This window comes from Hetaerina americana, unplaced genomic scaffold, assembly GCF_022747635.1.
Source record: "Hetaerina americana unplaced genomic scaffold, ioHetAmer1.1.p SCAF_3, whole genome shotgun sequence".
In the NCBI taxonomy this organism is placed as follows: domain Eukaryota; kingdom Metazoa; phylum Arthropoda; class Insecta; order Odonata; family Calopterygidae; genus Hetaerina; species Hetaerina americana.
The window spans coordinates 74,207,652-74,496,009 of NW_027286874.1; the positions used below are offsets into that span (position 1 = coordinate 74,207,652).

At 39.9% G+C, this 288,358-nt stretch overlaps 1 protein-coding gene across 1 annotated transcript; it reads left to right on the top strand.

The window, feature by feature from the left end:
- The first annotated feature begins 53,800 nt into the window (after window positions 1–53,800).
- On the top strand, window positions 53,801–239,151 carry LOC139690437 (uncharacterized). Its single transcript, XM_071587888.1, has 3 exons — window positions 53,801–54,018; window positions 63,832–65,065; window positions 238,954–239,151. Exons 1-3 carry the CDS (start codon window positions 53,801–53,803, stop codon window positions 239,149–239,151), a joined length of 1,650 nt encoding a protein of 549 aa, XP_071443989.1.
- The last annotated feature ends 49,207 nt before the right edge of the window (window positions 239,152–288,358 follow it).

Here is a 288,358-nt window from a genome sequence, read left to right on the forward strand (position 1 = left end):
TCGTAATGGAGACTTAGCGACATAACCTTCACATTTTCTGACTGCATCCGAGGTTATTACGATCTTTTAAAGAGTTTATTTCGAATTGAACTGAATATACTGAATATATGGTATAGTTTCCAAGAACGTAATGAACAACGACTCTTGCACACAATCATAGGATAAACCTGACCTTTTCTACGTTCATGTATTCTAATAGTAAATAAAAATAATATATGGTTGATACACACGAGAGAATGAACGAAAATAGTATTTTGTCACAGTTGCATACTTTTTACATTAAAGCGTACTCTTTTCCACATAATAATAATGATAAAAGTTTAACCAATATGTTTAATTAAGGTGGAACGATTAAAGCATACGCAACATTAAATATATTCCACGGAAACGGTTTGGAAATCAATATATTTTACTTCTATATTACCGCATTAAGCATAGTACTAACATTATTATAGCACAATTGAATATGGTACTTCATGAATTTCATGAACTACAAAGTCAAATGTTACTGACTTTTTCTTATACCAAAGATCATAGGAATACTTGTATTTTATCGGTAATCTTTATGTTTGTAAGTTATGACACTCTCATGGTTGCTTCAATATGATGATTGGTCACAAAATAATGGAAACAATTCGTAAGCTTTCGAAAGATTTCAATTTCAATACGACCGGTTTTAGTCGCAAAGGTGACATCGTCTGATCATCTGGTGATGTCGATATTGCAACGACACCGGTTGTTTTGAAGTAAAAATCTCAGGAAAGCTTACAAAGTCGTATCCATTATTTCATAAGAGTCGTACCTGAAACCATAGAATTATGATCAGTGCTTCCAAAGATGTGTTCCGTAATGAAAACAAACCGATATTTAATAATTCTACACGCAATGCTAATTTCATTTACGGAACGGGGACGGGAATATTTTTTTTCACCATCGCCTGAGTTTCTTTCCCCATTCCTCGACCCCGGCTGACTAGTCGGAACGGCATAATGCACGGCGGTGTCCTTCCACGCTGTCTGATTGACGATGAAAAATATCTACGCCCCCATTTTTTTCGCCCCTTGCCTGCTTTCGGCCATACTTATTTAAAAAAAAAGAGTCTCCCCCGCCAAACCTTTCCTAAACGTCCTTCCTGAAGGAAACATAAGATTGATCGCATATCACTTCTTTTGGGCTGAAAGGAGAGACATATTAACGGTTCGATTCCGACCAAAAAAAGAGGCAAATATCCCGAAACGGGTCCATTTTCTATTACGCGCCGAGGAAAAACATGAGAGGGAGGTAACAGGTGCGGTTCCGAGAGGTACGATCGTCGAGAAATCATTTCTCGAGTTACTTAGGATAACCCCGACTCATAACGTAATGGACAAATTATAACTTTGGTTTTTAACAACAGCACGCGCGGGGAGAGTTTCAGGGATGGGGGAGGAAGGGGAATGAATGGGAGGAGAGAGCAGGAGGGGGGGGAGGGGTATACGATGATAAGCGTCGAGTATCAAGATGGATTGGATGCGGAAAGTAACGATTTTAATCGGCTCAAAATTGGAAAGTATTATCAGTCTCTGTGGTCACGTCCTCGAAACTTCGCTCCAGTTTCAATTTTTCGAGATTAAAAACTTCGAAAGCGAACTCTGAGTATAATGTAATTTCTGTGTAATTTCAAATTGACCTTCGTTTCCTTGTAAAATGAGAAGAGGGGGTGAAATAGCTAAGAATCAACCCAGAGTACGATTGTTATTTAATCCTATTTCGAATTCATACAGCCTCGTTCCCTCACCCCCCCCCGTAGCGAATGAACAACTATCGGGTCAGTTGATCCTTCCACATTCTCCGAGCACAACTATATTTGTACGTATTTTCTCCTTTTGTGTGAATAAAAAATAATTTTGTAGATAACTAACAATTCGGCGTGAGTTACAATTTCAGGGTTTTTCAGAAACACAGAGTATTAATGGACTATTATTCAGTACGTTCTAAAAATTTATTACAGATATATGTTTTCCAAAATCTTTTAATTTTAAGACTGGTTTCATCTTACATCTGGGTGCCAATTTTTTTCCAGAATATCAAAATTTCGAGAGCAGAACAAAAGTTTAACACTTTTTTACGAAGGAAAGCTTGTTGTTCAGCCTGCTGTGCCCATCCAAATTTACCTTAAGCAGTAGAATACTAATACTAATTAAGGAACACATCATGAGTTTATAATCGGGTAAAAATTAATAATTTCTTTCCTACTCGTTTATCCTTTTATTAAAGCGAAGAGGGATTGGCTTGGTGCGATGGCTAACGTACTGGCTTCCCATCTAGAGGGCCCGGGATGGAACCCCGGTGGTGACAGATTTTTTCAATGGTCTCTTGAGGTGCTTTGTGGAGAGCACTTTGAGCGAGTACGCCGTCCGTCGGATGGGACGTTAAGCTGCGGACCCCTTGGCACCTTTGATTGAGAGTAGGCTAATGCCGACGCCGGGTTTCTCTACACCCTTTATTCTTTCCCATCTATCCCTAATGGCGCAAATGACATCAGTTGTCTGTGTCTACCCTAAAATACTACTACTACTACTACTAACACAAAAATATTGACAAAACTCGAAAAAATAGAAAATTAAAACTTGTTCAAATAATAAATAAAAAAAATCAACTATGTAGAATTTATAAAGAAAAATAGACAAATAGGTAGACAAATGCTTCGTACTTTTTCAAACTTTAATTTCCTTCTTCTCTCATCTTATATAAGGGTAAAGCCTGATGCAACCTACTTCAGCCTTGGAAATTGCGTGGATGTCCCAGTTCTATTCTGTCTGCCTCTAGTCCTTCAATCTCGTGCTAGCTTCGGTATTTCTTCTTCATCCATTCATTCAACATGTTTTTGCCTTCTGTTTTTGTATTTTCTCACCGTTTTGTTGTTTTATTGTATATCTAGTTCTTGTATTACATTTGCTTTTCAATTTCTGCCTTCCTGCATACCAAGCAACACTTTTTCTTTAACATTCATGTAGATATTTGTAACCTTTGTTGATTTGTCAATTTCCCACGCTCGCTGAATATTTAGCAAGGAATTACCATCATTTTATAGATATTTATGAAGGCGCATTTTCTTATCTTAAATTATTTGAAATGTATCATTAATGTAGTTGAATCGGGTCATTTGATCAGACTTAACTTTGTGGCTTTAAATTGTTTAGCGAGGTCGCCTCTATGTTTGATACCCTTCTCTCCTCTTCCCCGACCATTTTTACCCGAGAGTCAAGTCATAAGTCCACATGAATTTGGTTTTATCAATGGGAATGCTCATTTTCCCGACCATTTTCCCCCTCGTTTATTCTTCACTTAACCAACCCCTCCTTCCATATCCCTTACATTGCATAAATGCGATATTGTCAAACCTTTTAATAACGATACGGAAGTGTTGTAACCGAATGAGATACATAAAAATTGAAACGGGGAAAATTACGAAGTATTTTTATTCGTACCGCATATTTTAAACTATAATAACTATAAATACTTTACTGTGCCATCCAGCGTTTTGTCGTCTTAAAACAATTCTAGGCGTGCGAGAATATTTCACTACTTGTAAGTTGGTCCTAATATGAGTGACCTCCGCAAACCTCAGTGCTGACGCCATTGAATTTGGTAAAGTTTGAAGGAGAGAATTTTTTTCATATTGAACGACGGGTGGGTACTTTGCTTCCAGTACGCCGCCCTTTCCTCAATTCTTCTCCCTCTCTTTTTATCTTTCACCCTCGGTTTTATGAGTTTTTTTCATCGGGTTAATTCTTTAATTGAATCCCGTAATTGAATAGGCCGAAATTCCCCCTGGGTGGAGGAGAGACAGTCAATATATCTTTCCTACGCCAAACTTTCACTCTCAACTTCATCTAAACTTCCTCATTCTTATATCGTCCCCTTCCCTCAACTCTCTCCTACTCTCTCTCCCACTCTCTCTCTGCCTCTCCACCGGGAATGATTAATAGCATCCGCAAGCGGAGGAGCGCGACTGATCCTCTTACCCTCAAAGTCTATTGCACCGGAAAACTACCCTTTAAAGTTTCTTTCATTTCTGAGCGTGACCTCTGCGATGTTTGTATTTGATCGGACGTTTCCACCAAATTACCAGAGAAGAGCATGAACTGAGCGAACGATTAAAAATAACAAACTATCCTGTCATAGTTACGAATTTGTCCAAAGCAATTTCACATTTTTTTCAACAAATAGCTGGAAATAACTTTTTAAGATTTTAGAAAACAATCACAAAATAAATGCTTATTTTTAAATTATTAATAGTATTAACCTGTATTAGGGTTAGTCTTTAGATTAAATATGGCACAATACAATACTGTACTCCTAAACCCTTGCAATTAATCCGGAAAATATTCTTAAACTCACACACTGCATGCTGCAATAACTAATTTTTTCCCTCAGTATATTTTCCACCTCCCTCCTTAATTCCATACAAGAGTCCCAACCTGTCCCTCCTTCAATCTCGTTTCCCCAAAATTTTCCCCTCTTTTACCGTCTTTAGAATTCCATTGCCTCTAATTACGTGCATCTCCGGTACCCACTTCTCTTGCTGAAGAGACTAAATATGTTTGATCTTAATTTATACACATGTTATTTCACCTAAAGCAATTGGCTTATTTAGATCACATGAACGACAGAAAATTCTTTACCAGTGACGACGGAATAACAAGTTATAGAGCTCGCAAGACATTTTTAAGGCACTTACGAATCATTCACAGATAGTGCAACGAATAGTCTCCGAAATTATAAAGTAAATATTCTGCGGGAAAGAAGAGTACGAAAGAGAAGAACCGACGAGAAAATTTGTAATTAAAAACTCGTATGTGCTCAAATGAGAGTTAATGATCACAAAAAATGCTACGCATTGGATTGAATGAATATATTTTAAAATTAAATGTAACCTTGTAGAATTCAGCCAGCTAATTTGAGGAATGGCACTGAAAAATTGAAGGGACTATGCTATTTCTCGATGCTAAATTTCATATCGCATTACGCACCCAAAATAATTAACTTAAAGGGTAGTCTAATAGGTTGGCGTATAACTCACTCAATGCAAAGCTCAACGGCTTGAGATATTCTCACATCAGGACATTCCCTTATTTCCTACGCCTACCTTTGGTTCCTCCGGAAGAAAGGGTACCCTAAAAATATCACACAGCTTGAGTAAAACCTAAAGCACCCAAGAGAATCAAACCCCTGCCCTCTTGTCAGCAAGGTCAAATCTTTATCCACAGGAATACTACTTCCATTTTCACTAGAATTATTCTGAAAATACACTCATTCGAGACCCAATAAAATATAAAAATTAATTAATAATAACGCATGGAATGTATAGTTGCGACACTTTTTGGAACATACGCAGATTAAAAAGTAAAATTACCTTTGCTGCTTAGAGGAGCCATTGATTTGTTGGTCGGTTTGAACTTGAATATTTTCCGGGATAGATACAATCTTTGCTACGCTACACATCTAAGAGAAGTCTTCAATAAAATACCCAATTTCCAAAATGATAAGTCAGATTAGAGCTTATGAAGATATTAAATAATACCAGGTGCATCAAGACAGCATGCAAGTGACATCTGTTGAGAATAATCTGCGGCGGAGGTTGTTGGTTGAGCATTGTTTTCTTCAGCATTAATCTTTGACGGATGGCGGATGAAAGAGCTCAAGCGTTCCATAAGTAAGATCCTGTTCGTTCAGGAGCGCATCAAAACCCAAAACTTGTTGACAAAGCGGGATTAAAATACCTTAAACCTTACAATGTCTCTCCCTTTAAATCATGTGTCGGATGGGAGTATTGCGTAAAACGTCCAAAATTTCCCAGGAGGAGCTCGTCGAATTTAATTGAGGCCATCTGCTGTCATGGATCAGTTGCAGCTTCGCCTGCGATTCCGGAATCCGTGCTTCAATTTATTACTAAATCCGATGTTATTAGGCAGACTTTAGCCACCACGTATGACGGAGTGATGCGGCCCTACGATTTGACGTTGCGAGGGGATTTCAAATCATGACGGGAAATTTAATGTCCCCGAGAGACGGCAGCAGCTGCAAAAACTTATGGATGGATAGAGCTTCAGTTTTATCTGAATGCATTTTTGCCACTGAGCATTTCTTTTAAACAAAATAATTTGTTTTTTAAATAATCTGCAAACGGCTTGAGGACATTTCAAATCGTCTCTGTTAACATGTAAATTACTGCAATGAACTCAAAATGACGGAAGCTATAAAGGGAGGAAAAACTCTTCTAGATGAAAATCGAATATCCTCTGGATTGGATGATAAGGCGTCAAACTAGTAAAAAACAATAGTCAACGTGGTTTTGTTTATTATAAAAGAAAATAATATCTTGGATTTTTACTTACTTTTATCTGTTTTTTCTACTTTTACATATTTATAACATACTGTCGATTGTAGAAAAAATGTGTTCTTGTTCACTATTGCTATCTTGGGGTACATGTGTATATATATTTTTTTTAAGGTAATCTACCGGTTAAGGTAGGTTTTTCGATGGACACAACTACCAAACAAATATTTTGTGACTACTAACAAAACACAACCCTAAATTCTGCTCTACACCAGGTCCCTCTTCATCTCTGAGTACTTTCTTCCGCCCTTCATCCCGTCCAACATCCCTATCCTGTTCCTTCCCTTTCCTCTTTTGCCCAACATTCTACCCTCTATCACAGTCTTCAACATCCCACTGCCGGTCAACAGCCCCTTCATCCACTTTTCCTGCCTCCATAGGATTGCTCCCAACAAACCCCTCTCTTCGCCCACCATACCAAGTACTTCCTCATTTGTTTTCTTCTCTGTCCATTTCACCTTCTCCATTCTTCTCCACACCCACATTTCAAAAGCCTCCAGTCTACGTCTATCCTCCTGCTTCAATGACCACGTTTCCGCGCCGTACATAGCTACGCTCCATATCAAAGTTTTTACGAGTCTTTTCTTAACATCCTTACTCAAAGTCCCCGTCATCAACTCCCTCCTCCTCGTGAAAGCCTCTTTGCCTAGCGCAAGTCTTCTCCTTACGTCCCTACTACTTTGACCGTGTTGGTCCAAAACACTACCGAGATACGTAAACTGTTCTACCTGCTCTAGTTTTTGCCCTCCTATTTTAATGTTAAGCTTGCCCTTTTTCTTTCTAGAAAATCGCATAACCTTTGTTTTATTAATGTTGATTCTCATCCCATACCTGTCGCACTGAATTTCCAATTCACTCAGCAATGCTTGCAGCCCCTTGGCTGACTGACAAACTAAAGCTTGGTCATCAGCAAACCTAACTGATTTTACGAATTCCCCGCCCACTTTCATTCCTACCTCTAGTTCTTCCCATGCCTCTTTGATCATTTCCTCTGCATACAGGTTGAACAGCAACGGTGATAATGGGCAACCCTGCCTTACACCCCTTCCTAACACTACCCATCCTGACTCCCCGTTTCCCACCCGCACCTGAGCAGTCTGAGACATGTACAGGTTGCGGATTAGCCTCCTTTCCCTCCAATCTATTCCTATTTTCTGCAATATACTCATTAGTTTTTCCCAATTCACTCTATCAAACGCTTTTTCGAAATCTACGAAACAGGCAAATACCTCCTGGTTGTGTTCTAAATTCCTCTCGATTAATAATCTCATTACTGCAATGGCATCACGCGTACCTCTCCCCTTCCTAAACCCAAACTGATCATCCCCTAAGTAATCATTTGCCCTACTCTCTATCCTTTTGTTTATGATCCTGAGAACAACTTTAGCTGCGTGGGATATCAAACTAATTGTCCTATAGTCCTCACATGACGTGGCCTTTACCTTTTTCGGAATCGGAACTAAAACTGCTCTCACAAAGTCTTCCGGCCAGATTCCCTCCTCATAAATGCTACGGATCAGCCCATATAGCCTCTTCCTCCCACATTTTCCTAAGCATTTTAAAAGTTCCACGGGAATGTTATCTACCCCCACGGCCTTATTTAGTTTCATCTCCCTTAATGCCCTTTCTATCTCATTGTCTAGTATGCCTGGACCTAAGCTGTCTTCCTCTACGTCATTTTCTTTTTCAATGTCTAACTTTGTTGGTCTGAGTTCTTTACTATACAGTTCTTCTATATACTCCTTCCATCTCTCTTGGATCTTTCCTGCGTCAACTATTACCTTACCCGCCTTATCTCTAACTGTTAGCATAGCTATTCCTTTCTTACTTCCCGATAACGATTTAACTTTGCTGTACAGCGCACCGATTTCACCCTTCCTCTGCAGACTTTCCATATCCTCGCACTGCGTCTTCCACCAATGTGTATATATACTACCTTGATCAAAAAGTTCCCGGAATAACCACCGTGTGGCGCTCCCATCGTTCCGATTTGAGTTCTGTTTTTTTTGTTAAATTGGTACATCTGTTGTTGATATTCCCTTTAAATCTTAGTGTCATAACTTGACATTTGCAAAAGTTACGGTCGGTTTTCGGTATGTCCATCAGTGCTTCCTGCGATTTTTCCATTACTTCCTCTCGGCTGCTAAAACGCGTTCCCCGTAATGGTTTTTTAACTCGATTGAACAGAAAGAAGTCACAGGGAGCCAAATCAGGTGAATTCGGTGGCTGTTGGATGGTATTTGTTGCATTTTTCGTCAAAAAATTACGAATAATGATAGCACTGTGCGACGGTGCGTTATCATGGTGCAAAATCCACGAGTTTTCTGCCCACATTTCTGGTCTCTTTCGGCGAATTGCTTCACGCAAACGTCTCATAACGCCCAAATAATACTCTTTGTTTACTGTCGTGCCTTCTGGCAAAAATTCATGATGCACTACACCGTTGTAATCCATGAAAACCGTCAGCATTGCCTTCTTTTTTGACTGAAAACGACGTGGTTTTTTTGGTCTCGGCTCATTTGGTGAACGCCATTCACTTGCCTGATGTCTGGATTGCGTGTCGTACTCATAAACCCACGTCTCGTCTCCAGTAATGATCCTTTTGATGAATGTGGGATCGGATTCAGCCTCGCAAATCATGTCTTTTGCGACGTCCACACGGTCTCTTTTTTGCATGAAATTGAGGTCTTTCGGCACCAACTTTGCTGCTACACGACGGAAACCCAAATCATTAACCACAATGTCTTGGGCGGATCCATAGGCAATGTTCAAGTCCTCCGCTATTTCTCTGATGGTTAATTTGCGGTTATTGACCAACATTTCTTTTCCTTTATCAATTTTTTCACCGACTTTCGATGTCGATGGTCTGCCACTGCGTTCATCATCTTCGATTGAGTCACGACCACTTCTGAACCGCTCGTGCCACTGGTAAACGACCGTTTTTTTTAGAGAATCGTTGCCGAAACACTTTTCCAACATTTCCAACGTCCGTGCGCCACTAAATCCGTTTTTTACGCAAAATTTAATACAAGTTCGTTGTTGCAAATTTAAATCCATTTCTGAAATTGTAAAAAATCGCCAACACACACAGAGATAGATGTACTCTTGGCTACGTAACTTTTGCAAATGTCAAGTTATGACACTAAGATTTAAAGGGAATATCAACAACAGATGTACCAATTTAACAAAAAAAACAGAACTCAAATCGGAACGATGGGAGCGCCACACGGTGGTTATTCCGGGAACTTTTTGATCAAGGCAGTATATATATATATATATATATATATACCTGTACACACACACACACATATATATACATGTATCATATATATATAAATAATGAGCTGGCACAATATAACACAAATAGAAATAGCAACATTTAAAAGGACACTCACACATTAAATTGTTCGAGCTTTCGGCCCTCTCAGAGGCCTTCTTCAAGTGATACTGAAAATATGCTGGAGAGGGGAAAGGGGTATTGGCGGGGAGGGGAGTTGTGGAGCAGGGAATGCTGGGAAGGAAATTAAAGATGGCGATTAAGGGTGGGAATTTTAAAAGATCGGAAAGCTAATATGGTGGCGGATTCTCGATTTCTCACCTCTATATTGGTGGCTGAATCGGGTAGGGATTCTAGGATGCTCAGAGCAAAACACTGGTATAATGAAAGGTTGTGGGAATTGGCGTGTGAAAAGATAGGAAGAGAAGAGAGTGAGGCATAATTGCAGGAGTACCGGTGATTATTCATTCGAATGGATAAGGGGGTAATGCATTCGCTTATGTAAAAAAGGAAGTGCAATGTTTGCATGACAAAAGATAAATAATGTTTTTTGAGAGGCAATTAGCGTGAGAACGAGGTGAGGGGGCAATGAGGGGATGTAGGGAGAGGGGAGTAGACCTAATAAGAAGACAGGTTTTGTATATATATATATATACAAATGTATGTATTTATATATGTATGTATACACACATACATATACAATACATATATATACATACATACATGCATATGTGGATATATAGGTAGGTCAATTAAAAAAGTATCGCGAATTTTGAATTTTCGCGTGTTACATAGTATATTTGATTTTCGATATTTTTTGACGTTATGTTGGTTCTGTCTCTCACTTATGCCGAAAAGTTGGGTCATTTTAAATGTTCAGTTAATTTTTGACAGCTGTTTTGCCGGGACGTGTTTTGGCTTGTCTTCGATTTTTGCCTGTTCCAAAATATGGATCAAAGAATCAGTATCAAATTTTGTGTGAAAAATCAAATCAAGTGCGCGGACACATTCCAAATGTTAACTGTGGCATATTGAGAAGCTACCTGGGACCGAAGCAACGTTTATCGGTGGTACAAAGTGTTCTCAGAGGCCCGAGAAAATGTGAACGACGAAGAGCGTGCCGGACGCCCGGTCACGTCAACAACAGACAAAAACATTGAAGTGAAGAAAATGGTATTGGCCATTCGTCAAATCACCAATGGAGAAGTTGCTTAGGACCTAAACGTATCGATTGGCTTGTGTCATTTGATTTTTACCAATGATTTGGGCATGAAACGGGTCGCCGCGAAATTCGTGCCAAAATTACTCAATTTCGACCAAAAACAACAACGCATTAACATTGCTAATGACTCAGTCCACGACGACCCAAATTTGCTCTTGAGGGCCATAACTGGTGACAAATCATGGATTTATGGTTATGACGTGGAAAATAAATCTCAATCATCCCAGTGGAAGCCAAGACCGTAAAAAATTTCCAAGTTCGGCCAGATGTGAAAGTTTTACTTGCAGTTTTCTTCAATTGCAGGGGCGTGGTGCATCATGAGTTCTTGCCACAGGGTAGAAAAATTAATTAGGAACATTACCTGCAAGTTATGTGCAATTTGCGCGAAGCAATCCGCCATAAACACCCGGATTTGTGGAAGAACACAAATCCGCTTTTGCACCATAACAACGCCCCTGATCACACATCTGTACTTGGGCGCGAATTTTTGGCCAAAATCAACACACTAATGATTCCGCAGCCACCGTATTCCCCAGATCTGGCCCCCGGACACTATTTCTTGATCCCGAAACCGAAGACGCCCATTAAAGGACGACACTACTCTACGATTGACGAGATAAAGACTGCTTTGAAGGAGAAGCTGAACAAGATCACAAAAAAAGGTTTTCTGAAGTGCTTCGATGATTAGAAAAAACGTTGACACAAGTGTACAATATCTTCTGGGGATGAAAATTTTCAAAAATTCATATCTGACACCCATTGTCACTATGAGAGTCCTATCGGGGCGTTTTAGTTTTTTAAATTTGAAATCACGAAAAAAAAGATTTTTTTCATAGTGTATCGGATTAGAGAAAAATGTTTTCGTTTGGCGCGAGATTTAAACCACTCTAGGGTGTTTTTTCACCTTCGTTATCGTTCCAGGGTTAACTATATATTGACAGTAGGAATCATAATTCGCGGGATGAAACTAGAAAAAGTGAAATCTTTCAACTACCTGGGCTGCGGTATAACTTTGGATGGATAAAGTTCGACCGAAATCAAGCGAAGATCACCTCAAGCTGTTCCACTATGGCAACTACTACGATCATTAAACCTTAAGATTACAAATTAGGATACATTTTGTGAAAACGTTCGTGTGTAGAATTGCTCGAGACTCAACTCGTCAGAGACGCGGTACATTGTAAAAATGGACCAGAGAAGATTAAAACCCGTTTGAAAATGGAGACCCAAGATAGGAACTAGGAAGTATATAGAAGAGTAGAAGAGGAAAGACCACATGGAGAACTCCACGGCGAAGAACTAGAAGATTGGGCACACTTTGAGGCCTCCCGGATTAGTTATAAACATAACAGAAGGGAAAATTAAAGGAAAGATCCCGCGAGGAAGACCAATGAGACAAGCATGTAGGCCAAATTAAGAAAGATGTGAAACGGAGAAGCTATCAGGGGATGGAGATATAAACACTGGATGGAGAAAAATGGAGGGCGGCGGTGAACCAATCTTGGAATTGGAATTAAGATGAAACGTTTTAGTAAATATACTCTGGATAAATGAATACCACCGCGGAGTAACAAGTAATAAATTTCTAACCTACTCCTTTTTATTGTGTGGAATTACTTGGAAAATTCCTTGAAATATGAGACCGACCACCAAGAATGAAGTAAAACGAAGAATAAAAAAATAGAGATAGTTCAGAACGTTACATAATCATCGCATAGGTAGAGAAATCAAGCTCAGGATACCCATAAGCGCATTTCGAAAAAAAATAACCTGATCCCCGATTAAAAACTTTTTCTCCCCGGATGAAAAAAGAAACATGATGAGATTCCATCTCGCAAGCGATTACTTCCCTCCTCCCTTACTCCTACAAATCCCCTCCCTACCTTTCCAAGAGCGGAGGAGTTTCAGCCGAAACCCTGCCGTGGGCGACGGCTGCTTTCGACGAGAGGGAGGTCGGACGTGAAGACTCGCGGGGCCGACCGCATTAAATGCGCCACATACCCTCGCCAGCCCCCCCCCCCAACCCTCCACTCCCAATCCACCCCACCCTCCGCCAACAACCCCGAAAGCTATGCTGTATTTTAGTTTGACGGCTGGCTGGCCGAGGGACACCGGAGTTTCGAGGAATAGAAGGGGGGGACGGAAGGACCGAGAAGGAAGCGAAGAGGCAACGCTACTGGGCCACGGGCACTCGAAGAGGGCATTGCAGGGTTTGCGGGGACTTTGAGGAGAGAGAGAGGGAGAAGGGGGGACAGGAGAGGAGGCGGTTATGGAGGTCGTCTTCGTCTCAGTGTGGAACGGAGGGAGGGATATCGGGGAGGAGGAGTAGGAGGAGGAGGAGGCGTAGGGGAGGCCAGGCTATCCAAGCAATCAACCTTCCCTTGTTTACAGAGGTAGCCCTAGGGACGGACGAGGGGTCTTTGGGAACGAGGGAGAGGAGTGGGAGACATAGAGGAGGGGCAATGGGTGGCGGGGTTGAGGTCGGCGGCAAAGGACTGAGGGATGATAGGCGAATAAATAGGGATAGAATGGAATGGGGCGGTGGGTTACGTGGGTGGAGGCGAGGGGCGGCCATGGGGCGGTGCCTTGGCCTCCGTGAGTGACGAAGGATTGGCCGGGGAGTCTTGGGAAGGCGCGGTATTGACTAATTCTCAGGGACCCTTGGAAGTGGTCTCCATGGTGCTTCCTCGCAATGCACAATGGTGAAGGAAAAGTGTGCTCATTGTAGTGCACGTGATTGTCGACCGGGTCCTTTGGCGCGAGGGCAAAAGTATCAGACGTCCAAAAGTTCTCCTCCTTCGGGTATCCCTCGACCGGACTCAATTAAAGGTGGGCACGAATGGAATCGAGCACACAACGGCACCTTGGATAAGGTGAAATTCAGAACATCCGAGTGCTCACCATAAATCATCTAATGGACCTTGATCCATATTTTGAACACGACATAATCCACAATTACAAACGAAAATGCCTTTACGTTGCAGAAACATATGCCCCAGTCATATCTGCTGATATTACAATCTGAAATAATTCACGAAAACCTTTGAGCTACAAGACCGATTTCGTCACATGGGTGCCAGTGGTGGCATAATGATACCGGTGGTTCCAGGTTCCAGGTGTGGATTCATTCCGCTGGATACTCACCTCAAGCGAGATTTTATTTGCGGTTTGCAAAAAGACCTTGCATGCCAACATCAAAGAAATACATAGTTTGACTTATTTTGGAAATATAGACCAGCTATTATGGAAACACAAGAACAGGAAAGTAATAAATATCTCAAAAACTAGGTATGATAAGTTAAACCCTATAATACGATGGAACTGGTGGATCAGTTGAAGTATTTTGAGCAGTGTCTTGGACGACGATGAGAGCAGTAGTCAAGGCATTAGATGACAAAAAGGCTAAGTAAGAGAAAGTAAATCCTTTAAAATTGACCGTAGCACTGTATACTTGATATGAATCACGGGGAAGAAAATACTTTTTTAGGATAAATTTGGAAGCTTTTGAGATGTGAATATGAAAATTGAGAAAGTAAGTTGGACAGAGACGAAGAATAAACGACGAAGTTGCAAATATGGTTGGAGAAGGGAGTTGGAAGGTAAAATCCGAAAACGATGGAAATATCGAATCGAGAGAATATATACCATGAGTTAGATGGAGTCCGCCGCAAGAAGTGAGGATGCTAAGCTAAACGGGGTTGTTGAAGGAATGAAATAGGCTTTTTTATGCAGTGCGGCAGGTAGAAGGTGGGAAATAATGAATAAATAAATAAAGCACAAACAAACAAAATGAAGTTGAAGTACAATATGACTGATGAGAAGTTGACAAAAGAATAAGAGTACATCGTAAGAATTTTAAAACTTGTTTCTTAACTTGATCCATTTGTTATCCTCAGGGGGCTCTGTTCAAGCTCCTCTACATTCCAACGAGTACATATTTATAACATTTTCCACCGTTGTTTTTACATCGTATTCTGAGGTACTTAAGATAATTATGACTCGAAAAATTGCTATCTATTTCAAACTCATTTTATGCATTAAAAATTGATCAAAAATTTTATAAGATACGTATAACTGCATAGTCTTTTTTTAAGACTTGGTAGCAATCTGTTAAAGACAGACAAGCTTCATGTTTGATAAAAAAAATACGATTTTCTTGGATAAAAAAATAATTATTCCCGCCCAATCGCGTGCATGACCGTACGCTCCCTCACAGCTCCAGGTCTTGGAACTCAATTTCCTTATGCATTAAATTCTACTCCTCTCAAAGGGAAGTATACGTGCATGATCATCCTTCTACTACTTAAGTGAAACCTCTAAGGTTTCTACGCTAAATTATACCGAGTAAAGGCAAACTCGTGCTCCAAACATAAAAATGTTCAACTCTTTAGAGTTCCTTGAAAACCTGGCGGTTATTCTTTTTTTTATTAGCAAGTTGATGCACAGTTTAAAATGGAAATAATTAAGTTTAAAAAAGTGCATAAAATTTAGTTTTAAACTCGACCAGATATATCGATTGAGAAAAGCCGTATGTTTTTATCCTCGTGGATTACATTGGCACGCCGAAATGCCGTAGCTCCTGTACCTAGGTATTTGAATATTTCAATAAATTGCAAGAGAATATTTATACTGATCGGTTCCTTAAATTGACAGGTACGGCGACTTCTTCTACGTCTCACTGTAATTGTTCCATTTGACGTGCTTTCCCAAAGTAACAACCACCAACTTCCCTTTCTCCTCTTGGAGAGAAACTCCAAGGTGTTATTTCCATTCCTTGAAATGAAATTTTTTAAAGAAGTTCGAATGGCTGAAAAATTAAAATCTATGTGTTAAAATAACAGGTGTAAAGTGAACATTATCACTGAAAAAATTCACTCACAACTTGAATGTACCATACAAATATTTACAAAAGAATATGTTATCACTGCATTATCCTTGGGTGACTTCATCGTTGAAAATTGTTCCTTGGCTACTGACTTAATACCTTTTATATCCGAAAATGGTCGGTGAAATATTATTTTCGAAGCAATATGATGACAACATTTTAATAGATAAAAAAGGTAAGCAAAACTACCGCGCGAAGTTCACATTATATAAGACCTCTGATTTGACAATGCAACTAAACCACAGTTTTGATTCCAATGAATTTATTTTTGGCTGACAAATTATATTTTCAGATTGACTGATGTAACACTGACGGTTTGTATAATAATAATTCGAATAGGCATAAAAAAACTGCATGCATACATTTGGCAACGGAAACAGTATAAAAAAAATCAAGCTCAAGGGCTCTTGTTCTTCCCTTGTGGTATAAATCAGCACGGAAAACTTCTAACTTTTTCGAATTCTATCCCATCTTTTTTATTTTGCATCCGAAATCCTGCCTCACGGTTTTATTCAATAGCCTATCTTTTTTATGCACTCCGATCGCAGTAATTCTCAAAAGCCCACGCGCCCGTGCAAATTCGGTAAGTCCACGCCGCACATTGATCAACCTGAAGTTTCCGTTAAAACTGCATTCGCACACTGCGATACCGCTATTGTGCTAAACCTCCCCCCACCCCCCTCCCTCTCTCCTCCCCATCCCATATCCCCCCTCCAAATGGGATAAACCCCTTTCTGAACCTCCATATCTTTGCAGTCGTGTTGTCTGCGGCACAATTCGATAACTCACCCGCCGCTTACAACGCCTTTATTTTCTGGCAAACCTCCAATGAGGAGCGGTATAAAGCGACAGACATAATTCCAAAAGTCCGAGACTGGGGAAGGGAGACTGAGAGAGAAAGAGGACAGGGATTGCGGGGGAGGTCAAATGGGAGAGGTCTGGGAATAGGGTGACAACGGGTGGGCAGAAGGGTCGATAGAAGAAAGAGGTAGGGTTATTAATGCCCGATTAGAGGGGATATCATATCACGGTCCACCGAAAAAAAAACTGATAGATTTAAGAGTGCTGCCGATTATATTCAAGGTCTATTTGAGCAAAATCATGCTCTCGTCGTACGGGTGGGGGGGGGGGGGGGGGTGGGGGGGAAGAGGGTTCGAGTTCGGTGGAGGAAGAGGTGGATTTCGGTCGGCGTCAGGTAGAATGCCGTGCAATTTATCGCCACAATAAAATCCTCGAGTCAGATAACTTTTTGGAGACGCGTCCTCTTTGTCAAGTCAGCCTGTGCAGCTTTAAATCTTAAACAAAAGGACACATACACGTGTTATAATTGAAGACGTGCTTTATATTGCGACATTTATCTGAATCTGCCATTTATGTGAGCTCCGCGGATAGGTAAAAGAGCTTAACAGTTGAATTCAACCTACGAAACAATAATTCCAAATAAATCTTGACGAGTCTGTCACGGCGATATTTCAAAATTTCTTCTACGCATTAAGTTGTTGCGGTGCGTGAAATATGGCCATTTTCCCAGGGAAATAATTTGATGCACATTTATTGGACATTTATATTTATCTCCTCTGAAAAGAAACTCGGCAATTTTTGCTGTTTTTCAAAGGTGACGGCTACCTAATTTTAGTTTCAAAATAGCACATGTACGAACATGCGTCATTGCTGTTCTTTTCCTCGGCATTTATAATTGTTTACATTTTTTTATTCATCACAATCTCGCACATCCTAACTTTTTCGATGTGTACTGACCGTAAATTTTGGATGAAGTTAATATGGATCCATCACTCCAATTAATCGATTGCACAAATACGTACATATATCTCCCTAATTGTATTTCCTCAGTTAAATTTGTACCATCCATTAATATTGTTGTGAGAACTGCATTAACAAATATATTAGAAGAATGAAGAGAATATTTCTATCGTCACGGTTGTATACAGGTATTAATCGCCTTTTAATTAGTGAGGTTCACTAAAAGAAATTTTATTCTAATTTCCCTTTAGAGACAAGTAAAGTGAGAACTAATATCAATATCATTTATAAATAGTTCTTCTGCGTAATTTAAATACTTTAAATTTAGATGCGATACATTCATTCTAGTACATTTGAAAGGCTGCAACGCTCACTCATGAAAATACGATAATCGTATCAATGGCGCTGCAACCTGCTGGCAAGATATAAAATAATTTCTAAGTTTTAAATGGCTGCCCTATATGTACTTTGTGCGCGATGGAGCTGCCATCTATAATCACGTATCTGATTCCGACTATTTATGTGTAATTTGCCAATGCCTGGCACTAACAAAAATGCTCTCATAATAGCCAGTCCGTCGTTAACTCCGTCACCTGCTCAATTAAAAAAGCCTCCAACTTCACTTCCATTATTTTAGCAGTGTTCCTCGTGGTAATTTTTGAAGTGTGAGGAAAGGGATATCGATTGATCCACGTTTCGCAATATTTATTCTTTTCAGTTTAAACGTGGGATCTGTTTTTTACAAGCACTAAAATTGCTTGCGTTTAACCGTTATTCAATTGCCTTCACGACATCAGAAATAATAATTGCCAAACTAGTTCACAAACATTTGAATAGCAAACATATTTTCCTAATACTGCTAAGAACATCGGCTCATAAAGTGAGATAAAACACCATAGATACTTTTATATAATTTTCGTAATAAATTTACAATATTCTTCATATATCTATGTTCCAAACTTCAAATACAAATCCATATATTTCAGCAAACGATGCTCAGGTTAAATTGGAAGAAAATGATGGTCCCCCATCAACTAAAGCCGAGAATGAATTGAATAGAGTGGATGAAAAAAATGTTGGGATGACATTTACGATTATGAATTTCTGGTAAATTTTAATAAAATCAATGGTGCGATACTTTTTCACATGCCCATTTAAGAATACTTTCGAATTTCCATGAGAATATATTATTTCTCTCTAGGGAAACAAAATTCACTGCAATGCAGTATATTCTGCTCATTATTACTGATTAACTCCGCGAGGACATAATAGCAGTAATTAAAATTCAGTACAGAGCATTTGCAATTACTCCGACATGGGAGATGTTCTCCCTGCGATGTGGGTTCAAAGGGGAGTGGGGGTGAGTGGTGGGAAATGTTGATCCAGTTGATCATTATAAACGGAATTGCAACAAATTTAATGATCATTAGGTACACGCACATCGAATCTTAAATATCCATTTATCATTTAAAAGATAAACAGTATGACGTCCAAAATTTCATGATTTAATCCCCAGGAATTTTTGTCAAATTCATTAAGCTTCATGATTTTTACATGATTTCTAAAAATAAGCAGAAAGAAAAAAATAAACGTAAATGCAAACTCCATATGGGATTTCAAGACTCCTCAAATCCCTACTCTATTTTAATTTTACAATTATTTCTTTTTTTTTTTAAATCATGTCCCATGTTAAAATGCATTAAACCGAAAGTATACCTTTTGAGATTGAGGGGAGCCAATTAGAGAAGTTCTTTTCCTGAAAAATTGTTTTATTTTTTCAGTCTTTCAGAATTTCAGTGGAGAAAATCTTCCTCTCTATGAGCCTGTTTTTAGATATAATTACGTTTGATACTTAACTGCCTACTGGACGTTTGCCTATTTGTACTTCTCTTTAACTATCTCCCTGCTCTAGATGCCCATTTACTTTGATCCTTTCCAAAATAGTTTCTCCATGACTTGTTCCTAATATCCTACAACCCTACAGACTATATTCTCTCATATTTCAGTCCCACAGTAACTAAACATTTTTTTCCCTTCCTTCCATTCATTTTTTAAACCCTTTTATGGGATGCTACTTGATTGACCTGTGAACTCGGATTGAATTCCTTTTGATTTGGAACCTTCCCGGTTTCCAACAAGCTGTATGAGTTTTCGGATATAATGTCTTCCTGGGAAACTACAGTGAAACGAACTGGCCCTCCATTGATGAAACCAAACATCGATTTTAGGCAGTCCGTTTTTTCTTATTCCATTTCCATCTCTCACTGGAGATGTTTTTAAATGGTTTTTCCCCTAATCATTTGACTAAATGAGCTTTTTCTCATGCTATCTGGATTTCATAGTCCCAATTCGCTACATAAATTATTGATTTCCTTTAAATAAACACTAATATTCCCTTTAAAATTAGGAATTGCATGCTTACTCCAGTGCATGGGATCCTCATGAAGTTGGATTGATTTCCGAATTAGATCACATGCAGCGAAGAGAAGCTAGATTTGTAAAACGTTATTAAAATGCGTATGAGTAGCGTATGAAGATTATTAGAGGATCTAGATTGGGAATCGCTCACGAAATGAAAGTGAAAATACTGATTAAATCTCTTGTGTACATTGTAAGGATATCTCTTTAGCAGTGATGTTGAAAATGCATTATTAGTCCCATAGTACTGCGTTAGAAGAGAGAACGAAATTAAAATTAGAATAATTAAGTATAGAACACATACATTTAAGATGACATTTTTCCTACGAACGATAAGGGATCAGGATAACGTCTTTCGACCGCGCTAGGGGAAAAATTATTTTGAGTCAAAAGTGGTCTGTTGTGTAATCAACCCCTGCTACATACCCTAGCGTTGGGTTGCATGTAGTAATAATAATAATAATAATAATAGTAATAATAATAATAATAATAATAATAATAGTAATAATAATAATAATAATAATAATAATAATAATAATAATAATAATAATAATAATAATAATAATAATAATAATAATAATAATAATAATAATAATAATAATAATAATAATAATAATAATAATAATAATAATAATAATAATAATAATAACAATAATAATAAAAATAATAATAATAAATAAAAATATTATGAAGAATGATTTCAGGAAACCTGCTTCCGATGTGAATCAGTCCATAACAACCATCGAACGACATTTAAATGAATGTAACCGATTTCGAACGATTCCGCGGTATAATTAATTCCATCTCGGTTAATTACGAGGCTATGGTGATGCAAGTCACTCGCACAACCAATCACTGTTTCGAGTTCACGTTGAAGATCTCACAGCGCGAATCCGCAAACAGCTCACAGAAACCGATCGACTATTTCCGACTGTTCCGAGAAGGTGGCGCTCGGAAAGGCCTGCCTGCACTCCCTCGACGCGACTTAATTTGCCCGTAGCCCGCAAGATTGATGGAAAACAGGATTAGTTCGAGTGGGTACTATCTCCTTCGACCGAAAGAGCACGCACTTGGCATTTCAGCGAGAGAGAAAGAGAGAGAGAGTGAGGGGGGAGAGATAAGAGAGCAGGAAGCCATAAGGTCCGTTTGGGCGATGAGGGGATGTGCAATACCGCCTTTCATTCATTGAGGTAGTGATAAGCTATCCCTAAAACGCTGAGTCTGGAGATTTATCGAGGCAAAAGGGCTCATACTGCCCTCTGAGGAAGAAGCAAAGGAGGACGGATGAGGCGAAGGAGGATGCCGGGAGCGCGGGATCAGAGCGAGAGAGAGAGAGAGAGGAATGGAGGAGGGATATAGAGCGGGGATTGGCGCCGGAAAATTTGGGAGTGGGAGGAGGTGGGTTTGCGAGGCATAGGAGGAGACGGGGAGAGAGATGGAAGGGTCAGGAGGGGGGGTGAAACAATGGCGTACGCCTTCCTCCTCCTCATGGTCCACGGATTCATTGGCGATGTTCGTGCCTGCTAGAACGTGAAAGGGGCTCGGGTGGAACTCCTACGCCACCGGGAAACCACCCCACTCGCCCACACACCTTCCCCTCTCCCGCCCCTACTCACCGTCCCCTACCGCCCCTTCATCACCTACTTTAGCGCCATCACTCTCCTCCCCCCTCCTCCCAATCCCTTTTTGCTCCAAGCGGCCCGCACTCTAACCCTTAAAACTCTCCCCACTACCCCCTGCCCCCCCATGATGCCCACAGCCCATACTTCTAGAGTGGTGCCCCTCTGAGTTCCCGACCCATTCCCTAGGTGGAGGAGAGAGAGAGCGCGAAGTGACTTGGCCCGCCCGCCGCGCGGTGTGCGTCGGAGCGGTGGGTGGGGAGGGAGGGAGTGAGGGGGAGAAAGAGAGAGAGGCCACCGACCTCCACACACACACATACGAGGGAGAAGGATTTAGTAACGGAATAGGCGGAGAGAGGGGGATGAACTTACTCCGGAGAGGGAGAAGGGGGGGATGAACGGTAAATTTTTTTGTGTACTCGACTGGATCCTCCACACGGCGGTTTAAATATATCAATCGTGGGAGGATCGGGGAATACTCCTTTAGGGAGGGCCTGAAAGGGATTCGAATGCAGGCATTGGAAAAATGGTCAGTTCTTTCTATCCCTACCTCTATAGGATTTACCACCCCTAAAATCCAGACGCCGGGACGTGCTGGGTGAATTCTTGGGATTGACTGCATTGCAGCCATCCTTTACGGGCGCAAACATGAAACATCAAGTACATACTCGCATACACCACCCCCACCCGACGCAATTTAAAAGGATTAGAAACCTACTCCGAATAAAGTTCTGCGGAACCGATGTTTTCAACCCTCTTTCGACGACATTTTACCACCCCAAACCAACCCACCCCCTCCATCCGCAAACATCCGTCACACCCTCTTCCCCCACCACCGCCATCCTCGGATCTCCCGACCCTGCTCACTCACTCACTCGACGTCCTCCCCTTTTTCCAAAAGAACCCTCCCCCGTCACCTCCCTCACCACCCCCACCACACACACACACACACACACCCCTCCTCATACGCTACAGCCGACCCACGTCGCATTCTTCCCGTTCCCTCGATCACCGTGTAAAATCTCCCCTCCCCCGACGACTGATTTCTTCTTGCTTTTTATATTTTTTTCGAGCCCCCTTCTTTTCTCTCCCTCTTCGTACTCTCCGTCCCGATTCGTAGTCACCTCCCTAAGGATCTCCTTCCATGTAACTTTCCAGTTTTATTCTTCCGCTCCAAAGGGGAAAGGGAGAATACGTGGCGATTCCCACTTTTTGTTTGAAACGCAAACGGCTCTCCATGTGCTCTCGTCACATCCCAAGTCGTCGCGGACGCCCCCGCCTTGGGGATGTGTGGCAGGTGTGTTTCCACAAATGGAGATGTTCGTCATGTCTCTCCGATGGACGATTTTGAAACAAACGGAATTTTCTTCTTATTAAACAGGAATATTGCCAACAAGTAGAATGTCACAGCGCCGTCGTTTTCCGACTATCTTTCGAATTTACCACCTTCTCCGGGTGACTCTTCTAGCAAAGCTCTAATTCATGTTTCTAAATACTTATATAAATATAAGTAATAATTCTTACTAATGGATGCACCTTGCTCTTTACGCATGTCAAATTTGTTGAGATAAATGAATTTATAATATATACTGAGTCGGGTTTTTGATCCCGAACGTTTTTCGCTCCTGAATCTGCGTTCTTTTTCCTAGTATCCATGCAAAATCACACGCATAATAATTGTTGGCCTAAATAATTATTTGAAGGAACGGGAAACGTAATATAAATGCGTGGGAGTAGAATAGAATATAGTAATTACAAGTTCTTCCAATCACGAGCACTTCGAGGGAAAAGGGCACTTCCAAATCTAGTGCTTCTGGTAGAAATCTCGGTTGCCGTTTATGTAAAGGCTGTTTAACTAAGGGCAAGTTTCTGTACACATCGTATTAAAGAATGCCTCACAAGTGTACTTGAATGATGGAAATCATTGGAGTTTTTGTATGAGAAAGAATTTAGGAAAACTCTTAATTTTTTTTCCCTAGCGAGTCGTATGCAAGTTAAATTTCAAAACAGCACGGAGCACAAAATAAAAACAAAAGAAACACTGCCGTACGAGCTGTAAACAAGTCCACAATGGGTGAAAATATTACAGGCATAAATCAAAGACAAAATGAAGAGGCCATGGAGTTTTAAATCCAGATGTAGTGGTAAAATTCATTCATTTGCAACGGCAAAGATTACGACAATAGAAATAATCCCTTTCAAATCGTCGAATGCGATTTTCTCCAAGCATTATCGGCTTAAAGGACGCCATCAGAGAAATACCGCTTTCAAGTCGGCTTGAGCGTTTTCTCGTACGAGTTGTTGCACAGAAACCAACCTGTGTGACGAAGCCTTTACTTTTGCAGTCAAATCCGTATCCCAATACACTCTCCCCAAATTGAACTTCAAATATGAACCCATTCGCTTGAAAAAACTTTTCCAATATAATTTAAGTCTAAGACAGAATTATTTTTCAAAAACGAATTTTAATCTAAGGTCTGAGAGTATCCAAGGATATCATTACATTTAGTTTTTCAATTTTTTTATCGCAGCGTACAAACGAAGTAAAGTGTGTCTTGTAATCGATCATTTAATTAAATTTAATGTTCGGGGCACTTTCACGTAAGATAGCAGTAAAGGAAAGTAATTAAACTCCTTCTACCGTTACTTTTTAGTTTAAATTTATGACTTGGTGAGTTTGTTTTTCAAAGGACGATGAAGTTTTAAGTAAAAGGATCATAAAGAAAAGAAGGTATTCAAAAAATTGCTTACGCCATGTACTACGTCGAAATAGTTGTCATTGTTCGTTTATTTCTATTTCATCCGATACAGTCGTCTGAGTAATTCTTTAAAAATATTCATATTTGGGAGATGCAATCGAGAGAATATTAAACAGAAAAAAATGAAACAAAATGTAAACAAAAAACAGTATCGGAGCAATAACTGCGGCGCACGAATTTCTTTTTATTTCAGTGAAAAAGATGATTTTACGATTTTACCTGGTGATCAGTTTGATTTAATTTTAGCGTTATCAGAGAATACAGCAAGACATAAGAAATATCAGATTTGTAACAGAGTGAGAAATTTAGACTCATTCACTGTTAGAATTCGATATTTTGATACAAAGAGAAACTCCAACAGATTAACAAGACACTTCACTGGATTTTGGAAATTGGCTTAGTACGTCTTTTGTGATAGCTATTCAAACATTTAAAGTAGAAATAGATAAATTTCTTCAGTGTTAAACTGATTCGAATTTTCAATCATTTTTTCTAAATATGGTGGAATCGGTTACGTAATTTTTTATGAATATCAACCCAGTAATGTTATATCGTGCATAAATTAGACATTATATTTATTTTTAACGATGCTTATTATTCTTTATGTTGATTCCGGGTCGAAAATTTTTATCATATTTTAACCGATTCATTTGAATCAATTGCTTGCCTTTTTCTTAAATTTTCCATCGCAAACCTCACCTCCTTCCTTTCTAACTTTTTAAGTGTCTTTTGAATCAACATGTCAAGTTTAGGATTTCAAACTTCCGCCCTATTTCGTCATATACGTGTCCCAAATGTATTAAACGAGAACTCTCCCGTGTTCCTATTGGTTTTTCCCTGTGTGCTCACATTGAAATGCAATGCATTTGCACATATACAAATATACTAAATCTTTCTATCTGCGGTCGCCATGCCATATCATTATCCAAAATTACCATTTATTTTTAATGTTTTCATTTTCAAGTATTTAATTTCAAGAGCACATTGACGTTCTTTGCAGCCTTAGCGAAGGTGTGTTACACGCAAGGACAAAGTTAGGGGAAATTTTTATGAAAATTCTAAAAAAAATTTGTTTTATTTGCATTTAGAATTAATCACTTGCTTTACATATTTTTCAAACTTAAACATCCCGGGATGATTTAAATTTTTGAATAAATGAATTAGTCATATCTAAATATCGATATTTTTATTGCCTTTTCTCTTTTTATACGTTTTGTGGTATAATTCTTTGTGGCTGAAAATAATAGAGGACTCAGGGCGAACTTCTCTGTCATACTCTGGACGTAATATAATACACACACATATGTATATATATATGAGTGTTTGTGTATATATATATATATATATATATCATTACTTCTATCTTCCGATGAAGACGGAGTAGAATTCCGTCGAAATTATCTAGAAATAACGTGTGAGTGTTCCTTTTTTTGTGTTTCTATATTGTTTGTAACTATGTAATGTACTACTCGGAACTTCCGTGTTACGTCTACGAAAGCACACACACACACAGATATATATATATATATATATATATATATATATATATATATATATATATATATATATATATATATGTATATATATACATATATTTGCCGGATAATAATTTATATATACTGGATGAAAGGAATATTATCCATGGTATATTTCTTTTTCCCATTCCCATTTCGACCATTTTTCATGTAAAGAAATATGTTCAACGAAGTCGTAGCCCTTCGAAAATCCACCTGAGATTGTGTCAAATCGTTTCTCTGATTCCAAACCATCCAAAAAAATTAAGAGAGGGCGACTCATTCACTTTGAAGGTAAACTTATTCATGAAACCATGTTGTCCTCCACATAGCAAATCAACACTTCCCCAAAAATTCTTTCATATTGTATGAAGTAATGTGTTTCATTATTTTCCCCAAAATTCAGATCGATCTTCTTGTACTTGTACTGCCCTATTCTCTTCCTTCAAATGTTTGTCTCATGGACGGACGTTGAACAGTAAGTTTTACGTGGAAGTCTTCGAAAGATGGAAAAGAGTGAAACGACCAAGTACCACGCCAAGTGAAAAAGTGTCAACGCTGCTTCATCTGCCCAATAACTCCGCTGTGGCACCTCCGGACTTCTTTTTGCTCCCAAGAATAAAAAGTAGCTTGAAAGGCAACCATTTTGGAACGCTGGATAACGTTAAAAATGCCGTAATGTGGCTCTTGTGGACGCCTTCAGGGGCGCGTATTGCGAGTGACAAAGGCGCTGGCATCAGCGTATTTAATGTATAAATGTGTTATTTTGAAGAATTTTAGTAATGTGTACTTAAATCTAGAATCAAAATGTTTCATCAGATGTATTCCGCTTATTTTTAGGACAGATTAAAAACAAGAGTTTAGACTAATGGCAACGTCTTTATGCCAATTCTTAAGTATATGCGGTTTCGCGAGTCATAATGCAGAGCAAAAAAAAACCATAATAATTAACAACAATAAGGGGTAAAAATTATATCAAAATCAGAGCTAATATATTGATTCAATTTGAATAAAAATTAATGTTATTAACTGCCTTTAAAAGCAAGCCAAAATTCCAAAGTGTTATGGAAACTTATGGAATTTTTACATACCAATTGGTTAGAATACGCATAAAATCCCTGAAAATGCCAGTAAATATCAAAAAGATGAGAATGTTTCTTTAATAAGAAAGTTTAAATAATTTGTTAGAAAAATTTCACGAATTTTTTCGTTCAAAAAATATACTAATTTTCTCCGATTTCAACCTAATTAAAATGATTCCACCAACTCGACTGAGGTAATTTTCCCGCCAAGCATAAACAATTCGCAGGTGCCAAATCACATTAACGATCATGTTCACCTTCAGTCACGGAACGTGGAAAATTAGAACCCACCGCTCAGGTTTAGTTTCAAAAGCCCTGAGGAAATGGGAAAATTTATGAAATTAAACAACGGAAGAATTCCACATCGCCGGCCTACCGATGTACGACCGGTCGGGGCGATTGCCCCAATAAAAGCAACCCCCTCCCGCCCCTTGGTCGCACGGCGGAAACACGACAAATTACATCACTCCCTCTCACCCTCTCTCTGTCTCTCCCCCTCTACCTTCCCCCTCCACACACACAGTTGTGCTCCACACCTATGTTCGCGATTCCATCTTCCGCCCACCAAAAATCCACGCCATGGTCCACAAACCGCTCGCTCTCTTCCTCTCTCTCTCCCTGAAGGACAAAATTTATTATTCTCCCAAAACCAACCGACATCCCCCTCTTTCGCCTTCCATCCGTCCACCACCACCCCTCTCCAATCCCAATGCTCCACACCCCCGAAAGTCGAAGAGTCCATTCAACCCCCCACCCACCCCACATAGGTGCACAACCTCCCTTGGCGGACCCGTTTCGCTCTCGCGAATAAAGCCCACATAAGCCGACCGGTCGGCCGGGTGACTCTTAGGGGAAGGAATGGAGGGGGTTTGGGACGGTATGCTGGAGCGGAGGCGTGGGATTCGGGCTTCCTCCGACGCATGCTTTCTTCCGTAATAAACCGACGAAATTCCGTCCTCTACGAAACGGCCCCTGGTCCGCCCTTGCTTAAATCACGCGTAGAGGACAGACCGACCCCGTCCGATCGGGGGCGGATCGTGGTGTATGTGCGGAGGGGGGGAGGGGGACCCACGCCTCTTCCTGTGGGACTCGAATGGTGGTCCTTTTTCCTGAAAATTCGCGCTCTCTCTGTCTCTCTCATTTCCCTCTCACGGGGCTATGTCGACGATTAAAATCTGGATCTCGGTTCCCACCACAGGCGACCGCGAGGACGTATGTATCCGGCCGTTCCGAATAGCTGTGTAATAAGCCTTAAGTGTTTCCAGGAGATTAATTCAATTCAATTGCGTCAAACTGTTCACATTATACGCATAATTGTGATTTTCCTACAGCATAAACAGATGCATATGCGTGCTCGCGAGAGTATGTATTTAAGAAGGAAATCAAGCAAGAAAAAATAAACATGTTCGACATAATATTTTAGCGGAAGCAAAATTCATATGTCCTTCTGATAAGAATTACGAACATCACAGAATGCGTTAAGAGTCCGGAAGTGTACCTTTTTTTTCTCTGTGAAATGTTGAACTCAATGTGAAAATCTCAAAAAGCGCAAGTTTACCGGTAACCATGGCCGAAATCCACGAAGAAGTAACCATGTAAAGAAGAATGTGGTTGGGGTAGCAACAAAGAATTGAAGACAACGCCGAAAATTATGCCTGTTAGATGAAATTTCTCCAATAAATATGTAGGGGAGATACTGGCGAATGTAAATACTGCTAATATTATTAATTGATGATTAATTCAACGATCAAGTGAAATAAAACTGATAGAGGCCTGAACAACCCCCGCTGAAAGGGTGACAGAGATATCTCAAAATGCTACGGTATAAGCCTATTTTCTTGTCTCAACGGCAAAACTTCGGCGTTATGCAAAACTAAACTTCAAATAAAAAGTTTGATAATCTGTTTTATTTTGCATAATCACTTAAGTCCTTGACATAAACTACCTTTTAGTTGCAATTACTTCTTGAGAACGACTTCTCTCCTCATACATTGCTCATTTTCCTACAAAATGTTTTCTAAATAAACTGTATTCCACCTGCTCTAAATTGTGCCCTGTCACTTAATTCCGAGCTTATCTTAAAAACCTCACTACCTTTGTAATTTTAAAATTTACTCTTACCCTATACCAAACATAAAAGCTACATTCACTAATATTTTAGTATTTGTTATTATTTTTAGTTCCCTGCAAGCCACCGCTAGGATGTGTGGTAGGGAGTAAATACACAACAGACTAATTTTAAGCCGAACAGACAATTTTTATCCCCACCGCGGTCGGACAATGTTGCTCTGATATCTTACCGTTCGCGGAAAAAATGGCATCTAAAATCTGTTCTACAAATAATTCCTCTAAATTTATTGACATGATCTCTCCTACCGTAGAGCGATGGGGGTAATATTACATTTTCAACATCACTGCAAAAGAAATATCCTTCCAATTTATGCAAGAGATTTAATCTCTAATTTAAACTTCCCTCCGTGAGTAATATCCATTCTAGCTTCTCTTTTTGATACACTACTTTGTTTATCATTAAAACCTTTTACAGCACATTAATATACTATGATAAATATGTGATCTCCCGAAAGAAATTTATCGCAACTGAAAGAAAAAATATGGATGGAATTTCGGAGAGTATTTATAGGTATGCATTAAAAAAAAAAAATTTGAATAAATTGTGAATAATATTCTATAAAATTGTTTTGGAACTTTGTTTTAAATTTGAAAAAAAATATAGTTACATCTTAAGTTAAATGCCACTTTTTTTAACACGAGTGCTCCAAATTTAAAGCTAATTATTTTCTTGACTAAGACAACATGAGGATATACCCATAATTTTAAAAATTGCAAAACAATTTCCCTACTATGAATTCCCTGGATGCTTTCCCCATTCAATTACATATTTCTTCGGCACACATACGGTAAAGGGAGTCACCGCACGTGATTTTTTGCAGTGGATACTCCCGCATAAAGTACTAGAACCTAGTAAAGTGGTTCGTGGCATAGGGTAACCGCTGCTACTTCCACCCACTCCTCCTTGTCCTTGATATAGGGTGCACTTGAGGGTTGAGGCACGGAAGCTTCCTGTTTGATAAAAGGTGCACTAGAGACGCGGAGAACTAGAGAGCCGCTCTCCCGCTTGATAGAGAGTGCACTAGAGGACTCGAAAAGTCGCCAAGCACGTGCTTCTTGCGTTTTTTCTTCTCCTACGTTCAATGACATCTCTCCCTGTCCCCATATCCTTTCGGGAGGAAGGGCGGCGCTTCCAGTAACGATAATACATATATCAGCGGCGGACAAGCTCCTAAGGCCCGAGGAGAATCCTGCACGTGAAGCAAAGTTATTGGTGAAATAAACCCAAAAGATTTCCACATGAACAGTTGAAAAGGGTTAGCTGAATGAAGAGTACCTAGTCTACATCTTTTAGCGCGGTTGAAATAATCGTAAATCATGGGACATCGTGAAGGCGAATGGAAAAAATTGTTTATCGTCTCGCACAAGAGACCGCATTATTGCATACAATGACCTCGCGGGTGATTTTGGCCATTGAAGTTGAGGTGGGTAAAAAAAAAACCTTTTGGTGCAGTCCGTGAGTTATAATTCCCATGCGTTAATAATAAATACTAATGGAAACATTTTACCGTAAAAAGTCAAACGATGAATAGGCTTAGGAACTGGACAATAATAACGTGAATTTTGGATTGGAGAAGTCTCCCTTACTATACGTTAGTGATACAAGTGAAATTAGGGAACATTTGAGTACTTTGCGCATAAAGATCGAAACGGAGTTACAATAAAACAATATAATAATGATATGCACAAACATATATATATATATATATATATATATATATATATATATATATTATATAGGACGTAGTAATTAAAAAGATTACTTATCTCCAACATTTGAATACATCTAACGGACGTACAGGGTTGCACCCAAAAGTGGTAGGACTGATTTTCTCTGGCGCGAACGGAGCGGTGGAGGGGGGTCTGCTTGGCAAGGTAAGGTGGAGGAGCCTCTTAGCAACAGACCGACATCAATCTCAGTCGCCTGCGGGCTTTCGTTGAGTGAGGACACCGTTTTTAGTGAAGCAATTTTTTGTCCGCGTCGAAAAACAAAATGAATCTGAATTTAGAGCAACGTTATTCCGTGAAGTTTTGTGCGAAACTCGGGAAGACGGCTTATGGGGCCACTGCCTTAAGCCGTTCCACAGTATTTGAGTGGCACAAGTTGTTTAAAGAGGGTAGGGCCGTCGATGGCAAGAACCAACACGAATGTGGACAGAGTGAGGACACTGCTGAACACAGACCGACACTTAACCAGTGAAGAAATTGCAGATCAGTTGGGTCTGTCTGCATCCAACGTCCAACGCATTATTTCACAGGGTTTGGCCATGCGCAAGGTGTGCGCCAAGATGGTGCCGAAAATTCTGCCATGGCGCGCTCGTCGTCAGACAGCTCCTGGCCAAATACGGCGTTGCCACGTTGCCGCACCCGCCCTATTCTCCCGATCTGGCACCACCGGACTTCTTCCTCTTCCCCCTGATGAAATGACAGCTCAAGGGACGACGTTTTGACTCGATAAAGGCCGTTCAAGAGGCTTCGACGAGGGTCATCAACGGCATCTCCAAAGAAAATTTCCAGCAGACGTACGGGGAATGGGAGCAACGTTATACTAAGTGTGTAGCAGCTGAAGGAGCATACTTTGAAGGTTATTAAGTCGATGTAAGTATATCGTCAATAAAATACTTGTAAAAAAATCAGTCCTACCACTTTTGGGTGCGACCCTGTATTAGATATGAACTCTCCTTGGATATTGATAATAACTGGAAATTGATTATGTTCTAATAAAGCTACTCCATTTATGAAAACCTTCAAAAATACCCTTGTTTCACTTTTTATGATTCGCTTGCTTATAAAATAAAAAACCTACAGCAATTTAATCTAATATGCGCATTTTATCTCTTTGCGTTTGGAAAGTTTAAATAAATAAGCGAGCTAACAAGTTAATTTAGCTCAACGTTAACCTTTTCAGGGATCATTGTGGCTTTATTGATTCGCGAGTGGTTATCGTAAAAGTGAAACTATTTGCTAATAAACTTTGATTTGAAATTAAGAGTTCCCATATAAAACCTCGAGCAGGAGGTTGCATTGTTACATAGGGAAATGGGTTTATTTTTGTAAATTAAAAAAAAAATGTTTTCTCCACTGCCGCTCGAAAGCATTCTTGCACTTTTTAATTGTGACTGCATAACCGAATTTCAAAGCACTTGAAAGAGAATTCCTTTCCTATTACGCCGCATTCACTTGCGGCTGAAACGGATTCGGCCAGCGTGTATGAATGATGGCCGTCTCGAAATACTGTTTTGGTCCGCTAACACTCCGTTTTCAATTTGAATCGTACATTGAACTGTATTTTAAATTCTGCCTTCTCAATTTTTTTTAAATTTCCTGTGCTTGCTCCCGTTCTTTCAATGTTAAAACAAAACTACCTCTTTTTTTAACCATTTTTTTAGAGTCACACTGAGGTCATGGAAATGTTTACTATATTGTTCTCATGATTATTCAAGTAAAAAATCGTAATTCACTCTCACAAACCGTGAACGTTGTCTAAAGTAATAATATTTGAACTACTTGGCTATTAAAGAGTTGCGCTCTTTAGCGTAAAACGTGATAAAAAACACAGAAGAGGCAATTTAGTGAAAAAATGGAATGGAATTACAATCCGTTCAGCTCATTACTCATTTATAACTAAACGAGAAACGAAATGAATGCAGAAAATGAGCTAAGTTCCTTATGGCATATTTTTCCAAAAATTACGTCATAAAAGGTCTGTCCCAAAAGTAGTGGGACTGAGTAGATTGAAAAACAATAATTGAAAGAATTGATACATGCCATCTAAAGTCTTCGAAGTAGCATCCATGTGCGTCCAAACACCACTACCAGCGGGTTTTCCTCGCCTCGTACGCCTTCTGGAGGGCGGCCCTCGGAATACTGCTAAGCTACCTCGTCACGACTTGTTGCAACGCTTCCACCGATCCATTATAACGTCCTTTCAGCACAGATTTGAGCCGGTGGAAGAACACGTCTGGTGGGGCATTGTCTAGAAAATTTGGATACTTGCTCACATGGTCGAGAATCTCTTGGCAGATCCGCGTGCGAGTTCCTTTTTGTTCGTCCGAGAGCACTCGCGGCATCAACTTCGCACACACCTTTCTCATGCACATGTTTTTGGTCACAAGTCGATGCAAATTACTATTAGAGATACCAATTTCATCAGAAACCATGCGGAAGCTTAATCCGCGATCCCTGTTCGACGCAGCCTTGGAAGATTTTCGTTACTTCTTGAGGTCGAAGGGCGTCCTGAACATTCAACGTCTTCAACAACCTCTAAAGCCTCCAGAAACAATTTGTGCTACTCAAAAACATCCGATCTATCCATAATGTTACCACAATAAGCTGTCTTGAGCATATTATTAGTTACATTCCCAATTTCACCCAGTTTCACGCGAATTTGATGGCGCAGCGCTGTTCCAGTAACCGGTTCATGATGGCCTGTAACAAAGTCACGTTATAGAGGTTTCGCAAACGAAAAATTCATACTGCCATCGGTCTCTAGCCTTTTATGAGACTCTCCTCCCTCGATCCCATCCAAAGAAACCACCGCCCGTCCGTCCGTCTATCATACTACTTTTAGGACAGACCTTTCAATACGGTTATAATCAATTTATAGAAAGATTTGGGACGATAAATTTTTTATTGAATCTCTTTTTATCTAGCTTAATTATAAATATGTCTATGTTTTACATTAGTTTTGAAATTCATATGAATAAAGTTAAAATTATACGAGCCGTAATGCATGAATTGTAAACGGTAAATGTGCCTGCTAACCGAATTACCAGGAAATAAGATAACAATTAAGCCATCCGACACATAAGTTTCTATAATGTTTTAAAATTACTCCAATGGTGAGGCATTAAACAGGAAAATAAGAAGATATTCTATTCTCTCCACTCACTAATTTTGTTCCCTTCAGTTTCGCGTTGAAAAATAATTTTACACACATGCTATGATTAAAGCTCTCCGAGAGTTGAGCTTTCGGGTGTCTCAATTCAATATTCAATCCCGTCAATTTTAGGAAACTTATGGACACACGCCTTGTATTTAGTTGCTTTTCATCCCTGCGCAGAGTGATTTATAGTAACACTTTTTTTGTGCTCTCCAATCCTCACGCTGCCATAAATTCCCGTTCGCCGCATTAGAATCATCTGTGACGGGAGACATTATTTGTTTTTCGGAAACTCGGGGAGTTTTAAAGGAATTCTAACGAGCATTATACTTTATTCATGGCTGCGGTTATAATTTATAACACCCAACCCCCGTCCCTCCAAAGGTAATAACACACAAAAAAGCGCTGCGGGACTCTCAAAAGGAAAGCTCACACGCTATCCTGAAAGCTCTCTCACACTCCCCCCCCCCTTCTATCTCACAAGACAGAATGAGGCATGGGAAACGCTGCCATTATGAGCGAACTCCTTGACGTCAAATCCCAAATGCGTATTAGCGGTATACCAGGGAGGAGGTCGGGAAACGGAAAACGAAATTCTTATCCAAACCAAAAGGACACGGGATATTGAGTTCACGTAAAAAACCGAATAGGAGGGATGTTGGGCGGGTCGAAGAGATTACCCAGGGCGTTGGGTATACTGTTTTGTTTATCGTCCCTAATCCCGGATTACTCGCAATCATTATCGATCATCACGAAATAACACGCTCGAAGATAGACCCCTGACCTTTGGGCTACAGGGGCTAGGAGTAGTGTGGGAAGTTTTAACGTTTCCATTCCAATCACCCTCAACCCCAATTTACCCTTGCAAAACTCAAATAACAAACCTTTTTTTTTGGGTTTTCCGTGATGCAATTTAGCTAGAAATAACTTTCATTTCTATAATTAAGATACAATATCTGAAATTAAATCAGTTTTTTAACGATCACTAAGCACGATCAAAGTAGGATTGATTTTTTAAAGTTTTTTCTTCTATGATTTGTTTTAAAAAGTCCACTTCCCAAAATATGCATTACATAATCATAAATTTTAATTTGACTGACTTTAATCAAATGGTCCTTCTTCAAGGGTGGTCATTAACGACGGGGATGATGCCTAATTTATTTATTTCAATGTAACTGTAATTCAAGGATTTTTTTTAATTAAGGTTATCAACGAAACGGTGATCCCTTGAATTCTCGTCTCAAAATACGTATAAACTCATAATTACTTGTTGAGTTACTCTATCAGTAAACTTGGATGGGTCAAAAAGATTTTCCACCCAAAACATACGTACCTTTATAACAATGTAAATGTTGGCTGCGCAAAGAATATTGCCAAATTATTTTTATTTGTCAACATGGCATTTTGTGAGGTGCATATATCGACCTAAACCCGAGTGGAGTTTGTTGCTTGACAGTGCGAGCAACAAAGTTAACTCGGCCAAGAAAATATCGCGTGAGAATGTGGGAAGGAAATTAACAATATAAGGGAGCTGTTCCATATTGGTAAAGTTACCTAATTCGATATGAAAACCAATGGAAAGGAAGATTAAAGATCCAGAGAAGATGATTCAATTTTTTTAATTTCATGATTTTTATGAAAGAGTAAAACTGAAAAAAATCGATCGCCTAAGAGTAAGAACTGCATAATCACATCATTCACAATCTCGACAGCCTTACTTAGTCCCTTTCAGAGTTGCTCTCGTCTACCCCACGTCTGTTTTGACTCTTCGTAGTGAGCACGGACATTCGAGGCAATATCGCATCCAGCCAACGGGGTGACTTCAAATCCTCCCTCGTTGCAACCCCCCCCCCCTCCGTAACCCCACATGAAATATCCAACAGCATAATCTCTCTACGAGCGAGCAGATTATTTCTCTTTCTCTCTCTCTCTTTCTCTCGTGCGCATAAAACCCTCCAATGAAAAAAACATTAAAAGGAAGCGTTGGACGCGAATAAAATGAAATTTACTTACATGCAAAACTGCGGTGAATCGGACGAAATCGAGCGCTGAATAATGCAAGTAGTCACGTGGTGGTGTGTGTCAATAATTTTGCGGGGTCGAGATGACGAAATGTTTTTCCCGGGAGAGCCCATGGAAAAGTCAATAATGGTTTTTTTTTGGGTTTTTGAGGAAAGTGGGATGAAGTGACAAGAGGAAAGATAGAAAGACACCCATCTCTGGAAACCATCTCGTTCTTAATGTGACATGTCACAAATACAATTACGGCTTCATTAATATGTGGCGGGAGACTTGATGCCCTAATGAAATATATGTATACTCTTAGCGTATGGGTAAAAAATATCTTTACTCAAGTAATAAATCTTTCCGTGTAGCACCTTATTGTCTCTAACAGCAGTGAGGAGGATGACCTTAACTGCAAACGGGATTCCAAAGCAGTGATTATGTTCACCCACACAAGGTGATATTGAACCAGGCTCAGAAAAAAATTACTGTATCCTTTGCGAGCACAATATTGAAATTAATAAAAAAAATATGCGTAAAATTTGAGTAGAGCCTATTTTCAGCGCGCCTAAGGTTACTTATTACATTTAGAATAACTCGAGTAATTTCGAGTACATACGAGAGAGATTACATAGTACATACGTACTCGTATGTATTATGAGACAAGAATGCTATCCACTGGACGCCTCGCAATTTTGTTAAATCCACCATTAACAAAAAACAATTATCCTCCAATTACGATTGCACTGAAACAAAGAAATTAGTCTCCATTCTGAACGCTAATGACAACCTGTGGCGATGAACTATCCATGACAGTCCGCTCCCAAATAATTAACTTTTTTTTCGATGCTTACATAAAAATAACATTAATTCACACGCTTCTTTTAAGGGACCCGATTTTTGGCAAGAAATTTTCCCCGCAAGCGAGCCTCGGAACACGACTCGCACGAAATAAAAGATAGACCCCCGGTAAAACATTGAAATCGAAGGGACCGGATCACGAGGGACGTGAAACAAAAATGAAAAGAAAAACTCGAAATTCGTCCTCAAAATTAAATAGAACCTAACGACTAAAATTTGATGAGAAGGGCAGCCAATCCCCGCTCTCTCTCGTTTTTCCCGATCGTCTTCGCCCCTCCCTCCATCCCTCCCTAGCGCAGACCGCCCCCGGCGTCACCCTCACCAGCTTCCCACGCAACCCTGTCGCCCGAAGTAGCCACGTTTCCCTATTTCCCGTCCCGCTTACAGGGCGGGAGAGACCCCGCCGCTGTCCCACTCCGCACCCACATCCACCTCCACCCACGCATCAGTATTCTCCCTCCGCGAACTACACTTCATCCCCCTCTTTTACCCTCTCCTTCTTTTCTTCCTTTCCTTGTCGACCTTTTATCGCCATAGTTCCCCCATCTCTCTCTCTCTCTCTCTCTCCACCCCCTTCGTGCCATCTATCCCACCCCCTTCAAGTAAACTCCCAACCCGTCTCCTTGCCCTACTACCAACACCACCATCACCCACTATTCCAAGTCTCCTCCCTCACACAGCATATCCCTCTTCGCCAACCACACCCACTTCTCCCACCTCTCCTCCTTTCCCTCTCTCCCACGACGTCCCCCCTTCCTCCCGCGCCCCCTCCCCAAACGCTCTCCTCCCTTTTTCGGTGAAAACTCAATTTGCCTCGCTGAGAGGGTGAGAGCTGGGAATGAGAAGAGAGCCAGAAGGAGAGAGAGAGAGGGAGAGAGAGAGGGGGGGGAAGAGGGTGGGAAGGGGGTGTGGGTGACTGAAAGGCGGTGTTGAAGCTAAGGGCGAAAAGGGTAGACGGAGGTTCTGGGAGAGGGGGAGGAGGAAAAATGGGGAGGGAGGGGCGAACGGCGGCCGTAGGAGAACACGGAGGGGCAGGGGAGGTGGGAAGTGTGAGTTTGAGGAAGGGCTACTGGGTAGGGAATGGAAGGATCGGGGATAGGAAATGGGTGGGCCAAAGGATGGGGAGGGTCGAGGCGGAGGGCTCGGGTCCCGCGGGGGAGGTAACGGACGCGGGCGATTGGTTGAGACGTACCGGGGGTGAAGATATTTGTGGGCCGAGTACGTCAGTGGACCGTACGACGAATCGTTCGTGGAGTCATGGAAGAGGGTGGATTTGTTAAAACAAAATTTTACGCATGACGACGAGAGTGGCAAATGGGAACAGGGGGAACAGTTGAGCCCTGAATCGCCCAACAAAAAGGATTCCTCCTCATCTCAACCATCTCCACCCTTCCAAAATGATAGGGAAGCTTTATGCCGTCTGTCCCAGTGTGGCGAGGGGTGGCTGGGATGAAATGGGAAGAGAAGCAACTGAGTGATACTGGAAAAAGGGGGGTCGCGGGAACCCCCTTTAACCTTCTACCGCCTCCTCCCCCGACGTACGAGTTCCGTCCTAGAGATGATGAATTCACGAAATTACGAACTCCTCCGGATGGGAGCCGAAATCTTGTCGGTTTCACGTTGCTGCTGGCATAGTTTCCGGGAAAGAAGCGGGCAAAAATAATTGCGAAACATTTTGCGCCACGAACGAGGTCGTCTTCCATTAGGGTTAGATTATTCGCGGTAGGGAGGGGGAGGGAGAAGAAGGGAGTATTTCGTTTGTAGGGGGCGACCAATTTGATGAATGGAGGGTATCTTGCGTTTGCCGGTGGACGGAAATACATCCGGTCGGTGAGGGTGAAAAATGTACCTAATGGAACGGCGGACGGTCGATGCCCGGGGGAGAGATATCAAAAACTTCTGGAATCAGCTCCCGAGTTAAATATTTCGTAAATTATTCATGACCGTCACTTCCCTAGAAACTTAATCAAAAAATTAAGATGAGGAGGGCCTTGCACATAAAGAACTTTTACAGAACCCTTGGGGAGAGAGAGTACTGGGAGAATTCTCTCGAAACGATCGATTCTTTCATTTTTGCTCAGATCAGCAAATTTTTAGTTTGATCGAGGGTGGTGACTGAAGTGAGCTCAGCGCAGTTTCTTACGCGGGTATCGATGGCAACCCCATCTGGCGCGAATAAACAAGACTCACTAAGTTTTTGTGATGATGGGGGCTTCGACTGCTCGCTGGAGATAGATAAATAATGATGCAATAATGAACATGATAAAAACATTATCTTAGGAAAAAAAATCTAATACGGCATGACGAAAAATTTCAAACAAATCACCTACTCGTAAATAATATAAGAGTATTACAAATTGCCTAGCGGGTGGAGTGAATTCATGTCTAGAAGGTATCATTCAGACGTTTATTAGCAAAACAATTGTATATGTATAGTCATCGATTTGAAAAATATTGACCCTAAACACTAACAGTAAGTTAAACTAATGTATGACTAATGTAAATCCCTAGGATAACTGAACATTAATGAGACTATTTTTTTAACTTATGAAAATTGTTATCTATAGTGGAAAGTTAAGAAAGTTTACCGTATTATTTGTAAAAAAATCTGCCCGGGAGATATCAGTAAAAGAATAAGAATTTTCCAGTACATCAGAAAAAATAATATCCAGATATATATGAATATATATATATATATATATATATATATATATATATATATATTCATATATATATATATATATATATTCATATATATATATATATATATATATGTATATAAAACTAAGAAAAACAAAATAAGGGTAGTCAAATATGGAGTTTTGACGGCACGACAGTCATCATCAGAATGCTGTTTCTCGGGGGAAGAGCAGAAAGTTTAAACACAAAAAAAATTCACCAAATTGCGAACAAATATTTATTTACATGGCATAGTTAGTTATAAGGTAAAGGGATAGGAGCATGTAAAAGACAAAAAGAGGAGAGGTGGGGAAGGCGAAATCGAGAAGATCACAAATGCAGGAATATTTTTTTGCAATGTTGATCCAAGCCTCGGTCAAGGAAATATTTTGGCTCTTGTGATCTGCTCGATTCCACCTTCCCCGCCTCTCTTGTGTTTGTCTTTTATATTTGCTCCTATTCCTTTTCCTTATATCTGTACCCATGCAAAAATAAAAAGCATTCAGACGGATTATATGGCTTCTTAGCTGCTCTGCATATCTCTTCAAATATTCCACGAAGCGTTCTTCATTTAAGTTTCTCATTGATCAATTTGTAGGGCACCAAACGAGCAACATAATTTGATTCAAATGAATGATTCTAATTAAATAATCAGCTTAATTGCGTAGACATAAATTCCATTAAAAGTTAGTGTTTCCTAAACTAAATAATAGATTCAAGTTACGAAGATTTTGCCTATTGCTACGAAAATCCTCCTCACTGACGACGCTTAAAATTTTAAGAGATAGTAAAAAGGCAGTAAGCGAGACCAATTCCGGCTGTCGTTACACTAGAACGGCTTCTTTTTATAGAAGAGGGTGAAGCGATAAAAAACGGAATCGGGAATGTTATATCTCGAGCAGTTTACAACGTTTTAACGTAATTTGCAACAGCGATTTAAAGGAGAGGAAAGGAGCCTTCCAATGGAATTCGACATTATCCTCAATGCCCTTGATTCAACCCGGATTAATTTAAAAAAAATCAACTATGTAGTGAACTTGCTACTTCGTGCTATGAGGAAATAAATCTGATAGAAAACTTTCATAGGAAAACATATAAAATTAAAAAAAATATATAATTTATTTCGGTAAAAAAATCCCAATTATATTTACGAAATATGCACAAGATAATTTACCAAAGAAAGTTAAGCAAAGGATGAGTAGTAATATTTTACTACTTTCGCGTCACAGATCAATGATCAAAATCAATCGCTCGGTGTCACATAAGTTAAAGATTTAAATAATGATTTTATGAATGAAATAAAAAACTACAAATCACTTCAGTATTGAAAAGTGTACCTACTCTTAAAAATATTTGTGGAAAGAGTTCCCAATGGTTCTGATATTCTATTTCCTATTCTGTGAAATAATAATGTGAATAAATAGTGCGAAATGACTACAATCCTATTGTCATTTTTTTATTTTATCCATAGATCACATTAATATATTTGTTTTTTAATTATTTTAGTAGAAATTCGTGATGTTTATATTTTGCTGAGCTTACATAAAGTAACATTTACAAATGATACTATGCAGATGTTCTTATCTGCGGGGGGTCAAGATGGTGCGGGGGCTATCGTACTGGCTTACCACCCTGACGGCTCGGGTTCAAATCCCGGAGGTGTTGAATATTTCTCAGAGGTATCTCAACCCCTACTTGAGGTGCTTTGTGGAGGGCACTTTGAATGAGTGCGCCGTCCGTCCGTTGGATGGGACGTTAAGCCGAGGACCCCTTGGCGCCTTTCGTGAAGAGTAGCTAATGCCGACGCCTGGTTTCTCTCTCCACCCTTCATCCTTTCCTGTCCATCCCCTATGGCGCAAATGACCTTAGTAGTTGGTCGCCTCCCCCTAAAATATTACTACTACTCTTATCCGCATCGTAAACATGCAACGCTGCAATGTATTTCATAATTCTTTTGTTGAATTTTACGCCTCTGGTTCAACCCTCCGGATCATAAATGTTATTTCACTCATTTCGATCATTGCTAAGGAACCCGAATTTTTTTGAAAAGGGTTTGACTCGAATATAAATTTAAATAATACTTGCTTTCAACATCTACTCTTTAGACTCACTGAGTCTTGAGAAAGGTAAGAAAAGCAAGTAATCAATGGATACATTCATTATTTACATTCAAGCATGGAACTATAGGTAATCGAAGAGGTCATTTATTCCGGGAAATTCGCTGTTTGGATACAAAAATAATATTTACCGAGCACCGTTAGAGGATTGGATATTTCGAGCAAGAGTCCATTTGAGGATACTTTATCGATGATGATGCGATGAATGAACGACTAAGAAAAATCCACGCAGCAAACATCGCTGCCCGAGGAATAACGATCCCTCCTCGCCTTCTCCTCGAGTCTGGTTGACGAGCCGAATAGAATGATGGACGATAAAACTGCAAACTTTCGGATTCAATTTGTCTTGATTCCTGAAATCTGAGGGATCCAACGGGAAAGAGGGGAGATGGGAGGTATCCAACTTTATGGGAGGGGAGTGAGTTGTTGGAGTGGAGGAGACAAATCCTCCAAAGACCTTACGTCTCTTTGCCACAACAGACCTCGGCGCCGTGCCGACCCCACCCACCCCCACTCCAGCAGACACGGCGCGCCGTTGCGCTGCGCTCGCATCCCGTCACTTAACATTTTGGCCGTCGATCCAAGACGTGAAGGGATGGGCGTGAACAGACAAGGAAGAGAGAACTCCCCGAGGGTCTGGTAATGGGGAGGAGTTGAGGAGGTTGCACGCACGAGAGCAGGCGTCAAGAAAGGGGTGGTTGGCTGGTTGGGGATTTCCCACCGCGATAGATAGATAGACAAATTTTCCACTATCTCATATACATAGTGTATGTAATTTATACATATATGTGTATATCAATGTATGTATAAGATGCCTTCATAAATGTATATATATATATATATATATATATATATATATATATATATATATATATATATATACATACATACATATATATAAAATGTGTTTGAAGATAGCACTAGTGGACAAAGACAAAAACAAAAACATAAAAAAAGAAAAAAACTCACTATTTTTCGAATTTTCGGTAGCCCAAGCCACCTTTCTCAAGGAAGAGAAGGGAGGAACTTCTCTTCAAATACACACAGGAGAAGTGGGGAAGGCGGAATTGAGTAGATCTAAATTACATAAATATTATATATATATATATATACGTATAGTATTCTTGTTTTATTTATATCTTGTTTATATAATTTGTACTTGCCTCATGTATATGAGGTGAGAACTCGCCAATCCGCGTATACATTAGCTTTCTGATCTTTTTAGCTTCCCGGGCCTAACCGTAATCACTATTAACTTCCCAGCATATCTCGCTCCTCCCCCAGACCTCGCTTTTCCTCCATCCAAAACCGTCCAGTCTGACCTGAAGAAGGCCCCAGAGAGGGTTGAAAAATCTTCAGAAAACTTGATTGAAAACTAATATGTTAGTGTCCTTTTACGCGTTACATATTTTAATTTTGTGTTCTATTATACCTTCCAAATGTTATATTGCTCTCGTGAGTGCTTTAACATCATCGCATAATCGAAATATATATATATATATATATATATATATATATATATATATATATATATATAACATATATGTATAAACACACACACGTATGTATGGATACACATAAGCACCCACATACACCCGCGCACCCCCCACTTCCTCCGTCTCCACTCTCCCGCATAGGAAACTGCCACTCAAGTCCGCTTCCTCCAAAAGATCTCACACACCCACCCGCACGAACCCAAATATTCACGCGCTCCTCCTTTCCCGTCTCTCATTCAAAACCTCCCTCCAATTTATCTCTCCCTCCCCCTTCCCTCTCCCTCTCTCTCTCTCTTGCCTCGGAATGGGAAATCAATGGCTTAAGGCATCTTAGTGCCACTCGCACCTCCCGCGCCCACAAACGCGTTACGCAGACAAAGGCGTACGCTCGAATCGCGCGTCACACACTCACACCCCCCCTCCCCCTCTCTCCTCATCTCCGTCCCCTTTCGCGGGTCTCTCACGGTCTTTAAAGGATTCCCTCACGCGTACACATGCGCATTCATATGCGCATGTGCCCCGGGGGTGTGTGGGTTCGGCCCCTCTCCCCCGTCCGAACCTCGCACCCTGGTAGGAGATCGCCCTCTTCAGACGACCGAGCCGTCTCCTTCTTCTCTCACCCATCGGTTTCCGCACCCCTCTTCCGAATGCCATTATGTGCACACACGAGAATATCCTTGCCCCTTCGTCGGCACCCGAATCCATTTCTCCATTCAAGGGCTCTTCCTTCTCCCGCGGAAGAAAGGGTCTCGGCGAAAGGGTTTTGCGAGGAGGGAATGCGGGCTGAAAGGGAAGAAACGAGGCTGGAAGTGGGGGGCGAGGTAGGGTTTGGCGCGGGGTTTGCGTGGAGAGGGAAGGCGTTCTCCCAATCCGCGCCGTATCTGTAGCTGGATCCGATGACTTTGTGGCGGTCTCCTCACCTGTAAATTCACCATAACGACTGCCGGAAGATCTGGTTAAAATTTTTCAGTCCATTTTCCGCCTCCCGGCCAATTACTTTTTCACCCGAGGTTAAACTTTTGATTCTCAACCAATTGAAAAAAGGCACGTAAACGCAAGCCTCTCAGGTTGCTTCAAATTTGTGTAAGCACTCAGTTTAGCGGGCAACTATATTCAGTATATTTATTGAAAAATTATCTAGTTGAACCTTGACTATTGCTGTTATGATATTTAAATGTATGCGAGTTTGTTGTCCAAAGTGGCTAGCTGGTTCACTAATGGTTGTTGAATAAAAATGTAATTTAACGTAACCCTAAATGACATAGCCCGATGCGTAATTTCCTTTAGTCCTTGGCTCTAGTGGAACTTATGAAATCATGTACATGTTTAGGACTGAGAAAAATGGCACGCTATCCCCCAACATTACTGCAAAAAATAAACTCGGGTATCTGGAATACATGTAAAAGTTAACTAAAAGTTTTGCGCATTTGGTACGCAATGAGTGATTTATGGTGAAAATAATATGAGGAATAATTTAAAAAAATAAAGATTTAATCCACCGATTATAAAAAACAGGAAATACATGTGATTCGCAGGTTTGATCATGCTTAACGGCCCTGAAAAGATATATGGGGAAAGAGTAAATGCTACTAGAGGAAGGGGTTGACCGAGAAAGTCATGGGTGGGTGTGGTGAAATACGCTCTCAAAATAAGACTGACAGAAATGCTAGGAACAGGATATAATTAAAGAGGAAGGATTCGAACGTGACAGTGGTTGAAAACATATGTTAGGATGGGGTATCGTGATATAAATTAATTTAAGGGTATGAATTTCCCGAAATAACCGGTTTAAAAATAATTCAGGATATTTTGAATTTGCCTACTCCGAAAGGGAAGGACTTTGGGAACACGAATCTATTTTTTTTCATCAACGCGGAACACGCCAAATATATGTATTATAATGTAATATAATATTTTGTGATACATGGATCTTAAAGCGTAGGGGATCGAGATGGTGCGGGGGCTAACGTACTGGCTTCGTAAAAAGTAGGCTAATGCCGACGCCGGGTTTCTCTCCACCCTTCATCCTTTCCTGTCCATCCCCTATGGCGCAAATGACCTTAGCTGTCGGTCGCCTCCACTAAAAACTACTACTACTCTTAAAGCGTTTTCCACTGATAAGTTCATCAAGGTGTAGTTCCTCCCACCGTATTTCGGGCATCGCCAAAATATCATCTATGCATCTCCTAATATACCTCTGAAAACAAAATCCTAGGAAAGAACTTGAGGATGAAACCACAAGGAAAACGTACGTTGACGACTCCACGAAGCTTTTCTACAGTGAGGAGGAGTCTGAAGGGTTAGGTTGTGTGCGCGAGATGATAGACGGGATGAGTAAGTGGAAGTGCAAGAGTGGCAGCACTGATGGGAGGAGGGCGGGGAGGGGGGATTAGGGAACGGGATCTGACGGAGAACTGGGGTTATGGGGGGGAGGGAAGAATATGGAGGAAAAATAAAACACATCTCCCAACCCTTATGGGAGAGCGAAATTGAGGCCACCTGCTCATCCGATACTCGCCGATTGGCCTCACGGTCTGGATATTAAATAAAACGTCGAAAGAGACTATGTTTGAGATGGGATAAATTTCACGGAGGGGAGAAAACGGCGTGAAGACGTGAAGATCCGCAGTTTCCTGAAGAAGCCGAGACAGGTCTCGGATTACGTTCAGTTTGTAAGATGAACGCAGGAAGGAAAGCTGGAAGATGAGCAGGCGGGAAGGGGATGATTTGGGAAGAAAACAAGAGCGTAAGGGGGGGTGGGGTTGACTGCGAAAGGATCTTGGGGGTTGGGATGCGATGATGGGAGGAAAGAGAATGGGCGGGGTTTTTGGGGGGTTGTGGAGGAAGACGAGCGCGGATGGGAGGACCGATGGGAAAAGAGCAGAAGTCATGAGAGGGAGGATGAAATAAAGAAGTCATAAAAGGAGAGGGAGGCGGAGGGGGTGGGATGTGGCGGTGTACGGTGTGCAGCATAGCAGGAGTAAAGTCCAGAAGTATTTTTTACGAGGGGGTGGAACGCTTGTTCTAAGAGCCCATAATTGTAAAAAAAAAGTCCGTCTCTTGGGGTCCCCTTCCGGCCAACAGTTTTTGATGGCGAGGATATGTGGATTTCGATTAAATGCATCATTTTTTTAAGATCGCTAACAATAACGATTAAGCGCACTTTCTTTTACAACTTCTAGTACCATAAAGTAAAAGTACAAAAGTCATGATGGTCGCAGCAGTAGTGGATCTTATGAAAGGAACACGGAATCTGAGTCCTTTAACGGCATAAACGACGGATTGCGAAAAAAATATAGATGGCACCAAGCCCGTAGTTAGTGTTCCCAAGAATGAATCCAATTTTTAGATAGATCTTCTCTAGGCAAAATATAACAAGGATTACGGCATTGAGAAAATTTTTAATGGTTTCCCCACCCCACCCGAAAAAACCAGAGAGGGAGAGAATTCAACTCTTTTGGTAAGAGCAAACACGTTCAAATATCCCATTGCGAGGGAGAAAAAGTTGAGCAAATCGTAATTCTGACATTATTCAATTGTTTAAGACCGGTTTATCCGCCTCGCAGGGTTTTATCTGGGAAATAATCCATGTATTCCCGATGAATCACATGTGACCAAGCGTAGTTACGCGTTATTCTTCGGTTACACGCCCATTCTAACCGAGGAAACTACGGCAGGGATGTGTGGGCTTACTGAGCCTTCGAGGAATAAACATCTCTCATGATTTTCCCGACGAATACGCATTTGGCGGCTATTTAGAGAGTTTCGCAGACGATGATTAAACGGCCCTAAAAGCTCAAAATTTCACCAATATCATTGAATATTTTTTTTTTCAATTCGAAAATTGGTTGACTGCAGCATTCCCCATCTTTCCCCATTCAATGCTGATTCTCATCCGCCCTAATGGCTCCTCATCCCTCTCTCTTCGGTCTCCGCATTGTTCCACCTCCTCACTTTTGGGATCCCCTCCCATCCATTATGCTTCCATCAAATCCATTGTGTCTCAAATTGTGTCTAATCCATTCCATCCCTCCTTCCTATCTAGCCAGTGCGGGGCACTGCATATGGTCCTAAACTACATTGGTCGAAAGAAAAATGAGGATTTAAACATTAAGTCAGGAGCACATTGGCAACGTTAAGATTGAGGGAAGGCTCGTTGGACTGAAACAAATTTATTCTGATGTAGGGGTAAAATAGATTCTTTAAATGAAATGCAAACAATAGGTGGTAGTTAAAAGAAAAATTTCTAAAATATATCAATGATAATAAAAGCTTTACATTTTCACGAGGTATTTTCAAAATTAATCGATCATGGTGTGAAATAACTGATATCGTTATCACTCGATGATGCCACAAATGATTGAGACCATGATTGGTTAATTTTGAAAATAGAGTGATAATTTATGGCCGTTTATTAAATTATCACGTATACTACAGTTATTCACAAAGTGACGTTAGACCCTATATATATATATATATATATATATATATATATATATATATATATAATTATATACATATTTATAAATCTGCTATAATTATATATATAGATATATGTATATATATATGTATATATAAATATATAAACCAAAGTTGCGAAGGGTTGGTAGGTAAGTTGGGGATGAGTGAAAGGAAACGGTACGGTGGGGTGAAACGCCTCCGGAAAATAAAGGGAGGGTGTTTAAGGTGGGAAAAGGGGAGGAGAAAAGAAAGAGAGAGAAATTTTATTTGGTGCTAAACGGAAGAATGCGATAAAATTAACAGTGTACACTGAGGCTAACATGGCCTCAAATTAGTTTTACGGATGTTACAGAAAAACCCTTCGTGTTATTCATAGTTTAACTACAAATTTACTTTCAGCAGAGCATGGAAAAATTAAAAAAAAAGTAAATTGAGAAAATTAATTTAATCGCCCATTTAATGTGAGCTAATTCTTCTTAGAGAAAGAGCATGAAAGGTTCACCTTAGGTTATGATATTCAACTCTTTGCGAGAATCAAAGAGGGGACTAAGCGATCTTGTTCGAAATATTCGGGAGCTATTTTAGTCTTTGCCTTCGCGGGGCTTGGAACTCCAAAACCTTTGTCTCGCAATAAGAAGGGCTTGCTATAAAACAAACGTTCGGTGTATTGGAATTTGTAATTTAAGCGAATCACAAAAGAAATTTGACTTAGGAATTCAGCGCCATCTGCAAATTTTCTATCCCAATCTTACGTAAGGCCACTACTCACCCTAGACTAAACGAACAATGGTCGATTTTTCGAATCAAATCAAAACTGTGAAAACTAATTTTTCCCTCATATACGTCAGAGGAAGGTGTCGGGAACGCTTTAATTGGACACGAACACAAAATATTTTTCCCCTTGATTGCGTGATGCAATCAGAGCGGGATTCGGTGAGATAGTGGAGTGGGCAGGGGAAGGGGAGCATTGGGAAGGACGAAGAAGAAGACGGGCGTGCACGGAGGCAAAGGGAAGAATGGACGAGGGTGCGAAGTGAGATTGGACTTGAAGAAAGGAAGGATTTGAGGAGTGGAACGAAGGTAGGAAAGGGGAGGAAGGAAGAGAGTGAAGAAAGAGGGAAGAGAAATGAGCGGACGTGCTTGGTGAGGAGGAAGAGGATGAGGGAGAGAGAGAGGGAGAGAAACGGGGTTAGGGGGAGAGGGGCGAGCAAATAAAAAGGAAGGGAGAAGTGGATTCCTCCTCGGAACCCTTACTGTTTTCCAATGCGCTCTCGGGTGCCTCTCGGTACCTTCACTTTTGCCATTTGATCCCCGCACCTCCCTTCCACCCACGGGTTTCCACTCGATATGCGTTCGCCTCGCTTCACCCTTCCTTTCCCCACCATACGCCCACTCTCCGAAACCTCCCCTCCTTTTCGTCCCTTTCTTTAGTCCTCATCCTCCTACTTTCTGCTTCTTCCCCTCTCTCCACCACCCTCCTTCCCCCGGAGAAACGAGGGGGAGGGTTGAATGTGTGTGGAAGGATCCCCTTTGAAGCACGCCGGAGCCCCGAATTCCGACCCCTGAGGGGGATGCCCTCGGATGCCGGGGCAACTCGACGCATGCCACCACGATCCCGAAAATAATTTCCCCTCCCACCCCCACAAAATACCCTCCTCTCGATCCCCCCCTCTCCCCACTAACCTCCTTATCCTCCCCCCGCCACCCAAAAATGCATCTCCCTCTCCCTTCGATTCGTCCATTATGGCGGAAGTAGTGGGAGTGGACCGGGAAGTGGGGGGGGGAGATGGATCCTAATTTTCGCGCTGAGTTTCGAGAGTGGATCCGCGTGTCCGCCCGCCATGTTCACAACGCTCGTCACACATTTTGATTACTCCCCCCGGAAGTGTGTTTTCCTCGCGCATCACTCCATAAATAACACATGCCGTCCGACCTATTGACGCGGCGCGATTGTGTGAGGCCCTTTGCAGACTTGGGGTATTGGATTAAAAGGGACCACTGACTGCAAGCGCATACGAGCCTATTTATCATAGATGCCGCAAAAGTGCTCGATAGCCCATATCAATAAGGGTTTATATGTAAGATGAAGGAATCGGAAGTCCCGAATCGGACTATTGAATGAACTAAAAACTACCTTAGTGAAATAACAGCCAGTGAAAATGCAGACGCAATTGTGATAATAAAATCGTGAGAACAGGGGTACCACAGGGCTGGATTTTAGCGCCAATACTATTTCATACATTTGTGGCGGACTTCCTCCCCACACAGAGTTGAGACTGGAATACCAAGGTCACCATATATTTAGACGACCTGGCCACCAGCTCGAATAGCATAGTGGGTGACAAGTTTGAGATAAATGTTCAAAGATTCCAGAAGAATATTATTAGATGGCATGGCAAAATCAATCCAAGATGTAAGAGATTTATGTAACAAGGTACCCAGCCAAGGCTATCACAGGAACCTCAACTAAACTTTCCATATAAACCTACGTACAACCTACAGAGTAGAAAACCCACAGAACATATTTTAGAGTTATTCTGTATCAAAGATTATCCTTTAGCAGACCCATTTTGTCTATAATATGCAAGGTGGCAGGAACTATGTAGACCTAGACTCTCAGTAATACAGAAGAACAGAGCGGTACCTTCAAATGCGAAAACGGTAATTTATGAAGGAGCAATCCGACCTATTAATTTATATGAGTCACCGGAATGGGCAGACCTAATAACAGAGTTTGTAAGAGAATAGAGGGTCTGGAAGGAGGGACACTGTAATCGGTGCACAGGCAAGTGTGTATACTTTACCCAAAGACAGGTTTGACGAATGTCTACGAAATCACCGGGACAAACTCCCGTAATGAATAAATAAACAAGTTATCAATCCAATATTCACACACTTCGGCGATGCAATTCATTAGCCTTCGATCAGAAATGCAACGACTTGGGATAGTGTAAAACCCCCAAATTTCATCGCAGGAGATCTACAGGCAACAGCCAAATAGTTACCATTAAAATTTTAGTTGCATTCACGACTTAGGTAATAGTAACAACAGTTGCCTTTTAATTTCTAGGTACCTCGACGACATAGGTAGTTAGTAACCAAAAAATGTAAATGTAAAGACAGCAGCGACCAACAAAATAGTTGGGGTATAAGTCTAGTAGTCTAGTAGTAATAGCAGTGGATATAAGAGGAAAAACCTCGAAACAAATAGATAAACTACGCAATCAGCTGATTGGTAGGTCTTCACGGTGTGCCTGTGTATGGTCCAATCATCATGCTTGTACATCAACCCCCCAGTATTTAGAGAGGGGCTGATTGAGGCGCTTTTAACTCTCAATCCAACGGGGTCATATCCGATTAAAATCTCCATATCGAAACGAGATATCTCTACAGGTTAGTTCATCCCGTAAATGGAATGATTATTTATCAAAATCAGACTAACTTTTAAATGTTGGTTTGGACTATACCGGAAGGCTATGCAACATTAATGTGGACTATAATAACGTTTCTGCACGAATATAAAACCTACTATGGTGTACTATTTCTTCTCTTCGGCTCCTCATAACTTTTAAAGTAATACCTACTCGTCATATGCATATGTTATTGCGTTCTTTACCAACTTTCTGAAGAGTTATTATTTTAACACAAACTTCATTATTCCATTGCTTCTTGATTTCTCATTCAGGTCCGTTTTTTGATTTTGAAATGTCAACCCACGGTTAAATTAATTCAGAATGAATTTAATCTCAGTGTTGTCTTTATTATGCGCTAGTTGTATTTCGTTGGTTCCCTGACAGACAGCGACAATAAGTCACGTATTTTTTAAATTTATTGCTTTTTAAAAGCAAACGTTGCATCTACAAACTATCAAAAAACGTTCATTCAAATTTAATTCAAAAGTAATTGGTTGATTATAGCAATCCCACGTATGCAAAAAATGAAATCTTACAAAAAATATTTTCTCTTAATCACATAACCCCAAAGATGTAATAAACCAAATTGGTACCTTTCACACCATGCTTAATTCACGAATAATATATTTCAATTTTAACCTCTTTCGATTAGAAAGGGGATTGGTCCATCGTTCTCAATCCATTCATCAAAAATGAATCATGAAGTTTCAGTAATATTTTTTAATGACTTAAAATGGGAAAACTACCGTTGTAAAGAGGACCTAATAATTATCTCATTTTCACTTGAAACAGCATAAAATGAAATAATTCGAAAAACTTTCTTTCGCAGACCTCCGACTTCATTTTTCGCAAATTCATTCATCCAAAATGAACGTTCATATATTTAATTGTATAAATTTAAATTTTAAAGGTTCAAGAATTGAATATTAGACGCGAAATTAGTATTTCCTACGTGAAGTGAGATGAACAGAACGGAAATATATTAAAATTTTCAGGTGACGCGAATTTGAAACTAGATTCAATCCAGCTGAATAATTAATCAAATTAAGTTGGGATCTCGATAATTTTCAATCATTCCAACGCAGAAATGAGTAGAATAAGCTGGCAGAGTACTTGATTGAGGTTAATTCTTTAATCTTGCACAGAACAATACCACAGTCATCGCTCTCCCTAATTACGTGAGATCATTACAAGTAGAGCCATCTCGTGGCACTACGGCCAGGTAGAAAGGTTTACTGTGTTCACCAACGGGAATCTGGTGCTTATCGGACGTAATGTACAACTTCCCCGCTGATTTATTGTTTGGACGGCAAATGGCCTTATTATCGACCGTTATGGGTCAGTGCTGCGGCATGTATAGAGATGAGATATTGGTATTGGTGAGCCAAGTCGATTCACTCCTCCCTCGTGGAACAGATTCCACCAAATGTGCCGCTGAACTCAATCATTACTAATATTCCGGCAGTGGTAATCTGTATTACTAAATACGCAGTGGCTCAACGCGTCCGCGCAGTGCCAAAAAAAACATTCATGATTAATCCCTATGCGACCATTGGCAGAGCAAAATATCCTAGTAAAGTGAAGCGAACGAAATAATGAAATTCTCGTGAATTTCTAGTCACATGCTGTGACCTAGTTTAATTTCAAAGTTTCCGTTGCCAGAAATAAAACATTGATAATCATTTATCTTAGGCGAAACACATTAGAAGGTCATCATGCGTAGATTTGACAAATTTCATTGTAAATAAATTAGTGAAGTCATTATCTTGTGATAAGGGTTATGAATGGGACGAGAGTATAAAATGATAAATATGCAATACTTTAGGCACGGAAAGGTAAGGATAAAAATTCATTGTTCTTGATTAGAGACATAATAAAATACACAGGAAAATTCCAAGAAACGGCCGGAGATGCCGTAACCGTAGCTTTTTGAACGGGGTCAGCCACTAATACGCATTTAACTCGGTCAAGGCAAATGATTTTTACACTCCGAAATCGTTACATTGAAACCCAGGAAAAACTTCCCCCGAGCAAATACGATGAATATCCTAGCCATGTAACTTGAAAAAAAAAATTGGTTGAAACGTAGGTCATAGAAACAATTCACCAGGATCTAAGGTCACCCTGAACGCCTCTCAAGAACTAGAACAACAAATAATGGGAGAGCGACAGTATTTACTAGTTGTATAGTTATAAACGTCTTGGTCAAAAAATAAAAAAATATTTAAAAATACTTTATCCGGTTTAGTTGATTTCAAACGTAAACTTCTTTGCATAATACGAGTATAACACCGAGCTGTATTATTTTCAAATGCGAAAATATATCTCTACAGTAATGGAAAGAAAAAATCCAAGGGCATATGATGGTCTTTAAATAGATGAATCGCTTGTAGCCGCCGAGTTTGGTGCGGACCATTAACGAAACTGACCATAATTACCATGATACGCATGGAAATCTTTCAACGTCACGTAGATTACATATTGAAAAAAAATTGGTCAATGATAATTAGGAGGGAAGACAGTTTTCCCTAATCATAACTCAAAAAGAGAAAAAAAATCTTTACAGTACTTAACGCCGAGCGGATCGGGGGCCCTTTGCTTGTCCCTCGGGAGGAGATCCCCTTGGGGAGATACATAGCTAGAGGCGAGACTTGCGCGTTAAAAATATGCCAATTACCCTAATGGACTCCCCAAATGAATATCTTATTAGGTCCAAAGGCAGCAGCAAATCCCACGAATGCGCCACCGCCGCAAGAGGTAACGGGGAGAGGAGGCGAGACGAGAAACCGATCCAGCGGCGGCCGGGACGCGGTTTGAGTACGGTCCGCTCTCTCCAAAATGCATCCCCTTGCCCGTGCCAAATCCCCAAAAGGAGTCGACCTTCCGCCCGTCTCGGATCCCGCCGCCGCCCCCACCCCCGCCGGCAAACCGACCTCACCCCCCGAGAAAACCCTTTTGCCAGTCGGAACTCGCAATTTAGCCGTGCATGTCTCTGGGCCTCGCCTCCGATCCTCCACTCCAACCACCCCCGTTTCGCCACCTCGACAGACGGCGGGGTACGTTCCACCACAAGCCCTCCCCCTTCCTCTCTATCTCTCTTTCTCGCTCCTCCGAAACACTCCAAAAGCCCCTCGTCCTCATCTCCTATAACACGCACACACGCACGCACACACCCCCTCTTTGTCCATCCACTTCCTCTCCGCCAAAACCCAGAGGCAGGGGATCTCGAGGGATTAATGAATCGATCCGAGGGAACCAATTTGATGTAAAAAGGTGTACTCTCGAAATAATCGCACTCGTGTTTTTTTCCTTCCTCGGTCTCAAAGAGAAACCGAGGAATATATATATATATATATATATATATATATATATATATATATATATATATATATATATATAATAAATTGAACAGCAACAAACAATATACAAACACATAAACAGATCACTCTTACGTTATTTCTTGATCATTTCGACAGAATTCTGCTCCGTCTTCATCGGAAGATACAGAAGTAATGTTTATTGCTGTCCAATTTATTGTTCAACACTTCCGTGTTGCGTTGAAGAAAACATATATATATATATATATATATATATATATTTGTGTGTGTGTATTTATATATATATATAAATATATATATATATATAAAGATATATATATATATATATATATATATATATATATATATATATATATATATATATATATATATATATATATATATGTGTGTGTGTGTGTGTGTGTGTGTGTGTGTGTGTATATATATAAAACGGCACAATAGAACGTAAAATAAAACAGGTAACAAGGAACACATAGAGGACACTCACATCGTAGATTGTTTGAGCTTTCGGCCTTCTCCGAGGCCTTCGAGGATGGAATGAATACGTTTTCCGATGGTATCCTGATTTCGACGTAAAGCTGTGTGTATTTGTACACACACATATATATATATATATATATACATATATATATATATATGTATATATATATATATATATATATATACATGTGTGTATATACAAATACGCAAGAACAGCTTTACGTCGAAATCAGGATACCATCGGCACACGTATTCATTCATCCGTTTGCCACTGAAATCCCTTATCTGAAAATGTACACTTCTAAACCACTCTTTGTCTAAAATATTTCGGATCATGTCCCAATTCAATGCCCCAAAGAGATACGATGACCCCTCTACATGAATTGCCAAAGGAATACGGGAAAAGGATTATTCAAATTGGGACCCACAAATAAAATAAAAAAGACGAAACAAAATTATTTTTGATTTGACTTTCCCTAATTAATTTAAATTTTTTACAGGCAATAGTAATTTTTTTGCATCAATCATGAGATACCAAAGACAGCATCACTTCCTAATTACCCATTAAAATATTCAATGTTTACCCCTTGTGAGTTATTTGCCTTAAGCTGAGAGACAGTGGTAAACTGTTGGTATTCAAGTTTGGGTAACTGTTAAAAATGTGATGAATCCATTGGTCTCAGCCTCTTGGTGATCATTCATGAATATAAAAAGCGCAAATATGTTATTTAAAATTTTTATTAACATCAACATCACTATTTAATGTTGTTAAAATTATTTCAGTGTCCAGCTTTGTTTAATTCCTCCAATCAAAATATAACGATTTTGCTAAGATACCATTTTTAAATCCGGCATTAAAAATTTAACGACTTTGATGCAAATTGGTCGTTCAGAACTATCGTCAAAATTTAACTGTTCAGAATAGAAGCGTAATGCCAAATATACACTTAACAAGTGCAGTCACTGTAGGCAATATCTATTAAATCTCAATTAAAGTCGTCTTTCAATGAAATTACGTCGGTTAAAGTAGATTCAGAAAATGTGTACTGTAGGTTATTACGGCATATGTTGGAACTATTGCAGCTACGGAGTGCTAGCGTTACGACAAGCCTAGTATTTCAACAACCTTAGACAACGCTATTTACGGAGCTGCGTATTTTACGAGAAATTAGGAGAAATAGGATAATGAAATATAAGGGGGATAGAGGCCGCAGCTGTTTCAACCTCGCAGTTGCGATCGGTCGACCGGTTTGTTGCACACTGGTTTGAGTAAGTAGTAACTTGAATAACACACTTCCAAACAATACCAGGATACCTTTAGTCTCTTTCTTTGTTTTTACTTCTGATGTCCATCAGCTAGAAGACTTTGTCCCCTTTTTATTTTAGTCTACTCATCAGGACTTGCATTGAATGGGGGGAAGCTGGCTTAATATTTTAGAGCCCTTCCTCCTCTACTTATGCCAATACCGACCTTGTTTCAATACCATGCCTGCTCTCCCAACCACCCGGGAATTGGTTCATTCAAGCCGTATTCGAACGATCACCGATACGATTTATATTGCCTTAACGAGAGAATCGCGAATATTATAATTTATTTTTTTTTTAATTTCATTCAAATTTTCAAACTTCTGGCAATACAGATTCCGGTTGATCTAACCAAATCCCGATGAGAAATGGGTTGGGTTTAATCGCCAATTCAATTAACTAGGATAGGATTAAATCGAGACGAGAAAATGAGTCGGGAAAATAAAAAAAACTGAAAACAAAAAGTCCGGGAGAAGCCGGGAAAAGGGAATTGGGGGATGGAGGAAGCGCAGTTATTAGTGGTCTCGATCCGGAAAAAAATCCGGTTACCCTTTGAAAAGGAATCGATTGCGGGTAAATCGAATCGGGATTCCCAAACATCACCACGCCCTCGGTCTGCGGGGACCCTAACCACCCACCGTTCCCCATCATCCTCGACCGCCCAGGGCGGGAAGCCAAACTTTCCGCTACGTCCACACGTAGTGTGGGAGGAGGGTAGAGCAGAGAATTGGTCGGACGGAATGGGAAAGGAAAGGGATGAGACTATCTCCCCCCCTCTCCCCAAAACCCGCGGGATATGGGATCGGAGGTTGGACTCGCTGTCGCGGTGGGGAAGAACGAATGATCCCTGGGGTGGGAGACCGGAGGGGGGGGGGGGGACGTGCAAACAGAGGGATCGTGGACAACTCACTCACTGAGAGGGTATGGCAGAAAGGAAGGACGATGTCGGATGATGGATATCGTGGGAGGTTTCGTAATTACTCGGCTTCGACTCTGAGCTTTTGTCCACGCCTCCGTCTCGGTGGGGTACACCTCCGCGGAGGACCAACCCCATCCCTCTCCTTCCCACCGTCTCCCCTTTGTCCCGATACAATCGAAGGTGGTGATAGTGGTGGTGAGTCCGTTGGGGAATACAATTATTTACCCATGTCCTGTACTCGCGTTTTCTCGGCCGAAAAATTTCCTGGGATTTGCGTGGAGGCCAAGTGCGTGCAGTAGAAGCCTCGCTCCTCTGGTGGGGTGTGGGTTTGGAGGGGGGTGGGAAAGGGTGAACCGAGAACTGCAATGATATAATCGTTGCCTAAATTGGGAGGTGGACCGGAGAAGATCACTTTGGATCTAAACATGGAGCACTATTGGAGACGAATGATGAGAATCAATTCCGACACAGTGACAAAAGGAGGAATTAAATGAGAAGAAGACGCCCTGGAAATTAATTAATTCTACGAAAGAGTACGCGGAAGAAAGGCGAAAAAAACTCGATCAGAGGGAAGGTTGATGAAGATGTTTGATGTCAAAACAAACAAGGATCGCACTTAGTTACGTTGAAATTCGACAAAGAAATTAAGAAGACATGTAAAAGATAAGAATTAAAACCATAATATGGCCAGGGAATCGAGTTTTCAAAGAAATAAACGGAGGGCGCCTCATGACGGAAATGTATGTTGTTTTAGTTGAATTACAAATCAATAATTTTCATATTGGAAAACTTGGTTAATGAGTTGAATTCGATATTTTGGGGCCCATTTGTATGCTGGAGACTTTCCGCTTATTTGAGTTATAAGATACCACAGGTAATTTAAGTGAAAATAGGCCTATCCACGTTTCCGAAGGTAATTTTTATGGAAAGCCACTGGCAGTTAGGATTATTTGCGTTCTTATCTCTTCATTTGTTCCACATGCTTGACGGGTGGATTTTATCGGCGTAACCAAATACCCGGGGTTTGGTTCTTTCTCAAAGAGAGATGTTTAAGGTTGTGTGTGTTCATTCTTAATGTATTTTAGAAAAATAATATGCGGGAAAGCCCATTATTTTGTGTTTCCACGTATGTATACGAAAATGGCATTCCGTCATAAATTATTAGAAAAAGATCAGTTTTAAATTTTCGATGCTTATTGCAAAATACGTAAAATAAGGTATTTTGAGTACTCTATACTGTCTTAAGAGACGTAGCGCTGTTAGCCCTTAAATTCCTTTGTCCTGATATTTCAGGATCGATTACATTTTTTAAAATTTTGTCAGTAATTATATTAAAAAAATTGATTACCAAAGGATAATGTCACCTGTCTGACGCTAAAAATTGTGGCTAATCTTCCAATGTGTGGGAGTTTGAATGAAATCATGTCTTGACCATTTTTTTTGGTTTAGCCTGGAAAGCCCTTAATGCGATTAGTTAAAGCGATCAATGCCCCGGCGGTTGAATTTTCCGCGACCATTCTAGATTTTGCTCATCTTTTCACGCGTCATTTGATTCCCATTTCCCAATTGTGGATACTGGGATTAAAACAAACCGTAAGGTTGCCTATTAACGTCGAGAGATTGAAAACCGGGATTTCTAAATCATCATATATCATTTTAATTGGAAATTTATTAGAAATTGGGGATTATTCAAATCTGTTTTCATGGATCAGGAGATTGTGTACATGTCTTGCATTGTTAATTTGTTCACACAGAAAAGGCAACCACACAAATATATATATATATATATATATATATATATACACATTTATATTATGTATATATATATTTTATATTTGTGTGGTTTTTTTACATGGGAGGTATTTTAAAATTGAATTGAACTTTATATATATATATATATATATATATATATATATATATATATATATATATATATATATATATATATCTATATCCATACATGCAAATTCAAACACGAAATCCGCCAAATGGCGAACACATATACACATGGAAATAGATTCATGAAAAAGAGATTGGAACACATTAAAGGAAACACAAGAATGGTGGGAAAGGCGGAATAGAGCGGAGTACAAGCGAAGGAAAATTTGCTTAACCGGAAGTTGAACCGCGGATCTTCGACTTGCAAGCCGATAATTTTAACCACATGAGCTATTGAGGAAACGTAAAGTATACTGAAATCTGCAGATGGTTTATATATCCAACTGCCCCGGTTCTTTGGTCAGGAGATGGCGATAGAAAGCTATTACACAAACCAAAGGAGAAATGGATGAGGGAACAAGAGGAAACGAGAGTAGGGAAAGAAACCGCACAACGTTATAAAAAAGTGCGTTTCGTGGCACGCACATCGAGAAGTAGGAACGAGTATGTGTGTGTGCGTGTATACAAGTACATATATATGCACGTATATATATATATATATATATATATATATATATATATATATATATATATATATCACATAATATGGCATAAACTTGTTCTGTAATCGATCGCTGCGGTATTAGTCACTTCAAACTAATAAACTACTTCAAAAAATGGAATTATTTGCAAATATTTCTGGTGTGCAGAATTTATAATCTAACAATCACAATTTAGCAATCTAACTTATCTAATTATTCCATGTCTTACGATATGTATTCGATCATACGATTAGAAAAATTTTAATTTGAGAAAAGGATTATTTAGCAGGTATTAGCGTAAATATTTTTTATCACAATGAAATAATTGTTTCAAGAGTTTTCTCTTTTTATTTCAAAGACTGATCCCTATAAAATTAATTTTGATCGAAAACTGCAACAAACGGAATGAGCCCGGTAGCTTAACAGCAAAATTTTATCCCTTTAATTTTTAATTGCAGTTTCTTCTTTTTCCTCTTCATATGCAAAGAGAAATCTCAACTAATTAAACCCCACGTCAGTGCTCGGATCTCCTTAGTTTAACGGTGCCAACCGAAACGTAATCGATTGCTGTATTTGGAATACTTATGTTTTCGACTGGTGAACTATATTTTGTTATTAGGAATAGTGGAATTTGTTTGGTAAGTTCATGAATAAATACACATGTATGTGCGTAACAACATAAGACTAGCACGTACATCAAATAATTCATGGGCAAAGCAGGAAAAACATTCGACACAATCTTAAGCCTTTGGATTCGCTCCTCGGATTCGTTCAAGAGGACAAGTAACTGTTTTCATATCATAAGTATCATCAGTAATTTCATAAGTAATCATATCCATGCGGGCCATTATCTTCATCTCCAACCCCCAAAATATGCACGATGGGGCTGGGTGACATAGTTATTTGAGGCGCTCATGAAACTTGATAAGGCGGAAATAAGTCCATAGCATCCTTAACGGCACTTCTAAACATGACCCCGAATTTTTCCCCGCTAATGCCGTTCCGTCTGGAGAAAAGCTCGCAATTTTTATGGTTTGGGGATCTTCTTCGATATTTTGAGATTGTTGATCTTGTGACTCAAGAGGAGATTTAATTCCCAGAACATTCTATACCCGAAAAAAGTGGCTCGAAAATTGGCCAATTTATTATTGTGTAGTCTAAACTGGGCTAAACATTTCAGCCTGAAGAATATTTTCAGAGGTATTTTCGGCTCCGCTTAGTTGGCTCAAGCCCGGTTGAAAGTTGAGACCTCTTTATTCCCTCTTCTTTCTCCTTCTCCTCCCCTCCATCCACGCCAAGAATTCAAGCCGCCTGCTTCCTCTCACTAGCAGAATCAATAAACGGGAGCGCTCGTACGTACAATGTGAAAAAATGTGATTTTCATCGAAAAAAATCTGCTGTATAAATACTCCCTCCGCTGATTTGCATAATGCTTCAAAACGACTCTCTTATAATTTGGGCCCAGAGGAAAGTGCTAGGGTGGGAACGTGAAATAGCGATGGGGTGGGGGATGAAGATGGTTTCATTATCTTGGTTTCGGAAGGGCACAAAGTGCCACACGAACCGGCGAACAAATTGCCCTCCAGCTGCCATATCAACCGGTTATAAGTTCAAAAACCCTCGTGGAGAAAACGAACTCCGAGGGTTCTTGCAGCTGGGGATCATGTGAATTTCGATCCTCTTGTGCGTTGGTTACTACTCCGTTTAAAATACTTTCCGAAATAGAAATAAAGTATCCCTAGTCGAAGTTCTAATAACTTATTTGATTATGTTTAAATTTATAGGAAAGTATAGACAAAATATGTGTTCCAAAAACTTCAAAGTGAGTTTATCAAGCGTTTTTTTAACTACTAAGAAATCTCTAAGTTAACTACCATGTCTCCGTGCTGTACAAGGCCACAAAATCAAGATTTCTACTAATCTTTTTTTAAAATTCTCATAAGACGTCCCTTTCATCAACTCTCCCCTTCTAGGTTGAAAAGCTTCGCCTAAAAAGTAATTCTTCTTCTGATGTCCATACTGCTTACACCGTCTTGGCCGAAAACACATGTTAGATAGGATAACGGTTTCAAGCAGCTCTAGTTTTTACCCTCCAATTTTAAAGTTTAGCTTAGCCTTCTTCCTTCTCCAAAACCTCATCACCTTTGTTTAGTTGACGTCGTCCCTCACCCCATAACTACCACATTGATTATATTAACCCCTTAGCTGACTGGCTAACTGAAATTTGATCATCCACAAATCTAACCGATTTCATGGATTCTCACTTCCTTTCACTCCTGCCATTATAACGTCTCCCTTGCCATTAACTTCGTATATTATTTGAAAAGTTCAGTTGATATTGGGCATCCGCATTTCACTCTAATTCCCAGCACTGTACATCTCGATTCTTCCCGACCCTCCACACGCACTTGAGCAGTCTAAGGCACATTCAGGCTACTGATAAGTTATCTCTCCTTCCAGTACACCCCAATCTTCTGTATATATTTTCGTTAATTCTACCCAATTAACTCTACCGAACGCCTTCTTTATATACTTTAAGCAAACATATTTGTGATGATAACCTCATACTTTAAAAACTTGGTCAGTGAAAAAGAAGTTTGCATATTACTTCCCAATTCAATGTAGAGAGGATGTACCCAATAACTACGAAATAACAATATGGCAGAGATACTTCATACTGATAAAGTAGGCTTCTTTATATACAGGCACCTAACAATGGGCAAACACCATTCATCCTAACGTATGCAAGGCGGCAGGAGCGCTATCGAACCCCTAACTTATATTAAGAGGTCAATGTTTCGAAGCTGACATCAGTAAAACCTTATTATGAATAATAAATGAATATATTTAAGTTTGACCTGATAATAAATACAATTGTTATCATACAAATCTCTTTACTGATATCACTTCGGTATGGACAAGGTTACTAGATAATGGTAAACGGACAAGTGCTTCCAAAACAGGAACATTAGAATTATGACGCGGTCTACCAAGAGAAAGAAGTTACTTGTATCGGAAATCGGACATACTGCTAATCAGAGAGATAAAGAAAAACCTAGATAAATGAGTTAATGTAGTAAAGGAGCAAAACCCTCACGAGATAATTAGACTTAGAGGCAGTAGGCACCACTTTCCGCTGCGACGGATGAAATAGATCACTGCAATCGAGTGTGGAACTCGATTACTTTACTACTAAGAGAAGAGGAACGCCGTAACTACTCATTCAGAATTTGGGAAACCATTCATGTCAGCAGTTGGGTAGTGAAGTATCACTACTTGGGTGCCTGGTGGAGGGTGCTTCAAGTGGTGTACGCCCTTCGTTGGATAGGACTTTAAACTCTGGACCCCTCGGTGAATCGGTAAGAGCACATTTACATGTATCTACAACTCTCTAAATGTAAACACCACCTGGAAAACCGTCGGAAAGGCGTGCGGCAGGGGATACTACTACGCCAGCCATTCTAATTCTACTTCGCTACTTCCACATGCACACGTGGTACTCCGTGGTCCACCTTAAGGGTGAGGTGCATAGAAGGGGGTTAAAGGGGGTTGAAGTAATGGTTCACTCAACATCCGTAATGCATATTATGTGTATTACTATTAAAGATAACTGTCATACTGACTACATAACGAAGATAAATACGAAAGCCGATTTAAACCCGGAGTAGCCTAATTCCGAATCTAGAGATGGTGGTAGTTGTTTGAAAAATATCACTGTATTAGAAAGTACACAATATATAAGGCATATGTTTCAAGTTTGGAGACGCCACGTTATTTTGTACCTGATTCTGCAAAAATTGAGTCAACAATTATTTTTTCGATCAAGTAAAACACCGTAGAATATTTTGATAATTGGATGCCAAGCATACTGATTTTCAAGATGCAAGTATAAATCTACAGCATGGTTAAATAATTAAAAACAGGTTTAAGTAGATTAAATACAGATTAAGGTAGATTAAATACAGATTAAGGTAGATTAAATACAGATTAAGGTAGATTAAATACAGATTAAGGTAGATTTTGGATGACACAGACTAAACATCGCAACATTTCTCAGGCTCGTCTAGCAAAGATACAGCCTTAAATTCCACGCAGTATTAAACTGATCCTCAATTCCGCTTAATTCCCTCTCCCCTTCATTCTATTTAACACATCCCATTCCTACCAATTCCTCGTTTGGCTAACGCTCTCCCTTCTATCACAATCTTCAGCCTTGCATCGACAATCAAAATGCTCTGAACCCGTCTTTCCTCCCTGCTTTGAATCTTTAGTAACAATCATATTTACCCCCAACACCATCCCTCTTCATTTGTTTCCTTTCCGTTTCATTTACTTTTTCAACCCTCTCCAGAACATACATTTCAAAAACCTCTAATCTATGCCTATCATCTTCCTTCCCTAATCAAGTTTCCGATCGGTCACTCTACCGTGCTGTGTGGAAGTAAAGCATCACCTCAACACCAAGGCCGCCAGAAGAATTCTCCGCCGGACCAGCGAGGCACTACTCAGGGAAAGGGTACGGCACACACGCCACTCCCTCCACCTGTGCTCGGAAGAACTTCTACGAATTCATCTGGAATTGGGCGCCAAACTCAACGCCACTGATTGGGACACAATAGAGACAATAACCCACGACTCATCCCGGAATACTGAAACTGCAGTGCGGGAGACGCAGATCAGGAAATTCGAAAAACTATCCGACCGACAACATCCCAGCAGTTTGGGTCATGGCCCCGAAAAGGACCGTTCAGTCATCAACTTTACGGACTACCAACTGACCAATGCTCACATCTCGATTTTATCGAAAGGACTGAATTTCGCTATTGCTCCAACGAAAATACCAAAGGAAGAAATCGTCACAGAAGTGGAATATGCCATCCGGAAGCTTCCGAAGGGAGACGCCGATGAAATTAGAGAAGATGTTGCCCGCATTCTCCGGAACGCAAGACCACCCAAAATGAACATCACGGGAGCCGAACGACGAGCCCTATCCGATCTCCGCGGGAACGAAAACATTCTCATACTCCCAGCGGACAAGGGAAACTCCACGGTCCTCATGAAGAGAGGTGACTACGAAATGAAGATTTCCCGTATGCTGGAAGACTCCACTTACAGAAAACTTCGTTCGGATCCCACTGCAAAAGCGGAGCGAGACACCAGGGCGCTGATAAAGAATTCTACCATTCCACGGGAACATCAAACACGTCTGTTCCCATCTGCGGCCAAGCCACCAAGACTATATGGATTACCCAAAGTCCACAAAGAAGGGGTGCCCCTCAGGCCAATAGTCAGCCAAATAGACGGACCAACCTATAGACTGTCCAAATACTTAGCACAGTCACTTCAACCTTACGTCGGACAAACCTCATCTTTCGTGAGAGACTCCACTCATTTCATCGAAATATTGAAGAAGATTACTATCAGCCCCAACGACATCTTAGTCAGCTTCGACGTTGCATCACTCTTCACAAACGTCCCAATTCAAGAATCGGTGGACATCATCAAAGAGCTCACAAAATCCGGCATTCCAGAGGATCATCCGCAGCTGATAGAGTACTGCCTACGGAACTCCTACTTCCTTTGGAGCGGGAGTTTCTTCGAACAACGCGAAGGAGCGGCAATGGGCTCACCCCTATCCCCGGTGATAGCAGACATCTATATGGAAAAATTCGAACAAACGGCGATCAAATCCCATGATAAAAAACCAAAGTTATGGCTAAGATACGTGGACGACACGTTCGTAATTTGGCCACATGGACCTGAAGAACTGCAGAGATTCCTGGAGCACCTCAACTCTCAGCATCCGGCAATACAATTCACTATGGAGACCGAAAAAGACAACCAAATCCCGTTTTTGGACATAATGGTGAAGAGGAGGACCAACGGGAGTATCGGCCACTCAGTATACAGGAAGGCCACCCATACTGACCGCTACCTGAACGCCCACTCACATCATCACCCGTCCCAGAAGGCATCACTCGTGGCAACACTCCTGCATCGCGCATACAAACTTTCGGATGCAGAATCATTGGCCAAGGAAAAGGAACATTTGATGACGGCACTGAAGATAAATGGATACAAAGAAGAATTGGTCCTGAAAAGGACCGCTAAAGTGGAAAAACGCCACCAGACACCCGACAAGGAGAAACATCAAACTGACAAGCCAGGAACCTATGCCATCATCCCCTACGTCGCCGGCACAAGCGAAAAGATCTCGAGGGTCCTGAAGAAGAAAGACATTGTCACAAGATTTAACTGCGTGACCAAAATAAGCCAGATAATTCCAAGGCCCAAGGACAAGATCCCGAAAGGTCTTCTCGAAGGTGTGTACCGCGTGCCTTGCTCTTGCGGCAAATCGTATATCGGCGAGACATGCAGGTCCATGAAGACCCGACTGCAAGAACACAAGAGGGCAACGAAGAATAAGAAATTCAGCCTATCAGCAGTCGCCGAGCATGCCTGGAGCGAACCCGGACACGACATCAAATTTGACGAAGCCGAGATAATCACCAAGGAAAAAAGATACTATCCTCGGCTGATTAGAGAATCAATTGAGATCACAAAAACGCCGAGAAATTTCAACCGGGAAGACGGTTACCACCTGACGAACGCCTGGAAGAGAGTGTTCCAGAAACCAACCAATCACAACGCAGCAGCGAGAGAGCGAGGGCTATATAAGCGCAGCCAAAATGATATCGGCACTTCGACCTGAAGACGCCTGGTGGAATCCAGGCGAAACTGTCGTCAACCATGACAACCAACGCGGCGGGAACCCGAAAAATGGAGACATCCACGAACTTTATTAACCTTAATATGCGAAATAACATTAACAAAGCTTATCGAAAATTTGAAATCAATGCATTTCAAAAATATAAAAATAAAAGTATTAAGCAGATTACATTGCGATGAATTGCACAGATAAGCCAATTATCCTCCATGAACATAGTTAGCGAAGAACTTTGTCCTGATCACCTCCATAAATAATGACAATGGGGGAGGGGGGAAATATACCGAACATTCATCATACTGCTTCACTTTCGAAAGACTCGATTGGCTGGCTGCAGCCGGTGAATATCAACAAAAATACGCCATGTGGCCATACTTCATTGATATAACAATAAATATCACGGAAAAAGCTAGTTGGATTCCACGGGAATCCGACGCGAGCGTGTGTAGAGTGCTTTGTGGGGCGACGGGTGAATATCTTTGAATTGCGCAGGCCGAAAGGGGAAGGAACAGATGTATGAACTGACCTCGCATGAGAAATAGAAGCTCTGCCATCGTACATTACCGAAAAAATTGGATCGCAGATCGGAATGCCGGCACCCGAATACCCGTATGGGATCGCGCACTCAACGGACTCCGCAATCCGGCGGTTTCGCACGCCTCCCCCCGCAATGCTAACAACTCCCTCCCCCACCCCCTTCTACACCAGCCCCCCCCCCATTCCCGCACCCCGGCGATTACTCACGGCAGACTGGGGAAGTGACGGCGGGCAGGGAATGAGGTAAAGGAAGAGAGGGGATGCCTCCCTTCACTCGCAAACCGCAAAACACAATGCTCTCCCTTCCTCTCCCTCCTCCTACCCTCCACACCACCCCTCCGCGGTGCGCAGGAGGAGGGGCGGGGAAGATTTAACGCCGGAGCCAGTTCCGCTTCCGTTGGCCGAACTTCAAATATTCCGAGGAAAGGGGTGGGAGGGCGGGGAATGTTTCAGAGGGGGACAGGGAGGAGAAGGGGAGGGGTGGAGGAAATAGAAAGAGCCGGATGACTGGAATAAGGATGTAGGGGACGGAGCGAGGAAAAGAACTGAAGAAAGTAGAAGAAGAATTGACCGCGCACCGAGGAGAGCAAGTCTCCCACTCCCGGGTCTCGGAGCCATCATCGCCAATTGCCATCAGTTTCTCGAACAGCCGTTGAGGGTGGGGGATGGGGAAGGGGAAGGTTTAGGCCCGGTAGGGAGAGGGGCGAACCGATGGACCGCGGGAAGCTTTGAAGGGCTTTGGAGGTTGCGGGGGCGGTGAGGTCGGCGGAGGCAAGGGCGGGATCTGCGGCGATCCGCTGTCATCAGCTCCCTCCCATCCCGTCCCAACACACACAAACGCACCCACAGGAGTAATTACCCCCCGACCCCGTCATATCCTAACATCCCCCACCCTACCCCCATACTGCCCCCATCCGGTGCAGGCACAGGCCGCTCCACTTCCGCGTACAGAAGAGATTTTGAGGCAGGACGGGGAGGGGGGCAAACTTGGCTCTTCTCTCCGTTGCGAACCACATCACCTCTCTCTCTTCCCACACCCGAGCCGTGTCGTAGCCCGCCATTTCCTCCTTTCCCTATCCAACGCCGATGGCGAGGCCACTCCCTCAACACTCCTTTTCCACGTCCCCCACCCCTACTTCCTCGCTATCCATTCGCATCGCTTTCCCTCCCATTCCCCTGGAACCCCTGTGCCCTAATTTCTCCCATCTCTTTCATCTGAATCTTCTGACTTCTCCACCCACCAGAATAATGTTATCTACACTTACTACTTACCTTATTTCATTGAAAAAAATATATATAGTAAAACGTTTATTTAGCCGTTTTATGCTTCGAGGAAATGATAAAGAACCAATCGTTCAGGATTCCAGACAAAAATTAAGGCTGGAATGTGGGTCAATACCCATTTACATACACTTATATATACACCACCACAGTAATCAACACGAGGTCAAGGTGATGGGCGTGGATAGAGCTCATCCAGTGCTGAGCTCGACGGCGCGTGAAATTCGCTCAAACAGGGTATGGGGATCAGTTCCTTTACCTGTGCCGCCTATGATTTCCCAGGATGTTCTGGTACCCAAGAAATCACACACCTAGAGTGGAACTGTTGATGTAGTTTTTTCTAATAAGCAAATCTACCCTGGGCCACTCGCCGGAGGGCCCTTACGGTCAGTAACCCAGCGCTCTACCCCCTGTACCATCATTTTGGTAGTCGTGGGAGTACCCCATCCAATGGATTCACCTGCTGATATATAGTATACCGAAATGCAGAAATATCAAAGTTTTAAAAACATTCGGCTTGACCAAAACTCGAACTCGGATCCCTAGATTACGCTGACACATATTTCTTCAAATACTGAACGTTATTTCTTATTGATCAAAAGAAATTCAATTAATGTAAGCATTGCCACAAATGGTTTGCATTCATGGCCTATCCACACGTCACAGAGGACGGGAAATAAATCTTCGACTCATAAACGAAGAAGAATGTTTTCCCAAGGAGCAAGGAAAAGGATCTCGGCTTTTGATTCCATCAACACCGCTCCGGCGCTTCCCGTTACCCTCGCATTCCTAAACCCAAACAGAGCAAGACATTAGTCATCGCTTCCTTTTATTTCCAACTTCCTCACAAGTATCCTTATTATTGATTTTGATCCTGCCGAAATTAAAGAGCTGATTATATAGTCTTCATCCTTCAATGATTAAATGATCTGATGATTCCATCGCGAGTATCTCGACTCAAATCCTCTGGAATGGAACATTTGAGTGGAATTGTCGAGAAGATTTCACTCGCATTCCACTTCTTTATTCCCTCTTGGGTGTGGCATTTAACTTTCATTTACGAGTCAATGTTTCTCAGACGCAAACAATTCCGCTTTATACGAAAATTCTGATTGAATTACCGACTGCCATTTGTTCCATCGCCTTTCATAAAAGTCATCCTTAAGGACGAATGGCACACATGAATAACACATATGTATACTCACATGCATATGTATACATACATTAGATATGGGTGGCACACAATTCTTATTTTTATGGTTTTAGTGCTTTTCTATTTTCAAAGTGTTAATATGCCTGTAGTTTCCGCAAGTGATCACGTTTACAATTTACACAGAGAGTAGAATATTCTGCTATCCAAGACAAATATTACAAATTAGGGTAGTCGTCCAATGCATTTGGAAAAAGTAGTTACAGCAATTATTTTGGATATTCTTTTTCTTATATTAAAAAAAATGTGTATTTCTTTAAGCTCGAAACTCTTTTCCTAGCGTTTCTCCAACTTTTTTTAAGCGATTCAAAAATTTGGATTTTGAAAGGTCGTCAAAATAGGCATCTGTATTCGCGATAAACTCTTCGTTCGACGTGAATCGTTTTCCGTCGAGCCATTTTTTCAAGTTTGGAAATAAAAAAATGTCTCCGGGAGACAAATGTGGTGAACACGGTGGCTGTTGTAATAACTCGAACTTTAATTTCATAATTTTTGCAATCAAAACTGTCCAACGTACCGCACCCGTTCACTGTCTCGATGGGAGAAATTTTTTTCTTTGTCAATGGAGGACCTTTTTTCTTGATTTAATTCATTCAAACGGTGCAATAATGGTACATAATACTGAGGAATGTTCAAGAGATTGAACCCGATACCATCGATATATAATACTCTCCATTTGTCGTTTTTCTTTTAGGCAAATAATTAATCCATGTGGTTCCGAGTGCAGCCAAAAAACCCGTGGCCATCACCTTGGCTACTGCTGAATTTGTGAGATAAATTTGAAATCATCTGCATCTACATAATATCCCACAAACCACCGTTAGGGCGTGTGGAGCGGGGTATTAAGCACCACCCGTAAAAGAGAACAAATCACATGCAAAATTTACACATCCATGCAAAAGCTTTACTCACAGTGGCGTATACAGGGTCGCACCCAAAAGTGGTAGGACTGATTTTCTCTGGCGCGAACGGAGCGTTGGAGGGGGGTCTGCCTGGCAGGGTAAGGTGGAGGGGGCTCTTAGCAACAGACCAACACCAACCTCAGTCGCCTGCGGGCTGTCGTTGAGTGAGGACACCGTTTTTAGTGAAGCAAGTTTTTTGTCCGCGTCGAAAAACAAAATGAATCTGAATTTAGAGCAACGTTATTCCGTGAAGTTTTGTGCGAAACTCGGGAAGACGCCAACTGAGACCCTCGATATGATCAAGCAGGCTTATGGGGACACTGCCTTAAGCCGTTCCACAGTATTTGAGTGGCACAAGTTGTTTAAAGAGGGTAGGAGCTCGTTGAAGACGACCATCGCTCCGGACGGCCGTCGACGGCAAGAACCGACACGAATGAGGACAGAGTGAGGACACTGCTGAACACAGACCGACGCTTAACCAGTGAAGAAATTGCAGACCAGTTGGGTCTGTCTGCATCCAACGTCCAACGCATGTACATTCATACAAAAATCCTTTCAACTTACACGCATTCTAATACATATAATATCAACCAACAAACAATTGCACCCTAGATGCAGTAAAAAAATTATCCAAAACGTGCAAGCTAGAATTTGAAAATTAAGAATGGAAAATCCCACTAACACATGGAAGTGCAACATACAATGGTCTCCTCCCTCCAGGACACAGGTAGGGAATGTGACCCGACGCTGCAGATATCAAGAGGCCCCCCCCCCCCACAGAGGAAGACGGGGGATGAAAGGGTAAACTTAAAAACAGACAAAGCAGAGCAAGCAATACTGTAAAGAGCACTATATTACAGGGTTCGTCCGGAAAATAAGTGTACTGATTTTTTCCCGCCGCTCCAGGCGCGCCCAGCACCGCTCTGACGGGCTGCGATTGGAGGGGGGGTGTGTTGGCAAGCGACGCTGAAAAAGGCAGTCGGCTCTGAGCTGTGGTGTAGTGAGGAGCTCTGTTAACGCGAACCTCCCCGCTCGACCCACGTCACGGAACGCGATGCCGAAGTTTTTGGAGCAGCGTTATTCCATCAAATTTGCGGTAAAGCTTGGGAAATCGTCTACCGAAACTGTCGGTATGATTAAGCAGGCTTACGGGGAGTCAGCCATGTCCAGAAACATGATCTTTCGGTGGCACAAGATGTTCGTGGAGGGCAGAGAAGAGGTCGACGACGAACCACGGCCTGGACGCCCATCAACGACACTTACCGACGAAAATGTGGGAAAAGTTCGCAATGTACTGAACTCTGATCGTCGTCTTAGTGTTCGGATGATAGCAGAGCAGTGTAATGTGCCAAAAACAATAGTGCACGAGATTATTAGGGAGCAATTACAGATGCGAAAAATTTGTGCAAAGTTGGTGCCGAAAGTGCTCAGTGATGATCAAAGACTCAATCGTTTGGAAATCGCGACACAACTTGCGGATCACTGCAAAAATGATCCACATTTTTTAAAGAATGTTGTTGTTCCCGAAGATAAAGAGGAGTTTGAAAGGAACGCGATACGGGACTTTGGACGCCGTCAAAGAGGCCGGGACGACGTGTCTTCGAGAGGATCCCGATGATGCCTTCGCGGGAGCGTTCCAGGAATGGGAACGCCGCTGGAACAAGTGTATCGACTCACAAGGGTCCTATTTTGAGGAATATTAGCTTAAGATATGTAAAAGTGTAATAAATTTTTTTTCCTGAACACAGTACACTTATTTTCCGGACGAACCCTGTATTTAATGGAATCATCGTTTCTCCTTTCATTCTGCCATCCTCAATATAATTATCATTATTAATTTTAACCTCCCCGTTTAATGTATATTCACACTAATCGATCAGCAAAACCTTGAATAAAGATCTTCAGACCATAAATTCAATCTTCTCTAACCTACTTTCACGACGTGGATTTTTGATGAAAATTTGTCTGGTTTATGTCAAATATTTATTTGATTTTTTTCGTTACACTGAGTTCCATATTGAACAAAAATCATGCGAAAGCTAAATGAAGTATCGTATTGGGATCTGTTAACCCGTTTGTTAATATTCTACCTATTATATTACACTATCGCCACTATGCATCTGAGAGAAGAATCCCTGCTTTCTCGCCAATAAGCCCTCGCGACTACTTTTAACACATTTCCCTCTCCTCCGCCTTCATGTCTTCCAATTTATGTATTTTATTTCCTTTAAAACGACTCATTCTCCTCAACTCTCCACCATTTTCCGTCTTCCTCATTAAATCAAATCTTTCCCTCTCTCCTTCTCTCCTATCCATCATAACATCTTCCAAGGCACCTTGCTTGTCAGTTTCAATTTCCCCGAATTCCTCTTTCCCTCCTAACCATTCATTTCTGAAACTGCTAGTGCTTCCTCCCCTTTCTCGTCCTCGCCTCCAATCTCCCTCACATATCCTCCTTCCCTGCAGATCAATCTAAACTAACGTAAAAAGCCCGAGTCCCCAAGAATGGGAGGTTCCACAAAATTCAACTGGATTATACGCCCTCATTAGTTTTCGGTGCTCACCTTTCCCTTAAAATCTCCCTATGTCTCTTCGGAGTTCTATGCTGCCATTCAGTGTTCCACTCATTTAAATTCATTAATTGTGATCCATCATTATACAGATCCGTCCATAGAATATAAATCCATCATTCTGCGCACACCTAAAAGGAGTATTCTTAGCAGGGTCACTCACGACCTTTCCAGGGTGAAACATACAGTGGGAATATGTGAATAAACTAACAAAAAATTAGTGTTTATTGGAAGAAAATTGGGGAAATGTGCCAAGAAGGTTAAAGAGGAGTGCTGTCTTTTGCTGGTTGAACCTCATTCAGAATATGTTGCGAGGAAATATATAGGATCCTCATGAAATTGGGTTGATTGCCGATCAGATCGAGTGCAGCGCAGAGGAGGTAGAATTCTAAAACGTTTTCATAATAAACTTAGTGGCGAATTTAGATTATCATAGACATTAGGTTTGGTAAAACGGAGTGAATGTGAAATTATAGATTAAGTCTCTTGCATGAATTGAACGCAGTTCTCTTTAGCGATGGCGTTGGAAATGTATTATAAGCCCCATTAGTACTACGGTAGGAGAGATCATGTCAATAAAATTAGCGAGTTTAAGCGTAGAACAGAGAGAGAGTTTTAGATTTCATTTTTCCCACGAGCAACAAAGGATTGTATTGTATTAACTTTATTCGCCTTCACGAGAGTGGGGGGAGAAGTGTTCGTCTTGTTTCATTCTGAATAGTCTAGTATGCTGTCATTATTTCATCTAACGTAAGTTGAATGTCCTTCTTGTTACCAACGACTTCTCTCATATTGCCAAGAGAAGTGTATCTCTATTAGATATCTTAGTGCATGTACCTTTAGTTATCATGATCTACATGATTTGAATTGTTTTACACTTATATTTGAATTAAAAATTAAGAAACCTTAATTCTTAATATTGCATGCATGGTTTTGAATCAACTTCTGACACAACCCCAGTGGTGTTTTTCAGGGCATAGTGTAGGTGAACATTTGTGTGCTAGCATAGTTCAATGTGAATTATTTAATGGACTCAGATTCATTGAACAGTGAGGTGTTAATAAATCTCATTACCCCTTTGCCTCCCTCCCACGTGCATCTCCCAACCCCCATCATCAGCTCCATTGTCTTCTCTCCGATGATTTCCACAGCCTCCATCATGAACTTCACGGCGGCGTGACTCCCAATTGAGCAGAGGGTTCTGAACGGATTAATATATTCTGGGAGGTGACCTGAAGCAGAAGTATTTTGCACCTCTAGGAATACAGGGGTAATTTACCAAATAAGGATTATTAAGTATAAGTATGTGGGTTATTTGGTGGAGATAGGAATTTAAGGGAACAGGGGAAGGACGGGAGGAGAAATAATCAAGACGTTAGAATTAACCTGCACTATTAAAGAAAATTGTCACATACTTTAACGTCCAATCCGAAGAAGGGAGTTATCCACTTGAAGTGTTCTCCACATTGCTCCAAAATAGGGTTAAGTTTATCTCTGAAAATATCTTCCAAAACCAGGATTCAAACCTGGGCCATTGGATCGGACCAATTCGATCTCCATTTTGACCGAAGACACTTCCGTTCAAATCCAGGTGTCGTATCAGAGTGTTCCAAGCAAAAAAAACCAAAGATATGTGAAACTGAGGTAAGTACCATTGAGTTACAACTTTTATGAAAACCGCAATCGGCAAAGGGAAAGTAATTGATTCCCGTGCCACAAATGTGTGAATTTCTCATGTGAACTGATCAGTAGGGGTTGCTGCACTACGGGGGCTTATTTCACGCATGTCCAACTGACCTATTGGTCAGTCTATTTTTATTGACCTAATTGTACGAAGATGAAAGGACTTTAAACCCAACATCATTTCAAAGGAATTTATATTCTTACGTGATGGTCAAATGTAATGAAAAGTAAAGAATAGGTGTTATGTCAGATTAGTTAGACTAGTGATCGCCAACTCTTGGCGATCACTAGTCTAATTCATATTGGATATTCAAAATTTGTGATAATTTGTGAAAAGACCTCGTATATCACACTAATGAGTAGTAGTATTATTCATGGGAGGTGACCAACAGCTGAAGTTATTTGTACCGTGTGGATTATTCGGTAGCAGTAAAATGTTTGGAGAATAAGGGAAGTTCGGAGAGCGAGACACCTGGCGTCAGCCCACTCTACGATACAAAAGAAAAGAAAGACGCCAAGGTGTCCGAAATTCAACGTCTTATCCGGTGGAGGAGGTGCTGCACTTAAAATGCGGTACGGATGAATTCTGATGGAAGCATTGAAACGGATACTTTTTGGGATAAATTCTGCCACCGCCGAGAAACGAACCCCGGCCCTGCTATTGTAGACGGTATATTGCTATTGTAGTTATCATCCCGATGGATGCTTTGATAAATAAGACTGAATGCTCACTTCTCACTTAACCCCTTAAAATATGATTGGCTCACACATCAAAGGGTTCAGTTCTTTTCCCTGTGCCACCCGTGGTTTCGTTAAAAGATCTGATATCTGAAGAACCCATATAGGGTGAATCTAGGGGCGTCTAAGTTCTCAGGGAATCGAACCCGAGTCCTTCGGGGCAGTAGACTAACGGTCTACTTACTTTAAATAGTAGGCATACATAAAAACTTCTTGATTCGCGTGAATTAAACAAGTAAAAAAAGTTAAAGAGAAATACGCCAAATTTGCAAAATAAATCGTAGGGAGAAGAAATTGAATTTGAAGGGCTGTAAAAGAAAAAAAAGGATAGAAGGACGTGTATGCAGGGACTGAACTGAAAATTAGTAGAAAGACATTTTCTCGCCGATGCGAGCGGTTGTACTGGGGCCGAATGTGGCGGCAAATGTGATGGTTATGTCTTGGGAAAGCAACAAGATCCGCATCAGCTGTCTGCAGACCGTTACAGTGCGCAGATCGTTGCTAGACGGGACCCCTGGATCCAGGGTCACGTCACGAATTCACAGATTCACGATGCCACGTTCCATGGAGTAACGATTCGCGATAAAAATATATGTTAGGCTCTGTAAATTCGTTTCGAAGAATATGATGACCTAGGAATGGTTTTCCGCTGGCATAAGATGATCTGGAAGGGTACGAGTGAAGAGTACTTTGACGACATAGGAACGCCCTGGACATCCGTCAACGCGATACATTGCGACGAAAATGTGCAAAAAGTGAGAGACATGCTCAATTCTGATCAACGCCTGAGTGCCGGAATATTAGCAGATAAGTGCAATATTCCAAAAACCGCGTTGCATCGCATTCTTACAGAGGATTAATCCATTAGAAAAGTGTGCGCGAAGATGGTCTCCAATGTCCTGTCGGAAGATCAGAAGGTTACTCTTGCGACAATTTCGCGTGATCTATTTGACCTCTGTCGAAAGTGACCCGATGTTGTTTTTAGATGACGTGTTTACTGGTGGGGTGACATGGGTCTTTAAGTACGACCCCGAGTCAACAAGACAAATACAGAGTGACACAGGGAGGCCTTCCTTCGCCCAAAAAAAACCAGGATGAGGATGAGGCTCGAGTGAAGGCGATGCTCGTCGTCTTTTTCGACTGAAAAGCCCTTATCCACAAAAAGAGTCCTTGCCTCAGACAGAGAGAGAGAGAAAATGAACTGTGTGTTTTACGTGAAACTCTCCGAAAAGCTCTTTCACTTTGATCTTTAATAAATATTTTTTACACATTTATTCTACTTATTTTTGGGACAGACTGTGTGAAACATCCCGGATTGACAATTTCAGGGGACCAAATGGCGCTCGAGTCTTAAAGGAAGAATTACTTGGATCCACCCAATGTTGATGGATTAGCTCACCTGAACAGAAGTGAGAGAAATCTCCCGCGTCAATAGATGTAGCTCTTCCCTGCCACACTGTGCGATCGCTAAATAACCTTAAACCGTTAAAACCCTTTTTTTCGTAACTTTTCGAAACTTTTTTCCTATAAATAACATACCATCTGAGTCGTCCTGTTGGGAACGATTTATAAAAATTAAAAAATCGTAATTATCTACAAGTTTTCAATAAAAGATAAATGTGTGAAAACATCACCTGCACATAGCCAATTGATGGCTGGCAGAATTTTGGCTTGAGGCTTATGCCTGAGGCTTACGCTCCGGAGGCTCGATTGCTCGACAGCCGCTTTTTAATTCCATACTTTCAAATCTTCGCTCCATTCAATTTAAACTTCCCACCCGTCGTCCTTTTTCATCCCACGTTCCACTCATCAGCCGTTGATTAATTCCTTATCACCCCTCACCACCTACCTCTCTTCCCACGCAATCTCAATTTTTTGACTGACCCTAGTATCTTGATTTCAACTCTACTCTATCTCGATCTCCCATGCTACGAGCATGTCATTTGACGAGTTTTGCTGTCGGAATATTTTGATTTGAGAGAAGTGAAGCCGGGTTCGTATTTAATTACCTTTTCAAACTGTTCGCTTTTTTTATCGTTCAAAAAACACCAAGTGGAGCGTGTAGTTGAATGTAAACTTATCCTTTAAAATCTTCCGAATAACATTTTCTACATTCTATTACATTCAACTACTTGATTTCTCCGGATAGACAAAGTTATACCTAAGTCATAGTGTAGATAGTACCCCTTACAGATTAATATAATTCGTAGAAAAATAGTTCAAGATAACAGATTGGCCAAAATTTTGAGAGTTAACTTGGATTTCCAGTACATTAAGACTTCCACCGCATCAATGTCCATTTTGGCGCATTAAACGTTTTAAAACTGTTTTTATAACTTTAGCGTATTAGATGGTTGATATTTTTGCAAAGAAAATAAAATGTTTTAGTCTTGTAGACACATTACTCTCCAAATCCGTTTTTAATTTTATTTATTTAATGGCCGAACTATTTGCAGAGGAACGAATTAGATAATTCGTAAATTATTCGCCAGGATACTTTATTCTTGCGTTTAAGTCAGATTGATGGGAAATTTAATAATGATAATCCTCACCTAGGTTCCCTTCAGGCCACCATGGTTTTCCATCTCATTCAATGCTATTTTTACATCTTTCGGCTTTACCGTGTGGTTCCAGGATGTATTGACTTTTCAGTCGCATTTCAGAGAAATCATAATCATCATTCTCTAATCTCAAAATCTCAATCATTTAGACGAAACACACGCAACTCAAAACAGTTTCATAATATTTGGATTTGGCTGATTGTTTTATTAAGATAATAAAAAACGCCGATAATTCGCAAGAAAAAATAAATTACGTGAAGATTGAGAAGGCTATAGACATTTCAATCATACGGTTTTCCATTGATTGAAATCAAGTAAAACCATCAGAATCGATTTTTTGATAATTGTTTCAAAACATGTCTAATCATTATCCGTTATTCCAATTTTTATTTCGGCGAAATATTTCGGTTTTGAGTAAATCTTTGTGTTTGAAATGGCAGTTTGAATATTTTTTCTTCTGTTTCAAGTTTGATTTCAATTTTTTAATCACACGAAATAATACTACTGAGTATTCAATATGTAATCCTGATTTTTTTCGTTTTTATATAAACTCACACGTAATTGGCATTTGCCATGACGGGAATGGCGTCCACATATCTGCTAATTTTTGTATAAGGATAGAGTTTAAGAACCCGAAAAAATGACAAATCTCCAAAATCACTCGTAATTGAAATTAACTGATACCTACACCAATTTCGAGCAAACCTTTGATAGTTTTTCTGGGATCAGAGTGCTGTATTTTACATTATATTTCAGATGGGAGAAATTTCCAGACATTTCAAACGGCTTCCGAGTAATAATTAAAAACACTTCAGTGGAACCATGATAAAAAAATAATTCAGACTATGATAAATGAAAATCTTTAAATAAAATAAATTATTGCACGCATTTCTACAAATTCATAATCTTTCGGGATTGATCTTTACCACCCAGCAACGTATTAGTCACGATAAATGAGGTTTTGGAGGACCAAAAAGGATAAAATAAATCCAGGAGAAATTACGATTGGAAGAAAGGATGTCTAGACTAACACTCTCCTTCTTTGATTTTCGGTGGACACGAATAAAGGGACTTCTTTCCACAAGTCAGAGAAAGAGCAAAAGCAAACCAGTTGAGTTGAATTCAAATACAAGAAAAACTGATAACAAGAATTCGGTGAATTGTCCTTCTTCAAATGTTTTTACCTGTTTTGTCTAGAAATTCAATCATCGGAAGTATTTTTGAAATAATTTTTGTTTGCTGCATTGGCTAAAAATGAAATATGCATTGAAAAACTATATCGTAAAAATCCTTAACGCATAATTACTAAAAAACCGATTCCAATTTCTCCCTAATTGCGTCTCTCCTTCAAGACCTTGACTCAGTATATTTGGCAACTGATATTTTGGAACCATTAAAAAAAAACAAATCATCGTAATGATTACCTTTTTGTGATCACCCTCAATACCCAATATAGAAATGTTTAATTCGCACCGTGAATCATAAAGAAAACTCACATTGATTTATTTACCGAATCTTTCGGCGGCATCCATGGTAACAATGTCACATATTAGACAAGATGGAGAGATGCAGGAAGGCGTCTTATCTACACATACTTTTACCGGTGTATATTTCTGTTACACAATATACCAGTATTTATTTGACGGAAGTATTGAAATTTATGAGGAATACTCATGAACAGAGATGAATTGATTCTTGTACTTTTTGAATGTTGTGATATCTAAATGATTTTATTATATACATTGGTAGTATCTCTGCTTGTGATGACCTTCACCTTTGAAATGCTAGTGTACATTCGGTTAGCGTGATCGTTGCCTGCTTTTTCGCCTGCTACACAAAAACGAATGTTTTTTTTAACGAAGAAATTCCAATGACCGGTTGAACCAATTTGTTAGTTGGGAAATATATTTTCCGGCTAAACTCGAAGGTCAAGGGTACCAATTTGTTGAATCTATACGCTGATGTAATTTTGGGCCTACTTACTGAGTGACATTGCCAGAATCGTTGGAACGTCTGTGGACGAAATAAACCGGTAGCCCTTAAAGTACTCAAACAGAGCCAGCTGCTCTCTCCTCTAATTAGCTTCAATTTCTTCCTCTTGCACCACAAGGTTCTCCGTGAGATCATTGCTAATTGCATATGTGCTTTTACAACCGCAATACTGACTTGCTGAGCCGGAAAACCTATGGATCTCCTTTTCAATAAAACGGAAAAGCCCGAATGTCTTAATTACAAATGACACTGAGTATTAGAGCAGGGTACCATATGACGGAAAAAGATCTAGGGAGGGTGGCGGAATTACTTCATAGCACAGATGGTTATTAATTTTTTTCTAAGTTGGATGGTGCTCTTTTTATCCAAAAATATCTATTCAAATTTATACAATAAAGTTTTTTTTATTCTCTTGGAAGAGGTTCCTCAAAGTGGTTGCCTTTAAAGGGGCGGTTTTGAATTCTTAGGGGTTTATTACCCATGTCTCCGTTGTCAAGAAATGGGCAGTCTGGTCTAATACAACCGAATGAACGAAATTGACGTTGCATTCCAACGAAAAAACTTTTTTTTTTAAAGGTCCTAAAATGCTATCCGCGCAGTGATGGTCTTATTGCAATTTCAAATGGCGATTTTTCTCCCTCGATCTCATTTCTTCTTGTCCTTCCTCCCCCCCAAACCGTACGGTTTACGATGCCATCGCGATTGGAGTGTTGGAATTTCACGTTGCTAGCTATTTGGAGATCACAGACCCTTGGGATTTCCAATTTGGGAACTTCCCCGAGCCACTCACTCTCTCGCCTCCTACGAAGAAAGTGAAAGAATTCAGAGATCCGTACTTCAGCTCGGACGGCATTGAATTGAGAGGGTATTTTTTTTTGATTGAGGAACGTGTCCTATTTTGACTCATGAGGATGGAGAAATAGATCTCGATAAAATGCATGGAGTATAGGCAAATGCGTCACTCTTTGTGTTTTCAAATATACATGTTAATTGCATAAAATTATCAGCTGCATTACAATAATAATGGTTAGACACATTAATAATTAGCTGTTCTGAATTACTAATAATGTTCAGAATCATTTTGTTAGGTATGGAACGAGAATAAATCTTAATAGTACAAAGGTAGCTTTATTATAAAGAAATTGGGATACTGAGATAAACATTAAAGGTTGGGGACATAAAATAGAACAGATCAGATTATCAAAAAGTCTTTTGTAGGATGGAGGGCAGAATCGGGATATCAAAAGAAGAATTGCGTCAGGTAAAGTAGCGTTTTGCAAAGGGGCGGGAGTTGAGGACAAGCGCCTTAAGTAAAGAGGCAAAGAAAAGACTACCGAAAACTTTAATATGGAGCATAGTTTATTAAGGTTAATAAACTCGGTCGTTGATGCAGGAGGATAAGCGTAGGTTGGAGGTCTTCGAGATTGATGTTGAGAAGAATGAAAAAAATAAAATGGACGGAAGGAAGACAAATGAAGGCGTTACAGGGAAGGGATGTGCCTGCTTGGAGAAATTCAAAGAAGGTCTTACAAGTGAACATTGGAGATACTGGGGGTCAATAGAATGCCTAAAGCAGGATTAGAGGTTAGAATGCTGGGAAAGCGACTTAGAAGGTGAAAAGGATAAGAATTTAAAACGGTATTACGGGACGAAGAAAGTATGCAGAGCTAAAGAATTATTTATATATTATTTTAAATTATTAATTTAAAATAAGTAATAAATCATTCTTTAGCTTATATAATATATTAAATTAAATTCTTAAAGAATGATTTATAATAAATATAATTTATGGGATTTCAGGATAGTTGGTATCATGATAGTTGGGGATTACGGATAAAGTAGTGGGTAGTGCCAAGGCTCATAAAAAACCTACCCTTAGTTCGCAGGGCTATACTGAAAGTATTTTTTATAATAATTATATAAGGAATTGACACACGGAGGGGATCTTAGCAAATTGCTGATTTTAATTGTGGGAAAAAATAGTTTAGGTTAAGTCTTGTAAAAAATACACATTAAGAGCACCAACAGGAATAATCTTAAACTTAAAATCAATAATTTTTATAAACGGACAGATAAAAAAACAGGTTCTAGCGTGACTCGGTGGAAAACCTTCGTATTGACATTGAAATTAAACAACATGGCTTTTCCACATATAAACCATCTAGAAAGAGTTTCTATGAGGAATGGCCAAATTGCTTAGTTTCAATTTCAATATACGAAGAGTTTTGAAAGAAAATTTTGGCGTTAAGATCCTCTCTTTCACTGATTTGGTTAGGTTTCAATTTTAACATTTCCGAATGGACCTTTTTATTTTCCGTTTCCAAATGCTAAACAATTGACAAGGTGATGAGATACTGGTCAGAAATGGAAGAGAAGTTAACTATTCAGGTATAAGTTTAATTTCCTGACTATAAAAATTGGCGAGCCTCCTATACGGTGAATCTCGAGAGCTAGATATCGAAATAAACAAAAAAACGATACAAATCTTCATTTGTAAAATCGCGAATGAACGCCAATTTTGTACTCTCATACTCGGGGGAATCATTTGAAATATTTTTCCATCTAGGAATACTGAACTGATTATTTACTGGCAGGACTACCTTTGGTGTCAAATTGAAATATATAGCATAGGCATTATTTATCAGATATTGCACGTATTGGGAGTTCTAAAAGTTCGTCCCGTTGGAAATACTCCTTGAAACAAATATAATCCACTTCGAGTAATGGTTGAAAATCTGTCTCATTAACCTTGGACACGTTTATTTGTCATGCATCAGTCCCACATTCCAAAGAAAAAAAAGATCGTGAAAGAATTACGTAATGGTAGTAACATACAGAGTATATTCAATGGGCATTAAGTCCCCGAGATCTCAACTCGTTGAAAGCAAAAGACTTGATAAAGGCGTTCCTTTGACTATTCTCACTGTATTTCCATTGCTGACGACCTGATTTCAAACCTTTCTTTGGAACGTTTCTTTTCACATTCTCATCCCCGCTTTGACGAGCTCCCACCGCCGGGGTCAAACAAGCTTAAATCTGATTTGGATCATCCAACGCCTCACACATTAGCCCTTCCCTTCCTCCTCCCACCTCTCAATGCCGTCAGTGAGGGCACCGGTCCATTTCGCTCCCACACTCCCGTTTCCCTCTCATTCCTCAATTCTCACTATCTCCCATCATGCACGAATACTCCCGTGCTCACTCCCTCGCAGCATTCATTCTCTTATCTCTCCATCGATATATTTCACTCTTTCCTCTTTTCTTCTCCTCCTATATATCCTTCTCTCCTCTCCATTCCGACCCCTTTCTCTTCCAAGCCTCTCCCTACATTTTCCCTCCTCCGACTACGACTACCTCCAACTCACCTGTGGTCTCTTTCTAGCACGCCTTCTCCAGCACCCGTCTCACCCATCCCCGTTTCTTATCATGCCATCGAACTATTTCGCTCTTCCTTCGTTTCTTCCCAAGTCTTTTTCTCCTCCTATTTTCCCAGTTCCTTCCCTCCAACCTTACCCTCATTTTCAACTTCCTCCTTTCATCCTCCTCTTCCTCCTCTCCTTCACTCAAGAAACGCCTCTCCTCACCTCCGATCTGACCTCTCCACCCCAATCCCTCCACCAATCCCAGTCCAGATAGAGAGAAAGAAAGAGAGAGAAGGTAGGAAGGAAGGAGTTTCCGAGGGTTTTTTTTTTCCAGGAGGCTTTCACAACTTTTCCCCGGGGTGAACACTAGAGAGAGAGAAACACGGAGAGCTTACGATCCGGGGTGCGGCTCAAACGGAAGGGGTTGCCGCCACACTTATGAACAAAACAACGTTTTCCGTGACGGATTACCGAATGCATGCTCTCCCCCTTCCCACCCACCCATCACACACTCTCCTCCCTCGCTCCGGTGAAATACGAAAGGTTCGCTTGAATCCGACGTCGTTCCGGGGAAGGCGTTCCACTCGGGATGAGGTCGATGGGCCTGTGACCCGGAGGTGGGATGGGGCGGGGTGGGCGGTGTTGAGGAGGGAGGGAGGTTTTCAACCGACGACGTCTCGCGAAGCGCCGATTCGTTGGGTGAAACGAGCTCCTTCGTTAAATACTAATCTTGGCGAAAATGAACATCACCCATACGTGGCTTCCAAAAGCGCTGAAAAAAATAAGGGAGGCGCTTATTTTTTGGAGTAAATAAAATTAATGCTCCCCGAGATGATGAATTTTGAAACATGGGTTTTCGCAATGTTTTCTGTGACTGGAATTGAGAATGGCGACAGTGCCGAAGACAGCAGCGACGGTCACTAAGACAGAAGGCCGGCTTTGAAAAAAAAGGTGAATATGAAATAAAAACAAGACTAAACGAATGATAGGTGTACATTCTTCTTTTATCCTCGAAAAGGACACTGTTGATTGCCGTATTCCCGTAATCAGGGTGAGTGGTTTGAAGGCTAATTGGATCATTTTTTATAAAAGGATCGAAGATCCAAAACTCCTAATGGATAACGAATTTTAATGATTAGGTGTATGGAATGTTTAGATTAGACTATTTACTGATTATTAAAATTCTCACACGCATTACTTAAAGTTGCAGGCGTTAAGAAGTTGGGCTTAGATTATGGGAGGAGTGCATTTGGTTGTTTATTAATTAAAAAGCCAGGGAGTATTCCACATGAATGTTAGTCCATTAGACTAGGGCTAACGGAATATTTCCCAAAGGGAGTAAAGGCACATGGAAAGATCCGCCCGGCAAGTGGAAAGATCCGGAGTTCAAATCCCGGTCTAGGAAATATTTTTGCATTCGTGATCTGCTGGATTCCGCCTTCCCCACCTCTCCTGTGTTCGTCCTTTATGTGTGTTCCTATCCCTTTTCCTTACATGTGTTTCTATATAAATGAGTATATATATATATATATATATATATATATATATATATATATTTGTACATGTGTGTGTGGACATCATTTTTTACTTATGAAATGCAACAGCGTAGTGAAAAGTTTAATCCAGGCATTATATTCGATATACGGGCTTGGATATTTCGGGAAACACAGCGATCAGTATCTTTTAAGTTTAGAAATTCGCGACACACAGATCGTACATCGAGCTGGGCTATCCTGCGTGAAGGACGGGGACAAAAATTAATCCCTCCTTCCCTTAGCAAGAAATATAAAAGCACACTAAAGTAACTGAGTTTCTTCCCGCATTGTCTATCTTTGACTTCTATCCTACTCCAATCTTTCCATTTGCATGGGACCGCAGGCATAACTTATTCTCCTCCATTTTATCTATGGCCTTGGTGACGGCAAACGTTCAAGAAATACTACTCCAACTTCCCTCTAAAATCCACTAGAAAGCACGATCACCACGGGTGGGTCGGTTGAGACGGGGGGAGGAGGGAGGTATTAGGAAACTATTTTAGCGTAGTCGGGCGACACGACGGGCGGAAGAAAAAAAATTAAATAATCCCCTTCCCCCATTTGAGAATGGAACTCGGGCGCAGGTTAGTCCGCAGATCGCGGGACACAGCTGATCGTTATCCTACCCAGTCCTCATCGCCAACTCCAACCCCAAACCACACGGGAACATCCCTTCCGAACCCTTCTTTCCTTCTCCTTCTTCATCTTTTTTTTATACACGCCTTCCCTTTCGCCACTCTCTCACCCTCATTACCCTCCCGTCCCTCAACCATTCGCGGGGTGGGAAAGAGGGTCTGTGTGGTCGTGTGTGTGTGTGCCGGGGGGGGGAGGGGGTTTATCTTCGAGTCCCCATCTCCGAGCAATCCGGCATCGATTTGTTGAAAAAGCGGCTTGGTTCGGGGGCGGCAGATGGGATACCGGGGAGGCACGGGAGTGGACGGGGGTGAGGGGAAAGAGAGATGGTGACAAAGAGAGAAAGAGAGAGAGAGAGAGGGATGAGGGTTAGGCATAGAAAAGGAGCCATTGGAGACTGGTGGAATAGGTTGAGGAGCAGAAGAGGTCTCCTTGCATCTTTGGGGAAGGGTCCTGGGGAGGGTGGACAAAGGTGGGTGGCGGTTGAGTTGTGGGGTGAGAGAGAGAGAGAGAATTAAAGGGAGGCATAATCCTGAGGATGTATCCGGAGAGTGACTTCCCAACCATCTACTGTTTCACGGTTCCCATTCCCTTCAACCCTGAGTCCGCAATCCCTCGTCATACACTGCCGCATCCCCTCGTACCGTCCCCCGTCCATCCCACCCGGCTTCCCCCCCACTTCATCCCTCTCCACGACTCCATAGATGAGAGGGGAAGGGGGTGGGAAGAGCGAGAAGAATCAGGGACATCGCACGGGCCGGGTGAAGAGTGCCAAGAACAACACTGAGATTAGATACAGAGTCTGAGAGCTAAGGAAGAGAGGGGAGGGTGGGTGTGGGGGAGGGACCCAAGGCTGGTGCCCGGAGAGGGGAAGGCGAAGGGAGGACGGGAGAGTGAGAGAGGAACGGGGGAGGGGGTACAGGGGAGGATGGAGAACGCGATGTTCGGAGCGAATGAGATTTTTCGGGTGGGGGTGGGGGAGAGTCGGCCCCTGCACCCTCCTTCTCCACCCTTCTCCTCCCACAAAAATCCTCCCACACTCCCAACCCCCTCCGAATACCATCTCAGCCTCTAATTATATGATCCGACGATAATAATCCCCTTTTCTTTTTGGTCAGGACAGAGATAGTTGTTCATCATCCTCACGGCATGGTCAGTAATTTAGGACCTCGTTTTCCTCGCTGATGTGATCTGCCATTATCGTAGGTGGGCCCTCATTACCTCCTCTTTTTTGTGCGAAAATTTGCATATTGTCTCCGGGATCTGGGAGTTTCTTTTTTATTTGTCACTTTTTACCGTTTTGGGGGAGGGAGGGAGGGGGTGGTGGCGCGCGAATGTTCTTCGGATGTCCTCCGGTTTAAAAAACGCGCACTTCTCGCATCCGCCTCCCGACTCTCTGGCCGTCACGAGGTCAGGCCGAGAAATAATGGGATAGAAATGAATGTAATAAAGTCTACGAGACAGTATTATTACATTCAAACTCAAGAGATACTCGAGGGAAATACGAATGTCCCGCCCTATATCATCAGTAAAAACCTTTTTCGACGTCTGCTGAAACCAACAGCCTACTCATTATATATTCTCTCTCTCGTCTACGTCGCGTCGAGACATCCATTCAAATTCTCTTTGACCCTAGTCTCTGGGAAAAAGAAAGCTTCGGGAGATTATTACCCTTTTATTAAGAGGAAACGGTCAACAAAGGGTTATTTGATCAGAAAAGGTACCTTCACGTTTCTTAAATTAATTCCACTCTCGGAGATTTCGAAATAATATCCTGACATTATTAACTGAGCATGTCTTTCATATCTAACATCTCAATGTTCACTGCAGAACAGGACGAGGCGCGTCCCCGAATAAGACCTCTTAGCATCGTTACGACCCTGCAAACCTTATGATTAAGTGGATTTACGCGCATACCCCAAAGCATGCAAACTGACATCTCCACCTAAACATTCCCTGTCGATGTTAGGAAGAACTCTCTCAAACTACACTCAAGATGCAAGATATTTCAGCCACCCTCGAAGGAAACTTCGATGTAAGTGCCTATCCATATTCTCTATCCTCTCTTCATTCTAGTTAGTTTAAGTTTTGAACCGCATTCCACTTGGAAGGTTGATATTGTCGAGGCAGGTTACTATCGAGGCACATAGAGAAGGCGTCAAAACGAGTGAGCTGCACTACCCGCGTCTGCGTTTCATTACGGCGCGACATCATCACCTGATCTAACAACATCGACCACATTTTGATACATGCCTTCCATAGGGGTAGGGGGAGAGAAGATAGGCCTAAGTTTACTCTAAGAAATTACGCCGGAGAGTATTTCTCCCACCAAATGAACCAGTAACGCAACTATGGCAATCCTCTGACGAAAAATATCTCTCCAACCCATCGGTTTACGAGTGGCGTCCTGGCACACCGCGCCACACACCCCTGCGGCGGTTTACGAGGTAACTATTGTGTAGATTGGGGTAGATTGTGTGATTGGTGACAAATTTTCGCGCAAAATCGGTCGGTTTCCTATTGAATCGGTCCAAACATTGCGGCGAAAATCGTTTGCACATTTCATTTTGATCGGCATTCAGCAAATGCGGCACCCACCTTACGAAGAGCTTTCGCATCCCTAATTCTTTGTGCAGGTTGTTTCGTTTCCCTTTCTTTCAATATCCCCACGGCCTTAGCTACCTCACTCACCTTCACCCGCCTATCGTCCAACACGTTATCGTGCTACTTTTCAATGGTTTTCGGCGTGGTTGCGGTTTTTGGCAGTCCTTCACGTGGGTCATCTTCGAGGAAAGTGCGACCACGTTTATTTTCAGCTGCCCACTTTTTAACGGTTGACATTTAAGTAGCAGAGTCCCAGGACTTTTGTCAACTTCGGTTGAATTTCCTTTAGGGGTTAATTCGTCCAAAACGAAGGATTTTATGACCGCACGAATTTTCAAGTTTTTCCATTTTAACGAGAAACACGAAAGACATCTACCGCAACAATACGTTCAACTTGAGAGAACAAGTTGAAACTTGTCTTACGAACTAATAACACGTGCATCCAGGCAGGAATAGTTGTTTTCGCCGATTAGGACATGATAGGCCGAGAACGTTTCTCTTCACCTTCTCTTCCCGTAGATCTTACCCTATGTGGATACTTTATAAAGAAAAATAGCACGTCTCCTTCACTTTTTCATTTCTACATTTTCCAAATCATACGTTTGATGGAAGCCTACTTTCTTTAGGGCTTCTCCGCAAATAGTGCAAACGTAATTTCTCCATATAAGATCCTATCCGATGATGACACCCAAGTATTTGATTTGTTGTGATGCTCTTTGAAATCTATTTTCTTACAGCTATTTCGCTAAGTTTCAATTAACGATCCACTAAATGACCTACTCTTCCGTCTACACTTTATCCTTAGTGATCACTCCAGCCTACAGCGATCGAATACGTAGACCACACATTAGAGTATGGGACGGATGCTTGTGGAAACTCACTTGGTGCTCCCACGCCCTCAGTGGGACCATCACACGACGGCCGTTACTGTAATTCCCCCTTCCCTGGTTGACGATTCCTCGTTGGCGGAGCTCTCAGAGGGACAGACTATTGCAGATTCCACTTCGAAATCATCCGATAGCGCCTGGTGCCTGTTGGAGACTGGGCTCTCCTCCGTAAGCAGCAATCCCCTGCGCAGCATTAACAGACTCTTTCCCCCATCCCCTGCTCTCCCAGCACTACTCTCCAATCTTCGGGTTCCTGAAGTGGCATACCGTTTTCGCGGATAGACCGAACAATTACCGGTATTTCCACGATCTCCCAACCGTTATTCGCATTCGGTCTAGTTCGATTCCCTTTGGAACGGTGGGTTTTCGATTCGCCACCCGAAGCCCTCCCCTTCTCTCTCTCAAGGGAAGTTACCACCCCTTTCAACCTTGGGTTGAAACTCCGCCACGATCCTCTCTCTCCAACTCGGCAATACATACGCTTAAAGGCCTTCGCATCCGTTTTTGAGCACCGCGATTGGAGAACTAGTCGAAAACATCCTAATATTCCACCCATTAAAAAAATAATACTTACTGTGCATTGCGCTAGCTTCAAAGCTAGGCCTTCTACCTTATTCCGTCGCTCGTAAAGGCGCTCGTAAGCTCTGACCTTAATGGTTAGAACTTATTCTGGCCATAACCTTTTGTTTGCTGATTCATAAACGATTTTAATGAATACTCTGATTTTAATGAGTACTAATAAAATAAACTAACTCTGAGCTAAAGAAATACAGATGAAGCACTATTAGCTTTAAGGAAACAAATGAAAAAGCCACCAAGGATACTACACACAAATTTTAGATGTACTGAGGCCAACACGTACTACATAAAATAAAACGAACTAAAAATTCACGAATAAAAGCAAAAAAAAACGCTGCATCAAAAAAACACTATTTACCTACAAAAGTATAAATAAATAATTTTTTCTCCAACACACAGCAAATCAAATCTGATCAGGGAAACTACATCTTCCAACGACGATGTAGAAGAAACTACTAAGCAGAGCGTAAATAAATATGCGAGTAAAATACTGAGGACTTATCAATACACGACAGCCAGCAGTAGTAGGTAGGTCAGCTTTTTTACTGGAATATTGCAGTTATTTCGGAGCAGGTAGGAAGTCAAAACGTGGCGTCGAAACGATTTCCGGTGAGGTCAGGAGCACGGGTGAGACACGTCCTTTCACTTCGAGAGTCAGGCACGGAATGATTTTTTTTTTAAATTAAAGTTTCATGAATAATTAACCCCAAAATAAATGTGCATTTCGTAGTACCTCATAATGCCTATTTCGACGTTAATGCTGTTTAAAAAATATTTTTGAGCCAAAAAAACATTAACAAATGGACTAATATTTTTAAAATATGAACGATAAAAGTAAATTGCGAAAGACTGCTCATGTTATATTTTTTTTGGACGGAACTCTTTATGGTCGAGTGCATCCTTCACCCGACGGTCACTATCAGGTAGAGGACACCGTTTCGGAAATGTAACACGTCCGTCAACTGTGAGTGCGGAGGTATTCACGAGTGATTCGTGCATTTCGGTGCGGCGCGATTATGCGACGATGTGTTAGTTATATCATGAACCCTTGTTAAGCATTCTGCATTGCACTTGGATACATATTAACTTGAATTTATTTATTTATTCTTTAATTTATTTGAATAGCGATTGCATTCAGTATTACTCTGTTAAATTGAAATGATTGTCTTGTGCAACAATGGAAAATTACCCAGTAGGCTAATTGTTATTGCGTCCTCTATAAATATATTGATTGCTCTTCGTGCAAACACTATTCCCTTCATTCAAGTGTTCATGCTTATTTGCGTCTCTATTGGTGAATTGAAATTTTGACCTTCGTGATGAAAATTTTTTACTATACAGTAATTCGGTGGTGTTTGCAGCTTGCCAAAAGTTTTATGAAGCAATAATATGCCAATTAAAGAGACTAATTTTAGTCACCTAAAATACCTAAATTTTAAAAAATAGAAATGCGATATTTAGTTATAAAGCAATTTTATTTTGGAGCAAAGACTTTTTTCTTTATGCGAGCGATCCCACCAAGATACAACTATTAATTACAAGGCAGCTTCACATTTAAGAACGGTCCCCTACACAAAACATGGGTGCCATGTACTAAGAGACGACAAAGTCAAGAGGTTTCCGGGTTCGAATCCCACGCAATGTCTTCGGACGTCTCTGGGCTTGGTTAGTGATGATCGCTCACCTGTAAAAGTAAACCTTTCAGTTTGCCCATGGTGATAATATGAATGACAAGTGAACGTCAATCACATGGGAGTTGAATTAAATCTTGAAACAGGCCCAAATCTACGAAAACCCGAGGGTGAAATATGAATCACTTAAGGATGTTGGATCTTAGTTCATAAATTAATGCAATACCCATTCACGCGGAGTTTGTAAACAGATACGATGTGAATATACAGTTTTTTTAACCTCTCTCGGGTTCTTATATATTTTTGAAATAATTCCGTAAAAATTGAATTAGAGTAGTTTGGATACCTTAATTTTCGTAACTATAATTTCTGCTATTAATTAATATAATTTAAAAAAATATGAGTAGAAGCTGTTATGCTTTACTTCGTTTGTACACTTACATAATTGATATCAGTTTACCGTGAGAACCACGTGTTTCCGACCCATATATACTAAGGTCTTCTGATGTTAGTCCTTCTTTTTCTATAGGCGAATGCATAAAATCTTGGATTATTCATGTCAATTCCCATTAAAACTGACAAAATGTCACCTTAAGTGATCAATGCCATTTGATAGAGTGAAATTAGGGTTAGAGATAGAGAAAGTTTTATCGAAATGACAAACTATACTTGATATCTCGATGTACCTTCCTTAGCGGGACGATTACTGCCACATAGCCTGAGATATTATGCGTTAGATGGTTTCGTTGTTTAGGACCAATGTGGCCAAAAAAAAAGGAGAGCTGTATTAGGAAAATAATCTTTCGCAAGGAGGGAATTGACGACAGGGACGTTGAGATTAAGGATGTTAAGAAACTGCTCATCGAAACTTCGAAATGGAGCGTGGTTTTACACGTCGTGGAAACATGGTCATTGGAATAGTGTGAAAGGCATAATGTGGAGGCTTTTGAAATGTGAATGTGGAGAGGGTAGGAAAATGTGAAGTGAACAGGAAGGAAAACAAATGAGGAAGAGCCAGGCGCGGTGGGTGGGGAAGGAGGGGGAATTGTTGGGACAAATCCAAAGGAGGCAGTAAAGATTGATGCTGAGCATTTTCCACAGATTTGTGTGTGTAAATCTGTGGAAAAGTACGAGTCTTTCTTTTTAGTATGGATATTAAATACGTCCACGAAGTGAAGCCTGAAACAATAGAATATACTGAGCATTTTGATTGGCAGTAGGATGTTTGAGAGTGTGATAGAGGGGAGAATGCTAGAAAAGTGATGAAGGGGCAGGAATAGAATATGGACGTTAAACGGAACAAATGGTGGGAGGAAGAAATTATGTGCCATTGAATAGAGGCTTATTATAGTTTTTTATGTCCGGATGTATTTTGTTAAGAGAGGCAAAGGGAGCTGCTGTTTTTTAGACTGTACCAAATAAGTATACCTTATCCGTTAGATAGCCAACATTAATAATATACATCACATCTCGTTGCAACTTCCTTAAGATAACTTATACTATGTGTATGAAAAATTAAACGTTCAATAGTACCGGTATTTTAGAGTCGTAAATTACTTCTGCATCTCAATAAATGAATATCATCCAAAAAGGTGTGTTGCAGGTGGTGCAAGCACCTTTCTTGAGAGATTCTTGGGAATCACTTACGCACATACGCGAATGTAAATGAATTCCGGGGAACCATACTTCCGGAAGCAACAACACCCTGAGCGTGCCACAACTTCAAAGGTCGTCCGGAATACCGACAACCTGAATGAAGCCTGTGCCTTGGGAATGGTAATTTCCACCGACCCCGTACTTCGGGGAATGAGCCATCATCGTCAACAACCTCTCTCACCGGCGCAACCGCTTGAATTTTGAGGTGTCAAAAGCGTACTCGTTCCGTTGCTGGCGTCTAATTCGCCTCCTCTTTGATCGTTCGTTTAATCTCCACCTCCGCAAACCACGTACTGCCGATGCATGCGCTGGATTCATTTCGCACTCACAAAGTTCCAGGATTCACGTCTGGAATATTTAATTGCTGCTGATGGATAGGGGATGGGGGTGTGAGTACTGAAAAATGTCACAAAAACAATATCGCTGATTGATCTACAAGTATTTCAATCACGTTACGAAGTTATCAAATAATCAATGATCTCAAAGCTATGGCCCTAATTGTTATCTACAGCTCCTCTCCCTTTCGCATGGGTCACCTAGCTACCGCAGTGCATGTACCTGTAATAATCAGGATAAACATTATTTGAATAATTTAAATAGACACACTCACATATACATATATAATAAATATATATATATAAATATATATAATTATATATATATAATTATTTATATTTATATATATCTTCGAAATATATTGTGTAATATTAATACATAAATGTATTATATATGTATACATTTATATATATATATATATATATATATATATATATATATATATATGTATTATATATGTATACATTTATATATATATATATATATATATATATATATATATGTATATATATATATATATATATACTAACAATTAAGCTAAACTTCATTTTGGATGCTGCATGCCTGGTGTGTAATCACCCCCTGCCACACACCCTAGGTGTGGCGTGCGGGGTACAGTAGATGGAATCAAGGAAATATAAAATTTCAAGGTATCTGGATTTTGTAAATTTCCACCATCTTGCTCCCCACAACTCCGACCCAAAAAAAAGTTTTAAAGCTTAAACAATAATGATCGCTGTAATCACATGAACGCATTATGGATACTTTTTTCCTGAAATTCAAACCAATATGAAAAAATAACTGCTTTTATTGTTCATTCGCCAGGTTAAATCATAATGAAGCAGCGGAAAAATTGTAATCGCTCCGGTCGTAATCCTGCGAAATTTTTAGTGAAATCTGTCGCGGGGAATACATTTAGTGGGAATGGAAAAATTAACTCTCTCATGATTAAAAAAGAAAAATTACGGAATTATTCTTTCCTTCAATTACTCAACTGAGCGTAATATTGATGCTTCTTTAATTTTTAATCCGTGTTATAATCAAGAGTTGTGATTCGGGGAAGAAAATTGCTAAATGTAATCAAAGAGTGTAAAACGTTAATCAGAAATCCTCTCTGTATCAAAAGAATTCAATCAAATATTCAATCAGTGAACCTAGATCCATTAAATCATTTCCAGTAAATTGAATCGGTGAGCTTATACCTCAACGTGAGTTCGATCATTCTTTTTAAAACGATTTTAACCAGCGCTCTTTACCATTAATGCAATTTCAAGTATGACACTTTTTCCTTTACAATAAATGAGTTAAGTCAAATTGAATAGTAAATTTTAGGTTTAGAATTAGGTTATTCTTTCAAACAGTTTCCGAAAACAATAGATCGTACATTTTTGCTCACCGATGCTCACTTTTCATTTTATGGATTAGTTAAACTGACCTAAAATTATAAAACAAGTCAAATGCACCTTAACATAAATAAACCTAGAGTTTTCTTTTATATTTCTAAAGGGAAGGAATCTCGCGGTGTGGATCAGAACGATGCAGTGTTTAAGTTTCAACCGTGCCCATAAATGTTCTATTCTGCAAATCTAATGAATATGTAATTTTTGGTAATATAATATGGTAACTCTCAACTACTTTAGTTTTGGCACGGGTAATGCTAAGCATAAATAAAAATGAACTAAAAATTTGCCTTGATATTAAACCGTGACATGGTTCAACAGGTTAAGAAGACACATTTGTCACTCTGCATTAAGTTTTCAATCTATAAGCTACTATAAGGATGCACAATTAAACTATTGAATTCTTCTCTAGATATTATATCATTTATAAATGTATATTATGATTTTAGTGGACAGCCTTGCAGATGGTTCGTAAGTGTAAAAGTTAACTCTCAAAGTACATGATTTTTTCGCTAAACTCCTTCTGCGAACTTCAATGGTCTCAAAATATTTTTTTAAGAGTTAACTTCAAAAGTGAATCAATTACTTTTCTTCGAATTCAGCGTTCATTAAGTTTGGCAAAATAAAATCACATGCGCCCAAAGCATCTGAATATTTGCGTGCCCACAAACAACATCTTGATGAAGAAAATGTCGACGAACAAAAAAATCCTGTTAATGTTTAATGAACAAATTGTATAGTGCATATATACATATATATGTATGTATATATAAATTATATATATATACATATATATATATATATATATATATATATATATATATATATGTAACTTCACGACAAGTCTCACGAACTTGAATAATAATCTACATGAAATTAGCACTAGCGAAGAAAGACAAGAACACAGAAACACCCAAAAAAGAAAAGAAACTCACAAGTTATCGAATTTTCGGTGGCACAAGCCTCCTTTATCAAAGAAGAGAAAGAAGGAACCCAAAACTCATGGATGACGGTTAAGAGCTGAGTACTATCGAAATAAAAAGGGAATTTATGAAGAAAGAGATATCAAGAGCCGCAAAAGAAACTACAGGAACCTCTAATGGGAAAGCAATAAGTAAACAATAGTTACGGATAAGATGATTAGAAATATAGATAAGAGAAGAAAATGGACGAATGAAAAAACAGAGTGCGGCAAAAGGAAGTACAACGGAGGACAACAAATAAAGGATAAGAAACATGGTGGAAGCAGTGTGAGGATATGGAAAGTTTGCGGACGAAGGGTGAAATTGGTGCGCTATATAAGAAGGTTAAAACACTAACGGGAAGTAAAAAGGGAAGATCTGTGCTAACAGAAGTTGGGTAAGATAATAGTTGAAACAGAAAAGATCGAAGAGAGATGGAAGGAACATATAGAAGCACTATATGGTAAGGCACTTAGGCTAATAAGGTTAGAAATAGAAAAGGAACATGACATAGAGGAAGATAGCTTAGGTCCAGGCATACTCCACGATAAGATAGAAAGGGCATTAAGGGAGATGAAACCAAATAAGGCCGTGGGGGTACACAAAATTCCTGCGGAACTACTAAAAGTTTTAGAAAAATGTGATAGGATATGGTCTGATTCGTAGCATCTATGATAGAGGAATCTTGCAGGAAGACTTTACGAGATCGGTTTTAGTTCCCATTCCGAAAAAGGTAAAGGCTACATCATGTGAGGACTTCAGCACAATAAGTTTGATATTCTACGCAGCTAAAGTTGTTCTCAGGATCATCAACAAAAGGATAGGGAGTAGGGCAAATGATTACTTAGGAGATGATCAGTTTGGGTTTAGGGTATGTTGCAGAAAATTGGAATAGATTGGAGGGACAGGAGGCTAATTCGCAACCTGTTCATGTCTCAGAATACTCAGGTGTAAGTGTAGAACGGAGAGTCCAGATGGACAGTGTTAGGAAGAGGTGTCAGGCAGTGTTTTCCTTTGTCACCGTTGCTGTTCAACCTGTATGCAGAGGAAATGATTAAAGAGGCATGGGAAGAACTGGAGGTAGGAATGAAAGTCGGCGAGGAATTCGTAAAATAAGTTAGGTATGCTGATGACCAAGCTTTAGTTTTTCAGTAAGCCAAGGGGTTGCAAGCTTTGTTGAGTGAATTCGAAATTCAGTGCGATAGATATGAGATGAGAATCAATATTAATAAAACAAAGGTTATTCAATTTTCTAGAAAGAAAAAGGTTTAGCTCAACATTAAAATAGGAGGGCAGGAGCAGAGCAATTAAAGCAGGTAGTTTACGTATCTCGGTAGTGTTTTGGACCAACACGGTCAAAGTAGTAGGGACGTAAGGAGAAGAATTGGGCTAGGCAAAGAGGCTTTCGCAAGGAGGAGGGAGTTGATGATAGGAACGTTGAATAAGGATGTTGAGAAAATACTCGTCAAAACTTTGATATGGAGCGTATTAATTGCGGGGAAACGTGGTCACTGAAGCAGGAGGATAGACTTAGACTGGAGGCTTTTCAAATGTGGGTGGAGTGAAGGATGGAGAAGGTGAAATGGAGCGAAAGGAAAACAAACGAGGAAGTAATAGATATCGTAGTAGCGGCTGGTTTCGAAATGAGTGTTGCGCGAACCAAAAAAAAGCGCTTCGCTGTTTTATAAAATATGCCAATTGTTATATTTTCACATTAGTTTAATTTCATCTTATTTTAGGCTGAAATACACCGTGGCAATCGATTACAGTCCAATGAAGCATATAAAAGCATGCAAAGATTGGAAATCCTCTCAGTATACCATTAAATATGTCTGTTCAGGTAATAAAAAACTGACGGTTCCAAAAGTAATTAAATTAGTTAATTGAGAATGATTGCTTTGGATATAAATTTTAGCTTCACATGAAAAATTAAATCTATTGTAAATTAAAAATTAGTGATTCATAAATTACCAATATCGTTGCGAATTGAATAAGTGGTGATACCCTTTCGAAACAGGCTAGCCCATTTAACGATGCAGGATGTCCTGTTTTTCAGTTGAAAATAAATAGTTAAATATTCGGTCGGCCATATATTATCTTCCATTTAAAGTGAGGAGGGTGGGTAACTCTGACCCTTAGGAGGGAGAGAGTAATTAGGAAATTTGACGCCAGGCCGAAAAAATCTAATTTTTTTTCGCATAAAGCGCGTTTAATAACATATTAATCATTTCCTTTTACATGCCATCCCAGCCAGGACATAAAATGCAATTTAACAGATGGTGTAAATGTAAAAAGTTTTGGTATTTACATAAGAAAGATTCGATAGGAAAGTCAACATGCTGAACCAGTCCTTATAAATAGTAAGAGTAGTCTACAGACTTAAGATAGGTTTCTTAAGGTCCACTACACAGTACAGTACTCATAAATCCTACTAGTATGACAAAAAATATTCTTGCAGCATATTTTACAATTATTAATTATATTGCTCAGATTACTTTCTCCCTTCATCAAAGCCATCGAAAATTCCTATCCTTTTTCTTCCTCCATCGCTTACCAACATTCCTTCCCATTACCAACTTCAGCCTCCCATTGCCTCTCTCAGTATCTCCTGCATCCTCCATTACTTTTAAGGCCTTGTTAACCACGAACCATTCCTAAAATCTTATCGTTAGTATTCCTTTTGTCCATTTTATATTTCCATTCTTCTCCAGAGCTATATCTCAGAGAGCTCCAATTTACGTTTATCTCCCTGCCTGCCTGAAAGACCACATACCTAAACCATGCAAAACAGCATTCCATTTTAAACTTCTAACTAGTGTTTTCTTTTCATTTACTTAAGGTTCCTGACGCCAATTAACGCCTCTTTGTAAATGCTTATCCACTTAAAGAAATTATTTCTTTTTAATAACCCCAAAATTTGTGACAGCCCTCATTCAAAACACTTCCCGAAAAAGAAAACAAATTTAGGTGTTTACTAGTTTATGGCCTCAAACTTAAATATTTCTCTTGGCCTCCCTACATCTTTGGATGTCATAAAATTTGTATTATGATGAATAATCTCACCCCATACCTCTCACTTTGATGCAATACGATAAGTAACGATTGCAACACTTTGAGTGACTGACTAACTGATGCTTGATCATCCGGAAATCTAACTGGTCTGAAGGACATTGCTGCTGATTTTACTCAAGCATTCCTCGTAAAGTTGTAAAGATAGTGGAAAATTCCGCCGGATAAACGGTCTCATATTTAGATTATTTACAAAGATTTGAGCATAATATCCAGCTTTTGAGGAAAACATAGTTCCTCAGGTGACCCACATTGACTCTTCAAATTTCCTAGAAAATCAGTCACGTGGCAAACCAAATCAAAGTGCGGACGTACGCATTCGCAACAATGCATTGCAATCTGACTGTTTCGTAATGAGGCTTTCTCACACTGTGACAATGAGTTGCAGCAACGCAAGTTGTTGACATTTGTTGAAGCTGCAACTCGCGTTTTCCATTAGCGTGGGCCATCAATTAGCAGGGCTTTCCGGCTTTGCAAAGAACCTGTTTTGAGGGAAGTAAATTGAGGGGAGCATCAAGATCGGCTCATCCCTTTGGGAGAGGGTCCTAGATCAACCCACCCTCGAGTAAGAGTGGAAGGGAGAAGATGAGATGCAGCAAATGCCGCTCGAGCAAAGGAGTTAGAGTGGGAGGGTGACGAGAAAGTGGAAAGTTTCCCTGTCCCTGCGACCGCCGACCGAACGCCCTAGGGGAGGATTCGGTTGATTTTGAGGCCATGGTAAGGGTTGAAGGCGAAGGAGGACAAGAGGGGTCGAGAGTCTCGCTGCTTGCTAAGGGATCGAAATGAAGACATCGCGGAGACGGGCATTGCGTACACCGACGTCAACGACGCAAATCACACGGACTACCAAGAACTTAAAGTGGGTATTCTTACTTCTTAATGTAGAGTTAAGCACACGCGTTGGTTCACGTTGCTGCTAAAAAACTTCACTTTAAACGAGTAATACCTCATATTTTAATATAGATATGTTATGTAAAGCCACGATTCTGAAGTCATGCAGTTGAAGTCCCGTGAACTGTGCGACTTCAGTAAACGGCAGTTGGTTCATTAGCTTGAAAATACTGAGTATTTTGTCTTAAGTTTGAACCATCAAGCCTTTCATGTGATACATATATTAGATGAATATACGGGTTAGCCTAAAAGAAGCCAGGTTTCATTTGACGAATTGAAGGAAAATTTAATTTAAAAGTAAAAGAGAGGTTTTGCTTTGCTTTCGTTAGACCGTATTTAGAGTACCTGGGCTTCGTGGGAGGAAGCTTTTATCAAAGATTTAAATAACATATAGAGAAAATCCGCTTCGATAGTTCGAAATTTCCCCGAGAAGCGAGTAAGCGTCATGGGTATGCTGACGTTTTAAGTTGGGAGCATCTTGATTCTCGAAGATGGCATACAATATTTTCTAATTTTAGAAATGTACTTGGGCACCATATTCGAAATGATAGAGAGTTTTCTTTCGACATAGAAGGAATTGTTATGGCAACAAATTATTTTGGTAGATAAGACCACCGGTATAAAATAGTAAGAGAGAGAGAGAGATAGACACCATCACAGACAGATTCAAGTACTCGATCTTCCCACACACGATATGCATTAATAGCAAAATTAAACCTAACAGTCTGAAAAAATTAAATTATCATAAATCCTTTAATTTTATGGAAAGATAAAACCGATCAGTTCTTGTTTAATGCATAGAGTCCCGTGTGTTCACGAGAGTTGTATATCAACTAATATTTATCCAAGGGCATGTATGAAATAATAATTCTGCGTGCATGGCTGGTGCCTTAACTTCCAATTCCACGCCCCCTTACGGCAAAATGTGTGGTATTTTGTGAATGTAGTATCAAAAAAGATAAAAAAACGTGTCTTAAAATCGTATAACCATATTCTTCCGAGACTAAGGACTCCAGACTTTACTCCCGCAGCTATGAAATAACACAAGTCTCGGTACTTAGGAATGGAGATACGAGACTGAAAACCTGCTTGAGTACGACCTTTAATTGATTGATTAGCTTGAATATCTAGGCATTACCCTCACTCAAGACCTCTCCTGGGTGAAACACATGCGGGGATTATGTGGGCAAGCTAGCAAAAATTTAGAATTTATTGAAAGAGTAATGGGTAAATGTGATGAAAAGGTCGAAGAGATATGTTATCTTTCGCTGGTTAGGCCTCATTTAGAATATGCTGCTAGTATATGGGAGCCTCACGAAGTTAGATTAATTTGCCGTACTGGATCGTGTACGGCGTAGAGGAGCTAGATTTGTGAAACGTTGTTATGACACACTTAGTAGTGTGTCCAAAATATTAGAGCAGCTAGGCTGGGAATCACGCACGGACCGAAGGTAAAATTACAGATTAAATCTCTTGCATAAATTGGAAGGATGTCTCTTTAGCAGTGATGTTGGAAATGTATTATTACCCCCATCGTACTACGGCAGGTGAGATCATGTCAGTAAATTTCGAGAGATTAATTGTAGAACAGATAGAGTTAAGATGTCATTTTTTACAAGAACGATAAGGGCTTAGAATAACATTGTCCGACGGCGGTAGGGCCATATTCGGGTCCAAATTAGTCTGGTGTGTATTCACCCCCTGCCACACGCCCTAGCGGCGGTTTGCAGTGTACTAAACTATCAAATAACAAATATCAACAGTTGCATATCGCTTGAGCGTGTTGCCCACTCGTTGGACATGCCTGTTTAAGTATACTCGTATTAATTTTTAGAACCAGATTATGAATAAAAAACTTGGGAACGACCAAATTGAAAATTCAACCATTCAAATCCACTCAACTTAAACACCGCTGCGGTCATGACGTCAATTGCATTCAATTTTATCGAAACAAATTTGAAGAAAAATTTTGCCGTTCAAAAAGAGGGGCTTGATATTCAATTTGAACCAACCTTTAAAGAGTTAGGTGGAGGGTTAGTTGTGAAGCTTGAGGGGGAGGGCAATATAGTAGTTTGGGTGGGGAAGTTGGGGAGGAACGGTCCTCCCTTCCCTCACTGAGAGGAGGCGGGAGGAGGAGAAGGAGGAGGTGTGGGAGCATTTTCTTTCTTTCTTACGGGATCCCTCCGAAGCTGAGTGGGGGGGGGGGTGGGAAACGGGACCCAGTTGTCGGCCGATTAAAGCGACCTTTGCAAGGGACGTGAAGGGAGTGCTCGGGAAGGCGATTGCTCCCACGGGGGGGGGGGGTGGTAGGGAAAGGGGTTGGGGGAGATAGGAGGAGGTGCAGCCAACGTTGGCCGACATCCAACGAATGCTGGCGGGGAAAATGGGGGTTTAAAGGCAAAGCTATGCCCATATATATATATATGTATATATATATATATATATATATATATATATATATATATATATACACACACACACACACACACACACACACCCTATTCGCTGTTTAGCAGAGAGAGCGAGGTCACATTGAAATCTTCCTCGTTGTCGAATTTCCCAGAGCGCTCACTCTCGTCTTCTCTCGCAAGCATTTTAGTGATCGAAATTCTAAGAAGGAATGGCAGTGAAGTTCTCCTCTACCGTTTTCGGAATCCTAATATGTGGCCGCGAAAGGTCTTTCAGGTCAATCCAATGATTTCGTTGATTACCAGATCGACTCATTGGTTACGACCAATATTTACCAACGCTTGCTATTTTAAGATTGATGGAGTGTGTCGACGTTTTTCGAGGTCCCTTGGAGATATCCATGAAAAAATTATGGCAGCTTTCGCTGGAAATGTAATCAGCCAAGTTATCAAACTGTTTACGCAGTTGATGGTTGCGACAGAAGGAGCGCGAAGGTACGCAAATTGGATGTTTGTTTAGGTTGGATACGCCCGTGGATACGACGACACGTGCAAAATGAATTAAAAAGCTACTTTGTGAAGTAAATGTATTTTGAAAAGTGGATGCAAAACCATCGGGTGTGTGGCATCATTAACTCATTATGTGTCTAAGTGAAGGTTAAATTACTTATTGAGTTAGGAAATACTTAAATTGGAGATTAAAATAATTGGAAGGATGTCCATTTAGTGTTGATGTTGAGAATGTATTATTAGCCCCATCGTAATATAGTAGGATAGATCATACCAGTAAAATTAAGATCAAGCGTAAAAGAGACAGATTTAAGATGTCATTTTTCCCACGGATGACAAGGGGTCAGGATAATTATATACGATCATGCTAGGCGTGGAAGGCATTTTTCCTTTTTCATTCTAAATAACCTAGTGTGTGCTCATTATTTCATCTGATCTAAATTTATTGTCCTGGTCACTAGCAGATCGTACATACGTGGAAAAGCATATCTCACTTAAATACCATAGTGCATGTGCCTTAAGTCATCATGATGTACAATATTTGAATTATTTTACACGCATTGTAACTAAAAAGTAATAGAAATTAATTTTTGATTCTGCAAGCCTAATGTTGGATTCCCCCCAGCCAAATACCGTAGCGGTGACTAGCAGGGCGCCATTTTAAAGTAGAAGTAGTATGCTAGATGTGGTATCATAATAAAAGTTACGACTGTGGCTAGGATTTTGTAAATCATGATTAAAGAGGATTGTACCGCGTAAACTACTAATTTAATTATTATAGTTTGGATGTAGATTTATATACACGTATAAAATGATAACATTTACGAAGAAGACATTTATGTTTAATCACAATTGTCACAGTGACATTAATTCATAAATGTAAATATGCATGCGCATGCAGAATACAAGTTTATTTATTTAAGTACCCTGAAAGCGGCCGCTAGGGTGTGTGGCCGGGGGTGAATACACACCAGACTAATTTTGACCTCAATATGACCCTACCGTTGTCGGACACTGTTATTGATATTCCTTATTTTTCGTGGTAAAAACGAAATCTTAAATCTATCTGTTCTACACTTAATCTCTCTTATTTTACTAACATGATATCTCCTATCGCAGTACGATGAGGGTACTAATACATTGTCAACATCACTGCTAAAGAAACTTCCTTCCCATTTATGCAAGGGATTTAATCTGTAATTTAGCCTTCGCTCCGTGAGTGATTCCCATCCTAGCTGCTCTAATATTTTGGATACGCTACTGAGTTTATCGTAACAACGTTTTACAAATCTTGGTCTTCCACGCTGCCCGCGATCCAATGCGGCAATCAATCCAACTTCGTGAGGATCCCATATACTAGCAGCATATTCTAAATGAGGCCTAACCAGCGAAAGATAACATTTATATTTGAACTTTTCATCACAAAAACCCATTACTCTACTAATAAATCCGTATTTTTTTGTTAGCTTGTCCACATATTCCCCGCATGTGTTTCACCCAAGAGAGGTCGTGAGTGAGGATAACACCTAAATATTCAATCGAGCCTACACATTCCATTTCAGTGTTCCAAATGCAGTAGGGGTTCGCGGTGGAAATTGCTCTTTTTCCAAATATTTATCACCACGCACATTTTTAAAGTTTAATTCTATAATGATTGACCGAGCTAAAAAAATGAGCATTAAAATATCCGTATAACATATTCCTCGTGGCATGGTTGCATTGTAGGCAGGAAACACCCAAATACAAAAGGTTTCTTTGGAATCACGGTTGAAATGTTCATCAATGACCCTAAACAATAGAATAAGCGAGATAAACAAACAAAAAATGCTATTTAGCATGGAAATGATCTCGATTACATTGACGGGAAATATAAATGGGTGAAAAAATAATATCACGATCTTCCTAAGCGGGAGAGATTAACAGCCGGCACTTTATGGAGACGTTGATCTAAATGAGACACCTGGGAATAGGGGCAGTCAACATACTTCGCGGAGTGGCTTCGGCAGCGACATTTCCTGCTTAGCGACCGTCTACATAAATCTTCGAACTGCCCCCCCTGGTGTCACTATCATCTGACGGCGAGCACGTTCGTCCGCCGAAATTGAGATTGACGCCACAAACTGGTCATTTGACCTGTGTTCCCGAGTGACCTTTGACCCCTCCGCTCCCTTTACATTTCTTTCGCTCTCTTCTCGGCATTATGGCCGGCGACGGAAAGTTTGGAAAATTGAGGTCTTCCCAAAGTCTCTGCCGTGGGGAGAAGACCAGGATATCACTCCAGGGTACGGCGCAAGTAAGAACGTTTACAGCACCTGTCTCAGTCGAAGCAGACTCCGACATTGGGGTGGCATTCAAAGGTATTTTTCAAATAGGAGAGGAAACAACGGCGTGTGGTGGAGGCACTAGCCGTTCATGCAGGAATATAAATCCATACCATCTCACTTGAATACGTGTTTGCTCCTGTACATCTCTAGACCTCTTCTGCAAGACAAATTGAAGGAGGATATGTGGATCAGCTAGCATAGGGTTATGATTTTTTATAAGGGTGTTGGGGAAATATGACTAGAGGGTTAATGGGTGATTAAAAATCTTTCGCTAGTTAGGCCTCATTTAGAATATGCATCTACATACATTTAGAATATGAATCTACATTTAGAATTAACATCTACATGTAAATGCCTGGCAGCATGTAAGATTTTCTAAGGGTATGGAATCAGAATAAAGTTATCCGACCGGGCTACGGTAGGAAAAGCATTGTGTATCAAAAGTAGTCTGGTGTGTAATCATCCCCTGCCACACACCCTAGCATGGACTTGTAGGATATCATGCATGCACTTCAATATTCAGATACGCTTCTAGCAAACTGCAGTGAATCAAATCGACCTGCCAACATTTTGGATTATATCTGACATTCGTATTTCGCTTGGAGCTGTGGGGGATGAGGTTGTATTTTGAATATCAATAAATTCAAAATAGATTGTTTTCAGAAGCCGACAAGAATCGGAAATATTGCTATATATATATATATATATATATATATATGTAGTGCTCATTTATATAGAAACAGATATAAGGAAAAGGGATAGGAACACACGTAAAGGACGAACACAATAGAGGTGGGGAGGGCGGAATCGAACGGATCACAAGAGTAAAAATATTTCCTTGACCGGGACGTTTTCTATATAAATGAGTATTTATTCGCCGTTTGGCGGGGTTTTATGTTTGAATAAATATATAAAAACATAAATATACATATATATATACACACACAAATATATATATAAATATATATATATATATATATATATATATATATATATATATATATATATATATATTATAGCATGACATCGTGCGCCACCTATATATATATATATATATATATATATATATATATATATATATATATATAGGCGCACAATGTCATGCTAATGGTATTGACGATCAATTTGGGTGATAGCCTATCCATATTGTGATGTGCCTAAAGGGCGGAAATAAAGATTATATCCCTTTAGTGCATGGAAACTTAATAGATATTATAAATAATATCGATAAACCTGAAAATTATCGGCAGTTCGATATATCTTCACCTTCCCGAGTTTATTTCATGTTGAAGTTCCATATTGGAAAAATCGATACGTCACTGTCCCGGTTTCCCGCGCTACTTCGACTTCCTGCAGCCTTGTTTGTGAGACGTGAGACGCAAAGCAAAGCATGCGGGATGTTAGACGGATGGAATGTTGAAGCATCAAATTCCCATCCGGATCCCTTCCGAAAGAAGAAGAAGAGAATACACCCAACCGTGCGTACCTTACGTTTCGAAATCAATCCTACAGAACACTCCGGAACACTTTGAGGGCTGATGCCGATACGGATATCTAGTCTGGATGAAAGGACGTGTTTTATTTTCCTTTTCAATTTTTATGCTATGTGAGACTATGTTTGTGTGTGTGTGTGTGTGTGTTAGGAGGTGGAGTGGAGGTAGGAAGGTTGAGGGGTGGCTGGAAATGACGCTCTTGGGGTGGGCTGTCCGCCTTGAGCCCCCGTGGGAGCTGCAATGCCACGTGCCCGCGAAATGGAAAGACGGACTATTGGTATTAGAACGGAGCATTCGACTGCAGGCACGTGACTCTCGGGCGGCATTCAATTTAAACGAATCGCATAAAATAAATAGTCGAATGGGAGCTGAATTCAATGCTGTTGTTGAAAATATATTACGTAACCACGTTGCATTGGATTTTGTAAAGAAAGACATGCCTACCATCAATGATTTTCTGAATTGATCCCATTTTTCAATGCCCACTGTGTGTTTTTCTCCTGTAGAAATGAGGAACAGGGGTTAAATTTCAGTCATGCAGTATCTTTGAATTTCTCAAGTATGATTAGTCTGGTAAAATAAAATCAGTCTCAAAAACATCGAACCGAAGAGCCCGGAGGGAAAGTCAAATCAAGTTGAATGCTAGAATTTGATTGGTTGGTCAAACGTAACGGTTATTACATTGTACTCATGAGCGACAGTTTTGTCTGAGCTAACGTGTATTCAAGTGTATGCATGAAGTAATATTTCAGCATGTGTGGATGGTGCTCTAACAACCCCTGCCAAGCGTCCTCCTGCACTATAAATTTCTATGTGCCTTAATGGAAGGAAATATTGTAACTGATTACAGTACAAGAAATGCCATTTTGTAATTGTAACTGCGTTGATCACGCCACAGTCCACTAGGATAAAAACAATTCTAATACAAAAAAAAGGTACTCCTTTGACAAATTTAATATAAACCGTGAGAAATAACTCGTGTTTGAACGTTGGCTTCCGATTAAAAAACTGTAATGCAACAACTACGAGTACTTGTGATGTTGTATGAACGATAACTCATTACAGTATCTTGCCTTTAAAGCTCGTATAAAGTCACATTATTTACCTACTTTAAATGCAGCTCTTCGAGGCCCTTTGCCCCAGATCTGCGAACAAATTTATCGATTGCGAGGGTACTTTCCAAAACTACATGGGCATGTACGTGCGTCTGTATACCAGTGCTTTTGTGAAATAGCTAATAAATATTCCAATGCATGTATGAAATAATAGTTGCGATTGAAAGGCTGGTGTCCTACCAGTCCCCACCACACGCCCTTGCAAGGGTTTTCGGGATATTGTTCATATGTATCATGGTTCACAAAACTATTACGTGGGAAGATTGGGCCTCTGTGATATTCATATTATTACTGTTCAGGGATGAAGGAAAATCAGGTTTTCAATAAATTACCACAGTCAACATTTTCTGCGGTACGTTTTAGGGAGGAGGCTTTGTCCTTTTTCAAGGAAACACGACACATAAATTCCTCCATGTATATATGTCCCCTCAAAAATAAGGGAGAGCGTATGTTGGTAGGCGTCACAGTTGTGGTTTCTCATAATTAATTTCAGGCAAAAGAGTCGCTCAAATGAATTTAACTGAAGTTTCCAGGGATATCACCTAAATGCGTACCTTGGCGATCTGCATCATGAATATTGCATACCGCTGTTACATCTTCATAACCATATTCCGTATTGCTTAAATCATGATCACAAAAGGGAGCAATTATGGGATAAATTATTAAAAGGAATATTAATATCTTTCTATATACACTTATTTCTTTAGGAATGACAAATCGACTTTTTATTATTCTATTGAAGGATACCAAACTGACTACAGTGACACTGAAGACAGTAAGCACTCACGTGTACTAACTTACTTCATGTTACACATGTATGCACGCGAAAATACGAATAAAAGTTTCCCAGGGGGCTAACTCTATGAATACGCCATCTGAGTACTGTGCCAATTCATGTACGAGTCGATTTAAAAATATGTACTACCAAAATTGATACATTCACTCAAAAGTCTTCGAAGTAGCAATCGTGTGCGTCCACACACCGCTGTAAGCGGGTTTTCCATGCTTTGCACAACTCCTGGAGGGCGGCGCTCGGAGTACTGCTAAGCTACCCCGTCACGAGCTGTTGTAATACTTTCACTGTGGTTACGTACTTTCAGCACGAATTAGAGCCGGAATAAGAGGAAGAAATATTTTGGGGCATTGTCCAAATAATTTGGATCCCAACTCATACTATCGAGAACCTCTTTGCAGTTCCGCGTGAGAGATTCCTTTACTTCATCCGAGATCACTCGCGGCACCAACTTCGCACACACCTTTCCAATATTTTTGGTCACAAGTCAATGCACATCACTTTTAAGGACGCCAGGTTCATCAGAAACCATGCGGAAACTTAACCTGCTATTCCTGTCCAACAAAGCCTTCATTCTTGCCAGATTTTCGTCACTTTTTGAGGTCGAAGGGCGTCCTGAACGATCGGCATCTTCAGCATCTTCTCTACCCACCCGAAACTACTTGTACCACTCAATAACACCCGATCTACCAATTGCGTTATCACCATTAGCTGTCTTGAGCATGCCATGAGTCTCTTACCCGGTGTTACCCAGTTACACGCAAATTTTGATGGCCTAGCGCTGTTCCAGTACCCGGTTCAAGACGGAGCGTAACGTGGTCGCGTTATTGAGGTTTCGCAAACGAACGATCCGCACTCCGCCAAGGCTGGGAGCCAACTGCTACCTGCTTCCAACCTTTCCAGAGACTCTGCTCCCTCACACCCAGCCAGGGAAACCGCCGCCCATCTCTTCGTCCACACGAAACAAATAAGTCATACTACTTTTTGAGCAGACCTTGTATTTATCGAACGTTCGGCGTCTTCGACATCTTCTCTACCCTCCCGAAACGACAGATGCCACTCAAAAACACCTATATAACTATGGCGTTATCACCAAAAACTGCCTTGAGTATGACATGACTCTCTCTTTCCTAGTTCCACATGAAATTTAATGGCAAAACGCTGTTCCAATAACCGGTTCATGACGATGCTTAACGAAGTCACGTTACAGAGGTTTCGCAAACGAATGATCCGCACTTCTTAAAGGCTTAGCCGATTGCCACCGGCCTCCAGCCTTTCCTGAGACCGCTCCCTTGAACCCAGTTGGGGAAACCGTCGCTCATTCGTTCGTGTATCCGGGAAAAAATGTCTTACTAGTTTTGGGACAGACCTTGTATACATATATGTACAATATGCATATATTATATACATATATGCAATCCACACGCATATCTGGGCCTCAATTTCTCTTGAACAAGTATTTTGGGGTTAAAAAATGTTGTTATTTGAATGTGTTACTGTTTTTAGTGTATTTTTGGGATCGGCTTAGAGGAAAAACAGTCCTTAGTGTGTTTATACAAAACAATACCTGGATCGGTAGACTTCTCTTTCATTCTTTAATGCCATAGATTTTTCAATTTTGTACTATACGAAACAAAATACGTAGTATATTAATAAATATTGTCTAATTGTGAATAAAAATTATGCAAAACATTTTTCATATCACTTGTATGCTTGTATAAAGATCAAATGATCACCTTCAACTTCTCCAATGGATAATTGATTATTTTGGAGGCCGAATCAGCTGTTCGGTAAATATAAAATATTCACTCTTCACTTTGACAGCATAAAAGCACGTCTCGTAAATCTGCCCGATAAGTGATTAGAATATGTGTATCCGACCACGCTTGGAGTGGGAAAGTAATTTATTCATCCAAAAAAGGCCGAGTATGTTGTCAGTAAAACATGTAAACTTAGTTTATTGTCATTCTCGTCATCAAAACTCCTCTCATATGCTTATAGAAGTATATTCCACTTAAATACAGTAGTGTATGTACCTGTAGTTACCGTGATCTACATTATTTGAATTATTGTAAACACATAATGTAACTAAAAATTAAGAAAGCTTAATTTTTGATGAATGTTTGAACTTCCTGGTGTTGTATTATCCCTTCCACACACTCCCTATCGGTGGCTTGTAAGATATCATGCAAAAGTAGAAGTGACAGTTTCTCCTAACTTCCTATCTTCAGTTCCGGAAACCTCGCCTTACCAACCAACCCCTTCTTTCCCTTTCAAACGCCTTCGACTCCTCACGCTCACTCCTTTCACCATTCCTTTCCGGTGGCCTCCCTCCTCCGCACATCCTCATGCATATAACCCCCTCACTCTCCTACACACACACACTTGTTTCCTTGGGAGTTGGATTCGAGGGGTTCCCTCGTCGGTCCCTTCCCCGCAACGGCTGTTTTTGCCTGCCAGGATTTCACACACGGCGTGAGAGGCATTGAGGGTGAGTGTGAGAGAGCTGGTGGGTGGAAGGGAAGAGAGGTGGGGCGTGAAAAGGTAAAGGGAAAGGTGTGAGAGCCATTTCGTGAGAAGTTGGGAAGTATCTTTTGGATTGCGGATCGCTATACCCAGAGTGAATCCGAGTGAAAGTGATTTCCGAGAATTATTTTTTTCCGTTCCGAAGCTCATAAATTGAATGCGTGAGCATCGTGATTCACCACTTTAAATTCATATATTTTATAAACATGTATAAATAGGACCTTTATGACGTGCACTTATTCTTGATGCACACTAACAATAAGCGAAAAACGGATTAATAAAATCGTAGGCAAAGCTCACTCCAATATTTCGTGTGGTCCCAGTCACCTTCATCAGAGTATAAGAAGTCACACAATATATATATAAATATATATATATATATATATATATATATATATATATATTTATATATGTATATATATATATGTATATATATGTATACATATATATGTTGCAAAATTGCCCCTCGGGCGCCGTCGGGCTTAGTACTGGGTGAACTCTACCATCACATACCAAACCGTCCTTTGGGTTTACTTTGGGATTACTTTGTTTATGGTTTATATTATATATACACATGTACATGTATTTATATATATATATATATATATATACACACATATATATAAATACATGTACACATTTATTTACATAGGAAACCTTACTTTTCGAAATATATATATTTCGAAAAGTAAGGTCTCCTATTTTTTCCATGAAAAATCAAATTTATTCTCAACTTTGCGCGCATCGTTGGAAAGGTTGAGCATTTAGCTATATTTCTACATTGTTGCCTTGGCGATCAATCACTTTTTGCATCCTTGTGATAGAGGGAGTAATGCTAGGAGAACAATGAAGGGGTAGAAATAGAATAGGGATGTTGGACGGAATGAACGGAGAAAGGAAGTGTTTGGAGATGATGAGGGGCTTGTTGTAGAGTAGGATGTTGAGTTGTTTTGTTTTAAGAGAGATAAGATATTTTTTTGATTAAGAATGGATAGCAGAAATTTTCTGCCGTATAAGATTTATTTATTGTACGATCGGGTTTAAATGTATTTCATCATTTTCAGGTCGAGGACTTATGAAACCTTATCCAGTGGAAAATTGTTACTATCCGTTTTTTGTTATGTTCGAATTCCACCAAATCACGCCTGAAACTGCTGAATTTATTTATTTGATAGCTGTATCCATTCAAAACATACCTTAAGTGGTTATTTAGCTCAAATAATAATTATTTAAAGATATTTTGTGGTTTATTTAAAGTAAATAAAACCGTTTTTAATTAAAAGATGTAGATTTAATGTATTTAAAATACTGGTATTGTTTGCGCTGACCATGATAAAAATAACTGTTTGATTTCACAGAATGAAGTTTGTTTCTTCTGAAAATATTGTCTTAAAAATTGCAAAGGCTTGCTTTCATTACGGCCTCTTCTTTCGTGATCAATTGAACCATACTACAGCTTTTTCATTAAATTCTAGTATTATTTCACAATTGAGAAATTCACCCTAAGGTTCCTTCTCGTCGATGTTAGTCCTACCAATTAATTATTTTTAATCCAAGAACGGTAACACTATGTTTTTCACCCTATCCTAGCATTAATATTCAAACATTCGTGTCTCACACCCATTATGACTAGAAGTCCTATGGGCGCTCATTTTTTTCGTTTTTAAATGTAAAATGACGTAACACAAAGATTGTTTTTCAAAGTTTATCGGATGACAGAAAATTTATTTTATATAGCGATATTTTCAACCGCTCTGGGGCGTTTTTCACCCCAGTTTATAGATTTATTTTTATATAGCCCTCTGATAATATCTTTACGTGATCTAGAAGTTTTCTGCGTAACCAGTGGTTAAAGAAATGTATTGGGAGCACGTAAGATTACTGCTTTACGCACTGTTTTACTTGACTATTCAAATGCCTTTAGATTTAATCAAATATTAGTTATAGATCATAGATAGAATAATGCCAGGCAAAATACAGAGAAAATACATTTATTTCAAAAATCATAATGACGGAAAATATCCTAGGATATTAATTTATTCTATAAATTTTAGGGTCTGATAGTGAACAGTAAATTTTACGTAGAAGTACTCGGAAGGCTGAGAAAAAGAGTGCATCAAGTCAAGAAGGAGATCTTTGTTAACTGGAGGCTGCACTACGACAACGCGCCGTCCCACATCGCCCTCCTCGTGACCTGTACCTGGTCAAGCTCAAGGGGGCAACGCTGCCTAATCACCCTACAGTCCCAATTTGGCACAACCGGACTTATTTTCGTTCCCTAGAATCAAGAACTTTGATCCCAAAATAGCATCTTGGAAGATACCGACCAGCAGAGGCGCTGTTATTGATTTTGTATCAATTCGAGAGGGGGAACTTTTATTGAATGTTAGTAATTTGCACTTTGATCTGAAATACTACATATCCCGGAATTATTCTCTTTATTTTTGAGACAGAATATGTACGAGTAGTTACTCGTGTTATCTTACATCATAGAAGATGTAAGATAACACGAGTAATACAAAGAAACGAGTAGTACAGATGTTGAACGGAGAATGTGGTGGTCGACGTTTGAGGGCAAAAATTTATTGAAGCATTAAATGTTGAAGAGGAACGTTTGGGAAGAGGATGATATTCTTATGTTGTATAAAGGCGAAACTATTTGGTTGTAATAACTGTTGAGTGGAATAAATTAAAACTTTTAATCCAATATACATATAATGCCGCCCTCCCTCGAAATTACGTTCGAGTCCACCTACTTCAATCCACTCTGATCCGATTATTTCTTCACCAAATGAAAGTATTACCTTTCACACAGGAAAATCTTTTGAAACATTCCTCTACCCGTGGGTATTTCTGCCTCTTTGGAAATCCTTTACACCCTGAATCACACGACTACATTGACAAGTTTACCCCCTTCCGCGTCTTATGATTACTTAATCAGTTAATGGAGGGAATAGCGAGAGAGAAAGAGAGAGAGAGAGAGAGAGATAGGAAGGAGCAGAATTTTTCTTTGGAATGTAATCTCTTGAGGGTTTCCATGGCAGCGAAGAATCCAAGGAGTTCGCTGGAACGAAATGTTGATCGACACTGCTTATCGCCTCCCTGCGTTGTCAAGTTTTAAAAAGTGGCGTGAGGTTCGTTGTCTTGCCAACAACTCTCCGAAAAAATAAACCTCCCTACTTTCCCCCTCCTTTTCATCCATCCCATCCCCATCTCTCCTATTCTAAAACCCACCCTTTTTCCAGCGATATCCAGGCCAACAATTCCTCCCCTTTCCCGGCTTTTGTTCCCTTAAAATTAGCGGCCAAAATAAAAATCGCAGGTCGAAAAGACGGGAGGTAGGTAATTAGCGGATGGAAAGCCTTAAATTTTTCAGGAACGTTCGTTCCCCTTCCCTCGAAGGTCTCAAATTATTTCCTCAAAATATCCAGGAACTTTTGAGGCGCCAGGACCCTTCACGTCAGTTGGGATACGGCTAGCGTCTCGGGTTCATTTACCCTTAATTAACTGAAGATACGGTAATTAAAAAAGTATTTTAGAATATCATTTCGCGGAAGAGAAGGGGAGCAGAGTAAGAGCTGCGGCCATCGGGGGAGGTCTACTTCATTTAGGGACTGATTTGTTTTTCCCTTGATTACTTTTCCCACGAAAACGAGAGGTCTTGTTAAGCACCCCATTCCAGATCAGGTCCCCTCCAATTGACCGCGTTCCTTTGCAACCGGACGAAGCGGAAACGGAAAGGGAGAAAACTTTAGATTAGCCGACTACCCTTCGTTGTTATAAAGCCTGTTTCGCTTCGTTGAGGAATTTATAAGGCGGGTCGGTCTCAGCAGCTTCAAGCATCAATATTAAAATTTCGGTTAATATTTGAAAAACATGAGCGTGCGAGTGTATATATACACTCATATATATATAAATATATATGTATATATATATATATGTGTGTGTATAAATAAATATGTATATATATATATACATATATAGATGATTTCGTCGACGTAACACGGAAGTGCCGAATGGTACATTACACAGTAACAAACAATATAGAAAGACAAAAAAAAGGAAGAACAAAAAAAAGTGATATTTTTTTTGTGTTTCTATATTGTTTGTTACTGTGTAAAATACATGTATATATATATATATATATATATATATATATATATACAAATATATTTAGGGTAAAATGAATGTACTAATTAGAGGAAAATATTTTATTTAATACCGAGGGAAAGGATTCCCATGCAAAAATTCGTATTCGATTGAGGAAATATCCCGATCGAATCGAAACGAAATTACCTCGTGACACGCTTTCACAAGATAATTTAAGCTCAGGAAATATTCTATTCGGTGACTTTTTGAAATATTAACTCTATTTTCTAATTCAATACGTGGATATTCTGATTCCTAATAGCGCGTTCCAATATTCAGCGGCAGTTCCACCAGCACTGAAACTTCTTTCCAAAATCAACCTGCCGAGTCGTGCAGCTTATTGAATATGACGTCATAGTGGTGACGTCATTTTCAACCGTGAAATCAAAGATCATTAGAATTTCATCTATGCGACAGAGATACGAGAGGCAAGTTAGAAAACGGCGACCATAGCAACGATTATTGAGTTAATGTTAAGGGTTGTTTAACATTCCCTGTAATTAAGCTCGGCGGTCAGGTTAGGTGCTTGAAAATATAACGAAAATTATATTTGTCTCAATATTAAAATATGGAATTGTTAGTCTGACGAAACATATTGAAACTACTGCTTAGATAAAGACTTCCACCATATGGCTTCTAATTGACATTTATACAACATGTGAGAGTAAAAAGAGTAGATGGATATATTCTATTGTTTCAGGCTTCACTTCTTGGAAGTATTTAATATCCATACCAAAAAGACTCGTACTTTCCACAGATTTAAAGACTCATACTTTTCCACAGAAATCTGTGGAAAAGTACGAGTCTTTCTTTTTAGTATGGAGAGTTTATGAAGCTTTAACTATCTCGTGTGGTTAAAAAATCAACACGAAATCGACGACATGACAAAGAAATAGGTATTTTGCTGATAATTAGGGTTTTGTTGTCAATTTTCCTCTCTCGTAAACTATACTTTACGTTGGAAGTTATTCTTTCTCTAAAGTATGATACATGCTCACGAATATTGACCCCATGCAAAGGCTATCTGGCATAACTATCTTTAATAATATAGGACGTTTTTACAAGTCGGCAGTTCGCCAAATGGTGAATATACATCCATATATAAAGTTTCATGCATATTCATTTCAATTACCATGCACATTTTTCGCTATCTTTTCTTAATAATATTTTCATTGTTTGGGAAGGGAACTTTATAGTTCTATAAGTAGACTGTTCTAGTCAATGAGTGTTTTCTCGAGAAATTATTTTTAAATAAATTCTAATTCTTTCTTTGAGCCCCGCATTTCACCTTATGATCACTTCTACCTATAAAGTTAGGATTTCCCACGTCCTTCTTTAATACTTCCCAAGCTTCTCCTTCGTCAAACATGTAGAAAATTCCACATAGGTTTTTTCCCCAGCTTTATGTTTTTATCATAGCTTTCACACTCTTAATCCTCCTGTGCTTCCACATTATATGTCGGACAGTTTTTTATTTTACCTTCTTCAGCTCGTCCATATGACCTTCCTTATGTGTGTCCCATAAATGTGATGATTATTCTAAAATTGATCAGATATACACCTTTTCCTTAGTAACTCTACTACTCCCATCCAGGCTTGTCATTAAACGATGCAACGTTTTTAAACTTTCTTAGCAATGGATTCCAAACGTTTGGCCCCCAACCCTACAACATCCTTGGTTTATGAAACACCTAGAAATTTACAGCTATCGCATACCAAGAATACACGGTTCAGTCTAATAAACGAGATTCATAACATCCTCATCTGGCCCCAACTCGTTTTGTCTTCTAGAACTAAATTTCAAACCAAACTAATGATTTTTCTCCAAACGTTACCCAAAAATACCAGAGTGAACCTGTCGATCCATAAAAAAGTGTTGCTGTGATGTAGAAAAAACAATGTGAGGTGCAAATAAATCAGGTGGCAAATTTTAAACATGCAAATATTTTCATGTCAATCTCTTAATAAAACGAAACAGGTGATTTGAAGCGGTTAAAATAAGCTTATTATTTATTTAAAAAAAATGTATTTGTTAATCTTAAATCGCATTAAGCAAACAAAAAATATTTACAAATTGAGTGATTTTTTTTATATTTGTTATATGAGTCCCGGTACACACAACTGATATGCTGTCAAAATTTATTAATTTTAAAATCGAGACACATCTGATTCATGCGAAATGTTATGAGATGAAAGCGGAAACTGTCGTACAGATGGGTGTCGATAAATACACAACGGACAGGTTATTCAATGTGGGAGATTCGTAGCGCTTTCCCAGACACAGATTGACAGAAAAAATTGCTTAAATTAGGTCAAAAAGTTATATTCACTGTCTAACGGTAAGTGTTTACTCTGCAAGTAGAGGATAATCTAGAAAACCTACCAGAGACAAGGATTTGAAACGCCTTCAGAATGATAGTTGTTGAGAATTGGAACTTGGAGTAGTAGTAGTGGTAGTATTTTAGGGGAGGCGACCGACAGCTGAGGTCATTTGCGCCATAGGGGATGGAGAGGAATGGATGAAGGGTGGAGAGAGAAACCCGGCGTCGGCATTAGCCTACTCTTTACGAAAGGCGCCAAGGGGTCCGCAGCTTAACGTCCCATCCGACGGACGGCGTACCCACTCAAAGTGCCCTCCATAAAGCACCTCAAGTAGGGATCGAGATACCACTGAAAAATATTCAACACCACCGGGATTCGAACCCGGGCCCTCTGGGTGGGAAGCCAGCACGCTAGCCCCCGCACCATCTTGATCCCCTGGAACTTGGAATTGGATGCAGTGGACGAAGAAAAAATATAATAGTGTACGTATTTTAGGTACCAGAACCGACCAAATCGCTGCAAAAATTGAGTTTCAAAGAAGAAAGGATTGAAAGGTATATTAATAGCCGTTTGCACTAGATCCGGTGGCTTTCGAGAAATCCTCTTGAGTCAAAATTTTCCCAACGATTTTTGACAAAGAAGGTTACTTGGAAATACCCATTTGGATATCACATGGTAAATATTGACTAAAGATCTCCCCGATGACTATTTAATGTGAACTAAACCAACATCATAGGGCATACAAGTATCCACACATGAAAAATGTAGGGATACAAAGGAAAATGGAATTTAGATTATATTACAGTCAGGAATGTTTAGGATCATCTATTCATACAAACCTGCCCGGGGGCGAATGCAGATTCGCATCATAACGTGAACGTCATGAAATGCTACATTTGCATTTAAGGAGGATTAAAGGGGAGAAAGGCATGGGGTAGGATGTTCAAGCTTTAATTTGAAATGAAAAGGGAAGTAAACCAGGTATCAGTTGATAAAATTACAAAATAAGTATTTGGGAAAAGTAGGAAGGAAATATGGAAATAAGGAAAGGACTACGTAAAGTTGAAAACAAAGCAGTGAAAAATATAATAATGTAAATAATATTAATAATTATATTTTTCTCCCGGGCCATTTTATGATTAAAATTGAGGGTAATGATTAAACTTCAAGGAAAAATGAGAAGAATAATGGGGGAGTTGAAGAACAAGGATTTGGTGAAAAAATATTTAAAAAATCGATAAGACAATAAACTAATATAGACAAAAAACCCAAAGTTTACGTCCTGTAAAAGAATTTCAAAGAATGTACGAAGGATTAGCTATGTTGGACCAACTTTAGCATTTTTTATGGTCTAAAGGTTGGTCAGCAAAATTTTTCATAATTATTTTCAATCTGAAGAAGAGGTTCATAAGCTGTAATTCACCGGCTTATGGTAGGTTTTTGTTGAACCCTGGAACTTACACACTACGGCATTCCTTTACCCTGAATATTACGACACAGAATATCCTAAACCCCATATTATGTATCACAATTACTCATTATTTAGCTCTGAAACCACCTTACCCCCCCATAATTTCGTCCAAAATGCCTATTTTCCTCAATGAAACTCATTTTCCCTTCTATTGCAGCTTATAGAATCTGGAAGCCTAATGGTCTCTCCTACATTCTACACGTATAATTCTTGGAATTTCTCCCAAGAGCCGTCTTCTTTTGTTACCATGCCTAGAACTTCATCGTCAGTTTTCCTTTCTGTCCATTGTTTTCTCCATTCTTCTCTACGCCCACATCTCAAAAGTTAAAATTAGTTACAGAAGGATAAAATGAAGATCAATGGGTCATAAACGTCAATATAAGGTTGGGGAGTTGGACAAAGGACGGCCTAAGTAAATCTAAGTTTAAGTTTCGGAATGGAACAGAAATCTATGACTTGAGGTATTTAACGAGAACATTAAAATAAAGGAATATGTATAGGAGTCCCGATCTCTTTGTAAGCTTCATGGATCAAGAGTTCAACTGAGGATGAAGAAAACAATAATTTAAGAAGTTAACGTTGTAGTTATAGACTGGAGATAAATAGTTTTCTTTTCCAACTCAAAAACACGCCGAAATATTTTGAGGTCTTACTTGGTAACGTCATACATTTGTAAAAGGTATGGCCTCACCAAATGATTTTCTTTTTCATTGAAACAATTTCCATAAGCCAAGACGTTGCAAGAACGTATCGTATCGTATATTGATGAAGGGTCTTAAATTCCATAGCAATAGTCAATGTACTGTGATTGGTGCATATTGCTAACGTGAATTATACAATTCTCTATCTAAACACTTTTCATCCTCATGCGTTTCAAAATAATTTCGCTCATCCGCGATACTTTTTATTAAATTTTCTCCATTTGAAACGGATGGTATTAGACATTTTTGACAAACGCCAAATTTGAACTAGCACAAAACCATGAAATCTATTCGTGTATTATTTGGTAATTAGATTAGTGATATCTCGGAAACGATTATTTTATCGTGCTCTTTGCTCTAGCCTTGGGTTATAATTTGCTTTGATGTCATTCGTAGCACGTCGAAGTAGCAGCAGTAGAATATCAACCTGAAAACTATATCGATTATTTATACCCTTAAGAATAGTTGTATGATTTCAACGTTTTATAGCTATATTTTTTTGTTTATGTGGCATCTGCTTTCAAGCCAGAACTTACTGGCTTAGCAGGACCAGGACAATTATTCTATTTGAACCTATCTCGATTTATACCACTATTGCATATGACAAAAGATTGTCTTAATGGTATTTTGTATTGAAATGTTCTACCACACCAGAAAAAAATGAATATATATTTTTTGGTCAATAAAAAATAACTGAAATTAAATAAAACCTTTTTAGACCAAACTAAGTAATGAATTGTGATTATTATGTAATTTCCCTTTAATTTAAGATTTGGCTACTAAGAATTACTAATCACAAATATTCAACGAGTGGCAAAAACCATTTCATCAAGTTAATACTTGTATTCCGCTTTTTTATTTAATACACAAAACTTCAATTATAAAACTCAGTCTATAAGAGTATATTAAAGACTTTTGGCGTTCATTTTTCGAGTACATAACTTAGGACTTCTTAGTTCACGAGTCACTTAACCAGATTAAACCTTTTCTCTTAAGACATCGAAAAATGGTCAACGTGGGTAAGTCAATAAATAAGCCGCAAACGTCAGATTACCTTATACCACGTTTAAATTACGCGCAAATATTTTGCCAGCAGATAGCAGCATATGTATGCTTATGTATGCACGTATATGATAGCAGAATTTGCCAATCAGTCAGTCAGTGGCAGCCAATGCAAGATGGTATGTGTGCTGAATAAGTGTAAACATGAAGAACAGCTGTTACGAACATTTCATGGTGAACCCTTGGAACATCCGCCGCACGGTCCACCGACATAGTCCCCAGTGATTTTCATTAGTTCGGGCCACCAAAAAATCAGGCCGTAGAGGTTGCTCGCTGGCTGAGACAGCAAATCGAAGACTTCTTTGCCGCCGGCTATCAAGGACTTGTAAAAGAGATGGGATAAGTGTTTGAATGTACAGGGTGAATACGCACAAAAGTGATTCCGGAAGTTACTCTGATTATTATTGCCTCTATCCAGTTTAGCGAGTTATTTATCGACTTATCCCCGTACATCGAAATAAATAAATTATGAAAATATATTAAATTTAAGCATTAAAAAAAAGGATATTTCTAGAAACTTGTATTCATTCCATGATGGTGCCATAAAAAAGCGGAAGGCATTTTTTTCAACGATAACGATGTCACTTTTGTTTTTTGGACATTAAAATTTCACGCCACAAATTTGTGAACATAAATTAAGGGTTTCAGTGACATCACATGTATGCGTGTGAAAATTCTAGATAAAATAATTTATTTCCTTGCTGCGAGGAAGATGTGAATTAAAAAAAAATATATATGGGAACATAAGTCATTCTCAGAAAGAGTAATAGTGCTATAATAAAAGGACTAGGGGTGTATTATTTACGCACAGGCATAGAACAAGATCGAGAAATTCAACTAAGAATAACCCAAACGAGGTTTTCACGCCAGGAGTCATTTTCCAACCTGCTAGGAACATAATCCAGCGATAACCGGAAGGATCTAGGTGGAATGAAACAAAAGAAAATTTATAGCACTCCGTATCACGGAAATATGTTTGTTCGGCCAGTCTTTTAGTGGCAAATGCAATTGAAAAAAATGTCCTAAAATTCTTCGACACGCAATACACCAAGAGAGACATTGGTGTGGGCAATAAAATGTTGTTGCGGGCAACATAACGGTTGGCCAAATTTATAGACCGACGTTAGAGCGCCCTTCGACCAATAGCTATCCAAGAGTGATCGATTTCAATCATCGCCAATATATTTTTATTCTCCATTAACTGTTATTTTCATCTTGATGTTACATAAAAGTTATCACATAATTTTTTTCAGGCCGATATTGTGATTTTCAATCTATGGAAAAATTCCTCATTAATTAGGATATTTGTTCTACGATGGAGAAATTGAAAATTGAAGCTTTAAATGCAACTTTTTTGATATTTTCTCCTCGCAATTGTATTATTTCTGTACCAAACAAGGAGTAAGATCGCCGGAAACGAAAACATTCCTTCGCCTGCCAATCTATTCAGGTTCTTCGACGAGTGGTGCAAAATACGGCGATGGACTCCGACCGAAAAAATCGTCTCCATATTCAAGCGAATCTCTTCCGGATTTATGGCGGAATTTCTTCTGAATGAGCACAGTTAAGGTTAATAATCCAGACTCGGGAACAGCGACAAGTTTTAGTGCAACGGACTGCTAAGGGGGAACGGGATAATTAATGACGCGAGCCAGTCAGCGTCTTTCATCGTTGAGACGTGCGAAAGAAAATCCGGGTTCGAGGAGGAAATCTTTTATCGAAGCTAAACGTGAAAAGGAACCCTCCTGGTTTAGCACATTTGGAATACATCACCGCGTTCTCTTTAGCAGCATTTATGACGGGGCGAACCAGAAGTGGCGGATTCGAATCTTACTTATGGTTTGTTCCTTCCATGACGAGTTGAGGAGCTAAGTGTGATGTGAGTTAAGAATAATGGGTAGAGATTTTGGATTCTTACTGAAGGGTCCTGGGTTTAACTAGGAGGATTTCATCTATTATGAAAATGGTTCAATTTTACTACGAGGTATGTTTAAAAAAAGTAACGACAATTTTGTACTCCCGCAAAGTGCATATTGCACCATAAGTGCACCACGTGCCACAAGGTCAAGCAATCAATAAAGGTCCCTACTTACAAGTTCAACACCGTTTGCGCCGAACACAACACCCGTATCTGTGGTTAAACACTTCATGGCTTTTGCACCTCGATAATTCTAACCTTCTCTCTCTGCTCACTGCTTGTTCGTTAATTTTTTTACCAAAAACAGCATTCTCCAAATTCACCAGACATGGTCCCGGGTGACTCTTTTCTGTTTCCAAAAATCAGGAGAACCTTAAATGGCCGTCGTTACACAAGTATAGACGAGATCATAAACGCATCGTTCAGAGAGCCAAAGGCCATACCAAAGATCGAGTTCCAGAAATGTTTCGAAGATTGGAAAAAGCGCTGGAATAAGTGTATAATATTTAATGGAGATTAATTTGAAGGGGATGACAATACTATAGTTAAATAAATAAAATTCTTTCGAAATAACTCAAATTTCCGTTTTTTATCGAGCATGCCTCGAATGCTTACCAAATTGCCGTGGGCAATTGAGAACGTGGATTGAAACTGGTGTCCATCTACCTTGAATACGTGATATAATTTCACACTCATTGAGCTTTATTTCCAAGTAGTCTCTTCATAGCAATCTAGTTTGTTTGTTTCCTGCTTTGGATGGTGGATAGATAGTGCAATGCAGTGGTTTCGGATGGATAGTAAAAAGCCACTATTTTTTTCTACCATATATGTGTAACAGGGACAGGTTCGATTTTGTGGAAATCATCCTTAATGCAAACCTATAAAACACTAATGTTTTCATTGCTGTTTATTTTTTGCGTCGCGTTAAAATATTTATGCATCACACTAAGGTATAATAACATTTATTTTTATAAAATGCTCGTAAAAACAGAAAACTATTCCAAAATTCTTTACAAAATACGGATTATTTCATGCGCACACAATATATTTTAAAACAAAATAAGATTAAGGCGATAATGAGTACACACTAGTTAATGTAATTCTTTTACTTCTTCACATATTTTTTCGCCTTGCCAAATTGAAAATATTTCAACATAACACATTACTTCATTCAAACTTTAGTGAAACTTATATTTCCACTGATTTATCAACTTACGAGTATATTATATACAAATAATTATCCCACCCAATTCCAGACTTTGACAGAAGATAATAAAGCTAATAATTAGAGAAAGTGTTTCTAGGAAGGGAGGCACATGGAGAAATAATAATGCACTGTGAACGATGAAGGGGATGTGAATATTTTGAATTGATAAAAAATGGTTAAAACCATTAAATGTAAGCTATTTATTTCTTGCAACATTTTAATACGAGGGCGATCGAAGAGTAAGGTCTCCTATTCAAGAAGTTCTCTCGGGTTTCCCACCGGGTCAGGTTGCAGTGCACCGACGTTTCGATAGCTGACTCTACCATCGTCTTCAGGGTGAAGTGACGTCTTCAGGTTGACTCTGCCATCGCCTTCACCCTGAGTCAGCTATCGAAACGTCGGTGTACTGTAACCTGACCCGGTGGGAAACCCGAGGGAACTTCTTGAATACCATACGCGGGGAAAACCTGAAATCCTTCAAGGTCTCCTATTTTTTTCATGAAAAATCAAATTTATACTCAACTTTACGTAAATCTTTGGAAAAGTTGAGCATTTAGCTATTTTTCTACATAGTTGCCTTGACGATCAATCACTTTTTGCATCGTTGTAATTAGCGTTTTAATATAGGCGTCGTACCTTTCTCCCGCCGCGTCACGAAGCCAACTGACGACTGCGTCTTGTAATTCCTCGTCTAACTTGAATTTCTGTCCTCCAAGGTGTTTTTTGACAGCGGGAAACAAGTGGTAGTCGCTGGGGGCAACATCCGGGCTGTAAGGAGGGTGGTCGATGATGTCCCAGCCGAATTCATTGAGCAAGGTGGTCGTTTGGTGTGACACATGTGGACGTGCATTGTCATGATGCAAACACACTCCTTTGGTGAGACACCTTGTTGTAAGTAGTTTGATTACACTCCAACCAATAGGAACAGCACGGGAAATTTAATTGCATTGATTTTGGAACGTACCCTTGTATACATTCCAACTAAAACCTAATGTTTGACGTTGCATGCCTGGTATTACTACATTATCCGTGTCTCTCATCACCCTTTAATACATACACCACCGATTGGATACATAACTGAGCGGCCATTTATTTTTGATAATTTAAATTTGAATTCTTGTCTCATTGGGCGAATTAAAGATCACGACCAACAATTCAAACTGTCCTCCTCGGGTAGGAGTAGGGAGAGAAAGAGAGATAAAAAAGAAAGGTACATCTGCAGAATCAGCAATTAGGAATTTCCACACAAGACACACTCCTTGCATTGACGCTTGGTTGTTCGAATGAGACCAACTGGCGCGTTGACACGGGAAAACTTCGTTCGTTTTTAAGTTCCGTTCCTGTGGGCGCTTTCTTACGTATAGGGGTCCTCCACACGACGTCGGAAGCCATCATGGCAAAACTACTGTCGTTATTGCCGAAGGAGAGGTCGTTCTGGGGGAGAAAAGGCAAGGGCTGTGAGAATGGGGGTGGAAGAGTGGCAATGCTGGGGTGGAGAGGTGGGAATGGTGCGTTTAGTAAAGGACGAAGGTGGTCGGTCAGGCGAGGGAGAACATTCGACGCGAGGAAACTCCAGATGGAATGTTGCTGGAAGTAACCGAAAATATTGAAAATCCGCGGAGACGGGGGAGGGGTGCTAAACTCATTAATTACAGGTGCTCAGGGCGAAATTCCAGCAACGGCGTCGGAAAAAGCTGCTGCGATGGCGAATTCGTGAAGTTTCACAGTGCTCCCTGGACTAATTCCCATAAATATCGTCCAACATTTGAGAGCATCAGAAAATTTCCTTCCAACCTCTGCATTAAAAAAAAAAGAAAGAATAAATTTCTCTCAGACTATTTCGCAAACTAAATTTTTCCTCGTAGTTTTTTGTGCCAGTTGCAGAAAATATAATTTTTGTCGGGGTGGGGGTGGGGAGAGGGGGGGGAAAGTTCTCCTCTGGAAAAGTTGTGGGAACTGGGAAACCTATAATTTCTTAAATATTTTTCGGCATCAGATTTATTGCCAATTATCTCAGTGAGAAAATAAGCTTAAATTAATCACTTGAATAATTTCATTATAAAGTAACAAGGAATTTTTTTCCAGAGTTTGTGCGTGAACACTTCAGAGAACAAAAAGTGAAGGAAAGCAGATAAGGACACGCGATTAATTAAATCAGTCATTAAAAGAGTACTTTCGACGCTTTGATGTGAACAGTCCAAATAGACACACCAGAGTATGACGGATAACACACTTTAATTACTACTAATGATTAAATATCAGAGCTCTTTCATCTGATACTATTTAAACTGAGCTCTCAAGCTGTAAGGTGCAGAAGACCCCGGTTGTGGAAACATATACAGGTACATAGCAAAATTACTGACTTTCTAGAAACCAGTCCTCAAACGACTGAACTCAGTTCAGTGTGTTTATAACAAAGTCAAGTATAGAGGATATAATTACTACACTACGTCTGGGTTGATAAATAATTATATCCCATTAAATAATAATTCGTTAATATCATTTGTAAGGATTCTAAAATGCCAATAGACCAGCTTTCTAAGGAAGTATATTTGATGAATGTTTTAAAATCATTACATTTGGGGTACAAGCACTCGTGATGGATTGAGTTTGAAGTGCATTACAATATCGGCTATAAAAAGGCAATAATTTGAAAACGTTTGGACAAACCATTTCCATTTTCCTCAAATAAACTTCGACGAAGTTTACGTGATATGCATTGATATATGTAGTGAGAATACAGTGATGATTCCGGGAAAATACAGTGGATTTCCGGGTACTAAAAAAAATAAATAAATTCATGTGATTTTTCATTCATTTTACTCGTAAAATCGCAAAATCAGCAGCGAAATTACATCCATAACTCACGATATCTCTGGCATCTCGGCCCACTGGATTTAATTTCTATGTCTCCTTCTTACCTGAAAGAGGAGAAAAAGTACTTTAGTGTCAGACAATAATTTATTTAAGTGTTTTAATTATAATGATAGCGTTATACACTATAATTCTATTCATCTAAACAATACCCCACAAGCCACCATAAGGTCGTGTGGTGGGGGGTGTTTGGTCAACAATTATCAATGCCACCACGTGCATGAAATATGATTTAGTGATTTTCATATCAATTTCGCCCAAACTGGCTTTTTCGTTGGGTTTATTGCCCTTCAATGCCAAATCAAATACTTAGGTTTCCAGACACTTTCGAACAAAAGAGTTAGGATTTCCTGAAGTGAATCTTTATCTCTAGGCAAACTGTTGAAAGGGATTTTGTGAACACGGCAAGTAAGATGGTTTAACTAATACGGATGTTCTTTTTAGTCAGACGCACGCAGGGTGAAATCTAACTCGGTAATGAAATTAAACTGAAGCCATCCAATTTTAAGAAAATCACTCTTTTTGACATTTGTAATGACATGAGACGGATAAAATTACCAGTGATTACTTAGATTTTGTATTGCAATATCGGATATAAACATGAAATAATTTGAATAACTTTTCGCACATGTATTCCATTTTCCCGAAAAAGTACAAAATATATTACATAATACTAAAGAGGTTTATGTGAGAATACAAGAGAGGTAACAAAGGACTTAAAATTAACAAATAATGAAGCATTTTTTTTTACGGATGAGGCATGGGAATTTTTTAGAATATTTTCATTTAATTTCATCACTAATTCAGTTATTAATATCAGGTGATCTACTGTTAAGGGTAGATTTTGGATGGACACATGCTGAACAACGATACACTTCTTTCCCTCTCCCAACCCTGACACCAGAGATTACAAAAAACCGTATGCTTCAATTCCACATTATTACTTTTTCTCTTCATTCCATCCAACATGCCCATCCTATTTATGCCCCTTCCTCGTTTGCCTACCTTTCTCCCCTCTATCTCAATCATCAACATCACTTATGCGAATTAAAACGCTCTCAACGCATCTTCCTTGCTTCTTTGGGCTTCCTTTCTCCGCTACCACGTCTAGTACTTCTTTTTCTTTATTTTCTTTAGGTTCATTTTACCGTTTCCCTTCTTCTCCTCAATCTCAAAAACATTTAAAAACTATTCTTTACCCTATCATTTTGTTTCAACGATCAACTTTCTTCTCGCACAAAACCACGATCCACACCAGAGCGTTTACAAATTTTTTCCCATAGTCCTCACTCAGCGACACCCCAGTCATCGTAGAAGTTCAAATTAAGGACCTGACTAATTTTATCCCAAAGAAACTAGAAGCAAAGGATTTTTTTTCCAGGTGTTCATCTGTGAACACTATTGGGTACAAAAAGTAAGGTAACAGCACTTTACAAGGTATATAGTACGTGTCAAGGATCATCCTTCGCAATTAGAGCATGTCTCTAAATCTCGAAATCTTTCGGGCATAAGAGTAATGTCTTCACTTTGAATCCTTCGCGTTTCTCTCTTTCTCCCTTTTTTTTCAATATTCCCACGACCACACGGCGACGAAGGCTCCCGCCGATTTCCAGTTCGAACGCCCCTGAGTACGCCGAGGGCTTCCTCACTCGATCCTCCCCTATCTCTCTCCCTCCCTCCCTCCCACAACTCTAAGGGGCGTGACGGCGAAGGTGCGATGAGCTCCGGCCTCCCATTTCGATTGAATGGAATATTATTTTTTTTCCCACCCCTCCCCACCGACATCTCCGAGAGAGACAGATAGAGAGAGAGAGAGAGAGAGGCGTTGAATAGCAGGAGGTGGGGCAGTCGGGATGGTGGAAAAAAAATTCTCCGCGGAAATAGAAAGGGGAAGTAATATGTCACATTTTTCGTTGGACTCAGACCCTATCACGGACCCGTCGCCTCTGAGATACACCTCGTCCTTCATAACCCTCCCCAAAGTCCCAACACCAATTTCTACCCCTCCTCACCCAATCCTCTACGAGAGATACGCCTGTTGGAAAAATTTCACCCGCCCGCTCCCAGCACCCGCCCACTCCTCCCTCTCATCATAAGACCTCACACACGCCCTCCTCCGACAAGCGTGCAACAGAAGCCTCTCTAAGTTTAACCCCCCCCTCCCCATCCTCACCTCCTTCCGAGTCAGCCAGACCACTGCCCCCGGAGTAATACCCCTCGCTCTCCCCTCCTCTCTCTCTCTCTCCACACATGGCACATTTATCTCGCTAGAGCCGTGATTTTCTCTTTGCATCCCACATTATTCCTCTCCGGGCGTGCATTAAGGACTTAAAGACTGACTGCTTTGGGTTTTCGAGGTCTATTTCATGTGAGGGAACAGATATCGTTGAAGGTTTACATAAATGGTCGTGTTTCGGGCAACGAGTTTTCATTCCCGTATGTTTTTTTTCAAACCCCCACTCACTCGTGCGCGCTCTCCCTCCCACGCGTGTGGTTGGTGCTCTGCTGTTTCCATCCCGCTTCGAAATTCACCATACCTTCCTTTCGAATGCTATCAATTTCAGTTTCTTCCACATGCGGGATCAATCTGTGAAGTAATGATGGTAATCACTGGCTGCTTTAAATTTCCACGAGCTCTCTCGCAAACGTTCTTTCGCAATTTCGCACTTTCTTCACCTCGCTACTACTTCTACTCGCTGGATTAATCAACCCGAAGGTTGGGTTTAATAGGAGAAGCTCACTGCTAACTAAGGTCTTAGGCGTATGAACTTCATGCATTCAAAATGGAGGGGAGGCTCATTCCTTTCCCTGTGCCACCAGCCATTTTTTCACGAATTTGAACTCGTTATAAAATCGAACCGCTTAGATTTCAGAGATATTCGTAACCTAGAGAATAAAGTAGCTTTAGCAGGTAACATTATGTCTATTAATGCTGGTGCGACACATCACAATTATAATTAAACTTTAAAACAATCCGTAGTAATGAATTTTTGGAAAAAAAGAAATTTTTTCCTGAACGCCTACTATACGACAAACACCGAAATGCAAAGTGTAAACACGATTAAATACTCGGGCATTACCCAGCACTCACGAATTCTCCTGGGTAAAGGATATATACGTTGAATATGTGGGCAAGCTAACAAAAAATTAGGATTTATTAAAAGAGTATTGGGGAAATGCCATGTTAAGGTTGAAGAGAAATGTTACCTTTCCCTCGTTAAACCTCATTTACAATATGATCTTGGTATATGGGTTCCTCATAAAGTTGGATTTATTGTCGAATTCAATCGTGTGAAGCGTATATTAGCTAGATTTGTGAAACGTTGTTATGACAAACTGAGTAGCGTATCCAAAATATTAGATGATCTAGGTAAGGAATCACTCACGGAGCAAAGGGTAAATGACAGATTAATTCTCTTGCATAAATGAGAGTTAGTCTCTTGACCAATGATTTTGATAATGTTTTATAAGTCCTATCGTAATGCGGTTAAAGAGATCCTGCCAATCAAATTAGAGAAAGTGGAGAACAGATAGATTTAAGGTGCCATCTTCCCCACGAACGATAAGGGATCAGAATACAATGATATTTGCCCAACCGTGCTATCAGAGAAAGGTGTTTTCAGTTAGGGGTAGTCTGGGGTGTAATCGCCCCCTGCCACACACCCTAGTGGTGGCGCACGGGGTAATAAATAAATAAAAAAATTGATAAGGTTTGAGGGTCAGAGTTCTGTAAAGGTATAGTCTGGGATTTGAACAAGGGATCCTCCGAACAGTAGTCGTAGCTCAACTCAGTTAACTAAGTCACTCATTATGCCACTGACCCGAGTTTTAATGTCACGTGAAGCCTCTGGGCACACTCGGCATCTTACGATCTGTGTTATTTTACGGTTTTACAGATCATACTTTTAATCCGACTCCTTTTTGATTTTCGTTGGCACATCGCCGGTGTGCCTCACCTAAATTTAATAATTGGTGAGAAAGACTAAACTGTCTAATTCGTTCAATTGTATGAATCACATGGGTGGCAGGTTTTGATTGGCTAAGGTTTTTCGCACGCATACGTAAGTCAAACCAACGTTGCCGCATTGCATCGCACGACTCCCTTGCCCCTCGCGTGCTCTAAGCCGTAACTAGGTACCGCTGTTTCCATTATCGCACGCCTCCCCCATACAATTTTCGAGATTTCGAGTTCACTCCTAGCATCCGTATGATTTCGATCATCTTACATCTATACACAATAATCCGGATGCCATCGCAAGAGGGGGCACATGGCGGGGTGTGTTTTGGGGTACCAGCCAGCCATACATACGTGCATACATAAATATTCGTTCATGCATGTATTTGAATACATATGTATGTATATATATATATATATATATGTATGTGCGTGTATATATATATATATATTTGTATATGTATATATATATATAAATATATATAATTGGACAGCAACAAAAAATATAGGCACACGTAAAAAGATCACTCACACATTATTTCTTGATCATTTCGACGGAATTCTGCTCCGTCTTCATTGGAAGGAATAGAAGTATATATATATATATATATATATATATTTATTTATTTATTTATCTATATATACATACATATAACTCGTACGCGCACACACACAAAAAAGAGCATAGGGGTCCCAGAGGTGGCAGAGAAAAATGAAATGGTCGCCCGATCCTGATTTATAAATTTCACACGCCATTGGACTTATTACCAATTGCGTTATCTCTACACTTCTCGAGCATCAAAATAACTCTCGGGCTGATTATTAATGTTTACTCACCTATCATCGCCTTTTTCTCACCGCTTTTATTCTTCGCTGTCTTTTGAAATCACTCTAATCCACACGAGTACCAGTAGTTTCCACCCATTGAAGGGATTAAATGGAAGAAGAGAAGCGGCTCTAGACTACGGGCTCCCTACTCCCACAGTACTAATAAAAACCTTAATCAATCAATCATGTCATCTGAAACACTGCCTTCCTTTATATTTTTTTCGCTGATCTCTCCTTTTTTTAACAGGGTTGGGTTGGCGGGCGGCCCCGCGAACTGTTAACTGACTTTTGATGAATCATGCTCTTAAGGACCAAGTTTCTCGGGGCTATAGAAATATTTCTGTTCGCTCTCGACCCTTGGGTTGCCTCCTCCCCTCGTCCTCAATTTTTTTCCTCCCCACCTTCGTTAAGCGTGTCTTTTTAAATGGTTTTGTTGTAGGGGAAAAAAAGTTGTAGGGGAAAAGACGGTTGTGCTATCGTGGACTTAAGGGAGTCAGCGGTTATGAATGAAAGAATTGATGACTTCAATCACATCAACAGAGGGTTCAGTATTGACTTCGGCCAATCAAGTTAAATATTTGGGGGTTGTTTTAACTCCACGCCTTTCATGGGGAGCACATATCAGGAAAATATGCGGATCAGCTTTAAAGAAACTCGGCTTCATAAAACGGGTGGTGGGGAAATGTAATGAAAAAGTTAAAGAGAGGTGTTATTTTGCTCTAGTTAGACTTCTTTTGGAATATGCCGCAAGTATTTGGGATCCTGGGGAGAAAATTTGGCAAAAAGAATTAGAGAAAGTCCAGAGAAAATCCGCTAGATTCGTTAAAAATTGTTATGATAAGAACGCAACTGTGACAGGTCTTTTAGGGGATTTAGGCTTGGAACCACTTGAAATGCGGAGAGAACAAGCGAGGCTTAGACCTTGAGAAAGGTTCAGAACAAGCGAGTTTAACTATGACACTGTAGGAATCATAATGGCCCCACACTATTTAGGTAGATCAGACCACAAAAATAAAATAAGGGAGATAGATTCCAGTACAGATATATACAAATACTCATTCTTTCCCCGAACAATCAGAAATCATAATAGTAAGAAACCGAAGTCACTTTAGAAATATTAAAAACATTGAATTTACGAGTCGGAGCAAAGTTAAACACTACAAAGCTGTTAGGTATACTTTCAGGTGCATGTGTATGTAAGATGTAGTTTGAGTGTTTGCATGTGTGTGGGGTGAAAGTGTTCTTGCATGAATGTATGACATGTTTTTTTTGTGAATGTATGAATTTGTGGTTCTTGCATGCGGTTTTTTTCCTTTCTAAATTACGGGTGATGTCCTAACACCCCCCGCCACACGCCCTTGCGGCGGCTTGCGGGGTATTAGGTAGATGTAGATGTAGACACTTACCTGTACAATACTCCGCAAGTCGACGAAAAGGCGTGTGGCTGGGGGGCGTTAGGATGCCAACATTTTATATTTAAATATTATCTTAACGAGAAAGACTTCATTCATAAATGATGACTGACAATGATGATCAACAAGATATAAAAGCAACTTTGTGATTTTGAAAAAAAATTCTTAACAAGACGAGATATATTCAACGCTGTGAGCTACCAAGGCCTTACAAGAGATGCTCCATTATTGAACTTCAGCTCACCAATCAGGAATGAGCTTCCATAATGAGGGGCAAGTTTAGGAGAGAGGATTTGGAATTTCGGTCGTAGATAGAGCACCTACTCTTTTATGAACACAATGGGTACAATATATTTTGGCGATGAGTTTAAACGAATGGGAAGATCTTATTTCTCCACATTGCTTCGGAAAGAGAGAGAACAATCGTGAAATTAGGTGAATTCCACCAATCTACGAACGTACGAATTTAAATGACTTGTCTTTGATTGTCGACCAGCCTTTGCGTAGCAATGTGAAAGTTGGCACCTGTTCAGTTGACCCGTGGGTGGCTGCCATAGACCTTAGAGCGTAGGTTTGACCCGGCGGAAGGAGTTCACGGACACATTATTCGACTGAATAAAAAAACCCCAAAACTGTGCGTCAGGGTAAAGATATTGGATGTCCTTTCAAAAAAATAAAACTCAGCGTGTCAGCGGTTGGCAGGGTCCCTCCCCGTCCACGTCTCCAACCACCAACCTCCTCGGCAGCCGCCACCACCTTCGACCTCTCCTTCCGTCGCGTCTCCTTTGCCTACCCTCCCTTCTCTCACCCCGATAACCCTCCCCATCCCCGCCCCCCAAGACCTCACCCGCCTGCCCTTCTTCCAATCTCTCCCGACCCACCTACGCCCACGTCAGCGACCTCCAACGGAGTCTTCAAAGATGATCTAAAACCCACTCCTTCCCCTCATTCCCATCTACCACACCCCCCATCCTCCTCTTTCTCTTCCCTCCACCCCTTTGGCGCTCACTCCCACCCTACCTCCCCGTCTCAGAGAAGGACCACCCAACCCACTCAACACTCCCTCCCTTCTTTTTCATCTTTCGTAATCCCCCTCTTCCCCCCCTCCCATTTGCATAGCACTACTTGCTCCCCCCTCCTTTTCTCTCCTCCTCCGTCATCCATGTTCTTCTACTTAATTTCTCGCATCCTCTCCTTCCGTTCGTGGGACTGCCAACTGACCGCGAATTCACTGAATGCCCTCCGATTTTGTATTAAATTCATTGAATGAACAATGGCGATGCGATGAAATATGATGAATCGTGAAATAAATTTATAAAGGATTTTCGAGTTAAAAAAAAACCAACAGTGCTCCACATCAATAAGAGATTCAACCGCCACAAAGACCAAAAACGGAATCTTCAAATCGAGTTTCCCGTTCGCTCTTTCGATTCATGACATTAATACACACATACATACATGTATATCCTCGGCCTTTTAACGTACCATTCGGATGAAATATTCACTTCATAAACATGTGCAAAATCTTCAAACTGAATATTTAATCCGCACTGATTATCTCAGCAATAACATCATTACATTGTTCGATTACTACTAGCGAATGAGAGCACTGTATTATACGTATTTTGGCGAAATTAAGAACTTTATGGATTCACCTATCAATAGAATTTATTTGGTTGATCTTCCTTTTTTGATCTGTTAAGTGTACGCATTTCATAGTTACAATGTCAATCAATTTCTTTCGGTAAGTTTGACAGGATGAACAAATATGCTTCATATATTGAAAGTACGGGGAAGTATTTTCTACTTTAAAAACACTTCAGAAACCCAACCGGAAATATTAACGGTCTCGATAGAGTAGAACGTTATTTGCTGAGGGGTGTTTTCAAATTTAATTATTTAGAATGTTAATGTCCTCCTATATGCTTCATACATAACGCATTAAAAAATAAATTAGCCTCCAACCATGAAAGTAGCCCTGTTTATCCTGGTGGGAAAAAGACTCATCCCTCAAGAGAAAATGATTCTTTTGAGTTCCGCCTCAGACCTACTAGATGCAGCGTAAATCCTTGAGGTTCGGCCCCAGGGAAATATGATAGCGAGGCATACTTTTAGGCGGTTTATCGGGAAGGTGGAATTTCGTCAGTGGATGGAAATCATTAACTTGAATGTCTCAGGTGATCTTCGTCGTAATCGATAACTTGAGTAATGATACCAGTTGTTCTCAAACTTCAAAGTGGCGTAAAACATTTCCCGATCTAATTATGAAACAATTTTTTTGAAGTCAAAATTCAATATCATAGCAAGACATCTGCAAATATTTCCCCTAGCCTTTTGCCCGAAAGAATGACAATAGCACGTAAATATTTAAATGAAAATGAAAGAGAATATTGGCCATCGAAACTGATGGACGAAAAAAGCAAGCTGGAGGAACCAAATAAATGCAGGTTATTTTCCTATAGTCAATAGTAAATGCCCATCAATTATCGATTGAATAAATCATGAATATAAAATAGAAAATCTTACCAAAGAAACTTGTTTGGTTTTCAATCTCGAGTTTACTGAGGAACAGCTCAGGGAATCTTGATTAATGTAAATACTTACATCATTGACTGATACCAATACGGGAAATGTACACATTCCTCTCACAATAACGACTTAAAATGAGTTCACTACTTTACTTTCTTTGAAAATGATTTACCCCAAAAGAAAGAGAGAGCTAGAACAAGATTCACGGGAAGACTGTCTAGGAACGAGTCTTGAGAAGATATTAAGAACTCACACGCACTTGCGAAGATCTGGAATCTCGGGTCCAAATATTTTTTCTTGGAAAAAAACGACTTCTCTTCGTGACGACTATGTTAGCATGGGAAAAAAATGAATAGAAATGGAGAAAAAATACCCGGGAAAAGAATTTGGCGTACGTGAATATCTTATTTTCCACCCTGTCCGTGAAAATCCTTGTCAGCGGCTGGCGGAGCTGGAGACCTCTCCCTAAATCCGCCCCCCACACCCCAAAATATACACACACACGCTCGGCCTTTCCTTCCCACCCTCGTCTCCCATCTCTCTCCCAGTCCCCCCTATCTCCCTCTCCCTCTCTCTCTCCCTTACCCATCTTATTCGCCCTTTTCGTCCCTTGCATTATTCACGCAACAATCCCTTGGGCCCCGCTTCATTCATGGATTCAATCTATGATTATCTCCGCTCCACTCTATTCCCGTCATATCTTTTCTCCTCATTCCTTCCGTCCATCCCTATCCCGGACCTTCCTCCTACACCCTCCCCCCGAAAATCTCCCTGTTTCTCGTTCTTCTTTCCATCCTCGTCCTAAAGAGAGCTTTACCCTTTCTCTCCTTACATTCCGAGACCCCACCCTTATCTCCTCCTACTCTTTCCATCCCTCACTTTCTCTCTTTCTTTCCATTTACCTCAGACCATCCCAAAAAAACCCTCTCCCATACTCACCTCACCCCATCGCAATCGATCCCACTCCGGCGACTCCCGATGCAATGTTTCCGAGTGTAGCGTGATTTTTAAGCGATTTTCGTCGACACCCGTTCCTCGAGGAGTCTCGAAAGAGCGCTCCCGGATAAAAGGCCACACATTTTCGAGAGATCAATTGCCCCGTCGTCTCGATTTCCACGAAGGGAAAAACTGGAGTTGGGTTTTCAATATGTGGGTTGGATGTGGTGATTTGGGGGGGGGGGGGTGGGTTCTTTGCACTTCCCGGTGGTGGGATCGACGACGCCCGGGACGAAATCGTCGGTGATGGGGTGGGAGCTTCCCGAGGTGATGTTCGGAAGCTGAGACTCTTTTCACCTTCCCCCCCTCCTCCCGAGTGGGACCCGCGTTCAATGATCCACCCCGGAGATCCGCGCGCTGAGTGAACGGTAGGGGGCGGTAGATTGATTCGTGGCACGACCGAGAAATGGGTACGAACTGTAAAACCAATGCCTTCTCACTTTCTCCCAGGACCTTCGCTCCTTGAGTGTTGAGTAAGCCACTACGGATGAGATGCTCTAAGTTCGGGTGCAAAATTCTGATTAAATTGGAATGGATATGATGTTCCAATATTTAATGATGAAATATACAAATGCATGTATTGTATTACTTTTCCTTTTTAATATACATGCCGTTGAATAATTTATTTAAGAGTAAATATTGATTTCCGAGGCGATAATTTTATATTCACCCCTGAAACAACCCTGTGTAAGAGTAAGTAAGTAAGTTCTTTACTATATAGTTCTTCTATATACTCCTTCCATCTCTCTTGGGTATTTCCTGTGTCAACTATTACCTTACCCACCTTATCTCTAACTGCTATCGTTGATCACCCTTACTTACTTCCCGATAAAGATTTAACTTTGCTATACAGCGCACCGATTTCACCCTTCCTCTGCAGACTTTCCATATCCTCACACTGCGTCTTCCACCATGCTTCTTTTGCTTTATTTGTTTCCCGCCTCACTTTATTGTTCAATTCTTTGTACTTCATTTTGCCTAACTCTGTATTTACATTCTTTCATTTTCTCCGCTCATCCATCTTTGTTATCATCTCATCCGTGATCCGTGGTTTCCTAGTCCTTTTAGCGTTAACGATTCCAATAGTGTCTTTTGCAGCTTTAGACAACCCTTTCTTGATCCTTTCTCATTTTTCTTCGATAGTACTTAGCTCTTTACCATCCTCCATGATTTTCTCTACCGCCTGTTTGTAATCATTTCTTTTCAAACCATTTAATACTTCTACATTCCATTTTCTAACTCTCCGCCCCTGCCTTATCTTTTTGAAACGTACGCTACATTTCATAACAACTAAATTGTGGTCAGAGTCCGCATCCGCTCCCGGGAAGCTGTGGGAATTTATCGCACTGTTCCTAAACCTGTGTCTAACCAGGATATAATCTAGCTGATATCTTCCTGAGTCACCTGGCATTTTCCATGTATACCTGCGTCTTTTGTGGTGTCTAAACCAAGTGTTGGTGATGACTAACCCCTGTCTCCTGTAGAACTCAACTGCTTTCTCCTCGCGGTCATTCCTCGTGCCTAAACCGTAGTCCCCCACCTCATCCCCATATCTTCCTTCACCTACCGCCGCATTCCAATCCCCCATCACTAAATTTATTCCTATATTTATTCCTATAACACGGCAAACCCATTCCCCACCCGCACCTGAGCAGTCTGAGACATGTACGGGTTGCGGATTAGTCTCCTTTCCCTCCAATCTATTCCTATTTTCTGCAATATACTCATTAGTTTTTCCCAATTCACTCTATCAAACGCTTTTTCGAAATCTACGAAACAGGCAAATACCTCCTGGTTGTGTTCTATATTCCTCTCGATTAATAATCTCATTACTGCAATGGCATCACGCGTACCTCCCCTTCCTAAACGGTAACTGATCATCCCCTAAGTAATCATTTGCCCTACTCTCTATCCTTTTGTTTATGATCCTGAGAACAACTTTAGCTGCGTGGGATATCAAAATTATTGTCCTGATATATATATATATATATATATATATATATATATATATATATATATATATATTGATTCTGAAGACGACAGCCGTGCTGTCGAAACGTAAAATAACAAATTGTGAGTGTCCTTTCTTTGTGTCTCTATATTCTAAAAATCTACATCTGTGTTTTTATATATTTGTGTGTCGCCGAAGAGCGTTCCATTTCGAAGATATTATATATATATATATATATATATATATATATATATATATATACATACATATTTATATACTATATACACACATATTTATACATATATAAATAAATAAATAAATATATATATATATATATGATTTATGGCACTACTTGCACGATTCAATGCAATAAAAAAGGTATAAAGACCGTGGCGGTAAAGTAAGTAAGTCAAGGTAAACGTGACGGAGCTGTTACATGTTACTGCGATGGGAGTCTATCGTTGTGAATAAAAGGCGGAATACAATGCAGAAAATCATACATTTGAGTCTAAATTAGATGGCAAAAGTGTTTTTTTATTTTATTTCAAACACTATTGTACAGAAATATGGGGCGAAACAGAAAACCTGCGGATAGGAGACAGCAAATCGATTGCGTGTATGTAATCTATTCAATGCGGTATTCGCAATGATGGCCAAAATTATAGAAAAAAATTTCAACTAAAAGAACGGAAGTACTACAGTTCTTTTTTACCGGCAGTGGAATGAAATTAATCCAAGTGCACTTAAGAGTACACCTCTCACTTTAATGATATACTCTTTCTCGGTTAACATATAACATACGTATTTTATTTAAAAAATTTAGAAACCTAATGTAAATTGATTTAATGAGTGTGTACAGGTTTCAAAAATGTTTCCGCGATGTTTTCCTTCCTCTCCCGATGAAATGCGGATATTGACGTTCCTCTTTAAACGAATGAATATCGTTTTCATGCGGCCGTCATACGTTTAAACAGGAATTATTTGTTCATTAGCTACATCCGCAATGCAGGCTGTAATTTCCATATTATTGTGGGATGCCCCCATTTTGAGTGATATGGAGGATTTATTTTGAGCACATTCCAACCGTCAACGCCAGCGTGTTTGCAAAATGGTGTGCATGTGATGTGAATATAATGAAGATTTAAAAGTAAACAAGCTATGCGGGATCAATCAGAGTTGAAATTATTTGACGAAATACCTACACTATGCCATTAGGATAATACCAGCACCCATTGGTGAAACGAATGCCAACAATATCTCTCCAGTAATTACTTCCTTGAATATTACTTATTCTAAATCAAATTCATCGTGGGATATAATTGCGTAAAATTTCACATTATTTATGACGAAATGTTCATGACCTACACACCAAGAAAAATAATTGAGTTTGGCGTGCTTACAAGCTGCCTGAAACCATTATTTTCCATCAAACATGATTGATAGAAACGAATGAACCATACATACGAGGTGTTTTCAAAAAGTAGCGGGAATTTTGTTATTTCGCTCAGTTCATAGTTCACTATGAGTCCTTGTCACAAGGTCAAACGATCAATAAAAAATACTAATTACAAGTTCAACGCGGTTTGCCAGAAGTAATGCGAAAAACAAGTACAACAGTATAATTTGAATGTACGTGTTCTGTTGCATGTAATTACTTTCTTTCGTGTGATTAAGGTTTTCCGAGTGCATTAACAAACTAATAATTGAATAGAGGTAATATGATTTGGTTTTGCATGTTGTTTTATTCTTGCTTACAGATTACCTGACATGCCCCCCATACGCTTTTGCGATGGCTTGCGGGGTATTGTATAGATGTAGATGAAAAAACGCCTGTATTTGTGGGCAAACAATTCATGGCTTTGGTAAAAGGATAACGCTTTACTGCTTGTTCGTCAATTTTTGGGACAGAAACACCACTGTAATGATGTACCAACCTCCAAATTATCCAGACATGGCCCCCGCGTGAATTTTTCCTGTTTCCTAAAATAAGGAGAGCCTTGAAGGGCCGTCGTTTTACATGCATAGATGAGATTATAAACGCACCGCTGAGAGAACTTTAAAGCTATACGCAAGTTCTAAAAGTGTGTTGAGGAAGGGAAAAAGCGCTGTCATAAGTGTATAAAAAAAGATAATGGGAATTAATTCAAAGGGGATGATACTGATACACATGTAGAAGGATAAATTAAATTCTTTCCAAATAACTCATATTGCTGTCATTTATTGAACACAGCTCGTATTATCATTATTAGGGTTGGAAGGTTACAGGATTGGTTTTTAATAAAACTGATCCCTATTAGTTAAAAGTAACGCGGTAGTAGCTAAAAATAACGTTTGAATACATGATTAAAGGCAAAAAAACATTTTTCCAAGATATATCAATTTTCCTTAAGGTATTAAAACTCGCTCCCATTTATCTAACGATAAGATTGGTAGATACTTAGGAGAGATTTGGGTAAATTTTCTAAGATCGAGGCATGAATAAATTTCACGGTTTCTCAAAATTTGTCGGCAATCAACTACTCGCTCTCAATCCGCGATTATATCCACATCTGATCTTACAACCAACTCCTCTTGAGCGGTTATCTTCAGATGTTCAAATAAAATTCATTAAAATGGAGCATCACGATGTCCTTCTACCAAGTGAGATAGCATCAAGCTGTCATTCAATTCATAACGTCTATTTTTATGAACCGATTTCCTTGAAAAAATCATTATTTATAGAAAATTACTTCAAATCTATGCTTCGTAATTATTTCTGAAAGGAGTCAATTGTAAAATTAAAGCTATTTTCGAGTGATAAAATGTAGTAAGTGTTGTCTCCGTATAATAATTCTCTCAATAGTTTGCTATGCTTATGTGAGTACCGATATATGAATGGAGGTTGTCTCAATAGTTTTAGCCGTCAATGGTTTACCCCCAACAAAAAAAATTATTTCCTCCCACATTTTCTCTTTGTTATCTGAACTACAACTCAATCGTGTACACTTTTTTAGTCTCCCATGAAATATTTTTAGGAAAAAAGTCAACTATGAATGTAATCAAAATGTATTTAGGATTTATCCACACGACTTGGATATCATTAATACATTGTTTATTCGAATCGTTAATGTCGGGTGGTGCCGTCGGTTGTAAAAAAGAATGTGACTCAACGAGCATAAATACGAATTATGTGAAATGCTTATCCCCAATTAAGGTCGAGAGGGGTTTGAATGGCGTATTATCAAAGTTGCTAGATTCAGAAGGGGAAAGTGTGTGTGTGTGAGGGTAGAGATGAATCTTCGTCGGGATAGGGGAGGTGGGGGGGGGGGTTAGAGAAGAAAAGGCGGCGAGAGTTGAGTTTTGGAGATTCACAAATTGCTTAAAAGGTTCTCCATGTAGCCCCCAAGCAGTTTCACTGCAGAAGGATTTTTTGAGTCGCGGGACGATTTAGTTGAAATAGGAGAGGATTCAATAAACGGTACACGAAAATGTAATTAGTCGAACTTTGCGAAAATTAATGCCAATGCTTTTATTACTCACATCACCCCCTTCAGTGCCGATGACGTACTCGGTGGGTAATTATGGGTTACGTTGATGGGTTTAAGTCAAGTTAGATGAGATGCACTCATCCAACACGGCCCACAATTGGGGGAGACGTTCCCAAATTCACTACGTAACAAATTCAGTGGAATAATCTCAGAGTGAAAATAATTTTTTCCAAGATTTCTTCCAAGGAAATTAATGCAATCAGCTTTACCTTAATGGAGAACTGTAACAGGCCTTAGTCGTAATTTCACAGATCTCGTGATACGTTAAGGAATTATTAACATGATATAGCATTGCTGTATGAAATCAAGTGAATTTTACGTAGTGTGAGGCACCTAACAAGAAATATACGTAGAAATAAACATGCATTCTCTTCCGGGTGGGCAAAGTTAAAGAAAACTTCCAAGGACTCTACTTGAGATATTTCCTCCCTTTTGATAATAAAGAGGAAGAGTATTTAAAATATATCAATAACAGACTCATTACAAATACCATACAATAGGAAATATAAAACTGAAATTGTTTTTCAAATGGATTTTCTATATGATGACGACTAACAGCTCTATACTTTACAGTTTTAAATTTTTAGCTAACCGCATTTCACATTGACACTTCACCAGATAAACTTCTAAATTTTGAATCAGCATGGTAATGTAATTTTTTAAATTAAATCTTGCAGTCCCAAATTATTAAATATAGAGTAACGCATTGATAAGATGAAGTTAACTTGAAAAAGTTACAATTTTGTCAAGTTTCAACCAAACAGGTTATTTTCATTTCTTTTTAAAATTGAAGCATGTAAGCTTCTTTTTACAATATTTAACGTCAATCTCTACAAGTCAAAAGTTGGAATCAAATGATGCAATCAATGAAATGAACTTCTATGATTGTTTCAGCATCACAGGAATAGGCATAAATACTTTTTTGTGTCGGTCAAGATTCAGATTTCAGAAGAACAAACTACTTTTCAGAATATAGAATGAGCATTTAAATGTAGAAGATTAAGTTCAAAAAGTAGTTTCGTCATTCATAGGGATCGAGATGGCGCGGTGGCTATCGTACTGGCTTCCCACCCGGAGGGCCCGGATTCAAATCGCGGCGGTGTTGAATATTTTTCAGAGGTATCTCGATCCCTACTTGAGGTGCTTTGTGGAGGGCACTTTGAGTGAGTACGCCGTTCTTCGGATGGGACGTTAAGCTACGGATCCCTTGGCGCCTTTCGTAGAGAGTAGGCTAATGCCGACGCCGGGTTTCTCGCCACCCTTCATCATTTCCGTTCCATCCCCTATGGCATAAATTACCTCAGCTTTCGGTCGCCTTCCCTAAATACTACTATTAATCATTCATGGTGACTTAGACAAACAGTGCTAAGGCTAAAATGAAGGCTATCATTTTTAACTGATGTTGAATTGAATATTGCAATTAATGAGTCAAATAAGACATGCACAATATATTACCGACACAATTATTGAGTTTTTGTGCTTAACATGAATGGGATACGGTTTGATCGGTAACATGAGGTATAATTGCTTAAGTTAACTTTGAACTGAACTTCGAATCACTTTTTGCGAGTGCAATTAATTCAGGTCAAATTCATTCTTGAATCAGCTAAGAAATGATTCAGGATTAACTCGTTTTAATGGCGTTAATTAAAAAAATAAAATTCCCGAAATCTGTCTATAATGGTTCCGAAAACAATAGACATATGTAGATTGAAACTGTTAGTGACCAAAAGAAAAAAGAAACAATATATTTTTTACAGTTTTATTTGAAATAATAATGACGCTTACTCCCATTTAGAAATACCGTCCCGTAATTGGGCCGTTGTAAATATCTTCGGTTCAATGTAAAATTCAAAAGTGAGTCAACCGCCTATACATCGTTCAAATGCTTTTTTTTAAATAGCAAAAATATATGAAATTGTACATACCTGACCAAAAGGATTTTAATATTTAAAATTTTTATTTTATGAAAAGATTTTTTCTTCATTTCGTTACGAAATTAAAAACTTAACTGCATAATTAACTCAGTAAAACAGCATCTCATTAATGATAACACATGATTCTATTATCGGAATCACGTCGGCCAAGGGAGGATATTTGGTGAATCCATATACAATCACCATGTAATTCAGGCCTAAGGGGGACTGGTAGCAGGAGCGTATGCATACATCTACAGCAAGGAATTTTGGTAAACATCGTTGCCGCAAAAAACGGCTGTCTGTTTTAACTGAATATTTTTCTAATTGACCTCTATAAAATTGCTAAATATTTATACCAACGCGTTCTTTGCGAGTCATTTATAGCCTGTATTGGCAATTTAAACATAGAAGAAACGAACACGAACTCACTCCATCGCGACCAGTTCAATTCAAATGTTCAAAAAAGAAAAGACGAGAGAAAAGTCACCGAAAACGTTACCTCGCTAAATTTTTCAGGCACTAATCATTCGACAGAATATTTTCTGGTAAACGAAAATAAAATGCAAGCCATTATTCTGCAGAAACCATGGCCATCAATAAAAAATATACAATGAAAGTGAAAAAGATGATCGTTTTTGATAAGTTCCGGTGTACCACACAGGGAGACTTTTACGAGATGTACCTCGACTCATAAATTCGACGTCCGTTTCCAAAGCAACAGCTACGCCGTAATTTTCCCACTCATTGCAGAAAAATGAGCATCTAATTGCAGGTTCAGGTGGAAACGAGTTGACGGGACAAGTGCACATCATGTTCTGAGTCAAGTCGTTGTTGACGTCAACTAACTACAACTACTCCCTTCTCCCCAGAGAGAATCTTGTCGCCGCGAAATGTCAGAAATGGTTGTTTACCATTTATTGCATCCTGGTACGCAAGCAACCTATGGGATGCCGCTTTCACCAAGCTTCTCCCTGGATCACCGAGTTCAATCAATATATTGACCTAAATATTTCGCGGCATCACTTTCCACCTGGTTGAATCACGAATTGCTTAACGCATCATTGTAACAATGAACGTCCCGCTTCGTGCACACTGTCTTCAAGCACTCACACTCTTAAAGAGGAGCCAATGAAAGAGAAAACCGATCATTTAGCTAATGATTTTTTTAATGTAATGCTACTGCTATTTCAACACTAAATTTCTATTTCAGCATGGAACTTAAATCACAGCACTAATTCTAACATTCAAATGTACACACATACTGAACGACTTGCCCGTCGACGCCTTCCAGGAAGCGTACCGCGACTGACAGAAGCGCGCTGGAGTCAGTGTGGATAGGAACCGGGGTGCTACTTTGAATAATTCAAGTAATTTGTACTTTAATCTAAAATTAATTTCTTTCCGAAATTTATTCTATTTTTATTTGGGACAGACCATGCACTATTCTTTGTCACATTAACAAAATCAACCTCTCATTGATCCTTCAAATATGCATTTAACGAAAGGAAGAGCGTTGGCTTCACGGAGAGTTTCGGGTGATTGAATCGTCCTCTCAGGATTTTTGAGCTTCCTCAGAAACGTCTCCGGATTAATAAGTACTCAGGGCCCTAAGGATAACACTTTGTCCGCACCGTGTGGTTACTAGTTGTAAAAACTCGCGCCCGCCGGGCTTAGGGAAATTGCACTGCGGTGGTGGGCCTTCGTTGAAAATAAATAAATAAATAAAGGAGATGAAGTAGACCGCTGACCATTTAATTGAACTATCTCCTCTCGGAGTGGTCACTTGGGAAGAGGTTACACTAACTAACAAGCCTTTGATATCGAACGCATCGAAGTCTCGAACACAGGTTCCCGATCCTCCAGCTCCGTCGCCGTAGGGGAGAGGGGAAACTCACGTGCTAGTCTCGCCATGTTACCTCTATCCATTAAACACACCCCAGTGGAATATGAGGATTTCTGTTGTAGATTGAGTGCCGTGCAGATTCCCCAGCAGATCCATTTAGCTCTGGGGAATTCCCATTTCCCCGATTGGCTTTGACCTTAAATATCGTATCTCTGGGAAATTTTCTTGCGTTATGTCTTCATGAGGTTTATTAATAGTCTTCTTTTTAATTTGGAAACGATAAAATTACTTTCCATGGGAATAAATATCATATACCACAGAAGTTCCTTACCTTTTTTAAGGCTATGATTCCATTTGACTTGAACCAAAGCGACCATGACCATAATACATTTACAAAAAACTTTTTCTCAAGGTAACATAAACCATATTGAAAATTAATTTTTCAGCACAGTGCAGGTGTAACTCAACTTTAACTAAAAACAAATTAAAAAAATTAAAGTAGTTTGAAAATCAATGTTTTTTTTTACGTTTCATCCGGTGGCCCCAAGGAAAACACACTTAACGACTCCAAATGGGATCGCGAAACATGGGTTGGAAACCCATGCCTTACTCCATCCTTAAAAGAGTGCTTCTTTTAAATTATTGCGACCAATAACGTGTCTTTGAACCAAGAGACCGATCAGGGAAGAACTATTTCGGTTCATTTTCCTTAAAGCCAAGATTGCTAAATGATGGAATATGGAGCACAGGTATTCTCAAATTTCCATCCTTCTACAAAACAATAAGAATTGGTTATGTTTTATGGAGAATGCATTCATTAATAATTTATAAAAAAAATTTAATTTTATCTTTGATGGCCATTTTTGACTTACGAAGTGTGTCCGAAATCTATCCGACCTACGTTCATATCTCCGCATTGGTGCTAATCTTAGACATCCTTCGAAGTAGCCCCCATTTGATTGAACCACACGCTCCCAGCGGTGCTTCCACATCTTAAAGCAGTCCTCGAATGCAGATTTAGGAAAGGCCTTCAGATAGCGCGTTTCATTACCTTGAATTGTCTCAATGCCGTCAAACCGCTTTCCTTTGAGCTCTATTTTCAACTTTGGGAACATCCAAAAGTCGCAGGGAGCCATGTCGGGACTGTACGGAGGCTGGAAAACCTGTACAATCTTGTGTTCTGCCAAAAATTTCTGCCCAAGGTTCGATGAATGCGCCGGCGAGTTATCGTAGTGAAGAAGCCACTCATCACCTGGCCAGAGACGCTGTCGTTTCCTTCTCACGACATAACCCAATCCTTTCAGAACTTCAACGCAATATTCTATGTTGATCGTCTGACCTCTTGAAGCAAATTCGTAGTGCAAAATACACTCACAATAAAAAAAATAATAATGAAAACAAAGCAGGTCGTATACTTTGCGGACCACCTCGTATGTGCTCAAAAATACGGAAAATAATGTGATTCCTGCAATTTATCCGTACGCAGTTACTGCCCCCCATTCTTTCGTTGTGGAGTTCTGAAACTAAGAGCAAGTTAGTTTGAATGGAAAAATGAGTTATAAGGTTGCAAATAGGTATAAAATCCTATAAGTAAATCGAAACTTATTGGTATAAATTTCAGAATTTCCTGTCATTCTATCAAAACTAATGGTAGTGGTACGTATACGGTCAAGCAGAGGTTGAGAAATTGGTTTAATTGAAAATAATTCATCAGCCGAGAGTTTAAACTAAAGAACACTTCGCTGGAACAACTAGCTGATTGGCTGATGAGGAAAAGAAACTTTGCAATTCCACATAAAGATTCAATACAAACCATGGTCGTGAGAAGCATTGAATCTTTATGTGGAATGGCAAAATGTCTTTTTATACCCTCATCATGGAGGAATTTCACTAAGTAAAGCCTGAAATTGTTATGTTTAGCAGATTGGCTGTTGAAATCCCTCAAACCTTCCAGTTTTGGTTAATTTCCTTACTAAAACAGGCAAGAATAATTTTCCATGCAAGGTACTAAAATATGATGACGACATGATAATAACTGCACCTTACTTTAAAACTACGAATATACTAATGAACAAACTGACCCAAAAGGTACAGGTACTATATACTGCTAACAACTTTTCAGTATATAACCGAGCCAATTAATTTTATACCAGTCTCAGGCATGGATGTTGCGAGGCAAATATGTTCCGAATTGTACCAATGGCTAATTCGCTAATTCCATCCCGATAGTACCACAAAACGAATTACACCCGGTGTTACATAGGTGAAATACGATTTCACTCAAATATTTATGGATTCCGCAAGAGGGATTATCGTGAGGTTGAGTTTTTTTTTTATAGCCACGACATCAGGTTCATCGCGACCAAGACGCTCCGCGAGGGAGGAGATAACGTCGGGAGGATTTAAAAAAAAAAACACATTCAACATCCGCCGACAGAGGATGACTAATTTTACACTCGCCTCACAGCTTGAGAGAGAGAGAGAGACCGAAATTTCCGCGTCTCGAGAAGATAAAAAAAATGAAAATAATAATAATAACATGAGATGTGAAAAAAAGAGAAGAAATCGGGAAAATCCTTCCCTCTGACCCGGAGCAAAGAAAAAAAAAAGATTTCAATATTCCAAAAGGAGAGGGAGAGACGGAGAGGAGGAGGAGGAAGACGATGTCGCTTCGCCCCTAAAAAAAAGGGGGAAGGGAACCCTTTTGCTCCTTTACGTATTCCTTCCCCACTCTCAATCCTCCCCCTGCTCTTCCCCGCAGCCTCGCATACTCTACTTTAACGTCTCCCGGTTTGAGCGTGTTCGTGTGAAGGAGAGCGCGGAGGACAGGCCACACCCCCTCCCCCCCGCGTCTTGAACCAGCCATCTACCCACCCAAATCAACTCCATTCCTTTCCCACCCCGCTCTGCCACAGCCAACCCCCCGTCCACCCCATCCTCTCCCAATCCCTCCACCGCCCTCTCCCCCTTACCGACCCACCCCCTCACGACGTCAGTCATTTCATTCTCTGCGGATCCAATTTTCGTTCGCCTTATTAAGCCTCGCTCAATGGCGGATTCCCTTCAATCCCAACGTGGCGGTGGATCCCCCCTCCAACCTCTCCCTCCCTTTGCCCCCAATCCCCGCGAACAACCGTTGTTGAACCTTCCACCCGCACCACCTCCAATCCATCCCCCATCCCTTTTGCGCCCCACCAAAGTCCTCCCCGGCGGCTCGAGGAGAAAAAAAAAGGATAAACCCTCTGCTTGGATCCCAGGGTATAGAGAGAGAGAAGTGAAAAAAGAATAAATAAAATAAACCCTTTTTTCCGACCCCTTTTCCCCTTTAACTCACTCCTCTCAATCTTCCCGCCGTCCGACTCCCTCCTTACCCACCCGACCTACTCCCTATCCTTTCGCCCTTTTTTCACTCACCTGCGTCAATCCGATTCGCACATGGGCACGAGAAGGAGAGATAGAGAGAGAGAGAGAGAGAGTGGGGTGGGGTATCTCTCAGGGGGCGGGTGCCGCGTTCGTCGAGATGCGGTCGCGAGGAGGAGGGTGGGGGGTGTAGGGGGAGAAAGAAGGAGGCATTTGGGTGGAGGAAAAAAAAAGGGAAGTGGGACAAAGGTTTTTCTCCCACCCCCTCCTACCCACCACCACGACCATTGTGCTCCCCTCATCCCAACACCCCCATATCCGCAGCCGACTCCCCAAGGAGGGTTGCCCTCTGCTCCCGCCTCCTTCTCCAACCTTCGCATCCCCCCGATGCTGCTCCTCCACCTCCGTAAATATCACCCCCCCTAACCCCGATCCCTGTCCTCAGGGGATATTACTTTGATTACCACACCCTACCTCCTCCCAAGTCCCTCTCCTCCCCCGGTTTCACCCGCGCGCGAGTTCATCCCAGACACGGTGGCGGATAACGTTCCGTCGGCGTTATTATTTCTCTGATCTTGAGTGGGTTTTGCGGATTGCACGCCTCCTCATCCGTTTTCTCGATCGCCGTCCCGCCCCTGTTTCTTCGCGCAGGGTTTTAATTTACCCGCGGCCTCGCGCGAGAGTGCCCGTCTATTCCCTTTACTTCCGCAGAGACGGGGCTCTATAGCGTCGGCCTCGCTTAGGGGATGGGCGGACGAGGGAGTGGGGAGAGGCGGGAGGACTTGAGCCGCGTCTCTTTTCTCTCGGCGGGGGTGAAGGTTCCCTTTGGAGATGACCGAAAGATCCATCTCGCTCCACGTTAAGAACCTCATCAGCGTCTTTCAAAGTAGTCTCCCGAATGCGTTTTCGATGGAAAATTAAAGCATTCCAACTGTCTTGATTAACTCTGAAATTAGGAGAAAACCGTATCAGCTATACGCAAACGTACGGGTTGTTGAGTAGCACAAAAACGTTAAGTTAAAAACAATTGAAATTTGTGAGGATAAAGATATTTTTTTCAGGCGTTACTTGCTTAAAAATTTCGCGACATCCATGATGAAACACCATGGTGGAAATTTTCTTAAAAAGTCTCATGGAAAAACAATACGGATTCAAGAGGGAAGCCGAGAGACAAAAGAGGTTATCCTCAGAGTGAGGAGAATAGCTGAAAAATGATACAAGCAAACGAGCCATTCTATGTGGAGCCATTCGTGGTCTTGGAGAACGTGACATTATTTTGAAGATATTGAAAGCGCTTGGAATTGAAATCCAAAGCAGAAGAATAATCCACGGTCTCTACGAGAACCAGGTGACAGTCATTCAAATGAAAAACAAAGGGTAAAGAGAAGCAAAAATAAACAAAGAAATTAGATGCGGATGCAACCCCTCGCTAGGGCTTTTCACCAAATATAGAGAAGAGTCAGTAAAATAGGCACAGGAATTAATTTGGCTTCAAAGGGGTCAAGAAAATAAAAATGCTCTGGGCCACAGATTGCATCGTAGTAAGTGCAGAAATGTGAGACGACGTGAAAGTAACTTTGAATGCTATAGGCCTAGTGCTTCGGGAATATAAATATGAGCGTCAGAAAGAAGAAAACTAAAATATATGTACATATTTGAAAGGGAGAATCTGTAAAGATATAATAATTCGAGGAGTGAAATTGAAATAAATAGCATTCTTCACCTACCTTAATAGCAATAGAACATGAGATGGCAGAAATTTGACTGTAGTCAAGCGAAAAATATCTCACGCTAAGAAGGTGGTCATTACTATGTTCAAAGAGCCTAACATACCTGTATGCAAAACAAGGAAGCTGTCTCTCAAAACGATCGTATGGAGCATGGCACTCTCCGGGTCAGAGACAGGAGACATTAGAAAATGGACAAGAAAAGAATCGAAGCCATTAAAAGTTGTTGCTGAGGATTAAATGAACGGAAAAAGTGAGGAGGAGCGAAGAATTATTAAAAATTATTGTAGAGGGGTAAAGGACCACAAGGAGAACTCTACGGCAATGAAAAACTAAATGAATTGGACACACTTTGAGGTACAATTGATTCCTTTGCTTTTCTTACTCACATCACCCCCTGCAGTTCCGATGACGCACTCGTTGAAATTCTGGGTTATATTGGTGAGCTTAAATCAAGTTGGATGAGATACACTCATCCAACACTGTCCACTGTTGAGGCAGGTGTTCCCAATTCACTCCTCTTCCCAACGCAACAAATTCAGTGGCATTATCTTAGAGTGCAGATATTTTTTCCCACATTTCTCCCAAGGAAATTAATTTAGTCGGGTTTCCCTTAATGGAGAACTGTAACAGGCATTAGTCGTAATTTCATGGATCTCGAAACATGTTAGAATGAGATAACATTGTCGGATGAAATCAAGTGGATTTTATGAGCCTCGTAACAAGAAACATAAGAAGAAATAAATATAAATTCCCTTGCGGGGTTAGCAAAATTAAAAAAATCCCAATTCCTCTTCTTGAGATGTTTCCTCCCTTCTAATAATAACGAGGAAGAGCATCTAAAATATTTTCATAACAGGCTAATTATAAACACTATACAATAAAAAATACAAGCCTGAAATTGTTATTGAAATGGATTCTTAATGAATTGCAGCACTATATAGCACTAAAATTTACAGTTTTGAGTTTTGAAAGGAGAAGTTTGAAACAATATAAATGAAAATGAAGGGAAGATCCCGCGTGGAAGATTAAGAGTTAAGTACATGCAACAGTTAAGTACAAAAAATAGGATTAATTAAAAAAGGCAGTAAACAGAAAATTTATCAGAGGGTGGAAGGGAATTATCACTGAATAGAGAAGATAAAGGTCTGCAGTAAACCAACATTAGGTTTGGAAAACTGATGATAATGTAGATTTTTACAAGCATATTTTAAATAAGCAAACATGGTTTCAACAAATTTTTCCCACCATCAAGGTAATAAACAATATTTGAAGGAAAAACATTGGAAATTGTCGAATACACTGGTTCCTTGTCCATTTTTAAACTGCTCCCTGTTTTAAATATAATAGGTACAATTGCTCGCATATTACCAAGGTATGATATACAGAAGTAGTAAAAGGATTACGTATTTTCTGGTTAAAAATCTCTCACCCACATCACACAAATAATCTTTGCGAAGACGTCGAGCAACGATAACAAACTATATGTGTTGAAGACAATATTAAAACATAGAAACAAATGAAATGGACGCTCTCATAAACTTAGTGGAATATAATTCAGGGCAATTGTGAAATTTGCATTTGTTTCAATGGCGTGATTATGCGCTGTATACATTGCGAAAACAAAACGCAGCTAAATATTTGTGATACATAAATACGTCATGGTGAATAATTATTAAAAGCTGGTTATTTCTCGAACGAAATACACGTTTTATCATAAACTGAAAAAAAACCGAAAAAAACGTGACATTATCGATAAATTTTGCGAACAAATATAAAATTTAAAATTTTTTTTAACGATGATTGTTCAGCAATCTCCACAGATTTTTTCAAAGACCGATTTGCCATCATTAACCGTCGGGATAGGCGTACTGGCGCAGATAAAATTCCGAAGCCGCGGCGGACGACGTGTTGGTCGTTTTCTGTAAATATTTCAGGAAATTTTCAACTCGCGACTGCTTAGTAAGCGATAAAAAATATGAGATAATAGGTCAAAACTGCCCGAGGAGGGAGGGGGAGGAGCGAACAGTCACGGGGGTTGGAGGAAGGGGAAGTCGGGAGCTATCGGTGCAATGGCGTCGAGGCGTGGTTGAGGTCAGTCGGGAGAGAAAGAGGGAGATTTAAAGCAGGAGGGTGGAGTGGAAGGTTTGGAGCGGATATATGTGAGGGAGGGACCGGTGGTATAGATGCTGGGAGGAGGATAGTGCGGAGGGTTAAAATAACATTTGATGTGCCTCCGCGTCACGTGTGGTCGATGTACCCACAGAATTGCGGGGAGAGGGGGGGGGGGGTTGCGAAATGAGAAGGAGCAGGAAATACGGCGGGGTCTCCCCGGGAAAAGGTTGGGAAAGATAAAATGGGGCGGAATGATCAAGGTGCCCGGGGAGGACTTAAGAATCTGGGGCGAAAATATTAAGTGGATGAGGAGTTAGACTCTCAACCATTATAGGAACGGGGTAGGAAAATGTGTTCCGGCCGGAGGGATGGTGGGGGTGTGAGAGTAAAAAAAAAGGTTGAAGGGTGTCTAGAGGGGGAATGTTTGAACTTGTGGGGAAATAAAGGGGCGGAGGTTTATTGAATAATGACGGAGCATTTAGAAAAATACCAAGCGACTGCGGTAGCATTAGAGCCGGCTCGGGGAGATGATAGTATTAAGAGGAAGGTGGGTTCGGCGTTGCCCCCCCCCCACCCGCATCGAAAAATTCCCAACAGGTCGATGGCCACGCAGCCGAGAGATCAAATTTTTAAAAGCGAGGCTCAATACTTATTCGAGGGCGAAAAAAAGCGTGGGAGTGACTTAAAGTGGACCGTCTTCTCGAGTTAAACTTTTCGTTTGTTCACGCGAATGCCCGCAGCTGCGACCGGCTCAGGACCCAAAAACCGCCCGCTCAGACGGTGATGTTTAAATAAAAGCTTGGGGACTTCCAGTTGGAGAGCGAGTGTGAATTTACAGGTATTGAGGTCGGTGTTGTCATGTGATTACATTGAAGATTCGAAAAATTCGGTAAATTCTGACCGATTCCAAAAAAGAGATGTTCGGCTTAGTGGGAAAAATCATGGAAATATTTGGAAAAATTCGAGGTTGGAAATTTTATTCGGAGGGCATCGAAGGAAGAATTCATTAAATATAAAAATGGAAGGAGGATGAACTCTGTGTGGAATTTGAAAATTTTGTACTTAATTGAATAGACTTAGTGGAGGTAGCCCTCTGGATTAGAAAGAGTAAACGTTAATGCAGGTTAAGGAGTATCATGAAACATTGTGAAAACTTAGCAGCCTATTTTATAAATTGCACGAAGACCTAATCAGCCAGTAAGACCACACTGAGGGTCAACTAGATTCATCAGAAGGAAATAAATTTCAAAAGAAAATTCTTATCCTTCTGATAAATATGGATGGATGATGGGGTGTGTGGGGCAAGTAGAAGTGGGCAAAAGAGGGCATAGTGCGAAAAAGAATTTCCTCGCAACAGCGAGGGAATCGTTAAAGCCCATCTACCACTCTTCAGAGCAAATTCAAAAGTCACTGTGTAGATGAGAAAAGATCAAAGGTTGTGAGTATGAGAAATTTGAAAACAAAATTCTTAGCCTCACAACCATTTATCGCATTTCGATCGCAATAATACGAAAAAGTAATAGGAAAAGCGATCTTCTTTTTTGCCTGAACATCACGTACTTGAGTGTAATCACACATTAGAATAAAATATGGATCAGTCTTAAAAAGAAACCAGATTTCATTAGACAGGTTTAAAGAACATTTAATAAAAGGCAAGTGAAGTGGTGTAAACGAAATTAAACATGAATGAATAAGAGTCGTTGATTCGTTTTAGTTCGGCCGCATTTGAAATATAAGGGAAGTATTTGGGATTCATGGGAAAAATGTTTAGTTGAGGAATTGGAACAGGTTAGATAAAAACGGCTACGAGAAAAGAGTAAGCGTGGCGGGTACGCTGTAAGAATTAGAACGGGGGCCCACTGAGTCACCAAGACATAGATAAGGGGAATCAAGATTATGCGGTGGCTAAATTACTGGTTTCCCACCCAGAAGGCCCGGGTTCGAATCCAGGTGGTGAAAGATATTTTTCAGTGATGTCCCGATCCCTAGTTGAGGTGCTTTGTGGAGCGCACTTTGAGTTAGTACGCCTTCCATCGGATGGGACGTTAAGCTGCGGACCCCTTGTTGTGAAAAGTAGGCTAATGCCGACGTCAGGTTTCTCTCCACACTTTATCCTTTCCTATCCAATTTCTATGGCGAAAATGACTTCCGCTGTCGGTCGCTTCCCCAAAAAACGCCTACTAGTTCTACTTCGAAGAGAGGTGGCAATACAAGAAAGGCACAGAACACCTAAATTGTCTCGTAACACCGCGTGAATCGTTAAGGCTCCACATTAGATTATCAGATTAAACCTCTAGGATAAAATGAGAGAGATATCCTTTAGCGTTTAGGTACCTCCTCGTTCTTCCCTCTTAAGAAACAAAGCAACCAGATTAATCGATCGAATTAAGGATATTTTGATAGGTGAGGGTAGAGCTTACCCAGTACTAAGTGCAACGATGTGTTAAACTCACACATTGGGGTATAATGGGGGTCACTTCCTTTCCCTGTGCTGCCAACGGTTACCGAGGAAGAGCTGGTACCCGAAAAAAATCACGGGTGAAACTGAGGGTGCTAAGAGGAGTTAACCGTAATCGAACCTGAACCCTAATTTCAGCGAATCGGCGCTCTACCTATTTGACTATTATATCCCTCGCACGATAAATAATGTAAAAAATAATAAGTAATCACCTTTGCCTTCTATACTTAAAAGGCAAACATTTTTCACTTGAACTAACCCATTTTTTGCATTATACGAGTATTCATAGATAGACATATATTTGTTTTAATGTGCAACTGTCTATGAATGTGAAATAACTATAAATATTTAGGGAGAATTGCATATTTTTGCTTAATTATTTACTGAAATACATTAATCATTCGATTCCTATACATTATCATTACATAAATGATTGGTGTCCTAACATCCTTCGCCACACGGCCTTGCCGCGGATTGCGGAGCATTGTGTAGATGTCCCATAGGCACTGCTTTGTAACTACGATACATGCTGCAATCCATAGCACCACGTGTACTGTTTCCATTATGTCCATACGTATTTCCATACGAAGAGCTGAGCGATGTCTATTATCCGCTCGCAAAGAGGATCCTCTGGGCTAAACGTCGACGGTGTTAAGTGAAGCTACCCTGCTTTGTAGCGGGCGTCATGGATCTGTGGTCGGATCTCCTCACAATATGTTAGATCAACACAAACCAAAAATTAAAGAGATAATTCGTAATGAGCATTTATCAATTATTTTACGAGCAGTACGAGATGTGTTAAAAGAGTAGCGGTAATTATGTAATTCATGGCGAAATATGCGTATTTGTGGCAAAAATATGATCATGGCTTTGGCAACACCACAATAATGCAGCCACTCATACTGCTCACTGCTTGCTCGTATTATAATGTTTGGTCTCGAAAACAGCACTAATAAGAATTCCCAGCCACCATATTCGTCAGATATGGACCCCGCGTGAGTTTTTTCTGTTCCTAAAAATAAAGAGAACCTTAAATAAACACCGTTGTACCAGCAGGGATGAGATTAAAAACGCATTGCTGAGAAAGCTTAAAAGCTTTACCAAAGGTCGAGTCTCACAGTGTTTCGAGGATTGGGAAAAGCGTTAGCATAACATCTAATGGTAACTACTCCGAAGGGGATAACGTAAAATTATTTCTAAATAACTCAAATTTCCATTATTTATTGGACACATCTCTTTCAATACCGAAAGCATTGATGGAGAACGGAGAGACATAGCCATGAATAATGTTTAGATCACCATTATGAAAGGGACGGGAAAAGAAACGGATGAAAGTCGGGAAAATTCCCATCTTCCAAGGAGGGTGTGCGTAAAGTTACCATGTAGGTTGTGTTTCAGTGAATAATCTCTCATTCGCCCTTTCAAGCATCGATATTTCAATGTATCGATAAAAATTTAATCTCAAGTACGGCAGGTGTCATATCTCACGTTACGGTAAATTAAGCCCCGCTCCGAACGGCCGAGCCGGGATACAAAACATCGACCGCATGGCTTAAGGGTGACAGCGTGCTATCCATCCATCCCTGTGAGCGATTCGAACCTCGAGTTTCATTAGATTACAATTCGGATGGATATTTCCCTTAAAAGGACTACGAATGAATGAATGAACCCTCGAACAGTCACAACGAAATCAGGGACGTTTTCAAAAATCTCACTTTTCTCGCATCAGAAGTTTGAATAGTCCCAGGATCGCTATTCTTATTCCTAACTGTGAATTGTTCTGGATTGAATATTCGAATATTTCCCTTTTCATCTCTTTGTGCGTGTAAGGCCTCGTGAAAAAGGTGTAAATGCATTCGAGGATGTTTTTGTTGCATCGATAGTCGACAAAACTGAATTGATCGAATTTGACTAGTAGATTTTAGGAAAGGAATAAATATAGGGTTTTCTCTCGGGCTTACGTAAAAGAAACAATTTGGAAGATGAAATGTGGAAATTTTTATTTTCCACTGATAGCAATACATCAAGCTTCGCCAAACCCAAGAGGCCTTCATTTTTTTTGTCTTATCTTGCTTAGTCTTAAATTGAATTCGGACAAAAAATATTAATTTCACCTGATAGATTCATTTTTCAAAATTAAATCCGAGAGATAACAATTTCCTTCAGCAGAGAAATTTGACTCAACTCCATTCATTAAATATTCATATAATTTCCTCACAAATGTAACGCATTGCATACAATATATGGAGATGGGTGTGGTCAGACAAAGCCGACAACTTGGAAATTTTGCCATTTTAATGCGATCACCAATTCTTCTACGAGGCATTGAGAGTGCACTTCCAAGTCTGCAGGAGAGAGATTCGGGAAAACTCATGAATTCAATGCATTTCTATTCACACGCTCTTATAAATTAAAAAGAAAATATATATATATATATATATATATATATATATATATATATTAATATATTTATATATATGTCTATTAAAAACCTACCTTAACTGGTAGATTACCTTAAAATATTATATATATATATATATATATATATATATATATATATATATATATATATATATATATATATATGTATATATATATATATACATATATATATATATATAACGATTGTACGAAAAAACTCACTCGAGCGGTACAATAATGGGCTGGCACAATATAACACAAGTAGAATAGCAACATTTAAAAGGACACTCACACGGTAAATTGTTCGAGCTTTCGGCCCTCTCAGAGGCCTTCTTCAAGTGAGACTATATATATATATATATATATATATATATATATATATATATATATATATATATATAATAAATTCGAATCTTGAGGGCGAGTCGACCAGATTCATCCATCCCTCGCCCTAAATTTCTGCTTCCCATTCTTAAATTTAATGATCTCCGCCCTGAAGTACGGAAATTCTGCAAATAATTCCCTACCCCCACTAACACGCGGAATTCTACGTGCGCGCAGCTTATTTGATTTCGGCCTACAACAGCGACGCACGTCCCGAACGCTCCTCCTCGTCCCCCGCGAATGTATGTGCACCGGGTAGGGAAGGGTGAAGATGGGGGCTTTGTGATATCAATACCGCCAACCGTCTCCCTCCCCCTTCCTTCTTCTCCGACTGACCCAAACCCTCGTCGACCCTTGTGGGATTTTCCCCCCCACTCACTCCCCGCGCCATCATCCCCCACTCCACGCACCCCTCCTCTGCCCTTACCCCTAAACCCCTCACGTCACCCTTGCTTGAAAAGGACACGGAGGCGGCAGCACAAAAGATGCTGGGTGTGGCGGATGCAGAGCCTCCCCTCAAACCCTGCGTGCACCCCAATCCTTCCGCGAGGTAACAAAAAAAAGGAAACAGAAAGGGAGAAAAACCTCGCCTTCTGTTTTCGTCCGGAGTCGGACCTCGTTCTCCGGGGATGGACGTACACAAGAGAGGAAGGATGTCGGTGCGCGCTGAGGCCGTCTCCCTTCCTCCCCATTCCTCTCTCCAGCTCCCATCCCCTCCCACCCAAAAACCTTAACCACTGCACACATCTTTTTACACTTCCTTTTCTCCTTTACGGTGGTCTTGAGGGAAATGTAATCTGTAGGGGGAAGACCGATGCTCCAGCGACGTGCGCCTACTTTAATCGCCTTAAATTCTGTGTGGAGCGGGAAGGAGACGGATGCTGCACCGTCCCACGTGATCGCCGCTGCACGATTTTAGTTTGCGACGGGAATATCAAGAGCACGAGAGCATGAGTGGATGAGGGGTACATGGAGTGAAGGGAGAGAGAGGCACGACGTGAAACGGTCATGGGGAGGGATAGGGAGAGGGCGGGAGCAGCAGGCAATTGGATTAAGAAGACGCGGCCGGAGAGCCCCGCGGAATCAGCAGTGTTGCGCAGTAGTAAGAGGGGGCGGAACTCATCGGGCGGATGCTGGGAGCATATGGGGTGGGTGTGGGTGGGGTAGAAGGAGAGGGGGAACGAGGGTAATCAATTGAACTCGGGTTTACGATGTGTCGGGGACTTAGCCGGTGGCGGCGGTGGTGTTTGAGGGGAAGGAGGGAGGGAGGGAGGGAATGGAGCAAACAATTCCGGTAATTACTCACAGGGTGTAGTGGGGTAGTACTCCATTCCTTGGGTTGGTGAATCGCATTATTCTGTCGGGCAAAAGATGGAGAGATGCAGCGAGCTAAAAATGTTCGGACGCTGCAAAATGGAGTGAAAACCCCCGCCGATGGACAGTCTTGCGTTCAAATGGAATAAAAAATAATCCCTTGTCATTTCTCTCCGACGCCGAGAGTCGCGTTTCCTCCCTCGCGTATATCTCATATTTCACGGAAGAATCGCACGAGTGGACAGATGCGGAGACTGTGAGGTTTTTGTGGATCTCACTGTGGCATGTTTCACATTTAATACCTCGAACACATCACTTTAAGTTTATCTTAAACGAGAAGAAACTTCCAGTGACAAAAGACGGACTTGTGCAATGGGATGAGTAACTTCTTGTTTGAGGAGATTATTTTCGAGCGTTAATGGACACAGAATTTGATTCGTGAAATTTCGTTCGTATTTATTTATTTGACCCAAACCCTCCCGATAAAGAAGACTATGGTGGCATATTTGCCAATCTTTCTCATACGATGGACCGAGATTGATTCTTCAGTGTGGTACGGAGAAAGACTTAAGGACACTGGTCTTTCTTCTCTTACAATTAATATTTGTTTATTTTGCAGGCAGATGACAAACGAAGACGTTGCTTTTAAGCCATGCGTCATTCAAAACTTGTAACTCTGTATCATTTCAACATTTAACATCTCTTTAAACGTTATAAAAGGCCCAACTGATCTGTAACCTTTTGCAACTAACTGATTCAATAACTTTTGACGTCCATGGAACATTAAGGAATTTTACTTCTTTCTTTAATTTATATCTATTTTTTACTACAATGCCTATAAAAAGCTTCAGGGCGAATTGATTTGCAGTGCTCAGTTGAAAGTACTTCATTACGCAGTTGTATTGTACGTAGATAAGATAGAAACATTAACTTTATACTTAACCATAAAAACAAGAATTAGTCCTCTCTAGGGTTTATAGATATATAAAAGTGCAATAATGTTGGCAGCAGTGGCGGAATGTCCAAAATTTCCTAGTTTAAAGGTACTCATACCGCAATTGTGCAATGCAATTGTGTCTTGTTCCCTAACATGAAGAAATGGCTCGTGGGAAAAAGAGTTACCTCAATCGAGGAAGTTATCGCCGAGACAGAGGCGTATTTTGGAGAGTTCGACAAATCCTATTTTTGTAGGGGTTAAAAAAATGGCCGGAACGTTAAGAGAAGTGTATCATTCTAACAGGGGACTATTTTGAAAAATAAAAAAAAATGTTTTTGAAAAAATGGTTTCTTCATTGCTAACACGGGTACTTATTGAACCGCCCTCGTATTGCTCTATTTGAGGTCGAGACTAGTTGGTTTAAAATAAATATCCAACTGCAAATCACTTTGAACCTCCTTATCCTATCCAACACCCTCGCCTGAAGGGAGAAAACACTACTCTATATAGCACCCATTCTCCTAAGAGAATTATTCCCGTAAAACTTGCATTCAACCATAATTTCATCGCACCTTGAACCTGATTAAAATAATAATCTATTTGGTCATCATACGAGGCAAGTTACATAAACGCATATTGCAAACGCAAGAAACACAAGCCCTGACACAGTGCCTATACAAATAAAGAGTACTGAAACGATCAGAAGAACATTATTCATCAAACGTCCATCGCCCATGCTCCTAAAGTGGTACGATATGAAAAAGACCTCGTCAACACTACTCAAAAGACCAACGCAAACATTAGTCTCACACAAAACAAAGGAACGCACCTAATAAAATTCATTTATTAAAACAACATTCAGTAAGAGCTAGCAGGAAGTCCCAAGGACCGGAACAAATTTGTCTTTTCTGCTACTGCTCCGTCTTCTCGATCAAATATGTACTCGCATTCGAGCTCTTTCCACTGTTCCCTTGATGATTCTGCGTTGGTATTGCTGTCGTTTCACTAATGATTCCTACAGCTTAATATGGTGGTCAGGTGCCGTATACGTGTGTTCGTCGACAACTGACTGGCAAAAATATTTTCTTTCTTTCCGAGTATGAGATCTGGGATGCTTTCCTGTCCGATTGGGTAACATGCCATCTACTTTATTCTTCGTGGGGCATATAGTGATTTACATTATACCTCCGTAGGAGTTTACTTATCTGTTCAGATGCTTGAAGTATACACATTCTCACGATACTTGAGCTTAGGTATACGCAGACGAGGAGGTAATTGGTTGTTTAAATTGTGCCAATGTTTCACTTTTGCAATTACTGAGGTGTTTAAGTCATGATAGACAGAACTTTATCGAAATAAATGAAATAAACGGAGGACATTAGTTATTTCTAAATGTAAACACGAGAAACATTACGAAAGATGTGACGGTGAATTTTCGCATCGCTCATAGAGAGAGAGCCGCCGGAAGAAAAGCACCAATGAACATGTATTTACCCAAATTATGAATCTTGAATTTGGTAAGGGAAGAGACAAAAGACTTTGCTATTCCACATAAAAAGGTTTATTATTTTGCGCGACCATCTATGGTCATCTGATGATGATGCGCATCTTTGAAACCATGGTCGTGTAAAATCATAAACCTTTTTAAGTGGAATAGCAAAGTCTTTTTTCTCTACTCTCATCATGAAAGCATGTCACCTAGTTAAGCCTGAAACTGTTATGTTTTAAATTTGTTGTGATCATGACAGATGAAGAGGTAAAAAAATTCAATAAAAATGCACTGAATTATTTCCTAAGAAGCTGTTAATGAAAGAGAAAAGGATAGAAAGAGCGGACAAGAAAAATGAAAGTTGAAAAGAAGAGTGAAAATATATTAATGAAAGTTGTGAATGAGAAAATACTAATAAATTAAAAAAAAACAGCTTGTGAAGAAAACAAGAGTGAATGACTACGGCAGAATTCTTAGCGAAAACAGATAACATTGAGTGATGACGAAAATCAAACAGAAATAAATACGATAGTGACAGAATCTATGTCCTAAATCAACAAAAATCGTGCTACATTGAAGCCTGATTAAAAAAAGCCCTTTGTCACACAGAGAAACCTCAAAAAGTATTGTTTGAGTAATAAATGTGAAAAATTATTTATTCTCAATTTTTTTAACCTATAAATTACTCCTGAGTTCCCAAAAACTTGACTCAATGCTCAAAAAATGTATTTATAGATTTCTGTGATTCCACTTGACTGTAATATTTTTTCCAACAAATATTATCAATCTCTATAAATGATTTCATGATGAACAAAGATCATGACATGATTAGATGACAAAATTTTATTAAAATATTTCAAAATATCTCAACATTTTAATCTCTTTCTTTTAACTCAATTAGGTTTGCCTAGGTGATGAGTTGAAGTCTCCACGATTTTCAAGTCAGTGACTTTCCTTACAGTTCTACCCTCGACGTATTCGCCATTATTTTTGTGGGCCGCCTGAGGTTGACTTCAAGCGCAAGTTGAGTACCGGATGATTATCTCCTTCCCTTCTAACCTGCCAACGAAGAAATAGTCTAGACACACGACACTGTTGATCGAAAGAGGCACGTGAGCGTGTTGGAAGAGACAAATCGAAGGTCATCGTGTCATTCACAGTCTCAAAGCCTCGTGAATTAATCCGCAAAATTATATCATCTTCAAAAAGGTATGCCCAATATCACGGAAGTGTAAGCCAGGTTTTATTATGTCTCGTTAAACTGAAAAATTAAGCCCAAAAGTCAGTTTTATGACCGCTAGTTACGTTAATAAAACACCATTAAATTGCTCAATAACCAACAGTTGATGAAGGTAGAAAAAGAAACTTTGCACTTTCACATATTCCGGTTTATGTGGTATTGCAAAGTTTCTTGTTCTAGCTCCATCATGTAGAAATTCCACAAATTTAAGCCTGAAACTGTAATGTCTAATAGTCGATGGTATTTCGGTTATAATATTCATATCAAATAATGAGTAATATTATTTTTTCATAAAATCAGATTTTTCGGTAATCCTCACGTTAAGTTAACGTTTACATTAACTAATGATAGGATTTAACGAGATTTTAATTTTTTTTAATAAATACAAAAACATATAAGAAATTTGACCGGGCCACAGAGAGGTTAATTTAACTGTTATAATAAGATAAAATAAAACGAAGAAGGTGGCACGGTATAATCACTGGGAAGTAGATATTACGGACGAAAGTAGACGACGCAGTAAAGGTATTAGCGAGAGAATTCTGGTACGCCAATAGACGCTGAGAACAAAAAGACATTAGACCTAATCCTGGCTAGAGAGAGACAAATAGAAAGATCACTGATACATGTATTAATGTGAAGTAGGTCTTTGTGATGTTCTAGACCTTGAATCTTGATGCCACGGAATGAGTTAAGAGTGAAGGCTTTTGGGAAGCGGAACCGAGGAGGGTTGTGAAAAAGAGAAAATAAATGATTTCATTATAAGACAATGTTTATGAGTAATCATGATACAAACGAACCTCTGCCGTCCTTGACGGATAATCATTTTTAACTTTCCCTAACACATCCGAAATAACCAAAATAGCCCTCGCCTTCCTTAAAATTTCATTCCGTTGAATATACCATAACCTGGCTGTCTTCGTGTTTGCGCTATTTTAAACATAGACTTAACCAACAACTCATCATCGTTACAAAAAGTTTTATGCAAGTAGCAAATACGCTTCATGTACTACCAAACGATAGACATATTGATAGCTTTTCATACGTTGCATATTATATCGGTGCTGACTAATTCAATTCCAATTTATACTCCATCAAGCAATTAAATGACATGTCGAATATCGAAAAAATTAACTTTCTCTTTATTCATTTTCCCTACCTACCAGTTATAAGCAACAACTTAATATTTTATCAAACAGTTAATTAACTCTCATGAATATTTTTAAAAATTTGCTGCTTTATTAATTGTCTCTAACTAATCAAACTAATTTATAGTACGCCGAAATTTTTAACGTATTCAGAAACTGATTTTTATAGTATTCATGCTTCACACATTGTCATAGGAGATACGAAAACCACTCGATACTTGTTTAGAATTTACATCTTACCATATTACCTCAATAATTATTTTAACTAATTTCATCAGGAAGATAATCCACTAATGTATTCCCTGCGATGACTCCCGGATCCATAAGCATATTTGTGGCTCATTAAAATACTCCAAGGAACATAATAATACTCGAAACACGAGGATGGAACTTATTTACGGAACGCAGCTCTCAGACATCTTCGGATCATATATTATCACAGGCAAAAACATAATATTTCTTTCTGGCAATAAATCACCGCCGAGAAAAATAAACATGATGTTATTTTTTGCTACCTGGAATACTCCACCATTTCATTCGCGCTTTAAAAACTGCGTCGAAACATTTCTCAGAACCACGTTATAACGCACAAACACGTCAAAATATTACACACAAACACGTTTTGGACGAGCACTTACACATGAAATCAGACCCTTAGCAAATCTGACTCAGACGTCGACCCTTCCAGAGAGATCCTCCACTGCTTTCCTTGACAGAGGCGTCAACATGAGTACACTTAGTTCAAACATTCATACGGCAAACATTCTGTTGACTCTTGCCGAGACGATCAGTTACGTGACGATGACGTTACGCGCGACGCGGAGGGAAGCTCTCTGACACGGAGTTCGGCGCCGTGGTGGGTAGGAGGGGGGTGGAGGCAGAAGAGGGAGGGTTTACGGGGCATCAAGGAGTATCCAGGGAAACGCCATCGTCCATGGACTCCGAAAACACCCGCATCTCACCCTACCTCCTCACCCTGTCTCCCAACTATTCATTCGCAGTATTTCCCCGGCCACTCTTTCACGCGCACGCACTCTCGCCCACCGTCAACGTTTCCCAATCCCCTCCCCGTCATCCCTCTCACGTCGGCCATTCACTCCGACACCCCAATCCCTCCTCCCCTCCCGTCTGCCTCTACCGAAACCTTCCTCCTCCAGCCACGTTTTTATCCACCCCTAAATATTATCCGAGGGTCTGACGACTCTCACTACTCCTCCCCCACCTCAAACCTTTCTTTCCATTTGATTTTCTTTCCTTCCACCTCATGATATCTCTTGTCTCCCTTCCATCCCTTGCCCCTTTTTATTTCCTCTTCGGGGAAACCTAAAACTTATTTACTCCACGCAGTTTTCGTCTCATATTTTTATGAACTCAAAGGCCCTTGCTGCGTTTGATTCCAGCTACGTATTTTAATTTGTAAACGTGATCAAATTTTCCCACCGATGTACTAAGAGAGTAAGCAATAGTGGTGGTTATTAGAAGTGAATTCGAATTTACATGCCTTCCAATGCCTTTTGATCCACACGCTGCCTTCGATGAAGTTTTCCCACGTAAAATTCGATTATCTTTATTCGAAATCCGCCCCCCCCTCCACTCTCCCAAGTGAACTTATGCCAAAGTGAACTCCTAGAAAAAGACTACCCTTCAAAATTAATCCTTGAAGTGAACAAAATTTGTTATCTTTTATTCACTATTCACCCTCTTCCAATGAACTCGTGCCAAGGCGAATGACTGGAAAAAAAACACCTAACAAAATTAATCCTCGATGTGTAACTAACTCTTTCTACCCGAAAGAAAAATCCCTTTCCTTTGAAAGTTGGGACTCGAAAACAATTAGGCAATGCATATATTTTCGGATGCAAGGGTTATTTTACCCATCTCGCCCTTGAAATAGAGGGAAAGACAGGCAGCCTCCTCTCGGCTGTCTTATCAAACGCGCGCTCACTTTGTATTCAAAATGGCGGGCGCTGACGTCAGAGCATCTGTTAGACGGCGCATTAATATTCAATTTCTTGTGAACGAAAACGTTAAACTGTCAGAAATTTTTATTTGGACTTTGAAAACACTTTGGAAAGGAATCTTTGAAGGAGTCACAGAACGCCTCCTGTGAAAGGGTTTTTGACGAGAACAATGCGAAAGTGGAAATGAGGAATAATAGGGTTCATTCAACTTAATGCAAATGCGAAATAAAATTATACGAAGTGGTGTATTGGCTGCGCATCTAACTTCAATTTTAATGGCCAATGGTTAGATCAATGCAGAATGAAAATTGTATTATTACCTTTTAATTTTATTCTTCACTAACTTGGATGGCGATTAATGATTAACATTTTCAAATAATATCTAAAGTATCAAATCAAATGTATCAAAATTTTAAAAATATTCGCGCATAGAAAAAGTTCAAAGAAAGGCAGCAAGATATGTACTCGGAAGGTATAAAAGAACAGATAGTGTCACAGAAATGTTAGATATACTGAAATGGGAGAGTTTGAAAAATAGAAGAAAAAGGAGTAGGTTAGGCGCGATGTATAGAATTGTTAAAAAGGACGAAGCGTGGGAAGATTTATGGAAAGGGATAGAAAAGCCTAACTTAAAGGGAAAAAACGACCATAGCCTCAAAATAAAAATAAGGACTCAAAAAACAAATAAGAAAAAATACTCTTTTTTAAATAGAACCATAATTGATTGGAACCAGCTGCCTGGAGGTTTGTTTGAGCCCTTTCCATCCAATTTTAGAAGTTTTAAGTTGAAATGTAAAGCAGCCACTGGGTAATAAACTTCATTGTAGTCATGAAAATATTGTTTGTATGTGATGTGGACGGCATATTGTATGTGATGTGGAAGTTTGTTTGTATGTGATGTAGAAGTGTCATTATGTAAAAATATTTTATCTCTTCTGTTTTTATGTGTTCGTATGTAATTTTCGTTGTAGAGTTATCTTTGACCTAACCTGACCGTTGCCACCAGGAAATTTGCCTAATTACAACGTAATTGTGTAAATAAAATAAAAATATTAACTGCGGAAAAAAACTTGAAAATCTGCACTTAGTTTGCAGAATCGGTTTGTGATATTTTCAAGTCTTTAATATCCAATATTATTAGATCATGTGAAATATCTCATTCTTTAACCTTAATCCATAAAATTACTCAAATGAGATTAATTTATAGGCAAAATTTTCGCAAATGAGCTTCACAGTCCACCTCAACAGGACTAAATTTAAAAAATGAAGTATCTTTAGTCAAAGTAAAATATTTTGCGATTTAATTTTTGATTTTTTTTTAAATATCACCTTGACATTGTTTATCAAATATCTTGTTCATACGGATGACACCATATTAACTCTTATGCTATTACTATATATATTTATTAAAATATTGATAACTCGGTGGTGTTCGCGATTTCAGTGATTTAAAGTAATTTTTCAAGAGAACTTCCAACGGCGAGCATAGTCACTACATTTTCCTTCCCTCTGAGGCTCATAGAATTGAACGACATGACGACATCTTCCATCACGAAACGAAGAGGTTCTCTTTCCCGCAAAATTTCTAAACATTCGATCGAAAAATGTCTGATACCTGATGAAAATCGATCCATCCATCAACATGGAGGCAACCGAAAAGATTCCTTCCATCCCCTTGTCTTAGTCCCGAACGACTAGCAGCTGCTTTAAAATCGGAATCCATTTTAAATACGAACGCTATTTGAAAAAAAGTATGTCAATGCTTCAGACACCTTTCTCGATAATCAGAGGACATTCGAGAGAGATAGAAATACAGTTTAAAAAAACCATGTACCAGTGCTAAGATGATTTTCGATCCGTGCGATATCGAAGTAATGGAAAGACTGAAAAGTCCATTTCGTTAATTTTTTGCAGAAGCTCCTACCCTCTTGCGCGCCCCACCTCCTTTGTCTCTCCCTCTATTCCACCTCTCGCACCCACCACTCTCCTCTCCTCCCTGTCTCCCCTGTTTCCCGACTCGACCTGATGCAAGTCCGAGGGGATCTCTTCGATGCTCTCCACTGCGCCCTAGTGGAGCCGTCTGCCAGTTTTTCTGCCTCCCCCGCGCCATTCAATGTGCGCCACGGCCCAGGCTTCTTTCGCGGCCCACCTCCACTCTCACTCCATCCCCGCGCCACTAGCACATATGTACACTTCGTTCCTTTCCCATCTAAAAGCCTTATCATCCTCATCCTCCCATTTCCTTCCAGTCACCCATCTTTTCAAACCTACTCAGCCTCCGTTTTCCCCCTCTAGCTCCTCACCTCTCCTCCCCCTCTCTGTCTCGTCTCACTCTATCTATCCCTCGCTAAGTCTCTTTCTCTCCCCATTGTGTTCCTTCCTACCTCTCCCTGGATTCATCTCGATTCTTTATCCAGCTCTCTTTTCCTATCTTCTCGTTCACGACTCCCTCGCTTCCCTTTCACATGATGTTTATACTGGGGCACAGCTTTTTGGAAGCTACGTTGACGTTAGATACGCCCAAGTGGGTGGTGGTCAGCCCAACGTGGTCGTCTCAAACAGCGCTGCAAAGAATAATTTCAATCTGCCGTTGGGTTATTTTTGCGACTATTTATCAAATTCGTTTCAAGGCCTGAAAATAAAGTTCTCAAGTCAAAGATCTCTGTCAAAGATCGCTTCATCTGCAAGAGAATGACCGTTTTGTGAACTTTTACGTTCTCAATATGTTCATATGTAAGAATTTATGCACATGAAATTTGCCTAAAAAGCCTTTTTCACACATGTAAATATACATTTAAATGGGACCATTATTTTTAATTTTGTGAACAATTACCACATAGATTTGCAATGATTCATAAGACGTAGCTTTAAATTTGTCTTTAAGAAATTGCCACGTGGTACATGTGACAATTATCATGTAATCTCACGTACTTTTAGTTTTTTTTTCTGTGGCATTCAATACGTTACCTCAAATCAATGGCTTGCGATTTGCAGCACGGAGGTATGGAGAATCTAAAGGGGTGAAGATGTCAGTATCTTTCTTGCATCTTCGTAAACCCTCGTACTTTGTGCTTTCTTGAAACGATTAGCAACGAATTTTAATCCATGTACATACATAAACACTAATTCCGAAATTTAAGGCTTAGTTATTTTTAAAAAATATTTCATTTTTCCATGGCCACAGAATCACTTGGCATCCAACGAGGATCAATTTTAATAAGAAACCACATGGAACCATTTTATTATTGAAGTTCATACCTCCCCTTGAACTTTTATTTTTCATTCCTAATACACATTCTCACTCACACGTAAATTAAAATGATCGAATCCCACGCGTGAAAACGAACTACTTTGCAATTTACGTAATCCATTTGCTCACCATCATGGCAAATAAATTAGTACCCCGTTCATTATTCCAAGCACTGGTACCAACGAAATCGTAAAGACGCCACTATCCGCTACGCCTTTTTCCCTCCCTCTTCATCCTCGTCCCCTTCCCCTCTATATTACCCCCCCCCGCTCTCTCTCTCTCTCTCAAAACTGCAAAGGGCCGCCGTGGAGGGCAATTTTACCACTGTGGGGCGGGCGCGGCAAGCGATAAAATGAAAAGTGGGCAGCGATAGAACCCGAAGGGAGGGATAAAGAGATAGAGGGAGAGAGAGAAAGAGTTTGGGCCTTGGGAAGAGGGGGCGTGGTTGGCGGGGGGTCCGGAGTGAGTGGTTTAGGGGAAGGATAGCCGGAAGAAGATAGAAGGGGGTCGCGAGTTTGGTGCGGGGCGAAGGTCGGGAAGAAAGTCTTGATAGAGAGAGTGAGAGCTGTTTGGCAAGGCAGGAAAGGGGATATGGGAGAGTGTATGTGAATGCGTGTGTGTGTGCGTGTGTGTGTATGGGCGGGAAGGATCTTTCCTCCTTCCCCACCAACCGGGGCCATAGAGAGAGGGCGGAAGCTATGGTCGTGCCAGTCCCACCCTCAGGGCCGGCCGAGTCGAGATATTTCAAGTGCACTAGCGAGGGATCCGAACCGGGACTCCCTGGATGGAATTTACGAACCCTTCCGTTGTTCCCATCTCCGCCCCACCCACAGATTTCCCACAACCCTACTTCTCCTCCTCTGCCCATAGCAATAACCCAGTAGATTAAACTTGATGTCCTCAATTGGGGGACTTTGCAGGTTTGTCACGCCCCCTTTCTCGTGGGGGCGTTTCTTTCGGTGATTTTTTTTTTAAGTATAGGAATCAACCCTCATATTTCAATTTTTTTCCAAAAAAGGAAACGTTACATGTATAGGAGCGGGGTAGTCCGGCGGGTTAGAAAATTGGGCTACTGAACGAAGGGCCCGATTCTATTCAAGCTGGTTTCCATAGGCACCCTCAGATTAAACTCACAAACAATGCGTAATTTTTTTATGCACCACATGTTCATTTCTCAAAACTGCAAATTAGGTTGCCAGTCCTCGGATGAATCCAATGTGCAAAATAAAAAAAAATCAAATTCTAAATAATGATTAATGTAGAATGGTAGCAATTAAGGAAAGATGCATTACCAATAGCGGAGAGGTATGTAAACACTACGACAGCTTTTACACTGACTTGCTGATTCCTGAATTTCCCTGGTAGACCGAAAGCAGTAAGGGGTTGGAACTGTCTCATCTATCTATTAAGGAGATTTAATCGAGACATAAAGTAGGCATATGTTATTTTTTAAAACAAATTCTTAAAGTCACTTCACGATGACGATGATAAAAGAGAATCTTCCCACGTTAGGTTTTCATAATCATTGGCATCGAAAATCCAAGGTTTAGCACATGTTACGTTGCAACAGCAAGAGATCACCATGAGAACAATTGTGGATTGATGGTGCAGGAATACAATCCACTCTCGCGAAAAACTGATTTCAAGGGCACCACTATGTAAAGGTTTTAACGGTGTAAACATAACAGCACACTGAATAAATGAAAAACGGTTTACCTTTCAAAACAAAACACAAATGAGTTTAATTGGCTAACGCCACAAGTCAGAGGATGGGGTAGGAGTAAAAAAGGATGGGATGAGAAAGGTGAATACTAGTAGTAGTATTTAGGGAAGGCGACCGACAGCTGAGGTCATTTGTGTCATAGGGGATGGGCAGGAAAGGATGAAGGGTGGAGAGAACCCGGCATCAGCATTAGCCTACTCTTTATGAAAGGCGCCAAGGGGTCCGCAGCTTAACGTCCCATCCGACGGACGGCGTACTCACTAAAGTGCCCACCACAAAGCACCTCAAGTAGGGATCGAGATAACTCTGAAAAATATTCTACACCACTGGGATTTGAACTCGAGCCCTCTGGGTGGGAAGCCAGTACGTTAGCCCCCACACTATCTCGATCCACCGTGAATAAATACGAATACGCGTATTTCAGCCACGAAGTAGCCCTCTTCAGCGCACTGAAGGTGAATCGTCACGACGACACAAGTTATAGTGAAAACGGGTTGAGGGCATCCGAAGAATATATATTTTAATATTATCCTTTTTACCCTTACCCCATCCTATAACTTGTGACCTTAGCCAAATAACCTCATTTGTGTTTTGTTTTAAAGGGTTGACTGTTTACGGCTATTGGAGTCATTTCATTTATTTAAAACATGCTAGCCGTAAGAGATCAATCCAATCAAAATAACAGCACCTACCCGCATCTGATTCAACGATATTAATTCATTTACGGGGTGAACAACTGAAATCGCATATTTAAAAAAATGGTGTCTAGTCCAAAATTAATTTAAAAGCATGTGAAAAAAATTAATAGAAAATTTTGAGATCTTTTAAAAACTGTATATTCATTCATATCTGTTTATCAATTAATACATGAACTAAGGTAACGCATTGGCTCAAGTATTCACGATCCAAACTCCTTGATCTGTTACTTTCACAAGGTATAGGATTTAGTAATAGGTGCGCTCTATCCTCACCAACCTAGAGGTGGACAACTATGGTTTCATGTACGGCATGCAAGTAAATGCACGATAAATGCGTATCCGTGAACCAAATGTGATATTAATACTATTTCATTGGCTGGAAAAAGCCCAGAACTGGGACAAGTTGAAGCTAATTAGAGCTAATGCATTGTGTAAGTATATTTGTATGCTAATGACGCATTCAAATACTTTGTCTGTCCATATATATTGCAAAGAGTACTCAAATTTTTTGTCGGTAAAATATTAAACTAACGCAAGGGGCGGCATGGAAAAAAAAAGACTCATAAATAATTTCAATATCTCTCCAAAAAAAACCATTAACCATCCCCATCTAGGGAAAGGGGGGATAATGTTCAGCAATAATCAGCCTCAGTCGGAGACCAAACTTGCCTTCGCCCGCAAGAGCCCCTAAAGGAGCCGATATTTCACCATTCATTCTCGCAAAACCATTTCGGTGGCGAGAGGAGGGACTATTTTCCCAAACGTTAAATCTTCGTCGGAGGACATTTATGCAATTTGGCCCACGTGGAGCCAGTTACAACACCCGCCACGAACAGTTGGTTTCCGAATGGAAATGCACGAGTTTTTAACAACAACACGAACAATTTAGGATGGTTAAAGATATGCAAACTTCCTCTGTAGGTTTTGTGTTTGCCGCGACATTATAATCAACAGTCGAAACTCACGTATTTCATCCCGCAGCAAGCAATTAGCTAATGTCGGTATCAAATCTTTATCCAGCTATTTTTACAGCAGTATTTCATAAGGAAGAGTGGCATTGCGCGTCTACATTTTAGTTTATATTATTTAAATGATACTTGGTAAATGGTAATAATCCGTAGAATGGTATTAAGAACACTCTAAAAGACAGCTGAAGTGGTCAGTTTTTACTTGCGGTCTCCACTAATTAATGGACTAATTAGTCGCAAAATTTTGCATTTAAGCTGGCACAGAATAAGATAATACCGATTTCTTCATTAGTGATTAGTATAAACGTAACTGTATAAAGTCACCGATATCTATGTATTATTATCTGGAGTTATTTTCCGCATCTATTGTTTAAGTCTTAGCTGGAATACGATAATAAGCTTTAACTCGCATTTTTCAGTGGTCAATTTGAACAGCTTTAGTCCAATATCATTGTTCTTAACATTTTTTCTGTCATGAAGTTTCGGTACCTTACACGCATTATTGGAAACATCTAAGCTAAAATCAACATTTAACTTCGGAAATAATTTAATTTCTTATTATTTTGCACTTCGTGTTTTGCTTATGTAGTTCTAATTCGTTTGTCATGGAATACAAATGAAGCCAAATACAAAATCATGGTAATTTTTTCAAACTTTGATTTTTTAGAGATACTACCGTGTCCCCACTTAATTTTAACAAACAGCATTTAAATGGTTCACTTCTACATGTTTGTCTCTACTTGTTACAATACAAGTTTTACAATATGATTACATTATGGAGGGTGAAAGGGAAGTATCAATTATATATTTACAAATGCTATTCCATCAGTATGATCTGTAATTAATAAGAAAATACTTTAAACTTAGAAATGAATATGCAGCGGATTAATTACAAATATATCAAAAATTAAAATTCAATGGATGCATTCAAAATTACTCCAATATAATACAACTTACTATGGTAGTAATTTTAGCATGCTGACGGACAAAAAAATCGTAATCTGAAATAATTACCCGTTTTTATGTAAAATATCAATCATCTTCCTTTTCGCTACAAATTCTGTCTCGACAATGCTATCTCTGGCCTCTAACGGAAAATACATTCTTTTTATGGATTCAACATTATAATATCTCAAAAGTATGCGTCGCAAGAAACAAGCAGTTTTTCTTGTTTTCATCAGCGGGTTTTCCTAAGCACTGAAAATGTTTTCTGGAAATCTATGATCTATAGCTTATTTGGGAGCGAGTGCAAATAGGGATTTTTTTTTCTGAAAAATATATCTAGTAAACTGTTATTCTAAAAAAAACGAGAAAGTATGCAGGAAAAGGTAACATTATCAATTCATAATATTTAAATCAACACTTGCTCCGTTCTGGCCAATTTTAAAATCCTATGGAAAAAAAATCCAAGCATTCACGGACATTTTCCTGGCTGGTACCTGTTTAAAATATTTTTCGCGGCGCTCAAGTTGGGGATTTTAAATGAAAGGCCGCAGTTCTCGGTACGATAATAAAAAGAAATCTGATAACTCCGTGAGTACCCTTCTTGTGATGGGAGGAAATAGCAGTGAATAGGAGGATTGGGATCCGGGCGGACGGGGATTGTGAACGGAAATCCCCGCTGTTCACGCTGAGCAAGGGCGGAAGAGATATGAACGCGCGCACGTATTTCATGTCCCTGCACGGTTCCAGTATGGAGAGGCTCCGAGGAAAAACAACTACATAAGCATTGCCGAGCATGGCTCAAAGGCATAACGTCCCGTTAACCATAAACTTTGAGGGAGTGCTCTGATTTACGCCATCCTTTGATGTTCAAATCACATGGCAGAAAATTCACCCTGGAAAATAACGCCAGCGTACTTACATAATGACAAATCTCACGAACGTATTAATGAAATTTTATCAGTAGTAGTCTATCAGCTTAGGCTTGGTTTTTCATGGACCCTGGTACTTAGCACCACTCTACTACTACTACCTAAATAAAATATCGCGAAATTTTCTCAAACCCCATAGCTCTGCATCCTTTCCATCTCCCTTAAATTTAATCCCAAAGCCCTATTTTTTCTCCTCCCTTATCTCGCTTTCCCATCATTTTCCCCCTATATGATGCGTTCCATTGCCTCTCAGTATCTCTTGCATTCACTTACATTGCCGTCTTCAAATTTCTCCCAACAATCACTTTCTTTCCCTATTTTGCCTAGAATTTCATCGTTGATTTTCCTATCTGTCGATTTTATATTTTTATTCTTCTCCACAGCCATGTCTCAAATACCTGCAACCTACACTTACCTTCTTACCTCAACGTCCAGGTATCTGAACCATGAAAACTTCACTCCATGTTAAATATTTCACTGTGATATTATTTACCTCTTTACTAAATGTGCGTGTCATGTAGTCTCTCAAACGATTATTTGCATAATGCAACTCTTCTTTCAATATCACTACCATTTTTCCCACCCTCATATAACATATTTCCCGAGTAGATGAATAGTTTTACTCATTCTTGTTTATATGTCCTATCTTTTATATATATCTTAGCCTTCCTATTTCTTCAGAATCTCATTACATACATAATCTTATTATTAATTCTTATTCCATACCTATTACAATGGCTCTTCTACGCCCTAAGTGATTTTACCCGAACTTAATGAACAGTAAATCAAACTGATTTGAATATGTCCTCATCTCCATTCACTCCAGCCATAACCATGCCACCACTTACCCTTTCCTCTGCATCTAAATTGAAAAGAACAGGTGAGAATGTGCTAGACATTCCTAGCTTACTCCCCTGAAACTAATAAATTATCAGAACAGCATAAACATATTTCAATGTTGAATTTGTGTCAGTGCTTTTGAAAGTATTTAATGAATAATGGGGAATAAAGGTATGTCGGGCACGGACATTAGCTTCACTTTTTTCACTTCATTTAGCTAAATTTCACGCTCTATCTTAGGGCTGATTGAGTACACCGATGAGTCTGGGTCAACTTAATCCTTTTATTGGTTTAACTACACAGGCTTACCGTTAATTACAGTAAATTTTCAAGATTACTTCAATATTTTTTCTTCACTTAAGCTTTTAAAGTCATTTCAGTACGTGAATTCAAATTCTAATGCTTCTTTCTTGGGTTCTGTAGATTCCAAATATTCAGTTTTCTATCTATCCTAGTCAAATAACACATACCTCCTAGGGACGACCTTTCCCTTCCCCATTTTCACCATCAAATATTATTCCTATGTAATTTATTCGCATGTTTGGCTACATTTAGGTAATTCTACGTTACTTAAGTACTAGAAATATAATGGTTGGTCGCAATAGTATAGGCACCACAACATTTTTAATTTTCATGTGAATTGATGGGCATCGGTGAAGATTCATGTGCGGAAGTTACTGACACAAATTATTGTCACCCTGAGTACGTAGTCTCACCTCTACTTTCGACAACAAGTGTTGAATAAGAGATCATCCGCTAAAAATTTATACATAAAATTATATATATTTATTTATTTATTTATATATAAAGACTCTGATGATGACGGCCGTGCCGTAAAAACGTCAAAATTACATCTGTGAGTGTCCTTTCTTTATGTTTCTGTGTTTAAATGTCTTGATCAATGTTTTTGTATACATTTGTGCCTCGCCGAAGAGCGTTCTGTTAAAACATGTTTCTGCTGTTTAGATATATATATATATATATATATATATATATATATATTATATCTATATCTACCTACAAATAGATAGATATAATTTACTTTTACACACGTAGGGTAGGGAAAGAATATTCATTATTTAGTGGAATACTTTATTTTTCGAGAAAATGCAACAAAAGCTGACCTTAACTATGTTTTCAAAATTTTAATGAACATAAACGCAAGCCCAATCCTTATTTGTGTACCTATACCAATACCACGGAAGATGATGGCACATTGGGCAGTATTTTACTCATTATCCCGACAACCATTGGCCTTTTTAAAGAAACCAAGTTGCTGCCTTAGCAATTATAAGGATATAAAAATAAATTTTCCTTCCAGTTGGCTCTGCAACTTTTATCCTTGCAATATTCTATGAAGAGATGCTTCAGTCGAAAGAGTTGACTATAGCTTAAATCCTTATTCTTTCGAAACTTCTTCGAAAAAATTCTACATGCCTTCCTTGCTAATACAGCCCTCAGTACATGGGATTCTCATCAAGTTGGTGGTGTTTGCATAATTAGTTCACGTGCAGCGTAAAAGGAGATAGATTTTCAATACATTCAAATGATTAGTATTATTTTTATAGCAAATAAAAATTACCTGATTTAAATAAAAAAGAATTACATCAGGTCCCTCTTCAGCTCTGAGTACTTTCTTCCGTCCTTCATCACGTCCAACATCCCTATCCTGTTCCTTCCCTTTCCTCGTTTGCCTATCATTCTCCCCTCAATTACAGTCTTCAACAACCCGCTGCCAGTATATCATATATGATGAAGATTATACTACTATTGCATAAGAAAAAAAGAAATGAATAAACAGTTGAATATAAAATAATATCTAGATTACTAGAGGAACTAGGTTGGGATTCACTCACGAAGCGATAGTTATATTAGCGATAAAATCACTTGGATAAATAATATGCAGTTTCTTTAGCGATGATTTAAAAAATGCATTCCTTCGTTCTACGAAAGGGGAGATATTATTTCAATAATGTTCATTTTAATGATGCGAAGTATAGCATCGCTCTTTAACTTTGTCAACACATTTCCCTAAGTACACTTATTAATTAATCATAATTTGTTTTGTCAGCTCTCAATACCAATGAGAAGAACCTTGTTCCATCCATATGTTTAATAATTAACTTTGAAGGTGCACCTACACCTGAGTTTTTATCGTTCCACAAATTATTATGTTACGTGTCAACGTGCTGCGTACATTCCGCCGATGTGAAGTTCAAGCCGCAACACACGGGACGTTCGGCGTGCAGGTTAACCAAACGGAAGGATACGGTCATCTATTTCAACAATGTTGAATTAATGCATAAATATCTTTTGTTAGAATTTGAGCATGTTTTATTGATCGAGCTGAGAGTAGAACATAAAAATTAATTATGTATTTGAAATTTTAAAGTGTATAAGTCCTTGGTTTACATCGTGGAATACAGAGATAGCAGCACTTCGGTTTGCTTGGGAACACCACCCATCTCGGTGTAGTAAAACACCGCTGATGAAGATCGCTGTTTCTCCAAAACTTGGCGAAAAGCGCATTAGAGCACTGATAGGGATCAGAAGGGGGAGGACCGCATAAGTAGGAGGGAGCGCTTTAAAATTTACCAAGCGGAATCCAAGACGGGTTTAAGGTAATTAGTGACCGTTTTCGCCGCCATAACTTGGCACGACTCCAACGAAATACTCGCGAACTGAGACAACACAATATATACTCGTTTCCGTATAAATAATTTGATCCCAACGAATCATGAGACTCAAAAGCCGGGAATTATTTTTTATCGCATCTGGAAAGATTGTGAGCAGATCAGGATTACTGCGGCGGGGTCGCTAGACAATATACGACCCATTTTTTTTAACCCATACAATCCCGTTCCCATTGCCTCCACCCCTACTCTCTCACGTGGGCGGTTCCTTAGGACCCCCCCCCCTCCATCCGTCGACTCAGGTGCCAGGTAATCTTACACCTCTCCGGGAGCCGCGAGAGGAATGGGACCGTGGCAAGGCGAAAATCCGCAACCATGGCGAATAAAACCCTCCCGCAGCAGACAGAGAAAGCGACCAACATCACGCTTCCGCAGCCGCCGCCTCAGCAGGGGTATTGCGGGTGAGCTATGGAGGTAGGTAGGGGGTGAGGATGGACGGAGGGATGGAGGAGAGGGGTTGAACCGGGAGGGAAGAACATAAGATCGCGAATGAGAATCTGCGGTTGGAGGATGGTTCGAAAGGGTAGGTTGTCCGGGGGTAAGAGGGCGAAGAGTGAGAAGTCAGGGGAGGAGGCCAAATCGAGGATGTGGGGGCGACGGGAAAATGGGGGAAACTAGAGGTTGGTTTGGGGGAAGTGGGGGAGGGAAGGCAAAGGAGAAGGGGGAAGGAGGGAAAGACGCATTCGAGAAGGAGGTTGGGGGTAGGGAGAGAGGGATATTTTAAGAGAGGGAGACAGGCATAAATCTTCAGCATTTTCGGTGAAGATGCCGTGAGAATCCACCGAGATGTTTTTGTTTCGAAGCCACTTGAGTAATGAGCGCGAGGGGGAGATAAAATTGGAAATAATTAGGTACATGGTTAATAGTGGCGAGGGGAATATTGAAATCTTTTTAATCGATAAAATAGTCAAGATTTAAGGGGTGGTAAAGGGAGGTGCTGGCGGAAAGAAAGAACGGAAGCCTCGGAGATGAATATGTGCGGTATACCAAAAAGATCGAAACGAAGACAATTTATTTATTCGCCAGAAGGATCGTTATATATTATTCCCAAGTTCAACTATTATCAAATAAAAATTATATATATATATATATATATATATATATATATATATATATATATATATATTGACGTGGTGGAAGGGCTTGTGCGTTCCGATGACCCCTAGAGCTGTGCTGGCGGGAGTAATAATTATTGCTCCTGGTAGGGTCACCCATGCCAGATAGGTCGAAGGTTAGGAGCCAGACGAAACGTAGTCCACGCAGCGTCTGTTCCTCAGTGAGGCGGCTGCAATGGCGTCTGACCCCAGTGGGGCGGCCAGTAAGTGATGGTGTCACGTTAAAAACACTATTGAGGAAGGCAACGGGAAACCACCTCAATTATCATTCCCTAGAAAAATATGATGGACAATAGAGATAATTTGAGTCCTGGCAACCACGGGGCTCGGCCCAATCGGCCGTGTGTCGTGCCCGGCAGCGGGGGAGGCAAGGCTTCCGCGGTCGTCATCCCACGAAACCCTTGCAAGGGAAAACCAGCAGCAGCAGGACAGAAGACGCAGGAGAAGAAGACCAAATTAGTTAGAATAGGAACGTGGAATGTTAGGACAATGATGAGGACAGGGAAATTGGAGAATGTTAAGCGAGAGATGGAAAGGGGAAATATAGATATTTTAGGTCTATGCGAGGTGAGATGGAAAGATAGCGGGGATTACTGGAGTGATAAGTATAGAATAATATACAGCGGCGGGGACGAGAGCCAACGAGGGGTTGCCATTGTATTAAATGAAGAGGTAGGGAGAAGCGTAGTCAACATAGAGCAGGTAACGGATAGAATACTACTAGTGGAGATAAAAGCAGAACCGACGAACTTAGTTATTATTCAGGTATACATGCCACCGAGCAACCATAAGGAAGAAGAGGTCGGTAAGATATACGATCAGTTAGAGGACATGATCGCGTGTGTTCCTGCAGGGAAACATTTGATAGTGATGGGGGATTGGAATGCGACGGTAGGCGAAGGAAGAGATGGTGATGAGGTGGGCGACTACGGTTTAGGCACGAGGAATGACCGCGAGGAGAAAGCAGTTGAGTTCTACAGGAGACAGGGGTTAGTCATCACCAACACTTGGTTTAGACACCACAAAAGACGCAGGTATACATGGAAAATGCCAGGTGACTCAGGAAGATATCAGCTAGATTATATCCTGGTTAGACACAGGTTTAGGAATAGTGTGATAAATTCCCACAGCTTCCCGGGAGCGGATGCGGACTCAGACCACAATTTAGTTGTTATGAAATGTAGCGTACGTTTCAAAAAGATAAGGCAGGGGCGGCGAGTTAGAAAATGGAATGTAGAAGCGTTAAATGGGTTAAAAGGAAGGAATACAAACAGGCGGTAGAGAAAATCATGGAGGATGGTAAAGGGCGTAGTACTATCGAAGAAAAATGGGAAATGATCAAGAAGGGGTTGTCTAAAGCCGCAAAAGACACTATTGGAACCGTTAACGCTAAAAGGACTAGGAAACCATGGATCACGGATGAGATGATTACAAAGATGGATGAGCGGAGAAAATGGAAGAATATAAATACAGAATTAGGCAAAATGAAGTACAAAGAATTGAACAATAAATTGAGGCGGGCACAAATAAAGCAAAAGAAGCATGGTGGAAGACGCAGTGCGAGGATATGGAAAGTCTGCAGAGGAAGGGTGAAATCGGTGCGCTGTACAGCAAAGTTAAATCGTTTTCGGGAAGTAAGAAAGGAAGAGCTATGCTAACAGTTAGAGATAAGGCGGGTAAGGTAATAGTTGACGCAGGAAAGATCCAAGAGAGATGGAAGGAGTATATAGAAGAACTGTATGGTAAAGAACTCAGACCAACAAAGTTAGACATTGAAAAAGAAAATGACGTAGAGGAGGACAGCTTAGGTCCAGGCATACTAGACCATGAGATAGAAAGGGCATTAAGGGAGATGAAACTAAATAAGGCCGTGGGGGTAGATAACATTCCCGTGGAACTTTTAAAATGCTTAGGAAAATGTGGGAGGAAGAGGCTATATGGGCTGATCCGTAGTATTTATGAGGAGGGAATCTGGCCGGAAGACTTTGTGAGATCAGTTTTAGTTCCTATTCCGAAAAAGGTAAAGGCCACGTCATGTGAGGACTATAGGACAATTAGTTTGATATCCCACGCAGCTAAAGTTGTTCTCAGGATCATAGACAAAAGGATAGAGAGTAGGGCAAATGATTACTTAGGGGATGATCAGTTTGGGTTTAGGAAGGGGAGAGGTACGCGTGATGCCATTGGAGTAATGAGATTATTAATCGAGAGGAATATAGAACACAACCAGGAGGTATTTGCCTGTTTCGTAGATTTCGAAAAAGCGTTTGATAGGGTGAATTGGGAAAAACTAATGAGTATTCTGCAGAAAATAGGAATAGATTGGAGGGAAAGGAGGCTAATCCGCAACCTGTACATGTCTCAGACTGCTCAGGTGCGGGTGGGAAACGGGGAGTCAGGATGGGCAGTGTTAGGAAGGGGTGTAAGGCAGGGTTGCCCATTATCACCGTTGCTGTTCAACCTGTATGCAGAGGAAATGATCAAAGAGGCATGGGAAGAACTCGAGGTAGGAATGAAAGTGGGCGGGGAATTCGTAAAATCAGTTCGGTATGCTGATGACCAAGCTTTAGTTTGTCAGTCAGCCAAGGGGCTGCAAGCATTGCTGAGTGAATTGGAAATTCAGTGCGACAGGTATGGGATGAGAATCAATATTAAGAAAACAAAGGTTATGCGATTTTCTAGAAAGAAAAAGGCCAAGCTTATCATTAAAATAGGAGGGCAAAAACTAGAGCAGGTAGAGCAGTTTACGTATCTCGGTAGTGTTTTGGACCAACACGGTCAAAGTAGTAGGGACGTAAGGAGAAGAATTGCGCTAGGCAAAGAGGCTTTCACAAGGAGGAGGGAGTTGATGACGGGGACTCTAAGTAAGGATGTTAAGAAAAGACTCGTAAAAACTTTGATATGGAGCGTAGCTATGTACGGTGCGGAAACGTGGTCATTGAAGCAGGAGGATAGACGTAGATTGGAGGCTTTTGAAATGTGGGTGTGGAGAAGAATGGAGAAGGTGAAATGGACAGAGAAGAAAACAAATGAGGAAGTACTTGGTATGGTGGGCGAAGAGAGGGGTTTGTTGGGAGAAATCCTGTGGAGGCAGGAAAAGTGGATGAAGGGGGTATTGACCGGCAGTGGGATGTTGAAGACTGTGATAGAGGGTAGAATGTTGGGCAAAAGAGGAAAGGGAAGGAACAGGATAGGGATGTTGGACGGGATGCAGGGAGGAAGAAAGTACTCGGAGATGAAGAGGGACCTGATATAGAGTAGGATGATGGATTTTTGTGTTTTGTTAGGAGTAATAAAATATTTGTTTGGTAGTTGTGTCCATCCAAAAACCTACCTTAACCGGTAGATTACCTTTAAAAAAAAAAAAAAAAATATATATATATATATATATATATATATATATATATATATATAAAACTTGGACAGCAAAAAACAATATAAGAACACATAAAAAGAACACTCGCCCGTTATTTCTTAATTATTTCGACGGAATTTAGCTCCGTCTTCCTCGGGAGAAATAGTAGTACTGACTGAGTACTAATGTTACTTACTATATATAAATATATATGTATATATATTTATTTATTTATATTCCAAATAGAACGCTCTTCGACGACGCACAATATAGTAGTCCGCGATAGGTCTAGGGTAGAGCGTTGGACTACTGGAGGGCCCAGGTTTGAGTCCCGGGCAAGCCCCTCCGGGCACCCTCAGCTCTACCCATGATGTGTGATTTTTCGATTACCAGATCTTATTGAGAGACCATTACCGGCACAAAGAATGTTACTCGTCCCCCGACCCTGATGTGTGAATTTCACACGAAGACTGGGGGAAATCTACCATCACCTATCACCAACAGGTTAACTATTGAGTTAATTATATATATATATATATATATATATATATATATATATATATATATATATATAAGTAATGTAAATAAAACAAAGGTTTGCTGTTTTTCAGAAAGAGAAAATCTAAGTTAAACGTTAAAGTAGCAGGGCAATAACTAGAGCAATTGGAAGAGTTCACCTATCCCGGAAGTGTTTTGGAATTGAATGGTCAAAGTATGGGGACAAAGGGAGAAGGATTGCGTTGGGTAAAGAAGGTTTCACAAGAAGGAGAGAATTGAGGACGGGGACGTTGAATAGGGATGTTAAGAAAAGGCTCGTCAAAACTTTGATGTTGCGCTTAGTTATATACGGCGCAGAAACATGGCCATTGAAGCAGGATTATATACTATGCATTTTGGCGGCTTTTAAAATGTGGGTGTAGAAAAGGAAGGACAAGATTTAGTAAACAGAAAGGAAAATAAATGAGGACGTGCTAGGTATGGTGTGGGAGGAAAGGGAATGTTTGGGAGAAATTATGAGGAAGGAAAAATGGATGAAAGCTTATTGATCGGAAGTGGGATGTTAAAGACTTTGATTGAGGAGAAAATGTTAGGCAAACGAGGAAAGGGCAGGAGTAGGATAGGGATTTTGGACGGAATGGAAGAAGGGAGGATGTATACGGACACGAAGAGGGGCTTGCATTGTAGGAATGTGGACGGCGTTTTCTTAAAAGGGACAATATAATTATTTGATAGTTGTCTCCATTCAAGATCTACCTTAAAGGGTAAATTACCCATAACAATATATGTATATATATATATATACAAGGTCCACTACAAAAATTATCCGCATTATTCGGGAAATTTAAATTTCTTGATAAGAGTTGTACAAACGTTTAAAATTCTTCAAAACACTCTCTCCCTGCATCAATACACTTGTGGAGACGTGTCTGCCACGTCTGAAAGGCACCCTGAAACTCTACGGCGGGAATGTCTCTCAGGAGCGTTGTAAAATGCTTTTAGATGTTTTCCACAATCTACCAATGCTTTGCTTTCAGCTTTGTCTCCAGTTGGGGAAACAAAAAAAAGTCACATGGATCCAAGTTGGGGCTATAAGGGGCTGAAGGACCGCCGGGTTGGTACTACGGGACAGGAAGTTGGTAACGATGAAGTACGTGTGGCTGGGGGCATTGGTATGGTGTAGCTTGAACGTGTCTTTGATGTCAGCCCTCACACGCGTGACCCGGGATTTCAATCTCCTTAGTTTCTCCCTGCGTTACACACTGAAAATGGACGATTCATCTGGCATCAAAGGAGACAATGAGCATCGTTTTGATGCGAGAATTGCTCATTCGCGTTTTCTTGGGGTGGGGGATGATTTAGTGTGCCACTCGCTTCTTTGCCTTTTCGATTCTGAGTCGTACTCGAACATCCAGAATTCGTCTCCCGTTACGACAGGGTTAAGAAAGTTCGGCTGAAATGCAATCGTTCTTGAAGGCCTCTTTAAGCATCTGAAATATTTTGGTTGCATTATTACCAAGCTGCAGGCAAAATTCGATGGTGTATCGCTGTTCAAGCGAACACTACATTACGCCGTGTTACTAAGTTGGAAAACACATTTCACGCGGAGGCACATTTTTCCACTCAGACTGCTTGGAGAAAACTGGCGGCCGCGTGCGTTGGGAGGGCAGATCCCTCCCTCCACGACATTTCCCGACCTGTTTTACTACGCTACCATGGATAGTCGTGTCACAAGAAAATCACGCACATTGCTGTCTTAATGAAATATGATCAAAATTTTGAATAATCACAAAGAAAGGGCAGCTTTAAATATTTTTGACGGTTTTTGGCATTTTATAGATGGCGGCCTAAGCGTCGAAAAGCCAAACATATTTGTAACTGTCCTTTTTCGTGTTTTTACACTTTGTCAAGTTTTTAATCAAAGTATATTATATACCTATATATATATATATATATATATATATATATATATACACACACACACACACACAAATACACACACATATACGTTGATTCAAAACTTCTTATCCTTCTCATAGCCTTCTCAAACCTCATTATAGTAATTCTTTATCCTAAACATTTGGTATTTATTTAATCCAAAACTATGAAGGCTTGCAACTTTCTCGTGAAGTAAATAGACTCTGGAATATAAAGTTACTTGTACTATTATTACAGAGTATTACCATACAGTCAGCCATTCAAGACTTGAATTTAATTTGAGCTTTTATCCATGGTATTATCAGGAACAACGAGCGTGACGTCTACTTCCAGAGAATTTTAAGCTTCATTTTTCTCCAACAGGTGAGCACACGGTACATGATATTAGGCATATCTTATATTACTGACGCACTTGACATGAATAGGACATTGGCTTGATGAGCAACTGTGCTGTAACATACGAATGAAAATCCATCCGATCGATCCCGTGAACAAATGCACGAGAAATTCCTACGAATTTTCTAAATGTGAGATTTCGCTGCGCTTAAGTTCTTTCCTGATTATACGTGAAAATCGAGAGTTGATCGACGGCAGAGCGAGGGTGAATACGAGAACGCGGCGAGACGTCGTCCATTAGCGCCCGTCAGTGTGACGGGTTGTCGCCAATTCCACGAGCTCGACAAGAAAAAATGCGACGGAAAAAGAATTTCATACTCTCCCTCTGAATCTTTTAGCCGTGCCCGCGACGAAATAAATTACTAACGGAATCCATTATCACAAAACCGGTCGCAGCCAAACGATGACGCCGAAGCAAACATTATAATGACCTTCTCAATTTTTCTGATATGTCAATCATGAAAGTAATAAAAATTAAGAGAGCTTCACAAGTTGAGTGCAAGGAAGGGGAATGCAAGAAATAATTTCTACGATATGGATAATGGATAAATTTCAAAGTTAATTCAAACATAAACCAATCAAAAAACCAACGTGCAAACAGAGTGGAACAACTAGTCGATGAAAATCCTTGCGAATGAAGTTTATAGAAGGTTTAGAGGCGCTAGGAAATGAAGATAATGAAGGAATGAGAAATCAATTGTAAATATTTTTGCAGGACAAAATATTTGAAAGCCTTCAAAAACGGGACGGACTAGTCGAAGGATAAAATGTAGAGAAAGGAAAGCGTTAATTATTTCGACGAAGAATTGAAAACTCCTACAATCTCTGCATGATTGAATACATCTCACAGAAACCAACGTCTGTTTTATAAATTGTTTAAAAGTCAATTAAAACTCTTCAACTTTTGTTTTGATATTGATTTTTCACTCGCAAAATGATGGTGGATGATTCATCGGACCAAATAAATCAGAGCAAAATCAGGAATTTTGATTTGTTGTTGAGTGGAAGTTAACACTGCTCATAAGTCCCTTGAGTTTCAGGATTTACTGAACCCTGTGCCAGTAAAATATGAAGGGATTACAGAGAAACTTTGGAGAAAGAGGAAGTTGACCGGAAACCTAAATAAGCGTGGAAATATTGCTCTTAAAAGGGGATGGGGATCTGAGGAAGTCGGTGAAAGAGATGGAGTTGACTTTTGCGAAGCCATAACAGGCCTTGCATCTAACCCGAGGCCCCCTGAGAGACAATAGGAGGTATTTCACCTATCTCTCTGTGTGAGACGCACATTTTAATCAGGCATGCGGCTTCCAGAAGGCTTCTTGAGAAGGGAATAAAGGAGCAACCGATAGAATTTTTCCTCTCACAGTAGCCTTTTAAAAGCAGTTTTGAGTGGGTCTTCACCTTTTAGGTTGAACGCCGAAAAAATACGATAGTTTGGTGGAAAAGTTTTGTTTACTCATTGCGGAACAACTTTCTTAAAGGCGTAAACAAGGAGAAAAATCAATATCAAATCTTTTCAGATAAAAATAATAAAAGCTTAGTGAAATTATTTTTCAAATTTATTCAATCATTAAAAATCGTGACATCAGAAGATCTCATCCCTTTTCTAAAAAGAATCGTTAAAAACAATTATAATACCATGAATTCTCAATGGTGATTATTCAGTGCAAACTTTCAGTGTTTTTACACCCATCGGTATTACTTTAATCACGATGCTTATTTATTTTCAATTACTACCTTCATCTTAACTCAGACAAATGTGAGAATTAATCTGCGAACAGTGAAATTTCAAATAAATTCAATTTTTTTAATAACCGTATCTTATAGTTAACATAGTTATTTAGTCTGAAAAGTAACTATTTATATCATTTATTAATTTTTGATCACGTAGTGAGGTAAGATTATTACAAGCAAGAAAAAAAATGATATTTCCATATTCCGGAATTGTAGCGAACAATGACGACCAACTTATCAAGCAAGATAATAATAAGGCCCAAACTTTGAAACTGGATAGCGCCACCCAACATTAAATTCCCCCCTTTAGTGGGTTATTGCTTTTGATGCCTTACACCACAGTAAGTTATCAACGTGAAACTGCAAACTCGCATGACATTAGATTGCATTCACTCTAGATTAATATGGTATGCTGGGAAATTTAATGAAGACATAAGATTACCATATATTCGAACAACGGTAGAGAGCGTTCAGGAGATTTACGCGGGAAGACATTAGTTTTCACACGCGGTGACAAAAACAGCCAGGAGAACAGAGAGGAATAACCTTTCAAGTTTTTATTTCACACTCGCAAATTTAGGATGGAAGAATTTAACGTTTTCCTGCGGCACATGACGCAAAGACATTTTTGTAATGGATATAAATATGTCAATGGAGCAATGATTATAAATAATCAATGAAGATATAGGTGTATCACCGCAGATAAACGGAGTGAAATGTACCTGAACAGATCGACCTGAATTTATACGTAGAGACAGTATTTTCTAACTGCATTAGGAGTCAAATTAAGGTTCTACTTACTCTACTAAATGTATGGTAGTTTGATTATTTTTACTTTAGTGGAACGTTGAATAATTGCCATCAGCTTGGCGCTGTCTGCATCATTATAATTAAGACTACAAGTGAAGGTAAGGTCACTTCAAGCCCAACCTAACACGGCATTACAATAATCATTCTCCTCCACATACTTCCTGTTTCCCTTATTTCGTACATCACGACTTTTCTCTTCCTCCCTCCCTCCACATCGTTTACATACTCTACGTTTTCCTCGCTTTCCCAGCCTTCAATATGCTCTCCACATAATCACCTTATTATATTTTAAACCTGCCGTTGTAAGATAATACTCATATTGAGCCATTGCAAAAGTCAGACGCTAATAATGTGTGTGTACGGGTGCGTGCATTCAGCAAATGACCAAAAAAAAAATTTGAAAGAGCTTAATTTTTTTAAAGACAGAAAGCGCTTCTGCACACTAAACACGCCACGATTTAACTCCAATTCTCATTTCTCGAAACCCCTCCGTCCGAAATCTCTCCCCTAAAAACTGCCCCACCCACATGAGTCGTGGAAATATTATCATTAGCGAGCTGCTGCATCCTCATTTGTTCCCCCGCATTGATGCGTGATAGCAGCAGCACTCGCCGCAGGCTCTTCAAGTCGAACACAGAATTCTGCGCGCGTGTACAGCACACGCAGGCGCAACCACAACCGCACACGACTTCCCCTGCACTTCGCGGATGAAGCTTACGATGCCGACGCGCGCAAGCATTGCATATTTTTATTTTGTTTTCCTTGATGCACGCCATACCTCGCGGATCGCTGAATATTTGTAACCCGGCATGATTCCGAAACAATGACTTTCAGGGACAACCGACCAAACAAGCCCTCCCAAATGTTTTTGGGAGGACTCTTACTCTCACCACTCGCAACCAACTGGTGATGCACCCTCTAATTAGAACGCCCGGCTTCCTCCCACCCCCCTTATCCTCCACATCCCTACACGTCCACCCACCCACTAATTAGGGATGACCGTTAAAAATCCTCCACACACACACACACGTTCAGGCTCGCGCGCGCGCGCGGTCGCTCGACGGTGGCGAACACCGTTGTTGATTGCGGTGTAGTGGGTGCAGGTGCGAGAGAGGGATGTTTAAAGGGGCGGCAGAGAAGGAAGTGGAGGAGGAAGGAAAATGATAAGGGCGGGCGGCAGGGAAGAGGGGAGGACGTGAGGGGGAGGAGGGGAGAGAGAGAATGGAGGGACGTGAATGCGTGGGAGTTTTGTGGAGATCGAGTGGGTTGAGTTAGGGGGGGGTTGGGGCGGTGAGGGAAGGAAAGGACCGCTTTCCGCGGCGGAGGGAAATGAGTCGATATGAGGCGCTGTCCTGGATGGGAGTCTGCCGCCGGGGAGGAGAGATGGGGAAAGGGAGATGGAGAATGAGAGGACTCCAGGGAAGCCACGAGGCTGGAGGAGGAAAAGGGTTGAGGGGGACGACGGGGGGAGTGGTGGTCGGAATGGGAGACGGGGATTTCGGGTGAGCATGACGGTGGGAGGAAGGGAAGGGTAGTCGAGTGGGAGGATGATCCATTCCAGTTCCCGTGGAATGCTTCGGCGGAAAGGGGGACGCTGAAAAGGCGCCGAACGCTGTCAGCAACGCCCCCGCCCCGCGATAGACAGGGCACCGACGTGCGTGTGTTCTGCGGGAATGTTTGGGAGATGAGCGAGCGGAAGGATTGATTGTGGCGGGAGCGAGAGATAAAGGACGGGTGACTGGGAGCGAGGGAGCGAGGGGGGGAGGGAGGAAGGGGGGTGGGTATACAGTGGTTTGGAGGTAGTGGCGTCTGGGAAACGCGCGGGGACGACATCGTGAGAGTGTATGGCATTGTTTGACGTAACCATTCGGACCGCCAAGTATTTCCGGATCCTCTAATATTTTCCCTTCTCACTATCGACTGTATAATTTCTTTCCGGGACCTGAAGCAAGCGGAGTTAAACGGACTTTCGCGCAGCTATTTTATATCCTGACTATTGACTAAAAAAATAAAGGAGCGGGGAACAAGAGTGGTTCCGGAGAACTCGGAAACAACCTCGAACGACGATTGAGCCAATACCCAGTGCCGATATCCTCTCTTTTCTCTCTCTCTCTCCACCCTCAATACCCGGCTCTCTTATTTCGGGATACTGAGCGTGGAAGTGGAACAGTTTCCACCGTCGCGAGCAATTACGGTCCTTAATGGATTCGACCGACAGTCTTTAAGCGGAGATGGACCCTCAAGCTTCGTTCCGCATGCCTAGATGTGTAATGAAATGACAGATAACACCCTCTTTCGTTTGAAATAATTAATTTTAACAAGTATTATTCTTTGAGTTAGACTAACATTCCGTAGTGGATTTCTTTTTTAGGTTCCGTTCACAGGCTGCAATTAGCACTCAATCCGTAGATGTAGACGTTAATTACAGACGATTCAAAATGTAAATCATGGAGAATATTAATCCACGGGAGGAGAATACCAATATATTTTACTGGAGACAAAAACTTCAGTATTTCCACAAAAGATTTCAAAGACAAAATTTTGCGCAGAAATATAGTACAACATGGTTTCAGCGTGAATCATTATGAACTGGGGCGTTCTTTTGTGATCGTTGTTCACCATGGAGACAATGAAAAAGATTTGTGAAATCCAAACAATGATTTTCACTTATACGAACGGATGTTGTCCCGTTCGACATCATAAAGGTAGAGTCATACAATGCATAGACTAATTACACTATGAAAAACTGGGGAGGGGTTACAATTTGGCTTATTTACCAATCCCACCGCTTATCTTGCATTTCTTTTGAGTGCTTATACTTGGACCACCTTTTGCCTGCACTGCACTCACCGTTTTGACGCCCGGGGTTTGAAGGGGATGGAGAATAATGGAGAGTGGGAGGGGGGGATCGTTCGTTAACCGGGAAGGCGTTGTCTGATGGAGTGCTGTAGTATCACAAGGGATTTTAAGGGGCTCTATCTTCTTTCGTTCTTTTCGAAAAGTAGGATTTTTGGTGTAATGTTGCTTCAATTGTTGTTAAAACATATATGGTTTTAAGTAACACAGAGTTCTGTTTCTTCTTCTTTTGATAAATTTTGTGTTCGTTAAATCTGATTTCCTCTTTTGTTAACTACTCTCTCCCTAGATTTTCCCGCAAACCTCATTCCTTGGTTAGACTTTCATTATATTATTGTTCTCTTTATTCACTTTGAGCATGTGGGTTTGTTTAATATAATCTCTAATTTATATACATATATATATATATATATATATATATATATATATATATATATATATATATATATACATCGAAACACATAAAAAGAACACTCACACGTTATTTATTGATAATTTCGACGGAACTCCGCTCCGTCTTCATCGGAAGATAGAGAAGTAATATAAAGCATTACTTCTCCATCTTTCGATGAAGACGGAGCGGAGTTCCGTCGAAATTATCAAGAAATAACGTGTGAGTGTTCTTTTTATGTGTTTCTATACTGTTTGTTGCTGCCCAATTTATTATTCGGCACTTACGTGTTACGTCGACGAAATCATATATATATATATATATATATATATATACATACACACACACACACATATATATATATATATATATATATATTCCCTTTTATTTTCGATGTGCAAACCTGTGTATAATGAATTTGTGTCAGTCTATATGTATTTATGTGTATATATGCATGTAATAATAAATTTTATGTCTAATATAATATGTATACTACGACGGTTTAAATGAAAGAAGGGACTATTAGGTCTCCATTTTGCCCAAATAAAGACCTCTATCTATCTATCTATCTTGTCAATACTTCTCCCTCATCTTGCATCGTGCGAAAACCTGCCATCAGGGCATTTCGCAGTAAGTGGTATGGTACTATCCGTATACATGCAAAAGTTCATTCGTAAAGTTCATTCAAAAGTTCATTCGTATTCATAAAGTTCATTCGTGCTTTTGGATATATATTAGCTCCCTTACAAGTACACTCACACGCATCAATACGTACATGCCTATGAACACCATTTAATTTGACACTAAATAATTTAATATTGGCCTTTTGGTAAATTAATTCGGGTGCTTGTACTAAAATTTTTAATGAATGGTCATCTTGCGATGGAAGAACGGAGACGGCATAGGACTTCAACTGACAGGCCTTAATAAAAGCCGTGAGGATTATGACCCAGGCTCACTCTTAATGATATATTTGCGCATACGAGTTTTATCTTTAATACCGATCAGCTGAGAATAACATAAACAGCATAGCATATTTATCAATAGCATTACTATTTTTTATATACTATATAAATTTCATCGTTAATTATAATTGGAATATTTTGTTTGTCCTATCTCGCAATATTGTGCTGTAACTTGGGAGTTAAAGGAAAATATTTTTACCTTAATTCATTCTGGAATAAATATCTAATTAAAGAATTCACCCGATAGGTGATTTGTCTGTACCTTCGAGTTTTATTTAGCGTTTTAGTTTGCGATTGTACCTTGGAGCTTGAAATCTAAAAAAACGCATTCTGTGGCAAATTATTATTAAATGTCGAAATGCACACGATGAATTACTGTCTGTAATGACGCAAAAATTTTTCAAAATATTTGACAGAGAAACGCAAGCCTTAAATAATCTAGGATTCATACGACGGTCAATTTGAAGGGGTAAGGAAGAAATGGCAAAGAGCCCTGCTTTCCTTTAGTCAGGACTCATTTGGAATGGACGCATTGTCCGGACTCATAGTCGTTGCATTAGTCAGGACTCATTTGGACGTATGTATCTAGGAGTCATATGAGAAAAACTATAAAGAGGAATTAGAAAAGGTTTAATGAAAATCCGCACGAAATGTTAAAAAATGCTACGAGAAGAGAGTAAGTATGACGGGTATGGTATGTTGAACAAATTTAGGTCGTGAGCCCCTTCATTCACGAAGAAACCAGGTATATATTTTGACTAATTGAAAGTTTCAGGAGAGTGGCGTATTTTTCCGACCCGGAGAGAGTTATAATGGTCCCAAATTGTATAAATAGATTCAAACAAAGAGATAAAATAAGAGGGATAGTTACCTTCAACGACGTATTCAAGCTCTCATACTACACTTCATCCTAAGGTAGTAATAACAAAATAGAATTAGAACCCAAATTTATTTATTCAAAGGTCAACATTTAATGATATAGTCAAAAATACGAATTATTTCATGGCAATTGAACTAGTAGGCATTCACGCGGGTACCTGGGTATATTTGCTGTAGTATGATTAAAAGAAAATTGCTCGACACCGATCAAGTAGTGGACAGATAAGGACACAATGAGTTGTGTCGTAGGATAGACTGGTAACGTAGGAGTGGGAGACAATCATGAATGAATGGATGGCGGGGAAGATGGTAAAGGAACGATGACCAGAGTTGATGAAATGAGTGCAGAGGTAGAAGGAGGCGGATTGTCTGGGTGGCGACCTAACGGGGCACAGCTAGATGGTTTTGAGAGTGAATTAAGGGTTTTTGCACTTTAAACGGAAATAAATCTTTCTATTTCAGGTTAAATATGTCCCCTCATTTTTCGGGAAAATCCCTCCCTCGGGATAGACACTCGGGATAGTTGCTAATGTTCTGTTCGAAGACGAGCGGAATAAAATATTCTATGTTGAGCAAATACACCTTTTCAAATTTATATCTGAAATGATTAGTGTTCATACATGGTTGGTGCATCAACAATCCCGATAAAACACCCGGCTTCCTGGTACTACGAAAATTTAAATATAGATCTGACGGCTCCTAGTTTAAAAAAAAACTACTTATAAAAGCAGTCCTGGATATTTTAATACGTTAAGTCCAGGATGAGATATTTGCTGAGATATCCTGTTAGGCGGCCCTTTTAAAAATATTTAATAATTTGATGACAATATTTTTTCTTGATAATAATATTTCCATCGCGGCCATAAAAATTGGAAGGGAGGAAAAGATGATACTGAAGAGCTACCAACGGAGTTACAGCCCCCGAGGGGGCTTTAGAAATTATGTCAGGTTTTTCTTTTGAAAATCAAGGGGATGGCAGGCATAAATTTTATGAAAATAGCAGCAATGATCATAGTTTATGGTTTCTGTAAAATAGCGAAAATTTCCGGCTTTTTAACCCAAATTCCTTACATTGATTTTGAATTCCTAAGCAACTGACATGTTGTTATTACAGCCATTAAAAAGTAACCATAGCTTTTTGGGACTATATGAGATACTTGGTGTTCAATTCAAAGATATGTACGCGATGAAATGAAATTGGGTTCAGGAAAGTACATTAGTTGGAAATTTTTGTAAGGAAACAGAGATTATTGTTTTTATAGCGATAGCTGATAGAACGTCATGCCAAATAATTCGCTCTCGCCCATCAATAAAATCATTATGAAAAATGTATCAAGTACTTCCAGATACATCGAATCCTTGCAAAATAATGCCAAGCAGTATTTACAGTGAAACATCTCATTTACGTAAAAAAGTGTAATAGATGAACATTTCCTTAAGTGAAAGGTATCCTTAAGTTTAATGTAAAAACAATACGTTTCTGGGGTAGTTAAGTTTAAATGATGAATTTTTTTCACTATTAAAGACTAATATATGCAATGAATTGTATTTAATGTATTTGAGGAAATCATTAATGAATTTATTGCATGTAAATTAAACAGTATATGAAGTTAAAAAAATGGTACAAGTACTTACATAATTTGGTTTCAATTATTATTTACAAAAACAAGCCTTACGGCAGAAAGTATAAATATTATTCATATGCCTAATACACATTTAAAAAAATAATTGATTTTTGTTTGCTTATTTCCTTTAGTTACGAAGTCCATTTCGAAATTTAACTTAATCAATTGATAAACTACCTCACCACACATAATTACTACCTCTCTAAATGCGGAAAATACTGTCTCGAAGTCATAGGTGTTATTAAGCCAGGGGTATTGTAAACAGAGTTTTATGTATTGAATAATATAGCAAGTTGAAGACCATTCATTTTACAATAACTCCATGATGGACAGGGAAATAGACATTGTGCTTTCCACGTGCTTTCAAAATTACGGAAACACCAGCACTCGTATTTGGTAATTAAACACTGGGGGGGGGAATCTTCTGACAAATCACCGGTCGTGCCGAATATCATTCACAAACTTTAATTATAAACTTCATCAATAAATGAAAACGGACCCAACGGCGAGGCAAAGTTTACAGTAAAATCTATCACCACTAACGATGCGTGAAATGCACGGCGTTCGGAATGAACTCTCGCAGTGGAAATCACTGAGGAAGACCACGGAAACAAGAGTCGGAACGCCATTCTCCAAATTGGACAACCACAACAGATCGAGGAGGAAGGGAGAGGGTCCTCCTCCCACTTTGCTTTCCTTTTCGCCACCTTTGCAGGTCGATACCTGCAGAATCAACTAACGTGGACGAGTGGAGAGCAGGAATGAGGATATTTACCCAAAACCAGAGACTTTGAACGCCGCGGTCAGTGGAAACGTCCGTGGTTAACTAACCACACGAAATCAAGAGCACCGGTGGAGGGACCGGGAACACTTCGACGGGAGGAGAAGAGGGCGGGGGAGGATTGCCATTCGTTCCGAGCGCATTTCGGCTGAACGAAGCTAATGCTCTCAAAACGTTCGGCAAGTGGCGCCGATACAATCGTGCGGACTGTGGGAGGTTAAGCGTGTTGGCGAAGAGAGAGAGAGAGAGAGAGCTAGCAAGCTAGTTGATGCTGCGAGAGGTAGTCGGACGGGGGAGAGAACCAACAAGTGGGGGAGAGGGGGGGGTTGGAGTGGGAGGGAAGAGGGTGAAGTTGGGGGGTTATAGTACGGGGACTTGAAGTGAGGAATGGGAAGGAAAGAGAGGGACGGGATTGGGGCATGGAGGAGATGGACGCTCCTATCCAGTGGCGGAATCAAAAATTCGGGAACAAAGGGGGGGGGGAGGTTGGCGGGAGAGACATAGGGGCCATGACTACCGCACCCTTTTCGAATATTTTGAGATATAGCAATTTTTAAAATAATATTACACATCTACCCGTCGTAAGTGATGGAATAATGTTTGATCCCCGAGCATAAAATTATGCAATGAAGTTTAAATTAGGGTCTTTGCAGCGGGATTATACTTTACGCAGTGTTTCACACTTAAGCACGAATATCTGAGTTCTTTGCAAAATGAAGCTTATTAAAACTATTTTTGTCAATATGTTAAAATGATATCTTAATTTTTTTTAGTTTTTTTATGGGAGACGACCGACAGCTAAGGTCATTTGCGCCTTTATGGATCGATGGGAAAGGAAGGGTGGAGATAATCCCGGCGTCGGCATTAGCCTACTCTTGTTGAAAGGAGTCCGCAGTTTAAATTCCCATCTGACGGACGTCGTACTCACTCAAAGTGCTCTCCACAAAGCACCTCAAGTAGAGATTGGGATACCACTGAAAAATATTTATTGTCTCCATGATTTGAACCCGGACTCTCTCGGTGGGAAGCCTGTACGTTAGTCACCGCACCATCCTCATCCCCATTATCTCTTAAAAATTTTTCTATTTCCAGCTACTGTCCCAGCATAAGTGGAATGGGAGGCTATGGAGAAAGATATAGAGGGAGTGTGATTGAGTGGATCAGAGGGGTTGGGGTTCCGCGCGGGCTTGGAGGAATCTCAGGGGTTTGGGTGTGGGAATCCACACGTGGGAATCCGCGTCCGTTCGAGTTTGTGCCTGCGTGCGTGTTTGTATACGTGGATTAGGGTGGGCGAGGGTGTATTCCGGGTGGAGTCGTCGCGATTGAGTGGGAGGGTAAGGGAGAGTAAAGGTGGACGTGGTAGTAATCATCCGATCCGGATGGAGATTGCACGGGGACTTCAGCGTATTCATAACGAGTTCTTCCCCATTCAACCAGGCTTTCTCCGGTTTTCCTCCTTTCGTTACGCCGTTCTCTAATGATGGTCACCGTAAGATTAGGAGCTGGTATTGGGGGAGAAACGTGATTGTTATTTCTTCATTTTTTTTTCTTCCTGTCTCGATATTTTTCTTTTTTCACCGATATATTTTTATATATGCGTACGTTTATATTTTTTCTCTTGGGAACTCGAAAGATGAGACCATTGACTTTTTCGATTAATCTCGGAGGAGGAAACAAATTCTTTGGGAGAATATCTATCATAACAATATTTTGTGCAAAAAATCAAAAGGTAATTACGGTTGAAGTGACTAATAATTTAGAGAAAATTTAACTTTCAACTGGGAGTTCGAATAATTTTTATATTCAAAAGTAATTAGAAAGAAAAATGAGCCGAGAAAACATTATTCTTACGGCTAAGAATGAATACATGAATTCATATCAACATTTCTTTATGTTGAAGAAATTCTAAAATCAACATCGTTATCACTGTGCACCCCCAGCTACACCAGAGATATTGGACACCCGAGTGGTGAAACTCTAACAGCACCTACCAAACCGACCAACGGGTTGATTACTGTGTTATATATATATGTATATATATATATATATATATATATATATATATATATATATATATATATAATACACAGTAACACACGATATAGAAACACAAAAAAAGAAGAACACTCCCACGTTATTTCTTGATATTTCGACGGAAACACTCCGTCTTCATCTGAAGATATAGAAGTAAGGAGACTACTCATTACTTCTATTTCTTCAGATGAGGATGGAGTGTCTCCGTGGAAATATCAAGAAATAACGTGTGATTGTTCTTCTTTTTTTGTGTTTCTATATCGTATGTTACTGTGTATTGTACTATTCGGCACTTCCGTGTTACGTCTACGAAAGCATATATATACATATACATGTACAGGTGTATGCGGGTCGCGGTAGTCCAAGAGGTAGAGCGTTGAACTACTGACCAGAGGGTCCCGGGTTCGATTTCCGGGCAAGTCTCTGGGTAACTCTACCCAATCTATGTAACAGATCTTCCTGGGAAACCATAACCGGCCTTCGACCGAGCTTAGTATTAGGTGAACTCTACTATCACCTACCAAACCGAACTTCGGGTTTCGGGTTTATATATATACATATATATTTATATATATACATATATATTTATATATATAGATATATATATATATATATATATATATATATATATATATATATATATAATATATAGTATTTAGTGTTAAAATGCAAAAATTTCAGAGGGTAAAAATTACGAGTATTTGACTTTGACCGGAATCCGAACCCGGATTTCTGGCCTAGAGTTTTGGTCAGTTAAGCTATCGAGGCGTTTTCTTACACCAGGAAATTCGGGTTCCAATCCCGGTCAAGGTGAATGCTTTTTATACTCTTAAATTGTTTCATCTTAATAAATTTTAGCGGATGACTCCGTCAAAAGTTACTTTCGCGGTATCTCCCGCAGTTTCTTGGAATTAGTGTTAAGTGGTTAAAGGATTAATAATAAGTGAAAAGGTTACAATACATGAAGAGGAAAAACATGCCTATAAGTATGAAAATAATAACTTGAAAAATTAATATTTAACTTCATGACTAACATCAAAAGACAAAAAATTAATTGAATATTACGCCATAAAATATTTTCCCGTGGTTACCAGGTTAGTATTATACAAAATATTTCAACCTTATTTTTAAACTTCTCTTTTCATTTCAGTTTTCGTCGCAGAAAAAAAGTAATAAAACGAAAGTTTGTACATATACCAGGGATATCTAGATGCAAGTGTACCTGTGACGATAAGTTTCCCTAGATATAACTCTCATACTGACACTAAGAAAGGATTTGATCGAAATTTATGATTTGATACAAAGGAGGAGACCCTGGTCAGGATATATTTATGGCCCTTTCCCCACGATCGTATGTCATGAAGACAAAACTGTGGCTTGATAACGGGACATGGGTTCAAAAATCCTCTCGAAATATTGCCTTGCCCTTTTGACTGCATCGGCTTTGATTACATGTGGAATTATGAAAGAGCCATAAGGAGCAGAAGAAACTAAAAGGTTTAAACATACATAGAGATACATATTTATTGCCTTGGCAACATCCTGTCAGTGAGCGTATCGAAGAACATTCTGCACGATGAGCAATTAGATTATTTTACTCAAATTAAAATACTTGTTTTTTTTTAAACGGGTATAAACCGCTGTGAGAATTATTTTAGAGTTACTCATACTCAATAATTTAGCTCATTTTTTAGCAGCAACGGATTGAAGAAAAGCATGAAATATAAGAGTGAATCTTTATACAATTTACTCAGTGAGCCAAATAAAACTCGCAAAAACATTTTGTAAAATTTCTCCCTCGCGTTAGATAATATTAATATTTACTTTTCTTCTTTTTTCTGCCCTTCCGTCTTGTTTGATATCTTTTTTACTTCAGATAAAAGCAGCTTAAAGAAGATGTACAACTTTTAAGTGAATTAATGGAAAAAAGACTAGCAACAGAATTGGAAAAAATTTGTAACGGATAAATCTGGGTCATCAACGTCGGTGGAAGCATTGTGGAGACAAGAGAACGGAATAGGGTAAGAAACAAGGCAGCCTTAGTAGAAGAAGGATTACTGAAGACAGATAACACCATCTTGGACTACGGGAAACCATCCGTAAAAAATATATATACATGTAGTTTAGTTCCCTATGGCTGTGAGACACGGAAGCCTGCTGCAGCAGGGTAAAGAAGATTAAAATGGATGGAAACGTGGCGCCACCCAAGAATTATGAAGATTAAATGGGCGGATCGTATAACTAATCAATTTTCTTCCTGAATAGTACGTGATTGTAGCCTTGACAAGAACAAAGGAATGGCAGGAGACCGAAATAAGAAGAAAACTACCGGCCACATTCAGAAGTGAAATATTATACCATATATCGTAATGGGAACAGGAACCGGGGTGAACTAAATAGGCCTGGGGTTAAATAAGAAAAATAATATTTTCCAATCACAGCAACATAAGATGCTTTGAGAGAAACAGAGATTATATGTATAAGAGATAATTGCATCAGGAGTATCCGCAACAAACCAATATTAAGATACATTTTTCTGCAATGATGATTATCAAAGACTAATATTATGTATGAAATGAACTCAATTCAATCATTCCTCATTTAAATAAATCACGTTATCACCCTATCTAGAAGAAATACAAAATTTTTATATTATTTCGTTATGTGAAGTCAACCAAAATTCTGCAATATGAAGGATATTTTAAGAGTCGAAGTGCTAGTATTTATATTATAACTACGAGAGAGGTACTCTCGTAGATCTACGAAACGGGACTCATCCGATGCAGCACTAAACTTCTCCCTTATCATCTAAAGCATCCGTAAAGACTTAAATTAGTTTAAAAAAACAAGAAAAATGCATTTGTACATCTTTTTACGACTTTCTATCCTGAAGTAGTTGCACATATTAATGTACGACAAGGAAATAGTGATGATAATGTCCTAAATGAAACGACAAAAGGACATATAAAAAGTATGAATTATGGAAATAAACAGTTTAATGGACTACGATGCTGAATAAAAATATTTTTCTAAAGAGCTTGCAGATTTAACTTGTGACAAAGAAATTATAAATTATTTCAATCTTTTTTGCAATACTTTACCATCAATAATACCATATCTAGCAAACCTAAATACAACAATAACCATCTACCCTAGCATCACAGCTAAATTACACAGTATTTGACGGGACAGTAGATATCAGTCTACTTGCGGAATAACTCGGGCGATAATCAACAAATATCAACCTTAACCAAAATTTGTTGTGCTCCGCGCTAATGCAACGTGAGAGGAATATATCTATCAAATTATATGAGGAAATTATCGAAACGTTATGATCCGGCGTTACGGCGTCAGAGGGTACACGTTTAACAGTTGGGACATTTATGGACCAAAATGATGAAGTATTAACCAACAGAAATGTTATTTTGCAAGAGTGCTCCATAACGATGACCTCAACCGACCTAAAACCGCCCGCAATTCAATAAAAAAAACGAATGGCGTAATCGCAAGATCGTATTTCTATGTTAAATACCTTACAATTCAACGCAATAGCATGTGGTAGGGGGTGTTAGGGCATCAGCTATATATTCACAAATACATGTGAATATATAATTACACATATAAATTGCAATGCAATAATTTAATGCCGGGATATCCTTGACCGGGGTATCCCGGTCTAGGCGAATGATTTTTACACTCTGAAATTATTGCATTGAAATGGATGCAATAGCGGATGACTCCGTTAAAAGTTACTGTTGCGGCTTCTCCCGCAGTTTCTTTGGAATTTTAATCATATACACTAAACCTCGTACACATACACGACGTAAGTATTTTATTTCAAAAAGTAATTTTCCTTGTAGAGAGCGCGTGTACATGCCAATTTATCATTGAAGTTTAATCTTCAATTAAATATACCCGAAAACTTGGATTTGATTTTGTTAGGACTTCGTATAGTGCTAGCGAAGAATCAGTGGTTGATTCTGTCGGCGACGGTGGATATCTCTCTTAACTTATACCGGTGACCGAATATACTAATATGATTTGGTGCCATAATGAACCCCTAGAAAACCTATGGTGTCCCTAGAAAACTCATGTACCTTACTAAAAGTCTCGGTTTTAACTGCTCTCTTCGTGACTTTAAGGGGATCTAACTCAAACCCTCAAGTACACCCGTCATCTTAGATATTTGCCGCACATTCTACATGTGGATTGCCATTTAGAATACTCACCATGGTAACTAAGGCGGAGTGGCAAGTTTCCAACCCTTTTTCTCTTGTTGAAGAACTCTTTAACAAATATATAATTGTCAGTGAAATTTTTTCAATACATATTCCTTGCGTATTTTTTGTACCCATGTGGCCAGAATTTGTACCTTTCCAAGGAAATAGAGTCAATAAGTCCTCATTAGAAAGTATAACTACTCAAGTCTGAAAAATAGACCACTTCACTCCTAGAACGAAAACGTTAATAAACGATTTACTGAAAGAAAAAACCAAATTTGCATTATTTTTAGTATTGACCTATCTCACAGATTTCATGATAATAAGATCTCTCCAAATCAAATGTAGGAACAACAGACTTAAGATAACATTTTTCCCGAGGATACGAGGTAAGAACAATTATAAACGACAGCGCTTGAGACAACATAAATTCTGAAGTAACCCAGAAAGTAGTCATTGCTTTATCTTATCCTTATTTTATTTTTTTGGTAACTATCGACGCATCTCGTTTGCTTAGAGAAGTATTTACCCCGTAGATACATCTACATCAATACCCTGCGAGCCACCAAAAAGGTGTGTCGCACGGGGATAGATACAAGGCCGGATATGTGGAGAATCGATGCATGGCGTTTCCATCACGATAACACGCCGGCTCACACGGCACTGATCATGACAGAGTTTTTCGCCATAACCGGGACTTCCATGATCCTGCAGCCACCCTACTCTCTAGAAGTGGATCCGCCAGACTTTTTTTTGTTTCCAAAGTTAAAATCAACCTTGAAAGGGCGCCGATTCGACTCAATTTCGGACATTAAATCTAATGGTATGGCGGACCTGAAGAGGATCCCTAAGGCGGCTTACCAGGCAGGGTGCGAGAGCTGGAAGAAACATTGGCAAAGGTGTGTCGTCAGCCAAGGCATGTACTTTGAGGGCGACAAGTTCGATTAAGCTGTATCCGTCGAAATAAATAAGTCATAAAATCAATCCTATCTTTTTTTAATCACACCTTGTAGATACCGCGGTCGATGTGGAATATTTCGCATTTTGTAATGAAAGCTAACTTTCAAGCAAAACATATTTTTGTAGATGCATACCTGACGTAGAATGTCTTCTTTCAATACATCGTACCGGTGACTTGCAGGGTACGTACAGGGTAAATGTTGATAGTAACCACAACTGGATTCACTCAATCAGGATACACTTAAAGCGAAAGATACAGAAAATACATATGGAATTCTCAAATTAAATAAGTGAATCTAAAATTCATCAAACAATGAGCTGAAATACAGTTTCCAAACGGAAAGATAGGCGATTAAACAATATATATTAAATTCATACGGAAATAAACATGTGACGTATTTTAGAGTGCGTATGACTTTCATCCCAAGATAGATGAAATTAGGATAAAAATGAGAAAGAATGTAATATAAACTACACTGATTCTATCCTCCAGCAGAGCAATTCACGCCACGAACGAATTTATAATCAATATTTTTAAAATGAGGATAAGGAGGGAACCAACGCTCCTGAGATGTACCCGATAATTTCCCATATTTTCGGGACAAACAATTAAAAATCCCTCCGAAGACTGAGAAGAGGGATACTACCCCTAAAGAACATCTCAATCCCCGGCGTTGCAAGCGATAAATAATCGATGTCTGATCAAAATCCTAAACCTTGAATAATAGATCGATTACAATAACAAACCGCTCAGTTTCCTCCACTCCAATTAAGTAGTATAGGAAAGATGCCTCGGATCTGCTTCGGGCGCTTAGATGGACGTTACTTTATAATAATGGCGTCAAAAATAAAATATGGGGACGCATGTTGAGGGAGACGGAGGGGAATGGAGTGGTTTTTGGGGAGGGGGGAGGAAAGGAAAAGAAGGGAGGGTGAAGGAAATCAGGGGAAGGAGATTCGGGAGGAAGCGAGGAGGGAGGAAAAGATGCGGGAGAGACGTCGAAAGCGGAGAGGGGGAGGGAGGGATGAACTTGAGAGCAAAGAGGGCGAGCGAAGTGGAAGAACCGAAGTGAAGTGGAAACTGAGAGGGGAAGAAGGGGTAGGAGGAAGAGCTAAAAAGAGAAGGGTCGAAGAGTAACGGGTGGGAAGGGCGGTCGTGCGATGGTGAAATATAACAGAGGGAGAAGTTATGTTTGCGGAGGAAATGGGAAAGGGAACGGCTGGAGGGAAAACAGAAAAATGGAAATATCGTCATTGATGGGGGTAGTCGAGGCAAAGAGGTAAAACGGGGTTGTGTTTGGGGGGTGGTTGTAGGGAAAGGAGAAGGGAAAGAGGGAGTGAAAGAGTGAGTGGAGAATACATATTAGACGGTACCGGCAGATTATTCAGCTAATAGCGGCCCATTTTTCCTTTCTGATGTCTGACCAAATCCATCAAGACAGGGACACCCCTCTCACCCACCCCACTTCCTAACCCTGTTACCCCTTCAGGATTGGTAAATAACGTACGATCGATTTGTAAATTTGCGGGTGAAATCTCATTTGGACGATGGAACAATTTTTTTTGTAGATTTCTCTTCTAAATATAGCGAGATATGTTATTTGAGTGCGTACACAAATGAATGTTTGCATCACATAGACTTTTATATGTATTACTCTCCAAGAGATGATAAAGAATTCGTTGTTTTCTTCTCAGAAAAAATGTGTAAGAGTTATAGGAGATATTCAAAGCTCTAAAATTCACGTTTCCAACTTAAAGAGGGAAGTTTTCATTTGATAAAGTGAATGCAGCATCTGAAAATCATGAGTCAAACTTCATTTTTGTACAATACCAGTTGAAGGCCATTGCTTAATGATCTGGGCATGAATTAAATGTGCTATAATAATATAATTTATGCATATTCACTTTGAAGTTTACTTTACAGAAGGTTAAAATACACTTCTGCCACACAAAGAGAACGAATAATATACGACCGCTTACTATGGTTAATAATAACATTGAATTCAATAAGCCTACTTTCCTCGTTTCCTACTTTTTAAAGGGAAGTTTAAAATACCAAAAAAATATTTGAATCACTGATCAAATGTATACATTGAGTGAAAATCTATCGGTTTCATTTAATTAAAATACTCCTTTCAGGAATCACAGGCTTTTAAAATACAGAGGCTTTTCTGGAACACGATACCTCTATTTTACTGGAATACGATACCTTACATAAGCGGAACACCGATTTTAATTAAAACTAAAATATTTTATGTCCATTTACTCCTCTCTTGCTTCTCTACGTTAGGATCAATTTTTACGTCGTCACCCTAATTATGCAATATACTTCGACACGCAGAGGAGACACAGTAATCGGGGTTAAACGAAGTGTTTGGCGTGGGAACACATCAACTGAAACACTTCATCGCCCTGTGTAAACAAAGATCCATGCGCTCCTTATTTCATCTACTTTAATGATATCAAAATATAATCATCCCTAGCTTGAAATCCGTAGTTCAATACCTCAATCATAATTTCTTATTGTAACTGCAGCGGTTACTCATTAGTATCATGCCCGATCATATTTGAATTGATAAATAAACTCAGTGGTCAATTAAAAAAAGTCTTGATCAGCAACCAAATACTCAACGAGTTCAATGTTGACTTGGCCAGAAATCCAATGTATATAGCATAATACTTCAACTTTAATTTGATGAACTTAAATAAATGTTGTTTTTGGGATTATAAAGATAAAATCCCAGAATGAATTATGCAATCTTTCTTTGTGGAAGTCAAACTATCTCTTAAGTTGAGCTTGGAGATAACCAATTTAAACTAATAATGTTGAGGGATTTTATAGATGATTGTGATGGATTAGCTAGATAAAATAAATTACACATTATTCTATAGTATTAGATGAAGATAACTATTATAAGGAGAAATTTGATGATCTGGAGGATATTGAAAAGCCCTTAACTTAATTATGCTCGTAGTGAGAGTAAGTGAATAAATTCCAGTGCCGAGGTGGCATTAATATTACGCATATCGCATTTAGTCAATGCGATATGCGTAATATTAACGTGGAAACAAGGCATGGAATTCTGACTTGAAGAGATGTACATAACATGCAGCAGTGACATGGACCACGAAGAATTTAAAATCTACATAGAAGTCAGATTGAAATATGATTAGAAATAAAAATATTTTAATAGAAGAGTGAAACAATTTTTATCAGTTTTTCGTTAAACGAAAAGGCGAATTTAAACGTTCAAATCTAATGAAACGTGATAGGCCCATTCTAAGAAAGCATTCAACACCCTCCAAACAATAAGAGGAAAAGGGAATAATGGATAGCGATGTAAAAACCGGGAATAAATTCAGATTTTAGATAACTTGAACACGGACAAGATTATAAACAATAAAATGAATGAAAAGGTTAACAGTTGAAGCGGATGAGAAAGGTGATTCATTTTGAATTAATACAATTCTCTAACCAAACATGACTAAAATAAATTTGGTGCTATATCAAGCTGATTTTAATGTCAATATTAGCTTTCCAACTAATAACTCTTTCCGCGAGTGAATTTAGGCGCCATCATCTGTGAAAAATAAATATACCTCCATTATTGGCGAAATTTTCACGCTGATGGTTTGACTATAATTAAACCTAAAAAGAAAGACCAAATATAAAACTTAAATGCGATCTGATGGAATTAGACACGGTGTTAATGAACGAGAGATAAGGAAGGCATAAAATTGAATAAGGTGTTATTTTTTCATAAAAAACGAGTAGCTCCCTTCAGTATTCAATTAAGTAGCTTTTTCATCGCAATTATTGCCTGCTTAAGATTAAATCCCACCAAAAAAATCCCTAATTCAATCTAATAAAAATGAGACTTATTTAGGTTTGGGATGGATAGAATTTATATTAGCTGGAGAAGGAATGTGATATAATTCCAAATTGAAATATTTTGTTTATTTTACTACATACCTCTAATTAATAGGATTTTCGCAGGTTTTTCGCCCCCTTCTCTTCGTGGGTGTTTTTCCTGCGTGGGTTTTTACTAGTTGAGCAATGCCACGCTCTCCCTAACTTTTCCCACAAACCTCATCCTTTGCTCAGACTTTCCTTATTTTATTGTTCTCTATCTTCACTGTCATTTAATTTGAGTATGTGTAGGTGTATTCTTAATTTATATATGTATATATGTATGGGTGTATATGCGTGTAATTATGTATGTATATGTGTTTATGTGTATGTATATGAATGTGTGTGTATGTGTATGTATGTGTATGCATGTATATATATAATAATATATATATATATATATATATATATATATATATATATATATATATATATATATATATATATATATATATATATATTATATATATATATATAATATATATATACATATACATATACAGGTATATATAGATATATACGAGGGTAATCCGGAAAGTAGTACCCGTTCGTGCCGCATGAAGTGCTGACGACGCGAGTAGCCGCTGGACGAGGTCAGATAGCTTCAGTGGCTTGTCTGCCTTCTCTGAGCCAAGTTGCGTGACGCTAGCATTGCCTGTGTTGTTTCTGTGATTGTTTACAATGTTTAAAAAAATTGAGAACGCCGCCAGTTGTGAAGTGAGGGCAGTGATTAAATTCCTCAATGCAAGAAACGTTCGCCCATGTGATATTCATCGCCAATTAAAGGAGGTGTATGGAGACAATGTAATGGACGAGTCGTCTGTTCGGCGGTGGTGTCGCAACTTCAACATGGGGAGGGGGAACACACACGACGATGAGCGTTCGGGGAGACCGTCTGTCATTACAGACCAACTGGTGAGCTCAGTTGACGAATTCGTGAGGAACGATCGGCGCGTCACAATTGATGACATCTGTGAGCATTTTCCCAATGTTTCTCGAACAATTGTTCATGAAATTGTTAAACACCATCTGCATTATGCAAAAATTTGTGCAAGATGGGTCCCTCGCGTATCTCAATGAGCTGGCGGCGAAGGACTATGCAGCAGGAATACAGAAACTTGTCACACGTTATGACAAATGCCTTAATTTGCTTGGAGATTATGTTGAGAAGTAGTTTAAAGTATCCTCTTTCAAATAAAATTTTTTATGTTTGTTAATATTTACTTTTGTGTCTTTATTTCACGAACGGGTACTACTTTCCGGATGACCCTCGTGTATATATATATATATATATATATAGAGAGAGAGAGAGAGAGAGAGAGAGAGATGTATATGTTTTCGTAGACGCAACACGGAAGTGCCGAATAGTACAATACACAATAACACACAATATAGAAACACAAAAAAAGAACACTCACACGTATTTTCTTGATATTTCGACGGAAACAATCCGTCTTCCTCTGAAGATATAGAAGTAATCTTCTATATCTTCTTCTTTACTCTTCTTCTTCTTCTATATCTTCTTCATTACTTCTATATCTTGTATACGACGATGGGTTAAATGGAAGAAGGGACCATTTGGTCTCAATTTTGCCCAAATAAAGACCTCTATCTATCTACCTAATACTGGCGCCAAAGCAGTATAAGCTAATAACTTATCTGCAAAAATCATAATTAATTTTCGTTGAAATCTAGATACGTAAGTACCGTTGCGTATTATGAGTAATAAAGGTTCGAACTGTTCAAAGAATAAAATTAAACTCACGCAAAAATACTTTAAAAAGTCCTCCCTGAAAATCCACGGCCTCTTTGCTTGATTTCATCGATTTTATTTCGTTTCAAGATCCCCTGTTCTGTTTTTAAACAACTTAGCAAGCCTTTCTTTCGGCAATGGCATCTCTTTCCCAGTGTATCCATTCCAAACCGCCGTTCAAAGAATAACACTGTCCGATCGCAGTTCGTTTACAGAGATCAAAAATTGACCTTTTTTTGCGAGGTTATTCCCACGGAGTATTGACACCAAAACTCGTTTTCACCACCTAAAAAAATGGATGCGCATAAAAATAGTACTCATTCGAAGAGAGGACCAGGAAAACGTTCTATAATAATGGATTCGCCTATCATGACAGGGAAAATGAACGGACAACATTTATGTATATGGTGCACTCCAAACGTCTGCACCAAGGGATTCGAACCATCTCTCTTTGTACGCATCGCTTTAGTCATTCATCCCTTTTTCTTTTTGATCCCATCCAGATGCCTATCCGAAAATATGTATTTGACACAGCATGTGTGTACATTTACGATTATGTGAGTATATATATAAATATATAAAAACACAGATGTAGATTTTTAGAATATAGAGACACAAAGAAAGGACACTCACACTTTGTTATTTTACGTTTCGACAGCACGGCTGTCGTCTTCAGATAGAGGCAATTATTCTGAAGACGACAGCCGTGCTGTCGAAACGTAAAATAACAAAGTGTGAGTGTCCTTTCTTTGTGTCTCTATATTCTAAAAATCTACATCTGTGTTTTTATATATTTGTGTGTCGCCGAAGAGCGTTCCATTTCGAAGATATTTTATATATATATATATACACAGACACACATAAATATATACTCACATGCACGCTCATGCATTATATATATATATATATATATATATATATATATATATATATATATATATATATATATATATATATACACAGACACATAAATATATACTCACATGCACGCTCATGCATTATATATATATATATATATATATATATATATATATATATATATATATATATATATATATAATGAATGAGCGTGCATTATATATATATACACACACATTGCCATAAAACCACCATTTTCTTCCCACAATTCAATACCATCGCATCGCCGCCCTCTCTCCTTCTCCATGTCCCCACCTCTCTCTGCCCTCTCAAATCGAATGCTCTTTTCTTAAAGTTATCCCTTTCCTTTCGATAACCACTTACGGACTTGGACTCCCTGCCTCCTCCTTTCCAGAGAGTTGAAGCCCTCCCCCCCTTTCATCCACCCATCCGGGACACACCCTCCCCAACTCCCTTCCTCCCTCATCCCTCGTTCTGCCCCCGGTCCTCCACCCTCACAAACTCCTTCCCCGAACGATCCCCGTCGTTTCCCCGCTAACCCTTCGCCCTCCGCCCTTCACCTTTCCTCTCCCCCTGTGCCCTTTTATTTCACTCAAAGATTCAAGACGTTGCTCGCCTGCCGCGACTTCTCTTCATCCCGACCGCCTGCGCCCCTGTGAGTCGAAAGCAAACGAAGCCCACCTACTTTACCTCTTCCTCCTCTCCCTTTCTCTCTTACGTTTTTTTTTAATTTACCGACTACATTACATCAACGAAATTGGCGGATGAGAAAATTTCGGCCATTATTCCGGTGAGGATTTGGCCGGCGAACACCAATCTCGAAAGGAAAAAATAAAATAAAACAAAAAGTACCCCCCTCCGGTATTGTTTCGAATTTCCCCCACCCCCATCAACGTATTAATAAACTGCGAGCATAGAGGTGCGGTCTTCATTTGGAAATGATTCGTTTCTACATTTATCAGTGTACACAAAAATTAAAAATAAAATCTTCTCTTGGCCTTTGAAGTACACTATGAAACCGTTCTGCACTAACTGTGATTAATGTTTTGCGAAAGTCGGTCTCTAAAAATGAGGTAAAACTGAGGTGATCTCGGTATAAGTAAAACAAGTTTTAATCAGCTATTAAATTTAGTTTCCTCCATTGAACAGGGATAATGATTGGGAGAGGTGGAAGGAAAGCGTCGCACCGTCCGTTGCTAACAGCATGGGGTCACATTTCCACTTGTAACTTTAGTTGTGGTCACCATGAGTTGCATGGTCATGAATCAATAGACCCACCCCTCCTTTCTTTCCAGTTCTCCATTATCTGTCTTGGTATGGTGGATGTCCGGCGTATAAATGATTTTGATTCATTTTTTATCCCCTCCTTTTTCGTGTAACTAAGAGCTATTTTACTGGATGAAATTAACACTTGTTTTGATCTAGGTGTTCCGCTTGCATGTATGTAAATTTTCGTTTTTTCGACTTTTTTTAGTGAATGTTTTCACCCTTTTCCCTTCCTCTCCCTTATTATCCCTTGTCCCTCATCCACCCCACCCCCTCCCCTACTCTTATTTAGAGATGAAGTTGAAATGCAAATGAAGGAAGAAAAATGTGGAAAAAATGAAGACGGCACCTATTAAAAATCAGCGTCATTTTGTAGAGCGCATCTTTTGTTAACACTTTTTGATTTTTAGCAAACTATGCGCCATGAGAAGGAGGGGATCCATGGTCGAATTTTAATTTGGGAGAGGTATTTCTGACCTGAGAAATGTTTAGGAGTGTTGTGGGAGAAGAGGACGAAAGTCAGTAAGAACTGAAGTTTAACTGTTTCAATTATATGTTGAAATCAAACCTGGTCGGTAGTTTTCAACAACTTATTGGAACCAATGAAATAAAAAACGTATCCTGGAAGTCGTCTAGCGGACGAATGGACTGCATGAGGGAAGCGACTTCCTTCTACCAGAAGAAGGGGTAATAAAAGGTCCCTTTGGTAAGGTGGGGTGGGGATGAAAGGGTCCAATCCACCCTTCGATCTGCACACTGGTTATGAGAGGAAAAGAGATACGCGAAGATGTTTTGTGTGCTTCTGGAAAAAAAACTCAAGGGAGCGCAAGGAAATATTTATATAGGAAATTTGCGATTCGCAAATCCAATGAAAGCCGCAAAACAAACGAGTTTATATCGTAGTGAATAGTAAAAAGTGTCAACAAACTGTTCGCGGTGTAAAAATTGGAAATATTACCCAGGTGGCTGAACAAAAAAACAAAAGGAATTATTATAAGAGAAAAATCTGATCTCTTTAATAAATCATCATAGAGGAGAAAAGTTAAGCGTTTCGGTTACTACAAAATTAATGCATTATTATTATTCAGAATGCGATTAAACCATAAGAAAGACTATCCAAATAACCCAATATGATATATTTGGGATATTTTATTCAAAATAACCGAAAAATAATTAGTATTCTTTAAAGATCGGGAAAAAATGTTTGATATAACACTTATAAGATAATTGCAAATCAATTTTTTCAAAGACATTTTCTGGGAAATATCTTCTCAATCAAGGAATTCAAATGAAAAACTGTTACCCGTGGCAATTATAAAAATAATTTCTTCGGTATAACACAGCTGTGTTACTTAAGGAGATAAATATAGGAAAGGGTTGCTTGTTTCGAGAAAAAAATCATTAAGAAAGAATAAAAAGCATCGCACTATGAGTGAAAAAGCTGGGAGGAAACCACAGTAAACACGAAGACTATCGCAATGTAAACTGTCAGATAAACACAAATTGCATAATTTTAATTCTGACATAGTCTAAAGAAAACATACAGAATGAGAAGGCATCCTTTTCCTGCCATACAATTCGTGACCACAACAGTATAGATCATCACGTGTAACAAATTGAGTTACCAGAAAAAAATATATAAAATAATGTAAATAATCAAAACAGATACACGTGACATGCATCAATAAGTTGATCTTACAGGATATTTTCATATTAGAATATATACCCTCTTTATTTCTCCGGTGGTAATTTATCCAGGGAAAATGTCGATGTAAAAAATGCGTCCAATTATATTTTCCAAGAACCGTCTAAAAATTTGCACACTTATCTTTGATTGTTATTCTAGGTTATTCTACTCTTATTAGCTAGAAAAAATTAACATGGTGGCAGTCATACACAGACCTATGATTTTTCGCTGCAAATTACAGATAATATTATTATTAATCCTTTTCGGATTTTCGGCTTTAACGATTACGCCGAGGATGTTCTAGATCATACCAGAGTAGGGGGCAATAAATACAGGGAAGGAACACTGAAAAAAAATCCGACGTCAAGGACTTTCAAATGACGCACTCGCGTTCGCAGGGTCGTATGTCTCCCGTTCACTTATGGAAGATGAATAGAACATTTTAAGCCGCATACCGGGAATCAATTTCGGAAAATGAATAACCTCATATTAAGGTCCTGAGAACAGAAAGAATCATGAAACAACGTAGCTGTTGCACATATTTAATGACCGTGCGCAGTAAAATTTTGGAACGATTTCAAAATGTGCTCGAAATATATGTATCTAAATGAAGATTCATTTTAGCATGATTCCCGATTATACATATTATCTAGAAGCTTACCTAGGCAAGAAGAGAACCTGTTTATTTGATTAAAATACAACTACCAGTAAAGGAAATGACAGAAGCGTCAGAAAAAATAAATAATTCTACGTAAGTCAGCGAGTTGGAAATAGAGAGCATTAATAGTTTCAGTACAGAATTGAAAACAAAATAATAAGCTCAGTCTGTTTTTAGCGTTTGGGTTAAATTGGAGTTAAATATTAACAAACAAAAAAGTTAGCGTTTTATACATTTTCACAGTCCTAACGCTATGCATTTTATTGTTTATTTTATTGAGGAATAACAATTTCATTCCGCTCAAACTACACATGCATACCACCTTACGAAAAAGTCCTGCATTACCTACGATAGTATGTGGAGGTATGATTCGTTTCTCAAGGGCTAATTGGAAAACGCCCAAGAGAAGTGAAAGTGAGAAGCAGTGCTGGGTACAACAACTGATGGTAAGCCATAGAAAATGGAAAATTACAGATGTCAAGGAAATGAACCAAATATCATCTTTCTTTTTAAGTGGTTCTGCATCCACACAACACTTTGCAAATCGCCGAAAGGGCGTGTGGCGGTGAGTATTCAGGCATCTGCCATGCATGAATGAATATCATTTCGTGCTTGAATATGAATATGTCGCAAGCAAATATGAATGAGCAAATATGGATGTCCTGTACAATTCTAAAAGTCTAAAAATCTTGTCTGCTCCCTTTGTTGAATCAACCTAACCTAATTCCTCCAACATACAAGTGAGATATGGAAGTCATCTGCCAAAAGATTATATGGAAATTCATCTCTTTCTCCTAAACGTAGAGAGACCCATTCCCCCAAAAACGCATAACTCGCGGGAAAAAATTTCGAGGAGTATTTACATTTTCATTAATGCTCTGATTTGCATAACAAGCAAGTTTTCGATTCTTCTCTGAGTTATATTTAAAGACAACATGCTGCAAATCGTATTATACGCACTGTTAACGTTCTCTCCTAAGTTAATTTCTTATGTCATTGTTGATACTATACAATTTTCAGGCTGGAGCACACAGTTTCTGCAAGTGTTTTATGTTTCGATTTATGTGAAACTTTGGGGGGTGTAATAGCACTAAAACACGAAAAATGACTAAAAAACAGATATAAGGAAGAGTGCAGCGTAACAAAAATTTGAGAATCCAAGCCAACGAGATGGAAAGGCATACCATGCTATGAACTCAAATAAAACACTAAAAATTAAGTAATAAATAGGTCCAGTTTCAATGATAAAAATCACAACTTCCGCAGATTATTTTATCTATTTCATACATTTTAACTGCGTAGAGTCAATTAAGCCTTTGAACAATAAAGTGTGAATTGAACTACTGGGTGAAATACAAATAATTGCGTAAACCGCAATAATGTCGTAATGCTCAAAAACATTTTTTCGGCCATTTTTATTTAGTTTAGAGGAATAATATCGTTTAATATATTCAAACCAATTTTTATTTTGTCTTATTAGTGTACTTTATAAATTATGCAGACCAATGATATCAATTTACTTACTCGTATGCCACCATAAGAGCCGACACAACTCTTTTCGTACTTGAAAATACTTGCAAATTCTACGGGGAAAAGACGGAAAATGGTGGTGATTACATTTACGACAGTTTATAAAATAATGAAATTACCTCCTAGTCATAATTGAATCCAATGGCAATCAATGCTTAACAATAAATTAACTCTTGAAGCAAAACATTATGTTACGGAAATATTGGGAGTTATAATTTTAAGATGGAAAATTGAGGTATTCACCATAAGAACACAGAAATTGTAGTGAAGCACAAACAATATTTTTCATGTGAACCAATTGACATTCTCGGAACGCAGCACCGTTCAGTAATGAAATAACAATCAATGAATAAGTTTTCAAAACCACTCCAATCAGTCCAAATGTTCGTCTGATAGAGGAGAATAGAACTCACAACTTAATATGTGCCCGCTGTACGGGACGCGGGGCGTGAAATTCACATGGTCACATAAGTGGAGACAGTTCCTTTTCCTCTGACACCTGCGGTTTCCCAGGAGGATTTGGTACCCTAAAAACCAGTGAGTTAGGGTTTCGCCGAAAGTATGCAGAGAAAAAAAAAGGTTTGAAACCGGGCCCTCCAACTAGGAGGCGATGGCTTAACTTTGCCCTTCCCGCGACCTTCGTGGTACGCAGTGCCTCAGGGATATCGTAAAAGCAGGCCAGCGAATAATCGGAGACGACAGGAAGTCGGGGAGGGAAAAGGAATCTGAGGCACTATAAGGATAAAAGAACCTGATGGGTCGGACACACCTTGAGACATGAAGGATTTGTAAGGGACACAATAGACGGGGAGTGGTTTTGGGAAGTGAATAACAAGGAAGACGAAGGAACTAATGTGCCCGTCGAGTAAGGAAGGAGTACGCTTAGAAAGAAAAGCTGGCTAGCAGGGCACACGAGTAGTAGGAAGGGGAGAATTGAGGGCATCAGCCAATCACGGCATTGAATAAATAATTATGTATATAATTACGCTTTAGACACAAGTTTACCTCAATTTTGTTCATTTAGAGGTTCTTAATTTACTTCAGGCAGCTAAATACACTTTTAAATATGATGATATGAGTAAAAAGATGAAAATATTTTCATTTTTTTTTGGCAATTAAAAAATCATTTAATTGTATTTTTCAGGAAAATATCTCATCTTCCTTGCTCAAATCTATCAAAAAAATATTTAAAAAAACTAATTTGACCCCATATTTTTGCGATTAAAATTATGCTAAAATATTATAAAAATCAATAAATCAACTTCGATCTGAATTCAGAAAATTAGGCATGGAGAATTTTCGCGCATTATTCTCTTATTTGGTTTCATTGAATTGCCCAATCGTCCGAGTTAAAAATTAAAATATACATTCATAAAATATATTTGTCAGTGAACTGAGAACAAATGATGTTGGTAAACCGATAACGGCAAAGGAGAATAAAATTAAAACTCAAATGAAAAAAAAAATGCTGAAACACGTGCAATTAGTTGGAAAACGAATGATTTAATGCTGCCATTATGACATTAAACTATATCGTTTAAATTGTAACATGAATTGCAACACATGGCTCATTAAATTTATTATAAAGATACCTAATTGGAAAATTTATTACAGGACATGAAATTGTTGGTAATAACTGATTAAATAATATTCAGGAAAAATCCGCTAAATTCGTCTAAAATGTTTAAGATAAAAAGACGGTTCATTTACGGGAATAAGAATATATACATATTGCATAAGAATTAGCCTGGGAAGCCGCTAAAGATGGGAAGAGAACAAAAGAGACTTCGACAAGGTACAACAGAACACTCGAGTTTGCCTATAACACAAGGGGAATTATTATGGAATGACACCATTTGGCCAGGTTAGACCACAAAGATAACATAAGGGAGATAGACTCCGGTACAGAAACATGTAAATATTCCTTGCTTTCAAGGAAAATCGGCAGTCATAATATTAAATAGTCGAATGCAATACTTTTAAAAGCGAGAACAAAATAAATTTAGTGCATTCTCAGGTGCCTGTGCTTGTCTATATTAGTTGATAGCACATTTTTTGCATATCTATATATATATATATATATATGTTATATATATACACAAATATATATATGTTCATATATATATTTGTATATATATATATATATATATATATATATATATATATATATATATGTAAAAACAGATTTAGATTTTTAGAATATAGAAACACAAAGAAAGGACACTCACAATTTGCTATTTGACGTTTCGACAGCACGGCTGTCGTCTTCTGATTCTGAAGACGACAGCCGTGCTGTCGAAACGTCAAATAGCAAATTGTGAGTGTCCTTTCTTTGTGTTTCTATATTCTAAAAATCTAAATCTGTTTTTACATATTTGTGCGTCGCCGAAGAGCGTTCCATTTCGAAGATATTTTATATATATATATATATGTATATATATGAATATATGAATGTATATATATGAATACATGAATGTATATATATATATATATATATTATATATATTATTTATATATATATATATATATATTATATATATTATTTATATATATATATATATATATATATATATATATATATATATATATATATATATACATTCAAACACGAAATCCCGCCAAACGGCGAATAAATACTCATATATACAGAAACAGATATAAGGAAAAGGGATAGGAACACACATAAAGGACGAACACAATAGAGGTGGTGAAGGCGGAATCGAACGGATCACAAGAGTAAAAATATTTCCTTGACGGGGACTCGAACCTCGGATCTTTCCACTTGCCGGGCGGATGCTCTTAACCACTTGAGCTATGGTTCAATTATATATATATATATATATATATATATATATATATATATATATATATATATATATATATATATGTATACATATATACCCCTGTGTGGGAGTATATATTCATGTTTTTCGTTTATTTTGCATGCACGAGGCCTGTCAAGAAAGTAACCTACGCTTCAGCCTTGCGTGGCTGTGGATAGGACTAGAGCCAACATCTTGGTGTCTATAATCTACACTCAGGACGCATCCTGCTGTGGTAGGTGTCAACTTTGTCATCGCTGTCAGATTCGTTGTCAATGAGGGCGATCCAGAATGTAACTTACTAATAAAGATAAAATATGAACCTAGTGACAAGACAAAGTTTTACTGTATACATTTGAAAGGCACATCCAAAGAAAATTTTTCAACACAATTGCCATTCAATTTGAGGCATTCATCATAACGATACACAAGCTTTTCAATTCTGTCTCACTAGAAATCTGCCGCCTTATATTTTAACCCCTTGTTTACACCTGCGAACAATTCTGCGTCACTGTCAAAGTGCTGTTGTTACAAGCTACGTCTAACGAGAGATCCTTAAATCGCAAATCGGCGATTTTCACGATTTTTTTCGTTGATTTTCACCATCAGTTCATCTGTCACAAGGTTAGGTCGACCTCTTTGGTCCTCGTCGTGAACATTATTGGACGTTTATTAAACTAAATGCACCACTGCCTCACTACGCCTTCACGCATTATCCCGTATCCGTACACTTCAAAAAAGATGACTATGAATTTCAATCTGTTATTTTGGCAGTGGAGATCTAATCACAGATCGCACTTCACGACTCTCGGGATATTCTATTGCAGTGCACGTTTTAAGAGTTTGCAGAGAACAAAGTAGAAGATCCACAGTCTGTACACCACCACAGCAGGATACGTCCTGATTTTACGTTTAGACACCAAGATGGTGGCTCTAGCCCAACCCACTGCCACACTAGGTCGAAACGTAAGTTACTTTCTAGTCAGCACTCTTAGTTGCATTCTATTTTATGGGTGGTATACTAGCACCACCCAACACACGCCTGACGGCGACTTGTGAGGGATCGTTTAGGTGTAGATTTCTCTCGTTCAATCATGTTCAAATTAGAAAAATATGGGTTTATGAGAGGAGCAATAAAAAATAAAAAAGTCGTAGAATAAAGAATAGATACAATGTTTGGTGGTTAACAAGGAACAATAGTTATACTTGAATTGACGCGGAAGAACGACATTTGATCTTGTAAACACTATTAGAAGAATTAGGATAGGAGCCACTAGTTGACCTTAGGCTTAAATAGAGGTTAAATTTACAGCAGAAATTTGAGGCTGGTTACCAATCTGAGGATATTAAGGAAATATTACAGGCCCCCACTTGCTATGGTAGATCAGATCACCTACGTAAAATCACGGAGATTTATCGTAGAACGAATAGATTCAAATTGTCATTTTTTCCTCCAACCATTATAGATCATAATGGGCATGGCAGAAATCGTGTAGGAGATAATTACAATTGGTAGTACACTTACTTGTCAATATCTTGCATGTTCCTTCCTGCATGTTATTATTTTTATTTAATAGACCCATCTTTAAGTACCCACAGTTAAGTAACGTTATCACACACAGCTCTAGAGCATGATTTGAATGTACGTATCCTGTTATTAAATATTGTTGCCCGTAATTACTTTCTTTCGTGTGATTAAGGTTTGCCGAGTGCATGAACAAACTAATAGTTGTGCAGAGGTAACATGATTTGGCACGTGGTTTTGGTTTTATTCTAGTTTACAGGTGGTGACCTGACGCCCCCTGCCACTTGCCTTTGCGGCGGCTTACCGGGTATTGTGTGTGGATAGATATATAGTAGATATAAACTGGTCTAAGGATGACTTCCTCTAAATGGGAATAAATAATCATAGATCTACATTCCATTCTTTTGTTCAGATTTCCCCAAAAAATATTTCTTTCTATTTGTGAAGCCGAGACGGCATTCTACCACATTTTTTTGCAAAGGGATCACTCCTTGAATAATCGAGATCACGTCAAACAATCAACTCGTTTCGCCCGAAACGCCATGTATCTTCTCCCACATAACTTTTACGAGCGTCAATAATGGTTGAAATTAATAGTGATGGATGTTTGTGGAGTAAGAAGCCAACTCACTCAGGGTATCACTCCGGCCTTCCCCAAAAGTATTTTTGCAAACATGTCCTAAACTATTGGACGATCCATTGAAGAATATAGGTTGTAGTGGACATGGAAATTTCTTCCCCACTATTCTCTCTGGGTGTGTCCTGCGGAGAGGGGAGGGAATCGTGGCATCGGAAAGTGGGACGCGTACAACTGACTCAGGAATACGGGCGTAATTAATTTAAATGCCCTTCCGTCCCCGTGCGCTCGCTAATTTACATCGAGTCCGTGAATTAGGAAGGGAAATGCCGGAAAGGGGCATGACGGGGCCGGGGGAAGGTTGGGAGATTGGGAGTGAGAGGGAGGGAAAGTGAGGCGACCTGCGGATGGGAGAGTGAGAGAGAGGGAGGAAGGGGAGAAGGAAGAATGGGAGGGAGGTGGTTTAAGTGCGTGCTCGGGCAGAGTTGACGGGGAGGAGAGGAAGAGAGGTGGCGAGAGCGGAGGACGGCGACGAGGAGGAAGGGAAGGAGGATGGAGGGGCAGTGGTCGGTCGGAAGGATATGGGGAGAGGGGGTTGTAACTGGTGCGAGAGAAGGAAAAAAAATGAGAAAAAAAAAGAAAAGAGAGGATGAAAGTTGGACGAAAGTGGAGGGAGGGGTGGGTCTGCCGGGTGGGAACGGTGGAGGGAGGGAGATGGGAAGAATACTGCTACGGCCTTGCGATATCATGATGTATTGGCTGCGATGCGAATGCGAAATTGCAATGAAAATTTCGTGCGTAACTTCATTTTAAACATCGACCTCCTGGACAAATTTAAAACAAAACCTCTCACCCCCTCTCCTGAGGCGATGAGAATGTATAGATTGGCCTTATCGAGTTATTTCGCTGATTCATTTTCGGAGTTACTTTTATTATTTATATATGACCGATGCAAGTTGCACACTGTAACAACCTACACGCACGGTGAATAAACTTTGTGAGTGTATACATATATATATATACATATATATACACACATCTATATATTTATATATATATATATATTATGTATATATATTCATCATACATGGATATACATACATATATATATATATATATATATATATATATATATATATATATATATATATATATATATAAAAGGAAAAGGTATAGGAACATATCAAAGAATTGGGGCACTTGGCTGCATAAACCTCCCCGCAGATTTCCATGTAAATTACGTTTTGCACCAGTGATCTACTCGATTCCGCCTTCCTTACCTCTCTTGTGTTTGTCTTTTATGTGCTATTATCCTTTTTCTTTATATCTATATCCATGTATGAGTGTATACAGGTATATATATATATATATATATGTGTGTTTGTGTGTGTGTGTATATACATCTCGAAGAAAAATTTAGTAACGTTATCACATGAATATCACGCATAGGAAAGATTAAATAAGCAAGAGACTCACTTGATTTTCTACCGTATTTTGTGAAAAACCAAATGAGTTCTATGTTTATTTAAAATTAAACAACTTCACGGAGGGACTCAGGATACTCTTCATTTGATCACACCAAAATATCAACCGTACGCAGTAGATTGGCGGGGAGGTCGGGGTAGGACTCTTGGGAGAAGATCGGGACCTGCTACGGTCAGAAATCCGTCTAATTGAGAACACGACGTTAACTTCAAAGCCTTGTTAAATGCAATTCAGTCCGTCAGGATTTCGATAGGTCGACGACTCCGTCATATGTAATTCCAAATTGCAATCTCACACTCGAACGGTGCACTAGTCTCCACCAAAGACGCATGAATTGGCATATGAGTAAGAGAAGGAGATGCTGGGTGGAAAGGGTGTGAGGGGAAATGGACACAAAGAGTCCAGTATCCCATTTCTCTCTCGCCTTATGCGGAGGAAGTGAGAGGGGATAGGAAGTGGATCTTTTAGAAGGGGACTTTGGTGAACAGGCGGACGGGGGGGTATGGGGGGAAGGAGGAGAGGAGAAGGGAACCGAGTGGCGATGGGGCATGCTGTGTTTCCGTCACTCACACCCTCGCCCTCTGCTCCTCTTTTGTTCGCCAATCGATTGTTGGAGTGGTGGTGGTGGTGTTTGGGGGTGGGGAAACAGGGGGAGGCGGGAATGGCGAGGAGGTGGTGGGGGAAATACGGCGCTGTTTCCTCCAGCAAAAACGCGTTCGTCATTCATCTTGTTCGGCGAAAATAAAATAGACGAACGACCTCTCGGGTGGGAGAGAGTATGGGACGGCGACTCGCGATTCCCGTCGCTGTTTTGCGTAGGAGGATCCGGAAAAGGGAGCAGGGTTTCGGTGTCGGATGTCGCTAGGGCTGGCTGATCTCTCTCTCTTTTTTTATTTAACCCCGAGGAAATGCCAAAGCGATGCACTTTAGATGTATACCCTACCTATTCCCTCGGGAACGATTTGAATGGGAGCGCGCATGTGACACATCCGTCGTAAGCTATTCCGGAAGTCAAATGGATTGGATATGAATGAGAAGGGACATTTATGCTACGCTAACTCACAAATGAGTCCTTATGGAGGTTCAAGTCAATTAAGGAAATAACATCACTCGATAATTAGCTCCTCCGTTCCACAATTAGCACCAAACAGCGGAATCTCCCGTTGAAATCAACAAGAGCGATGAAATACTGTGTCGTTGGTTATAAAATTTTATGCCTGAGAATAATCCTGGTTGTCTTGATTATAGTTGCATTCAGTTTGATATATCTTTTAAAATGAAAACTTTAAGTGTTCCTTACTTCGTGAATGAGAGAGATGGTCCCTGTTTTCCTTTATTACCAATCGATCTAGAAATTATAAATCGCGTGAAGAAAATTGAACAGTTGAAATTAAATTTTTTAAATGTATTTTTAAGTCCTCCACCGCAAAGTGTCCAAATTACAATGGCATCGTTTAATTTTTATTCGTCGAAATATCTCTTAAATGCAGCGATTGATATTTCACCTTCATTCTCAGGAAATCAATCCTATTCAATTCTTTTTTCCGCAAACCTGTTCGATAATGTGATATCTGTATAATATCTTTGCGCCTGCAATTATTCATATGTTTTATACGAGGTGTGTTCAAACAGTATCCGGCCTGCGTTTTTTTATTATTTTTTGATTTTGAGTATTTTGTGTACTACGAATTTGCTCCAAGAGCTCAAATGATCAACAAAGAATATTACGTTTAAGTACTGAAAAGTTTGATGATGAGTGATGCCGTGAGAAGAAAACGACCGCGTCTCTGGTCAAGCGGTGACTGACGTCTTCACCACGACAACACGCCAGCGTATTCATCGAATCTTGTGCAGCATTTTTTGCAAAACATAAGATTGTACAGCTTCGCCAGTTTCCATACAGTCCCAACATAGCTTCTTGTGACTTTTGGATGCTCCCAAAATGCTCCTGAAAATGGCGCTCAAAGGAAAGCGGTTCGACGACATCGAGACGATTCAGAGAAATGCGACGCGCGAGCTGAAGGCCATTCCAAAATCTGCGTTCGAGGACTGCTTTAAGATGTGGAAGCACCACTGGGAGCGTGTGGTTCAATCGAATGGAGACTACTTCGAAGGATGCCACGGCCCGGATGACGAAAATATTGGCAATCGACTGGAACACATAATTTATCCCAAAGTTATTGAGCAGGTATTTTCTTAAGTCAAATTGCTAAGTCATGGAAATCCAACGAAGAAGGAAATGATGGATAGATCACCATTCACGGGTCAAAATTCAAAAAGAAATAGAGATAGACATGGGCCATAATAGGTCATTTCTACCTATTGTACTTATTCATCAATGAGATGGTATCTCGATCCCTACTTGAGGTGCTTTGTGGAGGGCACTTTGAGGGAGTACGCCGTCCGTCGGATGGGACGTTAAACTGCGGACCCCTTGGCGCCTTTCGTAAAGAGTAGGCTAATGCCGACGCCGGGTTTCTCTCCACCCTTCATCCTTTCCTGTCCATCCACTATGGCGCAAATGACCTTAGCTGTCGGTCGCCTCCCCTCAAAACTACTACTACTATCAATGAGATGATACGCCTTGCGAGCACGCCTCAACGTTCTATGACCCTGACTGTTGGCCAAGTCGAAAAAATTTCACTTACGTTCAACCTTGACCGAATTACTCACTTAATGAGCCAGAGAATCGTCATCCGCAGCCTCTTTAAAAGGCACTCATTATTTATGACTCATCTTGCCAGCTCCGACACAATAAAGCATTGTTCCGTCCAAGACGCCGCTCACTCAAATCCCATCTTTCTTTTTTTTCATTTCCTAGCCTCTTTCAAGAAGGGAGATGGTTGCCCCGGCCACCTTCCCTCGCATACACTGCGGAAGACTTATTTTTTTAAATTTTTTTCACATGTCTTTCCTTAATCTCCACTAAGTTTTAACCATTATTTTTTAGGAAGAGCTGAAAAAAGAAGCCGAACATCCATCTTACTGCGATGGAGCAAGAACCAAGCAAATGTTGTTAATTCCTACTATTTCATTTGTTATCCCAGAAAAAAAATTGTGACTGTTCCTGCACGTGAAATTCTTGGCTGTAGCTTTGTGGCACGAAGGATAGAAATGGATTTTTTTTTATTTTCCTTCCATTTGGGAGGGCGTGTTTACATTCGCAATTGGTGAGGAGTCAACTCTTCTCCGGGAGGGAAGAGAAGCACGGTCTGGTGCACTAGGACCGCCGTCAGTTTTGCGCATACCGGATTTTTCCGCTTCCACGGATACGAGATCGCGCTAGATCTCGTGCGAGACACGAATAAATGGACTTTAATCCTTGGCCATTCCTTTTGCAAACCATTGTAGCGCCATCTAAGTTATTATACTTTGTCCCCTCCGCGTCATTCACTACGCGATGAAACGTAAATCACGACTATCCGGCATCATTATACTTCGGCCCGAATATGGAAAACTGTAGCTATTCGTATCTTTATCCTATGCATATTATATATATATATATATATATATATATATATATATATATATATATATATATATATATATATATATATATATATATATACAATATAGAAACACAAAAAAAGAAGAACACTCACACGTTATTTCTTGATATTTCGACGGAAACAATCCGTCTTCCTCTGAAGATATAGAAGTAATGACTGCTGGAGTTGTTGAGGTGAGGGGTGCGAGAGAAAGGGAAACACTTCCTCCAACCTTCTTCCCAAATGCCCCTCTGTCACCTTCAAACGTCCCGCCAACCTAGCAGATATCCTCAAATCCACCAGGCCTCTCTCAAAATCCCCTCACACCCCCAGAGCCATACCCACTCCATGTCATCGAGCAAGATGCAAAACCTGCCCTATTTTCACCACTCCACCCCACTCCATCCCACCATTTAACTCTCTCCCGCCCTTCCCCTATTCCTCTTGCACTTCCAAGAATGTAGTTTATCTTCTTACCTGCAAACTCTGCCCGTCATTTTACATAGGCCAATGTTCCACACCACTTAACATTAGGATTAATAACCACCGCGCCTCGTGCAATCCCTCCTCCCAGTCCGCGGGTCTCCCCATCCCTAAACATGCTTCCCATCATAATACCCCTTTCAACCTGTGCTACAATGTTTCCGTCCTGGCCTCCCTTCCCACATCCGATAACCCTATACAATTAAAAACACTTGAAATGGCATTCATTTACATCTGTATGGCCTATCAGCATCCGGGCCTCAATGTCGTTCACTGATGGGAGTGGCCTAAAATTGTTACTTTGTGGAAGCCCACCCTCACCCCTCCTTCGCCTCCCGTTCTCCCCTTCTCCTGGCCCCCTTCCCTTTCTCTCGCACCCCTCACCTCAACAACTTCAGCAGTCATTACTTCTATATCTTCAGAGGAAGACGGATTGTTTCCGTCGAAATATCAAGAAATAACGTGTGAGTGTTCTTCTTTTTTTGTGTTTCTATATTGTGTGTTACTGTGTATTGTACTATTCGGCACTTCCGTGTTACGTCTACGAAAGCATATATATATATATATATATATATATATATATATATATATATATATATATCGATATATCGCATGATTAGCGCATGATTCAAGTAGTTCATTCACTTATTCTGGGTATTCTATTCATTCAAAGCAAGCAAGATTTAACTCATAGCAAAAATATCGATTGCGTGATGTCTTACATAGGAATTATAATTCGTCCAATCATATCGCCAGGACAAACAATAAGATACGGGATAAAAAAGATGGACTGCTGAACAAAGAGATTCAAGCCATTATTTTTTTACCGTGCACTATTCGCGACAACGACACCTGATGGAAACACTACGGCAGAAATGGGAAGGCACTAGCGAATATAATTAGGTGTATATCCACGTTACATTCCCTCTCAACTCCGTAGCTGGCGTCCTAACACTCTCCGCCACTTCCCCTTTTGTCAGGTGGCGGGATGTTGCATAGATAAATAAATTTGTATATGCAATTAATTTGCGAATTTTGAATCCTGCATAAGTAAAATGCCAGTTGATAATTAGTTATTACGTTGCATGTGAATCCGCACTTTTTAATTGGTTTCCTTATTTTCTTCCAAGTGTAGTCCGTTGAGTAGTTACTAACCGCATACCATTCTTATGTGTACGACGGATTTTGCATTAATAATGCCCGGTCGTCCCCCTTCCACGCACCCTTTTAGTAGGTCAACGGGGTGCCATGGCTTTGTGGAAGTATTGGATTAGATGTAGTATGGTTGGTCAACTAACACGCCCTGCCACACGTCCTCCTGACGGTTTGCGAGGTAATGTATACATTTGGATGACGGTAGATTTTGGAGTAATCCTAGCAGATACTATGTTCCAAGTATCACAAGAACGTAACTGTGTTTTCCCTAGATTATTTTCTTCTTCATTTATTCGTAGCTTTTACCTACCTTCATGTTGCTATTCCATTGCTAATCAATCATATTATAATCAATTATACCCGTCATATTATACATATATATTATATATTAAATATATATTATAAATATTATATATATATATATATATATATATAATATCTTCGAAATGGAACGCTCTTCGGCGACACACAAATATATAAAAAACACAGATGTAGATTTTTAGAATATAGAGACACAAAGAAAGGACACTCACAATCTCACTCAGAAGTGAGAACCCGCGAGATGGCGCATATCTGGGTGGCCCAATCATTCAAACCGCCCGGGCTGAACCAAGCCCACTGAATGCATCAATTGGCTGCCTACATATCCCCCCCACCCCCTTGTTCATTTCCTATTGGTCCCTTTACCTCTCCTTCCCCCACCTCTCCCCCGCACATCCTCTCCGCTCTTCCCCGAGAACGCCATTCTGAAGACGACAGCCGTGCTGTCGAAACGTAAAATAACAAATTGTGAGTGTCCTTTCTTTGTGTCTCTATATTCTAAAAATCTACATCTGTGTTTTTTATATATTTATATATATATATAAACACATACATATACGCGTCATATATACATTCAGTAATTTAGGTTTTCGAATCCTTTTCCGTCTCATAAAAATTAAATCAAAGATTTAACCACCGGTTTTAATGCTATCACAATATGCAATGAAATATTTGAAGACCGGACAAATGATTGCATTCTCCCCATGTTGAGCACACAGGAGAGCAGAGGTATATTCTTTAAAATGGCAAATGTCATTCATTATGGGTGAATTCTTCTCGGGTCTTCCACCGAGTCGGGAATCGAAACGTCGGCAGCTATGGAGCCATTGACCCGGTGGAAGACCCGGAAAGAATTCAACCAACTAATACGCCGGGAAAGCACCAGATCTTTCATTCGTCATTCATTATGTTCCAATTCCACAATAATACGCTTCAATAGTGACATTTAAATAATGATATATTTGAATTATTGATTACTGAACGGAAATTTATTATTTACTGTATAGAAATGTCCATTATCTTAAAAATTTGACTGAGAAAAAATATTTAATAAGACTGTATTAGGACATATTTAAGAAATGACATTAAATAATACATCGAGACTAAATTATTACTTTTGATTTTGTCTAAAAATAATTATCGTGGAAGCAGCATAAATATTAACTAAATTTCATTTAACTGATGATAAAATAACACAGATGCTAGGCAAATTCAAATTTGATCATGCAAAGATGCTGAATGTTTTCTATCAAGCTGAGATATATGTCTTCAAGGTATACATATTTTCAAAAAATTTTAAAATATTTACAAAAAGTCAATTTAAATCTAGCATTATCCTCCTCCAGTTTTTTTCAATAATGTTAATTAGAAAATGGCAATTCCTTAAGGACGAGATGAATGTAGCTTAAATTATTTTATCTTGATGTGTCCGGATTTCTAAAACAAAAAATTAGTATTTCGTTTTCATATTTTGGTGAAAATCGAAAAAAAGTGTAATTTGATTATAACGGATAATCATTTATAAATTAATGATTAATAAGAAATGATAAGTTATTCAAATTGAACGTGATTCAATGTGCTAAGGAAATGCCCTGTTAGAAAAAAATTACAAGAGATAAGGTACAAAAGTCAAGGAAAACAAAAAATACAACACTATTATCTAACATCTAGCCTTAGGAAAAGGTATATCATTATTGGGTGATTTACAGGGGAAGTGGTTATTGAAATATAGGTAGTTGCATGGAAAATGTAAAACATTTGGCTAATTTCTAATGCTCATTTCACTTTGATTAAGTATCATTTGAAAATCAAACATTAAATCTGAAGCCCCTAGAAAGATGTGAATAAGCTTTAAAGTACATGAGCACTCATTATTAATACTATAAATTCATGTCTGTACCATTTACTCCACAGGGTTAGAATAGCTTCCACTGATTGAGTGAGAAGCGTTTTAAATTTTTTAAATCGTATTCTTTTTGGTGTTTGAGAGTTTAAAATTTACAGCGTGCAATCGTCCGTTTTATCCACTTCTGCGATTTAACACTCATCGAAAATCAATCGTCAATTGAGTGATACGCGCGGTGACGGCGTTATGGATTCGAAAAATATTCGTTCGTTTGTTCGGAAGTTCAAAGAAGGCCAAACGCCGTGTGACAACAAACCCAATTATCAAACCTCGGCTATGAGAGCAGCCGATTTTTCCAGTGAGCAAAAAGGAAACCATTCCACAGAAGCACACTTGGCCGTCATGAAATCATGGTATCGACGCTGTGATAAATGTGAGCGTGTACAGGAAGATTTTTCCTAGAAGTAGCAGACGTTTCAAATTAAATGGCAAAAGTATTTTGCTCTCACAAAAACTGTAAAACATAATTTACTCTTGATTAAAAGAGATAAGTAGAAGAAGCTTAATACTCTCCTCTGTCTGTTGCTGATTGTTGACAATGATTTTAGTTTGTCCAGATATTGACGTCATTTGAATATTTTTCCTCTGGTTTATGCCAAAAAACTATACGAAAAAAAATACGAAACTCGTTTCGTAAGTCAGACCATCACCACACACTGTACTGTGGCTTTTTTTAATATTTTAAATCTCCTCTCCGCTAAACCTTAAAATTTACAAATGCTTCCGATTTTTGTTTGAATAAAAGTCTATTATGAGCACTTCTTACACTTCATGTACTCATATTATTTCAACTTTTGACTCGCCTCTCGTCTATCTTATCGCTACGTGTTAAATAAATGCTCAAATCGATAATTATTTGTCCAGAAACCTCAGATATCAATTGTTCCAAAAAAAAACAATTTTTTACAAATTCCGAGATGCTGAGATACATTAATTCGTGAAGAGAACTATCATGGAATTCATAGGACGCATTCAAATTTTTGGAAAAAATATTTTCCAACATTCCAGTGGACTACTTTTTAAAGATAATCCCATGGAAATCTGCGATTAATGTGAAAAAATAGTTTAAATACCCTTTTGGTGAATAAGTGATGCACGTATTTTTTAAACTTAAAAAAACTCAAGCGTCTTTTTGTTTTTCATTTTACTGCTGGCATTGTTCGAAATTTCATACTCGCATGTTTTCAGCTGGGATATCGTATCTTAATTGAAGGCAACGATTCATGTGGAAATTTCTGAAAAGAAGAATGCTGCTGGATTATTTCGGTAAAAAAATATTTTTTCGAGCCTACCTATGAATGTTTCTTTGAATTCACTACGCGAATTTGAAGTATTCTGCTTTAATATTGACATCAATGCTACCTGAAAGAATTCCAGGACATAATTGATATTTCCCTAAAATTTTCGTCTTTTGTTCAATGATGCAGTTTAAAATAGAAATTTCCAACGCCCGAGTGGTATCAAACAAATAAAACGGCAAACAATCAAGTGGAGAAAATAATTAAGTCCAATATCCCCTTTCACGGAAACATTTTCGTTAAGTCGATCTAGGAGAACTTGCCTTACGTTTCGTTGCCATAAAAAAGTAAAAGGAATTAATTCTGAATATTTACGCGATTATTAATAAACCTTATAGAGACGGGTTTAACTTCGTGGAAGTTTAGCATATCCATCAAATGCAAGACAAGACAAAGAAATTCCAAGAAAAGTGCATTCTCTCCTCTTTCATTTGATGGCAATTCCTTATAGTTAGATATTGAAAATCCACTTCGTTCCTGGCTCACGCTAGGAAACCATTCATCTACATATGAAAGCAATCGTCGCTATATGAAAGCAAAATATGGAGCCTTACATCTGCATATTTTATATCATGGACTAGGTAGGATGCGTTGAATTTCAATATCAGACCCAATCATCACTATTATCACATCAATATATATCAATATTATATATATATATATATATATATATATATATATATATATATATATATATATATATAATATTGAGTTTCATATTTATTTCTATAAAAATAAGTTATAGTTCAGTTAGTCACAATTTAGTTAATTTTCCACAAGATCCGAGATAAGAACCATTAGATATTCGAATATTGAGAACAAGATTTAACCGAATTCCAAAGATACCATATCGTTTTGTTTTATATCCAACATAGATGAGATATGCGTATAATTCATCCCCCTTAAGTACATAAGCAGGAAAGGCAATTATTATTAAATATAAATATACATAAATAAGTGAGATAGGCTGCCGAACGGATAGAATTAAATATTTGTTGTTCCTACGCGCTATTTGCAAATGAACATGGTGGTTACATTCCTCTACTCGCTGCGTAGATTTTCGCGGCGGTGGCTTGAAGAATTCTGCATGTCCGGGTTTTCACCGCGTTGTTGTTTGAAGCCGACAACAGTTTCGCCGAAGTTTCATCCGGCGTCTTCAGGTCGAAGATGAGGGACTCCAGCATACTTGACTGCAAGGCTTTGTGTGGTCCTTGCTCTGCGCCTTTCCAGCTGTTTAAGGCTACTAAGGCGACGGGAATTCAACTGCGTCGTCAGGCGTTTGTTTTCCCCTTTCCCGCTTAAAGGAGCCTTGGCTTCTTCTTCACTGGAAGGCTTTCCTCCGTGTTAAGGGAAGCTATTGGGCGCTTAAAGCGGTCCCATGGCCTTACCTTAATTTCACCGATTTTACGTATTTGGTTAGCATCTGCTTCTGCCGCTTTCTCAAAGAATTTCCCTGAGATTCTAGGCAGAAGGGCGTCCAGGGGTTCCAGCTTTCCGTCCTCGTGCATTTCGGAGACGCGGGCGTAGCGACCGCGTCCCAATATGTCACGAAGAGCAGAGTTCTGCACCACTTGGATATGAGCGAGACTCGTTCGCGACACTCCTGACCATACCGCTGCAGCGTAGGTGATGACTGGCAGCACGCACGCCTGATATAGTCTGCGTTTCGTGGTTATACTCAGGACAGGCGGGCGAATAATCGGCCTTAGTCGATTAAGCGCCGCGTATGCCTTCGCACGGACCCGAAGCGCTTGGGCGTTCCAGAGGAGTTTCCGGTCCATCAGCACTCCAAGGTAAGTAACTTCAGATTCCCATGGTAGGACGACTCCGTTCACCGAGATGTTCACTCCTGGCGGCCCACCATTTCCAGTTTCGAAGATGATTGCCTTCGTCTTTTGTGCGTTAACCACAAAACGCCATCGGCAGTACCATTGAAGGAGCTCTGCCACGGCGTTCTGCAGCCAAGACAGCCGATATGAAGACCTATACGAAGGGGTCTATCAAGTACCGTGTTCATGTGGGAAAGCCTACATCGGGGAAACATGCCGAGCTATGAAAGTTCGGATGAAAGAACACCTCCGGGCTACTACGAACAAACAGTTTCACCTCTCGGCCATCTCCGAGCATAAGTGGAGTGAACCCGGCCATGATATTCTATTCCATGACGCTACAATCATAAGTAAAGAAAGTAGATATTACCCACGCCTAATCAGAGAAGCTATTGAGATAGCCAAAAACCCGGCGAATTTCAATAGAGATGAAGGCTACCATCTCCACAACGCGTGGAAGAGAGTCCTCCGAAAAAGGACCAATCAGAGAGCAGCACCTGGACGGGACCACCTATATAAGGACGGCCAAAATCTGAGTCCCTCATCTTCGACCTGAAGACGCCGAATGAAACTTCGGCGAAACTGTTGTCGGCTTCAAACAACAACGCGGTGAAAACCCGGACATGCAGAATTCTTCATTCCTCTACTCATTTCAAATTGCCCCCCGCCGCGCCCCCTTGAGCCGGGTGGTGGCGGCTGGTATAAATAAATAAGATTAAAGATGTAATTCATTTGTTAATTGTCCGTCCTGCATGAGTGAAATGCTATTTCAGAGTTAGTGACTGTATTGCATGCTAGCCCGCCCTTTTCATTGGAATACCTTATTTGTGCTCTTAGTGAGTCAATCGAGTGGTTACTAACAGAATAACATTTGTAATGTGTGTAACAGATATTTAAGGAATTTGATCCGGTCGACCGCACCCACGTGCTCTTTAAGAAAATCATAGGATAACATATGTTCGTGGAAGTATAGGATTACATGTGGCATTACCACTGACTTAACACCCCCTGCCATACGTCCTCGTAACAGCTTGCGAGGTAGACCATAGATGAATAATCTATTATGCTTTGCAATTATATGAAAGTAGCTATTTTATGACCAAATATTTTTCTTCCCTTCTATCTCTATCTGGCAGGTACAATTCAACAATAATTTCAATAATAATTTCTTTCGAACACCTCGTTAAGTAAAACAACCTGCAGTCGACGATACTATCCGAATATCCCGCGAATGCGGAACGAGGCCTTAAATTACGCACCGCAAAGAAAGTGCCCCACAGGAGGTTTCGTAGGATGGATCTTGCGAAGGAACTTTATCGTAAGCACAAGCTCCAGTTAATTCAATTAATTACTCTGCAATGCGTATATGATCGTTATAACTTGACAAACATCCAATGAGAGTGCTGATGGTGGTGAGCGGTTACTTCATTTCATTCCAGTAATGAATTCCGATGGCTTATGAGATCAAATTGCACTGAGGAACTCTCAGGGAGATATTCCTGGTGAACAAAAATCATCGTTTTTGCTAAAGAACGTGGCAGAAGTGCCAAGAGATTTGCTTGCCTTACAATATAAAGGCCTGTATACCCATGTGTAGTCATCTGATACATGATGTTATCTATCTCCCTTTAACCTACGGAGGTTCTTGTACTTCCAGGCTTTCGGATTTCCGCAAATGGTGAAAAATTCCGTTCATTGAATTTCGCCTATGTTTCCTCCGAAATATTTTTGGCAAGCCTCTATATCTGTCAGATGACCAGTGGGTCAAATTTCTGTGGAATATCAAGTGTAAGATTGCATGATTATAACAGTAAACCACAAAGTGCGGATGGGAGCACTCTTCATGATGTTCCTGAGAAGACATTCTCGAGGGCTCAGCTACCGAGCAACCTTCCTCACGATGCATTGTTGCCGGTTCGGCATCTTCCATCAACGAAAAGGGGGGGAATTAACTTGAAAGTGCGTAACATGTATAAGGCCGGGAAGACGTGGAGGGGTAAGTGAAAGATTTTCTGGTCGGAAAAGAGATCTCTCCTCCCCCTTTTACCACACCCAACCACCTCCGTACGCCTCGCTGTCCCTTACGGGTCGACTCAAAATCCCTCCCTCTCCATAACCTCAATGACCTCCCACGTCCCACACAAATCCCCTCCCGAGACAAAGTATTCCTAACACCTTTGACCTATTAAGCGCCCTTGAAAAGACCTATTCTTCCGGTTTTCCTTCGCTCCGCACACAGTTTTCGATGGGGATCTTCCTTTGGTTCATTTATATATATATATACCTCTATTGTGTTCGTCCTTTATGTGTGTTCCTATCCCTTTTCCTTATATCTGTTTCTATATAAATGAGTATTTATTCGCCGTTTGGCGGGATTTCGTGTTTGAATGTGCATATGTATATATATATATATATATATATATATAGAGAGAGAGAGAGAGAGAGAGAGAGAGAGAGAGAAAATGTATATATATATATATATATACACACACACACACACACACGAGGGTCATCCGGAAAGTAGTACCCGTTCGTGAAATAAAAAGACAAAAGTAAATATTAACAAACATAAAAAATTTTATTTGAAAGAGGATACTTTAAACTACTTCTCAACATAATCTCCAAGCAAATTAAGGCATTTGTCATAACGTGTGACAAGTTTCTGTATTCCTGCTGCATAGTCCTTCGCCGCCAGCTCATTGAGATACGCGAGGGACCCATCTTGCACAAATTTTTGCATAATGCAGATGGTGTTTAACAATTTCATGAACAATTGTTCGAGAAACATTGGGAAAATGCTCACAGATGTCATCAATTGTGACGCGCCGATCGTTCCTCACGAATTCGTCAACTGAGCTCACCAGTTGGTCTGTAATGACAGACGGTCTCCCCGAACGCTCATCGTCGTGTGTGTTCCCCCTCCCCATGTTGAAGTTGCGACACCACCGCCGAACAGACGACTCGTCCATTACATTGTCTCCATACACCTCCTTTAATTGGCGATGAATATCACATGGGCGAACGTTTCTTGCATTGAGGAATTTAATCACTGCCCTCACTTCACAACTGGCGGCGTTCTCAATTTTTTTAAACATTGTAAACAATCACAGAAACAACACAGGCAATGCTAGCGTCACGCAACTTGGCTCAGAGAAGGCAGACAAGCCACTGAAGCTATCTGACCTCGTCCAGCGGCTACTCGCGTCGTCAGCACTTCATGCGGCACGAACGGGTACTACTTTCCGGATGATCCTCGTGTATATATATATATATATATATATATATATATATATATATATATATATATATATATATATATATATATATATATATATATATATATACATTCATACATATATAATTAATAGAGATAAAAAGAAAAGAGTAAGAGCACAAATAAAGACGAACTCAGGAATGGTGGGAAAGGTGGAATCGAGCAGATCACAAGCGCAAGAAGATATATGGGAAATGGACAAAGGGTTGGGAGGGGATATGTAGGCAGCCATTGGATGCATTCAGTGGGCTTGGTTCAGTACGGGGGGTTTTAATGACTGGGACACCCAGATATGCGCCATCTCGCGGGTTCTCACCTATATGCTACTTGTAGATTTGGGAAGGGTTTCAATCACCGATCCGTAGAAGCATGCATCGAAAGATTGGTTTTGGGAGGCGGTGGTTATTCATGTGGAGGGGAAGGGTAGTCGTGGATTCGCCCACATAGAAGGCATGGCAGAAGTTACAGCAGAGGCGATATATAATGTTTTTTGAAGTACAGGTGGCGACCGGTTGGGAGTTGATACTAAGTGAGGGAGGGTCTTAGTAGATGACAACATTTGCAACGTGAGCGGTTGCATGGTGCGGATAGGGGTGAGGGAGAGACGGGGGTGCTCGCAGTTGGTTTGGTTGACTTGAAGATGTCTCGCCAGTTCGACGGGCGTTTGAACGTAACAGAGGGACAATGTGGGAATAAAAGTGATGTGGGCTTACTGTTATTAATAAATGGGAAGACTTCACGGATTATATGTTTAATATTGTGAATTTCGGGAAAGAAAGCGGTGATGAGATTAGGGCATTTTGGGCGGTTTGGTTTGGGGAGAGGGGTATATTGGGTTGACGGTATGAGAATTTTACTGTTCAGTAGTTTTTCAGGGTACCCACATTTTCTGAGAGAGTCATGTACCAGGTCCATGTATTTCTGTTGGTAGGGGGTTGCAGAGATGGAAGACGCGGAGTGAGAGAGAGAAAGGGTTGAAGCCTTTTGTATGTGATGAGTGGCAGCTATTGAAATGAAGATATTGTTGGTCGGTTTAATGTCAAATGAGTTGTAAAACGTATTGTCCTAGAGGTAAATGTCGATATCTAGGAAAGTTTTATTCGAATCAGATATAGAATAAGTGAAATATACCGAGGAGGAGGAGTTGACTTATTCTATTATTTATATATATATATATATATATATATATATATATATGTATATATATATATATATATATATATACATATATATACATATATATCGTATTATATTATATATAAAATTTATGATATATATATATAAATAGAATCAAAATGAATATCACTAATAGAAGTTACCGCGGACTGCAGTGGCATGAGCTCTTTTTCCATCCAGACGTCAACCCCGCTGCACACAATGCCTCAATTCCCCTCCCCCACCTTGTATATTATGCCTTCGCAGAACTGCATCGTAGTTCATTTGTAGCTCTTTTGAAGAAAACCTTAGCCATTTGCCTTTGTTGCTGCAATAACATCTGGTTGTAAATGATTACATATCTCTAGGAACAGTTAGACTATGATGTCTTTCCCCTATTTTAACTTATTTTATAACACTTTTTAATCGAACAGAAGGAAAATGGAAGAAAAGACGTTGTGCTCTAACTTTCATCCGAATAAAGACGTTTATCTATCTATCTACATTCTAGCGTGGCATCCAAGTCCCTCTTCCTGAAGTAGATTAGGCGAGACTCTTGAATCTCCGAGAACACGTTGCCATAGAAACGACTGATGGCCGATTTATTTCACAAAGCGATTCTTCCTCCTCTTCCGTGTCGTGGAGCATCTTTACGGAGGGGGTAGGGAGGAAATCGCCCTATCCTATTGGGCTCCTCCCCTCTCCTTTCCTCTTACCATCCACATGACCCTGCCCACGCCACTCCCCCCCTTCTCTTACATTCACAATCACTCCCACTCATCCTGTCTCTCATTCTTTCTCCAGGCCCATCCAAGATCTATTCCAACCCCCACCCTCTTCTTCTTCCCTTCCTCATGGCTCTTCAATCGAATTTACCAAGCCACCGTGCCGACGCATTAAGGCTGTCCGCCCAGCGGAATGCGCGACGAATGGGGGAAAGGACAGCCGAGAACATATAACGCCGGTGGACGGATGCTTAAAAATCACGGTCCCGTTGAGGAATTGAATCAATTCCCCAATGTGATCTGCTTCCGAGAAAATGATTGCAGAACCAAGCAAGAACTGGGTCGAGTTCGAACGCCACGGTCACTGACGTTACTTAAGTACGTACATGTATTCCCAAACCGCAGAAGCCATAATGTCGAATCTTTAAAACTGTAATTTCCGAGACCAAGGGAAATAAAAGTGATTGCTTCCGCAATGGGTGGGAATATTTATATCGATACGGTATATTTGCAGTAACAAAATGTACATGAATCAGGCGGATAGAGTTTGACTCACGGGAGAATTGTCGATAATTTATGCTGACCGCGAGAGAAAGATCGTGGCAGAAATTTTAAATTTTGGAATTATTTGTTTCAACTGCATGAAAAAGAAAATTTTACCTCATGATTTTAAATCAAGGTGAAATAATTTTTAGCTCATGGTACCCACCGATAAAAATTCGCGGTAAAAGTGCGGAGGTTACGTGTAGCCAGGAGCACTAATTGGGTAGCAGCTTTTTAATTAAGCCGGTGGAATTTCCTATTTCATAGTTACATTTCTACAATCACTATAACTACTTATTGACAGTGCAACCGAACAAAGGTAATCACAACTTTGATAATACGAGCAAATTTTATTAAAAAGTGCGAGCTTTATTTACGTTCCCTGCACAGTGTCAACTTTCCCTGAACACATGCTGATCAACAAAAGGGTATTATTAATCATAATGTTTTGAATACGCGTTTGAGAGATATTACTAGAGCTCAGGAAATATTATTTAAGTAAATAAATAATTCTTCTTGGATCAAGCAGACGCCAACAGAAATTTCTTCTTTCATGTTTTTGACCGATATCCTGTCCTTCAAGGGTAATATTAAAACAAATGTTATTTTAGGATTTTAATCATTCTCAGCCCACTTGAAATTTCGTTTACACATTTCTGTGCCCCAATAATGCCAATCAATGATGACATGTTATTTTCGGTTGTTTTACCGGGAATAGTTAAAGAATAGAAATAATATCCAACCCAAGGTTTCTATTATTTATCCATGGAAAATATTTGTTCGCATGCACACACACATTCATATCTGTGTTCGCTCTTTACATGTGTTCCTATCCCTTTTCCTTATATCTTTTTCCATGTGAATGAGTATTTGTTCGCCGTTTGGCGGGATTTCGTATTTGAATGTGTATAAGGCCAATGTGGCTCGTCTCTTCTTCTGGCTATGCGTGCCACGAAACGCACTGTTCTTATCCTTTATGATGTTGTATGATTCCTTTACTACCTTCCTTTCCTCTTGTGCGTTGTCAATTTCCCCTTTGCTGGGTGAAACAGCTCCCTAGCGCCATCTCTTGGCCAAAGAATCGGGGCACATGGTTGCATAAAGCATCGCAGATCTAATTGTAAATTACATTTCCTGGATAGCTCAAGTGGTTAAGAGCCTCCGCCCGGAAAATAGAAAGATCCGGAGTGCAAGTCCCGGTCTAGGAAATATTTTTACACTGGTGATTTGCCTGATTCCGCCTTCCCCACCTCTACTTTGATCGTCCTTTCTATGTATTCCTATCCCTTTTCCTTATATCTGTTTCTTTGTGAATGAGTATTCGTTCGCCGTTTGGCGGGATTTCGTGTTTGAATGTATATATGTATAGAATACTTTTCGTAAGTCATTCGAAATCTCAATGAGCGAATTTCGTGAACCCTGCAATTGAACACGAATCACGACGATTCTTTACGCAACATTTTTTCACGACGCAGTTTTTTTTACTCTCTTTCCCAAGAAAGCGGAGGGTGAAGCATCTCAATTTCCAGAGTTCTTATTTCGCCAGAATGCCGCCGATCCTTATTACCCTCAATCGGTGGTCGTCAGTCTCGCGACAAAGTTCCTGGTAACGGTGACAACGAGGAGACCAAGATATCGACACCGAGAACCGCCAATGATCAACTCGGCTCACTTCTAGGTCCCTAAAACACGCTTGTGGCATTAATAGACTCAGTAAGCGCATTGAGAGTGCGGGTGAACACCGGCGCTCTCTTCCAAGAAAATCTTTTCAAAACTTGCGGATCCCTGACAGAGGGCTCTCGGCGAAGGGACAAGCCTTGGCTCCGACGTCGAAACTGAATGCTCACCCATCTCTTTTAATCGAGGCGTAGGATGTGGTGGATGTGGCATATTGCTTCCGTCACCGCTGTCACCGGGGGTCTCCTCCCTCGCGCCTACAGTTTCTCTCTCTCTCTCTATTCCCCCCATACGCCGGTCCGATCCCAGGGGTCCTCACCTCGTGAAGGAGGAGGAGAATGGCGAAGAAGAACGAGAAAAACGATGGCGATACCATTTTGTCTCCCTCACTGTGACAGCATAGGGAAACGTTGGGACATAAGTGCTCCTTCCCAAGACAGCCTCGACGCGAACCCCCGAATATCAATCCCGCCCTCCACGGTAAATATTTATTTGGGGTCATTCTCCCTTTTCGAAACAAGACCGAATACACCGATTTCAAAATCTTCTCGCTGCAACACATAATCTCCGCTCGGACGCTTCATGCAATTTGAAATCGTCCATTCACGATATTGGACGTGATTGATTGCTATTAGTGATATTCAGAGTCCACTATAAAAGTAATGCGCATTTTCTGGGAAAAATTAGAATTATTAATCGTACTTGTACAAATGCTTAAAATTCTTCAAAATACTCGTGTCTGCCACGCCCGGAAGGCAACCTGAAACACCTCGACGAGAATGTCTCTAAGGTACGTTTTAACATGCTTTTTGATGTTTTCTACGGCTTCCCAATGATTTTCTTTCAGCTCTCTCATCAGTCGGGGAGACAAAACAAGAGTCCCATGGAGCCAAGTCGGGACTATACGGGGGCTGGGGGAGCACCAGCTGGGGGTGGTGCTCCGGGCCAGAAGTTGGTAACGATGAAATACGTGTGGCTGAGGGCTCCATCGCGCCGTGTTATAAAGTCGAGAAACACACCACATGGGTGCACGTCTTTTCATTGAGACTGCTCGGAGCAAACTGGCAACCGGAGGCGTTGGAAGGGCATACCCCCCCCCCCCCAACATTTTTTGACCGGTTTTACCGCGCTGCCATGGATAGTTGCGTCAGAATAAACTCATGCGCATTACTTTCATAATGACCAAGAATTCATGTTATTTTATGCTATTACTTCTGCGTCCTCTTGTTTGAATTAGGCTCCATCATACCTCAGTGCTTATTTTTTTACATAGTTGTCATGAACGCAGGGAGATGTATCGCACATCATCGCCAAGGGGAAAAGTCTCATGTCTTTGGGCATTCGTTTATTTTCCATTACTAAGGACAAAATTATACCGAAAAGACAGCGAACATTAAATTCTATTTTTTCAAGCTATATTTATTTTTCTGCTTAATTTATTCCACAATCAAACGCTATAGTTTTTTCTTAATTATCCCCAAAGTTATACTGCTTCCCAGGTCAATCCCTTTCGGATTACATCACTTTGCCACTGAGTGTGCTAATAAGAATCCGAAAATATAGGGTTGAAATTTTCTAACAAGGATATTAACTGAAACTTTAGAGAAACGGCTAAAGTGTACATTTTCCCGTAATATACAAATAATTTTTCCTGAGACATATGTTTCAAACTTCTATCATTACCAAGGTGATAGACTCAATATGCCGTTTTTTTCTGATAACAAAAAAGGACTTTATTTTAAATTTGTTGTTTCGGTCGTAAACTTTTGGAATTGGCACACTAAATTTGAAATTAAAGAAGTAACTTGGTAATTCCAAACGAAATTTTATTAAAATACGACCAAGGTTTCGACGCTGTACGTCATCATTAGGTACTGGTAGACAGTAACAGCTGCTACTCATATCAACTAGGGAGTAAATAGAATCAGCATTTCGTATTTAAATATATGTAGATATGTATGTATGTTTGTGTATGCGTGTATTTATGTGTGTATATGTATGTGCATACGTATTTTAGCGCCGGGATATGCATATTTGCGTCTGTGTGTGTGTGTCGATGTATACCCATGCATGCCTACATATACTTAAAGTATTAGAGGTTATATTTAACAAGAATCACATCAATCTTGTTGCATAATGTTTGCTAAAATTGGTGGTGGTACAATGTACATTTCTCTTGAGCCTGACAAGTGTTTACTAGTTCATTACATGTTGAATTGTTTTCTACATGGAGGCTCATGCATGATGCGTGACTTTGCCTGTTCGTTTGCTGTGTAGGCCTGATGTAAATACGCCCTCTGTCACACACATTTCCGAAGGCTTGCTAGGGTGCTATGTTGATGCGATGAGTAATCTGTACCCTGAAAAGTTTACACCTTATACTTGGAACGGGTATAGGGGAGAGAAGAATACAGGGATTGGAGGAAGGGCAGGAAGAAGAAGGAGAGGGAGCTAGAAGGGATATCAATGGAAAAACGCTTTAAATAAGCTGGGTGGAGGATTGACATACTATCGTAAATCGAGATCACGCACTCATTAGGGGGATCAGAATGCTTCAAACTGATTAAGGCTCCGTTTTAAAATGGTGATTTCCCATTTTAAACTTCAAGCAATCATTTTTCTCTCATTATTATAACGTTCAATAATGCCATTTACAGGCGTGTAAGACTTGTAGAAATATTATAGCTGAACAAGAATTTTATGAATTCAACATTGAAAACATTTCATTGAATACCAATGAGCTTCTATAAGCTAATTGAATATCTCCGAGAAATATTCTGTTAGCACCTTCATTTTTGTATAAATTTCTTATCATAATGTTTCATGTTTCTTTTAATTTACGTTAATATAGACGAGGAGCAAAATTTAAAGCACATCATGCATGCTACTCTGGAAGTTTATAACAATTTTCTGTACATTTTCTTTTTATCTAGGAACGCGACAGCCACTTCTACGGCTCAAAGATTTCTTGGAATACCATCGGAAGTATGTCAGCCAGTACAAGCAGGAACAGTTACATTTATGTTTGTTTCAAAAAATGCAATACAGGCACACATTTCGTCAAAAACAGAGCCAAATTGAAATCGAGTAAAGGAAAAGAATTTCCTGTAGACCAGATACGCTATGAATATCGGATTACTTAAGTGATTTCAATGTTAAATTCGGTTTAATATTTAATCTGCAGTTCTAAGTCGTGATAGATATAATAATTTACTAAATAAAATTAGAATTTATTAGAAGAGTACTGGGTAAATTTGATGTAAAAATCAAAGAGAAATGTTATCTTTCGCTGTTTAGGCCTCATATAGAATATGCTGCAAGTGTATGGGTTTCTCGTTAAGTTGGATTGATTGCCGAATTAGATCGCGTGCGGCGTAGGAGCTAGATTTGTAAAACGCTGTTACGATAAACTTAGTAGCGTATCCAAAATATTAGAGGAGCTGGGTTGGGAATCACTGAGGGAGGGAAGGTTGAATTACAGATTTAATCTCTTGCATGAATTGGAAGGCTGTCTCTTTAGCATTGATGTTGAACATGTATTATTAGGCCCATCGTACTACCGTAGGCGAGATCATGTCAATAAAATAAAAGTAACTAAGTGTAGAACAAATGTCATTTTTTCCAAAAACAATAAGGGATCGGAATAGCGTTATCCGAACGCATTAGAAGTAAAAATATTCAGGTCAAAATTAGTCCGGTGTGCATTCACCCCTGCCACACACCCTTGGGTTTGCTGACATGGTACTAAAAAAATAGAATATAATTTAAGAATAAAACAGGTGAAGACAATTTACACAAAAATGGCGCTTTGCTGTCGCAAGGGCCAGCCAGTAAATTCATATTCGAGGAAATACCAGGATAACTGATAATCTTTAAAATTACACACTTTTCAAATGTGTAGAAATTACATACAAGAGTAATCAAGGTAAAAATACCTGTAGTATGATTGTGCAAAAAATAACATTGCAAGACGTTGATTGACCATTTTTACATACTGTTACTTTCAATCGAGTGTAAAATGTCACATTCAATATATTTCACTTCTGGTTCCTAAGCATCGGTAGATACAAGGTGTACTTGTATACTGATCCTTCAATTGGTATCCAGAAATAGGAAGAACCTAAGAAACGAATGGTGAAATTTCAACTCATCTCTGGTCATCGAATGTGAGTTTTTGTAAGATGCACCCCCATCTACTCAATTCTAATATCGGTCGGCATCTTGAGGTCACCATCTTCCTTATATTTGACGTCTGTCAATAGTATTTACTTTTGTCTTACATGGGCTCCCTGCAAATTTTTCTCACGTCGGCTGTCATTCTCATGGCATATAATTGAATCCAATGATGTGTTTTTCCCTTTTCTGAGTTTTCCTCATCTTATGTTCCTCTTATCCCATCTGTCTACGGAATTCTTCGTGAGCTTTCCTATCTGTTCATTTGATCATAATAATTCTCCTATGGAACCACATACCCATTTTATTCTTCCACATTTTTTAAAATCTAACTTCCGATATTTTGCCTAGGCGGAGCATAGAAAATGTCTTAGTTCTCACCAAATGTCTAGGATTGCTCAACTTAATCAGTGCCTTCATCTGATGTCTGAAATTGAAATTATACGTTGCATATTGTTATAGGGGAATGTATTGCTTTCCGATAAGTATCAATCCAAATAAATTCCCCGGCCCGGATTACATACCACTTCGCATCTCATATAGAGATCCTATCCTGCACTTGCTGGTCGTTAATAAGGGTATTGCCTCTTCCGAGTGAAAATTAGGAAACAAAAGAAATGTGGGAAAGTAAAAAATTATGATTAATCAGACGAGTATTAAAAAAACGTGACGAGAAGGCTAGAGGGCGTTGCTATCTTTTTCACTAGTAAGCCTTAATTTAGAATATGCTGCTTGTATTTGAGGCCCTCTTTGGATTGATTGCATAAGAACTTGTGTAGCGTAGAGGAGGTAAAATTTTATAAAACGTTCATATGATACGTAAACGAGTAGTGTATCCAAATTATCTGAGAAACTAAGTTGGGAATTACTCATGGAATAAAGTTGACATTGCAGACCTACTCTCATATCTCAATTGAAAGTAAGTTTATTTAGCGATGATGTTGAAGAAACATTATGAGCCTCAACGTATTACGGTAGAGGAGACGAACAAGTAAATAAAATTAGAGAGATATAAGTGTAGGGTAGGCAGACTTAGGACGCCACTTTTTCCCATGAGCAATAAGGGATCAGAATAGTTGCAAATGACCTTGCTAAGGGAAAATAAGCATTTTAACATTCTTAAGTGGAAGATTACGTCTACATTATCATTATGAAGGATTCCGCGGTCTGCAGATACAAATGATCTTAAGTTCTGACCTGAAGACGCCGACTGCTACCCCGGCGAAAATGTTGTCCCAGATATATGGACCAACGCAGAGTAAATACTACATCTCTACATTATCATTAGTTTAACAAACCTTTACTTTATTGCCATTCCTATTTCTAATAGCTCATCTAGCATCCGCAGAGAAGATTTTCACACTTTGATACGGCTGGCCACGTACCTGTAATTAAAATTATCTGTATTAGTTGAAATATTTCACACATGCATTGATAATTAACAGTTAAAATACTTAAATTATTATATTGTATACCTGGTATGAAACCTCCACCACCACTTCAACACATCCTTATGGTGGCATGCAAGGTATTAATAAGGGCAATTAAATTGTAAGATGTATTGGAATGTATTATCCTTGAAGTGTAAAATAGACGTAGAAACAATTAATTCCCCTGTCGATGTGTTCCAAATTGGTGGTGAAGCAATGAAAACGTTTTTTTGCGCTAATGGTTTGTACTTGGGAGTTGCAAATTCAGTGTAGGCCTAAGGACTTAGCACCAGTACCTAGGGTATAATGGTCTTTCGTTAACGGTATCTTAGTACCAATACCTAGACACATGAGAGCAATAATCCGAAGCAATGTTAGGTAAAGGAATCCTGTATAATTCTTTGGCTTAAAGACGTTAAATGACAAAATACCTCGGGAGATGCCCCAGGCAGTTTCGTGTGCTTAAATAAAATCGCCTGCATCCGATTTTTACACTTTTAAATTCCTGCTTTTTGATGCGTTCATGTTTTAAGATCGCCCAAGTTTTACCTTTGGGATTGGGATTTGATAAAAAAGAGATGCGGTTGAGCTTAAAATATGTGAGCACTCTTGATAATTACAAGATAAATAAGAATGAACTGTACAGTGAACAGGGTTCGTGTAGCCGTCGCTAGAGTGAGAAGTGTTTTCAAATTTTTAAAATGGCGTCGTTAAGTGTACAAGAACGGCGTGAGAATGGCGTGTTCTCCGCTAGCGTGATGTTAAGTCCAAAAGAAAACCATCGCCAACCGAGCGATACATGAGGGGATGGTGTTACGGACGTGAAAAATGTGCAATCATTGGTGCGACAGTTTAAAGGAAGCTTACAGTCATGTGACGACGAACCTAAGAAGTCTTGACTATGGATGGACGGTTTTTTAAGTTTTTAAAAATTGGACCCTTATGCGATCATTCAATCATGTCATCGACGTTATAAAAAAATGATTAGGTCTAAAAGGAAATTATGTTGAGAAGTAACAGAATTTTCAAATTTATGATGCACCTTGTTTTTAACAATAAAAGGATATTGCTAGATCTTGAACGTACTTTTCGTTTTTGACGAAGTCTTTAAAGCCGTTAGGGGTGGTAATTAGGACAAGAAAACTAATTGCCAGCACGTTGGTTTCAGCTTGTTTTTAAACTAAAGCCCACCCTGTCCACACTAGGCCTCAACAAATCCGCACCCAATCCCAAAGGCGATTTTACGCTCAACATTCCTGCCTCGTGTCCTGTCTTCTTCCTCGACCACCTTTTGCTCTCTTACAACAACCCTTTTAACCCCTTTGCACGATTTCTAGCTCCAATGCCCACTCTCTCCCGCCCCCCCCCCCCGCTCATCTACACCCTAGGCCCTTCCAGTTGGGGCCTGACCAGCCGACGCCGAAGGGTTGGGGAGGGTGAAGGAAAGCGGGGGGGTTAGAGGAGGCAGGGTGAGAAATAAACCCCTCTTATCCGAATCTGTGACAGGGTCTCTCTTCTTCCCTCTCTTCCTCTCTTCCTCGTCTCACCGATTGAAAAGCGCCGTAATGAATAGGGATTTGGGGGGTTGGTGAGATGCGAGGGAGGAAGGAGAGGGACGGACAAAGGGGGCGTGACCGTGACCTGATGGAGCGTACAAATACCAAGTGGAACGGATCCACAGGGAAAAGAAGACCTGCTCCGTACGGCATACCTAACCGCCCACGAACAGGAAACTAAAAGAGGCGTATCCAACTCTGAGCGTTTTGAACGCCCTGCTCCACCTCAAGGCTCTTTCGAAAATTTGAAAATTAATATGTATAAAATAAAATAAATCCTCTTGCAAGAAAAAAAAATGATGAAACTCGATACGGGAAAGTGGGCAGACCTTATAATAGATGACTCGTTGGAATTTTGATGAAGGCGTTCGGCTCGTCTCACTCCCTCTCTCTGTCATAACCTCCCTCCTCCTCACCAATATGCCATCACTTCAACCCCCCTCCTCCACCCCTTCACTTCGATTTACATTGCTTAAAGGCCTCCGTTCAATACCCATCGACGAAATGGGTAGATATCGAAAATCAGCTTTCAATTTTGTTTCCGTGGACTAAAACTTTTGACGCCGGAAACCTTGGTCGTAGAAAAGGAATTAAATGAGTCTATCGTGATTTTATTACGAATTGCGATCTTTGTTCTAATTCTGCACGACGGATTATAGAGAATCAATAATCAATTGTCTATTCGTGAGCTAAAAATTTCAACATGAGTTACCGGAGTCATCGGGCATAATTAAAATGTGGCTTTGTGGTTTAAAAGTTCATTGCGATTGGCGGTCGATCGTTTAATTCCATACGACATATTTTTCCAAAATGATAAGACACCAACCTTTTCAATTCCACGCTCAAGGCATTAGAACACCGTTGTTTTTAATTTCAACCATAAGTTCACCTTACATTCTGCCCGTTTTAAGACTCTGGACAATCATAACGCTGCTAATTCGAATGCCGATTGCGGTGAAAGAAGGGCTGAAAAACATCCATGATTTACTTATTAAATTTTCCGCAGACCTTTCCCTCCCTATTTTTATGCAATGATGCCAAAGACTGTCTTTTGATAATGACTGGAGGAGAGCTGTGATTTCATTTTTTAAGGCATTTCCAAATACAAAAAGATGGAAAGTGCTCTTCATTTCTACTAAAATATCCGAGATTAGTGGGTGTGTTGGTTATTAGTTCAACCAGCAGCCTAGGGAGAGCAGCACTGAGTTACAAATATAACTTATAACTGGTGGGAGCACGCGAATGATTGGTACGAAGATCCGTTCGTCGGGAGTGGGATCAAGCATTATTTATACGAAGCCACTTTTGCTTAAAATATCCACGCACGTGCACACATACATTAACCAGGAAATTTTTTTCAAATTACTTTTCATTTACTTAAAGTAGATATTAACAGACCTTTACATGTATTGTAGGGCATAAAATCTTTCAAAATTGTCAAAATTCAAAAAACCTACCCTATCATGTCTTTTTAAAAGAAAACCGATCGCCTTGCAGTATATACATGAACTGATAATGTACTTTTACGTAATTCGGAACAGGAAAAGCGAAATATTTTCAGATGAATAGAGAAAAATCAGTGCTCTTCCAATATGTAATCTACCACCCAGTAAGTGGTATAACACCATGATATTATATATTACAATCCATAATGAAGTGATATTATATTATGAGTTGCCTAGGTTAATAAAGTAGTCTGAAGGGCTGGATATTTTTTTTCTTATTGAACAACAAAATTTAATATATGCGTCAATAAAATCGATTAGATTGCTTCCACCATCTACATTTCTCATGATATGGCATCCTTTTTACGGGTATCTATTTTTTATAATTTTTCGTATTTCATTTGCACCACGTTAGATTAGGGTATTATTTGAAAATTTATCCCAGAAAGTTCAGGACAATTCAAATAATTATGCACACGAAAGTAAACCAAAGCTATACCTCTTTGCTACTTAGTATTGCCCTCACAAATCCTTCGTGGTTAAGCATTGGGAGAGATAAAACTTTTTAAGAGCTTACTTCTTCAAGTAACGAAGTTAACCAAGCGGAGTGTAATACAACATAACGAAGCAGTAAACTAGTTCTCCGTTAAGAGGGGGATGAAGGAGGTAGAACGCGTATTTGGAAGAGTAGCGAAAAGAAATCATTAGCGTGGAATATTACAGGAGTAAAATTATCAATCTAAAAATTAAATCAAACCCCTATTATTGCACCAACTGGTAGATGACTCAAATGAATTAGGATTAAATTGAAAAACAAATTGAACCTACGAGGAAAAAAAACGAGGAAGAAATTAAGGGCGGAATAAGAAAGGAGGTTGAGGGATGGGTAAATAGAATGTTGCTTTTTTTTCCTCCTCCCTTCCCTCCTGAGTCTGGAGACTTTCCCGTCGAGGACTGTGAAGCATTTATCATGCTGCCAGCTGCATTAGCGGTAAGAGGAGAAGAGACGGGTCAGGGTGGGGGGGGGAGGGACAAGGGGAGCAGAGTGTCACACTGACTGTTTCTTCATGAAACGTGATGGAGAAGAATAAAAAAATAGAAGTTCGCAGCTCGTCATCGAGGCAAAGAGGCACTTGAGCTTCGAAGTATTTCTTTTTTCCTTTTTTCTCACATTCTAGACTCGTTTAGAACATTCGAGTTGGCGCTGAAAAGGAAAGCTCGCCGAGCCATGAGATTTTTAACAGTTAAGAGAAGACCAGTCCTCTGGGGAAAAATAAATATAAAATCTCAACGAGTTTCATTTTGAAATCCAACACCTGCATAATTGATCACGGCTTGTATATGTACTCCCAAGTTTGCTCTGACTCATTGGCTGAGACCGAATCCAGCTCTATAGGGAGCCTGCTGCATTCAACCAATCCGGAGTGTGCAATTTTATCTCACGGGATCCAAGTTTCCACTTCAAAAGCTCCTCATCAGAACTTCACGTGCTCCTTCACTTGAATCCCCTTTTGATCGATGAGTAAACCCCCTCCCCCTCCCTCCCTTCCAAGTGATTACGTCCGGATTGATCGATCAGATTCCCCGTGAAAAAAATTTTCCTCGAGCTGAAATGATATTTTGCTCGGTGATGATAGACCTCAACTCGTAAATGATTCAGCTCTCTGCGACATGCCTTCGGGTCGTAGGGCTCCTGGTTCCTTCCAAAGCGCTATTTGCCGTCTCTGATAGTCATTGAAGTGAAATTTTTTTCGTTGATAACTTTGACCTTATTATGGAATTTAAATATTATTTAAAAAACTACCCATGGGTATTTGGTTAAAAGCTGGAACTTTTAAAAAAAAGGTAGACCAAGTAGTTCTAATGATACGTCCAATACGTCTATCATTGAATGATAAAATGATCGAAAATTCGTGGTTTCTTTAAAGTATAGTATTAGAGATAGCCATCTATGAACGGACCAAAACGGAAGTACGATGAAGGTTTTTTAACCTTGGGATTAAGGTGTATTGGCAATCTCGATGCTCCTGATGCAATGTGTTTTTTGTGTCATAAAATAAATACTCGCAAGCAGTTCTTTGGCTCCATAAAAACTCCGCTCTCACTTCGATATGATGCACAGAGATTATGAAGGAAAAGGCATGACATTTTCAAAGAAATATCATGGCGTATTAGAAAAATCAAAACTTAAAGTGATTATGGTGGCTAGAACTGAAAATGTAAATGTAACAGAGGCATCTTATCGCGCGAATTATCGTATTGCACTTAATTGGGGGAAACACTCATTAAGCCATGTGCGAAAGACATGAGGTCACTTTTTATTATTAATGGACAAACCTAAGCTCTTTAAGATGGGAGAAAGAAATAGGTAAGAGTTGGTGATGGAGGAGGAGGATTTGTAGAGGAAAAGGGAATGGCAAAGAGTACGAGGAGTCCAGTTGGTGGCGATGAGACTGTTTTCCCCACTTGCCTATCCCCCAGACCCTCCCAGCACGTGGAAACACCCTGGTTTCCCACCTCCCTGATCCCACCTCCCTGATCCCACCTCCTATATTTAACATATATCGGACTCTGTACAGTGAGAGCTTCACTTGGAAATGATGAAGTATATCACAACTAATCGGAAATAAATCTTTATCATGTGGAAAATTGTAAAAGTCTTCGTCTCTATTATTATTGTACAAATCATTGGTGTTGACCAGTATATGAACTCTGATCCCTCGATGTCCGGCCAAGTGCTTTATGCAGTTAAGCTCTCGAGGCGTCCTCTTAAACTCCGAAATTTTAGGGGTTTTAAAGTAACAAGATGTTATGACCAACTACTAATACGTGGACACGTCACAGGTAGTGGTGCATGTTGTTCCACAACCCACGAGGTCAAAGCCAACTTTAAAATCCGTGGGTGTTTGTTTACCTTACTTGGAAAATTCAATGAAACTGCGGGAGGAGCCGCGGCAGTAACTTTCAACGTAGTTATCCGCTAATGCACACTGAAATGCAACAATTTCAAAGTGCAAAAATCATTCGCCTTAATCGGGATACGAACCCGGATCCCTCGATGTTCGGCCAAGTACTTAAGTACCAGTAATGCTACCGAGGTTTCTTATTCCACGGTGACAGCCGCAGTGGCATGCGACATCTCCCGCAAGTCCTTTGAATTTGTCGAAGGCAAAACAAATAAGCAATTGCTCTTGTGGCTATTGACATAAGACTTTCTCACACATTCCTTCCTGGCGGCTGGCAGAGTCAGATACAGACTTGAATAACAACGCCTTTATTTCTGTCCCGCATGCAAACGCTCCGAAAACCTTCCATTCAGCGAGTAGAAATGAGATATCCATTTAAATCATTAACTCAACGCCAGCAGCTATATTCAAAATTCTCGAATCATAATGGTTTTGCAGTTAAGGATTCTATTCATCCGCTGAAGGGTGGGCACGAAAGGGAAAAATGGAAACGTCCTTAGACTTTGAGTTCGCTTCCCAATTTGTCATCTGCCCTCCCTTTCATCCAAATGTGAAACTTCCTTCCCCAGCGCGTTGCCACCTCTTCCTTCCCGTTCCCGTCTTAGATCCACCTCCTGTTCCAACGTTTTACTTCTTCCATTCCTCCCCCACGTCCTTCACCTCACTCCTTCCCCACCCACCAACCCACCTTCCCGCACTCTCCCTCCCTCTCTCACTCTCTGTGCCTCGCTTTCCTCGTGACGGAACATGGATCACATCAACTCCACCTGCCGACACCCAGTCGGTGCCCTTATCCCTTCCTCACCCCACCCTACACCCACCCATATCAACCACTCCCTTTTCTCTCCCTATCTCTCTCACGGGGGCAACAGGTGAGACGATGAAATTGCTTCATCCAGTAATGAACTGAGGGGGAGACGGGCGTTAAGGTTAACAAGATGGAGGAGCCGGGAGGGGGGGTGGGTGGGGGGGAGGGAGAGGGAGTGTGGGACTTGAAGATGGGAGGATGGGATGGGGACACAGTGAATGGGGGCGCATGGAAGAATGGGAGGAAACTGGGTGGCATTTGACTAAATGACTCCAGTTGACTGCGATCCAAGCGACAATCGGATGCCGTTATCAACTGCCATTATGTGCTTTGTTAGCTCATGTTATTTCTTCTTTTTTTTTTGGTCCTCTCAGCGTTTTTTTTCCACTCACTCCCTCTCTCCCTCTCTCTCGCCTCGATTTTTAGCTCGTTGTCGAAAACACTTCCGTTCCAATACATAAATCACGTCGTGCGCGTCCACAAAAATTTCCGAAACTGCTTCGGGAGGCGTTCAATCGTTTCCACTCTCACCAGCGCGATTAATTAAAAGTCGATGATAATGAGTAAACGGAACGAAATAATTTCCTGTTCCGTGACTTAAACCGTTAACAGCTGCGGTGTCGATGTGAATTTATCATCGCGTCGTTAAATCGCTTCGGAGATATGAACTGGAAATTGAAACGCTGCCAGTTTCGTCAAAGTGCTCAAAATTTTGCCGCGGGGAGGGTTTTGGCGCAGAAAAAAAATATTATTCGTCGGAATTAAACAGGGGATTTATTTCACTCTCGTAGTTCGACTGTGAGCTGTAGATTTGTCATGCAAGACAGCTCACCATGGTGAATTCTGAAGATTCTGCACGTTCGCCAGCATTTCATTATTTATTGCGAAGGTTTCGGTTTACGGGGTTTTGATTAGCCATTTCTTCATTTCAATAGGGCGGAGTATTCGTAATAAAACCGCCATAGTTATCTCAGCCACTATTTAGCCATTAAAAATTTTTTTTATCAAGCACAATGGGAAATTTTTAAAAATATTTCTGCGTTTTTTATATCATAGAAATTGGTCGATCAGAATAAGATATTGGACTTGTCAGTATAAGATATTATCGTTTTTTTTAAACGGTCTGTGGATATTCTGATAAATAGGTTCATCTGACGGATGCCTAATAGTTATCATACATATATTTTGCTATAATTTGCTATATTTTGCAATAATTTTTGTAATTTTGTCGAGTTAATATGCCACGCTATAATCCTAATCTGCTCTAAATACGCCTTGGAATTGGAGTGCGCAGAGGTCAAATGCTCATGATTTGTTACCAGCTGGGAGAGATTGAAAACTTCCGTGACGGAAGGATACGGATTCCACCATACTTCAAATCTGTTTCGGCAATCTGCCGACAGCTATCAGAAGTATCATAAATCAATAATATTGAAAATTAATACAAAAAGTATTGGCAGTTGATGAACTTTAAAAATACGAAGAAGCTCGTGGTCTATTCGTTACAGTTTGGCCTCAACAAGTAAGTAGAGTTTAAGTAGCACCCATGGACGTAGACGAATGTAATAAATGTATATGCATACAGGATTTAATCTGTGAAAATTAATTACTGTGCAAAATTATAAAATTTCGTCAAAGTATGCATGGAACAATGAAAGAAGGTAAAGTTATGGAAAGCTAAATTTTAAAATTTTTACATAACAGCATGAAAGACACGCTATGTATTCAAAATTTAGTGGGCATATAATGTTATAAATAACTTAACCTTTTTTTTTAAATGTCCTTGTTTGCCATTCGTGAATTAAATAAAGTTCAAATTAAATAAAGCCAATTTGACGCGATGCTTATTAGAGTTGCTGAAATCAATATGCTTAATATTGGACGCATAATCGATTAATAATAAATCACGGATGAATCTTTGTAAACAATCTAATTCTCCTTACCACTTTTGCGCATGCGCGAACGATTTATTTTGTTTCTTTGCCGGCAGTTTGTTTAACCCTTGAATTCAAATAAGCATTTATCAGTCGTCATGTCAGATTCAGTCCATAGTGCTGGGTCACAGGAACCGACTATCGTATTAGAGGTAGCGTTAATCGCCAAACGATTACAATCCCGAAGGAAAGAAAAGATAAATTTGTGCAAAGAATTAGATTTTTCTGTTAAAAAAATAATAATATGGTTTCGTATACGAATAAAGTTCATTCTGATGTAACAATCGGTGGTATCTAGAAATGGCCTGGCTCATTTGTGATTGGCAGTTGGATGAAAGAATCGAATCGTACTTATTTCTCTTCCCTGTACTGAAAATCAACCAACTCATTCACTGAATGCGAGTCCCCTTGTTTAAAAGATACGATTTTAAGCGTCCTGATTTCAGTGTTGAAATCATCATTATGTAAAAAGTCCTTCATATTTAGAGTTTTAAGGTAGATCGAATCTAAGTGAAGGGCAAAATAGTAATCTTATAGCCATCATTAAAAAATATATACTAGTAAAGTGCAGCAATATATAAAGAGGGTGCAAGGCTTAAATCTGGACAAATTTCAATTTGAATTTCCCGCCATATCATAGTTCCACTGGCGGTCCCGATTGCGTTCTTGAAAGCTATAGGCATCTAGTAAAAGGTCATTATCTCAAAATTGCCGAGATCTTACGTACAGGAGAGGAGTACAATCGAAGAGCCGCTATTATCGGAAGTGTTTGCGCCGAGCGTATTTCGAAATACGTAGTTTGATTCTTCGAGTATCCCAGATCAACTGTTTACGATATTTTGGCTACGTATAATGCTTCGGAGAAGTGTTGGGGAAGGTTTGGCTAACCCGGCGAGGAAATCTCATTCGAGGAAACGCGTGCTTGTCCGGATATAAGCGCCGAACCCTTTACTAACTAAACAAGTAAAAAGCTGGTGAAAAAAGGCATCAAAACGTAAAATTAAAACGTCAGGTTTTACAAATATTTCTAATGAGTGGTAGTATAATACGAAAATCTTTTGAATGAAATCCCAGAATCGTTACTGGAGAGAAATTTCGAGGAAGAGCTGTAAAAACATTTACCTCACGGAACTGCATTTCACACTTAAATCTCATTACTAAACGAATTTTAAGACAGTCACTCCATCTAATGAAGTAAAATTACATTGATTAACGAATCGTTCTCTTCTGTGAAGTTAAGAGTTGGAAGCTATCCACTAAGACGGCGGGAACCCTTCCGCGTTGGCGTGCCAAAATTAAAGGGGGGGAAAAAAGAATCTTTCGCCGGGCAGATTCTCAACTCACTACTAATCCATTTAAATACCGCCCAAATTCGAATTCATTGCCCAGTTCCCCATCAGCAGCGCGGGACTTAAAAAGGGTACGGGACCTGATTTTATATCGATTTTGGCTCCGCACGGGTGGGTTTTTATTGCGGAAATGCGGGCATTCGTTGATTTCCTTCTGCAAGCTGCCCTGCCAAGTAATTCCTCTCGCTCACCAAAAAGGAAAGCACGAACCATAGGATCTCAATCTTAACATCCACCCTGCCTTCTGGCTGAATCACAACTGCCAATTTTTTTTCTTTTCTTTACGCCGACGTTAAATGAAACCAGTCTTCATTCAGTTTAGTCCCACTTTTACGGAAATTCTCACAGCCACGAAAAACAATGTGCTCTCACTTAAGAAAACCTTACTCGAGCAACGATGGGGCGCTATTTTTACCCAACCACAACGCGATATTTGAGATTTGGACGAAGAATTGTTTTCCAAACTATCTAATTTGGTATAATTTTTGGGAATCAAACAGGAATTCTTACGTGATTAATCTTTCTTAGCTCTTTCAAACAATTCAATAGAAAAGCAAAGGTTCGATTAGACGGATCGATATTTAAGAGAGAGGAACGTAGAATAAAATCAGATAGAGTTATTTTCGTAGATTTTGAGATGGTGTTTGATAGAGTGAACGGGGTTGAATTTAATGAATGAATTGCAGAAAAAAAGTGTTGGTCGGAGAGACGGACGACTTATCCGCAACCTGTACGTTTATTTCACAGACTGCCAAGATGGGAGTGGTGAATGGAGAGTCGGAATGGATAGTGTTACGAAAAGGGGTGATACAGGAATATCCGTTTTCACTCGCGGTTTTCAACGCATATGTAGATAAAACGGCAAAAAAGGCATGGGAAAATCTGGAGATAAGATTGAAAGTAATAAAATCAAGTTTAAGAATTACCTATCTAATTGCTGATTACATACCTATAGTTGTTGAGCGCATTAGAAAATCATTGTCATGGATGTGGAATGAAAATGAATGTAAGCAAAATGAAGATTACAAAGATTTCGAGGGGGAAGGGGCTAAGAAATAAGGCAGCCAGGCAGCGCGTCTGTCCCCCCCCCCCCACCCACCCACCCAACCCACACCAACTTGGACGAGTATACTGTATACAGGACGTGTATATGTGTGAAAACGGAATATTTTCTTTGTACGTTCCTGAAGATGCTGCAGTGTAGCGAACTAGTTGAAAATAAATCAGTTATTTTATGTGGTAACTGAAAAGTTATTTAGTGGAACTCCTGTTCGCAATGGATTTCCACAATGTCTCGGCCTCAACCATCAATCACTAAGAAATAAGGGAATGTATGAGTTGATGACTTAGCGGAGGTGGAATGTTTTAACTATCTTTGAATAATTTTAGACCACAATGGTCAAAGTAGTGGGAGAATCAGAAGAAGAATTTCCTTCGGCAAAAAGCTTTCGCAAGGAGGTAATTGATGACAGGGGCCTTGAGTGAGGATGTTAATAAAATATTAGCGAAAACGTTCAAACGGAGCATGGTTCTATCTTTCAACTCAAAAACGAAACAGTTGCAAAAAGATGGTAGGCGGAGATTGAAAGCTTTTGAAATGTGGAGATACATGGAAAAGGTTAAATCGACAGTAAAGAAAACAAGCAAGAAAAGGCTAGTCACGGAAAAGAAAAGGAGAAGGACGGAGGATGAATTGCAAAGAATGCAGTATTGGTAAATGAAGAGCATTTTGATTGGATGCTGAATTCTGCGCCGGAGGGAAGGGGGCAAGAAAGATTATAGGAAAGAATAGGCATGTTGAACGTAATGAAGGGAGGAAGGATGTACATGGAATTGAAGAGGGACTTGTTGTATTGTCGGACATCAGGTTGTGCTTTGTTGGGAGGTAAACGGAAACGTAATTTTGTCCAGTCCTGTGTCCGTCCAAAACTTTCCTTAAGCCGTCCACCACCCAATAAGAATTAATGCGACTAGAATACAGGAATAAAAGTCACTGATTTGACCATGCTACCTGGATCCTTTTTCTCGGGGTACCACATGTCTAGCTTAATTTAAACCGCCTTTTATTAGCAATGCCTCTATGCCTCCCAATATCTAGTAAATGACTCGCTTTCATCTCTGACATCACGCATATCAACGAATTACTTCGGACTTGATTAACGAACGAATTTGTTCGACATAATATCGTGACAGGAGAATGTAATAATAAACCAGCTTAAACAAATCTATTGTAATGTTTAGCTAAGTACAGAGATCCATTGAAAACAATCTTTGAGCATGCCGTAATAGTGATTATCACGAATGTACCAATACCAAATATTTGAATTTTAGACAGAGTTTATAAATATTACAATTAAAACAGTTTCATTACCCAAAATACTGAGTTTGAGAAACCACTTGATAATTAACAAGCATCTAAGACTCTATCTCTCTTAGACATAATTGATCAACTTCACTGACTCATGCTCACTTGAAAATATTTGAGAATTAACATATGATCAAAGAGAAGCATATCGGTTTGGTTATTCCTCGAAAGATCTCAAAATATGAAATTTGTAAGAGTCCTTCCGGAAACTAACTCATAAACTTATAAGTGTTTTTTTTCCAGTTTCAACCCAAATCGAACAACAATAAAGCCTTTAAAAAAGTCTTAACTCTCAAAAAACATTTATTCTCCGCAATGTCTCAAAATAAATCTCCTATCATCGGACAGTTCCAGCAATTAAGGTGGATAAAAGTTGACAAATATTTTTGCATATTTTCACGCGATATTTTCGAATCCGATTCATTAAATGTTGCCAGGTATACTTCCCAAAATAAGAATATACTCAAAGAGTTTATCCATTCATTTTTTACACGAAAGGTCACACCTCGGATCACTTCACCGGAAATCCCAAAGGGCTGACTAAGTCAATCGGTTTGCACTTCGCCACAGGAAAAAAATATTAATCTCCTTCCTGAAGTTTCCAGATGGATTTCCCAGAATTCATCGCTGTGCCGGAGTATTTGGAGTGACTCCTCTACCTCCTACTTTGATTGGAAGCTCGCATTACCCACCCGCTGCAATTCCCTTCCTTTCATGAAGATAAGTAGACCCGCCGCTGTTGAATTAATGTCTGCGGCTGTTGATAACGAAGACATAACGCTGGCAACCTGCCTGCTGGAGAGATGGAGGGGGACGCTGAAAGAGTGGGACGTGGTGCATTTCCCGAGGAGATTGCGAAGGGGTTCCGATCGTGAGCGTTGGAGAGGGGAGTTTGGGACGATGGATGGATAGCAAAGGATGGGAGAAAAGCGTGGCGGGAACGGGACTAGGGGGGAGGGGAGGGAGAGGATTTAAAAGCGCGCAAGCCGGAGATGGTCAGAAAAAGAACGTAAAGAGAAGACGTAGTGTGATCACTCCTGACGGCCTATTACTATTTGCCTATATATACTCTCTCGAGACGGATAGGAATACTGCACACATAAACGAAATTAATTCAAGGCCTAAACTAGTGAAGACAAAGAGATGCGGTTGTTTGGAGGTCGTTGACTGCATCACAAAATCCTTAAAAAATATACGATTGACTCTTTCCTAATAAAATCGCACAGACACACACGCACACATATGTATATGTATAGGTGTGTGTGTGTGTATGCACGATTTGGGAAATATTTTCTTCTCCTGTCAGAACACAATTCAGCAACTTACTCTGCATCATGTCCCTCTTCATCTCTGTGTTCTTCCTTCCTCCCTTCATCTCGTCCAAAATTCCTATCCTATTCCTACCTTTTCCTCGTTTGCTAAACATTCTCCCCTCTATTACAGCCTTCATCATCCCAGTGCCAATCAATACGCCCCTCATCCATTTTTCCTGCTTCCTTAAGATTTCTCCCAATAATCCCTTCTCCTCGCCCACCATTCCTAGCACTTCCTCATTGCTTTTCCTTTCCGTTTATTTCATCTTCTCCATCCTTCTCCACAACCACATTTCAAAAGCCGCCTATCCACCTGCTTCAGTGACCACGTTTCCGCGCCGTACGTTTCATATCAAAGTTTTATAAAGAGTATTTTCTTGACAGCCTTACTCAACATCCCTGTCATCAACTCCTTGCCTCTTGTGAAATCCTCTTTGCCTAGTGCAATATATATATATATATATATATATATATATATATATATATATATATATATATATATATATATATATATATTTATTTATTTATTTATTTATTTATTTATGTGTGTTCCTATCCCTTTTCCTTATATCTATTTCTATGTAGATGAGTATTTGTTCGCCGTTTGGCGGGATTTCGTGTTTGAATGTATATATTTATATATATATACGAGGGTCATCCGGAAAGTAGTACCCGTTCGTGAAATAAAGACACAAAAGTAAATATTAACAAACATAAAAAATTTTATTTGAAAGAGGATACTTTAAACTACTTCTCAACATAATCTCCAAGCAAATTAAGGCATTTGTCATAACGTGTGACAAGTTTCTGTATTCCTGCTGCATAGTCCTTCGCCGCCAGCTCATTGAGATACGCGAGGGACCCATCTTGCACAAATTTTTGCATAATGCAGATGGTGTTTAACAATTTCATGAACAATTGTTCGAGAAACATTGGGAAAATGCTCACAGATGTCATCAATTGTGACGCGCCGATCGTTCCTCACGAATTCGTCAACTGAGCTCACCAGTTGGTCTGTAATGGCAGACGGTCTCTCCGAACGCTCATCGTCGTGTGTGTTCCCCCTCCCCATGTTGAAGTTGCGACACCACCGCCGAACAGACGACTCGTCCATTACATTGTCTCCATACACCTCCTTTAATTGGCGATGAATATCACATGGGCGAACGTTTCTTGCATTGAGGAATTTAATCACTGCCCTCACTTCACAACTGGCGGCGTTCTCAATTTTTTTAAACATTGTAAACAATCACAGAAACAACACAGGCAATGCTAGCGTCACGCAACTTGGCTCAGAGAAGGCAGACAAGCCACTGAAGCTATCTGACCTCGTCCAGCGGCTACTCGCGTCGTCAGCACTTCATGCGGCACGAACGGGTACTACTTTCCGGATGACCCTCGTGTGTGTATATATATATATATACTATATATATATATATATATATATATACTAGCTGAATACCCGGCTTTGCACGGGTTAGGGAGAAACAATGATATAAATATACTACATAAATAAAAACAACAAATTATAAAGTACAATAATACACTACGTCATACAAATTTAAGAATCTTTTTTATTTAACACCTGTTTATAAACTACATTTTTTGTTTCATATCCAGGAGAAAGAAAGTTGCCCGTGGCTAAAACATGGCGATCTTAGATCAACACCACAAAACTTTAAAGACTGTCCCTGTGATTTATTAATGGTAATTGAAAAAGCTAGCCAGACTGGAAACTGTAATCTTTTAAAGTTGAAGGGAAGATCAGTTGGGATTAGAGTTATCCGTGGAATAAAAATTATTTCACCTTTTCCTTTTCCACTTAAAATGACTGCCTGTATTATATTAATCATTAATTTTGTCGCACACAATCGTGTCCCATTGCAGAGTATTGGTGGATCTAAATTTCGCAATAAAATGATTGGAGATCCTACTTTAAGTATAAGGCGATGTTGTGGCAATCCAGCTGGATCAAGTGAATTTAGGAATTCCGTTGGATAATTGACGGCTTCGTCAGCATCCACTATGGTATCAACCGATTTATATTCAATCACGTCTCCTGGCAGCATGGCTAGTATCTCCTTGTTAATTTCATTAACATCATCGTTCTTAGGAGCAAGAATGGCTCTTTCTCGCAACCATTCTAAATGTTTATAATTTTGATTAACGTTAGGATAGATTGCTTGTATCATATCGTGGACAGTTTTCACCGATACACATAAATCTGATGACAATTTTATCATACCAGATGCTTCAATAACTAATCTATCTTCTCCAATCTCCAAAAGTTTAGTGTGCAAAATTTTGAGCATTCCCATCTCTTAAGAGGATTCGCATGTTTTGTTTAAGGCTAATTTCTTGGACATGATTCCATAGAACAGAATGTTTTAAACAGGCATAAATTTCATCGGCTGGAGTCGATTTTGGAATGACAGGCAGAGTTTGACGGAAGTCTCCACACAGGAGTACCAGAGCTCCTCTTATTAAACTGCAGTTTCCTCTAAGATCGTAAGTGTTGCGTTGAGGGCCTCAAGAGATTTTTTATGAGCCATCGTACACTCATCCCATACTATCAATTTACATTCTATAAGAACTTGTGCCTGGCCGCTTGTTTTAGTTATATGACATGTGGGATTTTCTTGTCGGGAAATATTAAGTGGCAACTTAAGGGCAGAGTGGGCTGTTCTTCCTCCTTCCATTAATGTCGCTGCAATACCTGAAGATGCAACGGCTAGAGCAATTTCTCCATGAACCCTGATTTCAGCGAGAACTAAATTAATTAAAAATGTTTTTCCCGTGCCACCAGCAGCATCAAGAAAAATGATACCTCCTTCTTGTTTATCTACTTGATCCATTATTGTTTCGTACGCGAATTCCTTATCTTCATTAAGAAGTGGCTTTTTATCCGCGATGTATTCTTCTAAGTCTAAGACATTGTAGCTAGTTTCACGTATATAATCTGGATAAAATACACCCTGTTGATCTTGTACAGGTACAAAAAGACCGAGTTCCACTAAAGTCTTGTTAACCATGGTGATACACTTTTCCTCCAAAATAATCAAAGTTTTATTAAAAATGTCGGAGTTAAACGTAATATCCAATGTAGGATTTTCACTTCGAACTTTAGCCAGTATATCCTCACTCATTGATTCTTTATATTTTTCCCATAATGTTTTTGGGTTAGATGGATTACAGGAGGTTATTATGATGGCAAACAAAATTCGGATTTGTCCTGGAAGAGAAATCAAACTGGCCTCTCGCAATGAGTCATCCCAGTGTTGATCTCCTTCTATGAACCCTAAATTCTGGCTTCTCTGAATGTCTCACATATTTCTCCGTTTACCGTTCTTAATTCTGCAAATGAGCGAGGTCCTCTAATGGTATGTAGAAGCATTCTTAAAAAATAACATTCGGCGTTGTTAGGATGGACTGTGTAGACTCGGCCCAATGCGTCACATGAATAAATATTATTCTCAGGATCAAAGTTGCCCATTTTTCTTCTACAAAAGACTTTCCTTGATGTATTCCACGTATAATATCTCGGCAATTCTGAATACAATAGTGTTCTTGCAAAAGTATCCTGCTGGCATAGTTGGAAAAATGCTGTTTCTATGACAGCAAAAAAGTAAACAAATTACATACATACAAACAAACTCTCTCCTTTATATATATAGATATATACATTCAAACACGAAATCCCGCCAAACGGCGAACAAATACTCATCTACATAGAAATAGATATAAGGAAAAGGGATAGGAACACACATAAAGGACGAACACAGGAGAGGTGGGGAAGGCGGAATCAAGCAGATCACGAGTATAAAAATATTCGTCCTGTGTTCGTCCTTTATGTGTGTTCCTATCCCTTTCCCTTATATCTATTTCTACGTAAATTTATTTATTTTATTTATTTACACAATTACGTTGCAATTAGGCAAATTTCCTGGTGGCAACGGTCAGGTTAGGTCAAAGATAACTCTACAACGAAAATTACATACGAACACATAAAAACAGAAGAGATAAAATATTTTTACATAATGACACTTCCACATCACATACAAACAAACTTCCACATCACATACAAACAAACTTCCACATCACATACAATATGCCGTCCACATCACATACAAACAATATTTTCATGACTACAATGAAGTTTATTACACAGTGGCTGCTTTACATATATATTCAGACAGTAAACCATTTAAGGTAAATAGGATATTTAACCCACCTACAATTTCTCGCCTCGCTTAACAATTTAACTTGACATCCCTCACCTCAACAAACCCTTCTTCATTTCCACATAAATTCTATCCATCTTCAAACCGTTCAACAAGCCTCTCTTTTTCCTACCCCTATGTATCTTGTCTGAGTTCCTTCCTCTATCATAGTCATCAACACATTCAATCCCCAATTAAAATGCTCTGCTTCCATCTTTCATGTTTTTCTTTGCATTTTTCCCAACAGCTACCTCTCCTCCCCCGCTATACCTGGTACTTCGTTGGTTTTCCTTTCAGTTCGTTTTAACTTTTCCATGACTCTTCATACCCATATCTCAAAAGCCTCCAATCTTGTTTCAATAGAATTATTTCTGAACCATACAAAATCACGCTTCACGCCAACGGCCTTAATTAAAGTCCCAGTCATCAATTCCTTCCTGTTCTTCTCCTAACCTAATTTTTCTTCTTAATTCCCTACTATTTTGACCAATTTGTCCAAAAGTCTCTTCCAAGATACGTAGTTAAACCATCCCATTTGGGCCAGGCTATGACCTCAAATTTTAACGTTTTATTTAGCCTTTCTCTTTCGTGAAAACCTCATCACCTTTGCTTTGTGAACATTGATTTTCATCCCTCACCTTAAATTAGAACTGATTTTCTAAACACTTTGCAATCCTAGTAACTCTTCTGAAGACTGGAATGTAAAAGCTTGATCTTCAGCGAGCCTAACTAATGTTATGAATACACTGCCAATTTTCATTCCTATTGTACTCGATGGTTTCTAACTCAACACTGTGTTCTTAATTCCATTTCATTCCTATCCCCAGTTCTTCCCATGTTTCTTTAACCATTTACTCCACATATACGTTGAGCATTACAGGTAATAATGGACAGATCTGTCATATTCCTCTTTCTCACGTTGTCTATGCCGACTTCCTGTCCACCGTACGCACCTGAGTGGTTGTTGAAATGCACAGCTTGTCATAAGTCTCTTATCCCTCAAATCTACTCCTATCTTCTGTAGTAGTAGTATTTTAGGGGAGGCGACTGACAGCTGAGGTCATTTGCGCCATTAGGGATGGACAGGAAAGTATGAAGGCGTCGGCATTAGCCTACTCTTTACGAAAGGCGCCAAGGGGTCCGCAGCTTAGCGTCTCATCCGACGGACGGCCTACTCTCTCAAAGTGCCTTCCACAAAGCACCTCAAGTAGGGATCGAGATATCACTGAAAAATATTCAACACCTCTCTTCTGTAGTAAATTCATTAGTTCTACCAAATTTACTCCATCAAACGCGTTCCGAAAGTCTTAGAAACAAACACATTTTATTCTGTTTTTCTTTTTATTAGTATCCGCATTATTGCTTTAGCATCGCGCACACCTCCCATCCCAAGAACAAACTGATCATTTTCTAAATTTTCGTATGTGTGTATATGAACATGTGTTTATGTGTGTATATATACTACCTTGATCAAAAGGTTCCCGGAATAACCACCGTGTGGCGCTCCCATCGTTCCGATTTGAGTTCTGTTTTTTTTGTTAAATTGGTACATCTGTTGTTGATATTCCCTTTAAATCTTAGTGTCATAACTTGACATTTGCAAAAGTTACGGTCGGTTTTCGGTATGTCCATCAGTGCTTCCTGCGATTTTTCCATTACTTCCTCTCGGCTGCTAAAACGCGTTCCCCGTAATGGTTTTTTAACTCGATTGAACAGAAAGAAGTCACAGGGAGCCAAATCAGGTGAATTCGGTGGCTGTTGGATGGTATTTGTTGCATTTTTCGTCAAAAAATTACGAATAATGATAGCACTGTGCGACGGTGCGTTATCATTAGTGCAAAATCCACGAGTTTTCTGCCCACATTTCTGGTCTCTTTCGGCGAATTGCTTCACGCAAACGTCTCATAACGCCCAAATAATACTCTTTGTTTACTGTCTGGCCTTCTGGCAAAAATTCATGATGCACTACACCGTTGTAATCCATGAAAACCGTCAGCATTGCCTTCTTTTTTGACTGAAAACGACGTGGTTTTTTTGGTCTCGGCTCATTTGGTGAACGCCATTCACTTGCCTGATGTCTGGATTGCGTGTCGTACTCATAAACCCACGTCTCGTCTCCAGTAATGATCCTTTTGATGAATGTGGGATCGGATTCAGCCTCGCAAATCATGTCTTTTGCGACGTCAACACGGTCTCTTTTTTGCATGAAATTGAGGTCTTTTGGCACCAACTTTGCTGCTACACGACGGAAACCCAAATCATTAACCACAATGTCTTGGGCGGATCCATAGGCAATGTTCAAGTCCTCCGCTATTTCTCTGATGGTTAATTTGCGGTTATTGACCAACATTTCTTTTACTTTATCAATTTTTTCACCGACTTTCGATGTCGATGGTCTGCCACTGCGTTCATCATCTTCGATTGACTCACGACCACTTCTGAACCGCTCGTGCCACTGGTAAACGACCGTTTTTTTTAGAGAATCGTTGCCGAAACACTTTTCCAACATTTCCAACGTCCGTGCGCCACTAAATCCGTTTTTTACGCAAAATTTAATACAAGTTCGTTGTTGCAAATTTAAATCCATTTCTGAAATTGTAAAAAATCGCCAACACACACAGAGATAGATGTACTCTTGGCTACGTAACTTTTGCAAATGTCAAGTTATGACACTAAGATTTAAAGGGAATATCAACAACAGATGTACCAATTTAACAAAAAAAAACAGAACTCAAATCGGAACGATGGGAGCGCCACACAGTGGTTATTCCGGGAACTTTTTGTTCAAGGTAGTATATATATATATATATATATATATATATATATATATATATATATATATATATGTATGTATGTTTACTTATATATATAAATAAATATATATATATATGTATGTTTACTTATATATATATATATAAATATATATATATATATATATATACCAGAGTAAACTTAAAAATAAGTGAATAGCAAAAAACTATGGATTGTTTAAATACATGCTATATTGTCGTCTCCCCGTAAATGGATTTACAATCCATACTCTGGAGAGCAGCTAGCACACCTCTATAACATAGTACGGGAAAGGCCCCATCCGTTTTCCACCCGAACCGGAAGAAAAAAGGTCTCTCCGTAGGGCTTTAATCAGGACACACTGGAACTTGCACGTGCTATGGCAGCCTTGGTGTCCGAACTACGCAAATACTCCAAGAAAATTTTCGAGTGTTTGACTAGCGCATTCGAAACAAAGTTTAGCTCATACGTGTTGCCGGGAAGTCTTTTTGAGCAAGGTGAATGACCGTAAAAAAATACAATTTTGCACTGAATGTAATATTTTAATTTGACCTTTAGTTAACCTTTAAGTAGATCATAATAGGCCGTTATCGCTTGATGATGTTTCCAACTTGTCGAAAACCATATGAAAATTTATTATTACTATTATTTCATTCGGGCAATTGCTAAGTTAAATTAGAATTATTCAATAATATTTTCCTTTCATCAATTTACGTCTGTTTTTAGTCAATTTTGTCCAAAATTTGTCTGAGGTTTTAAACAAATATTTCGAGGTTATATCACCTGCTTTGTGAGGAGATAGGGGGACGCAAGATCACATACCTCCTGCACGAAATGCTCCCGTGTCTTACCCCCCCCCTCTCCACGAATGCCGTCGACCCAGAATCCCGGCATGGTGGTGCCTTGCCTTGGTTGGAACGGTGTACCATGAACTGTAACTCTGAAGGACCTCGCTTGCAAGTGATTTGACTTTGATGCATGATTTGGCACTTCTAGTATAAATACTCTATCCACTGACTTCCATAATAGAAAATTAAAATTGGTTTATTATTATGAATGGCTATGACATTACTAAAAAGTCATTCAAAGATGCTACCGAATAACGATATCGCTTGTGTCTCTAAATGGTCCATTATGAAAGATATCATTATGTCCAATTGCGTTTTGCAAAACTTGGCTCGCTCGTGCTAAGGATGTTTATTCAGTGTTCAGAGAGATAACCAAAATTCATTAATTTGAAAAATAAATCGCTCAATTATATTGCATAATTGTATGTTGAAATTAATTACACCCCAGGGTCATATTTTTTCTTTTTCAAAAAAAGCAACAATTATTCTTCGGTAGTTAAAAATTAACAGATTGGTTTTAAGATTTAATTTAGAAACGCACCAGGTAATTCCAACAGCATTTGGATTAAGACACCCTATTTGTCATTCCCTCTGTTACTCTTTTTACATAACCATCTGTTCAGAATTAGTTTTATATATTTGAGCTATCATTTCAAATTTAAAATAACTAGTGATTATCACACAGAAGATATAAGCACCACTAGGACGAATAAGTGATAACATTTCTCTTTTCAATGAATTACTTTACAGGAAGAAAATCAAAAGTTATTAAAACCTCATGTGGACAAACATTCTCTATCGACGTTAGATTTCGTCTTTCGGGTTAAATGCTAAGTCTTGATTGGATAGTTTTGAGATATTCGTTTGGCGGAGAATGGAGAAAACAAATTGGACAGAGGGGCAAAGAGAAGGGGTGGAGTGAAAATCCGCCGTCGGCATTAGCAAACTCTTAAGAAAAGGCGCCGAGGTGTCCGCAGCTTAACGTCTCATCCGATGGACGGCGTGCTCACTTCAAGTGCCCTCCGCAAAGCACCTCAAGTAGGGATCGAGATACCACTGAAAAAAATTCGACGCCAATGGAATTCGAACCAGGGCCCTTTGGGAAACCAGTTTGATAGCTACCGCACTATCTCCATCCCCGTTATATAAGGGAAGTTATTATGAATACACTAATTATTCCTTGCTCAAAACAGGATCATAGAATATATTTTTAATAAATCCCGGTCGCAAAATTTGTACACAAATTTTGTTTAATCAATCATGCGCCAACCACCAAGTTCCAAGATTAGAAGTAATTATTAAATTTTACTTATTAATGTGAAAAAGTAATTTAATTCACTCAAATCTTCTACCATGCTAAGAATCTAGATATGAAGACATAACAGAAAACCTCGTCAGGAGTTTAGCGGTCTCTTTACATTTTATATGCTCTTCAAAGAGAAAACACAACCTCAGCTCCCCTAATAATAATTATGCCAGCAGGTAAAACAAATATTTAGATAAGGAAGAAGCTTATTAAATTATTTTTCATGGAATAAAGTGTTACACGGAGCAGGAAGGTGAACAATGAAGAAGCAACTATGTAAATATTTAAACGAATTTAAGTTGTGATAGCAAATGTGAATGGAGATGAAGGGATAAGGTTGGGAATGAGGGTAGAATGAATCAAACTGGAAAAAAAGATGAATAGCTGAGGTCGGGAAAAAAATCAGAAATCAAATGAAAGAAAATATAAATTTTATAAATCATTTCGCCTGATCGACGATACAATGTCATAAAACAGGGGAAGCGGTAAAGAGGAAGGAACATAAATTCAGAATTTAGAAGACTATGCTATGATGAAAATGGTACCGTCTCTTCGTATTACCATATTGCTATGAATGAATCTCATACCCCAGAAAAAAAATAACGGAAACTGAATCATAATTCCTACTTTCCAAACTGCCCAGTGTTTCTCACGCTCTTAGAAACGTATTTTTCAGATGGTTAACGTTATAAAATATTACACAAGGGAAAGAGAAAACTCAGTATGAAATATTAAAACATACCCTTTTAATGTAGCAACGTTTACTAATGGAAGAATATTAACAGTCTAAATTTATCTCCAAATCATTAACGTTGGGCATCTACATTTAAGATTTTTTAAAATTTGCGGATCGATCACTAATGAAATTTATTTCCTAGAGTTAAATTAACAATGTTAAAAAAATTCATAACTCACTTAATTAATCCATTTAGCGAAGGGATATCAAATAAATATTACGCAAGAATAGAATTAAAAGCGACATATGCTTTCATGTGGCACTTCACATGGTTTTAATTAATGACCCAACATTACAAGATAGAATAGTGTAAAGAAGCTCTTATGCGGAATTTACTCGATCACTTCTTGATTCAACTGATTGAATACTTCAGCTTTGAGCCATTCTCTGAATTGACACACTCGAGAGAGAGAGAGAGAAAAAAAAACAACGTGAGCACAAAGAAAAAGTACCGAGACGTTTACCGTTCTCGACAACCCAGTCAATAGTGAGCACCGCAACCATTCGAATTTAATTAATGCTTCGTTTTCCCAATCTATCCAAATTTCAAGTGACGAGTTAATTCAATTCCGAGAATGATAATAAAACCTCTTTTTCCCTTCGAAGACGCTGAAAAGATTTTTTTGTTTTAACATCACCCGATTCACTTTTGTGCTGGAACCTTTGGCTTCGCACAGAGTTTAAACACTCCCGATTCCCGATAAGCCTTTAAAAAAATAAACACTCAAGTCAGATTTAAGCGAAGTAGGGGTTACTGCTTTGAGGCTCGGAACGTCATTCTCCCCCTAACACCCCAGGCTCAACCCCACTCAAGCCCTACTCCTCGACCGGAGGTCTGGAAATGGGAAAAATCACCCGGAGTGAGAGAGAGTGAGAGATGAGAAAGCGGGGGAGGAGGAGGGAGAGATCGGATGAGGAAAGGAGAGGAGAGTAAGAGGGCCTTGACTTGAGGAATGGGACCGAGACGGTGGAATAGGAGCAATTTGGAGGTGATTAGGGGGGAGGGCGAGCGGGGAGCTGACGGGGAGGGACAGGTGTGTTGGGGTAAAGGTTGAGGCGTGGGGGAGAAGAGGGGCTGGGGAGTGGGTCGGGACGAAAAAGGAGGAGGAGGTTTAGGCAGCGAAGGAAGAAAATCGATGTCCTCTGAAAAAGTACATCCGTATTCGCGTCTTTGCCCCGGTTGTCTTCGCCGGAGAGAGAGAGAGAGACAGAGAGAGATGGTAGGGAGAGGGTGGGAATAGGTGGGGAGCGATGCCTACTCAATCCCTTGCGACTGCACATCGAGAACACGTACTCCCTCGCCTATCTACCTTCCCCCCGATCACTCCTCCCTCCATTTTCATCCTCCAAGTCTTTCCCCAGGATGCCTTACCGTACCGTCCTCAGTCCCCCAACATCCTCCACCCCCACCAAAACTCTCGCCCAGAGCCTACTCCACCAGAGACTTCCCCGTCCCGCTGAGATAGTGGTGCGGAACCTCCCTCACACCCATTCCCCCTCCTACTCACCCTCACCAGAGGAGTTCCCTCGGCGTGGGCCTGGGTTGAGTCTTGGAGAAACTCGGTGGGCACGAGGAGGGAGGGGAAGGGGGAAATGGAAGGGGGAGAGGGAACGGCGGCGGGAGGAGGAGAGGGAGGTCGAAGAGGGTCCATGATTTTGCCCTTTATGTCATTTCCAGCGGCATTCCTTTTTTATTTCAACCCCCTCTCCTCTCCTCCCTCCTCACCCCCTCCGGCGACTTCCTCCCGCCCCGTGGTCCCATCGGTCTCCTCTTTTCCGTCCTTTTGCCTCCGTCCTCCTCTCCTTCTCTCTCCAGCAGCGTTTCCGACCGCTTCTCTTTTTATTCGTTTCTCTCCTTACCCACCCCTCCCCCTTTTCTCTCTCTCTCCCCCGCTCCCCCTTTTTTTTAAGATTTCCAGCCCTGAAATTAGATTTCGACAGGTTCATAAAATGCTCGCGCTCGCTCTTTCGTCACTTCCGTCCCCTGGTCCCGTTCCCTCCCCCCCGCGTCCCTGGGTCTCCCATCGCCCTCAATCCTCTCCCTCTTCCTCCTCCCTCCCTCCCTCCCGCCTATTCCTCCTCCCACCGTTCCACCTATTTTCGCCCATCCCTTTCCCCATCCGAGCCCTCCCGGGCCCTTATTTCCCCTTTCGAGGAACCATTCCCTCCTCTCCCAACTCCTCTACTCTCCTAACCCATCCGCGTTCTAAACGAACTTTTCGCCCTCCCACCTCCAACCCCCTCCTCTTCCTCTTCCACCCCACCCCCCCTTCCCAATTCGCTCCTCCCTCACCCCCAAAATCACTTCCATTTGCTCCTTTTCCCGTCCCTTCCTCCCCGAGTACGAAGCCCTTCCCCCATGCCCGCCCCACGTGTTAACTTCCACGTCTCCCTCCACTTCCTCCTACCTCACTTCTCTTCCCATCCCCCACTCTCTTTCTCTACACCACCTTATCCCCCTTCCCCCCACCTCTCTCTCTCTCACACACACACACGCACGCACCCAAGAGCGCGCGCGCTCGCTCCCTCTCTTTTGTTTTCATTTGTTCCTCCCTACGTGCTTGATGCATTACGCATCCCCCTTGCTACCGCCACCTCACCCCTCCTCCCTCCTCCTCATCCTCCGCCGCCTCCAGCTCCCTCCCCTCGCTCCCTCTCCGCGCCCGCCATCCGCGCCTTTCCCTCCTTCGGAGAATCATTCCGGAGGCGGGGTGCGCCTTAGTGCCTTTGGGGCTGGGGGAAAAAATTCGCAATTACTGACTGGGGAACCTCACGCTCTTTCGAAATGAGGAAAAAGAACGCTCTTCCGGTGGCAAATATAGTTATGGGTAGATTCTCAAAATAAACACTATCTACTGTGTGCTGAAATCAGAAAAAGAAGAAATCCTCCGGCTTGTATAGGCTTTTTATTAGATTGCCCGAGTGCCACTTACTCTATCGCCTAGTCTCGTTGATGATGTTATTATAACAGGTATATTCACATTTCCAGTATGTCCATATGTAACCAAAAAGTGAATTAAAAACATCAAATATTAGGAATAATGAAGGACCAGCGGTCACATTTCTTTCAATCTTTGAAATTAACATATTTGCAACCGAGATTCGAATTGATGTCAATCAGCTTGAGCTGATAAAAACGAGCAAAACTTATGCTATATAAGAAGCACATTGTAAATTTAGTTCCCTGAGGGAAAATTATTATTAATGACCGTTTATCACGTTTCAATACCGCCTTATGAAGCCTGAAATTTCGTAATATCCAAGGTGACCCTAATGACTTCAGGAATTTGACTACGCATCGAACATGATTACCCCAGATCATACAAAAAGGTTCATTGTTACACTAGTATTACCCTTTCGAATTTATATTCAAAAAATATTTTTTTATAATGTCACATAATATGCCTATTACATATTTATTCATATTATCTAGGCTCAATGATGTAACGAAACACCCGGGCAGATATTTTACGCTTAAAAATTTCGTCGTGGTAGGACGCGTATGCAATCAATAATTCGCTCTTATTTATTTATCCATGGTGGACCTAAGCAAAAGAAAAAAAAACAATCCAAGACTGAGAGAAGATTCTTGGAGAAGGTAGGTAGGTTGGATAAACGGAGAAGCAGTGTGTGAATTGAGACTGCTACTGAAACCATTTTTCCCCCTTTATAAGGTTTAAACTGCATCCAGATCAACAGTTCATTTCCCCATTAATCTAAAAAAAACCTGCCACACTCAAGCGACGACGTAAATGTTTGCTCTAAGCTTTGGAGGTGGAGGGGAGTGTCGTCCGGGGGGGGAGAAGTGAGAGAGGCTGGTGGGATAGGGGGGGGGGGTGGCGGCGGCGGATCATCGCAGAGAGCGGGTAAGGAGGAGCAAAAGACGGAGGAGAGGCGATCAAATAAAGGGAAACGGTGGGAAAGCCATTGGGGTTTATAACGCGGGGGGAAAACTCGACGAAACCACTTGCTTCAAAACCCACTGAAAGGGAAATTGAGAGGCAGGTAGGGAGAGAGAGAGAGGATCGTGGGAATAAGGAGGAAGAAGAGGAGGTGGAAAGACGATGAGAAGAGACGAATGGGAGGGGAAAAAGCAGGAAAGGGAAAGGGAGAGATAGAAGGTGCGGGGGATTGGGGCGTTGAGGGAAAGATGCGGGCGTGGTGAATGTAGGCACGCCTGGAGCGAATGCGAGCCAATTATTTTGACTGAGGATACGAGTTCGCGAGATGCTCCGCGTAGCTGAATGAGGAACGCGGCAGCTTTCCAAATCTCTAGGCACAGCGTAATGTGGATATATAACGATATTTGCGAAACGGAACAATTAGGCTTGAGCCTTTATTTTTGGGCAAATCCCCGTCCACTAAACCTAGAACGATCTGCTCAAGTCTCCAAATCTCTCTCCTTTTCCTCTAACCCGTACACATATTAATTTTCCTTCTCCTTATCTCAGAACCAACATGGGTTGGAACGATTTCAAATGAGTCCTGCTAACATTCCAACCCCGATCCGTCTCACGGTTCTTCTCTTCATCCTGAAAATTCACTACATTCTTCCCCGAAGAAGTTTTATTTCGATTCTGAGAGTTTCGTTTCGATATTAGCTGTTATTTTTGCATGCCTTCCGCCCTTTCCTGAATTACGTAATAATTAGTTTCGATCGCTCCCGGAAATATTTTCAGAATTTTTTTTATCATTTCCTTCACTTTTTCCCCATTCTTATTTCCGTTCCAAAAAAAATGTCTTACATATTCATTTGGTTCAGGAGATTTTTGATTTAGAAGTGAATCCGAAAGTTTTCCTTGTGTTTCACTCCGTTTCGTAAATTCGGATCATTATTTTCGCTCACCTCCAAAAATGTTTAATTCCCTTTAGCATGTTTTACAACTCCTGTTTTCAAGATTATAATTTGTTTGATATTTTAAGTTACTAAAGCTTAAAGAAAATACCCAGTTAAGCCTTTAAGTGTCATTCACTTGTCGCACAAGCCTGAATTTATTTTTTCTTCTCCTCGATGGTGAAAATAAAATAAGGTAATAGAGGGTTTAAAATGTAATAATTCGCTTGAAATAAATTATACAATAACAAGTATTATGTGTGATTGTACTTAGATTCATTGCAAAATAGGATTAACGACGAAGGGAATCCGAAATAAGAAGAAATATTTACCTGGGTGAAATAAAGTTCATTCAAAGTCAACTATCAAAATATTTTTATTTCAATCCGGTTGTTCCTACCCGACAATCAATATTTTATCCTTTTTCAAAATATCTTTTCCACCTAAAGCTCTTCCTTCCCATTCTAAATAAAGAAGTCAAATTGGAGTATTTACGCCAATCTTGAAAACGTCTAGTTGGAAAAACACAGCAATGCACAAGTTTCATTAGTAGCAGCTGCATTTTCAACGAAAAACTCTTTCAAACAACTCATTGCGATTCTTAGACAAACTGTTTTGTGACTTTAGCCCATATTCATCGTCGCGAATGAGTTATCACGTACGGATTACTTTAATGAATGCATCTTTATCCTTCCATAAATTCGTTCCCTCAAAGTCATGCGCTCGCTACTGGGGCGACATTTTTCTTCTTTCCAGATCGTTCCAACCTCCGCAGAGCAGTGAACAACCTTGAGGCATGCTGGGAACGAACCGCCGATGGGTGCGTCGATATCCCACCGAAGGAGCCGATCATAATCAAATCCTCTCGGGAGTTTTCCCAGGGTAGTCGCACGCATCCCCCTCGGGGGCTCGCGGCGACACCCTTCCTCCTCCCCGCGAAGGCATCCAACGGAAGGCCCACCCCCATTCGCAATCTCCTCCTCCTCCTTATAAGTCCCAGCCCCTCACTCGGATACGCCTTCCTCCGAACCCCTTGCTGCTCCCAATTAAACAACCCATTCGTCCGGATTCGCCCTTCCACGCTCCTCGCTCCCCTTCTCCCATTACTCCTGTCCCTCAAACCATGCTCCTCTCTCAACACGGAGAGGGGAGCGTATTTGCCCCCGCACCTTAGGTCAGAGGAAGTACCTACTCTTTCCATATCGTCCGCAGGGACCGTCTCTCCTCCAATCTCTCATCCCAACCCCTTCGTCCTCTTCCCACTCCGCCACACTTGGACCGTGCGGAAGCTTCCCTTCTGACCCCTTGGACGTCCGCGCGCGTTAAAATCATTTTTCTCTCCCTCTCTCTTTCCGTCGGGGGTATTAGGGTGGGACGGGGGGAGGTGGGACAAGGGACGGAAGTCACGTTGACTCAGTGACCCACATCTCCGTGCCTCTCTTTTGTTCCTCGGGAGTCACTGTGACGGTTTGCAGGAGGAGATGTGATGGGGAAGGGGGGAGGGTGCTGGGCGCCAGGGTTTCTCCTCCCCCCAGTCGACCCAGCGCGAGGGAAGGTATGGAAAAAAGAAAGATAGAACCATATCTGTCTCATCCGAAGGCCGTAGTCTGTAAGGGCGAAGTGCGATGCTCGCCTTCAGGAAAAATTCTCCGTAAAATGGGAAAAAATTTATTCATTTATCAAGGTCGATTGAATAAAGAGAGTGACGGGATGATGGATGATGATCGTGTTCATTAAATTTATGATTCGCGTTGACGAACGTTGTTGACTTGTCTAATACTCTGTATTGGCTTGACCTGGTTAAATACGTCATCCATCTCTATTAATAATAGGATCAAGTCTCGAAATCAATTTACAACTATGCCAATGAATTGACGTGCGTTTCAAGTTGACTTCCTAGATATTTACTTATACGCACGAGCCAATTTGCATTTAAATTTTGTGGTTATTTTTTTAAATTTAAAATAAGAGAATGAACTAAAAATATCGCAATACTATGATACAAAAAGGTGCGTAGTCAGAACTTAATTTTTAGAGACATGAAAAATATTTCGACCTTGAGTTTTAACGCCAAATATTGTTCATGAATATAGCAGGAAGTTGGAACCCCAAACGAGATAAATCAAGTTGAAGTGTTCATTAGAGCCATCACAAATTTCAAGCACCAGGTAAGCTGATCTCTTCCGCATTAACCATCAATTTTCCTGAATCATGACTCGCATAAGGTAACCCGTTCAACTAACTAGTTAGGGGTAGCAATAAGTGGAATAAGCACAAAGTAATTACATCTTCTCTCGTTTTGATGATGCTTTTAAGCGTCACTCATATGAGGCTGAGATATCAAAAGGTTATTAATTTCATTGCTCGCTCGGGTTGGATGGTCAACCCCCTCGCTCATTTGCGGCAACGATAAAACGCGTGCTCTAAGCTGCTCTTCTAATATTGGATATTCCAGGCACAACTTCGAAGTTAGCTATTCACATATTTAAAAAAGATTTAATGTAGGAAGGAGCGGTTATTGAACAACATATCGTCTGATAAAATAAAAATATGCGATCAGGATTATTTCTTTATTTGACGAATTTTATCCAATACTCAATTTTCTGCATACTATAAATTGATGCGAGCGATGAATATGAGTCTGTATACATACATACATACATTATATATATATATATATATATATATATATATATATATATACACACATAGTGGGTCGCGGTAGTCCATTGGGTAGAGCGTTGGACTGCTGACCGGAGGGTCCCGGGTTCGATTCCCGGGCAAGGCACTCTGGCCACCTGCAGCTCCTGGGAAACCATAACCGGCACAGGGAAAGGAACTGGCCCTCCTATCCTGATGAGTGAATTTCACACGCCGTCGGGCTTAGTACTGAGTGCACTCTACCATCACCTACTAAACCGACCTTCAGGTTGATTGCTGTGTTTTTGTTTTTATATAATATATGTATATATACAGGGTTCGTCCGGAAAATAAGTGTACTGAGCTCAGCAAAAAAAAAAATTATTACACTTTTATAAGCTAATATTCCTCAAAATAGGACCCTTGTGAGTCGATACACTTGTTCCAGCGGCGTTCCCATTCCTGGAACGCTCCCGCGAAGGCATCATCGGGAACCTCAACCTCAACCTTCAGGTTGATTGCTGTGTTTTTGTTTATATATAATATATTACCTTGATCAAAAATTTCCCGGAATTTATTCAGAAAATTAAAAATACAAGTTTATTCATCTAAATCTATATTGTCCCCTTCAAAGTCATCCCCATCGACTGCAACACACTTATGCCAGCGCTTGATCCAATCCTCGAAACATTTTTTATATTCGGTTTTCGGTATGTCCATCAGTGCTTCCTGCGATTTTTCCATTACTTCCTCTCGGCTGCTAAAACGCGTTCCCCGTAATGGTTTTTTAACTCGATTGAACAGAAAGAAGTCACAGGGAGCCAAATCAGGTGAATTCGGTGGCTGTTGGATGGTATTTGTTGCATTTTTCGTCAAAAAATTACGAATAATGATAGCACTGTGCGACGGTGCGTTATCATTAGTGCAAAATCCACGAGTTTTCTGCCCACATTTCTGGTCTCTTTCGGCGAATTGCTTCACGCAAACGTCTCATAACGCCCAAATAATACTCTTTGTTTACTGTCTGGCCTTCTGGCAAAAATTCATGATGCACTACACCGTTGTAATCCATGAAAACCGTCAGCATTGCCTTCTTTTTTGACTGAAAACGACGTGGTTTTTTTGGTCTCGGCTCATTTGGTGAACGCCATTCACTTGCCTGATGTCTGGATTGCGTGTCGTACTCATAAACCCACGTCTCGTCTCCAGTAATGATCCTTTTGATGAATGTGGGATCGGATTCAGCCTCGCAAATCATGTCTTTTGCGACGTCAACACGGTCTCTTTTTTGCATGAAATTGAGGTCTTTTGGCACCAACTTTGCTGCTACACGACGGAAACCCAAATCATTAACCACAATGTCTTGGGCGGATCCATAGGCAATGTTCAAGTCCTCCGCTATTTCTCTGATGGTTAATTTGCGGTTATTGACCAACATTTCTTTTACTTTATCAATTTTTTCACCGACTTTCGATGTCGATGGTCTGCCACTGCGTTCATCATCTTCGATTGACTCACGACCACTTCTGAACCGCTCGTGCCACTGGTAAACGACCGTTTTTTTTAGAGAATCGTTGCCGAAACACTTTTCCAACATTTCCAACGTCCGTGCGCCACTAAATCCGTTTTTTACGCAAAATTTAATACAAGTTCGTTGTTGCAAATTTAAATCCATTTCTGAAATTGTAAAAAATCGCCAACACACACAGAGATAGATGTACTCTTGGCTACGTAACTTTTGCAAATGTCAAGTTATGACACTAAGATTTAAAGGGAATATCAACAACAGATGTACCAATTTAACAAAAAAAACAGAACTCAAATCGGAACGATGGGAGCGCCACACGGTGGTTATTCCGGGAACTTTTTGATCAAGGTAGTAAGGCGTGGACTGAGAATCGATCATGTGAAAATGAAGGTTATGAGATTTTCCAGAAATAGGAAAGCCAAGTGGAAAATAAAACCTAAAAGTCATAAAAAGGTAGAGGTTTACACGAAGAGGAGGGAGTTGATGAAAAAACAGCCTTGAGTAAAGTTCCATGAGCCTTGAGTATATGTTATTGAAAACTTGCAAGCGTAGATTACAAGAAACTGAGGTTTAGAGATGAATATAAAAAGAATTTACAGAAATGAAAAGAAATGAAAAAGTAGTAGGCGTGGCAGGCAAGATGGGAGGCTTTTGGAAGAAATTCATAGCCAGAAAAGTCAACTGAGAGTATTAATAGAATGGCACCATTAATGAAAGGCACCATGCCGAACAACGGCCCGGCAAGTCGAAAGATCCGTGGTTCAAGTCCCGGTCAAGGAAATCATTTACATATTATGTTTTCCAATCCCTTGTCTTGTCCTCCCCTATCATCAAGTCATCAGTAAAAGACATTCTCCAAAAAAATCCTGCTGGGAGTTTTTTTAAATAATTTTTAATATAATTTTAATCGACTTTAATTATAATTTTTCTATCAGATTATGGATGCCTCTTTCAAGAGCTTGACCGTTAATTCAGTCTGCGTTTTATATTTAGCACATTGCGGTTAAATTTACTGCAATCACTCATCAGTATTTTTGTTCGAACCGTGCAGTTCGCTTGTAAGCGTTCTTATGTTGTTTTTGTCACAATCACTGCTAATAAGAGTAAGAAAAAAATCAAGTGATATTTTCCTGAATTTAAAGCATTTAGGATGCTCTGATCTGAATCTGAGAAACGCAATCATTTACCATTTGTCCAACGCATAGTGTTTTATTCCCTTCGGCAACATGCCGATTGAAAGGAATAAACTACAAACGCCACCAGAATTTCTCATCAAATTCTACCAAAAACGCATTCTTGAGTCCTTTGATGCACAAATTGTGGGCACCCAATGGCTGAAATCGTTCGAAAGTTTAGATTCGATTATTAATTAGTCTAGCTTGAACTTGAATCAGCAAGTTAAGGCCCACGATATGGACTGCGATGCCCGGTATTTGGGTGGCAATTTCATATTATTTGTGCAACTATCTAATATTGTGATGAGATCTCATCACCAGTTATCATATTGTTTATCCACTTACCTACCAAATCAGTTATCTGCACGAAGATTGGTTTGATAAGCGGGGGTACAACGTCACTCTAGTACCAAACCAATTTACGCTTCAGTGTAGGGAGGCCAATTCCTTTCCTTGCCCCGCCGTGCGATTTCCTAGGAAGATCTTGGCACCCAAAAGATCACACAGCTTGGTTGAAGCTTGGGATTTTCAGGGAAGTCGCCAATTATAGAGCCAGGGCCCTCCGGTTAGTAGCCCAGCGCTCTATTCCCTGCAATGCCAAGCCTGTATCTGTCTTACGTAGGTTTTTTTTGTAATGATCCGCTCAGAGCACGCGGAGGTCTTCCACGCAGTATATTTCTGTGAAAGAGGTGTAAGGAGACGTGGAACCCAGCCATAAGGGTTCGTTAAAACCCGAAAATTAACATTTACATCTCCACAGCTCCTCTTTATCCTCCCAAATTCCCGAATCTCGAGAGCTACCGTTCCCCGAATTAAACTCCCTATCAAACAGTTCCGATAGGGCGAACGCCTTGTAATAAAATGACTCAACGTCCCAATGGACTCCCATAGCACCTCTATCCGCATCAAAACGGCTTCTCCTATGAAAGTCGCGCGATCTGAAGGAAAAAATATCGTCCAGAATAATCGTATTCTCTAATTAAAAATCCCACCTCCTTAGCCCCTTCTTGAAACCCTAATTAACGTGGGCACGTCTTGCCACGAATCTCGATTAAGAAAAGAGAGAGAATACATGATTAAATGACGCAGTTGACCGACCGGGTTGAGGCTGTTGACCGACCGGCTATGGGAGCTGGTTTCCTCTCCCCATACTAAAATCTTCACATCCCCCTCTCTCTTTTGATTCCGATGATGATGAGGAACGAGGATCGCCGTGATGATGTTAAGGGATCGTCCTAGGAGCATGCAGCGGAAAATTTTTCGAGTATCCTGGGAATGGGTTTATAATATACAGGGTTCCGGGGGAATTCATTTTTCAACCTCCCTCCCATCCCCTTCCTCGGTTCAGCAGCGACGTCGTCGTCCCTGAGGGGGGCTCTTGGACTAATGGGAATGCGGTACGAATTCATTCTCCCCTCCCCCCCCCCCACGGAACGGATTCTCTCGGCCCGGATATCTCCACGCCACAAGTGTGTAGGGATTTGCACATGAAAATTGGGACTGCTTGCAGCTCTCAGTTTCAAATGCGGGCGAATTAAAGTCAGCTCGGTGTACATTTACCTCTCCGGTGAAAATATCCGCTCCAGTGGTTGACGACAACAAGGGGTAAAAGAGTACATACAAGGACAAGGTAGCCACGTGATTCCAGACTAGCTTGGGGAATATATATTAGATGAGAATAATCTTTAAACGACTCAGTCATTATTGATTAAACATTGTGTTAAACCCAAGCTCTAGTTTTTCAGTCAGTCAAGGGGTTGCAAGTATTGCTGAGTGAATTGGAAATTCAGTGCGATAGATATTGGATGAGAATCAATATTAAGGTTATGCGATTTTTCGGTAAGGCAAAGGCTAAATTAAACATTAGGATAGGAAGACAAAAACTAGAGCAGGTTACGTAGCAGGTTTACGTATGTCGGAAATGTTGTGGGCCAACACGGTCAAAGTAGTAGGGACGTAAGGAGAAAAATCGCACTAGGTAAAGAGGCTTTCACAAGGAGGAGTATATTGATGGCTAGGACGTTGAGTAAAGATGTTAAGAAAAGACTTGTGAAAAGCTTTGATATGGAGCGTAGTTATGTAAGGCGCGGAAACGTGGTCATTGAAGCAGGAGGATAGACGTAGATTGGGGGCTTTTGAAATGTGGGTTTGGAGAAGGATGGAGAAGGTGAAATGGACAGAGAAGAAAACAAATGAGGAAGTACTTGGTATGGCAGGTGAAGAGAGGGGTTTGTTGGGAGAAATCCTATGGAGGCAGGAAAAATGAGTGAAGGGCGTATTGATCGGGAGTGGGATGTTGGAGACTGTAATAGAGGGGAGAATGTTAGGCAAACGAGGAAAGGGAAGGAACATGATAGGGATGTTGGACGGGATGAAGGGAGGTAGAATGTGCTCAGAGATGAAGAGGGACCTGATGTAGAGTAGGATACCGGATTTTGTGTTTTGCCAGGGATCACAAATCATTTAATTAGTAATTATGTCCATCAAAAAACCTACCTTAACCGGTAGATTACCTAATAATAATTGTTTTAAATAGTTATTTGTCATAATGATACCAAAGCGAAGGTAAGACAGCAACCCTTCACTAATTCTTATGCTATTGTACGTACTCATAGCTCTTTAGCTAATAAATCCCATTTTAATGACCTAAGTTGAGAAACACGTTCTATGTGTGCTAATTGAAAGACTTTTCGTTAAAGCAAATCGCGACCCCAGGTGGTACAATAAAGACGTTAGAAAAGCCCTTCGAAAGCAGAGAATGCTACACTCTAGGGTAAAGAGGGCAGGCGTGAACACATCATCTCCTGAGAATACACAATTATGGGACACATATAGATCCTCTAAAATTGAAACCAAAAAACAATTACGTAGCGCCTTACTGGAATTTAAACGCAAAGTACTTTGCGAGCACTTGGACACTGACCCCAAAGCTTTCTGGTCATATGTTAGGGAAGTAAATGGGAGTAAACAAACCGTGGCTTGCTTAAGGGATTGTAGCAATGTAATTCATACAGACAGCGAGGTTAAAGCTAACATCTTAAATTCATTCTTCCAAAGCGTTTTCTCGAATGATGTTGCCACCGCATATCTCCAAGAAACAATACATACTCCACTCATGGAAAAAATAACAGTGGACCAACAAGGAATTCTAAAATTGCTTAATGAGATTAAACCCAACAAATCCCCGGGTCCCGAAAATATACCAGCTAGGGTGATAAAACATTTAGCTCCAAACATTGCCCCGTACCTTGAATTTATATTTAACAAATCCCTCACAGAGTGCAAAGTACCTAAGATTTGGAAAACCGCGCAAATAACGCCTATTTTTAAAAGTGGTGACAGGGAGGATCCCGGTAATTACAGACCTATATCTCTCACTTCTATCTGTTGTAAAATCTTAGAGCACATAATTGTCAGTTCAATAATGAGACACCTTGACAATATTAACTTTTTAAGTGACAATCAACACGGATTCAGGAAAACCCGCTCCTGCGAAACCCAATTAGGATTATTTACACATGATTTACTTGTATCTGGTGAGAGAGGTAGGCAAGTGGATGCCATCTTCTTAGATTTTCAAAAGGCATTTGATAAGGTCCCACATGGTAAACTCATTCATAAATTAAAGGTCGCGGGTATAAACAAGGGCGCCATAAGTTGGGTTAAAGATTTTCTTTCAGAGCGGGAACAGAGGGTAGTCCTTGATGGCGCTAGTTCCGACAGCGTTCGAGTCACGTCGGGGGTACCTCAGGGAAGTGTGATCGGGCCGTTACTTTTCTTGATTTTTGTTAACGATTTGAACCGCGAAGTGAAAAGTAACATTAGGATGTTTGCGGATGACACGGTGATCTATCGGGAGATATCTGGGGATGAGGATCGTTTTATTCTAGCGCAGGATTTAGATTGCATTACTAAATGGTGTTCTAACTGGGGATTGACTCTAAATTATAATAAATGTTCAGTGGTAAATTTCTTTAAAAGATCAACGGGATTTGCTTACAAATTAGCTGGAGGTGACCTAGCAGTAGTTGATACGGTAAAATACCTAGGTGTCACATTCACTAAAGACTTAACTTGGGGGACTCACATACGTAAAGTCTGCGGTCAAGCAAATAAAAAATTGGGATTCATTAGACGCATTGTCGGCAAAAGTGACTCAAAGGTCAAGGAACGTTGTTACCACGCTCTTGTAAGGCCTCATTTAGAATACGCATGCAGCGTGTGGGACCCGAGTGAAAAAGGTCTCATTCGGGAAATTGAGAAGGTTCAACGCCGGGCAGCCCGTTTTGTAAAAAATTCCTACGATAAAACGCAAAGCGTTACCGAAATGCTCATGGATTTGGGGTGGGAATCATTAGAAGAGAGACGATTCAATGCAAGACTGAAATTATTAAATAAATTCAGATCCGCATGTTTCAGCACCGAGGTCTCGCAGATTATTCGTACTCCTACATACATTGGTCGCTTGGATCATGCATATAAAATTCGGGAAATAGATGCCAGGACTAGCCGACTCAAGGACTCCTTCTTCCCACGGACAATACGGGATAGCAACTGCAGGGTTATAGATAGTAAAAATTCCACTTGCCACCCTCAGTGTCTAAAAAATAATTAGTTCTACTTAAATGCATGCTCCTCCACTAACCTTATGTGTTTTGTTATAATAACCCATTCTTTCCGCATGACATCATTCGTGTTCTGTTCATCTGTTTTTAAGTTTCCCTTTCAGTCCCTCTTCCCTCCCGGCGGGGGGAAATTCCTGCTACCTGCAACGTTGGGTCGAATTCCCTTCCTTTTACTGTCTCTTTGGGGGGTAGAGTGTTTTGTGGTGCATTTTCATGTGGTAGTGATGTTTCACATTCTTGCTTGTTGTGTCCTGGCTTGCGTGTTTTAGGATGGCTTTGGTGCTGTATCCTGGGGTGCAGTTTTTTGTTGTTTTGCGGTGTATGTGTTTGCATGAGTATTGGATGGAGGGAGTTTTGCATGAGTGTGTGCGCTGCTGGGGTGTAATTTTCCGTGTTGTTTTTTGCATGTGGTATTTTTCGTTTTTACGGTTGGTGACCTAACACCCCCCGCCACACGCCCTTGCGGCGGCTTGCGGGGTATTATGTAGATGTAGATGTAGATGTAGACTTTCTGCTCATTCATCCACACAATATCATAAAACTCAACTCAAGGATATGTGTCTGGGATTGCTGGGACATTAGACGTAAATGAAATAATATTATTTCCTACATACATTTGAATTACGAGTTGGTGTGTGTGAATACGTGTTGTAGGTGTGTTAAAAAGTAATAGAGAATATGGCAATTTAGAATAGTGCACCATGAGTTCTTGCCACAAGGTCAAACGATCAATAAAGAGCACTACTTACAAGTTTGACGCCGTTTATGTGAATCAATACGAAAAAACTCCCTTATTTTTGACGAAAAAATTCATGATTTTTGCACTACGATAATCCACCTACTTGAAATTTCAATAATTGCTCGGGAATAGTTGGCCAAAAAGCTGCACTATAATGATGTATCAGCCTCCATGTTTGCTCCGTGGGACACTATTTTGTTCCCAAAAATAAAGAGAACCTTAAAAGACCGTCGTTTTACAAGCATAGATGAGATTAAAAATGCATCGCCGAGAAAGGTAAAGTTAAAACCAAAGATCGAGTTCCAGGAGTGTTTCGAGGATTGGAACAAACGCTGGCATTGGTACCTAATATCCAATGAAACGGGACTACTTCGAAGGGGATAATATTGGCAGAGACGAATAAATAAAATTCTTCCCAAATAATTCAAATTCCCGTTATTTATTGAACACACCTCGTATATGTTCCTCATACGGGTGCTTTCCACCCTCTTTGGAGAAAGAATCACATGTACCAGTCAATGCAAATATTTAGGCATTTTATTTAACTAGGGTTCTTGGGTGGGTAGTCCAAAGAGATAATTTTACACGGAAGGCATTTAAAGTATTGGATTGGGTGATGAGAAATTTAAAAGGAAGTAGCGTAGCCACAAAAGAAAAAGCATATAAGGCACTGGTTATCCCTATCCTAGAATACTCCTCCATAGCATGGGATCCATATGAGGTGGGACATATTAAAAAGATAGAAAAAGTTCAAAGAAAGGCAGCAAGATATGTACTCGGAAGGTACAAAAGAACAGAAATGTTAGATATACTGAAATGGGAGAGTTTGAAAAATAGAAGAAAAAGGAGTAGGTTAGGCGCGATGTACAGAATTGTTAAAAAGGACGAAGCGTGGGAAGATTTATGGCAAGGGATAGAAAAGCCTAACTTTAAGGGAAAAAACGACCATAGCCTCAAAATAAAAATGACTCAAAAAACAAATAAGAAAAAATACTCTTTTTTAAATAGAACTATTATTGATAGGAACCAGCTGCCTGGAGGTTTGTTTGAGCCCTTTCCATCAAATTTTAGAAGTTTTAAGTATAAATGTAAAGCAGCCACTGGGTTTAACTCGTAGTTCAAATATACAAATCTTAGTTCAATGCCTCAGCGTTTTCCCCGGTGTCGCAAGAGAATTCACAATCCTGTGCCTTTCTAGAAGACTTAAGTCTTTTCTGCTCTCTTCTGGAATCAATGGGCTCCCAACCTAATTCCTCCAAGCTACCCCGTCACGCTAAATCTCTTCTCGTAGCTATCGTTAAGAAAATTCAGAACATCTTAACCTTTTTCAATTATTAAACTCAAGTTTTCTACCCTTTCATGGATCCCAAATACTGGATGCGAATTACAAATATGACCCCACTAAAGCGAAGTGCATCTTTTCTCTTAGCCTTTCATTCCATTTTCCCACAAGCCGTCTAATGAAACCTAGCTGCTTGAGGGCTTATACGCATATTATTCTTATGTGGGTACGAGTTGATATTAGTCTGGCCCTCATGTATTTCACCTGTTCCAAGTTGTTTCATTCGTTTTCATCTATTTCAGAATTTACTTCTCGTTCCCCTTTTCATTTATTCTAAAACTTAAGTGCTCTACATTTTGTGCGTCAAAATCGCGTGAATTCGTACCGACTGCATGGATTTTCTCTTGGCTTACGTAGTATTTCTCCTTCGGTCTTCCTCTTGGGATAATTTTATTCCCCTAAGGTTTCATAACGATCCCATTTGATCTTAATCCATACCTAGTCCATCTGATTATTCTTTTCCCCATACTGCGCCATTTTCCTGCTTTATCTTTCATTCTTTTCCATATTTCCTCGTTTCGCCTCTCTTTCATCAGTTCATTTGATCCTCCCCGATACGCCTCAAGCACCACGTTCCGAAGGATCTTAAGTAAATAAACTTTGGTTGAATATGAAAACACTGGAATCGTCGAACGCCGCAGTTTGAGAGAGAGAGAGCGCGTACTTCATTGGAAGCGTTTACCCACGCTACGCTCGGGTTGTTGCAAAACAGAGTGATGCGTCCTCCCCCTCGCGTCGCCCTCCTGCGCGTGAACGCAAGGTGATGACGGTTGCCTCGTAAGGACGAAACGTCGCAGTTTGCATAGGTCTGACTTTGACGAAACCCTTCGAACTCCTCCACCTTGACGAAAATGAAGTGTAGATAAGGAACAAACAGCTTTCGCTTCGCACATCAGTGATACCAAGGGGGTGGGGGGGTGCCTAAATTGGAAGGGTATTCGTCATTTGTCCCCGTCCTGCCCTTTTGGGTCATCCATGCATGACGGGAAGAAACCAAGTGGAACCTCTCGACGTGCTCCCTTCCTCGGGAAAATCTTTTCTCCTTTCGCCCCACACGGAGTGTAATCTTCCTGACGTCTGCTCGGATCTTAGGGTTCCAAAATCAAAAAAAAATAATGTCTATATTCCGAGGAAAACAGATTCAGAGCATCCGAGCCGATCTGCTTCCTCCTCCCTCAAAGACATGACGATGCGGGTATGTGGAAAGAACATCCCTGTATTCAATAAACTCGCTAAACTTCTCAAATTTCCATACCGACACTACGAGAATTCAAAGAGTACACTCTTTACGCGAGATTCTACGACCTTCTCAAGTGCGAACGGCGCTCGTGGAATGACGGGAGTAACCGCCACGATTGCCGCTAAGAAAAAATATAAAAGTCCCCGGAGCGGTATTGTGTTGACGGAGTTGGGTAATGCTTCGGGTGATGTTGGGAAAGGGGGAGTGTCGGGGGAGGGTTGCTTGATGGGAAAAAGGCGGGAGACGGAAATACGGGACGGGAGTGAATGAACGAAAAATGGTTACATCAGGCTTCAAAAATTTCGGTTGCCTCGCAACGGATCCTCCGCTCCTCTTCCCTCTGCCTTGTGTGCGTGTTCCCGGTACTCTCGGCGTTTACTCCCTCGCTTCCACCTCGTGCCTCCTCCGAGAATTATACCCTCAACGTGAGGCTGTTTACTTTCTTCTCCCACCTTCCTCACTCCGCCAACATTCATTGCCCTCCCGCCAAACCCACTATTCCGACTCCCCTCACTTCTTTCTGCGTCTGCCTGCTCGCACACCATACGTCTTGCTACCCCCCCCACTCACCCCCCTTCCTCCCCCATCCCTCCTTCGGTCTCCTTCCCACTCAAGGATCTTTTTTTTTCTCTTCTATCCCACTCCAACCCCTCACTACTCTCCTGGAGTTTCACTGGAGCGACGACCGGGAAGAAGGCAGGGCGAAAGGAGGGAGGGAGGGAGGAAGGGAGGAGGAAGAAGAGGCGGGGGAGGTTTTGGGAGATGGGGGATGCTGTCGGAGACGCCTCCCTCTGGCGTTGAGGTCTTCCCGAGACGGACGAAATTAATGCGAGGTCCTTCCCGATGGATAGGAACGGCGTCTGGATTCAAAGGGTTAATAAATAAAGGGGCCGGAAATCATTAGGGGTCATTGGACAGTGAGGGCGCATGCTGCGAACGGACGGACGATTTTTCACTTCCCAAATCCCCCTCCTTTCCCCTTCGAACCTCTCTCTCTATCTCCATCCCTGTCTCCCGCTCACTCTCGGTCCTGACGAGGTCGCGTTTGTCTGATTTATTTTTTTTTCTTGCTAGGGATCTTTGTTTACTTTGTTGTGATGGAGATGTGCCCCGTGGAACTTTGAGCGATGGCGCTGAACCACGAAAGGGTGCGTGCTGTCCATTGTCCCCTAGAGTTTGTTGGAACGAGATCAGAGATGTAAGGGTGCGGGGGACTGGACGTGAATAGCCTCCTCATTACCCTCCCAGCGGGCTCTTAAATTTCGCAGATTGATTCCAACATCTGTTACAAGCGGTCGACTCCACATTAGACAAGGAAATTATATTCCACACAGAAACTTAATTCTTTGGGGTGACCGAACCTTCGTGATATCGAGCCACGTGCGGTGATTCACCTCCACGACGTTCGTCAACTCATTCCTCTGTATAACTAATTTAAAGGAAAATTCAACTAATTAACATCCCTAAAATAGAAAATTATTATTTTAAAATATAAAGAGTGAAAGTTGAAGTTCACTTCATCGCCAACATCAGCATTGAAATCCTCAGATAGGTTTAATGATGCAGCCCTCCCTTCTTCTTCTCTATTCATTGCTTATTCCATCTCAACCCCTGATGGCTTCTCTACTTTAAGTCCTTCTTAATTTGTTTAAGGTACATATCTCTTTATTTTTCCTGTGGGATCTTCCCATCTATCATATTTCTAACTAATCTAATACAATTAAAAAAATACTTAAAGGAAAAGGAAAAAAATATCCCACGAAGTATTTAGTTTCAAATATCCATTCACGATATTTTCTTGGAATTTTCCAAACGACTCTATTCGTGAATAACTTCTGATTTCCTTGTCAAAAGATTGACTCGTGGTGGTCCTTTAGTGGGAGACGATTTTCCCCTGAAAAAACCGACACAGGGTACATAGGAATAACTTTTCTTAACAGTAATACGTATTCTAGGTTAGTCATGATCTTCGATATCAGTTTTTTCCGCGAGTGATAACCCATTTAAAAGCATTAAACACCAGATTTGCGGCAGTTCTATCAAACCTATGATATTGAAGTTTTCAGCAAGTTTTAGAAGAGCTCATTTCACAGCGTCTTATTCAGGAACTATTTGTGAAAAAGAGGATTTAGAGAAAATGGAGCATGGTAATTGTGTAGCGAGTAGGGCTGAAGGCATTATTAGGCTGAATATTCTATTTCCTGTAAAAATTTAAAATAACATCCCTGCCTATGGCTATCTTGTAGGGTTTTTACTGAAAAATTTAAGTCCATGGACACTATGTGTTACTAAAATTCACATATTTGAACTATATTTATTCCTATTTGATTCACCTTGATTCCTCTGCAGCGAAATATACTTTCCATTTGAAATAAATTGTTGTTACTTCAATAACTTACGTCATATAGTATTCCCTGACCTGTTTCTTCCAACTAATTCCAACGTAAAAATTCATTGAAATGTAACCTCATAGGATGAAAAAACCACTTCCAAACATAAAATGAAAAAAATTACTTCCAGACAAATTCATTGACCACTGAACATAGTTTGAACCATTTGACAGCAACAGTTACCTGTTAAAGTTATGATCGGTTGTGAATTAAATGGTTGGAAACATAAAAAACATTGATATGTATATTCTGCAATCAACATCTTCATAAAATCTGTTTATCCGCATACTTATAAATTATATATTGCATTCATTGCGGTTATATATTATATTAATCGTAATAATTATCAAGTCAAGACGAGAGGACAGTTGTTAAGAAGGTACTAGAAAGTGGCGACAAAAGGTAGACAGGCTTCATTATAAAAGTAATGCGAATTATCTGGGAAAATAGATTCATTGATCCTACTTGTACAAATGCTTCAAATTCTTCAAAATACCCCC

Bases quoted from the DNA above. Each gene is read 5' to 3' on its own strand.
- LOC139690437 (XM_071587888.1), top strand. From the start codon at position 53,801: ATGCATCCCCTTGCCCGTGCCAAATCCCCAAAAGGAGTCGACCTTCCG. The intron at 54,019-63,831 runs GTACGTTCCACC...TCCCTAATCAAG, and splicing joins CCACCTCGACAGACGGCGGG to TTTCCGATCGGTCACTCTAC. The intron at 65,066-238,953 runs GTGATAGCAGAC...ATTTTCTTTCAG, and splicing joins TGGGCTCACCCCTATCCCCG to CTCTCTCATCAGTCGGGGAG.